This window comes from Marmota monax, unplaced genomic scaffold, assembly GCF_021218885.2.
Source record: "Marmota monax isolate L192 unplaced genomic scaffold, Marmota_monax_Labrador192_F-V1.1 WCK01_AAM20220418_F8-fsc00001, whole genome shotgun sequence".
Taxonomy (NCBI): domain Eukaryota; kingdom Metazoa; phylum Chordata; class Mammalia; order Rodentia; family Sciuridae; genus Marmota; species Marmota monax.
In genome coordinates this window covers 37,545,935-37,834,292 of record NW_026693777.1, presented here as the reverse complement: position 1 = coordinate 37,834,292, position 288,358 = coordinate 37,545,935, and the positions used below count along the sequence as shown (strand labels likewise).

The 288,358-nt window shown below is 36.2% G+C and overlaps 2 protein-coding genes, 1 non-coding gene and 1 pseudogene across 6 annotated transcripts; all 4 read left to right on the top strand.

Moving 5' to 3' along the window:
* The first annotated feature begins 77,829 nt into the window (after positions 1–77,829).
* Positions 77,830–79,086, top strand: LOC124104070 (growth arrest-specific protein 7-like; annotated as a pseudogene).
* A 36,552-nt stretch (positions 79,087–115,638) lies between these two features.
* Positions 115,639–125,051, top strand: Znf770 (zinc finger protein 770). 4 transcript variants are annotated; one of them, XM_046461702.2, is made up of 3 exons: positions 115,672–115,739; positions 117,326–117,476; positions 120,382–125,051. In XM_046461702.2, exon 3 carries the CDS (start codon positions 120,436–120,438, stop codon positions 122,539–122,541), a length of 2,106 nt encoding a protein of 701 aa, XP_046317658.1. In that variant the 5' UTR covers positions 115,672–115,739; positions 117,326–117,476; positions 120,382–120,435; the 3' UTR covers positions 122,542–125,051. The 4 variants fall into 4 exon arrangements, with proteins under 4 accessions (XP_046317655.1, XP_046317658.1, XP_046317657.1 ...); XM_046461699.2 differs by lacking the exon at positions 117,326–117,476 and having other exon boundaries at positions 115,639–115,739; XM_046461701.2 differs by lacking the exon at positions 117,326–117,476 and having other exon boundaries at positions 115,674–115,767.
* Positions 117,042–117,114, top strand: Trnag-gcc (transfer RNA glycine (anticodon GCC)). Its single transcript has one exon. It is a non-coding gene; the product is annotated as a tRNA-Gly (tRNA).
* A 5,159-nt stretch (positions 125,052–130,210) lies between the features above and the next one.
* Positions 130,211–255,313, top strand: Aqr (aquarius intron-binding spliceosomal factor). Its single transcript, XM_046461282.2, has 35 exons — positions 130,211–130,441; positions 135,071–135,127; positions 139,645–139,685; positions 147,701–147,736; positions 159,901–160,021; positions 161,760–161,900; positions 164,708–164,776; positions 165,832–165,932; positions 173,316–173,392; positions 177,191–177,255; positions 178,396–178,512; positions 180,885–180,998; positions 182,528–182,631; positions 187,113–187,215; positions 189,709–189,829; positions 193,375–193,516; positions 199,560–199,738; positions 204,367–204,534; positions 206,056–206,225; positions 209,599–209,840; positions 213,062–213,205; positions 214,174–214,243; positions 215,180–215,290; positions 217,483–217,592; positions 220,013–220,148; positions 228,173–228,382; positions 230,203–230,340; positions 232,663–232,734; positions 233,774–233,961; positions 234,623–234,794; positions 237,581–237,751; positions 241,962–242,047; positions 246,195–246,369; positions 248,658–248,771; positions 252,231–255,313. The coding sequence occupies exons 1-35, from the start codon at positions 130,367–130,369 to the stop codon at positions 252,546–252,548; spliced, it is 4,458 nt and encodes a 1,485-aa protein (XP_046317238.1). The 5' UTR covers positions 130,211–130,366; the 3' UTR covers positions 252,549–255,313.
* The last annotated feature ends 33,045 nt before the right edge of the window (positions 255,314–288,358 follow it).

Sequence of the window (288,358 nt, the reverse complement as noted above, 5' to 3'; positions counted from 1 at the left end):
ACTGAGCCCAGAAGGCATAAATTAGATTTATTTAGAGTCTGAATTTATATAAGACCAAATTGTGATATTTTATTTCAATCAAGTTTGGCTTTAAAACTATGCTACTTTGTTCTGAAGGCATATTTTTATTTTTCTGATATTAGACTTATAGACCTTTTGTGAGCGATAGATAATATTAAGTGTAGGCATATTATAATCATTTTGCAAAGTGCTAATAACCAATGGCAAGGAATGAATGAATATTTTTAAAACACCTCAAAATTTAGCTCTCTTTAAATCTTCAGTGTTGTTATTCACCTTTATTCATCAGGGTGACTGTGCTATAATTACCTGGAAATAAATAACCCCCTCACTAACTTTGCCACATGTCTAGTCCTTCTTTCAACAATAGCTAATCAAATATGTTTAGAAAGTAAAAATTAAAAGTAAATTTCACTCTTTGTAATCAATACCACAAAACGTTTTTCTTTCAGAAATTATGCTTTTTATACATTAAAAAGTGTAACACCTGAGATGTATTGTGAGAGGAATAAGGTACTTTCAATAATTTAGATTAAAAACAATTAACCCTGGGTCATTTTTCAAAGTCAATCTTCCATGTCAGGAAAATTGAGAGTAATTTAGAGGCGCATAATACCTTTTATTAAATATTTCAAAGCCAGGACCATCAACTATAAGTGAATAAAGAAAGAATTATTTAATAACAGTTACAACACTCGAAAGCTACAAACACTCACCTTGCAAACATCAAAAACATGCAAGTAGAGAGATACATGCTATCCACCCAGCAGTCCCAAATTGGTGCCAGTTAAGGAAACTCATCTCCTCTCTGTCCTTGACATTATCTTCAAGAAGAAATCACAAAACCAGCATAGCAAGGTAGCAGTCTTCCCCTGTGGAGATCCCTTCTCCATTACCGGACCCTTTCCATTACTGGGGCTTTCAGTGTATTGAAAATTACAGAAATGTTAAAACAAGGCTCCACAAAACTTGTAGCATATTTTAAAAAGTCAGTCATGACACTGACTCTGGATGACAATGTGGATAACCTCAGAAGACAATACCATGAGTTAACCTGGAAGCTCTCCACAAAGACCAACAGGCTCTCTCTAGTTAGCCCTGCTGCCTCCTCCCCAGCTCCCATTCTGTTTGCAGGTTCCTCACAAGTTTCTCTGCCACCTGTATTTTACACTTGTAATCTATCCTCCCTAATGAGGCCAGAGTGATCTTTCTAAACTTTCTGTTTCATTGTGTTATTCCCTTGTTTAAAACCCTCCCTCAGGGTTCTGGTGATGTCAGGCTGCTTCTATCGGGGACCATGGGAGTTCTTCTTCCATTCCCAAGCCCCAGCACATTCCTCCACTCCCCCTTGGTCTCCGCAATCTGTATATAGTCATCTGTTCCTGCTGTTCCCTGAGCCTGGATGGTTCTCACTCACTCCATAGGAAAGTACCTCTTCCTCTCTCAAAATTCGATAAAATTCTTCAGTAACTCTCAAGAGGCTCTATCCAGGTGGGGTTGTGGCTCAGTGAGAGCACTTGTGTAGCATGTGTGAGGCCGTGTGTTCGATCCTCAGCTACATAAAGATAAATAAATAAAGATAAATAAATAAAATAAATGTCTATCAACAACTAAAAAAACATTTTTTAAAATAAGAGGCTCTAGCCACCTTTGTTTTCACCCCATTTGTTTGTTAACTTTTCTCATAGACTTTACTCGTATTGAACTTGGTTGTTCATGAGTTTAACTTCCCACGCTGCATTTGAGGTTTCTGTTTTTATTTTTTTATTTGTTTTTTTTTTAATTGGTTCTTTTTCATTATACATGACAGTAGAATCCATTTGGATAAAATTACATAAGCATAAACTATAACTTATTCTAATTAGGACTCCATTTTTTGTGGATAGACATGATTGTGAGATTCACTTAGGTATTTTCATATATGTATATAGGAAAATTATGTTAGATTTATACTACTGTCTTTCCTATTCCTATCTTGAAGACAGGGGCTATATTTTCATCTATATTTATATCCTTGGTTTCTAGAGCACAGGAATGCTGGATTAATATGTTTTATAATATTTTATCTTTGTTGTTCAGATCACTTGATTTTTCTTATTTCTTTTCCCTCCTAACCCTTTTTTGAGGGGTGGGTGCTAGAGATTGAACTCAGGGGCACTCAGCCACTGAGCCACATCCCCAGCCCTGTTTTGTATTTTATTTAGAGACAGGGTCTCACTGAGTTGCTTAGCGCCTCACTTTTGCTGAGGCTGGCTTTGAACTTGCAATTCTCCTGCCTCAACCTCCCGAGAAGTTGGGATTACAGGTGTGAGGCACTGTGCCCAGCTCACCATTCATTTTTTTTTTCAAAACCCACCGTAATCTTCACTGATAAGTATTAACTTGGTGTCATGAAAGACATATCATGAAGGAAAATTGTACATAATTTTTAAAAGTCATCAGCTTCTAAATTCATTGCAAATGTCTCCCATGACACTTTTCATACATCTCTTCATCTTATTAGACTTAGAATCTACTTCTCTTCATGTACAGAGACAAGAAAATTTTGACCATTCAATTTTATGATTTATCTTTGTTTTTATTGCTACAGTATTTTTTTTTCATGCTACTTGTTCATTTCATATATGTACTGTTTCTGTTACGTTGTAGATTAAATGACTTTCATGGGCAGGCCTGCCAATTTCAGAACCATCCATAATAGCTTTTTATGTAGAGAAATGTATTTTAAGTTGCAATCTGCCTCAAAATGTTTTTGGAACTTAGCAAATTTCAGCACATTTGTAAGCTGTGTATTCACCACTGAGATTAGGAAACCTGTTATGTGCTTATTTAAATTATTCATTCAGCAAGCATTGATTGAGTAACAACATTTGTCAGGATCTGCTTCTCACTCTGATATATGGGCAAAACATTCATTCCCTGCCTTCAAGAGGCTTAAAATCAACACATAACATTTTGCTAAAAATCAATTTATTGTTCTGCCTCTCCCTTGTGAAAACAGATAAATTCTAGTTATGACCTTAATTGCGTTGAAAATTAACTTTCATCCTTCTGAGAAATGCTTCATAGATATGAGAAATATTTTGTCATTTGTTTCTTTAAACACTCTTTTTAAGATCTATTTCTCCAATATTTTTCTTTTTAATGAGTTTCCCTCTATTTCTATACTTTGTTATGTCATATCATGTACATTCATCCTTGAACACCTCTCTGAAATATTTCTCAAATAGCATGCTTATTTTAAAAGCCTTTTTTTTCCTCCAGGCTAGACAAAAGAAGATCCATCCACTGTTTGAGGTCTCATTATTGTCTTCCACCAAGAAAAAAAAAAAGCTAATGGGCCTGGAGATAGATATAAGGTCTTTGACAATACAGTCTTCAGAATTTAATATGTGAGTTAGTGATCTTAAATAGTTATCCTTTAATCAGGTCAGAATTATTCTTGGCAACTAATGGATGTATCTGTAAAATGGAATTTGTCCATTAATGATAGAAAGGTTTCTAAAGATCTTTTAACATGAGATAAATAAAGCAATAGATCAACAAAAGATAGCCATATTTTATAATAATCACTTTGAAAGAGCTATTTCAAGTAATAATTACCCACTCAGAAATGATGGGGGAATTTTAATGGCTGTAGCTCAAAGAATCACTTACTGTGATGCAAGACTAACTTGCAATTTTCCCAAGCTTAAAATGCAAACATTCTTTAATGGAAAAATAATGCCTTAATTCACTCTCTTAAATTTTTAAATTAAATTAATAAAATGCAATGTTTTTATGTCTAGAGTTTTACTCAATAGATTTTTTAAAAATCTATTGATTGATTATATAGAAGCTCGCAAACCAGTAGATTCCTTCTTTTTTCCCATGAAAATCTTTCTTCTATGAGGCATACCTTACCTCTCCTGATAACTCATTTCCTTAATGCTATCATTTCTATGTTTGGTGTTTTTTTCCTCCTGTAAAATCCCTGTTTAAATCAGTTTATATTTTGTGGCTCATCTGATTGTGAAACCTTCCTCTATGAAACTGTTCACCACCCGGGGGGCGGGGGAGTATGGTCTTTTGGTGCCAGTCCAACCAACAAATAGGTCAGCTCATACGATTTGGAACTGATAAAAGGAAGAAGTGCCATCTTGCTTGCCATTTTGTTCAATCATTCAATCAATGTTTCTTGAGTATTTCCCCTACACACACTATCTCAGGAAGTGGAATTAAAACCAATGATGTTGACATAAAGAAAATAACTACAATGCAGAATGATACCCTGGAACTTCATATGTTTTACTTTAGGAGCTAAAGAAAGATCACCAAATCTTCACAAAACTATTGCAATTACAATTAATACTAATGTATCATGACTTCTCTTACCAGGGCATTTCTTAATTATACAGATCTGTCAAAAGATAGAACCAACTTCAGAAACTCCCATAGGAAGATCCTAAAGATAATCTCTCATATTGTTTTTAGAGCATCTATGAACTCCAACCTCCATTCCCACTGTTAGCCTACCAGTATTTTTAATGAAAACAAAAGCATTGATTCTCAGGAATCATAAATTAAATATTACTTTTACTGTTCTCAAGTGACTTCTATTATATGAAATCCATTAAAATTTCAAGCATGCTTAAGAAATCCAAAATCTTATGCAACTAAACCAGATTTGTTTGAAACCTGGCTTCTCAATATGAGTACCATGGAACCCGAATATATTAACCATAAGAGTTAACAGCCCATTTCATGGATCATCCAGAAATCTAAGCTCCAATTCTTACCCTCTTTGTTGCACTGCTTCCCTTTCCCTTACATCTAGCCTTTTAATTTCTGGTTGGGAAGAACTCCTAACTTGCAACTTGCTTTAGTATTTCAGCTTTCATAATCTTTTAAGATTGATTCTGAGATGTCAAGAATCTACTTTAAGAATCTTTCTTTAACCAATGAAAGAAATTAGATGACTGACTAGTATGAACATTTCATCATCTAGCACTTTCGTCACCATTCATCTTTGTTTTTTTAATTTATTTTGAATAGGAACTATAATGAAGATTTATGGAAAAAAATCATGGCTCAAAAAAAATAAAGAAAGAAAGTCAACTACCAGCCCTGTTGATAAAAATAAATAGGAAACAAAGAAACTTGAATGAGTAATATTTCTTAGTCAAAAAAATTACAAGTTTTCAATAGATTAAATAATAACACACTGAATTTGACATCAGATGTATAATATGAAATAATTCACAGAACTTTCTTTTGCAGAGCAAAAGAAAACAATTTCAGGAAGAAGTTTCATGTCCCAAACAATGCAGTATTGTACACCATGGTGAAGAAATGTAAGTTGTCTCCTTTGTATTAGGAGGATATATACCAGAAAGAACTATCAATGGAAAAGTAACTGGAGAAAAGGCCAGAAATCAGAATAAAGTCAGAACAAACATTCTATATATAGAAAATTGGAGATTCATGAAGATCTCCAAATCTAACTTCATAAATGTCAGAGGTCTACCACATCTTTTTTTTTTGGACAAGAAGTTTCCTTTATTGGACTTACTATACACTAAAACAGAAGGAAAAGAGAATTTTCTGATTCTCAAAAAAAAAAAGCACCTACTGTTTTATAGACTTTCAAGTAGCATTTGTCCAGAGAAGATCTCAGTGACACTGATTCTTCAGGTAATGACCAGAAATTATTCATCCCACTTTAGAAATAGAAGAACTAAGACTGAGGAAGAGACGGCTTGCAACCAAGCATCTTGAGGCTCGGAGGTGCACCAAATGTACCATGAACACCTCATTGCGCACTTGCATCGTGAACCATGCAAGAGTCTGAAATTGTCTACCACAATCTTTTTTAAGATGTTGAATGCGATGTCATTTTTTGTTACTCAGCATAAGTATTTCTTATTTTTCATTGTGATAAAATATAGTGAAATTCACCATGTTAACTATGTTTAAATGTATAGTTCAGTGGCATTAAGTACATTCACACTATTGTGCAATGGTTACCATTGCCACTTTCAACCCCCAGAACTTTTTCATCATCCCAAACTGAAACTGTAACCATTAAGTGCCAACTCTGCATTTTCTCCTCCCCCATCAGCCCTGATAACCACTATTCTTCCTTTCTCCATGTTTGACAACTCTGTACTTCATATATAGGAATCATATAATATTTGTCCTTTTGTGTCTGGCTTCTTTCCTTTAACATAAAGACTTCAAAGTTCATTCATGCTGTAACATGTTTCTAATGCTGAGTAATATTCCACTATGTGAACATGCCCCATTTCACTTAACCATTCATCTGTAAATGGACCTTTGGGTTATTTCCATCTTTTAGCTATTGTGAATAGTCTTTCTATGAACATTAGTGTTCAAATCTCTGTTCCAAGACCCTGCTTTCAGGCCAAAAGTGGAACTGCTGGATCATTTGGTAATTCTATATTTAATATTTTAAGAAACTGCCACCACTATACTTCAGTATATTTTATAGGACTAGTATAATTAGTATAATGGTGGCAAAGCTTAAATCCAAATGATCTTTATTCTCACTACTGGTGTTATCTACTGTTTCATAGCTCTTATTTGCCTATGCAAACATCTTGCATAGATTCCAGTCCAGATTATCTATAGACACATGCACTCTGTGCTGTCACTCACTCTCTCATTCTGTCTCCCCCACCCCCTCTGGGAGCTGTCTGTTGGCTGTTTTTGGTGATTTATGACCTCCTATTCTTAATTATTAGCTCTATTTTATGGCAGAACCCTGAAGCAGAATTATCAACTGTGAAATTTGTTTAAAAGAATTTAGAACTGGGTAACACAATGGAATATTACTCAGCATTAAAAGAGAATAAAATTATAACATTTGCAGGTAAATGGATGGAGTTGGAGAATATCATCCTAAGTGAAGTAAGCCAATCCCAAAACACTAAAGACCAAATATTCTTTCTGATAAGTGGATGCTGATCCATAATGGGGAAGGACGAGGCATGGGAATAATGGAGGAACTTTGACTGGGCAAAGGGGAGGGAGAGGAGGGAAGGAAGAGAGGGTTCATGGGGGCAGGAAAGATGGTGGAATGAGATAGAAATTATTACTCTAGGTACATGTATGACTGCACTTATGGTGTGACGCTACATCATGTACAACCATAGAAATGTAAAGTTGTGCTGCAATTGTGTACAATGAAACAAAATGCATTCTGCTGTCATATATACCTAATTAAAATAAATTAATTAATTTTAAAAAAAGATAAGGTATGTTATGTTCCTTATAATATTTCCCAGCATCTAGCTGATGACCTGTCATATTATAGGTATTCAGTAAACACTACAGAAATGGGAAATAAAAAGAATTTAGGTTCACATTTTCTTGTGTCTGTACTGTTTACTTATTCCTCACACAAGTCAGAAATTATAGTTATGACCATGGTCTGTTAATTTTTCACTTGGGTAGTTTATTTTGTAATACTCCTCCATCCTCATTTGTAAGGAAACAATTTACTTATATTGTAAGGATCCTTTTTCCATGCTTTGACTATAATATTGCCGATTGTATTTTCAGTTGGTTTCTGGATATTTTAATGAAAAAATACAAATACTTTACATTTGGAAGGTTTTCTCAAAATCCTTTCAGATCAAAAGTCTAACTCAAGTGTTCAATATACACTAAAAAATAGACATTTTTGAGAAATACTTTTTAACTACAAAGTTTATATGGGAGTTAAATGTCAAATAAGCTGTTTTGCGTGTCTCAACAGCAAAACTATGTTTTGACAGTGATGAAAAATAATGGTAAAAAGAAATTGAAATAAAATTTAGTGAAAATTTTCCCTAGCTTATTTTATTTATGCATTAAGCTCCAACCCAACAATAACTATATTTCTGTAACATTTACCTAATTCTGAAAATATGTAGCATTACATTTTGTGATAGTACAAATTAGGAATAAAATTCTTACTCTGGAGATATGATAGTATATTTTCCAAATTTGAAATTGTCTTAGGTTTCTCAACTGCAGAACCTTAAATCAACTCAGATCTTTACTTATGTAAGTTGATTTATTTTGAACCACATGTAATTTCACTTTTAGGGAGGGACTGCCTTTAAAAGTCTCATTAATAAAATCCTAATTAAGTATCTTGGACTTGGGAGAATTCTCATGTCACTTTCTTGAGTGTAGTACAAAAAAGACACAAAAATAAAGATAAAATTTCCTATCATACACAAAGCAAAATGTTCCTGACAAAATCAGAACATTCTAAAATAGTTGAGAACTATCTAATGCTTTTTAAAAACAGAAAAGTAATTATTGCTGCTATTTTACTCACCAAAGATCTTATTTTCTCACTGTGGCTTAGGTTAAGCTGACCCAAGTTGGTTTATTAGAAAGAGAAAAACTGGCACTGTTTGTGGGACTGGGAGCCTGCAAGGCCTTGACTCTCTTAACTTAGAGGATATAATATGCCTATGGCTGCAACCATAAAAATGCACACACAAAAAAATAAATGTCAATTTTTAAAATAAAAGTACTAATTGAATAAATATAAATGCAGGATAGGAACAATAACAGTGATCTAAGATCTCTAATAACTTAAAGCTAAGACTTCATCAGACTGTGGATAAAGTCATTGAAATAAAACCAGAACTTGAACCCAAGACAACAAAATTTTACCTAAGCCTATTATTGATGTCAGATGGAAGATCAGTGATAATGGGAAGTATAAGAAGAGCATACACGAGACTTGAAATTGTCAAAGTCTAAAAAATATATTAACAGCTCTATTGACCAGCAAGTCTTTCCCATGGCTTTGTGCTCATTGCATAGTTTCAAATTGGCAGTTTACTATGCTCTGGTATCTAACATATCAACTGATAAATGTCACAGAACGAATGATCTGTAAAGAACCTTCAGAAATGATCAAATCTGCCCTTCCAAAAACTAGAGGACATCTCAACAATTTTATTTTAATTTGGTGGGGTACTGGAGATTTAACCCAGGAGCTATTTGCTCCTGAGCTATATCCCCAGCACTTTGTCACATTTTTTATTCATGCATTATAGTTATACACATTGATGGGATTTGTTTTTACATATTTGTACATGCACATAATACAGCAATATAATTTGGCCAATATAACCCTTTAGCACTTTCCCCCTCTCTCCTCACCTCCTACCCTCTGGTTCCTTTCCTCTACTGATCTCCCTTGGATTTTCATGAGATCCACCCCCATCTTTCTTTATTTTTTTTCCTCTCTAGCTTCTGCATATGAGAGAAAACATATGACCCTTGACCTTCTAAGTTTGACTTAACATCACTTAACATACAGGTCTCCAGTTCCATCCACTTTCCTGAAAATGACATAGTTTCATTTTTCTTTACACACAGCTCTTTTTTATTTTTTACTTTATTTTGAGATAGAGTTGCCTAAAACTTCGCTAAGTTACTGAAGCTGGCCTTGAACTTGAGATCCTTCTATCTCTGCCTCCAGAGCCACTGGTATTACACGTGTGCACCACTGTGCCCAGCTCAACCATTTTACACCAAGCATCAATTCTCTAGTTTGGGAAATCTTCAGGAAAATTGCTGTTGTAGTTTATCTTTCATTCAAATGTGACTTTTCACTTTTGTCTTTTTTGTTTTGTAGCGCCTGAGTTTAAAGCATCAACTACAATCTTGGTAAGTTAATTGAAAGACCCTGTCTTAAATTAAAATAAAATTAAAAAGGGCTAGGGTTGTATCTCAGTGATAAAAGTACCCATAGTTTTAATCCCCACTACCAGGTAGATATAAAGATAAGTAGATATAGATTGATAGATAGATAGATAGATAGATAGATAGATAGATACCAGCTTAGAAAACTGTTTCTTTTTGAAAACTTCTCTTTTCTCCATTTATTCTTCAAAATGGCTAAGTTGTTTTGTTTTTTTGCTTTTTGTTTTGTGTGTATTGTTTGTTTGTTTGTTTGTTTGTTTTGGTGGTGGTACTGAGGATTGAATCCATTGGCATGCTGCCACCACATTCACAGACTGTTTTGTTTTGTTTCGAGACAGGGTCTCAGTAAGTTACTGAAAGTCTCACTAACTTGCTGACACTGGCCTCAAACTTGAGAGCCTCCTATCTCAGTGTTCTGAGTCCTTGAGATTTCAGGCATGTGCCACTGTACCTAGCTTGATATTTGTTTTTTAGCTCCTGAGTTTAAAGCATCAAGAAAAACAAAAAATTTTACACCAAGATTGTGACTCTGCGTGACAAATTCCAGCTCAGGCAACATTTTATGATCCAGCGTCCAGTCTTAGAAAAATGAGAGGAAAGAGGGGTTTAACTGCAACAAGAATATATTCTGGACTGGACACTAAACACTTGAACATAATGTGTGTATTTGAGCATAAAAATGGACTGTATTTTCCCTTTCTTATTTGGGCATGCAAAACCTTTTATTTTCATAATCAGGGCCAAATATATTTCATACTCTAGGCTTAAACTAAAACTCAAAGGGGGATGAAAGAGTATTACCCATGCAAGCAAAATATTTGAAGCAAGTTTAAACTGAAAAGAAAAATCCCACCATGCAGGCATGTTTAGAGCATGAGTTGCATTCAGCACACAAATCCTTCATTATTCATACATGGAAGTATGTATTTAATGATTAAGTCTCTAAGGATTTATTTGATAGAATAATCTAAATTTCCTTTTAAAAAAGGCATATGAAATGTGGTTTTTAATTCTTTAAAGGACTAGTTACAAAGCATGTAAAAATATAACACAGGCTCTTAGTTTTTAAAACTATATCTACAATTTGCCTATCCAATGGTTTGTTCATGTGGATATCAGTAATGTACAGACTTGATCTAATAATGGCTAATTATGCAGTTGTTTATCAGCTCATTTGAAACATTTTGAGATTCAGTCTAGCTCAGCAAATTACTGTGCTTAAGGCAGTTCTACATTCTAGAAAATTATAATATCCCCAGAAGGCAAAGAATTAATAATAAAAATCCTCTTTTGTAAAAGATTATCATTGCAGAGCAAATGGAGCAGATCTTCCCTATCGTACTGCATTTAATATTCTCATTTTCCCCCTGAAACTTTGATGGAGAGGCAATGAGAATATCTCTGTTTTATTAACTTATTAAGAGGCACATTTGTAGAATTCATGCCCTATATTGATTCCTAAAGCTGCACTGCTGCTAAGAGCCAATAATCACAGAAGAGCAGGATGATTCAATTTGTTATCCCAGAATGTTTCTGAAATTCAGTAGAGCCCAAATTTTCACCCAATTCAGAAAGTCTGGTTATTTAACTTCGCTGAGTCTCAATTGATTCATCTAAATTTATTCATGTAAAATTGGGGTATTAACAAAAGGTAGCTTCTGGATGTTGTGAAGATTAAATGAGATAATGCATGTAATAGACCTAATATAATGCTTGTATATATTTAATAATGCTTGTTTTGGTTATAATTATCATTATCATCATCATCATCATCATCATCACCTCTTGTGGTTTAGGAATCAAATAAATATATATGCATTTAATTAACTATTTGCTTAAGTAGTCATGCAGTTTCCCAATATAAATACTCTTATAGCAGGTGAAAGTTTAAAATGTACTTACAGCTCCAGCAGTTTTAAGCCCCAAATTCCCTCACCAAGCTAAGATCTAATCAGCCAGGCTATTCAGGCTACTAGCATACAAGATAAATCACCAAGATTCAGTTTGGGATTATACAACCTCATAGCAGTTGGGCTTGACAACATAGTATTTAAAAAAGCACTTGGTGCTACTTCTATTGAACTGTGCCAAAGAGTTTTGAGCTTTTTCTTCATGATTCAGATTTTGCCATAGATTTTACCACTTTCGTTACCTCCACATTAAACCATTGTATCGTATTTTAAGAAGTAAAAAAATATTTTAAAACTATTCAGATGCTTCACTGCAATCTATGAGACTCTTTACTTTATGGCATAATTTGCACGGAATATACGTACTACTTCATTTATTTGTCAACCAACACTACTTTATGACTTCCCGGTAAAATTCAGTTTTATAAATATGGTTGAAGCCTTAATTTTTTTCTTATCCAAGCCATATCTCCCTCCGTGTATTTTGTATTTGAGGAATTTGATTCATAAGTGCTTCTCAAAAAAATTAATAAAACATAAAAAGTTAAATTTGGGGGCTGAAGATAGATCAATTTCCCCTAGAAATCCGTGGCTTCTCTCTCCTCTCAGCCTCTTTGGATTCAGGAAAATAACTCATGTTTCAAGGCATTTTAACTCAGTGGACAACAGAGAGACAATTAAGCTTAATTTGCTCCAAAATGTGAAAACACCAACTGTCTAAACAGTAGGCGCTGTGTAAGTCAGCTGCTCTGCACTGCACCTTAAACCCAGTGCCTGACAATTTTTTTCTTTTTTACTTTAAAACATGCAATCATTTTTTCCTGAATCTAAAAAGACCAAGGAATAACCTCTTCACCTTTGTTGTTCCTCAGATTTTCTAAGGGAAAATGAAATCCACTGCAGGGATTACATATGTAGAAGAGTAAAATGGGAATGAACAAATTAAAGTTTCACGTAGGGAGCAGAAGCTAACAACTGTTAAAGCAGAGGCCTACTAGCAAACAGTGACTCCAGGATGAACTTTTCCTCTGGACTAATAGGACTTCAGCATCCAGGAGGACAATATCCCAGCCCCTTCCATCATTAGGAACTGTTAAAATGGGTTACTGTCACTCATTTTACTTACTACAGAGGTGGTTTAGAAAAAGCTAACTTGGAAGGGGCAAAATATCTTTCACCAAAGGTTTCCAGAATCCCAATCAAACCCATTACTGCAGGGCTGTGTGACCACCTTTCCATCACCACCATCACGGCCATGGCTGTGCCATTATTGTTTGATCTCCTTGTGTTCAGACTGCTACAATCACTGTAATTCACCTAATGTGTGATTAGTCACCCCCGTTGTGGTGAGAATGGAACACCACTCACTTGGTGAATATGACCTTCCACCCCTTCTGAAATTGGCCAGAGTTGCATCATCTGAGATATGAACTGCAGAAATTCACATGGTCCCTCCTTGCCCTCTCCTCTTAGACTGGGGGATAAATGGAGAATTTTCACTATTGCACTGTATCTCTTGGCAGCCATATTATGAAAGTTCAATTCCTCCACCTCCCTCAGAAAGCCAATTTATCCTCATCCTGGGAAGATTTATAAAGGATTTTGCACAGTGTAAATATAGTAGGCAAAGTGACATTGTTAATAGAAAGATAACAGTCCTTAAATTTCTTTTGCAGCACATCAGTAGATTAACTGCATAATCTGGACATATAAAGAAGAGTTTTGGGAAATTTGATGCTTCTTTTTCTTAAATGGAAGTCAGTAGAGATGTGCCAAGACCACTGAATGACAACAACTGATGAGAAAGTACAGATTAAGTAACAAATCTTCCTTATCCAAGGAAATACGCCCTTCCAGGCAGGTATTGTGAGTGTTGTGGGACACTGTTAATTACCAACACCTTAGGAGTCTGTTATTAAATTTCTTGTACCTTTCATATCATATCACTAATTAGTCAGAATTAGAAAATTATTTCCTGAAAGCTAATAAGGCAGGATAAAATGTGATAAACAATGGATTTTAAAATATATGAAAAATAGGCATTTGCAGAATGTTGCTATTCACACTCCTATACTTTTTATGAGAGTGACAATATGTAGCCTGATGAGTTGAATTTTCTTTAGCACAGTACAATTTTTCCCTGCAATTTTTCTAATTACCACTTCCTAAAAGTCAGTGCAAAGAGGAATAGACTCAATTGGTTCAGTTCAATTTCCACAGCTTGACAGGCATTGATATCAAAATTAATTCTAACATGGAACTTCATGAAAGAAAATCCTATTTGATAAAAGAACTGTTGGGCTTGAATCACAGTTGCATTTGCATTGTGAAGTCCCACTTTTATTGTATATAAAATAATGCCTAAGGAGAGCTTGAATACCCACGGAGAGTTCATTTGAGGCATCCTGATAGTATCTGCCACATGCAAGTAAAGCAGAAGACATTTTTATGACATCTTCAGAACTTGAAGATTGAATTACAGTTTTAGTAATCATCAGTTCCCCTTCTCTACTGTCAGTTTTTGGTAATATACTACATAGAAAAGACTTATGGTACCAGTTTTATAAGCTTGCAATAAAAATATAACAACTGTTGTATTAAATTATTTAAGTTGTAAACCATTGTGAAAAAGGAGAAAAAGTTTTATCGATATGGTGACTGAAAAACTGATTATGATGGAGAGAAAAATGTATTGTGCTGATTACTCCCAAGTTTTTCCCTGGTTTAGCATAATTGTAAATCTTCATGATATCTTTCATGCCAAGGTCTCTGCATGTGAGGTTCTTTTATCTATTGATTATTTGTAACTGACCAATGGCAAGATAAAAATGAAATCTATGTAGTTCCAGATTACCAGTTTATTTTATCAGAGTTCTGAGTGCAAATAAAGTTAAGAAAAAAAGGATATATAAACTCAGTTTTAAGTAAAATATGCTAACTGAAAGAAACCTATAAATACAAAACAACTACATTCCTCCAGGGATTTAGACTTTAGAGATAGTCTAATCTTTCTAGAAATTTGTTTCCTTGCCTTATGTTGGTTTTGGGGCCCTCATTATCTCCTTTTTAGCAGACTACTATTTTGTTCATGTGTGCAAAAGATTCTAGGCTAATACATTTTGACTCCTTTGGGATTCTTCTATATCTATTTGGTTGAAAGTTTCACTCTTCCAAAGCCAGGTTCTTTCCAGAACTTTCTGTTAATTAGTGTCTTCTTTCTCTTGCATTTCTAGTCCCCAGCTAGGAATTTAGGTGCATTCTTTGGCTTGGTCAGAATGTTAGCATTCCATACTCCTACACTCCCAAATTCCCTTTCCGTTTCCATGACCCCTCCCTACCAACACATACCTTGTCCACCCACAGGAAAAAAATGGAATCCCCTTGACTAAATTATCTGGTTATATTTCTCTAAAGAACATCAGAATAGAAAAATCACACATTTCCACCTGGTAAATGAAGTCACACAAGGGATGTACTATAACTGGGGGTTAATTATTGTTTTGGGTTGACCAAAACAGCAGCAAGCTGGCCACATCTCACTTTGGTTTAATAATATAACCTAAATGTGCCAGAAACTATATGTTATGTTATTTAATCCTCACAACATCCAAAAGAATTAAGTATTATTCTGATTTTATAGGTGAAAACATTAAGTCTTGCTCAAAATCACATAGCTATAACATTATCAGAATCCAGATTCAAATTAAGCACATTACATTCAAGGGCTTACCAACTATACAATACTTTTCTAATAGGTAATGAACTAATCTCTAAGCCATCATCACCAAAAGGAAAGAACAGGATGAAAAAGAAGTGTAGACTAATTCATGTTCCTCTCTGGGATTTCCTGTTCATTCATTTGTCATGCATTTGTTGAGTGCAGATAATATGCTAGATTTTATTGTTGCTCTGCGAATATAAAGGTGAATAGCATACAGCTACTGCCTTTATTGTGCATTTAGAAGGAAAAACAAGAAATGATTGGAGTTCAATATGATGTTTTAATTGAAATGCATACAGGTTTAATGGGAGAGATTCAGTGTTTTTCTTTAGTGATAGCCAATCTCCAGAAGAACAGTAGATCCTTTCAGGAAAACTCCAGCATAGCTTCATCTTCAACAAAGAAATTCTATGAAAGAAGCTATCTTCCTCACCTTCCCTGGACTGAGAAACAAATCACTTAGCAAGGTAACTTCATCCATTTTCCTGAAACCAAAGAGTCTTCTTCTTTCCATCTCAAGCTTTATGGCCAGAAGAACAGAGATTAATTTGGTGCAATTTGAGTCAGCAATCTGGAATTGGAAGAAAACTCTCTTGAGCTACTTTCCTGACATGTGGGATTTAGGAAGTCAAATTTCTTGGCTTTGTGGAACATCCTACACCCTCACTTCTAATCCCACAACAATGGGACTGAAAATTAAATAAACATAGATATATGGATAACTAGTAACAAAGCTACCAGTCACCACTAACCCATGATATCTGTCATTGAGGCATTCTATCTAGCTGTCTTCAATGCATAACAATAGACCAGTAGCAGAGAGCTTCACTGTTTCCTATATGACATCCAAAAACCACAATGGCCTCCCTCTGCAAATAGGGGAGAGCACCAGATGCTGCCCACTCTCCATAAGAATAAGAATCATGAACTTGTCTTCTTAGTACTGCAGTCACTATAGATGCCAGTCGTTATGTTGGATTTCTGATATGGTTTTGTAGAAGAATTAGAAATTGAAAACACCTTAGTGAATTTAGAAATGGCCATAAAACTTCATAGATGATTCAGAAAGCCTAGAATCTCATTTTCTTAACTCAAGGTAACTGGGGTTCTTTCTTCCCTAAGAATGACTTATATTTAATATCAAAAATTTATTAATCTTTCTATTAAGTCAGGGGGAAAAAAGGGTTTTTGGCCCTTGACAGCAAAATCTATAGGGTGCAAACTAAAAAGATCTTAAAAATAAGGTTATCTAACTCACCTTCAATAAGCAAGGCTATTGAGAGCTTCAACAGATTGAAGCTTAAGGGAAGAGGATCTTCAAATTGTTTCTTGAACTTGGAGTGATAAGATCATGTAGCCCTAGAGCAGGACACATCTACCACCCAATGTATCACTATGGATGACCAGAATGGGTTAAAGACTATGAACAGTGAAAGATAATCATGTAATCAGGAAGCACCAGAGACAGTATCTCATCAGGTTAGGACTTTAGATCTGGAATTAGTATGTAATGAGAAAATATTAGAACATTATAACCAGATTTTAGAAAATACCTGAATGACAAGTAAAGAAAAGAGATGCACACACATGGAGTCTAGGAGAGAAATTTTCTACAGTTTATTCTACAAATAAAAAAATGTATCATAGCTTTGGGCAACCAATCAGAGATCAGCTGGTTTAGATTACAGGAAAAATTCCATATAGGAAAAAAATATTCTATAAGCAGATACTGCAGACCTTGAAGATAGCAATTTTTATTGCTTACCATGATAGATTATAAATATGGACATACCTATGAATAATAACTAGGCCTGCTGATAATGTAAAAACTTGAAATAACTTTTTACCTTACACATACACTCAATAAAGGGCAATGTCTTTGAATATAAAGGACAATGAATCTATGCAAGGGGCCTAGTTGAAAGTACTGGTTTGCTTCATACCAGCTGTCATACAGGCCCCTCAAAACTCCTTTAAGTATTGGAAACTGTGTCCTGAGGGGGAAAGACTCCTAGCCCAGGAAATGATCCCTTGAGCCATCCGGATCTCAATCCCTGACGATTTTGACTAATCCATGCTGACAAACCAGCTTTGGATCAATAGACATTATCTTGTAACAAGAAACTAATTGTGTATTTAGTAAGTTCAGTGAAATTTTTGGTGGCTTTAAATTTATATGGAAAAGAACCTATTGACTTTTGAAATCAGAATTCATACTACTTTAGGGTAATATCACCTTGGGTTATAATAAATTATGGTGATCTGCTTTCTCTCTTGGGTAATGTATGGTCTGAAGGCCTCTAATCTGTTTATTTTGGGACCATACATATCCTTTAATTGTTATTTACAGAGACTTCAGATCTATTTACATAATGTAAAAAAGCACAGAACACGTACCTCGTATACTATTTTCATACACCATCCCTCTTCAGATGAAGCAGCAAATCACAGCCAATTTCAAGCCATGTTGCTATCTCAGCTCAAATTATACAGTGGCTTAGAATAGTAAAAAGATGTCCCTAAAGTTGCATCATCTTCAGGATACAGGATACCTCAGGTGTTAGAGAGCTGCTGAGAGGCAAAGTAGTTGAACCAATGAACCAGCATTGAATTTATATTGTACTTTTCACACAGGAAGATTATCTAGGCCTTCAGTAAACCTATACTGTGAATCCATGTGTGACGTCTAACTCTTTTCACTTAATTTCCTTATGGACCGTTTTTCTGGAAAGGAAGATGGAAAATTTCAGCCAGCTACAAATGGACTGAGACCCGACAATCTCATTTCACATTGAGCAGGTGTGCCAGACAGGATTTGAAACCAAACTACAAAGATGAAAAAAAGAAAATGCTATTAGAGCTAAACAGATGGTCCTGCGCAGGAGCTTATGTAGTCAGCTTCCACTGGGTTTGTCTCAGTATCTAGGAGCAAACCTTGCCTCGTAACTCTTTGTAATTTAGTATTATTAAAATCCTCCTTTTAGCAGAAACTGCTAACATCTTGAATAGAAGGACCTCACTAATCATTTCACTCTCAAGGAGGAAAAGTCTGAAGGTCAGGGCTTGAGGTCATAGGTCCAGGAGGGGAATGCTGCAAGGTCTGCATTTTATCAAATGCAGGAACTACAAGAAGGCTTCACCTCTTAACCAGGTTGCTCTTTTTGTGGCCCAAATAGAACTGCTCAAACAATTTTCTGCCTTAAATGGATAAAACTCCATTGAATATTCACTAGAATCCCATTGCATGCTTGCATTAGTTATATTGAAGATTTTTTTAGCAGACTATTAGTGTTTGTTCTGAATAGTTGTACCACTGTGACAAGCACACACAGGGCAAGAGGTGAAAGGGTAAAAAGCCCTTGTTTAATAGAATTTACATGCTGTGTGGGTCTAAATTGTTTAGCTGCCTGATAGAATTTTTCTAAAGCCTAAAATAAATATCCATAAACCTAACAGATATGCAGGAGAGCTAAAAAGCTGCTTGTTTTATTTCTTCAAAGGTCACATTTTTTTCCCATGACATAACAGTAAATAGCATGATAAAATGCCTTCAATATACCATAAATTATGGGAAATAACCATTGACTTCTCAGGATAGTTTGAGATATAAATACTTGGAGATTAATGTTGTAGATGCTCTTCAAATATGAGCAAGAAATATTGCCAAACTCATAATTGCTCAAATAAATCATGAATGTGATATAAATAAAAATTAGAATGGCATTAGCCACACTTAGGAAAAAAATGTTCTAGAATAGTCCTAGTTACTCATAAAATATATTAGTTTGAAATTTCACAAAGCTGAAAACTATTGACAGTGCAACCAGGACTGCCATTAATATATCTGAAAATTCGGTTGGTTTGTTCTCTAGATAGCTCTAGATTATAAATTCCCTGTTTCAATGGAGGCACTTTCTAGTCACTTAAAGTGTTTACCAATTATTCTAGAAATATTTAAAAGGAACAAAGATGCAGAAGCAATTTAATAATGTACAACACCAGTGTCTTACTCCTTCATCCAGAATATTGGTCTATTCTTCAATCTCTGTTCCTAGTCCTGGAGTGACATAAAGCTCCATTCCTATGTGCCATCTATCTATAGTATATCCATAGTTGAATTTTCCTTAGCATCACAAACATTATGAACCAGGGATCAGCAATGTATGCCCCATAGCCAAATCTAGGTAGCCACCTAGTTTTGTAAATAATGTTATTGAAATTCAGCTCTATCATTCATTTGCATACTACTTGTGGCTTCAACAGAGTCTAGTAGCTGCATCAGAGACCATGTGGCCCACAAAGCCAAAAATATTTGCAATCTGGCCTTTTACTGAAAACAAATTGTCAACCCATTATAAACACAAAGGAGAATGCAGGATCTTTAAAATAAAATAATGTTTATCTTCTTCATTCCTAATATTATAAATCTAATTTGGGGACTTATCAAAATATGTTAATATTACAGGAAAACCCTCCATAGCCTTCCTTCTAGTTATATATTGCTGTGTAACAAATACTACATAATTTGATGTGTTAAAATGACAATCATTAGGGGCTAGGGTTGTGGCTGAGTGGTAGGGTGCTTGCCTAGCATGTGTGAGGCACTGCGTTCGATTCTCAGCACCACATATAAAAAAAATGAATAAAAGTCCATCAATAACTAACAAAATTTTTTTTAAAAGACAATCATTATTTCTCATGATTTTGTGGATCAGAAATTTGTATGATGCTCTGTCCAGCAACTCGTGCTCAGTGTGGCATTAACAAGAGCCACCCATTTGAATCCACCTAGCAGGAGTCATCCATTGAAATTCATCTAGCAGCCTATCTTGAGGGTTCAAAGTGGCTTCACTCACATACCTGATGCCTTAAAGAGCAACAACCAGGCAACTGGACAGCTGAAGAGCTGAACTCAGCTAGGCACTTGTGTCTGTGCTATTGTCAAGGCCTCCACACAATCTCTTCAATAAGATGGTTGAATCTCTTACATCAATTCAGGGCTTCAGGATAACAAGACAGAATCTGCCAATCCTATTAAAGACTAATCTCAGAACTAGCATCACATCACTTTTTCCACAGGCCAGCCCAGATTCAAGGGGAAAAGAAACACACTCCACTTTTCAAGGGGAAGAATATTAACATTGTATGTCCCTCTTCTTTTATTACTACCACCTGTCTGGTCACCCTACCATAAATCTTCTTCATACTCTGGCCATATGGTCCTAAAATATCAATTTCATTCTATGCCCCTTTCTGAAAAATGTAAAATTGCTTCTTCTTACCTATTTGGTTTAAACATTAATCCCTGGTATTCAAAACCCTTTACATAATGGGATCCTGCTACAATAATCTTACCTTATTCTGTATTAGTTCCTTTGCTGACCATTAACCTGCTTGCTCTTGTAAATATTCCCTGCCTTCTACAACTTTGTTCTGTACTATAGATTGGCCTCTCAAATGTTTTTTTCTAGGCTCCTCATCAGCTCTGGTTAGGACATGGCCAATGGGAGACACTGGTGGGAGACTTGGGATAGAAGCCAGAAGCCAGGGTATTTATTCCCTCTTTTCTACTTTGTGTGTATTTTTTTCTTTCTTTATTTTCTGTTGTTTGTTGTTGTTTGGTTGGGTTTTTTGTTTGTTTTTGGTTTTGTTTTGTTTTGTTTTGGTGCCAGGGATCGAATCCAGGAACATATTACTACTGAGCCATATCCCCAGCCTTTTTTATTTTTTATTTTGAGACAGGGTCTCTTTAAGTTGCTTCAGGCCTCACTAAATTGCTGAGGCTGGCCTCAAACTTGAGATTCTCCTTCCTCAATCTCCTAAACTGCTAGAATGAGATGCACTATCTCTTCCAGTCTCGTGCATATTTCTGAATAATGATTGCTTTTTTGTTTCCCTATTGTTCCAGCTCTACCTGGTTAGGCCTTCTCTAATTCCATCTTTTATTGGGTGGCCTGGGTCTCAAGGCTCTGAAACATTATCTTCTCCTTGTCATTCCAACCCAAGCATTGTTGGCAACTTCCTGAACTTTCTAAACTCCAAATTGCTACACTAACTCCTGTTTGTCATCCTAACTCTTCATCCCTTAGAAAGTCGATTTCCTGCATTAAATTCCTTCTATTTAAAGTAAACTAATGATTTTTCTCCTGATTAGAAGCCAACTAACAGAATCCTTTACAAGAAGCATCAACTCATGGTAGCACAATTTTGAACCTGACCTCTCACCTTCATGTGCCTGTTAGATTACTTTTGGCCTGGACATCTGACCTCATTCTTCAAAGCTCAACTCAAGATTCATCTTCCTCAAAAAGCCTTTCAGTGTCACTGTGGTTTTTACTCACCTAACTCAGTGGCTCCTTGGTGACTTCCACTGTAGACATCTTCCCAGTTGATAAGCTCATGGAGGAAGCTTTCATTTGGTTCCTGTTCCCCAAAGTTCCCACCTCAGTACCAGTGCACACTGAGCACTCAATAGATGTTGCCCTGACGAATACACCTTAAGACTTATTTGCTTCAATACAATATTTTCTAGGTCTGACTCAGTTCTATTAGAAACATCAGGATTAAAATAATGTGCACTCCTGAATAGCAACCTAAGTGAAACTTACGGGGAGCTTTTCTGACTTAGTACTACTGTTAACTTTCCAATAGATGCATAAATATGTTAAAAGGAACAGAGAGATAGGGTTATTTTGGCAGGGAGGGCAGTGCCCAGGCACAGGGTTTATGTCCTTTATGAATTAAATATCAAATAAATATGAAATGAAGAGGAAAACTCCATACTACAACCTGTTAGATCTGTGGGGGAAGCCAAAGAGTGAAATGTTTAAACATAACAGAATCCTTTGAATACTTTATTGAGTACAGTTAATTCTGATTAAAGAACATAATTTAACTTACATCTCTTTAATAAAATCATAATAAAGGGGAGAGAGTGCCACAGAAAAGATGTATGTATAATTAGCTTAAAATTTAACCTCTTAACTATGTCCCACATTTCTTGTGCCCTGGATCCATATGTCATCTGCTTTGTTTCCCTGGCACCTTAGTGGTGCCGTAAATAGAAAAAGTACCTGATAAATAATTATTTGAAACTATCCACTTGCCATGATATTAGTATATCTACTATAAAGCCAAATTAAAACAGAAGACGTTCCTGTCATCTTGTTGCAAAACTGTCTTAAGGGACTATTTTAAACAAAATTGTTCAACTTGGGAGTTATATTTTGCAAAACAGATTAAAAATAAGAAAGTTTGCTATAGTGTTTATTACTTTAGAAATAATTTTTAAATGTGTCTGTTTTGGACCAGAGCATGGTCCAGCTTGAATCTTAAGATCTAGTATTACCTCATCCAGCTTCTAGGTAATTTCAAGATGACTTCAGTAGAAGCTTTGCCTTTTCTTGCAAAGAAGCATGGGGCTGGCTAATTTGGAAATGAATTTTTTCTCTGCTGCTATTCTTAACCACAGACACAGTCATTTGAATGCTTTACAAAAAGGCCTCGAGCCTCCTCCTGTTTCACCTTTTCATTGCACTGCCGATCATTTAGAGGGCAGACTTGTTCCAGACAGCTTTAATTAAACTGTACCGAGGATGCAGATAGATGTCAATGGAAATGATCCATAACATGAGGCTAAGCATGTATTTAACAGTGTTCAGTCCAGTTCAATCACCTTCTAACATTTCAGTAGCTTTACATTCATGTAGCAAAGACTGAATGTGTATATGTATTTTTTTTAATCTATCCCATTAGTAGCCATATGCTTGAGCTTCAATAGATACAAGAACCATCTGCAATCTGCCAGGGATTTAGGGACATCAATAATTTGTGAATAGTCATGTTGGTACTGGTCGAAGGGTTAAGTGCTCTGCACATCGGGGGCACCTCTTTTGGGATTTGAACTCTTAGTTGACTGTTAGGAACCTTATCCCCTGTGAGGATTCCTAGTACATGCTGCTTGTCAGATGCATCCAGCTGTAGCTGGGAAGCATTATTAGCTCTGGGACTTAAAGATCTGTGTTAAGTGCTGATAGAATGGCGACTTTGAGTTAAAAAGCAGAGTATATTGTGACAACCTCACGAAGGCTTTCACGACCTGGGTTAAACATAGGTTCTCTCCCTCTGCCTGTTTTTTTCATGTGTTCCTTGTGAATAGATTCTCAGCATCCTTCTGAGAGTTTATATTTCACGTTTGTTTCTAGAACTTGCTGGCAAATTAGATCACATCAGCCAAAGCTGAACCATCCATGTCTCCTGAAAATAAGAGAAATCTCAACATGATAAGCTTTGCTTCCCATTCCCCTTCTCAGAGCACAAAGAACGAAAACAAAAATTATTTTGAAGTTGAATTCATATACTAGCCTTGAATTAAGATTTCTCTAATATAATTATTTTAACATCAACAGGAACAAAGATCATACAAAAGCTTTTGCTTTGTGTGCTGCCTATAGCTCCATTTGTGCCTAAGCCTCATCTATACTTAGTGAATGCCAATAGATGGATGGGTTAATTGTAAGAACAAGAGGAAGGAAGAGAAAGAAAAAAGGAAAGAAAGAAAGGAAGGAAGAAAACACTTGAAAAAACAGATTAGTCAATCTGACCTATGTGCAAGTAGTTGCTCTCAATGATATTTTCTAGATGCTGTTTTGGATCTGGGAATGGATGTTTAGCAATAAAACATTTTTCAACAGTTTTAATGGATATGGATTTCAGAGTTAGCTTAAATTATTTTGACCTGTTAGTAATATAGTAGCACTTAGTTTCCTTGCTATAAATGATAAGAATAATTTCATTGTGACAACAGATTTCCATGAGAATTTTCCCCCAACTCTCTTGATGTGATTTGGTTTAAATATGACTGAATATTCCCACGGTAAAGTGTATTATGCTTTCTTCAAGGAGGCTCATGATTATTAAGCAGAGGGATTTTAGACCTTCTTGCCTTGAATATCTAACAGATCTTAAGAATAGTTTGTCTGCTTTGCATTTGATTTTCAATATTGTTTCCGGTAATTCCAGCCTTCTTACCCTGGAGTAGTTTTACCCATCACTTAATTGTCCCTAGCTGATGTCTAAAAGGTCTTTTTAAACTTCTTAACTGCACAATGAGGCCTCAGTGGACACCTAGATTGTGTCTGCTTGGGAAAATGCCAAGCACTAATGAGTATTTTGTTTAATGTGATGGAAACTGAAAGTGCATGGCTTCTTTCCTGACTGATCAATGCCCACTTCTGTTGTTTGAATGTATCTATACATTCTAAATTCAAGAATAAAGGTCACCAGAGGGTAGAGCACTTAGTGTTGTTCCAAGGAAGGATCTGAAGATTCAGAAGTTTTGTTTGGTGGGAGCTATTACAAGTCAAAGTACCAGTTTACTTTAGGACCTCCCCCCACACACTGTGCCAATCTTTCTTTCAAACTCAAAGCCCATCATTTTGAACATTTTTCATGTTAACTTGAGAGAAATAACAATAAGGGAATAAATTATGTTGTTGAATTTTAAGCCAGAAAATATATGCATCAACATAGTTACCTATTATTGGTTCATCATTATTTTATTATAAAATATTAAGTATGTGTTATATTTACTTTGGTTTTATTTTTTATTTTTATTTTTTTTTTTAGTTTTTGGAAGTTCAAATCACAATGTGTCTAATGCAAATTTTAAAGAAAATAATTAAAACACTATTTATTAGTTAAATAAGATGTAAGATTTGCTCAAAAGCAAACCTTAAGTAATTCATAGGCAACATGACCAAGTATGTGTGTGGGAAGAGAATGATACTCATGTGGTATTGATGCTCTACCTGGGGCCACATGGAAAGAGCAGAGACTGCTGCATTCCGCCATATTTGGTTGAACCAAAGCAGAGCTCCCTTTTGTAATACTGGTAATTGATAGGCTATTTGAATGTGCTAGATAATTTTCAAAAGAAAATATTTCAAAGTGTTTAGCAATTTAAATGAGATTTACCTTCATCTAAAGATTCCTGGGTTTAGCGATTCCATAAAAAGTCTGGAGTGGTGATAAGTAAAGACTGGTTTTGAATCTGGAAAATGGAAAAAAAATAACTTCTTAAATTTGAGTTTAATAACTCACTTTCTATTTATTTCCAAGCCACACTTTTTCATGCCTTTGGAGACTCTGGAACTATGCAGGCCTCCCCAAATCAGAGTTTATAATAGAAACCTTGCCTGACCCTTAATAATTGTTACTTTACTGAAACATTCTAATACCTACACTAAGTTGCTTATTCCACCAAACATGAAGTCCTTTGACCCTGAAGGTCCAAAATTGATTGGTCCTACTCCTGTCAATATTTACCTTGAATGTAGGCAATTTCCAATATGGAATAAATTCAGAGATGAACAATCTTCTTAATCCACACACATTCAAAATATTTAATTCCTAAACAATATAATTTTTACCCAGTTATTTGCTTATTTTTGCATATTCTTAATTAATAATTGAAAAGGTTGGTCCTCATTTTGAATATATTGTTAAATTTCATTACAATAAGAAGTCAGCTAAAAATTAGCACCATTTGGGGGACAAGATTCATATAAAAATCTTCACAGATAAAATTATTTTAAAGGATTCCTAAAGTAAATATATTGCAAATTCAACAAAAACAGCTGAGCTATTTTTTAATCCTGAGATCATGAGGGAATGTTTTTGGAAAGAATATTTAAGGACTTGCTTTGCCCTTGGATAATGCAGAAGGTTTTTTTTTTTTTTTAATGCTGTGATATTTTTCAAATTGTCAAATGTGTATCAAAGAGTTATTCTCTTGGCAAATCTCATGAATTTCATTCCATTTCTTGACAATTTAAAATTAAATTATCCAATTATAAATAAAGGTCATTAATATAATGTGGCAACTTCGCAACAGTCTTAGTTACAAGAGAATTTCTCAGTTTAGAGAAGAAATTCTGCCATGTGAGAGACTTTTGTTGTTCTTAGAAGTTAGATGATATTATAAAATGAATTATGTTTTCTTGTTGTGCTTTTATTATTCATTAATAAAAGATGTACTCAATATTTTTTCAACCCCATGTTTATAATATACCTTATTTCATGCTTTACCTCCCTGATTAACATAATCAAATTAACAACAAATGCTTTCTGATATTGCCAGGTTCTATTATTAGAGGTCATCTTGAATGTTTCTTTAAGGTTGCTTTCCTTTTGTTTTATTTTAAGTAACCTTAACCTGAATATCATTTTCCAATCTAGAGAAAGACCTTTTTATTTCAATTTTGTCACAAGTAGAATTTCTGTTTAGATGAGAAACCAGAAAAAAAAGAACATGGCAAATTTTTTAACATTAGTTCCATTTGGTGTGATAAAGGAAAACTCCTCAGGCAAAGCATACAGAGAGCCAGATATAAGGAATGTGGAGTATCAGACTCAAATGAGAGAAAGTCTCATCCCTGTCTCACCCCCATAGGAATCAACTTTGTAGTGGTAAATAAATGTATTCAACACTATTGACTGTGTACCTGCTCTGCGCAAGGACAACAGTAAAAACTCAACTTCTCTGTGGTTTGTGTTTTAGAGTTCCAGACATTACTGGAAGCACAGATGGACAAGATGGCACCTGTACTGGGTCTGATACCCATTTATCCAAAGGAGAAATTATCCATATTTCATGCTGGATTGCACTTGGACCAACAAATAAGAACTTCACCACTCTGCTTGAGGAGTGAACTCTTCACATTAAATATTCTCAACAAAATTGGGAAATTTCTTGGTCTCATTCCTGCAAAGCTGGACTATGTTTTTACATTACAACCCTTTTGTTTATAGTAGGACCCAAAATAAACCTTTCTACCCTAGGTATAAACATGTGTTTTGCTTCAAAGTTTCAAAAAAATATTTTTCGTCGACACAAACTCCCTGACCTTTTAGCTCCCTGCCAGAGTTGCATTAAGTCAGCTTCTCCTGAACCACTGGTTGAAACTTTAAATGGACTGATTCTTCTGAAATTGTGGTTTACCAATTACATTATCATTTCTTCCCCACTGACCAGAGGAGTTTTAGTTGCAGATGAGTCATATCTGGCACTCTGTATGGTTTCTCTGTCAACTCACTTCATCCCAAGTGGAAAGAGACAGATGTATTCTGAAGCTTTCACAATCTATTTTAAGGCTTAACACTTAGCAGAGACTGTTCTTTTCTATATAACAGTTTGTTTATTTCATCCACTATTATGCTATTCATGCATTATCCCTGCATTATCTCATTTAATTTTCATTGTAATTCTCTATGGTGCAAAGGAATTAAAAATGACTTGAACTAAATCTTAACTGTAAACTAGAGAACCAGGACTTGAATCTGGGTAGTATGAAAGGAGAACTTGTGTTTTTAACCTCTGGGTCTATATTTCTTCTCCAAGAGTTGCCTTTATATGGTGCCAAAAACATGTATTGGAGAATAGACAGCATCTTCAACAAATGTTGCTGGAAAAAACAGGATATCCACATGTAGAAGAGTGAAACTACATCCCTATCTCTCACTCTGTACAAATCAACTCTGAGTGGATCAAAGACCTTAATGTAGGACCTGAAACTTTGTAACTACTAGAAGGAAACATAGGTAACAATTCCAGATATTGGCATAGGCAACAATTTCCTGAATAGGACCCCAATAGTTCAGGAAACAAATGCAAGAATTGAGGGACTGGGGTTGTGGTTCAGTGGTAGAGCACTTGCCTAGCACTGTGAGGCACTGGGTTTAATCCTCAGCTCTGCATAAGAATAAATAAATAAATTAAATTAGGGTATTAATAAATGTGTCCAAAAAAAAGCAAGAATTGACAATTAGGATTACATCAAATTAAAAAGTTTCTGCACAGTAAGGGAAACAATCAATAAAGTGAAGAGACAATCTTAAGAGTGGGAGAAAATCTTTGCCAGCCATTCATCTGACAGAGAATTAATATCCAGAATATAAAAATAATTCAGAAAAGTTATCAATAATAGAATAAGCAATCCAATCAAAAAAACAGGTTAATGATTTGAACCTTTCTAAAGAAGATATCTTTCAAAAGAAGAAATACAAATTGCCAATAAAAATATGAAAAAATGCTCAACATCATTAGCCATTAGGGAAATGCGAATCAAAACTGCACTGACATTCCTCCTCACTCCTGTCAGGATGATTATTATCAAAAAATAAAATAGCAAATGCTGGTGACAATGTAGATTTAAAAAAAAAAAGAACTCTTATACACTTTTGGTGGGAATGTAAATTAGCACAGACACTATGGAAAACAACATGGAGGTTCCTCAAAAAACTAAAAATAGAACTACCATATAATCCAGCATCCTACTCGTAGGTATTATTTGAAGGAAATGAAATATAAGAAATACATATAAGAAATGCCTGCATACCCATGTTTATTGCAGCGCTGTTCACAATAGCCAAGATATGGAACCTGTCTGGGTGCCCATCAACAGGTGAATGGTTGAAGAAAATATGATACTCATACACAATGGAGTATTATTCAGCTATAAAGAATTAAATCCTGTAATTTGCAGAAAAATGAATGGAACTGGAGGTCATTGTGTTGGGTTAAATAAGTCAGATGCAGCAGGACAATTATGACATGATTCTTTTATATGCAGCAACTAAAAAATAAAATGGCCTGAAAGTAAAAGAGGGACTATTAAGGAATGGGAAGGGGACTTAGGTAAGTGGGAAAAGGGAGTAGAAGGAAGGAAAACATGATTAAAACATGTTATATGCATTTATGGAAATGTCACACTGAAACTTATTAATCTGTGTAATTAATATGCATTAATAGTTATAATTTTTATAAAAACAGGAAAAAAAAAGAATTGCCTTTCTATAATTAAAAGTATATAATGTATTTTTTAGGTTTGTTAGAGGAATGAATTCCAAGCACATAAGAACTAACTTTGGACCAAGATGGATGATTTGTATTAGTGTACTGAAGATTAAGTTGGAGATTAGAGGCATGCCCATTGGTACACAGGAGCAGAACATATGGTAATGAAACTACTTCTGCCTTTTCAGACACTTGGTCTATTCTTTCACCACACATTTGTTCAAATGTATAATCTGTGGTATCCTTAAGGCAGCTTCCCAACTGTAGTCTAAAAGATCTGTGGAGCTATTTGACACACATGATGAGGTTTATTTTGAATAAAGAGTGAAAGTGACTTTCATTATTCTCTGTAATATAGAAAGATGAATCAATGAAAATTCCTCTTAAAACTTCTCCAAGGAATGCATGTATTTGCAATTATTCTCATAACTGTCTTTAACAGTTTGGCTGTGTTCCATATTTGATGGATATTATTTTAATTCGGATACAAGAGAGAGAGAAAGAGAGAGAGAATGTCCAGACCAAGAGCACAGGGTATACATCAGCTTTTAGATACATTTTACTCATCTAGTCAATCAATCAATGTTTCGGCCCCAACATGAACAAGCTTCTGAGTGACCATTATTGTCAGTTCTTAAATTACAAAGAATTCCTACCCTAATGGATACATCATATTGGTGGTAATCAAGGTCTAGGGCATCTAGGCTACTGACTATCTTTCACATGTCAGTCCATAGAAAATTAGTGAAGTCTCCAGAGATGATCTTTAAGGAAGTATTTGGCAATGGAACCTGATAGACTAAGAGAGAGGAAAGCCTTGAAGTCTGGAAAAAGGTGTGGAGATAAACAGAAAAAACACAGGTAAACGCAGAAAGTAAAGAACAATGGAGAGAATTTAAAATATATACTTTCTTCCTTTATTGCCTGCATGATAAAATCCAAATCCCTTCCCACTACACTAAAGGCTCTTCACCGATTGATGCCAACTGATTTTTCAAGCCCAATTCTGGCACTTGCCCGGTGCATTTCACATTCTGCCATTGCACTGTGGGCTTTGTCCCAGCAACAAGGCACACATTCATATTTCCTCCTGTGCCTTTACCCTATATATTTGATAAAGTCTTAGTTTCTGAGCATTGAATGCTACTTTGTTCTTATAAAAGCTTTGCAAACCTCCTCCAACTTCCATGCACCACACCCAATAAGAATTGCCTTTTCCATGAGCTTCCTGGGTTCTTTCAGCTGCCTCCCAAGGACATCGGGTAGGGATTGATAACCATAGCTTATTCATCTTGCACACCCAGACACATGGGTCAGCATTCAATGCTCTTTTATTGAACTATGCTGCTTTAAATGTGCAGGCTGGCTTCTGGCTCCTTCATGATACTGATCCTCCTTCATTCTTATTTTTAGAATATTCATACGACTAGTGATGATAACTAGCATTTGTATAATACTTAAAAATTACCAGATACTTTCAAATCTGTATTAATTTGCTAGGGCTGTCATAACAAATGAGAGACTGTGTGCCTTTAACAGCAGAAATCTATTTCCTCACATTTCTGGAGGTTGGAAGTCCAAGATCAAGGTGTCAGCAGGTTTAGTTTCTCCTGAGGCTGCTCACCTTGGCTTGCAGATGGCTCTCTTTCTCTTTGTGTCCTCACATGGTTACTCTTCAGTTTCTGTGTTGCTAAGTCATAATCTCCTTTTCTTATAAGGATAACAGTCATATCCAATTAGGGTCCACTCATGACTTCATTTTATTTTAATCCCTTTTTAAAAGGCCCTAGCTTCAAAAACAGTCATGTTCTGAGAAGTTGTAATTTCAGCATATGAATTTGGGGGTGGTGGAGAGACCTAATTCAGACACAATATCCATTATCTTATTTGTCCTCACAAACAATGCCTGTAGCCAGTCCACAGTATTTTATGGTGAGATTCTTTGCTGTTCTGATCTCTGTTGTTCAGATCTCAAGTTTATTTATTTTGGATAGGTACTTTGTTCCTTAGTGAGTGAATAAAGTGATGCTTTAAAATTCTAGGATTTCTTAAAGAGTTTAAATCATCAAGAGGCAATTCCTACTGTCAGTTTAAGGAGAAGAAGATAGAAAAGCTGCCCCTTTCCCAGCATTGAGAAAATAGACAATGTAAATTGTTTTAAAAAAATTTTTTTTGCAGTCATTAAAAACCTGAATGAGACATTTAAAGGTGTACGTATTGGGCAGTTCAACTGGACAAACCCTAACCTATTAAGAATGGCAAAGTATACTTGCTGCCTGGTACCTCAACCTTTCTGATCCCAGGACCCACAAAACACCCAAACTTCATTGACATGAATGGCTCCTTTCATAGGAAGAAAACAATGATTTGCTAACTTTTCAAGAGGATTTTAATCCCAAATCAAAGTGAGGAGCATTGTGCTTACTGCAGTATGACTGAAAGCCTTATTAGGGCTCTGCAAATTTCCCTGTTTCCACTTTAGTTAGGGTGGGCAGAGGATTTTCGGGTAGTATGAAGACACTCTGTATTGCAGGACTCACTTATTTCTGCTCTTCTCTCATAAATCAGTCCTATTCTATGCCCAGAAAACATCGTCACATTCAATCCAATGTATTTCAGCACTACCTTTGAGCTTTGGTGGAAGACATGGTGGTTGCAACATCGTGACCTGGACATGAAACAGCTGACCCAATATCAGGCCCATTGTGCTACAGGAGATGGGTAGCTAGACCTTATCCTATTGTTAATAATGTGGTAAAAAGTGTAGAGAGAATGCAGACACAATCATATGACAACTCCTCTCAAGAATAATTTTCCTCTTTTTCATGAGATGGGAAAATTCAAAATCCTTCTGATGGGAAGGGTAGTTTTGGAAATGATTCCTGGGGTAAAGGGCTGCCAATTCCCAAGCCACTGGTTCTCTTTCACTTCTTCAGACTTTTAACCAAAACAGTTTATATTAATCTGATGATGCTGCTTATGTGTGTAAGTAAACACAAAAAGTAGCATAACCATTTTTTTACACAATTTGTGCTGGTGAGTATTTAGCATCATACTGTCCCAGATCTGCTGCCAAGGAGCATTTCCTGGAGAGCTCTGTAGTGGTGTATGCATCAGAATATAGCTGCAAGAAATCCACAGTGATCAAGGGTGATATGTTTAACATTTGAAATTTAAGGAATGTTTGTTGCCATTAGATGACAGACCCTCACATCCATATTTCAATAGCAAGGTTTTGCTCAAGTGTGTATTTGATTTTTAGCTCTGAAAACTTTCTAAAAATACATGTGAATCAATTTTATTGTTCCTTTGATTTTATTAACTATGCCCCCTTGCCAGAAGCATTTAGGATTTAGTGATTGTGAGTTTCAAAACAAGTCTATGCTGATGACAATTCCAGCATCCAAAACACAGAGGTGTGTTAGAAAACTCTTATCAGTGCACAGAGAGCTTGAGGCGGTTATGGAAAAGTGAGCATTTTTTCAATAAACCTTGATTTCCCTCTTGCTTAAGTGAATCAGGCTGTGAAAATACCTATTAGCATATTTTTCCTGGATCTGTGTTGTGTTGTGCATACCTACCTATGAGGCCCCACATCTTTCTTCTGTCTCTCCTAAGACTTCTTCCTGCTCTTTCCCCAATTGTTGAGCACTAAGAGAGATGGACGGATCAAGACAAGCGAATAGAGCTTGCAGAGAGCAAAAACAGATTTACTAACTTGGATGATGGTGTCTAGTGAGTTCTTACCATACACCTGGCTGGGTTGCCATAAAGCCAGCTGAGCTGATCGCCCTAAATAGGTTAAAAGATGACATGGAGAGATTTTAAGCAGGAATGATTTCATTTTTACCTCTCACCAGTTATACGGTTAGCTGGCTCATGCGCTGATTTGTTATACCACGTAGGGCTGACTCACAGCTCTTGCCAGCCTTCTGAATGCCTTGATGGCATTGGAAACTGTCTCTTGGGAATGTGTAAGAAAGGAGGTCTGAGCTCTTCTCCTTCAAGGACACTCTCTTCAATCCATTATCTCCTACGCATGTTCAATAGTCTAGTCTATCAAAATACAGTGATTGAATAAAACTTCTATTTCGGATAATGCATGCATTGATTTCATAAAGAATTTGTACTATATGGTATTATAGTTACCTAAATGAACACTGAAATACTAAAATAGGAAGACTTATTATTGGCCCAAGTTAAATCATCACCACTTCTTTTAAACTGCATACCCTAATAAGATACCAACCCATTTGATACTTAACACCAAAAAATTCTGTTATACAAGAACTTAATATCTTCCAGCTATTTTAAAGCCACCTGTTTTTCCTATCATAAGCACATCTGGTATCTAGCAAACAAATTACAGCCATGGCTATCTCACTAATTTATGATGTTTTTATATTTTCATATTTTTGGCAGACTAATCCAGGTAGATATATTAGCTAGCTTTCAGAGATGAATCTTGAAATCTTACACACTTGCAACCTTTTTATCTTTTTTTTCTTCCAAACTCTAGAATATTTTTTGGCACGTCCTAAAGTTTAACTACAAAACAGAGACAGGGAGAGAGGATTGAGCCCTTATGTGTTGTCTATCTAGTGCCCTTTCTAGAACTGATGTACTAAAAAGAATTAGGAATCTGTTGTACTCAAAGTTGATTTTGAAAGATCATTGTCCTTTTGAAAAATCATTGTTACTCTTCATTCCTTAAGCTCACTAGGTACTGTACTTGTGTTTGTATCCTATTTTGAGAATTGGCATTTTTTACCAATGTAAGGGGACTTTGACAAGTTAAAACTAGACAGGAGCAGAATCACTTCCACCTTTGCAAAAAGAAATTTAAAGTTTTGAGCATAAATACTGGAACCAAGACCATCCCCTGTGGCAGTTCTGCTTTTACATCTTGAGGATGGCCAAGTCCATTCACCTTTTCAGAGCATTTTTTTTTTGATCTGTCACCCAAAGGTAGGCCATCCCTTAGCTATTTATGGGGAATCTTAATGACTGGGTTAAATATGCCATATTCTTCCTTTAAATATCCATCAAAGTCTTAGAGAAATGGATGTGTTTTTAATAAACCTAATATATAAATCATTCATCAGATATACTTCAAAACAGAGCAGCTATCAGAACACCCTGAAAGATTCATTAGAACATTTTCTTTTTTCCAGTCATGTAACCAAGTTAAATAAATGTGTGTCAACTCAAAACTGAGATGAGAAATGGCAGAGTGCTTTATGGATTGAGAGTCAAGAAGATGGGAATTCTAGTCTTGTCTCTGCTGACTGGTTTAATGACTAGAGTGATGTTTATGACTTATTGCTAACTACTCTTTCCTTTGGCCAAAAACCAGAAAAATGTCCATAGAGGATGGTGAGAGTCTAAGAAAATGGCCCTAAGTAAATTCATTTGGCAATAGCAAAGGCTTGCATGCGTAAATAAGGAAGTAGCTTGCTGGATCCATGTTCCAACCCCACTAGAGCTTGTTACTTAGCCTTGGGTTAATCCACCACTGAAGAACAAGCAGTAGCTGGTCCTTTGCTATCATACATAACACTGCAATGAACATCCTTTCACATATAGAATATATTTGTGTACTTACATGACTATATTCATAGAATTTCTAAAAGTGAACTTCTTTGACCTAAGATTAAGTAAATTTTAAACGTCCACATATATTGCTGAATAGCACTCCAAAAAAGATCATACCAAGTTTATATTCTCATGAACAGTGAGTAAAGGGTCCCATTTCTCAACAACTTGGTGTACACTGTTCACTGATAATTGTAATCTTTTATCATTATTAGTCTCACAGGTAAAATATGGACTCTCAATTTTCATTATCACATATTTAATTTTAAGTAAATATGGACATATTTCCACATTATAGTAGCCATTCATTAACTTATGCATGTCCCATTCCTAATATCCTTTGAGATATTTGGGTGTTTTTTTCCTGAATAGTTTATAAAACTTTTAATAGATTAAGGTCTTTGTAAAAGCAAATTCTGAAAAGCAGTTATGATTAATTTCAGTTATAAGGTTATTTATAAACTTGAAAAAGATGGTAATTGGCACCACAGTCATTCCATTTATACATGGTTTAATTTTCTATGGTTTTAGTTACCCACAGTCAACCTCACTAAGAAACTATTAAATGGAAAATTCAAAAAATTTTAAAAAAGAAAAAAAGAAGCAATTCATAAGTTTTAATTTGCTATTCTGAATAGCATATAAAATCTCATGCCTTCCTCTTCTGTCCCTCCCAGAATGTAAATCATTGCTTTGTCCAGTGTATCTACTCTGTATATAGTACCCACTCATTGGTAATTCAGTACCTATCTCAGTTACCAGTTCTACTCTGCAATATCACAGTACTTGTGCTCAAGAAACCCTTATTTTACTTAATAATGATCCCAAAGTACAAAAGTAGTGATGTTAGAAGTTCAGTTATAACAAAGAGAAACTGTAAAGTGCTTTCTTTATATGGGAAAACAAAGATCCTCCTCAATATAATAAGGAAAGAAAAAATCCTGGGTGAGTACAGTATAATAAATATTTTGAGAGAAAAAGAGACCACAAGACCATATTCATATAACATTATAGTATATTATTATAATTATCCTATTTTATTATTGGTTAGTTATTGTTAATCTCATTCTGTCCCCAATTTACAAATAAAATTTTATCATAGGTCATTATATATAGGAAAACTATATACAGAGTCCTATACTTAGGCATCCACTGGGAGTCTTGGACCCTGTCCCCCCACAGATAAGAAGGGAATACCATACTAACCAAAAAAAGATCAAAACCTCTTCAGTATGAAATTCCTAGCTATGCATTGCCTGAGTTATTATCATAATCATTATTGAAATAATAAAGATTATATGGGAAACAAAATGCACAGAAGTTCAAGATGTGATCTCTTCCTATTGAGGGTTCATATGAAAGGACATAAAACACACTGGCATGACATGTTGAGCCAATCCAAGGAACCAGTCATGCAGACCATAAATGCTCTAGGAATTGAAGAAGGACAGCATATCTCCAGGTGGAGTGATTAAAGATTGTGGCTTAAAAGAAAACACATGTTTGAATAGACAGACAAAGATTCAGAAGTACAAAGGTGTGAAGCAAGTGAGAGAGACAGTAAATAGACAAGATGAATGGATTTGAGGCTCATATGAGAGAACAAGGGAAAAGCTCACACATGAAAAGGTAGGTTGGGGTCCAATTATTGAAGGCCCCAGCTATGTGATTTAGCTTGGATTTTACACTATAGGAGCAACTGAATGTTTTGAGAAGAGTGTTGATAGAATAAAAATAAATTTTTTTATGATAATTTTGATGTGTGAATAATAAAGGAATAAATATTGTGCTTGGAAAGGGAATAACCAACAATAATACTTTCTATAGGAGAGAACCAACTAGCTTAATGAAAAGTGGCTTATACTTTCTATACTAGTATAAAAAGCTATCTGTTGCTTTTTTGGAAACACAACTGATCCAAACCCACAGTTGTGTGTACATCGAACACTCCAATTCAGTACCTTTTTCTAATTCTGTGTCAACTTTTATATCTCTGCACTCACTCATTCTAATGATGGTAAATCTTTCCTTGTTGGATCTGGAATTCATACTAGTTTCCTTGCAGACCTGGAAATTCCAAACATGCTTTTGTCATTACACCTCATCTGTCATCCAAGGAAATGGCTTTATTTACTCTTGTAATTTGGAGAAATGAGGTGATGGTAGAAAGAGCTCAGAATAATAGGAAGAAGGTGTTGGCTTCATAGAACTGGAAATTCCTTTCTTATTTCATTTCCTTAACATGCTGGTAAGGGTTATTTAATTGATTTGAGCCCCCTCCACTGTAAGATAGACTGTTCATTCAACAAGTATTTATTGAGCATATACAGTATGTCAGGCACTGAGCCAAGCACTGGGAACAATGTCTTAAAAATAGTCCTGGTTCTTACGAAGTTGACGGCCCAGTGGGGTATATATAAAGCACCCCATTTCTGCTTCTTACACCTGCCAAGGGGCTGGGCTCTTCCTTTGGACATTTCCTACATTCTGCCCCATCTCCAGTTTACTTCACATACTCCTCCGATTATGCTCCTTTGTGTGCAGAGCTATATAGTTCATTTAGAATGGACATAAGAAGAGAGCAGCAATTCAAACAATAAATACTGTTAAATCATGTACACCTATAGCTACAGAAACACAGGGTAAGACATGCAGTCAGGCCATAGAATTAAAGAGATGTAGTAAATGCATTGGAAAAAGTTTACTTTCTAAAGTGGAATAGTAAGTCCAAAATAGAAGGCACAGCTGGTAGGTGCTATGAGGACTTAGAAGAGGCAGTATCACTTCAGTGAGGGGTGAGCCTTTCACTGTGCCTTGAAGGATGGTTGGACTTAGATAGGCAAAGGTGAGAGGCTGTGTCATGTGGAAGCCTGAGTTAGTGATGGCTTTTTAATTACCAAATACAAACCGACTTATGTGGAAGGAATGACCCTGGGGCTTTTGCCATGGCTGGAGTCGTGGGGTCCTCCAATTTCAATTGGTTTCTTTCTCTATCACTTAGTTTCAGAATAACTAATACTACATCACAGCCCCTGGGCAGCCCCAGACTTGAATCCCGTTCCCTCAACAAACAACACAAAAGACAAGTCTTTCCCAATAGTTCTAGAGAAACTGATGTGATCTATCCTGATTGGACCAACTTAGATCTTTTTCCATCCCTGAGTCAATGACTGTGGCTGGGAGGATATATTTCACTGATCAGCCAGGTCTGGGTTATGAATCCAGAGGGGCGGTTGGGTCAACCCCACCCAAGCCATATCAGAACAAGATCAGGCAAATGGAAACTCCCCAGAGAGGGAAATAAAAAGCCATACTGCAATTACCAGAGAAATAACAACAATCATCATCATTATAAACAATCCATAATAAAGAACTCACTTTGTGCCAGGAACTATTCTAAATAATTTTCATAGATTATTCATTTTCTCTTCCTAACATCCTATGAGATAGGTCATTTTATTACCTCCATTTTCAGATGGGAAAACTGAGGCATGGAGATGGGATTTACCACATAGCTTGTAAATGACAGACCAGGGAGTGAAACCAGGCCATCAGACTGCCCAAGCCATGGTCTTCCCATTGCAGTCTACAAAATCAACTTCTATATTATGCAGAATCAGCTAGTGCTCACACCAGGAAGTGAGCAAAGTATATACTGGGAACACTGGAAAGACCAGCAATTCAGAAAGATGGCAATTTCCACCTATACTTGCAGCCATGGAAACTGTATCCAGAAAGCTGTTAGACAGGTGTCTTTACTAGAGGTCAAGTTCTGACCAGTCCCATGCAACCCCTGGCGGAACTGCCAGGGATAATGTCACCACACAAATGTGACTCATGCCCCAGAGGCCACCCCAGCTCAATTCTCTTGACAGCTTGAGGGCTGGACTTTCAAAATGCCTACCAAGGACTGATTTCTTATCTGTGTCTGATCCTCATTTTCTCTCTATCCTGCTTTGAAACATCATTCATGGAACATATATAGATCTTAGTTAAAACTAACAATGCATTTAAACACACACACACTCAGACGATTGCCAGTTTGGCACTGAGAAACAACAGAGCCAGGCACGAGACTGTTTACTGTGCATTTCCTAATACAAAGCTAAGCAAGTGCTGGAGAAAACACCACCTCGCATTATAGAGAGACAGCACGTGTGCTTCAGAAGAGAAATGGATACATTAGGAAAAGTTTTCTTCCATTTGATATAGACTATGCAATCTTTTTTCTGTATTAAAATGGGAGTTAACTTTAAATAAATAAAATTCAGCCTGTAGGCTTCAGAAAACTAATGTTGATTTTGACAGTGTCATTTCTCTGATCCCTGAAAGCATTATGGGAGTTAACTTGGGCCTTCATCATGATTTTCCTTCATGGTGTGAAGAGCACATTATTTTTTTCATCTCTGTTTTATTGATTTCCCCTCACCTCCTCCAACATCCTCTTTGCAGCTGTTATCTCTGCCCACCCTGCTCCTGCACACACTGTGAGGACAGAACTTCTGGCTTGGGGGCTGCAGGACTGAGCACTGCTGTCTTCATGCTCCAGCCTCGTGAAAACCTCTTCCACCTGAGGTCTCTGGAAAGAAGATAAGTGCAAAGCCCTGGAAAAAAATCAGAAAGCACCTAATGTTCCTTCTATGAGACCTGTGAAGAACGTGCATTTTGCATTACACAAATTAGCATATTTTTAACTGGACTTGGAGACAGGCTCCTGCATGCAAGGCACTGAGTGTGTGAGCCTGCTGCATGGACAAATCTGTTTTGATTTCTTTCATGGCTTTTACTTTCCCCAAAATACCCTGGATAGTGTAAAATCTGATCATTTGGGCCCCTTAGTATTTGATAAGAAAACAAACCTTTTATTTTGCCTTTAGGTAAAAGAATATGTAGAAATTTCAAATAAGGTGTGCTTTGCAACATGAGGGGAAAAAAACATTGATAAGTGTTTTTACTCTTGCAGTTCTCCATTTTGCTCATCTTTAAGAGTTGTAGAAATTGCTTCTAAAACACTGTATTGAAACATACGAGGCTAAAATTAAAGAAATCTTTAATACAAAAAAGTTGTTGTGATTAAAAAAGCTGTGTGTTATTGCTCAGATTTGAAAATTTATAGCTTCTCAGGTTTAAGTTTTCAGAACAAGAGGTGTGTTTATGTGGGAAGTGGGAATTCATGAAATTGTATGTAAGATTTTGTGTGCATATGCATATGTTTGTGTTCTGGAAAAAGTCTTGGGAGCTTGTTATTAATTCTCAAGACGACTCGTGGAGGTTGTTGCCTGTCTCAAGTTCTCCCTGAACTGACCCTCCCTTGCTTCTCTGAGGTCACCCAGTGTATGCTGTCTCTTACCAGCTTCCTACTTATCCCTTCCTGGGTGAATTGCTCTTTTTGTTCTCTGACTAAATTCAGGAGCTGGTGCCATAGTGGTGGTGGCAGGTAGAGGGTAAGACAGCTGGGATGGCTACAGTAAGTGGACTCTGGATAACCTGTTAGAAACATGGATGGTACCCCTGACTAACCCTAACCAGAATGAGTGGGCAGTCCAAGATGCCACCCTTGTAGTCAAATGTCTATTGCATTCGGTTGAAAGAGGCAGTCAGCCAGGCACGGTAGCACACGCCTGTGATTCCATTGGCTCGGGGGGCTGAGCCAGGAGGATTGAGAGCTCAAAGACAGCCTCACAAAAGCAAGGTGCTAAGCAACTCAGTGAGACCCTGTTTCTAAATAAAATACAAAACAGGGCTGGGGATGTGGCTCAGTGGCTGAGCGCCCTGAATTCAATCTCTGGTACCAAGAAGAAAGAAAGAAAGAAAAAAGGAAAGAGAGAAAGAAGGAAAGAAAGAAAGAGGAAGGAAGGAAGGAAGGAAGGAAGGAAGGAAGGAAGGAAGGAAGAAAGAAAGAAAGAAAGAAAGAAAGGCTGTCAAGGAAAAAAGTTAAATCGAGTATAGCTTTCCTCTGTTATCTATTTGTCTTCTAGTCTTTTTTTTTTTTAATGTTTGGGGGAATTTTTTATTTTTGCCACTTTTCATAGTTTCCATCTTCATTACAACACCCTAACACTCTAATTGGCTTTGTGTGGGACAAACAGGAGGTATTGCTTCTGGCAGGATAGGATTTTCTGTCCTGTTGATTGATGGATTAATTTTTATTGAGCACAGTATGCTTCCAGCAGAACCAAAAATCCAAGCTACAATTCCTCCTCTTGGAGTTTATGTTCTAATAAAAAATAAGACAAAATAGTCAAACCTCCCAATTTCTCTTTTTTTCTTCTTTCCACCAGCATTTCATTCCATTCTACTTCACTCCTTTAAGATGAGCATTCATAAGCTAAAAGTAGATATTGAGACTACTGACAATCTAGGGACAGAACATGCTATTAGAAGGTGAAGAGGAGGAGGAGGAGGAGGAGGAAGTGGAGGAGGAGGAGGAGAAGAATGGACCAGGTAGCCTGGTGGCAGCAATGGCATCTGAACCATTTCAGTCAACATATTGACTGAGTAGATAAGTAATTCTGAACTTTCAAAAGAGAGAAACATTTTTCCAGACTTTTTGGGTTCTATTCTTATGTGAAGTTAGATTAAACTTCATTCTAAGACTATGGAGTAGTTTAACTCCACACAAAATTCTCTCCACTGAAATACAGCTTGCTACTCTACAGCACTTTATGAAGGAATAATAATTTTTAGTCATGTAAAGAATGTTTTATCATCCTTCTTGTCTGATGGAAAGATCCATAGTATCATTTTTTTCCATAAATGAGTGTCCCCAAAGAAAGGCCCTCTTTCCTAAATGTTCTCTTCCTTTTCATTGAGCATCAAAAGCTCAGTAACCATACAACCCATTTTTTCTATCTGCTCAAAGAAAATTTTAGTGCTCAAATTCAAAAATTGTTTCATCTCTGGATCAGTAACAATATTTCTGACCCACCACTTCTCATTTTTGTAGTGATGAGTATCAGAGATGATGATGTTTAAGATGCCTTTCAGTGCCGAACCAGCCCCATCCCCACACACACATTCACACATGATATCTGATTTCATTTCAGCCTTGTTTGATTACAACAGAAGTTGCACAAGCTCAGGGTCCGTCTGTCTCACTCAGGTATACCCCTGATTTCTAGCACACAAAAGGAGGACAGGCAATTACATTTTGAATGAATAATCACCCTCTTCCTATATATGTGTGTTTTTTCCTGGATGATGCCTCAAATCCTTCTCAGAAGAAGCAGGATCCATATTATAAATTCTTACCTGTTTTTCATATAAATTCTTACATCATGTTTAACATCCTTGTGTTGACTCAGCCCATGTGGCTATGGCTAAAATTCTATTTTTTTTCTCCTCCTTTTTTTCTTAGTGAATCCATTCTCCTGCATATATATATATATATATTTATATTTATATTTTAAGGCCCCAGTTAAGAAATGCAACAAATATAGAACACAAAGCCTACACTCATGTGGCAGGAGCTTGGGCTATTCAGGGTGAAGTGGCTCCCACCGAGCAGTACTGGCCCAGAAGACCTCTGCTGCCACCAAACCTACCAGCTCACAGTCTATCTGCCAACACATGGAGAGAACAAAACTCCTTGCTCTCTAGGTTAAAAATGTTAACCTGTGCCCCCAAATAATGGGACTGAGCCTGAAAAACTAGGCAGAATGAACCAACCCTGCACCTTAGGCCGCAAAGAGGCATTTGAGAGTCAACAACTAGGGGAAGGTCAAAATAACCTTCAAGGTTAAATGCACTGATGTAATTTTTTCTTAGAGAATTAAAGATTGCACTCTACAGCTAAAACTTAGGTAAAGATTATATTCATAATTAGGTAGACAGAAGGGAGGTTAAGGGGTAATCTACAGAGGAATAGGGAAGAAGCAGAAACGGGGATGGGAGACTCACCTGTAGGGTCGATTTCCCTCTCAATACCTCAGTCCAAAGCACGGGCCTTCCAGAACATTTGGTGGACAACACTGCCCTCTAGTGTTCAAAATGGATAAATACACTCTTCTCTTAAATCCTCTTAAAACTAAGGACCATTTCATTTCTTGTTTTGGATTTTGTATTCTGTTTTAAGATTACCTTCAATTAAGTGTCAAGATGAACAAAATAGATATTTTACCTAAATGCATAGCTTCTTATAAAGAAATGCATGTAACTCCTTCTCCTCTTCCTTTCCTCACTTATGTTTTAAGTGATGGCTTCTCATGGTCATCATGCACACTCTTGTCAGCCTTCCTTGTAAGCCACTTGACCGGTTCTTGGAGTGGCTCTGTGAAAACTGACACATGTCCATCTCAGGCATCAACTGCTTGAGGAGCACTGGGAAAGGGGTGGTGTGGAAATTTGCTGTCACTCTTCCCTCCCATGGAAGGATCCTCCCTTAACTTCTGTTGTCTGGTTCTTTAGCCAGGATCAAAGGCCCCAGAACTAGAGCAGTCCCACTCCATTCCCAACCTCCTCCCAGGGTATCAGTCTCCACAATATCATTCTACTGGATTCCTACAGTTCATCAACCTCCAAATAACCTTGTTTACTTGTATACTTATTTACTGTCTTTCCCCCATCTAGAATTAGCTTCCTAACAGCAAGGGTCTTATCAATCTTTTTCACTGGTATGTCTCCAAACCAGAAATGCTGCACATGCTTGGTAGACTCAAAATGAATAGTTTTGAATAAATGAATGATAGAAGATATTTAATCTTAAGCCTTTACTTCCAGTAGAAATGTTTGTCTGACATCTACCATTTCCAATGAAAGAAAGTAGATCATGAAGATATGGGCAGAACTTTACTAGGGAACCATACGGTATGAAAACTCTATCCACACATTAGTAGAGACAGCGGACTAGAACTGTAAATTCCCAGTACTAGGTTTAATGTAAAGTCTGACTGTATATGTTTCTCCTTGTATACTCAGCAAAAAGTCCTATAATCTACAGGTAGAATCTTCTAAAAGAATATACATGCAAGGAAGGAAGATAGCAAAAAGAACGATGATTCTAAAAATTCTTGCACACTTGTTAATAAACAAAAGTCAACTGGTAATTTGACTAAATTGGTCTAACAAGAAATGTAAACTTATGTATACATACTGCCAAAGCAGAAAAGTTTTCAAGAGTTCTGTACACTTTTTGGAAATACCAGTATCATGTAATGTCATGAGGTTGTAGGGTCACAGTATTTGTTGTCATTTCATGTACCTTTGACTTAATGGCTGAACCATTTTAGATGACCTATCTTGATAGCCTACTTGATAACTTTTTTTTTCCTTTTTGCTTTCTTTTCTCTTCCTTTTTCCCCATGTAAAATACAGTATGACATCCCATGCATAAATTGTTTTTAAATTGAGCTGTTCTGGTTAAAGCTGTATTAGGGAGCAAGAGTCCTGCCCACTGGGCATCCTCTACCATTCTGCTCTCCCCGCCTCTCATTGTGAAAGCCATGTATTCCTCCCAGGGGCTACAGGACCCCCCAAAACAAAAACCAACTGACCTACATTACACCCTTAGCAAACCTAATATTTCAAGTATTGTACTATCCTATAAATGTCCTAATAATTTAAATATTCTTCTACTATAATATTAATTCTGGCCAAAGAACTACATATGTCAGGTTCTACTGTGAACAGGACAGGGTCCCTCCCTTCAGAGATTAGTGCAAGGAGAGACTGATAAATAAACAAGCAGCTATAGCACAAAGTACCAAATGTGATGGTAGGGTAAACACAGAAGGGTGTACACAGAGAGTCCACCTAACGGAGCTTGATGGGTTAAGGAAAGGCTTTTGGAGGTGTCATATAGGTAGAGATGGGTAAAGAGCTTGGAGAGAAGTTTTCCAGCAAGTACACACAGATCCAGGGTGGAAGAGGTCATGGTTCATTTGAGGAACTGGAAAAAAGCTCTGTTTCAATCGAGCTTCAAGTGTATGGGAGATAAAACAGGGAAGGCAAGGGGGATGAGACTGAAGAGATGAGCAAAGTCCACATCATAGTCTTACAAGACACTGCAAAGAGTCTGAAGGCAATGTTAAAGCTGTTACAAGATTGTAATCATAGAAACAATGTGATCGATTCAGCTATAGTGTGGAGAGTGGCAGCAAGACTGATCAATGTGATCGATGAGGAGAATGTTGCTGTCATCCAAATGGGAGATGATGGTGGTCTGAATCAAAAAATGCCCATTGATGTAGAGAAAAATGGTTGAATTCAAGAGATACTCAGGAGATAGAATCAACAAGATTTGCTTGATTAAACATTGGGGAATGTGGTGAGGGGAAAGGAAAAATCTTGCCTAGATTTCTGCTTGAGCCACTGAGTTGACAGTGGTCCTACCAACAATACAGGGGCACTGATATGAGCAGAAGGATAATGTGTTTTGTTTGGGATATATTGTGGGCGATATTGTGAAACACTGTAGTGGAAATAATTAGATGCACTTGCATATGTGTATTTGAAGCTCAGAGAAAAATGATGAAATAATCATAAAGTTTCAGGAATCATCAACGTACTTGGTAGATGATAGTAGAATTCATGAAAATACATAAGATTTTCCAAAGATTTTGTAGATAAAGAGAGTATCTAGAACAGAATCTTACCAGCCAACAACACGCATAAGGGGCAGGCAGAAAAGAATCCCCCCAAAAAACAAAGGAAGTCTTAGTTGACTCACTGCAGAAAAAGGGTATTCACAATATCTCTCTGGAGATAGTCCTCCATAAGTCTTTCACATTTCTGCATATTCTTAGACTTCCCTTTATTCCACACTCTCTTCTCGAGAACATTATATAACAAATAGCCTTGGAATAAAGAAATAGTGTCTTTCTCTAGAGCAAAGGTCATGAATGCATACTGCCTTCTATAAAAGATTCAAATCCTCTCACTTAGGGTTCTTCTATCACACAACCCACTGTGTGTGTTTGCCACATTCAGAGAATTTCAGGCCAAAGAAACTAGATAAATGTGCTTATGTTCACACTGCTGGCTGAGTCATGAGTAATAATGTCTTTTGTCTCTGACCCAGAAGTCTCTTGTTTTCTACCATCATTCAGAAGCTTGAAAATAGAGCAGAATCTCAGATCCTTCAGTTTTTGACATGTTATAGGATTGAAAGATTAAACAAATTTATTCATTTAAAATATTTGGCACAATTCTTGATACTTGGTAAGCATTAAGTAAATGCTCACACTTGCTATAACCATGAAAATACGTGTATGTCCATTGGGAGTATCACATAAATGAATGAAAGTAAATATAGTTGAAATGAAATGTGTGTGTGTGTGTGTGTATTTGAAATCCAGAAGCAAGAATTCAATCCTGGCTTCAATCCAGGCTTTATAGTTCCATTGTATACTTTGATATCCCAAGTAAAAGTGCCCACAGAAATGTGACTTACATGAACGTTCTTTGCTATTAACACCTCAGCATCTGTCAACATTCATTGATAATCAATATTCACTTCTCATTGCAGGGAAGGGGAAACCTTAGGAGATATGCATCTTATGTGATTGGAAGAGAGATTTTGATATGAAGTGTTGTCCAGGTAAACAGACTTGAATAGGAGCCTAGGACCTCATCACAAGGATAGCGTCTGTATCTGTCTTGCTTATTACTTTATTCCTAACCTCTAGTATAGGGCCTGGCACATAATAAAAGATCAGAACATATTTGTTAAATGAATGAGTGAATGCTATTCCAGAGAGAAATTCAAGAGAAACTTGCTTTTTCTTGACCATTCAGATGTAGACATGTGAGTCACTGAAGTGTCTCTGCCTTCAAATTATCCCTACCAACCTTGACAACCACTCCACCTACCTCCATCGAAAGTCTAAGATAAAAAGAAATGATAAAATAACAAAACAAACTTTTGACCCACTTTGTTGTGCATTGAAAGGCACTTTTTGGCAGACAAAAAGGCTCAGTGCTATGTAATTGTCATCAGTGTTTCACTTAATATTTTAATGAGCTGAGCAACTGACATCTTGACTGAACACATGCCTTTGGTGGCTCTTGTTGCTAAGCAAAAAAGTGTATAAAAATCTTGTTGTCCTTTTTTAAAAAAATAATTCCTTAAACATAAATATATCCAACTGCCACTTGGATTTATACAGAGACAATTCCTGTCATCCTTCCCCCTTCCTTTACAAGCCAGCTCATCTCATCATTTTCTTCTCCTCCCTCCCTCAGAGTTTCTGAGTTGGGTCCCACACTTCCTGTGCTGGTTCCTGGATTCAAAGCAAATCCCTCTGAGCCAGGACATGTCTGCTGGGACAGGCAGTGCCATTTTTAGCTATTTCTCTCTCTTTTCCCCAACCTTCACCAGAGCAGCATTTATACATTTCTTTTAATATTCCTCTTCTTTCTTTTAAACTAAGGTTTCTCTATATTGCATGCTTTTCTCCACTTGTTCCATTCTCTTTCTTCACCCCCTTTTGTTTTTCTCTTTCTGGGGAGGACTGGTTGTTTGGAAACCCCAGGATGATCAAAGGCAATTTGGAAGAAGGAGAAGACAGGTAATGTTCTAAATTGGGTGGGAGCAGCAATCAACCAAATATTCTTTAGTCAATATGATATTTACATTCCAGCCCTTGAAGAAGCACATCATAATTATCCCCATAATATAGACAGGATAACTAAGGATTGAGAGGCTAAGAAGATATCCAAGGTCTAATAGAGGGTAAATGACAGCAACAAGACTGAGTTCAAGCAGAGTAGCTCCAAAGCCTACTCTTACCACTATCTTCCACTATTTCCCTGAGCTCAGATTTGGTGGATGAATTACCCAAACAGATAGATAAAAGAGAAAGTAAGTTTGGGAAACCACAACGCCTACATGAAAGTAACCAAGAAACAAAAAAATCTAGCAAACTTAAGAGACCCATTTATGACAGTTTGAAAGTAGAAAAATATATAAAGTTTAAGAAAGGGGTTAGAATAATAGCTCCTTTCCTTGTTAGTATATTATTTAACCTCTCTAAGCCTGTTTCTGCATCTCTCTAGACTGAGATAACACACATTTCACAGTTTAATTGCAAGGATTTTTAAAAGACAACATATGAAAAAGCTTTGTAAACTGTGGAGTTCTAGGGAAATATCTTTCTTCCTCTTGATTTCTATATCTCTGTAAGAGAAAAACAGTTTCAGAATAGGGACTCAAGAAGGAAATGTAGAATAAAGTGTTTCCGGAGCCTGGGGAAATTGTTGCAGGCAGACTTTAGTGTGAGAGTTATTCTTTCCCAGCCTGAAGTCTGGAAGGTTTATGAGTCTCGTCCTAGCCAAGCAGCATAGAGAAAACAGTTTCACCAAGGCATTTGCAAGCATTTTTCTACCAGACAAAAGTTGTACCTTTAACCTCCAACATTTTATGAATTTTATGAAATACAACAAGAATATAAATAACTAAAACCAAGGAATATTAGATTCTATCTTCAAAAAAACTTCATGAAAATACAGGAAAACTCTGGAATTTGTACAATTAGCTCTAATAAAATGAGGTAGTGTGAGATACAGGGTCAGCATGAGAAGACTGATTAGATGAGCAAGTGGCCTGTGACAGGAGAGGATCCCAAGCCCAACACACCATCACCTCCCCTAGTGCCACAGAGTTTTAATACAAGAAACACGTTAAAGAAATTTGCAAGTCAGAAAATATTAGCTGGCAGAAAAATCCATTCTGGCACTTTTTTGAGAATCCCTCCTATCCCCAAGACTCTGTTGTAGGTACTAAACATGGAGCAACATTCAGGGTAGGCAAGATTGCTGCTCTCACAAAGCTCACATTTTAGGGCCCAAGTGGGTCAGAGGCAGGAGTATAAATGACCTGGGTAATTTCAGATTGAGTGCTAAGGGACAGGTAGTTGGTGTGGAGTAGTTTTTATTAACTGGATGGATAGATAAATGAGCCTTAGGATTCTCCCAAAGATTATCTCTGTGCAGTGGGCAGTCAGGCCACCTGTGCTCATTGGCAATGCCATTTAGCACATCATTCAGGGTCATTCAATCACCCACGCAACAATTCTTAGGTGTCTATTATATGCCAGGCACTACACGAGGCACTAGGGATATGAAGGTAAAACATCCCAAATGCCCAATAATCCTTTCACTGAAGAATCAGCTTCTGTGGACTCTGTTTGTTCCTTCTTCTACCAGTTTTGCTCACTTTCAGATTTACCATGAACATATCTGCACCAGGATAGCCATAAAAGGCTCTGAGCCAAAAGGCTTGCAGAGGCTAGATGGCCCAGACTTCCAATCTAGGAGAGAGACAGTTTCACAAGGCAGTTGGTTCTCTGCTGGAGTTTCCCCATTTCCCATAGAATCTCATGCTAAACTGATAATCACAACAATATTTAATGAAAGGTAATCACCAGGGAGTGCAGTGAACAATTCTCTCCCAAATATGAACACACATGCTGTTTCATCTGTGACTGGGTGACCCAACCACAGAACATTCTAGAAGTCTGACTTCTGTAAAGAGGAAAGAAAAATAATCACCAAAAAAAAAAAGAGTCTACCAATTGCTAAACTTGTAATTATAGGTGCCCTTACCTGGATCTTTCTGCATCCACAAACTTACGCAGACACACACAAATAATTAACATGGCTTTGGCCATTTTATCATCCATATTGAAGATTTGTGAGAAAAATAAATTTAGCAAGTTCTGTAGTTTCTGAATTCCATGATTCCTCTGAGAAAATCCTGGTATTTCTTGCCACATTATAGAACTTTCTTCCCCATGCCCACTAATCCTTCTCTTTTATTCTATTTTATTTTTCAGTGAAGAGAGCTTGTTGAGCTGACTTTTAAAATATTTGATTTGTAGTTTCAAAGAGTGCCCAGAAAAGTTTGAATTTTTTACATGCTTAAAGGTTTGGGAAGAGGAAAATAGCCCAGATGAGAAGCTGGACAGGATGAGGAAGAAACACAGGGGATAAAGGGGGAAATAATGTCCCCCAGAGACTGAGTTGGGAGCAAACAGGGGAACGTAATAGAGAACAATAAACAGCACATTGGAGCTAGCTGAAAATTGTTGTCAAGTGCTTCTTTCCAAAAAAGATGCATCAACTTGCAGGATAAATGCATGGGACAGGTTGCTGGGAGCCATTAGCCAAGTAGGTATGACAATTTCCTTGCCAGCGTACCCCATGTTGCTTAGTGGAAGGACTCGTGGAAATAGGACATTTTGCAGTGACATTGCAGTTAGGTGACCTTGCTCAAGGACCAGGGCGGATCCGGGATTAGGGTGTTCCCGGTTTAGGATAATCGGGTTTAGGGTGTTCCAGGTTTAAGATTATTCCTGCTGGGAATGGGGCGTATCCTGCTGCCTGAGTTCCCCTTGAGTTCTCACGGGATTCAGACAGTATTTTTTGGGAGACAGAAGCCCAGTGGAGGTGGATTTGGGCAGAGAACGTGGATTTCCCCAGAACGTGTTTGTAGACGGCTGGTGTGAGTTCGGAAATAAAGAGTTGCTGTTTGAATCTACAAGCTGTGTGGTGGCTCGTGATTGTGTGCCCAGCCAGACTGCGGCATTTGTGCCCAGCCAGACTGTGGCAACAGGTGAGCTGGTTGTGACCCCTTGACTATTGTTGCACGCTTGACCACGTGACTCTCTCACTCTCATTTTAGCTAGGTGACAATGTCAGGAAAAAGAGAGTTAAACCATGTTTAAATTTTCTCAGAAAAGTCTTCTGGAAAAAAGCAGATCCATAAATCTAAGATATAAATAAACAGGCCATCATTTTAGACAATATTCTTGAGAAAATGACACAGCAAATCCGCTTTGAGCTGATAGGATGAGGTTGGAAAAGCAGGCCTGGATTCTCTTTGGTTTGCTACAGGACTGTAACTGTTGTCCTCCCTCACCTCAGCCCTCCCCTCCCCAGAGATTAATATAATCGTTGTTGTAGGAGGTTGAGATATCATCCTGGCCTCTCAGGCTCCGTGTTAACTGTGAAGCCTAAGAGTTACCAATGGAATTTTCTAGATATGCTTTTATTTGATTTCTTACTATTTCTTTGCCTTCGGTTGTAGAAACTTTTAGTTTACATATGTCATCCTGGACCACAGGTGAGAATAATAATGTGACTAATATAAATTACATACTCTATATGACCATTAGTATGAAATTTGATAACTGTATAGTATGATATTTATTTTGCTTTTAGCACTTAAGCTTTTCTTCAAGATGAAAAATGTTATAATGAACCCTCAATTCGGTACTCCAAGTAGGAACCTCAGCTCTATACTGGATATTTGGTAAAATGATGTGTTTCTGGGTAGATGGGGTAGGGTTGCTGGGAAAGGGAAGGGTCTTAATACAGCAATTCCTTCAGATCAGGCCTTAGGTGACAGAATCAACTCAGTTGTAAACAGCTAGCTCTGAAAAATGCAATTGAGTATTTTCCTAAAGAAAGGAGCCTAGGAAAGATAAAGTAGAACATGAGGGTGAGGACTACTTTATCTTCAGTGGTTAGCACCATGCCTGTCATGGAGAAAATGTTCTAGAAATGTTATTTTCAATGAGTGGATGTGCCATTATCCTTCATTAGCATATTTGTCAAGCATCTTTTAAAAAATCAAAAATTAAAATCAACACTTTAATCAAAGTTTTCAGCTTCCCATACTAATGATTATTTTTCCTTCGTTCCAAATGGATGGCAGAATGAATTGACTAGAATACTTCAACCTCTCTCTTAGCTTTAGAAGCTAAAGGATCCTTTCCCTGTAAGACTAGTTGTGGTCAAGAAGGACTGTCCTGTGCCGTCCTGACCTGGGATTAATCCTTTTTGGGTTGACAGCTTGTCATAACATCTTCAGTTTTTCGGAAGAGGAGTATTTATCCATTAAATCACAAAATGTCCAAGACAAAGTATGAGTCAAAGAGAAAGAGTGATTCTCTGTTTTCCCATCATAAATAATTCCATTCTGGCCATGTGTGGAATTAAATGTCTTTTAGAATAAGCAAAGCATGTACCCTTTTATTGGTTCTAGAAGAGAGAACATGCACATATAGCAGGGAACTTTGTGTGGTGTCTTACAAATAAAATCTTTGGAATAGGGCCTGTTGATCAGCAGGCAGAAGGATGTACACTTGAGTCATTCTGGTAAGTGGCTATGTATCCACTTTGCAAATATCCCAGAGATAAGATTCTGTATTCCTTCTGCAAAGTCTGATAATGTTGAACAAAAATAGCTGCAAAAGTGTCAATTAGCAGGTCTGGAAAGAGGAGAAGCCATCAGTTCAGATTCCTTCTTGGCATTTTCCTTCTCTTCATTACCTTTTTCCTGAATTGATCTCAGTATTTCTATGCTTAGAAAAGGTAATGGAAAGCAGAGGGGGCTTTGGGTCAATCAGAGTCATTGTAAGATTTTAAGGAACAAAATCTATTCAAAATAGTTTGGGTTCTCAAGTTTAACACAGAAGAATGATCTGGGGTACTCTGAAAGTACTCTGGTGATTTTCATTGTGTGGTCCAGGAGGGACCCATTGATCCATAGCATTAATGGTGCACACACACTTGTCCTTCTGTGACTTTCTGGTCTCTCCTTCTCTGGGTGCTTCTTTCCTAGGTAAGGAAACAGATCCTTTGCATACTGTTGCACCAAGGGACCTTTGGCTTTGGTTCAATAGGGAACCAATTCTATCCCCATTGCAGAACGTTTCAGAACTCTCTCTCTCAGTTTAAATTACACAAGAATATGCCTACTCACTGAACAGCAAATACATTGGTTCTTCTATCTTTGTTCAAATTGTGGCTTTGCCACTCTGGATAAAGAATTTGACCATGATTCTCAGAACTCTAGGTTTATCTGCAAAACAGATAAACAAATTAATCAGACTGTTGTGAACATTAAATGACATTTGTGTATTACAATAATCGCAGTGCCTAGCACTTACCAAGTTAGGTCCACCAATCTTTCAACCCAGTGACAATGATGAACCTATTGTGCTACTTCTCCCTCACACAGTTGCAAGTCACTTCACCTACAAAGAACCTTTCTTTGACATCCACAGTGTGGTCAAATGAGACTTGTTGTTTCTTCCTTTCCTCATTTTTGCCAATAACCATTTTTATATGCATTAATTCAAATATAGGAAAGAAAGTTGCTGAAACTCAAAGTGATTTGGTTCCCTTTCTTAGACCCTGGTTGAAAAAACAATAAGACTTAAGACCAAAATGGAATTTTGCTTTGGTTTCAGTAGGTTTAATTCATCTGTGCTATCTCTCCTATAGCCTTTGAACCTGCACTAAGTAGGCACATGGTTAGCCACCTACTGACATGTTCTTATTAAAGTCTAGATTATGTTTTCCCTGTTATTTGTTTTAAATTCTGTAAACCTTCTAGAAGTGGAAAAGATTAAAGGTAGTTAGTGGGTCTTCCATTGTTATCCCTTTTATTCCTCTCTGTCTACTGACATGTTTCCTGTTTCTGTGTTGGGTAGAAGTAACATCTTCCCTTTCCTCCTGGTGGCTCCTTAAACCTCACTTCTAGGCAGCCTTGTTTTGAGTTCCTGTCCTGTCACTCTTGGCTTGTGGTCCGGGAGACTCAGCAGCTTGTCAGGACGTGCCTTTGCAGGACAGGAACTAGACAGACAATTCTGACACGTTCAGTGTTTCATTTAATACGCTTTCTCATGTGGGGCCAAATCCTTCTTTTGCCTCAGGACAGGTGGTAGAGAAAGAAGGCTTTTAGATCTTGCTTTTTCTGGGAAACGTTGCACATCTGGAGCAAAACCTTCCTTTCTTATCTTTTGCCACGACGTTCAAAGCTTTTAAGAAAAACACAAAAGCAGCTCAGAGAAAAATTGGTTTTCATCCAGAGGTAGCTCCTTTTGGAAGCCCAAGACTGCAGAGAAATATTGAGGGGGCAGGTGGGCACCTTCATTTGAGGTCGGACAGCTGACTTTTTATCATACTGTCAATTTCTGGCTGGAAAGAACATCTGAAAACCATATTTCCAAACACAAAAGTTTGTAGCAGCTCTTTACCCTTCACCTTCCCTTCCTGTCTCTGTGAGAGAACCTCCAAATCCATCTCAAAGGACCATTCTCATCCTCCTCTCTCACAACCCCACTTCTGTGGGTATGTTGAACCTTACACTTCAGATATGAGGAAAAAAATCTAATGTCTCAATGATGATATTCAAATAGTATTTTGGCCCCTATGGAATTTAATAACTTAACAGATCCATTTTGAAATTGGGAGCTGAACTAGACTTCACCTAGAACCCTCATGAGGTCCCAAGTGAAGCTTTAGGAAGACACTTTATGCGGACCAGCCATAGGCCTGCCCATGACCATGAAAGGATATGAGGTCCCAAAGTCCTGCTTTCCACTTGTCAGAAGGCCCAGAGATGAGGGCTCCCAGACGAAAGGAGACAGGATTTATGGAATTAATAATATTTAAATAATAATAATAATAGGGGCCATTTTATTCAACAATTATTCTGTACCAGGTATCATATTAAATGCTTTTATGTGCATTATCTCATTTAACTCTAGCACCCATTCTAATTTCTTTTTTTTCTTTTTCCCTCTGTGATTTCTTCATTTATAAGATGAGTTAACAAATAAATGCAATAAGCCAGAAGTATATACATTGTTCATAAAGAGGAAACAAGTTGACTGTCCATTAATACAGGAATAAAGTTCATTTTTTTACCAGAAAAAGAACTAACTTAATAACTTAATAAAATAAATAACTTAATATTGATTTAAAAAAAATAGCTAGAAAAACAGGAGGGAAAGAACAATCGATATTTGGATAAAAATTAAACATCTAGTAGGAACTGGGAAACCCACTGCCTCTCAAAGAAAACCCTTGCTCAACTTAGGTTTCTTGGTCATGAAGAAGTTTTATATCACTGTCCAGCACAGCACCATCTTGGGATGCTGATGGACTATTTAGTGAGATGAATAGGAAAGGCGACAATCTAATTTACCATCCAAATCAGGACCCTGATAAGAGTGAAAAGAGATACAGCTGTTAATTGCCCTGGGCAGCAGGTCTACACCAGGTGTATCCTGAGAACACCAGGATACATGGTTACCTATTGAAGGAGAGCAAGGCCCAGATAATCCCACTCACAGCTGTGATTCTGATCCAGGCTCTGACCTCCATTGGCTCCAAGGCTTCTTCCTGAGCTAATATCCGGTTGCTTCATCTATGTCTTCAAATGTTGTGTCTTTTTCCTTCTCATCTCCTGGCTGACCTCAGGTACCTTTGCCCCAACAGACTCCCCGCAGTTAATAGCTTCCACTCATGTCTCCAAGGGAATGAGATCATCATTAGCCCAGGATAATAGAACACACAGACACTGTCTCACTCTCCTCCTCTATAAACCACTCGCTACACACACAAGATCACTGCCATCAGCCACAGACAAGCAGCAGCACAGAAAAAAAACAGATGCACAGCAACTCCAGGAGAAGAAAGAGCCTTGCTTACCACCTACTCAGGGTTGCTCAAGGAGCCCAGGCAGTCCTAAGCTCAAGGGACTGAGGCTGAGGCAATCCAGAAAGTAAGATGCCAAACAACATTCCACTCAACTCATCCCGATCATTTGTCAGGAAGAAAGTACAGAGACCTTAGCTCCAAATAAAGCCAATACTGATTTTATTCTCTCCAAAATGAAATGGAATGCAGATGGGAGATTCATTCCTGCCTCTTCTTGCTCACCTACACCCACTCCATTTCACACTATTCACCAAAAGCTTTTTTTTTAATTAATTAATTATCATCAGAAGCTTTTTATGTCACATAAGATATAGCCTGAGAGAGCACAGGCTGTTTCAATTCATGAGCATATAATTGGATCCATTTTATGGGGTTCTAAGGAATCCTATTTTCAAGGAGTAGAAAATGTCATTTAAAAATGTTACAGAAACAATTCATTAAATTCACTTCCCTCACCTTTTCAACAGTTATTTCTTCTGCTTTGCTTGTGTCTGTTGAAATAGAAGTATTTAATCCCATGAAACAAGATATGGCAGAAGCTCTCTCTTAACTGGTTGATACCTAAGTCAATCATATGTTATATCACGTCCCATAAAAAAAAAAAAAAAAAAACAGCTTCCTACAGAATGTGTCCCACATAACAGCTCTGAATGGACATTGACCTGAAGATCCCATCCTGGTTAAGGAGTCAGGGGCGTCAGAAGGATGTATGGACTTGGCTTCTCCACATAGAGTCCCTTGCTCTGTGCTTGTATCCCCGCTGCAAGGCTGAGAGTGGATGCATCTAAAGGGGCAAATTTGAACAATGTCTTATCCACTTGCCCTCTGGTGGGTAGAGGGGATGGTTAAGTGGGTACAGTGACCAGTGTTCCCTTCTCATGCACAGACCCTGGTACTTTATGAATAATCATTAACCAAAAGCTGAACTGTTTTCTGTAGCTTTATCCATAACTGGGTACAGAAGAAGATTCACAAAGACATCTACAGGTTATGGTTGGAACTGGATTAATATTAAATTGGTATGCTTACTTAACATGTCAAGACTTTAATTTGGATTATCCCACCAAATGCTAAAGCCAATTTATTAGGGAATAATTTGTCACTTGTTTATCAGTGTACAAGTTATTCAGTATGGGAAGAAAATAGAATTGGTATTTGTTGAGGATTTACTGCTAGTGCTGTGACAAACCTTTCACAGGGGCTACATTGAGAGGCCATTTAATTTCAGAATAGGCCCTAAAGCACATTTAGATGACCAGGACCTGGGGTGTTAGATAATTCACCCAAGACTCCACACACAGGAAGCCTAGTGGAAGAGCCTACTCTAAACCTGTTCTGTAGGAGACAAGGGCCACACTCAGCTGAAGTGTGATTTTTCTTCTTTTCCCCTTTTACCTCTCCCAGCCACGTACACACACAGACAGACATTAGCCTCTGGCCTCAGCCTTAATACCCTCAGAATGGTGTGGTCCACAGCACCCCTAGATGTCTTCAGCATGTCACAGGACCTGCCTTTATGCTGCCCACCCCTACCCTCACCCCCATCTTCAACCTGGAGACTCTTTTATGTTGAACAGATCTGGAATAGAGCATTGACTATCCTTACTCTGTTTAAACTAGTAACTAGGGTTACCAGATGTCTAACTCCAAATAGTTAAATATTTTTACGAAAAAAATGCAAAACTAGCAGGTGTATTAATGTCCAAAATTATAAAGTATCTTTTTTTTCTGAAAATGTAATATGAATTTTTGAAAATAACCAAATATTCCCAAATATTTCCAAACTTCTGTTTCTGCCCTCACTTTAATATTCAAATAAAATGTCTCATGTTGTCATGGGAGGTCAGAAAGTTCCCCTGAGTCTCCCCAGGGGTTCCAGTTCCACTATCACCTCTCATTTGAAATGTCCATTTCCACTAAGTTCTTGGTATTATTAGCTTACCACCTCATTGCTTGAAACCAGTGCCTATCTCCCCTGTACCTGGCCTGAGCAAAGCTGTGAAGGAGATGTTAGAGTGCTAAAGTTATCCCATGTCTGGAGGAAGGAAGACCAAGGCATAGGAGGCCGCAAGTGTAGGACCCCCAGGTACGATAGCAGGAGGCCAGCGTGGCTGTGGAGGGAACTAATAAGGAAAAAGCCAAGCTACATTGTACTCAAGGGGGTAATTGGTGAGGGGTATGTGGGAAGTAGATTGTACAGGTCACTGGGCCAGTGTGACAACCCTAGCTTGTACTCAGAGTAAACTGGGAAACCATTGCAGGCGCTGGATAGAGAGAACCATAATACAATCTAACTTGCCATTTGAAAGGATCATTTGGCTTCTAGGTTGTGAGGAGACTGAAAGAGGCAAAGGTAAAAGCTGCAATATCATTTGGAATCTATTACGACACCTGCGTTAAAGCTAGTGTCTGGAAGCAGTGTCCCAGCTATGGTGTCAGTGAGGAGCCTTTGGGTTATGATGTATATTGAAAGTCTGCCAACAGGATTTGCAGATGGATCAAATGCGGGTGTGAAAGAATGAGAAAGGAAGAAGAAGCAGGTTTTTGACTTGCACAACCAGAGGGATGAGGTTGTCATTTACTGGGATGATGAAGGAAAGAAGTATTAAAAACATAAATTAGGAAAGAATATCAAGTTGAATGTCAGGCACAGCTATTTCTCCTGGGTTGTGTCCTAGCCTCCAGCCTGACTGCTGGACTCTCCTCTCTCCACATTCTTTTCTCTCTGCCACCTCTTCCTGCCTTCCCATCACCTTCCTTGAGCTGCTGGCCTAGAAAGTCCAAGATTCCTATTATGTTTGATGTGTCCGTGAAACAACTTAAAAAAAGCAAATCTTCAGCCAAAATGAATAAGAAATGCCAGAGTCTCATTTCAAGCCTGTTGCAGGGTCAGATACCACAGTAAAACAAAGCAAAGAATTCACTCTTCAGAGAACCCTCTGTGGAAAAGAAGAAAAAGAAAGCAAAAAGGAAGAAGAGAGTGTAAAGTAAGAAGGAAGAGGCTGGGCACAGTGGAGCACGCCTAAAATCCCAGCAGTTTGGGGGCCTGAGGCAGGAGGATCACAAGTTCAAAGCCAGCCTCAGCAACAGCCAGGTGCTAAGCAACTCAGCAAGACCCTGTCTCTAAATAAAATACAAAATAGGGCTGGGGATGTGGCTTCATGGTTGAGTGCCCCTGAATTCAATCCCCGGTACCCACCCACCCCCCAAAAAATAAAGAGATGTTGCTGGGAAAAAGACCCAAGGAAGACAAATAATTAAAGCTTGGAGGAAGCTTGTGACTCACCAACTTTCCAGAAGAACCCCCACTCAGTAACACCTCCCGAGCCTTGACCAGCACTGCTAGTTACTCCCCAGAACAGAACAGTTCTGCTCTGTTCCCAGCCAGGCTTGGAACCATATTCTTTCTCCCTTGCATCCTCTTCTCTACCCACAACCAATGGAGCCCATCAAGATTTTTTATTTCCAAAAGAGACATGAGTGTTATCTCTTCATACAGTGAACAAGAGTGAGAGCCATTTGTTCGTGACCAGCTGTGATTTCTTCCTTCCTTTATGCCATGCTCCAAAGAAAAAGTCTCTCTCACACCATGTGACAGTGTGGCCTCAGCACACGTGCTGGGATTGACTTACAGCTCTCTAACCTGCTCTTTTTGGGCCCAGAGCTCCTCTGGGCTTTAGAACAGGAGTTTGGCCAGGATAGCAAGGAAGACACTAGAGCTCCGAGAAACTGTCTCTTTGACATCACTTCATTTAGGCTTCCTATTAAAAAGAGTGTCTAATGTATCACAAATAAGCAGACTCACATGAAGAACTCCCAAAAATGTATCACTCAGCTTCAACAATGACCAGCTCGACCTGATTGCACTTCATATGTGTCCCTACTAACTCTTCCTCCTCTTGTATAGTTTGAAGTGAATCCCAGACATCATATCATTTCACCTGTAAACTTTTCACTGTATATTTCTAACCAGTAAGATTGCTTTTTTTAACATATCAACTCAATGCCACTATTACAATTTAAAAATAAGTAATAATTCGTTAATATTACACACCCAATGAGAGTTCAAATTTTCAACCATCTCATGGATGGTGTAATTTTATTTTATAACTTGTTTGTTGTAATAGGGATTCAAATAAAGTCCCATGTTGTGATTTGCTGGGAGTCTCCAAAATATTTTTAATAGGTTCTCTTTCTCTCTCTCTGTGTGTGTGTAGTTTTTTGTTTTTTTTGTTTTTTTTTTTTTTTTTTGTTATTGTTATTGTTGAAGAAGAAGAAATTAGGATTAGGATCTGTCTGTCAGGATATCCCAAAGTCTAGATACTCCTCACTACCCATCCATGCCCTAGTTCACTATGTCCTATTAACCAATAGACAGATCTAGATGCTTCTGGCTTATTTCAGAATCACATTTGCAGTCTGCTTTAATACTATTTCTTTTATGCAATTTACTCTCACAAGTGTTACATTTATCTATCTTGTTTCTCAAATCTTGAAACATTCTTTTAAGTTAAGAAACATTTCATAGCTTTATTCTGAAGGAGCTAGCCATGTTAAATCCAAGAATAGGTTAAAAATTCTTATTTTAGAACAAAAAGAGTGGATAATAACTTCTTGTCATAAGTTATATTTGCATAGAGAACAAAAATTGTCCTAAACCTGGTTTGGGGAAAGAACTTTTTATGTGATATAATTCACAACATCCTTTGGGAAGTCATTGGCATTGCTGCTAAAATGCTTGAACACTTTCCTGATAGACCTAAATGAGATGAAGGACTTCTGGGAGACCACGGTTACCCACCCAGCTGACTGGCTGGCCTGATCATCTTTAATCACACATGACTTTTTTTCCCTTGTATCCAGTTTAATAATGATTAACCATTCACTTCTCCTATGCAATCCCTAAAGGGAAACTTGAATTGGTACACTTAAAGGTCTTACTCTTCGCGGCCAGCTTGAAATAAGCATTTGATTCAGGCTTACAATTTACTTGTCTAACAAGTTGTTTTAAAACATTTAGGAAGAAATGTACTGTAATTCTTTTTATTACTTTGCACAGCTAAGAAATATCATTGAAAGGCATTAAATGTATGTGTATATGAGAGCCCTCAAATATATAGCAAATTAGTATCTTTGAAAACTGAGTACTATGATTTTACTACTGGAAATTTCTTCTTTGGATAATATAATTTAAACAAAGCTGCTATCAAGAGAGTAAAAGATCTTCTTCCAGATTATGAGTAAATAGTGCCTTGGACATATGGTCTGAATGCCTTGAGGGATCATCTCTATATCAATGGAAATGGTTTGACATCAGACCTTAATTGTATAAAATGCATCATGTATAGTGATAAGAAGGGAACTTCACTTTTGCCTTTTTTAAAATACAATTGACTCAATGGGAAGTAAAATGTAAATGTTTAGGGGAAGTATTTAAACTTGATCATAAAAAATGAAGGGGGGCTGGGGTTGTGGCTTGGTGGTAGAGTGCTTGCCTGTCCTGTGTGAGGCCCTGGGTTCAATTCTCAGCATCTCATATAAATAAATAAAATAAAGGTCCATTGACATACACACACACACACACGTATATACATATATGTGTATGTATATATGTATATATATTTTTTTAATGAAGGGGGATACAGTGTACAAATATGTGTTTTAGAAAGTTATTTTTATCATGTCTGTACATAACTTTGTTGACATTATTTGGAAACTTTTTAGTTACCAAGGAAAAATACATGTGCTTTTCTTTTCTTTTTTTTTTTTTTTTTTTTTTTGTACTGGGAATTGAACTCAGGGGTATTTAACCACTGAGCCACATCCCCAACCTTTTTTATATTTTATTTAGAGACTCTCACTGAGTTGCAAGTTTTTAAGTTGCTGAAGCTGGATTTGAACTCCCTATCCTCCTACCTCAGCCTCCCAAGTTGCTGGAATTACAAGCATGGGCCACCACACCAGGCTCCAGATATTTTATTTAGAGACAGGTTCTCACTAAGTTGCTTAGGGCCTCGCTAAATTGCTGAGGCTGGATTTGAACTTGTGATTTTCCTGCCTCAGCCACCCAAATCGCTGGGTTTACTGGGATTACATGCCAGGCTCTTGTGCTTTTTATTGTATCTTTTGTAATGGAGTTGAGCTCCTTGCTTCTGTGGCCTCTCAGGATGCTCCATTAAACTACATGGCTCTAAATAGCTCCAAACCAGACCCACAGACTTCAAAGTCTGAAAAGCGTCACCAAAAACATGTTCCATCTCTGAATAAATGAGTTTGAGCATCTCACTCTATCCCAAAGGGTCAGCCAACTAAAAATTCTCACACAAAATTTAAGTTGCTATGCAAAAGAGCAAGATATGCAAACTTATACCAGCTCACTCACTTTCATCAGCCCTAAGCCTTCACCAAGAGAGGAGATAACTCTCAAATTAAGGAAATGGACTCCAGGAGCAAAGGAGAATAATGAGTTTTCAAAGAAGTTTTAGAAGAATTAAAAATGAAATATACATATGCATATGATATAAATAAAGCACATATGGAGAGAATTCGGGAATGTTTAGTGGATTCATGAGATGTTTATTTATTATTTTAATATATCAGATTATGGTTAAATGTATTAAATTATTATTTAACATATTTAATAATTTATAATTTACTTGTGTCTCCTAAAGTCAAGAGATCAGGCTCAGGGGCAGAGGTTCTCAATGAAGAAAGCCTGAGATAAGCAAAATAATTATGTTCCAGCAGTATTTCATATATAATTTTTAAAAAGTTTTAACATGTATAATTGCATATAAACCTCAGCTGACCCACAACCACCCAAAGTGCTCTATGGGACAGAAGTAGTATCCCAAGTATATGGGCCCCCGGGGACCTGGTGAGGATGGATGGATGCTGCAGCCCCACTCTTAATGGAGATCTGAACTCTGTGAGTTCTCTCTCTCAGGTGTGTCATGCCACACAGTCAGGCCTTCCCTCACATCTCACAGGGTCACAAGATTCTAAGTAGGGTGACCAAGTGAGAGATTCCCAGGAGATGAGATTTCCAGTGCTAAAACCAGGGAATTTCCTAGGCGTACCAAGATGAAACAGTTGCTCTAATATGAGAGAGAAACGCCAAACCCCATAGACCAAAAATGCAAACAACATTAGCTTGTGAGCCATAAAAAACATACTGCTTAGCACAGCGCAGAACTCCAATTTCATGGCCTGAGAGTCTGGCATGTGGCTCAGCAGGGCAGGCAACCTTTGGAAGCTCTCAGATTGTGAAGCATTTCTCACCATGGCCCCTAGCATTCACACACAGGGGTCAGTGTTGGTATTAATCTCCTTCCTGAGTTTAATCATGCTTCTCTGAGACTTTCCCAGTGTGTCCCAGCATGGAGTGGGTGACCGCCCAGCTCAGGTTTCCTCTGCAGAGCAGATGTCAATAGAAGCATCAGGCAGCCCTGCTATAGATCTTTTAAAACAGCTGTGACAAGAAACTGTGTCACAATGTAGAGGAGAGGGTATCACCTCCAAACCTCTTCTTGAGAAATTTTAAAACGTCATTTGATATAAGAATAAAGAACTTATGCATAAAAATTAGTGACATCCTTTGCTTTCAATGTATCCTCTATGAACCTGTATCTAGAGATTAGAGTATATACATTTCTTTACCCCTTTTGGAGCTGATATATATGGAGTTCTCTGAATTATCTCCAAACTAAATGCTGAAACACAAAGCTGCACAAGCTCAGAAGAAGCTACATCTGTGAATCTCTCCTGCCACTCAACTCAGCAACACCTCAGTTTCCCATCTGGAGTCTATTTCTCTGTCCCAAGATGCAAAGATCCTCTTTTCAATTTTTCCAAAAGGGGTGTTGGGGGTTGGGGGGATGAGAAAGGATGGAGGTGTTCTTCTACAGTTTCCAATAACTAGTAGACAAGTCTGATAAAGGTTAATCTCTAATGAAAGAGAGTGAAGGGGAGAAAGTTGGTTTGTGGTTTGATATCAGTTGCTGAAAGAAATACAACCAAATACAGCATCAAAGAAAACTGACGTTTTGTCATGAATGCAGCTACCATAGGAGCACTTTGGCAAGACCTAGAGGCTGGAGGCTAAGAGGCTTTGGGAAGAAAACTTCAAGCCAAAGATCCAAGAAGATCCTAAGGATGTGGATAATCTTCCACCTACCATATTATTTGACTATTTATTTTTACTGTTTATTTATTTGTTTGTTGGCAGTACTGGGGATTGAACCTAAAGCCAGGCACAAGCTAGGCAAGCATTCCATCACTGAGCTACAACTTTAGCCCTTATTTGAAAATTTTAGAAAAATAATATAATGGGGGAAATGGCTGTATGAACTCCTAAGAGACTTTATTGACCTAGTATATTCATTGCAGCAAAACCTTCCTATTACGTAAATTGACCTCAGTTGGTAAATTGAATGCAATTACCAGGTAAGTCAATCTTCAGTATCATCCTTCCAGATTCACTCTCCACCCTCTTCACCCTGCTCTGAGCCCTGGGAGGCTGGTCTCCCCTAGCTGCATAATCCCAGCTCCCTTCTCCACTTTCTGGTTGATTCAGCCAGTGGGAGGCCTGTGCAAGAGATGGGGAGGAGACTTGAGGATGGGAGGAAGAGGCAGAGTGTGGTGAGAGGTTTCACACCATGTGAATAAGGGTTGGCAGTGGCTCCTTTCCTTTGCAAAAGACCACAGCCCTCTCCGTGTGCTGTTTCCAATGGCACAGCCATCTCAGGGTTCTGGTAGCCTTTTCCTCCATCTGATGCTTAAACCTGGAGTTGGTAAATACTCCCAGACATTGCTTGTTGTCGGGTATTTTATCATGCTTTGTCAGTTTCCTTAAAGTTGCCTACATCTTCTTAAACTCTTTTGAAACATCCCACTTGGAGCATGCCTTTTCTTTCTTCTTAGTACCTTGCTCCCCTTTGGTGTGTTAAGGGTGATCCTTTTCTAAATAGAGCAAAGCAGCAAAGTACAATGAGCAGTGGTGGGTGAGCCAGAGACAACACAGACGTAAGCCATGGCTGCTTTCTTCTCCTTCCCCTCTTGCATCTATCAGCCAAGGAATGTAAACATTTCAGGGAGAGTTTGGTAATAAATAAAGACTAAAGAGAAGCCTTTTAAGATTTTATCCTGGATTTTCAAGTTCCTGGCTCTTTTGGCCTCTAGATGAAATGATGTAGAGGGGATTCTTCATGTATTTCAGTTAAAAGATTCTTAAATAAATCATCATTTCATTGATCCCGAAAAGGCTGATTCTCTTGTGAAGAAAACACTCTCTTTTCCCCATAGAGTATGTAGGTTTCTCTAGCTGTCTAACCCAGAACTGAATGGCACAACCAGAAAAATTAAGAAAGCTAAAACCATCTAGGAAAAATTGAGCCTTTCTGAGTATGGTGACAGAGATCCACACAGAGACCATAGCCAAGAGTGGTTGACAAAAAGTGTTGTCTAGGAAGGAGGCGGGAGCAGAAACAATACAATAACCAGTGGGAGAGGACAAAAAAGACAGTGCAAACCACTGAGGACAAAAAAGCAGGAGTGTCTCCTAGCAAGAACAGAGGAGGCAGCTAGCAGGGATCTCACCTGGAGAAAGTGGGGAATAGACACAGGGTTAGAGCAAAGAGGTCAGCTTTGAATGTCAGTTTCCCCACAAAAAAACCCTGTCCTTGGAAAATGAGAGAAAAATGACTATAGCTCATTCTAGTTAAGAGAGGGCACAAGGCTTCTCATCAACCCCCTGATTAGACCCTCATTCCCAAGCAAGGGGAATAGTATCTATTAAATATGATTACCCCCATAAGTGGTAATCATATTTAGTATCTATTAAATATGATTACCCCCATAAGTGGGGGTGAGAAGCCCAACTTCCAGAAATAGAGGAATAGAAGGTAAGTGAACATTGCATATAAATTGACACAACACTGAAAAAGTGTTAGCATTGGCATCGAAAGTTTTTCTTCTAACCTACCTGGAAAAAAGTTCATGAGTATCACCCCCCAGAAAAAATTATTTAAGCAGAATCTTCACAAAAGGAAAGAGTATTGTCATTTTGCTTTCAGAATTTAAGTAAAACTACCTGAAGTCCAGAATTCTCCTAATATGACATATCAAAGAACAAATAAAATGAATGAATTTTAGAAATTAGATCAGATTAAAATTTTTAGAAATCAAGAGATAATAAATGTTTGGGGAGATAAATATGGTTAACCCAATTCAAACATTATACATTGTATACATATATTGAAATATCACACGGCACCCCATAGTTTTATTCAATTGTTATTTTTTATATATCAATTAAAAATAAATTTAATTTTAAAAACTTTTAGAAATGTGGCCAAGTTAGAAGTTTTACCAGCTGCTTTCCATGTAGTTTAAATGTGAGAAAGAAAGATTCTGAGTATATATTCTCCCTTCTGTCAAATAGATCTTCCTTTGTCCCCCAAAACAGGCAATCAAATGCAGTTAGGATTGTGGTTGGCAAAGCTGAAATTGAAGCAACAAGCACGTAAAGAAATACACATAAAACAGGAATGCAACTGCCATGGTAATACAGCTGCTGTTTGGATAAGGGTCCCCCAGTGTCACACGTGTTGAAGGCTTGGTCCCAGGCCTGTGATGCTCTTGGGAAGTGCTGGAGCCATTAGAGCTGAGGCCCAGTGGAAGGTCTTCCATAAGTGGAGGCATGCCCCTGAAGGAGGTGTTGAGATCCTGGACCCTCCTCTGCCTCTATTTTTGCTTCCTGGCTGCCACAAGCTGACAACTTCCTCAGCCACTTGCTCCCACCATGATGTACTGCCTTGCCAAGGACCCAACAGCAAAGGCTCAACAGGGACTGAAACTTCTGAAATTATGAGTCAAAATAAACCTTTCCTCCTTTAAAGTTGATTGTGTCAGGTATTTGTCACAGGTATTTGATTGAAAGCTGATGAACACAAGAACACACACACTTAACAAGTCAGCTGTGTTTACTAATTAAAGATAGAAGGATAAAAAAGAAGATAGTTTCCCAAATAAGGCATGAATTTTCATCATGTTGGAAAAGAAAAACAAGACCAGGTGAGAAATCAACCTGAAGAATTTCACTCCTCCAAATAAAGGAAGTGCTGAAATCTTGTCCTTCTTAGAAGTCTTACCTTGACCATCACAGACAGTCACATCATCATTAAGAGCTGGAAACAAGCTGGGTATGTGTACCCCTGTAATCCCAGGGCTCAGGAGGCTGAGGCTGTAGGATCACAAGTTCAAAGCCAGCCTCAGCAACTTAGTGAGGCCCTATGCAACGCAGTAAGAGCCTGTCTCTGTCTCTAATAAAATATAAAAAGGACCAGGAATGTGGCTCAGTGGTTAAGCACTCCTGGGTTCAATCCCTAGTACAAAAAAAAAAAAAAGTTGGAAACAAATGTGGCAATAGTAATTAGCTTTGTATTAAAATGAATACAGTGTTTCTATAAATCAAAAAGCAATTCATTTATTTTCCCTTATTATATAAAAGAGCCTGGTTTCCTGGAATTCTCAATTAAATATATCTCCATTTTATTCATTCACTCCTTCCTTGAAGAACAAATAGTTATCATGTTCAAAGCACTGTGTTTGATGGTGAGAAAGCAGAGACCAATGATTTCATCTCTATTTTCCAAACTCATAATTTAATGAGAGCTGCCAAATGATGAAATATATGAAACCACAAATGCAATTAATTCTATGAGAAAACAATATAATTTATAATTGGGGACCCAATAACTATATACATGTAGTATGCATATATGTATATATACACACTATATCTATGTAGTGCTCTCTGTATACATATGTACAAAGTTATTGAGACTCATAACATTATTCTATGTGGAATTATTACATATGTCACCATGGTTTCTCTCCAGCTTCTTAAGAAAGAAGCTGAGCAACGTTTTCATTTGAACCACATGCCTAACAGTGCCTGTCAAATGGTGGTGTTTTAATGATGATTAAATAGATGCTATGAAAATTCTCCAAAAAAATACAAAATGCAACACAAATGCAATTAGTTAACATTGTATATTCAATGGGATGGAAAATGGAGAAATTCATGTTAAAATGATACCATTAAAAAGTGCCAACACTAAATAATAATAATAATAAAGGCATTGAGAAGAAGAAAGTTAGTATATTAACATGCCCAATCACCAAAGTTCACTGGAGATCTGATAGTGAGATTTGAAATCATCACTCTCTTGGAAACCAAATTCATTCTGAGGGAAATCTTGAATTGTTATTCTAATAATTGTGTTATGGTTTTTAAAATCTACAGAAACCACCACATTCCAACTTGCTTAATGTTTCCACAGTGGAAATAAATGAAAATACAGGTTTTACTGAGATTTTCCATTTGGAAGAATCAGCGGGCAAGGAGGCAGCTGCTGAGCTCTGTCAATGAGAAACCAATTTGGGTTAGACTGATATGAAAATTAAACTACTGTAGTGTATCAGAATACGGTAAAGTGCTTTTACATTTTAGTCTTGGTGATTTATTGGAAGGAAGGAAGTGACTTATTGGAAAGGAAGAAGTAAAGAAGAAGAGAGTAGCAGGGGAGTTAATGACGATGAAATGTGGGGGGACGAGATCCTTCAACATTTGCACCTGCATTTTATTACACTTAAAGGGAAAGCACAGAGGCTGGATTTCTTCCCCCCGCCAATACCCCCTTTGACATAGGGAAAATATTGAGGAATAAGAAAGAGTGATACAAAAATGAAAATGAGAAGGAAGAGATCTTATTTTTAAAAATAAAAGAATAAGTAAAGAAGTGCTAAGGAAAGATAAAAACCCAAGGGCTAAATAAAAGAAGTAGAGAAGAAAATTGGACAGAAAGCAGACAGAATTAGTCCCTTAGTGCAATTTTTATAAAACAAATATCTTGGTAATGGTTTAATTATTTTTCTTTGACTACTTTTGGCTCATACTCCTTCTTCTTGTTACAGAATGTTAAACACTAGCCACCTTATCCTTCCTTCCTATGCTACTCTCCAGTATTTTAACAGCTTTTCTTTAGGCAAGAATTTTACAATTCATGCTTGATGTTTGTAGCAACTGGGTTGGTATTAATTTAACAAGAACAATAACAACCAATTCTGTGTCATGAGATTGAGCATCAAGCATTGAGTATGGCCAGGTGTAGTGGCACATACCTGTAATCCCAGTGGCTCAGGAGGCTGAGGTAAGAGAATCGCGTCAAAGCTAGCCTCAGCAACTTAATGAAATCCTAAGCGACTTAGCAAGACCCCGTCTGTAAATAAAATATTTTTAAAAGGGCTGGAGATGTTGCTCACTGGTTAAACCCTACTGGGTTCAATCCCTCCTACAATAATAATAATAATAATAATAATAATAATAATAATAATAATAATAATAGAGTGTGACCCAAGTTGTTGGAGTTCAAGCCATCCTAAGCTTTTAGAAATAAAGAAGAGCCAGCTTATAGTTCTTATGTGTAACCTTGAGATAAGTAAATCTCCTGGCATAGGATAAGATGAAATGAGCTAATTTATATAAAGCACCAGATTGAGGCACAATTCATGAGCTCAAAGTTGAATACTGAATGAAGATTCAGTTTACAATAAGAATTTATGCTTGGATTATTTTAACAGCTGAAGCATCAAAAACTTAAAACTTTCTTTTATTTGGAGAACATGCTTACTTGTCATACCTTTGTGTCTTTGTGTAATGCCTTTGAGGTATAAAATATACAAAATCAGTCCCACTCCAATAGAGATGCTCAAAAAAAGAGTGACAAGAACATCCCCCCTAATGAAAATCTGATACAGAAGTTTCTCCTTTTTCAAAGGAAAAACCTGTGCATTTGCTCAGTATCCAGCATCATGACCTTACAATCTTTCCTGTCAAGAAAAACATCTCCAACCTTACACTTTGTATAAACAACACAGAAGTAAGGGCATCTTCTGGCTTTCTTCATTGCTCAGCTTTTTCCATTTTCATAACATGGAGATGGAGAAGATAGAGTCTTGCACATCTAGCTGCCTTGCTAGAGTAGTATTATAAAAATAAATTCATGATGGCAATTTCGTTAAAGGAAAGGGTCAAAAATATACTCAGTAATTTAATTTTAAACATGATTTTAGGACAGGAAATCAGGGGCTGGTCTGTGGGTAACTTGGGGAAGGCTGAGGATTGTGTTGAAGGTGCGGATCTTATGCCACTGTGCACTTAGTGGGGTCAACCCCTGCAAAGGAAAGCATGGCAGCCCTTGGTAGAGCAATATCTTACTTTCAGGCCTCCAACTGTCAGTCCTCCACTCTGGTTAATATCATCAAGGGAATCCTTGCCTGACAGAATGTAATTTAGTATCTATTAAATATGATTACTTGGCCTTGAAAATGATGGATATTGGACAGAATTATAGAATCACTTTACAAAAGAAAAGTCTCTTTTACATCCTTTCTTGTGGAGCCTAAAATGAAGCCTGTGGAAATCCCTCAGAGGAGTTGTGGCATTTATAGGTTAGGTTTATGAAAAAGGGAATTGATAGTCATATTAAAAACTGTAAAAATTGAGCAAGGTGAAGATAGTGAGCATGCAGACAGCTGTGACGTGTGTCTGAAAAGTGAGTGGCATGTTGCCAGGCTGATTTACTTGCTTTAATTATATTAGTAATGTGAAAGTCTACATGATTCGAAACAAGCTCTCTGGGTTTTTCATTCAAATAGTAGCCCCTAGTGACCACTATTTATGGTCCTCCCAGTTTCCAATTACTTAAGTGTTCATAGCTGAAATACTTCAGAGTTCATTGCTGGGTTTGCTGTCAAGGTGGCCAATGTTTGAGTCTTTATTTAATTACATTTTGTTCCTGATTATAAAAGTAAAATATGGTCATTTAAAAATTACAAAACATAAAAAGAAATGAAAAAAAAAGAAATTAAAATCACTACCACAGATTAAGAAGAAATTAAAATCTACTACCCAGAGATTGCCATTAACATTTTGCTATATACCTTTTAGGCTTTCAACACACACACACACACACACACACAAACATATACACATACCTGTGTGTTTTTATTTCTTAATTGACATATAAACTAACATTAATACAGTATGTATATATCTATCTATATATTGTTTTGTAAATTTTTAAAACTTAATACTATAGCATAATTTTATCCCTCTATTTTAAATCACTATTCTTTTCTTAGAAGAGACAGGTTCTCTTTGTGTTGTCCAGGCTGACCCCAAACTCCTGCACTCAAGAGATCCTTCTACCTCAGCTAAGACTAGAGGGGCATGCCACCCACATCCAGCTTAATTATTATTCTATAATGAGCTGTTTAGTAGTTATATACTATTTTCTATATGTATATACAACCAATTTTTTAACTGAATTGCAATTGGAAGGAATTTAGGAGGCCTACTTACATTTTTAAACCATTAACAGATAACACTTTGTACATATCCCCATTTACTTGGGATATATTTTTAGAAGATCACAATGTCCAAAAGTTTGCAAATATTAAAGCTTTTTACATGTAGCAGAATTGTAATTTTTCCTTGCGCAAATTCTATATTATAGTATTTCTTCACTCTATCTTTTGTTTATCATTTCAGAACCAAAAACAATGAAGGTAGCAGAAGAAATTGAGATTGCCATGATTACATTTTAGATTGGCTGTGAATTTTGTTAGGGGAAAGGTGAGAGCAGCCAGGCGTGGTGGCTCATGCCTGTAATCCCAGCAGCTTGGGAGGCTGAGATAGGAGGTTTGTGAGTTCAGCAATTTAGTTAGGCCCTAAGCAACTCAGTGAGACCCTGTCTCTAAATAAAATAGTAAAAAAGGGCTGGGGATGTGGTTCAGTGGTTAAGGGCCCCTGAGTTAAATCCCTAGTACCAAAAAGAAAAAAAAAAAGGTGGGAGTAGCACTTGAATTCTCAATTACCCCAGAATATAAGGAGTTTGGAAGGGGTGGGTAATGGGAAATTATTGGTCAGTGGATCTAGAGTTTCAGTTTTGCAGGATGAAAAGAGTTCTGCAGATGGACAGTGGTGATAGTTGCACAACAATATAAATGGACTTAATACCATGAAATTGTACACTTAAAACAGTTGATAATAAATTTTATATTATGAATATTGTGCCACAATAAAAAAAATGGGAAGAGGAAAATGAGGAAGCAAATGGAAAAAGTCTTCACAATTTGTCTTGCAGAGAAGCACATTTAGAAAAAAGAAATAGCCTCCCGATATCCCATGACTTTTTTATGATGTTTTGGTATAACATGGTACATATCAAGCCATAATCATAGCCAACATTTATAGGGTACTTTATGGTTTACAAGCGCTTTTGTACACACAATTTCATCGGCATAAGAATCTGAGAAACAGTTGATTATCCTCATTTTTAAATGAGAACCATGAGTATAAGTTCAAATAATTTCCCAGGGTGATATAACAGGCAAAGAGCAGAAGAGACACCTCATTTTAGGGACCACAACCCCTGCCCAAACCATCCCAATGAAGCACTGTACCAGGTCAGCAGCGAGGTTCTCAAGGTGGCAAAACCAAGGGCTTTCACTTAACAAGTCAAATGTTTCATTATGTAAACTCAGGGAAAAATATTTAAATTACATCTAAACAACATATGTATCAACATATGTATCTTAGAAAAACAAGTTCTTTTAGTACCAGTTTTAGATAGCTCAATAAATGTTAATCTTATTAATATTAATAACAAATAAGGCCCCACTGCATCCTTATTTTGTGTTTTTTAGACCTTCTTCTTTTTAAAATATTTTTTAGTTGTTGATGGACCTTTTTTTTTATTTAAATGTGGTGTCAAGAATCGAACCCATTGCCTCACGCATGCTAGGCAAGCGCTCTGCCACTGAGCCACAACCCCAGCCCCTCTTCTTCTTTTGATAAAGGGTCAATCAAAGATTAAATAGTTGTTATGGGCTCTAATTCTATTAAAAATCATCTTGTGTTTCAATAGATGCTTTCTCCAACTCTCCATGATCTCAGAATTTTGTCTTTGGGTGACACTTATATAATTTGATCTGACAAACAGATGCTTTGGGTAAACAAATCTGGTGGTGAAATTTGTTTTGCCTGTTGGCCCATTGATCTTTGGAATTATAAGCACCTTGGACATAATGAATATTTCTTATTTTCATAATGACTACCCACATGCATTCAGTATAAATTCATATGGACTGCTATGTGCGCAGTATTCAAAAATAAATAAGACACACTGCCAACCAATTCCCATTATATTAATAAACCAACACATACACACATTGTCAGAATGCAGTGGAGTTAATTTTACTTTTAATATTTTAAAAGTACGTGTAGGCCTGGGGTTGTGGCTCAGTGGCATAGCACTTGCCTAGCACATGTGAGGTACTGGTTCTATACTCAGCACTACATAAAAATAAATAAATAAAATTATTATGTCCATCTACAATTAAAACTATTAAGAATAAAAGTACATACATATATCTGGGATCACAAAAGTATTATTTTTGCCTCTATGAGTAGGATAAAACTTCTCAGACAAAGAATATCTGAGGTGGGATTAAAAGAAAAGATATGGGAAAGTTTATGCATATATACAACTTTATATCCCTGGCTTTATAATAAAATTATTTTTCTTCAATTAACAGCATGGAACCACACAATATCAGATGCTCTCAATGTAATATTAAAAACATCTTTAGATTCTATAGTCAGTTCATCACCCTTCTGTAAAGTTTGTAGTCTTTTTAAATGGACAAAATTTTCCATCTTCTTCCACTGTGTCTTCTATTGAATATATTAATAACAATTTGTTATTGATCAATAAGCATTAAGCTTAATTATTAAGCTCCTTGATTAATTTGCCACTACATTGGGTAGTGCCAGGATGCCCATCTACTGGGACAGACACTACCATGGTTGAGAGGGGAAGTCGTCTGTCCATCTGCTTGATTAGAAGCATTACTTTCCGACTCTGTTGTGTACTGTAACCACTGTATTTTTCTTTTCAGTTGAACTACATCTTTAATATAATTTTAAGAAAAAAACATACTACCTATTATCTATGCTGGCCACCCCCCCAGTTAATTTGGTTAAATGGAATTTATAGAATGGTAGTAATGACTTTCTAAGACACTGTATCATCACCCTGTCTTAATCTCTTATTGGTATTGATGTAGCATGGATCACTGAACAATGTAATCTCCATTTATAGTTGATAGTGACAGTTTCTAGTCAACTGATAGAGACCAGATTCATTCAGAAATCATATCAATTTAAGGTTCTCAAACAACTATGTGGTATGTCCTTTGAACTGTTAATTGAATTTTGAAAAGGAATTTGCTAATTTTCTAACATCCATTATGATGGTCAATCAGATCTAAATTCCTGAGTGATATCTACCTTACTTATTATTTGCTAGTAAATACTGAAGGATATTTTGAACTTTTTTTTTTACATATTTCAATCAAATAAATCAGGTCATACTTTGACAGCTTTTTTATATAGCCTTATTTATTTCCTTTTATAGAGTTTTATTTTGTATCTTCTTCATACAATTAGTTTCCTTTAACTTTCATGTGTCTGCTTTGCAAGGGGCTTAAATAATGTCATTTCCCCCACTTTAGACTTTTGTCCCACCAAAAGTTGTGGGCTTTTTCTCTCTAGGAAAAGGAAATCGTATGAACTGAGAAGTTTAAACATTCAACACTCAGAAAAATGAGTTCTTCAGGACTTTGCAGGTCCTGAATTCTATTTGTAAAATGACAGGGTGAAAATAACAGACTGTAGTTTTATGAATTTCATCTGTATTATGTCAGAGAAAACACCAAATTCATTCTGAATCAGATCAAAGAGAACAGTCCAAAATTTTTAATAGAGGTGAGAAAGTCAATTGATTGAATTGGGAACTATAATTTAAGTGTTTGGACAATATATATTGAAATGAAAGTTTCTAAAAGATATTAATATCCTTTCAAGGGCTTTGGTTTGATCCCAGAGGCACTCAAACACTGAACCACACCCCCAGCCCTTTATATATATATATATATTTTAGTTGTTGATAGACCTTTATTTTATTTATTTATATGTGGTGCTGAGAATCGAACCCAGTGTCTCACACATGCCAGGTAAGTGCGCTACCACTGAGCCCCAGCCCCAGCCCCACCCCCAGCCCTTTTTATGTTGTTTTTGTTTTTGTGGTGCTGGGGATTGAACCCAGGGCATTGTACATGTGAGGCAAGCATGCTATCAATTGAGCTATTTCCCCAACCCCTTTATGTTTTATTTTGAGACAGGGTCTCACTAAGTTGGTTAGGGCCTTGCTAAATTGCTGAGACTAACCTCAAACTTGTGATCCTCCAGCCTCAGCCTCCAACTCCCTGGGATATAGACATGTGCTACCATGCCCGGCTCTTCAAAGGATTTTTGGTATACCACATGGTTATTCTTTTGGGGGGAATTTTTGCCATGTAACACATCATCAGCTGGGACATCTGTGTAGAGTCACATAATCACACTACTGGTGCAGGGTCCCTTACACAGTCATATGTCCCCTGCACAGGCAAGAGGTTATGACAACTATGGAACCTGTGATTCTGCCAGGAGTACAAAGGAAACAGACTTTTCTGTCAATGAATCAGCCTCTTTTTCTAGGATTGTTTCTCTGCATACTATTCAGGAACCAATTGAGCACATGATCAATACGAACCCAAATCTACCAGTGAATTATTTGAAATAAAGAGAATCAGTAAAGGAGTAACCACATTGCACCCTGTACCCTGAGCCCTGCACCCAGGGAAATGCATCCATGTTCTTGTGATTATTATGCTGTTGAATAGAGTTACTTCTAACCTAATGCAACTACTAGGAAATTTTGTTTTCTTCCTAAGCAAACCTATAACCAAAGATTGCTTAAATTGTCTTATAAACAACAAAAGTATTAATTTCTAAAAGAAAAAGTATTGATATTGAGTGATGATTGTCTTATACCACAGCTTCTTCCATGCCTCTCAGTAAATGCCAGATCCATCTCAGGAGCCTGTTGTTTTCAGATGTTTGGCTAATGTTCAACAGATTTATACTAAATCCCTTACTAATAAAACCTAACTCTTATTGAGCAATTAATATGTATTATCTCAAATTCATGTGTAAAATTTCATTTAATTCTTGCTTCAACTCTGTAAGGTAGGTACTGTTAATAGTCCATCTTAAAGATAAGTTACAAAATGGCTAAGTGACAGCTTAAGGTTACACATCAATAAATAGTAAAGAGTGTATTAAAAGCTAGATTTTTCTGAGAGATGACTGCCATTCAACAAGGAAGAAAAAAACAGTCTTACAAAGAAAACAGGAAATGAAAGTGCTTCTTGTTTGCCATATGAAGACTATAAGGGAATTTTTTCTAAAAGATTATTTTAGAAAGCAAGGGATGCATCAGAAAATTATATATACTACATTTGGGTCCCTCAGGCACTGACCTTTATTACTAAGATTTGATTTGGAAGCCAACTTTTATAGCTCGGTTAAAAACTGCTAAACCCAGACACTTATATAATAGAAATACTGACATGACCTTAATTCCAGAGGTGCAAAGGGTATAATTGAATTTAAGAACAATGTAGCTCATCCATTAAGTCATTAAGTAGATTGTAATAATCTGACACATTTGGTAAGCACTACATGAAAGTGGTTAACAATGCTATGCAAATAAAATGAGCTTACACTATTAGCTACTGTATTCTAAGTTGTGTTTGCCAAATACAACATTAAAATTACAATACAGTCATTTAGAAAATGTTATGGCAATATATTTTAAGTGTTCCTGAACATGATACCAACATGGAAAAGGGGGATGCTGGAATCTACAGGAATTGCCAAGTGCCCATACATAATTCAGATAGGTTTTTATTTACAGTTTTATAATTAAACCTAATCAAAAATATATTTTTTGACCCAAACTTCTGGAATCGCTCAAATGATGTGGTGTATCTGATTTAAGAGCATATATAAAGATGCCAACTACAATCCAAAATTGAAACACTCTTCCACACAGATGCATAGTTGGCACTGATGAGGGGGGAAAAAGGCATCCAGATGTTTGCTATTATACAACCAAATGCCTAAATCCAAGCAAAATCATGAGTTAAAGAGTTAGGAAATTTAATCAATGTAGTCATCATAGGCTCAGTCTTAGATCAAGCAAAATAAAACAAAGTCAAAACTCCTCTCTTCTTTTTCCAGGGCAGAACTGAAGACCTGGATTTTCTATTTGTATTGTCTCAATTCATTAACTCTTACTGCTTATAGGATCAGTAATAAGTATACTAATCATTTCAGTGCAAAAGAGAAACCAGTAGTGCAAAACACCTCAGCCCTCAAAATTCGAACAATTATTCTGTTCAGGTTTTTTGTTTGTTTTATTTCTTCATGCAAATGCTAATATAGCAAGTCAGAGTTAATAAATAAATAAGAATATATCTAATAGATTTTCCAGTTAAGTGTTGGTTATAATAATTGCAAATGCATTCAAGTGTTTTAATTTAGGTTTATATAGAGACAGTAAGCCACACATATGAATATGTACATATATAAAAAGACATATAACACACTGACCAAAGAATCAAAAAGGTCAAAAATCATTGCATAATGAAATAAATTGGGAAAGATCAAGAGTTTAAATGAATGGTTGGAATTCACTCCCCCACACTCCCCTATATATTTCCTCCAACCAAGATGTGGAATCATTTGTCCTCCACACACCCCTTGAATCAGGTTTCCTGTTGCTTGCGTTGGCTGCTGGAGTACAGTGGACATGATGGAACGTTGTTCTTAGCCGAGGCCTCAAGAGGTGTTCTGAGACAGGTAGGTGCTCCTTTGAGAACAGCTATGGGCCAGCAGCTAGAGAAGGAGAGATTATGTGAAAGAGAGCCAGTTGTCCCAGCTGGGACAGTCCTAGACCAACCAGCTCCTAGCCAACCCACCAGCGGATGCCAGCAAGCTCAGCTCAGAACAGCTGAGAATGGGACAGACCAAAGAACTCACCTGGGTGACTTGTAGGCATACAAGAAATGGTAGTTTTAAACAAGTAAGTTTGGGGGCAATTTCTTATGCAGCAATAGAATATTGATAAAAATTAGTGTCAGGCAATATTTTATAGTAAAATATCATAAACATCATGGCTGTCTCTAAATATTAGAGATACTTGTTCTGAAAGTAAGACAGATATGATTAACCTTATTTTCAAGATGAGAAAATTAAAACACCAAAATATTTTAAAACACACATCTAGCTATTGGTAAGGGTGTACTTAGAGTAGAATCCAGTTCTCATTACTCTTAATCCAAACCAATTTCCAATTATCTTCATGATTTTAACTGGTTTTACCATGAATTTGACTTAAAGAATTAAAAATATCAGCATTCTATGCCCAGTGAGAGAGCTGCAATGGCAAGTCCTACCCCACCATTAAGATATATCAGAGGTCCTGAGAAGAAATAAAGAAGAAATCATTGAAGGGAAGGAATCACTAAACCAACTTAAAAGTTCAATGGAAAGTATCACCCACAGAAAAGACCATTTGGAAGATAGAACCTCAGGCAATGAAGACAAAATATTTAATCTTGAAAATAAAGTTGACCCCACAGAGAAGATGATAAATTGCGTGACATTCCCTCACCCAGACACCATGCCTGAACAGCAACTGCTAAAGCCAACCGAGTGGAGCTACTGTGACTACTTCTGGGCTGATAAGAAGGATCCCCAAGGCAATGGCACAGTGGCTGGGTTCAAACTGCTGCTCCAAAAGCAACTGAAGGGCAAACAAATGCAGAAAGAAATGTCTGAATTCGCCCGAGAGAGGATAAAGATTGAAGAAGAATATGCAAAGAACCTGGCTAAGCTCTCTCAGAACTCCTTGGCTGCACAGGAGGAAGGTTCCTTGGGAAAAGCCTGGGCCCAGGTGAAGAAGAGTCTGGCAGATGAAGCAGAAGTTCTGCTTCTCTGCATCTCAAGTTCTCCGCCAAGCTTCACAGCGAGGTAGAGAAGCCCCTAATGAACTTTCGTGAGAACTTCAAGAAAGACATGAAAAAGTGTGACCACCATATCGCTGACCTCCGCAAGCAGCTGCCAGCCGCTCCGCGTCGGTGGAGAAGGCCCGGAAAGCCCTCACCGAGCGGCAGAGAGACCTGAGATGAAGACCCAGCAGCTGGAGATCAAGCTGAGCAACAAGACAGAGGAGGACATCAAGAAGGCATGGAGAAAGTCCACACAGGCTGGTGACGACCTCATGCGTCGTGTGGACCTCTACAACCAGGCCCAGTCCAAGTGGTTTGAAGAGATGGTGACCACCACTTTGGAGCTGGAGCGGCTGGAGGTGGAGAGGGTGGAGATGATCCGGCAACATCTGTGTCAGCACACACAGCTGTGGTATGAGACAGACATGTTCAACCAAAGCACAGTCGAGCCTGTGGACCAACTGCTTCAAAAAGTGGACCCGGCCAAAGACAGAGAGCTGTGGGTCAGAGAGCACAAGATGGGCAACATTCGCCCCGTGGACATGGAGATCTAGACACGCCTGTGCGGCCCCAGGGGTCCTGCCCAGGAGAGGGGCTGGGGGTCCCGTGGAGAGGGGGTGTTGGCTCCCGCTGGGTGAAGCTGCCCTCCTACCCACTCTCCTGTCCACTGAGGAGAGAGGAGAGAGCTGGCAATTCCAAAAGGGTGATCTGGATGGCTCAGCTGGGGAATCCCAAATATTCCCAGGCCAAGAAGACAGACCTGCAACCCCGCCCTTGTCTCCAAGACTGAAGCCCCCCCAAACCCCGTGCCGTGCTTGTTGCTCTGAGAACAAACTGAGGCTGGAAAAAAAAAAAAAAGAAGAAGAAAGAAAAGAAAACCAGGGCATCACTGCCTCCAATAAATCCCCTAAAAAAAAAAGAGAGAAGATCCAAAAACACCTTACATAATTTAATATTAATTGTTGCTTTGTTGCTGCTGTGTTTGTTGTTGAATGTCTTGGGTTTCTACAGTATTTGCCTTCATTAAGGAAAGAGCAGAGAGAAACTTCTCTCTGGTGTCAGACTTCTTTATAAACCAATTAAATTAAAGATTCAGAATGTACAAATCTTTACACTGAGATAACCACTGAACAATCAATGGTAATTTAAAAAATCAATTGTTCTTCTGTCGTAATTAAATTTGTCCACTTAGACATAATTGATATTGTTCACAACTAATTATCCAAGTAAGGGCTCTGAGGGACTTTTAGAGACTAAAGGAATTGAGCCAAAGATTCTTCCTAATTTGAAATTGGACTGAATGCCATGTTTTCTCAAAAACTGATTAAGTCCTCCCTAGAAACTCAGTATTGAACAAATTCAAATACAGTCAGGAAATCAGTATTTCATTAGGGACTGTTTAGCACAGTACCTAGTATTGTCTGTGTGACCATAAGTGAATCATTGAACTTCTATGTTCCAGTTCCCTCCTCCTAAAACAGAGACAATAGCTGTATCTACCTCATGGAGTTGTTATAAGCACTAAAATAATGTTACTAAAGCATTTAGAACATTGTCTAGTCCATAATACACCCTGTATTATTATTATTACTACTACTACTAATATTACTATTATTGGTGGCTGTTGGTGTCACTTGGTACTATTTTCAGAAAGAATAAAATACTCACAAATCACAAGTTCCATTGCTTTATTCTCAATTACATCTAATTCCTATCGGCACTTTTATATTCAAAGGTTACCATGCCCTTTCTCACATTATAAGATTCTTTTGTTCTTCTTAGGGGGAAAAAAAGATGGCTAAAATAGGAAAATAGGAAGCTCATATTTGCTGTGTGGCTTATCTGGTCATAAGTGATTAAACCATAAGCAATTCATTTCTCAGCACCAAAGGGGAGGAATAATAATAAAATAAAACACAGGATCATCTTTTCACTGATGCTTAGCTTTTGTATATTCACTTAAAAAGGTGGCAGAGCAATTTACAGCAGCCCTCAGCCTAAATGACATGTTAGGAAGTTATATGGATATGCTATTACCTATTTATTCTGATATTCAATGCAAAAATGTCAGAGAGATCCCTATTTAAGTACACTAAATTACTGACTCCTGGGGCTGGAAAGTACACCGAGAAGCTATTAGCTATTGAACCCAGACCCCAGATAAGAATCTATGGCCCATATAGACACAAACCTTTCCAAATTCTGGAGAAAAGCTATTAAACCATCTTCTGCATTAAGCTCTTCACTCTTCCAAGAAATTCTTTCTAAGGTATTCTGGCTTCAGTGTAAGTACATATGCATTTTCTCTATCTTTTGATGAGATGAAAATAGTGGCTGAGACTTCTGACTCATGAGGCATTTCCTTGAATTATCCCCTTCATCCCAGACCTGTGTTTTCCAGTGACAACAGGACATTTTTGTCTTAATATCATCCACTTATTCCATAACTGTCTCCCCTATAAGGTTAAATGAATAATATCCTATTCTCTCTAATTCTAAAAAACAAAAATCCTCACAAGAGTTGCAGTACAGATATGCTATCTCCAACCTTCTAAAATACCCAGTAGTCAAATAAGGATTAAGGAAAAGGAATAACCCAAAGGATAGACATGGTGAGTTAAGCCATCCAGCCAAGAATCAAAGTTGAGGTAGAAGATCACCCACAGTTCGTAACACTATAGCTCATGGCATATTGTAGTACCTAAGTGTCCTGCAGGGATGCAGACCCAGGAAATAGATTCAGGGTCCTGGCAGGTAGAAGATGTAAGATGCAGTTAGGATAGTAGACATGCTTTATTCAGTGGTGATAATGGCCTCCAGCTTCAGATTTAGCCCCCAGCCAGTTCCATTTCAGTCTCTTATTAGCCCGCTATTCCCTGAGTCTTTTCCATAGAACTTTTTTATATGCAGGCCAAGCAAAAAAGGCATACCGCCAATAGGTTACAAAAAGGGCTGCATGCTCACTAGTTAATGTTTATGATCTTGAATATATGCAATTAATCAGTGTTTCTGACCTTGACTACATAATGGAGTCAATTCCCAGCCCCTGGCTACACACTAAAAACAAAACATTGCCTGCTGGAAGCCTCAGTGAAGGAGCCTAACTATAGCCATTTGGGGCCTACCTCAACCCTAAATAAATGAGGAATTAAAAACAAGTAGATGATGAACTGGGGATTTAGCAGGTAGATGTATGAATGAGATAAACAACAAATTCTTGAGTTTCTAAACCTATATCTTAAGGGATTTTGGATAAGACAATTAGAAACAACCTGATGTGTCATGCAAGAAACTACATTTGGATTCCTGTTGGTATTAGGAATCTCAGACAGAGTGCAGTACTACCTTTATTTCTTCCGAATGTCACAAAAATTTGTGTTTATTAATACACATTCTGCTAAAAAATGAAAAAGGAGCCAGCGTCAGACCAGAAAGTTGAAGGAAAAGGGTAAGACACACGGAGAAGGCGTAAGTCAATAAAGGAGTGGTTAACAATTTTAATTAGAGGATGGGTTTTGTGGATGTTTGTCATTAATGTTTTTATAGTTGAATAACAACGATGATTTTTCATGTCATTAGTTATGGTTAAATTCCATGCAAAAATAATGACATACGTTGTATACTTATTAAGTATACTTTTTGTTTTAGGTTTTGTGGGGTTTTCCTCAAAGCTGTCTCCTATTTATGGAGGGTTAGGATTGATTATTAGTGGGGGAATTGGGTGTGGGGTTGTACTATATTTTGGAGGGTCTTTTTTAGGTTTAATAGTATTTTTAATTTACTTAGGAGGTATATTAGTGGTGTTTGGTTATACTACAGTTATAGCAACGGAAGAATATCCTGAGACGCGAGGATCAAATATAGTGATTTGAGGGGTTTTACTATTAGGATTTTTAGCGGAGTTCTTAATTGTTATATTTATAGTACTGTATGATGAGGTAGAGGTTGTAATCGAGTTTAAGGACTCAGAGAACTGAATGATGTTGGAAGGGGATGAGTTAGGGTTAATTCATGAGGATTCAATGGGGGTGGCAGCTATATATAGTTATGGAAGTTGATTAATGGTTGTAGCTGGTTGATAGTTGTTTGTTAGTATTTTCATTGTGATTGAAATTACACGTGGAAATAGAGTACGGTTATGATCACTAGAAGTGTTGAGGTTAGGAATGATAGAAAATATAGTTTGATGAGGCCTTTTTGGTTTGAGGTTTTAATAGAGGCTGTAGAATGGAGGTTAGCAGTAAGTTTGGGGATAGCTTTTTCTAATCAAACTAGGTCTAGTAGGGTTGATGAGAGTTTTTGACTTATGATGAGGTTGAGGTAGGGGTTTGAGCGGTGGATAACAGTAGGGTAAATAACCTAGTAGGTTTGAAAATTTTGATGCGTTTGAGTACATTTTAGTTTTAAGGTAGAGAGTTATTGAGTTTAGTTCTATGGTGATTATAAATCCTAAAATGGTTACTAGTAGTGCTGTAAATTTTAGATATATGGGTATGGTTAGTACTGGAATGTTTATAGGTGGGATGTTATATGAAAGAATGAATCCTGCAAAGATACTGCTGATTAGAAGGTGTTTAATTGAATTAAGTAGTTGAGGGTTGTTTTCATTGATGGAAGTTAATGTAGAGAATCGAGGCTGTCCTATTAGAGCATAGAAGATAATTCATGCACTATAGACAGCAGTTATGGAAGTGGCAAGAAGTGTAGGGGAATCTGTAGCCCAAATCATCATAAGGTAAGAAAAGTCCTTAACTAGGAATCCCTGGCAAAGGCCAAGTTTGGGCTTCAAGATTGAACCATAAAATACTAGTCAAAACTCTTAATTTTAAAACTTCGTTCTGAACAACAGGGCAGGTTGACCTTCCTTGTTCTCTTTCTCAATTTTTATGGAGAAAACAACATATAAAGCTACCATCTGTTTTTGCCTCAAAACACTAGCCCTTGAAGATAGATTTCTAATTTTCTTTTTTTTATTATTTTTTAGTTATAGTTGGACACAATACCTTTATTTTATTTATTTTTATGTGTGGTGAGGATCAAACCCAGGGTCTCACACGTGCTAGGCGAGTGCTGTACCACTGAGCCACATCCCCAGCCCCAGATTTCTAATTTTCAAAAAGTAGAAAGTTAACTGTTTCAGTTTTGGGGACAGAGGTATCCCCAAAAGCTCACATATGAGACAATGCAAAAAGGTTCAGAGGAGAAATGATTGGGTTGTGAATGTCTTAACCCAATCAGTGATTTGATTCCCTGAAAGGGATTAACTGAGTGGTAACTGAAGTGGTGGGGTGTGGCTGGAGGAGGTGGGAATTAGGGGCATGAATTTGGGGTATATATTTGTATCTGGCAAGTGAAGGCCTCTCTCTCTCTCTCTCTCTGCTTTCTGATCCTATGTGAGCTGCTTCCCATCGCCACACTCTTCTGCCATGGTGTTCTGCCTCACCTCAAGCCCTGAGGGATAGAGCTGGCCTCTGAAACCATAAGCCTCCAAATAAATTTTTTCTCCTCTACAATTGTTCTGGTCAGATCTTTAAGTCACAGCAACAAAAAAGCTGACATAAAACATTAGTTCAAGTAACAAAAAGTATTCTTTGAGATTCTAATTTGGTGGTGATATCACAAGCATACACATGGGATAAAATTGCATGGAGCCAGGCACATACATATAGGTGTGTGCATATCTGGTGAGATCTGAATAAGCTCTAGGGATGGTACTGATGTCAGCTTCTTAATTTTGATACTGCACAATAATGTGTAAGGTGTCAACACTGGTGGAGTCTCAAAACAGTGTGCATTTCTTTGCATCCTTCTGTGAATCTATAATGATCTTGAAATAAAACAAGAAAAAAATCTAATTATTATGATCAGAGAAAATCGACAGATCATGAAATCTGTTAAACGAGCAGGCTGCTATGGAAAAAGAGTAATTAGAGAACAATAGCATAGAGTGTCGGGAAATCAGAAATATCATTTTTGAAATTTAATAATTTAATGAGTAGTAAAAATAGCTAACACCCCAAATAAAAATGAACTAGAAAACCATGAAATGACAATTTGAATAATAAACTAGACAGTACGAAAGATTAAGTTGGTAATCAAGCACATAAATCCAAAAAATATTCTCAGTTACATAAAGGAGAAAGCCCAAGAAATAAAAAATATGAGACAAAATTGAAAGACAATCAAATTGGGGGAAGAATCTAGGAATTTCAACATCTTTCAGCCCGGAGACAATAGAGGGGAAATAGTAGAAGACAAAAGAGGAGGAAAGGAAGGAGAAGGGAAGAAGGGTAAAAATATCTGAGCTCAAGAAAAAGGGGATTCTTTAGAATAAAAAGACCTACTGAAATAATTAGATGAACATAAGGAAAAAAGAATTGAATCCACTTCTCACACAGAGATAAGAATCCAAATTGATCAGAGATTTAAATGTAAAAAATGAAACCATATAAGTCCTAGATCAGAGTATGGTTAAGTTCCTCTGTAACCAAGGGAATAAGAAAAACAAATTATTTAGTGTAATTCAAAATCCAAAAGCAAGGGGCTGGGATTATGGCTCAGTGGTAAAGTGCTCACCTAGCATGCATGAGCCACTAGTTCAATTCTCAGCACCAAAAAATATAAAATAAAGATATTGTGTCCACCTAAAACTAAAAATAAATATTTAAAAAATCCAAAAGCAAGAAAAGATTGATGAGCTGATTACATGCAAATTTAAGATAATGAGTTTATTTTTCTTGTTTTGCTTTTCAGTTTGGTCATGGAAAATAATCTGCCACTTATATCACAAAGGGTTAAATGTTACACATTATTTTTCTCAAGGTTACAATCCCTAATATATAAGGAACTTTTAAAAATATTCTTGACAAGATACAGATCAACTATTATGTTAAAAAAAATAAAAAGGACTAGCAATGAGCAGACATTTCACAGGAAATAAAATGCAAATTGCTTTCAACCATTTACAGGATGTTCAGCTTCACTCACTATAAAACAAATGCCAATTAAAACCACAATGAAATACCATTTCTTACTTCAGCTTTTGGCAAAAATCCAAATGTTTGACATGTTTTTAAGTAATTATGGAAAAACACATATATTGTTGATTGGAACACAAAATGGTACAGTCCCTATGGAAAGGAATTTGGCAATATCTAGCAAAAATACATATTCATTTATATTTTGACTGAGCAATATCACTTCTCTGAATCCAGCACAAATATACATTCTCAAAAATATTAAAAATCAAGTTATGTGGCTATTCATTATACCATTATTTGTAATAGCAAAGACTAGAAACAATCCCAATGTCCACCAGTTGACTGATTAAGTAATGGAAATTTCCACACAATGGAGTACTATGCACCTGAAAAAGCAATGGGAACTTTCTCTATGCATTGTTATAGAAAGATCTCTAGGCTACAATATTAAATTTTAAAAAAACCTAAAGTAAGTAAATATGCTTCTATTTATTAAAGAAGAAAGGAAAGTGCAGGTGGATATTTCTGTATTTGCTTAACTAAAAACAACAATAAAAAAATACAAGTATGAAACAAATAAATAAATGCTTATTTTTAGAGAAAAGGATAAACGAACTGGAATAGAAGCTAGATTTTTCTGTATGTACCTTGTTTCATAGCTTTGCCTTTGGAACATGGAGACATTTTAATCAGTAATACAATACATTCATATCAAAAATGTAAAAGGAAAATTTCACACACAAAAACAGAAGAGGAGACATGATCTGATATATATAAAGCTGGTGGCCTGACCATACAGAGAAAAAAAGTATTTCAAATGACTTTAAGACACCATAATTTCACTGTACCTTACCAGGGAAATATGACCTATGATGGGAGCAAAATCCTGCCAAAGTTCTAAACCTTTCTCAGTGATCTTACTGTTAGTATTATTATGTAAGAACTATTCCACACAGAAAAGGACAAAGAGCAAGCAAGAAATCATACTACCCTCCAAAGACCCAAGACTTCCAGAGAATGATACTGACATAAAAACAAAGAAATTTAGTAAACGCTTGTAATCCTAAATTTGAGCTTTAAATTCCAGGGAAGAATTCATTATATATTGCCCTTTTTAGGAATGTATATATTTCCTAATTCTCTCCGCTGGAAAGGCTGAGTAGTAGCTAGCTACCCAATAGCAGCAAGCATCCCTCACAATCAGGTTTTGGCCTCTAAATGTGATTCCTTCCTTAATGGAGCCAGGATTCCTTGAAGAAATGGTGATTTATAAGTCTGAGACAAGAATTGTACTAGTTGTACATTCTGCTATTAAGAAAATAAAGATATCAAAGACTACTGGGGTCATGTCAAAGGGTCAAGAGACAACTGAGGAGGTTTCCTTTAGCTAAAGAAGGAAATCAATAAGAATCTTGACTGCAGTGGATTGCAAATACATCAAATGGGCTAAAACCTAAAAGTATTCGGTACTTAAAAAACAAATATCATTGGTATGGAGCATGCTAAGAAACCATGTTAAGCTGACAAAAGATAGATTAATAGCAGAAAGTCATATGGATTTTATTTGATATTAATGTTTTATTATTTAGGTATACACACTGGTCACATGCAAAAGAACATAAGATCCCAAAGAAACTGTTGGAACTGAATGCTTATATACCATATTAATAAAGTAAGGCAAATTTGGGGAGAAGAGACAAAACAAAGGGAAAAATTTATTTCCTAGGGGCAATAAATTGTGGGAAAGTAAATTTATGGGAAAATTAATGGAAGATAGGGTTATTTAAGTAAGATTTGTTCACGTAGGTTTAAGTTGATGCTGTCTCCAGTATCCTCTTTCTTTTTTTATTCTAATTTGTTATCTATGAGAGCAGAAAACATTACAATTCATATTACACACATAGAGCACAATTTTTCATATCTCTGGTTGTATACAAAGTATATTCACACCATTCATGTCTTTATACATGTACTTAGGGTAATGATGTCCATCTCATTCCACCATCTTTTCTGGTGTGAGGGAGGGGAGGGGACACCTTCACAAAGGAAAACATATCACCTGCTTTCAGACAGAAAGAGGGAAAGAAGGAAGATTTCCTTATGCCTACTGCTTCTCAATTGCCTTTAGCCCCAAATCACCCCATGCTAGTGTGGCATAGTTTTTTAATTTATTTTTTTATTCTAATTTGTTATACATGACAGCAGAATGTATTTCAATTCATAGTACATATATAGAGCACAGTTTTTTTATGTCTCTGGTTGTACACAAAGTAGAGTCACACTGTTTGTGTCTTCATACATGTCCCTAGGGTAATGATGTCCATCTCATTCCACCATCTTTCCTACCCCCATGCCCCCTCTCTTCTCCTTCCTCCCCTTTGCCCTATCTAAAGCTCATCCATTCCTCCCATGTTCCCCCCACCCCCATTATGGATCAGCATCCACATATCAGAGAAAACATCTGGCCTTTGGTTTTTTGGGATTGGCTTACTTCACGTAGCATAATATTCTCCAACTCCATTCATTTACCTGCAAATGCCATGATTTTATTCTCTTTTAATGCTGAGTAATATTCCATTGTGTATGTATACCACATTTCTTTATCCATTCATCTATTGAGGGACACCTAGGTTGGTTCCATAGTCTAACTATTGTGAATTGAGCTGCTATAAACATTTATGTGGCCGAGTCACTATAGTATGTTGGTTTTAAGTCCTTTGGGTATAAACTGAGGAATTGCATACCTGGGCCAAATGGTGGTTCCATTCCAAGTTTTCCAAGGAACCTCCATACTGCTTTCCATATTGGTTGTACCAATTTGCAGTCCCACCAGCAATGTATGAGCATGCCTTTTTCCCCACATCCTCGCCAACACTTATTGTTGCTTGTGTTCTAAATAGCTGCCATTCTGACTGGAGTGATATAAAATGTTAGAGTAGTTTTGATTTGCATTTCTCTAATTGCTAGTGATGAACATTTTTTCATATATTTGTTGATTGATTGCATATCTTCTTCTGAGAAGAGCCTGTTCAATTCCTTAGTCCATTTATTGATTGGGTTATTTATCTTTTGGGTATTTATATTGTTTGAGTTCTTCATTTATCCTAGAGATTAGTGCTGTATCTCAAAAGTGCTCTTCCTTTTGCATCTATAGCAAGCAATCTCCATCTCATAGTCTATTCCTCAGGGAACTGACTTAAGATACTATGATACTCGTATGTAGTCAAGTAGTAGATGAGAAAAAGTTCTCTCAGGAATACACAGAAAAAAAGGAGAATAAAATAAGAATAGCATCATTTTCAAATTTCTAATTATATTTGGAATCTGTAGACAATGACCATCAATGTTTGCTAATATCACATGTGCATGTGGTAAAAATTTGCTCCCATTCTGTAGGCTCTCTCTTCACCTCAGTGATTGTTTCTTTTATTAAGAAGCTTTTCAGTTTGCAGTGTGGCATATTTTGAAGTGGTGTATTAAGATTCCCTTCAGAATCAATTTAAGTTTCTTAACAAATATAAGAGAGAAAAAGAATGGAGCGTCTAATCTGCCCTTTTGTATTTGATACAGTGCACCACTCAGATCAACCCCCTCAGAACTGAGATGTTCATCCAGCCAATGGGGGTGTTCCCTACTAACCCTTCTCAACTAAGCACTCCACCCCACGAATGTCCCTGAGTGAAGAGAACTGTCTTTTTATTTATTTATTTATTTATTTATTATCTATCTATTTATTTATTTATTTTTAGTGAGATACCGGGGAGTGAACTCAGGGACACTCGACCACTGAGCCATATCCCTAGTTCTATTTTGTATTTTATTGGAGACAGGGCTCTCACAGAATTGCTTAGCGCCTCGCTAAGTTGCTGAGCCTGGCTTTGAACTCACGATCCTCCTGCCTCCACCTCCTGGGCTGCTGGGAATATAGGTGTGCGCCACAGCACCCGGCCCCTTTTTATTCCAGTTGTTGATGGACCTTTATTTTATTCATCTATTTTTATATGCAGTGCTAAGAATCAAACCCAGTGCCTCACATGTGCTAGGCAAGTGCTCTACAACTAAGACACAACCCCAACCCTAAGGGAGCTGTGTTAACACAAATTATATCCTCAGCCCAAGGCAGCCCACTATGGTTAGTCAGATTAGTCAGTGTACAAGGGGGAAAGGGGATATACAGGTGGGGATACAAGGTCTGACCTCAACCTTGAAGGGCTATCCAAGCTTCAAAGCTCCCTACAGAATATGCTGAGTTCTCCTTTGCAATTCCATCACAGTTCAACTTCTCCCTCACCTTGTCCCCACCCTCCTCACTGTCTCAAAAGTGCTCTTCCTTTTGCATCTCTAGCAAGCAATCTCCCATCTCATAGTCTATTCCTCAGGGAACTGACTTAAGATACTATGATACTCGTGTGTAGTCAAGTAGTAGATGAGAAAAGGTTCTCTCAGGAATACACAGGAAAAAAAGAAGAATGAAATAAGAATAGCATCATTTTCAAATTTCTAATTATATTTGGAATCTGTAGACAATGACCATCAATGTTTGCTAATATCACAAAAAGAGAGACAACCGACTATTGTGGGCCTCCTGATGGATGCATATATCACTCACTACCTATGAGATATTCTTGCAAAACATTTTAATCTGGTTCAGAAAAAAAATTACCTAATTCAACTAAGAAATACAAGAAATACAGACATGGAGGTGATATAAGCAGAAAAATCCAGTATGTAGGAGACTTGACTGGACAACCAAATTTCTTTAACAAATATTTTGCAAGGAAATAGAGAAAGAGTGATCAGGGAGGGAAGAAGGGTGAGCGACAGAGAGACTGAGACCAAGCAACAAATTACAACAAAGGAATCTTATTTTGTTTTTGATTTTTAAAAAGGCACTATGAAAAATTATGAAAGAGTCAAAGAATTTTCAACTCTCATTAGATATTTGATAATATTAAAGAAATGTCATTAATTTTATAAATGTACTTATGGTATTGTGCATACTTTTTAAAGACCTTTAACTTTTTAGGAAAACATATGGAGATATTCACAAATAAAATGATTTCATGTCTGGGATTTGCTCTAAAATAATCAAGGTGGCAGTGAGAAAGAGGACTAAGTATAAGAAAGATAATAAAGTTGGCCCAGAGGCAATCAATGTCTAAGCTGGATGATAATACACGAAGTTTTGTGATAATATTCCTTCTACTGTTACATACATTTGAAATTTTCAATAAAGAACAAAATAAAATACAAACAATTCTATTGAGAGCTGAGCAAAATGAATGAAATGCAATATCCAAGTTTTTCCACTGTGTAAAGTGATTTCTTCTGTCTTCAAATAACACATGATATTGACTATAAAAAGACTATAGTGATAAAAGTCCTTAATGACTTAAGATTAAAGCACAGAAGATCCTAAAAAATGCACAAAATAATTGAAAGGTAAATGAAATTCTAATCTCCTTTTAGAATTTCTAATCTCCTGTTTTAAAGGGAAATAGAATTGTAAAGAAACTAAGCAAAAATATTCAATTCATTTAAGGAGTGGTGCTATAAAATTAATTTTTCTAAAGAACATTTAATTTTTTCCCCTGTGAAATAATAAATAGAAGTTAGGGAAAAGGAGAGACCTTCAAAAATAAGGATTTCCAGAAAAAATATAGGACATCTAGTTAAATTTGAATTTCAGATAAATGATGAATAATGTTTTGGTGTATGTCCCAAATATTTTTATGTCAAATCTGGCAAACCTAGTTCTAAATCTTTAGCTTGTTTTTATAGTCGATCGTTTCCTCTTTCTTATCGCCATTTGACTACTTGTCCTAAAATGTCATCCATGAGGTATTTCATTAAGGCACCTATTATTTAAAACCCCTCATGTTAAGAAGCTAAAGGCAATTTCTAGCACTGTCACCTTAGAGATGGCAGTTCTCGTACAGTTATTTAATTTTGAGATCTCAAAATGCCAGCAGAAAAATTATTCCCTAGAGAATAAGAATCTGGAGAGTGTTTTTGACAGATCTACCACATTCTTACACCAGCCAACACAGCCACTTTATTCTTTCTCCTCCTCCCCTTCCCTTTGCAATAACACACAAACTGTATTAATCAGCCAGATAATGGCAGTGGTGAGTGGGGGCTGATGAGGGGCTCCACTGTACTGACTGTGCATGAGGTGGGAAAAATGAGAACCAGAATGAGGCCCTCCAGTCCCAACCACAGCCCCTTAAGGATGACCACATCTCTTCTGTGTTGCCACTAAAGTGGCCGTATATTCGTACTCTTTTTAAGTACTTTCTTACACTTGCTACACAGAAAAAAAAAAAAAAAAAGAGGTTGAAGAGGTTGAACAACTCATGAAAGTTCACACACTGGGTGGATCTTATGCTCCTGATTTTCATCCTGGTATTACTGACACTGTCATTCAATGAGTTTGAACTTTGGTAAAGTAAAGGACTGTACACTGGAGTCCCTAAGAACTGATCACACTTCTAATCCCAGGTTTTGATTCTTCTAAGCCAAGGCTCACTAGGTACATAGCCTCAGACTCTCAGCTCATTCAATCCTTCAATGCATATTTAGTGAACATTGGACTAGCTATGAGGAAACGGTGGTGGACAAGATAAAAAAAGGCCTTGTCTTCAAAGACCTCAAAGTGTAAGCAGAAATGGGCGATAGATATGTAATAACAATGAAATGTAATGAGTGCTATGATAGACAGTTGTCAAAACATACACTAACAGTCTCTAACCTCTGAAGCCAAGAGCTGAAAAACTAAAAAGGAAAGTGAAGAGAAAGAGTGAATAGAGAGCAGAAGAATGTTCTAGATAGTGGAAATAGATGTACAAAGGCCCAAAAGAGAGAGGATGTGGGGGTGGTGTCAGAGACAGGGTAGGATCAAAACAGGGGGATAATTGAGGTAGGTCAGTGATTTTACGACTCTTCAAAGAAATATATTCAGTACACGTGTTAAATGTTTTTTAAGGGAGAAGTTGATTGAGTCTGGTCATGGAGTACATTGTGTTCCTCCAATAATGAACAATTATTCCCGGCACTTCCATGTATTACTAAGACAAAAAGCTGCCCATGAAAACATATAACAAATTTTTCCTTTAACATAAGTACTTGGGATAGTTAGCATATGTTTGTCAGACTTGAGAGTTTTTAAACATATATTATTTCCAGTTCCCTCACAACAACCTTATAAATTGTGAGCATATTGTTTCTATTAAAAACATTGTCTCTGACAGTAAAATTAGTATATGAACATTAAACACAATTCAGAAAATACTGAAGATACTATATATAGAAAAAAATTAAAACCATCTCCAATTACCATCTGGAGATAATAAAACTGGCTTTTTGATGTATTTCTTTCAAATATTTTATATGCATGTAAAAATGTTTAATAAAATTGGTATAATTCAATCGCTTTAGTTTACAAATCATGCCTTTTCACTTAATATGATATTGCTAACAATTTTCAAAAATCTAATTTTTTTTTATACCAAGGATTAAAATCAGGGGCACTCGACCACTGAGCCACATCCCCAGCCCTATTTTGTATTTTATTTAGAGACAGGGTCTCACTGAGTTGCTAAGCGCCTTGCCAAGTTGCTGAGGCTGGCTTTGAACTTGCGATCCTCTAGCCTCAGACTCCCAAGCCACTGGGATTATAGGTGTGCGCCACCACGCCCAGTTCAAAACTATAATTTTTATTGTTGACAGTATTCTAGCACACAAATCATAAATATTCCATAATTTATTTTCTTGTTATTGGACTTGTAGGGTTTCTTCCTTTTTTTTGCCATACATGTTAAGAACTAACATTCTTATTTACATGTTACCTTTGAGAAACCTGACTTGGAGAGGTTAAATGGTTCACTGCAGGGCTGCAGCTAGGCTAAAAATTCCATACTCCAGTTTAATTCCCTTTTTCATATTAATTTGTTGTAACACCATCAATCAATGCTTAGAACTTATTTGTCACTTCAATACGTTATTTCCTGGCTTTCATTAACCACAATATGAAAGGATATGAGTGGGGTTGATATTTCATCCCCACGTGGGGGTAAATGGGAATGAGGGGGTGACTCAGAGTTAATTCCCATCTTTACTTTTCCCTCTTCTGATCACACCAGTTTCCCAACTGAAATACCTAATACTGATGACCTCACTTCCTGGTTTGATCCATAAAATGAAGCTTTGCCAATGCTCAGCATTCTGACCAGTACATTGTCCTCTGCCTTTTACACTTTAGTGCTTCCCCTTTCTTTTTTTTTTTTACCGAATTTCCCACTTCCTATCTTTCTTTGTCTCTGTTTCTGACACACACACACACACACACACACACACACAAACACATACAATTTTACTGGCCTTGGATTTTTTTTTGCAGAAAATGTATTTGCAGTTCTGCCACATAGGCAAAAAGATAGAGTAAAAGAGACACCCTGTGGCCATCTTTCTTCCATGTTGCTTAATGTTAGTTTAAAAGGAATTAATCACTAGATTATGAAAAGAACCTAGGCTTGGGAGCCCAAGTTCCAAGTCTGAGGCTGAGCTCTATTACTAACTTGCAGTCTGACCTTGGGCAAGTCATTTTGTCTCTGTATTAACATTCCGTCTTTATTAGATGATCTTGAAGATTCTTTTTGGTCTGACATGACATACTTTTAAACAGGTTTGTTCTTTTATAGTCTATTTTAGAACATCTATCTCTGAACTTTTCCTTAAAAAAAAAAAACTTGTATAAACTGATTTGTTTCTAGGTGTCAAATATTTTTACTTCCATTCCTTGAACAGATCTAACCCAAGAGATGATATCCACAGAAAGACCCCATTCCAGAATTTTCATTGTTGATCAGGTCAACCAGGATTCCTTCCTGGGTCCTATGTCCTGTAAGACCTGGCTCTGGGTCCCTTCTTGTCTTCCTCCTCCCTGCAGAGTAATGGTTCTGTGTGATGAAAGGGATTTACTCACTTGGAACCTCTTTCCCTAATCTAAACCAAACTTCTCTTCCCCAAAATCCCAAAATTCCTTTCCCTTGATGCCATACCTGCTTCTATGGTCTGGTTGAACTTCTGACCATTTCTATTATGATACTGCCCAAAGAATACTCAAGGAATAGCAGTTTTCAGAATAAGTATTGGAGTTGTGGAGCTTAGATATGTGGGGTAGTCTACACACTTCTACCCAAGTCTCTTTGAGGTAAGTATGGGTTTAAGTGTGGGTGGTCCATTGGAGGAAGGTAGGAGACACACATTTGCACATTCTTCTGAAGCTCACAAATATAGAATTGGGCTTGCTTATGGGATAAACTATCTTGCAAAAAGAGACATAGAGCACTCAAGAAAAGTGCCCCTTCAGGTGTTATATGAGTTGCTTGTGGCTGCACAGGAGGACTATCCGGAGCAATCAGATAATGGAAAGAAAAGGGGGAACCCATACTTTTCTTATTTGGGTCTAATTAGAATAAAGTTCTGAACACAAAATTAATTTATAAATTCTTGTCTAGACTTCATGCTGCCAAAGTAGAGTTTTGATCTTGTGGGCACTGAGTGTGATATTATATTAATAATAATAATGATGACAATAGATTATTCCACCTAACCTAATTCTCACATTATTTATCTCAGTTTCTGTTGGTCCATTTTCCTTCAGCTCTCCCAGAAAAGGTCATTAGATAAAGCAAAGCAATCTCTTTAGAGTGACCCAACCAAACTTCAATTAACTGGTGTTGTAATAAATGATCTATTAAAAAGCTTGTAAGTCACAGACATCATTTTCAGGATTAGAAGTGGTGACTTTGTAAATTTAGTTCTGTAAAGTACATTATTATGATATTTCAAAAAGATCAAGTTGAAATAGTGTGTGTCTTTTAAAATGGTTTTAGTTGTAGATCTATCCAAGTCAAAAACTTAGCTTGGGAAAATTCTACCCAGTCTACAAATTAGCTGGATGACATTGAACCACTTATTTACCCTCTTGGGGACTTAGTTTCTTTAACTGTAAAATGAGGGGGGTGGATTAGATCTAAGCTTTTAAGATTGCCTATGATTTTATAAGCAGTTATGCCTAGAGCTATTTAGCAGAGAAAATTGCAGAATGTGGAAAACCTTTAGGACTTAGCAAAGAAATGAAAAGGCCATTCATCAGGAAATGGGGTCAAGTTAGAGAGCACAGAGTGTAGTTGCCTGAGCAACTCAAGTTTGAAAAGAAATTGTTAAACACAGGCCTTTGCAGCCAAGGAGAAAGAAAAGAAATAAGAGCTCAATATTTTCCTATTGTTGTTTTGGAAGAAGAATCCAAGGATAGTTTTGTTTAACTTTCTAGAATAAGGTGAGACATAAAATAAACAAATACACATAAAACATGTATTTATTGGCTATAGTGGATATAGTGGATATAGTGGTTGTCCTTAGTGCTCCCGTGTTAAGTCTGAAAGTTTGGAAGTCAACTTTCCATTTGATACTTCAGTTGTGACACACTATATGCTAATTTTCTCTCCCTCTTTTAGCATCAGCAATCTCCATTACAGATCATTTAAACTGCTATAAGAAAATACCACAACTGGGTGGTTTATGGGCAGTAGACATTTATTTCTCACAGTTCTGGAGACTGAGAAGTCCAAAATCAAGGTGCCAACAGATTTGGTGTCTGGTGAAAGGGCACTGTCTTGTTCATAGAAGATGCCCTCTGAGCATGTCTTTACATGGTGGAAAGAATTCTCTCCTGGGTCTCCTGTACAAGAGCACCAATCCCATACATGAGGGCTCTGTTCTCACTGCTTAACTCCCTCCCCACCTCTTAACCATCAATATGGGGATTTGGATTTCAACATATAAAATTTGGGGAATGCAAACATTCAGGCAATAACATACCCCAAACTCCCTCAAGTATTATTATTTCATGCTGAAGCTGGGGTTGAAAGTTGTGTCAAGTTCCCAATCCTGTTAGTGCTCAAATGAGCAATGATACATTCAACTTTTCTGTGAAACTAAATCATGATATAGCCAACCAAACTACTTGGTGAGAATACTCACCTCAAAGCTATAGTCAAACTACTTCAGAGCATGTGTATGCCCTAGAAGGAGTGTCTCTTTAGTTCTTTATCCTTTTGCTAAAGAAAATGTCAGGAACTATATGGTTTGCTTTGAGTCCACATGCTTTGTAATTGATCAAAATGCAAGGAATTGCAGGGTTAGGGTAGGAAGAAAATAGTAACTAAGTACTTGCAAAATATCAGATGTGGTTAATCAGATATTAAATAGATATAAGTGTGGCTATACTTCTAATAGTTCTAACATCAAAATTTGAAAATGAGATTCTAGAGTTTGAAACTGGAATGTTTACAAAGTCTCACATGTTGAAGCTTGGTGCCCAGCTGAAGGCACTGCTGGGAGATGGCAGAAACATTAAAAGGTGGGGCCTAGTTGGACAAAGTAGGTCACAGGCAGGGCATGCCTTTGAAGGGTTTATTTGTCCTGGCCCTTCTCTCTTTTCTCTTTACTTCCTGATCATCATAAGGTAAGCAACATTGCTCCACCCTACCTTCCCCACCATGCTATTCTGCATCACCACAGGCCCAGAAACAATGAAGCCAGATGACTATAGACTGAAACCTCTGAAAGTATGAATCAAAATAAATCTTTCCTCCTTTAGGTTGTTTTTCTCAGGTATTTCATTACAGCAATGGAAAACTGACTAATACACAGAATATAAATATACGCTGTCAACAAATGGTCAATAAATGCTTAGGAAGTCACTGAATTTCCTTGAATCCAGCAATTTCATTATATTTGTACTTCTGAAATCTGCCTCAATTTCTTCAATGGTATGCGTTTGTAAATCCTCATGTTAAAATATTTGATTGAACACAAAAAAATATTTTAATTTTTTATTTTTCATAACAAACTACAGAATAGGTGGTCTAATCATCATTATCATTTCTCCTGTTTTAGCAGTGAAGCAACTGAGACACAATGAGGTTAAGGTATTTGCTCAAGGCCCACAGCTAATGAGCAACAGAATCCAGAGTGTCTGCTATGGAGTCTATACTCCTCTGCTCCTCCCAAAGTAGGTCATTATTTAAGGAGCAGGTGGGGGTTAGAAAATGTCCTGGATACCAGGGCCTTTAGCATGTTGCTTGTCTACTGTGGAAATTACACTTTTAACTTTTGGCAATATCCACTTGTTTAATCCAGAGATTCTTTCTCAGATCTATGACTCTTAGATGTTCTTAGGATAAAGGATGTAATGAAATGAACACCAAAATATTTTAAGAGTAATCTCCAAAATAACCTTGCCTAAGAAGTTGCAATCAGTGAACTAAAGGTAAAAATAGAAAGATATTAGAGATTCTGAGTAAATCTGAACCCCTTTATCACTTTTATCATTTGCAGAAAAATCAATAAAATGATTTTTGCCATTCTGTTTATAATTAATATGAAGAACTTCTCTTTGGTTCAAAAGAAAAAAGGTATCGATTTTTAAAAATAAACATTTTGGTCAAGGATCTTAGAGAGTAAACTCCTTTAAGTACTACAAAGAAGTAAATACAGAATGTTTGTTTGAAGGATTGTTTGACATAACAAAAACTTTTTTAAAAAACTAGACAGGATGAATATAGATATAAATATATAGGAAGTCACTGAATTTCCTCAAATCCAGCATACTTCTGAAATCTGACTCAATTTCTTCTATGGTATGCTATATAGAAATATAGATGTTCATTTTATATATACATAAAAATGATAAATATATTTGTTTTATAAACAAAATACTTCCCTGGTATTATGTCATTTTTATGGGAAAATCATACAACAGCATGTATTCCTGTACCTCTAACATATATAGATATGTTTGGACACAAATAGAAAAAGTTTAGAAAAATACATACAAACCTCTTAAGAGTCTAAAAGAATACATACAAACCACTTCAACACCTCTGGAGAATGTGCTGAAGGTGGGTGGGGGTGAAAAGAAAATAAATTTTTACTTTATAGACTCCTACTTGCTTGTGGTAGGTAAGAATCACCAAATGCACATGATTTAAAGCACAAGCAAGCATATGGAAACTATTAAACAATTGGATAATGATTAAGAAACAATCAAATACAAAAAGACTGTGTATAAATTTGACAAAATGACTCATGAGATACATAATCACTTTAGGCACAAATTCACCCATAATTATGTACAAAATTTTGTACTAGTTTTACCAAGCTTCTATTTTGCTAATGCCTGTGGACGTGTAGGTCTAGTTTCATAGAAACTTAGAGGGGAAAATATCTTTTCAAGACTGCTAAAGTTGGGCTGAGGATGTGGCTCAAGCGGTAGCGCTCTCATCTGGCATGCGTGAGGCCCGGGTTCGATACTCAGCACCACATACAAACAAAGATGTTGTGTCTGCCGAAAAGCTAAAAAATAAATACTAAAAAATTCTCTCTCTCTCTCTCTCTCTCTCCACTCTCTCTTTAAAAAAAAAAAAAAAAAAAGACTGCTAAAGTCAATAGTTAGTAGACAGATCTTTTATTCTTTTTAGAAACTCATACACACATTTATGTGGCCCACACAATATTTTACAGTGTTAAAACTTTTAAATACATAAATTCAACATATTTAAGCAAAGAACAATTCAGAAATTGGGTGGCACTCAGAATCTGACATTCAGAGAGCTACACTGAGAGAGCCTAGTAGTATGAGCAATGAGCTTTTATAGGCCAAACATGGAATTAAAGCAGCATCACCTCATTGACTATAACTAGGTGGCTGCCTTATTCGGGCATGGTCTGATGGGTTGGCTGCTTGTGATTGGCTGTATGTAGTTTAGCTGTTTATTACAACATATACTCCCAAGTAAGTTTTGCCATTGGACTTTTTTTTTTTTTTAAACTAAGTGAGGGTGTGGTTTGTTACATAGAAACTTGGAGCATTGAGACAGCCTCTGGCCAATGGCCTCCTGCTTGTTTAATTTACAAACACTGATTAAATGGCAGTGTGGTATGACATAAACAACAGGCACAGAGTTAGAAGCCCAGTCAAGGTTCAATCACTGACTCACTAGGTAACTGCTGCCAATTAACACCTATGTGTCCCTGTTTGATCCTTTTTAAAATATATGACTCATAAAAGAAGAGAATGGCATCTCTCTTTGTGGGGATGCATCACTGATGTTGGTAAAAGCCTTGTTAAGCAGCTTACTAAGCAGTGCTGAAGATGACAGCTATCAGTGTTCTCCCCTTCCCCCTAGTATGTGTTCGTCCTGCTTCTTCCATGTTCTATGCAAGTGTCACATGGTACAGTCATGGAAGATGGAGGGTCTAGTCTTATATACATCTGAGCCTCCCCTCCTATGCTCCTTCTCCATTCTAAGGTGTGAGAGAAACTCAGACTGTCAGGTATTCTGCTACCCAAGACAGTCCAACCCCACCTGTGCAACATAGCTAACATGATCTTCCTAAACAATATGCCTAACCATGTTACCCCAGTTTAAAATCCTTTATTTTTTAAATTGGTTCTTTTTAGTTATACATGACAGTATTTTGATGTGATTATTAAGCATGGAATATATCTTATTTTAATTAGGACCTCATTTTGTGGATGCACATGATGGTGGGATTCACTGTGGTGTTTCCATATATGTACATAGAAAATTAGATCAGATTCATTCTACTTTCTTCTTTTCCTATTCCTCCTCTCTTCTCTTCATTTCCCTTTGTCTAATCTATTAAACTTCTATTCTCCCCACCCTACCCCCATTATGAATTAGTTTCTACACATCAGTGAAAACATTTGACCTTTAGTTTTTGGGGGGACTAACTTATTTCATTTAGCATGATAGTCTCCACATCCATTCATTTACTGGAAAATGTCATAAAATTATTCTTCTTAATAGCTCAGTAATACTGCATTGTGTATATATACCACATTTTCTTTATTCATTCTTCTGTTGAAGGGCACCTAGTTTGTTTCTGTAGCTTAGCTATTGTGAATTGTAGTGCTATACTCATTGATACGGCTGGGTCACTCTAGTGTGCAGATTTTAAATCCTTTGGATATATACTGAGTAGTGATATCTGAGTCAAATGGTGGTTCATTATTACCCACCATTTATAATCAAATGTATCATCTTTATCTGGCATGAGAGCTTCTGCCTCCTCCTCCTCCTCCTCCTCCTCCTCCTCCTCCTCCTCCTCCTCCTCCTCCTCTTCTCTACTACTACTACTACTTCTTCTTTTCTGGTACTGGGGATTGAACTCAGGGGCACTCGACCACTAAACCACATCCCCAGTTTTATTTTATTTGTAGACAGGGTCTCACTGAGTTGCTTAGTGCCTCGCTTTTACTGAGGCTAGCTTTGAATACGCAGTCCTCCTGCTTTAGCCTCCCTCCCGAGCAGCTGGGATTACAGGTGTGCTATGAGGACTTCTTTATGCAACAGCCTCAGTTCACCTTTCTGACTCTTCTCTTGCCTTCCATATTTTTCTTCAGCCAACTCTTTCCCAATTTCCCCCATACAAAACTTTCTACACAAATGGATGTCTCCAGTTTACAATATGCAAACCTGTACTCTCTTAGCAAAAACTCCCAGAACCCAGAAGTGTTTCAGAATTCATAAGTTATTATGTTTTCTGCAAGTAACTCTGTATATTATACAACCTTTAACAGGTTCTAATCATCAGTGTATCATCAAATGCATAAATATTTCTGCAAGAAACCTAGAATATTCACATTGGATCAGATAAGGTTGTAAATGGCTTCAGGTAAGTTCCAGTCAGTTTTCCACTGAGCCAGGTATCTTTTGTTGCACCCTTCTCCACCTGCTCTGTGCCCCAGAAAACTGACCTATCTGGGCTCCACATTCCATTGCTCCCAGGATTCTGCTGGTACAGCCAGTAGGGAGTCCAGTGAGCCCTCCAAGAAAGTTGGGTTACTTCCTTTGCCTGAAGGACTTTGACACTCACCATTGATCTTAGACACATTTCTACAACTTGTTCCTTCAGAGTTCCAAGAACCACTCCCTCTTCTGATTTTATAGGGTTCAAAAGAGCTTTGTTGTTTCTAGTGCCAGGGTACTGTCCCATAGTCACACTTCTATCCCTTGTGTCAGCACTAGCCCCTGTGGTATCTCTGTACCCCATCCATACCTTTGAAAATTGTCTCTTTATTAAATCTTCTTCAAGTGACCCCAATTGGAGAATGCTACCTGTTTCCTGATGAATTGCAGACAAATGCAGCACACCAATAACTTCAAACTCAGTTGGGTCTGGATTTTTTTCTAATACGTTAAGAAAAGTTTGTTTCAGATGTTGGAAAGACACATAAGAGATTGAGAATCCATACATCATACTGTTTCTTTCTTTTGTTTAACATATGCTATTCTCTCTACCTGGACTATGCATCATTTTCTTGTTCACCTGGCTAACTTTGATTTTGACTCTACACCTTAACTGTATCATGAACTTCATGAGTGAACGACCACTGACCAATCCCCTGTAGACAACCTACCACCCTACAGTCTTGAGTATGTTAGGTCCACAGAACAGCCTTTAAAAAAACTTTTGGGAGAATGGAGTTTGAACTCCATCCACAGAAGTTATGGTCTCATAAGTCCTACTACTTTACATGTTAAATATATATTGAATGTCTTAATATGTCTACATGATCCAAGAATACAATGAGTCAGTGTACTCATAAATGACTAAAAATCCAGTGGATTTTAAACTTCTTTTAATTACCCCTTCACACTGAAGACTCAAATAAACTACAAGCAAAAACTTTTGAAAAATATTCACCCTTATTATGTGCAATGTTCTTAGCCATTTTGTAGGCTTTCCTAGTTATATCACTTTTTAAAAACATTAACCATGCCCTAAGAATGGATCAGCCAAATCTTTCTTCATTTCCCTTATTATATGCAACGTTCATGCCATTCAATTCACAATGTGGAAGACACCAAACTAAACAATATTCACTGACAAATGCGCCCAAACTTTGTCAAAGAACCAAATAATTAGCTAAAATTTCAAACATAGTTTAGTTACAGTTGTTTTGTGGATTTTTTTGTTGTTCTTGTTTGTTTTCGTTTTATTTTGGTTTTGCCATGTATACTTTTTCTATTGTTTCTTCCCATTTCTGTGATTTGTGCTTCTGAGCAGAAGCAAAAATTTCCATCCTAAAGTTGGATGACATCTGGCTGGAACCATAGGACGTGTGTAGAGACAGAAACCAGAGCAACTGGCAATCTGGGAGCTGAGCCTGTCTTCACCAATTTTGGATATTTGGTCACCTTATCTGACATTAAACTCACATTTTTCAGTCTCTTAGAAGGCAGCTTTTATTGTGTAACTTAAAAAGAATTTTTTATGTTGTTTAATGATCTGAATTAATTTTAAACAAGGATTTATGAAATGTGAGCTGCTGTCAGGAAAATGTGGATCAATTGCTGCTTCCCTAGAGAAATTAGTAATACTTTTAATATTAGATACCAGTAAAGACTCTATATTTCTTTCAGAATTTAGAATAAATCAAAATATGGTTTTGGTATGTATGAAAACTAAATTGCATGTGGCCTGAGTAATAAAAAAAAAGTGTTCTAATTGGACCATTAGAACATTGCTTATAGAAAGCAGATATTCATTTTTGTGTCCTTAGGAAAAGGACACAAAATTAATTTCAGGATATCATATCACTTATGATTAACACTGACTGCATCTGATGATCACCCAAAATCATGGTGGCTTAAACAAGATAGTACTTAATTCCCTTGTAAAATTCCAGATGTAGGCAATTCTAAACTGGCTAGCTCCATGATATCAAAGGATTAGGATCCTTTTCTGCTGCATACTGCTGGGATTCCTGTTGTTAGGGTTAGGATCTAAGAATGACCCTTAAAAAGTACATGTTAAGCAATGCAAGAATGTTCAGAGGTAAAATGACTAGATTATAAGAGCTGTAACTTCACCAGTGGACTAATCCATTTGATGAATTAATAATTTGAAAGAACCACTGGTGGTAACTGTGGCAGATGAGGTATGCCTGGAGGAAGTAGATCACTGGGAACATGGCCTTGGACTATATCTGTCCCTGGCCCCTTCCTTTCTCTCTCCCTTTATTTCCTTCCCAACTGCATAAGCTGAGAACTTTTCCCTTGCTACTCTCTTCTGCCATGATATTTTATCTTACTTCAGGCCCAGAGCAATGAAGTTGGCCAACCATGGACTGAGACCTTCGAACCCCTGAGCCCAAAGTAAACTTTTTTCCTTTAAGTTGATTCTGTCAGGCACCTTGGCCACAGCAATGAAAAGCTGACTACCACACATATCAATATATACACTATCTAACCATCTGGAAGGAGAAAGTTAGGAGGAATTGTATTTCTCCTTACTTTAAGGATATATACAGATTTCACATACCACTAGCCCTGATAGACCATTAAACAGAATATAATCACATGGTTGTATTTACCTATATGAAAGGCTGATCAATACAGTCTTTCTACCAGGAAACTATTTGTCCAGATTAAAATTGGAAAGTCTTTTATGTAGAAAGGTGGCAAAAGCAGACATTTGGGGAAATGCATAGTTTCTCTCATAATAGATTAAAGAATTATCAACCCTGTTTGATAAACTTTTTGGGTAAATCTCTGTAGATTCTTCCCAGCTTGTTAAGTGTCTAATTTTTTTCCCTTTAATCTGGAGTCAACGGGAATTCAAAGATTACTTATCAGCCTGTCTAGTTTACTATATTACCTTTCCCCTATAGAACAGGGCCTTCTATGCCAGGACAGTTTGTGTATGGTTGAAATTAGAATCAATCAAACTCTAAACATGAAGTTAGAAAACTGGGTGGGTTTAGTTAGAAAAAGGGAAATGAATCCTGAAGAGACTATCAATAAATGTATTACCACAGTGTCTAAGAAGCAATTCTTCATTGACATATTAAAATCAGAATTCTTGACTTCTCCCCTGAGCTATACCTTCAAATGGAATACCATTCAGTCAGTTGTTTAAGCCAAAAACCTTGGTGTAATATTTGAGATTTTTTTTTCCTCACTCCTCACATTCAGTGCAACGACCTGCAGGCAGGATTCACTTGTGTCTGAGGAAGAGGAAGGAAGCCAGTGGCTCAAGAATGGTGAGACAGGAAAAGGTGGTACCAAATGCAAGGAGCTCAGAGTGTGGCAGGGGTCAGATTTTGTGCAGCCTTGTAAACCAGTTACATAATTGGTAGGGCTCAGTGAAAAATGAAAACTCAGGGCCTCTTGTTGAAAAACTATTAAGAATTTCAAGACTGTAACAGAGCATTAAATCAACTTTGAGGTTCTTCTAAGTGTGAGGACTGGTACAATTGGAAGGAAGAAAACCCTGCATCCAATATATATCTAAGTTCTGTCTCTATCATGGTTAATTTTGTGTGTTAACTTGACTGGGCCATGAGGTGCCCAGAAGTTTGGGTAAACATTATGTGGGATGTATCTGTGAGAATGTTTCTGAATGAAATTAACATCTTAACAGGTAGATAAACTGAGTAAAGCAGATTTCCCTTCCTAATGTAGGCAGGCCCTATCTAATCAGTTAATGGTCTGAATAAAACAAAAAGCCTGATCTTTTTGATAATAAGAGGAAACTCCTTCTGCCTGACTTTTTGAGTGTGGAAATTAGTCTTTTCTTATTATCACATTCAGACTGGAACAATAGCTCTTTTTGGGTATTGAACCTGTGACTTTCAGAATAAAATTTATGCCTTCAGTTCTGCCAGTTTGCAGGCCTTTAGACTCAGACTAGAATTATACAAGCGGCTTTCCTGGTTCTTTAGCTCACCAACAATAAATTTTGGAACTTCTCAGCCTCTATACTTGCATGAATCAATTCCTCATATAAATCTTTCTCCACCCCCCCACATACACCACACACACACACACACACACACACACACACCCTCTTACCTTATTGGTTCTATTTCTATTTCTCAGAGCAACACTGATGAGTACAACCTCCAGAATATTTCTGAAATTGGTATGCTTCTCCCATCTCCATGACAACATCTCTGGATCTGTGGTTCAGAACTAAAGAGTAATGGCCTCTTATCAAGTGTATCTGCTTTCACCTTTGTTTCTCTTTCAACAGCTTACAATCTGAGAAGCAGAACCACAAAGGATGAAGGTAGAAGATAGACACACACACATATATAAAAATATGTGTAACAAGTACATATAAATCACACATTTTATACACAAAAAATTTGTCTACATCACATATTTCATATATAATATATTTAAATATATAAACATGTATATATTATATAAAATATATTTTATATTAAATGTTTATATAAATGTTTGAATATTTACATAACTATATAAATAATTATATAAATATATAAGTATACAAATTAAAGTCTATATGAATTTATTATAGGGGTTTGACCTTATACAACTTAGGAGCTGATTAACAGCACATGTCTGGAGTCAGAGCCTGGGGCTGGCACTTATACAAGCACCATCTGAATCTGTAAGAATAAACCAGAATCTATGAGGATGAACTGAAAACTCAGCCAGTCTCACACTACCTGTAATCCTCCAACACTGTTGAGGGTATGTCCCACAGGATCAGTTGATGTCTTCGGCTAAGTCGATGCAATACAAATCCTCCATATCCCTTCAATTAACTCCAATATGGCAGCAGTAGAGTTCATTTAAAAATATAGATCAGATCATTTTTCCTTCCAAGCCTTCCAAGGGCTTCCCATTGCATCTCAAATAATTATTTACTGTGGTTTACAAGGCTGCACAAAATCTGACCTCTGTCATGCTCTGAGCTCCTTGCATTTAGTACCACTTTTTCCTGTCTCACCATTCTTGAGCCACTGGCCTCCTTCCTCTTCCTCAGACACAAGTGAATCCTACCTGCAGGTCCTTGCACTTGCTGTAACATCTGCATGCAACACTCTTCCCACTGATTGATCTTCACATCACTGGCTCTTTCTCTGTATTCAAGTTTCAGCTCAAATGTTATCTCCTCAGTGACTTTCCTCCCTGACCACTTAATTTAAAGAAGTCCCTAAACACCCCAGTATTCTCTCAAATCACCGTCTTCGTGCTCCCTATTACCATAAGAAATTATCTTGTTCAAGAGAGTGGAGGAATAGCTCAGAGATAGAGTACTTGCCTAGCATGAGCAAGGCCCTGGCTTCAATCCCCAGCACTGCTATAAAAACAGAAAAAGAAATTATTTTTTTATTTATTTTGCTTATTTTCTCTTTCCCATCTCCATCCCTATCAAATTACAGGATTCATGAAAACAAGGACTTTCACTTTGTCTGTCTTGTACATGATAAATGTTCCATAAATGTTTTTCAAGGTAATAAATAAGAATATTTGAATTTTCATTAGTGTTTTAGTGCTGCCATAACAAAGTACTACAAAATAGGTGGTTCAATATATATATTATTTTTTTATGTTTTAGAAGCTAAAATTCCAAATGAGGTGGAGCAGGGCTGTGCTTCCTCTGAAGGTTCCAAGGAAGAGTCCTTCCTTGACTCTTTGGCTTCTGGTGGTCCAGGAATTCCTGGGCTTTTGATTGCATAACTCCAATCTCTGTCTTGGTCTTCATAATGCCTTCTCTGTACATTTCTGTGTGTCTATTCTTGTTCTTATGAGGACGTGTTTCATTGGATTTATTGTTCACTGTAAGCCCAAGATGATTTCATATTGAAATCCTTGTTACATATACAAAGATTCCTGAGGTTAGGACTTAAATGTATCTTTTTTTGGAGGGGTGGGGGAAGGCACAATTCAACTCTTTACTGGACTGATTAAAAGTTCTTAAAGTGACAGCTGCTTTTACTGAGACAAGGTCCCTTACAGATTAGACTATGAATTTGAGATTGCCTACTATGACCCTTACTGAATACCACATTCCATAAGAAACCTACTGTGTAGACATTTTAGGTAACACAGAAAAAGAATTTTGTATCACCCTAAAATATTAGAGGTGTTGCAGTTGGGATGAAGAAAATAATTGTTTCTCTGATTCAGAATCAGGAATTTTTTTGATCTTTAAGCTACCAGTGCATCTCTTGGGGTACTGTGGGTAACTAAATGCCTAACTATTTGGCAGTGTGGTAAACTGTCTGGATTTGTAAGTCAGGTTTTTGACAATGTTATAATTGGAAGGAGAAATGACCTTTGCATTTGTGTGAAATTTTAAGAGGCTTTAGCAACAAACCATTCCACATTGCTGTTGAGAAGCCACTTGAAAAAAATCATGCTTGTTGGATCAAGTTGGTATAGGAGAAACTTAAAGCAAGAAATTATAGAAGTTCATAACTTCCTATGAAAACCTGAGAAATTGTCTCCACTCCTTGTTCTTAAAAAAGTTATTCAAGGGGAGGAAAAACTTAGAGGACTATTTAGAGTTAGAGGTGAAGGAACCTCTAAGTGCAGAGTTGGCAGTGCAGGATATAAAATTCAGCTACCCGGGGCTGGGGATGTAGCTCAGTTGGTAGAGTGCTTGCCTCACATCACAAGGTCCTGGGTTCAATCCCCAGCACCATACACACACACACACACACACACACACAAATCAGCTACCCAAGTTTAAATATCTACCTACCAAAACCCCTTGACCATGACTAAAAGAGCCCTGGGAACTTTAAGAAAAGCCATTACTTCTAAACTGTGACTACCTAATTAGGAAGCTAGGCCTTAAATAGGAAAACAGTAACATCTCACATAATTGCTCCTGGAATCTAGCGGACACTAGAAACATTTTGAAACTTTGGAATTTATATACACAACAAATTTGGTAACCTAGAAAAATAAACAAGTTCTTAGACATATATACCTTACCAAGATTGAATCATGAAGAAATAGAAATTATATATAGACACACATGAATATATACCAGAGTCCAAAATGATTCAACATATGCAAATCAATAAATGTGATACACCACATCAAAAAAATAAAGGACAAAAACCACATGATCGTCTAAATAGATGCAGAAAAGTATATGCTAAAATTTAACTTCCCTTTATGATAAAAATGCTGAACAAATTAGGTGTAGAAGAAACACCATAATATAATTAAGGCTGTTACATAACAAGCCCACAGCCAACATCTTACTGAGTGAGCAAAAGCTGAAATTTTTCCCTTTAAGCTCTGGAAAAAGACCCCCAAAAAGACCAAAAAAAAAAGACAAGGATAACCACTTTCACTATTTTTTTCATTACTTTAATTCAGCATATTACTGGAAGTCTGAGCCAAAGCAATAGGCAAAAGAAATAAAGGAAATTCAAATAGTTAAAGGAAGGCAGGAGTCAAATTGCCACTGTTTGCTGATGACAGGATACAAAAGACTCCACACATACATACACACACACACACACACACAAAAAAAAACAAATTAGAACTAGTAAACAAATTTGGTAAAGTTACAGGATATAAAATTAACATACAAATATCAGTAGCACTTCTATATGCCAATAGTAAATTATCTGAAAAAGAAATCAAGGAAACAATCCCATTTACAATAGGTAGAAAATAAACTGAAATAAATTTTCCAAAGATATGAAATAGTTCTACAATAAAAACTACAAATTAGGACTGGGGATATAGCTCAGTTGGTAGAGTGCTTCTCTTGAATGCACAAGGCTCTGGGTTCAATCCCCAGCACCACAAAAAAAAAAAAAAAAAAAAAAAAAACTATAAAACAAGCAGGGCGCAGTGGAGCATGCCTGTAATCCCAGAAGCTCTGGAGGCTGAGACAGGAAGATTGTGAGTTCAAAGCCAGCCTCAGCAAAAGTGAGGCACTAAGCAACTCAGTAAGACCCTGTCTTTAAATAAAATACAAAATAGGGCTGAGGCTGTGGCTCAGTGGTTGAGTGCCCCTGAGTTCAAGCCCTGGTACCCCCCCACACAAAAAATTAAAATATATTAATACAAGAAATCAAAGGTGACATCAAAAAATGGAAAGGCATAATCATGAATTAGAAGAATCAATATTGTTAAAAGTGTTCATACCACCCAAAGAGATTAACAGATTTAATGTAATATTCATCAAAATATTTAAAACATTTTTCACAGAATTCAAAAAAATCCTAAAATTTCTATAGAACCCCCCAAAAGCAAATAGCCAAGGTTATCTTAAGCAAAAAGAACAAAGCAGCAGGCAGTATTTCAAAATATACTACAAAGCTGCCCTAATAAAAACTGCATAACTAATCAATGAGACAGATAGAATTTAGAAGTAAACTTACCCATCTACAAACAACTGATTAGCTGCATTAAGAACATGCATTGGGGAAAGGCCAGTCTCTTCACAAAGTGGTCCTAGGAAAATTAGAAATCCCACATAGCAGAATGGAACTAGATCATTCTCATCATATTAAAAAAAAAGTCAATTCAAATGGATTAAAGACTTAAATATAAGACCTGAAAATATGAAACTATAAGAAGAAAATATAGGAGAACCATTTCAAAACATTGGAAGGAGAAGTATTTGGTGTGGGGGTGGGGGTATAAGATTTGAAAAACACAGAAAACAAAAACAAAGAGTAGACAAATAGGATTTCATCAAGCTAAAAAAACTTCTGCACAGAAAAGGAATAATCAACAGAATGAAAAGATAGTGTATATAATAAAAGAAATATTTGTTAAAAAATACTACTACTACTAATGTGCAAAAGATCTGAAGAAACATTTCTCAAAAGAAAATGTACAAATGTCAGATATGTGGGAAAAAATTGCCCAACATCATCAGGGAAATGCAAAGCAAAATCTCCTTACTTCAGTTAGAAAGTCAAAAGCTAAGTGCAGGTAAAGATGTGGGAAAAAGGATACATTTATACATTGTTCATGGGGATGCAAATTAGTATGTGGAAAGCAGTATATGGAAGTTCCTCCAAAAATAAAAAATAGAGCTACCACAGGATCCAGTGATCCCAGTACTGGGTGTATATCCAAAGAAAATGAAATCCACATGTCAAAGAGAAATGTACTCCCTTGTGCACTGCAATACTATTCACAATAGCCAAGAGATGGAAACAACCTAATGTCCATCAACTGAGGATGGATAAAGAAAATCTGGCATATAAATGCACAAAGAAATTTTATTCAGCCATAAAAATAATGAAATGCTACCATTTACAACAACATGGATGGAACTAGAGGTTGTTCTGTTAAACCAAGTCAGATGCAGAAAGACAAGTACCATGTTATCTCACTCCTAGGTGGAATATAAAAAAATTGACTTCATCAAAGCTGAGATTACAGTGGTACTAGAGGCTGCAGAAAGTAGGGGAAGGTAAAACTGGAGAAAGGCTGATCAATGGGTGTTAAATAACAGTTAGGTAGTGTTAGGTAGGAGTTCAGGGTCACCAAGATGGCAGAGGCAGGGTATAAGAAGGATACCCCTAGATAACAAGACAGAGAGTCTTGTCTACTTTTATAAGTCCCATTACCATGACAATTCCCATCACTGAGGACTTATCACCATGACAACTCCTGCCACAGGTAAGGTATTTTAAAATGACCAATAGGGGAATTGGACATTATTCTAATCAGGTATCATAAGGTAAGCATTGGGGGCAAATGGAGTATGGTGTTCAATCAGGTCCATATAGGGAAGAGAACATCTCACAGCTCAGCATATAAGAGTCAATAAATCACTGTCCTTTGCCTGCTAAATAGTACACGTCTTGATCAATTCTTTGTTAGGAACACCAAGGACCTGGACCCCAACTAGACACCCTGATAATAACAGTAGGAGAAATAATTTCTGGTGCCACTGTACAGAAGGTTGACTATAGAAAATGATAATGGGTTGCATGTTTCAAAACAATGAGAAGAATTTTGTATGTTTTCACTCCCAAGAAATGACTACTGCTTGAGAGGATAAATACACTTACTTTGATTTGAACATTATACAATACCCAAACATGGGAACATCACATGGTACCCCCAAATATGTACAATTTTAAGTGTCAACTAAATAATAAATAAGTAAAAATCAATAAAATAACCAAACCCACAGTCCTACTTGTTGGTGGCATCTGAGAAGGAAAATGACATGTTCTGGCTCTTGTGAAGACAGATGCTTTTTGATAGACTGTATCTATTACTGAAACCTTGGTTTTTGCCCTGATGCCAATTCATGCCAATGTAAAAATGAGGACACAGTTTTGAGAAAAAAGAAAAAGAAGTTTTATTGCTTTGCTAGCAAAGGAGAAACACAGGGGACTCCTGTCCCAGAGGCTGTGATTGTCCCCAGCAGGAAAAACAGATGGCTTTTAAAGAAGCTATTCAAAGGCTACATTCCAGGTATGCCCTGACCAAGGATCCCAGCTGGCCCTGCTAGAGTGTCAAAATTCACTTGTTGATTTGAGAGATAGTCACTTCCTAGATCTTTCCTTCCTGTGAATATAATCTTGTTCCCCACCCCCTAGGTTAGGAAGGGGGAGAAGAAGAAGAGGAAAAGAAAAGTATGTCCCTTTTAAAATAAGCAGGAAAGATTCTATACACCCCGAATTTAAAGCAGTCAAAGGGCTATTTGATGAAAGGTCAAGAGGTTGGCTCTGATTCTAAGGGTAAACAAAAGGGTCAAACCCCTATGTTGGGGATCCTGCCTTCTTTTTAGGAAACTTCGGAAACTGAGGGTTACGGAATTTGAACTGGGGACACTTGGGAAGTGGGATGGGGGAAGGGTGGGACAATCCAAACACCTTACTAGACCCAGAAATTTAATTATCAGCAAAGAAGCTTTAGAAATTTCCAGGAAGTATTTAGGAAACTGGGACTAGCCTGTAAGTGGAGTTGGTCCAATTGGCCTAAATAAACTACAGCCAAACTGATCTTCATCTTTTGATCTCAATTAATTCTCTACTCACACCCCCCCCACACTTTTCTACCTCATCCCAATGCCGTAAGACCCTCAGAAGTTGTAGCAAAATGTGCAAGAGGCTGCAAATATTTTTCTTGAGGAAGTATATATAAAAATCTTCTTATATGGAAAGCTCTCTTTGTTGGAAAAATTCTTTGACAATCGCTTGGGGGTAGAAGCTGACATTTGAGGGGTGCAGATTTGGGTAGATATCTGCAGGAGGCAAACAGATGATAGTATTGGTTGCTCCACAGAAGGATGAAGGAGAGAAAAAAGGAAAGATTAGAGAGGTAGGATGGAACCTCCCTGCCAGGCCTGTTACTTGAGGGCAGAAGACAGCTTTCACAGCATGTAAACTCAATTTCAAAAATTCTGCCTTTATAGTATTAAAAATGCTATAAAAGATGCTAAAGGTATAGGTTGCTTTCAAGTACAATTATCTTTCATAACATATAGAAAAAGAAAATAGAAGAAAACCTTTGTATAGAAGGCCTTTTGTGGCTTCTTACACAAAGTCTGTTAAGTAGTATTTGTGTCAAATTGTTGTTTGAATGAATCTCTTCCTGCCATTTCCCTCTCCCCTGACCTGCATTTCATACTCCAGCAATTCCAAACTACTCATAGTTTCCTATTTGTAGTGCTCTCTTTCACTGTCTTCTGTTTTTAGAATAGTCTCTTCCTTTCCCCAACTATCTCCCCAAGGCACACACTATTGTCTACTAAACAAGTTCCTACTCAGTATAGTCCTACCTCCTACCATCTCTCATAGGTAGGGGAGGATCTCTCATTTCCAGCAGGTTTCAAATAAAAAAAATCACAGAACATCTTAGTAAGGCCATTTCTGACCAAATTCTAAAATGCTAACAATCCATACTGCAAAATTTTTATAGCTCATTTCTGTGCATTACTTTTTTTCTTCAATTCTTATCAATGTTAAACATATTATCTATTTCACTCATCTAATTTGTGCACTTCCTTAGTAGAATATAAGATCTACTAATACAGAGACTTTGGACTTTGTATTTTGTCTGTTACTCTATCCCTAGTGCTTAGAATAGAATTTGGAACACAGGACATGCTTAATAAAATATATTTAGGATGGATGGAAGGAAGGATGAATGAAGCCTAAGGTCAGGAGCCATCTTCACTAGAAGCCCTCAGGAAGATTTAGATGTTATTTCACCCAAACCACTCTGTACATACGATCTCTTGTACTCGTTTGTCTGTATGCTGTTCTTTCCTGTGAGCTGAACACCACTTTAAGGTCAAAAGCCTTATTGCCTCATCTTTATATACCTAGAAGCAAATCTTTCATGTTCAGTATATGTCACTGAAGAAGTGAATAAGTCTCTGTTTGACAGATGAGGAAACTGAGCCTCAGGACGGTTAAATAACTTATAAGAACTGAACTAGTAAGTAACAGACATAAGTTACTAATCAAAACATCTGTCATATCATTTTATTTTTCCTTGTCACACTCCCTTGTTTTTCATCCTATTTCTCTGCCTCTCATGTTCAGTCCTGACCCCACATTTTCTATTTATCTGTATTCTATCCACCCCAAGTGCAAATTCAACTATCACCTATTCAATAAAATCTTCCTTGATGTCTCTTATTTACATTAGTTCTTCCTTCATATATATATATATATATATATATATATATATATATATATATATATATATATATATGAGGCTTCCAAATTAGCTCTAAGAATAAATGGGAAAGGATATCATATGGGATATGTGGCCTTGGAGAATAACTTATCTAAGTTCTAACTGCTATCCACACTCTATACTCAGGCTTTTGGTGCAAAGGCCTATTTGTTTGCAGGGAATGAATAAAGAACTAATCCTACCCTCCTTTGGTCTACAATTTCAAGTAGTATTCTCTCAGGGCCTGGTTATCTTTCCTAAGGATTTATATGGCTGGTGGAGTGTTCAATTGTTTGTTTGCACGATTTGACTGAGTTGAGTTCTCCAGGAGAAAGTGCAGAATGGAGTAAGCCTCCAGGGGTTGTATGAACTAACAGCATCCCTACCCCCGGACTGGCATCTGAAACACCTGAACAGTCCTTCCTTTTCCTTCAGCGTACATGTTTTTGTTGGAGGAAGTGACTATTGGAAAAAGCAATTTCTGGGCTGGGGCTGTAGCTCAGTGGCAGAGTGCTTGCCTAGCTTGCGTGAGGCACTTGGTTTGATCCTCAGCACCACATAAAAATAAACAAATAAAATAAAGGCATTCTTGTCCATTTACATATACCAAAAAAAATTAAAAGGGCTGGGGTTGTGGCTCAGTGGTAGAGTACTTGGTCAGCACATGTGAGGCACTGAGTTCAATTCTCAGCACCACATCTAAGTAAATAAATAAAATAAAATAAAGTCCCATCAACAAGTAAAAAAAAAATTAAAATTAAAAAAAAGCAATTTCACAAATCTGATTCCTTCAAGGTTCTTATGTCAGAAGCAAAGGCTTATTTACTATTGGTCATTTTCTTATGTACTATATCCAAAGTACAGATTTGCTTTTCATTAGCTTAATTATCTCCACATCCCAAGAGGAAAGTATATTAACATTAGAAACTAACTTTGTTGTTGTTGTTGTTATCAATGGTCGTTGGAAAGTATGCGTCCAGCTGGAAAAGTTTGCTTGACATTTAATCTCACTTCCTTGTCTCAAGATGAGAGGATTATAGTTAGAACCTGTAAAAACTGACAATAAATTCTTCTGTAATGCCTTTGTACTCAAAATCTTTAGTCAACATCTTAGCATCTTATTTAGCTATAATGTGCCACCTTAGTCTGTTAACTGTGCAACAATATTTGGCCCTTATGTCCACATACAATGGATATTGTTGAAATATCTGTAATTTGGGAAACAGTAGTGAACTTCAAAAAGTTGTTCTAATCAACATAAAACAATAAATAATAGTTCTTTGAGGACCTATTACACACCAGTAATTATCCTGAGCAGTTTACACGCATTTTATCTAATTATCGGGGCCTCTAAAAGACTTAGGGTTTTGTATATTACAGACGTCTAAAATATATCAAATGAATGAGGCATAGTGAGGCCAACAAGGTCCGCAGCTAGCAGGCCATTGGTAGAGCCACAGTGAAGTTATGTCTGAGCACAACGCTCACGTACAGAGAGCGCTGGGGACAGACCGGGCACACACACACAAAAAAAAACCCTAATACACGGTTTGTTTATCAGTCCTCTGCATTACAGAGGGCTAATCCAGGGAGCTGACGACTCTCGTTTCCAGGCCTTGAGCCTTCTAGCCTGATTACAGGGTTTCCCTCCCTAGTTGTGATTTCACAACAAGATGGAAAACGCACCCTCCCATTTGCAGGCGACAAACGCTGGGACTGGGAGCGCACTTCTGGAATCCGGGTTTCCAGAACCGGCGGGCGGCCCAGAGATGGGAGGAACCTGTTTCCAGCCGGACCGCATCTTGGGGCGCGCCTGCGTGCTGCGCCTGCGCGCTCAGTCAGACGCCGCGCAGACCCTGCGGACGTGCGCTTGCTGCCCTCGCGCCTTGAGGTGCGCGGCTGCTGGGCCCTTGCCGGCTCCAGGTGCGTGAGGAGGACTTCGGGAACCCGGGTGCGAGGTGTAGTAAATCCCAGGGAGGGTCAGGCCCGCCTAAATGCCACCAAGGTGCCCGGGGACCCAGAGCAGGGTGCCACGACCACAGCACCCCTCAGCTTCATTTCCCACTTCCCTGCCTATTGAGTTTGTTTCTCTGGGAGCGGGAATCTCTTAGGAGGAAGGTAAGGAGGGGAGGCATCCCCCCAAACCCCCCTCTGTGGGTAGAGTCGCAGACGGTTTTATTTATTTATTTTCTTTTTCCTGACTACCCTCAGAGGAGTTTTCATCCTTGCCCTTCCTTTCCAGGTGTATAGTTTCTTGGCTCGAGTCACCCCTAGGTGCTCATTGGTTGTGGGCGTTTAGGCTGAGAACTAGTCTTCAGGGTTCTTTGTTTAGTGTAGTCCCACTGGGAGGGAAAGGTGAGGGTTCCAGGCCCAGAGAGTGGTGAGGGAGGGAGTAGTGGAGCGAAACTAGGGAGGAAGAAGCAAAGGCCACCAGAGATTATTCCCCTACTGAAAGTTGTCTATATTTCTCTTAAGTCTCTTTTCCCTTAGGTCGCTATGTTTCTCATTCATTTACTTTTGTGATATCCTAACGTCTTTTTAATATGTTAATTCAGCCTGAAATCTTGAGGCAGCATTGGATTTTATTTAGGTCACTTTTTATAATCATCCAACGTGATATGTTTTGTTCTTGTCAGGGTAGTTTTTGGGTTAAACCATTGATCAGATTTACGGTTTAGTTTTGTTCTCCTTTAACATAAAAATTACAGTCCTAGCTTGTTTTTTTTTTTTTTTTTTTAATGTTAAAGACCAAAAAAAAAAAAAAAAATTCAGCAGAGAGAACAGAAAATCAATAGAAATGGGATTTAGAACTCCATGGGCATCCTTGTATAAGTACATGGGGGATTGCATTTGGAGTGTGGAAATCCCTGACCTTTTACTTATAAATAGAGAATGAGATCACCACTTGTCACCAATGGCTCTAACAACATAGGGCTCCCAGTAAGTGCTTTCCCACATGATTGGGAGGCAAATGACAATAGTATCCAATTTTAGTGTTTAGTGCTAGTGATGGGTTATCTACCATAGACCTGTTTTGATACAGGAGCTGTAGGTAGTCAATCCCTGTTATAGTCAGAAATGTTTGTCTTCTAGTTCTAGTTTGGGTTTTGTCATTGTTATTTTTGAGTTTTTCTGTATGTTCCACAAAAAGTTATTAAATGGAAGGAGAAGCAGTCAAAGAGAATTTAGAAGCCCAGCTCCAGACCAAAATACTAAGGCGTAGCTGGGGATATAGCTCAGTTGGTAGGGTGTTTGCCTGCCATGCACAAGGCCCTAGGTTCAATCCCTGGCACCACCAACCAAAAAAAAAGAATCCTAAAAATTCTAATTGACCTTAGACAATTGTTAGGCTTTGCCTCATGGCTTCATGGGGTAAAACCGCCCTCCCATACCAGACTTATTGCCTGGACAGTACAAAAGTTGCAGTTGCCTGGAAGAAGTTGCAGTCACAAACTTGCCTTTCCCCTCCTGTTAGCCGTGTTCTTACCATAACTTCTTTCCTGGTCCAGGTGCCTCCATTTGGAGGTCTTCCTGTTGAATGCTGTGGCCGAATCACTTTTCTCCATTTTTGCCTCCAGTCCTTTCACTCCTTTCTCCATGTTTGACTCCAGTCCATTCACTCCTAACCCTCCAACCTCCTGGCCCACCAATCCATAAGAGGTAGGAGCCTTTTGTTAGGAGCTCCTCTATGACAAGAATATTCCCTGCTATGCATTATATCCACTTAACCTTCACATAGTGTCCTTCTGTTTGAGGGACTACTGAAGAACTTGTGATGTGTTTTTACTATTGATATGAGTAAAGGCTTGATTATTAATTTCATTTTGTGTCATTTCCCTGATGAACCATCTTAACGACTCAATATGAATTAAATTCACTGGATTTATGTCTTTTAATGCTTGCGACTCTTACTATCAGCATCTTGAAAGTTGTTCACCTGTAATTCTCTAGCTCAGTGTAGCGACAGTTCATACTCATAGCACCAACAACTGATTGTTGGGCTGTGTGGTATATTTTATAAATTAATATAGCAGCTTATGGTCAGGTGATTTTATTTTGCATATAATTGTGGGGCATTTTCCATTTGGTCTCTAATTGGATGATTTTTTTTTAAAGACAATTTTTTTTATACTTTTAATTTTATTTATTTTTATGTGGTGCTAAAGATCAAACCCAGTGCCTCACACATGTGAGGCAGGCACTTTTCCACTGAGCCACAACCCCATCCCCAATTGGATGATTTTTTTTTAATAAATATTTTGGAGTAATATGGGACAAGTGGAAAAAACTGGACACTGATGCTTTCCATAGTAATTTTATCTTATCCCATGGGCCCTTACCTTTATCATTCTAATAGATTACTTGGCCACTTTGAAGAAAGTGATTGATTTATTGGAGATTATTGGTGGTTTCTTTGTATAGTGTTGTGCAAAGAAGTATGTTAGAAAGGGCTTTCACAGACTTCTTTTTTTTTTTTTTTTTTTTAAGAGAGAGAATTTCAATATTTATTTTTCAGTTTTCAGCGGACACAACATCTTTGTATGTGGTGCTGAGGATCGAACCCCGGGCCGCACGCATGCCAGGCGAGCGCACTACGGCTTGAGCCACATCCCCAGCCCCTTTCACAGACTTCTTCACCTTTTCCTGTAGACGTTTTACAAAACAGTGTTTATCATTGCTATATGATGTGTTCTGGTACTTTCTACTCTTAAACAAGATGCTGATCATGATCCAATAAGTTGACTTAAGTCGAATAATGAGTAGTGACCTGCAGTTTGAAAAACACTGTGATAAAGCATCCAGTAGAAAGCATTTATTCTTATTTTATTTTCCCTATTTCTAAATTCACATGGCTAAAGAAAATAACCATGGGTATATTTGATTTTGTGTTTAAGGTATCTTCTAAGAGAAAACAGTAAATAGCATCTATGTTTGCCATTTGCCAAATCAGTTGACAAAAGAACACTGAGTTTCTGGTAGAGCGATCAACTTTTTAGAAGATACGTTAGACTAAGAGAGGTGGCATAGTTGTGTTCTTTTGTTGGTGTTGGTGGTGGTGATTTTTTGTTTGTTTCTTTCTTTTTGGTAAATCTCTGGCTTTTTTTAAACTGTGATTGAACCAGGGACACTTAACCACTGAGCCACACCACAGCCCTTTTTTATATAGACACATGGTCTCACTGAATTGCTTAGTGCCTCACTGAGTTGCTGAGGCTGGTTTTGGACTCACTATCCTCCTGCCTCAGCTTCCAGAGCTACTGGGATTATAGGTGTGTGCCACTGTGCTTGGCTCTGACTCCCTATGTCAGGGCAGTATTGTAGTAGTAGCAGTAGAAGAAAATTAGCTTTTTTTTTTTAATATTTATTTTTTAGTTATAGTTGGACACAATACCTCTATTTTATTTATTTATTTTTATGTGGTGCTAAGGATGGAACTCAGGGCCTTGCACGTGCTAGACAAGTGCTCTACCACTGAGCTGCAACCTCAGCCCCGAAAATTGGCTTTTCAAAATAGTGTGTACAATGATTGTGCAAGTGCCTGTAAACTTTTATATGTCTTGCATGGAAGGAATTTTTTATGTTATGAGGTCAGAATAACCTTTTTATTATGTTGCCTGACAAGTGAACCATCTTTAACATTCAATTAATGACTTATTCATAAATATATATGAATGCAATTTGTTGGCATCATTTTTCTGTACTTTTTTGGGGGGAAGTCCATAACAAAGTGGAAAGGAGAAATAAAAAGAACTGTAAATCTCTTAGTTAGAAACCCTAAAATGTAATTAAAGAGATAAGAATAAAATTTTAAAATTTGATTAGCATTAAGATAAATAATACCTCATTTTATAAGGTATTATAAGGTAACTAATACCTTATAATATATTGCTTCAAGTTTTCCAACACATTCACATGCATTATCTCTGTTGATTTGCACAGTAACATAGTGTGATAGCCATTCTATGAGACATTTCCCTGTTTCACAGATAAGGAATCTTTACTTACTTCTCACCACCAAGATCATGTAGTAAAAAATTCAGGATTAGAACCCAGGTCTTCCAGAATTTTCTCCTAGTTGTCCATGTTGTCTTTGTTAATCTAAAGAAGTAATTAAAAATGGGGTTGGTGTGCCTAAGAAATGTAACTTTGATAAGTTACAGTCCATTTTTAGAGCATGTCTACAATATGTGCTCTAATTGAATGCAAATGCATCATATTCTAGTATTATGTTTTAATTTTCATACACTACCTTTCTAGCCCATTTTTTGAAAAATGACAAAGCAAAAAAAGCAATAAAGCAATGAAATGTTGATTAAATCTACTTAATAATTTAAATAAAAGTTATATGTGGTTAGATATTTCTTCTAATATGCAACATACCTTCATGTGTGAAAATACTGTTAAGATTTTGAAGAATTTATCTATAATGGTTAATTTACTTTTTAACACAAGAAGAATCCAAATTCTCCTTTACCTTTAATATCTACAGCCAAAGGAAATAACATAATTTATTTTCATATGAATATAAAGAATTTTATTTTAATACTTTTTTTTTAATTTTTAGACATTTGAAGTTTAAGAACACTATGGAGCTCATCAGAGTGTGTTACTGAAAAATATGATGGATGAAAACAATTTTAAAATGCTAAAGATTCAGGAGTGTGTAGAAGCCAACAAAGTGCCTAGAAACAGGCCATATATTTGCAATATTTGCTTCAAGCAGTTTGAAACACCATCAAAACTGGCTAGACATTATCTCATTCATACTGGTCAAAAACCATTTGAATGTGATGTTTGTCATAAAACATTTAGACAACTAGTTCATCTGGAGAGGCATCAGCTAACTCATAATCTGCCTTTTAAATGTAGTATTTGTCAACGCCACTTTAAAAATCTGAAGACGTTTGTGAAGCACCAGCAACTTCACAATGAAACCTATCAGAATGATGTTAAGCAGGTCAGAAGATTGCTGGAGGCCAAGCAAGAAAAGCCAGTATACGGAGTGTATAACACTTTTACCAGCGAGGAGAGATGGGCATTACACTCATGCTCTAAGCCTGATCCCACGTACAGTACAACGAAGAGAAGAAAGAGTATTCATGCATGTACAATCTGTGGCAAGATGTTTCCGTCACAATCAAAACTTGATAGGCATGCACTTATTCATACTGGTCAGAAGCCTTTTAAATGTGTCCTGTGCAGTAAATCTTTCCGACAGTCAACTCATTTAAAAATCCACCAACTCACACATTCAGAAGAAAGACCTTTTCAATGTTGTTTTTGTCAAAAAGGATTTAAGATTCAAAGCAAACTTCTGAAGCATAAACAAATCCATACTAGGAATAAGACTTTTCAGACTCTTTCATTAAAGGTGAAGAGTCCAGAATCATGCCCCCTGCCTAATAAATTAAATACAAAGCAAGATGGTTTTGAAAATGGCGATATGGGTGAATCTGAGAATAATCCACTTGATGTCCACTCTATTTATATTGTCCCTTTTCAGTGTTCAGAGTGTGAAGAATGTTTTGAATCAGAGCAGATTCTCAATGGACACAAGTGTTTTCCTGCCAGAGGTGGCAAAATTCCAAGGAGGCTCAAAAGAAGCTACAACTATAAAACCATTGTTAAAAAAATCTTGGCCAAGCTTAGACGTGCTGGGGGTAAAAAATTAGATAACTTTCGAACAGAGAAAAAGGTATTTAAAAACAGTTTTTTGAAAAATAATGATATAATTTCTGGTGAGCAGAACTCTGAACAAGCCCAGAGAACATTTGTGGGTTCTCTTGGCAAACATGGAACATTTAAAACAGTTGGTAATAAAAAGAAGAAAATATTGACTTTGCCATTTTCTTGGCAAAAGCAATTCCAGAGCCAAAATATGGGGAAAAATTTAAAAGATGTCCTTATGACAGAAAGCATATTAACTATGGATAGTTCAGTGAATAATAAAGACTTGTCCATCTATGGTTCATCAGGTGAGGAACTCTTTAATAACTGTGAAGTGCTTCAGTGTGGTTTTTCAGTTCCAAGTGAAAATATACATAATGGACATAAGATGTTTCCTTGTGATAAATGTGAGAAAGTTTTTCCTTCTGTATCCAAACTACAAAGACACTATTTAATTCATACTGGACAGAGGCCTTTTGCCTGTAGTGATTGTGGGAAATCTTTTAGACAGTCAGCTCACTTAAAAAGACATAAAGAAACACATATTGAAAAGGGTGCATATAGTTCTCTTTACCAGCTAGATTTTGAAAATATGAACAAATTTCTTAGTCAACAAGGTGATGTTAGCTGTAATGCTTCTGAACAATGTCAGTCTCTTGGCTTTCAAAAATATGAGGTTTCAGAGTCAGGTCAGATATCTGAAAAAGAAGGTAAGGCAGAATCAGAGGATTTCATTCTTGGTACCCATTGTAGGAACAGACAACCCTATCTCTCTAATGCACTTTTGGAATCAGAGCAAAGCCACCATTGTTATAGTTATTCAGGGCAGCCTGAGAGAAATGATGGCCTCCTTTACCCATGCAGTGTTTGTTGTAAAAGTTTCCGATCTCCATCTAAACTGGAAAGACATTATCTAATTCATGCAGGGCAGAAACCATTTGAATGCTCAGTTTGTGGCAAAACATTCAGACAGGCTCCTCACTGGAAGAGACATCAACTTACTCACTTTAAAGAACGACCACAAGAGAAAATAGCTGTCTTAGATTCAGTTATGTAACTGAAAACCATCAACATGCTTGTCTCTGGTGATCTTTTAAAACATTTTTATCTAAAGCCCTGCATATTGAATGATTGCATAGGCAGTTGCTTGTCCTATGTGGTAAGGAGACAAATAGAACATTAATACAATGTTTTAGGAACAGCCAAATTAATTTTTAAAAGGAAGAACATGGTTTAATGTCATAAAATAAACATTTATTTTAATATTATAAGCATACTTTGGCTGTATTGGAAGTTCTAAGTCCCTGTTACACAAGCAACCTTTTTTTTTCCCCTTTTGTTTGTGGTGCTGGGTATTGAACCCAGGGCCTTGTGCATGCAATGCAAGCACTCTACAAGTGAGCTATATCCCCAGCCCCACAACCTTATTTTTGAAAGGAGTTATTCCTTGAGACATGCTGTCTCCTTTAATATATATATATATATATATATATATATATATATATATATATATATATATATGTACATGTGTGTGTGTGTACACACACAAACACATACACACTCAAAAGACTGAAAGGCAAAAATGGCCTTTTATCTGGAGCAAATAGTGCCCCTGTATTTTATGTTACATGAAAGCAAAATTTTGTCCACCTGTAGCTCAAATTTCATTGGAAAACATTTTTTTTTCTTGTAAGTTTTAAAAACATAGAGATAATGTGAAAGTGGATGGGGAAATTTACAGCATTATTTTCAAAGTCTTTTCAAAGTTAATAGATTAGGATTGTGTGATTGTTTAATATCCTTTTCCTTAGGGATGAGGATTTGGTTTTTTTGTCCTGTTATTGTCTTTCCCCAAAAAAACTTAAAAATATGAGAGGCTAGGCTATATCCACATTTATCATAATTCACCAGGAATATTTTCCAAGTGCCATATTTTTTTTAATAATATGTACACAGTTTTATCTTTTTAGAAGAATAAATGCATTTCATCTATTTGCTTGTTAATAGTTAACAGCAGTAATTCACAAAATTCTCATCTAGAAAAATGTATTTCAATAAGATTTTTACATTTATTTTAGCAAAACTTAATGCCTCTTTAATTGAGTGGCTCTGTGATTTAACTGAATCTGTTCTAGGTTTGATCAAATGGCATTGAATATATGTAGTTTTAGTTTTTATTCCTTTATAATTTTGCAAGAAATACTAAGGAATGTTACTTTGATCCTTATTAAGTTGTATTTTGATTAGTAAGGTAATCATTCCTGTATAGGAATAACATAGTTGGTTATACATTTTCTAAACAGAATTATGATTTGGGTAATATTTCATTTAGTCGTAAACTATGAGAAAGTTTTAATCACAAATTGTCCTTCACATGTGCCATTGTTTATAAAAATCTTTAGGAATGACATTTTCTAGTAACAAAAGAAATGATTGTGTTTCTAAGGTGAAAGGAACAAGTGAGTATTTATCTTAGCATACAAATATAGTGAAAAACCCTCTTTGAAATGAACAGTTGTAAGTTTTGCATTATATTCTAAGAACTGTCTTGTGGTGGTGGGCGCGGGTGGGAAGGGGAAGGGGTTTGGTCTGCTTGCTTTTACCACAAGGGAATTTTAAGTAACTTGAGTTTAATTTACAGAGATGAAATAGGACAACATAATACCCAGTGATGTACAAATGTGCCTGTTTTTAAGGAGAGGCATTCTGCTAAAGCAAAGGAGAATCACAAGAATACTTTCTCATGTTTCCTTGAGAAATGTTTCTCCAGTGCAAGCAAGATATGGTTTACAGAATTTGCTTTACACAAAACTCTTCAATAACATACCTATTACATAAAATCAAGGAATAATTAGTTTATAATTTCCAAGAATAAAAGTTCAAGAGTTATTTCCATAATATGTCTGAAATTATGGATTTTTGGCTTAGGCTATTTATGTAATTTTATTTGATGGAGATGTCTTCTTTCCCAACCTAAATAGGGAGAGTTCTGAGTGTTGTGCTTGTATGACTGTATGAGACTTTATTTGCCTAAGTGATGCAACTATACTTTTTTTTTGACCCATGCCTTTTTAAGCTGTTTCATATTGAAAGTTGGAAAATTGTAAAAATTTTGTCAAAGATATACTGTAGTGCTATTTGAAGTACCTGTAACAAAATACTTATTTACCTTTATTATCAGTACAAGCTTATTATGGAAACTTTATAGGAATGAAAATAAAGTCATGTCTGTGTTAAGAAGACTAAACAGTTGCTAAATGATGGTTTGCTGCATGCTAGAACTATTAGTGTTGTTGAATCAGTTACTTTGGTTTTCTGGGAGGGGGGAGGTGGCTATAAATATCTTCTAAAGAGAACTAGAATTTTAGTTTAGGTGATTCCAGGTTGTAGCATGTTTGTTTACTGGAGGAATTTGATTAGCTAGATTAGAATTATTGTTTCTTGTGTTGTACTGCAATAAGGTCTATAATTTTAAGATAAAAATGTATGTATTCATGGGAGGTAGATGGTGGTTAAAATCTTGAAAAACCTCAGAATATTTTAAAAATAAAGTTTCAAGTTACACAATTTGTACTTTTTTTTTTTTTTTTTTAAACTCACGTTATAGAAACAAGGCACTCATTGTTAAAAATTATTGTGGACCCACTCCAATCTAACCTATTCTGAACTTATATGGAATTTTATCATATTAACACTATATTCCTTGGAGAGATCCTTATTACCTACAAAAGACTCAGTTAAATCCATTGCATGTCCTATGGTATTCTATCCATTTACCTGTTCTTGTCTTTGGCCTTCTCCCAGTTTGTACTAATGAAATAACAGAAATAGTTTCTCCCATGTTATGATGAGACTACTACTAGTAGTAGTTGCTTTTGCCTCTGGTCTACCAAGTATTAATTTAGACAGAAACTCACACTCTGTTCAAAGAAGAAACTTAGGTTTTATTCTTTTTTTCTTTCATTCCACAAATATGGGAGAAAACAAGTGCTTAAAACTCACTTACAGAAAACAAATTTCAACATACATGTTACATAAAACAACCAGTTAGAATTACAGATATTTATAGAAAGTAGCAATGGTCTTTGAAGTCTGAGTATTACAAAAATCCTTTGTTAGGAATAACATTTGCAGAGACTGTTTTGTGATGCAGAATGGTATCTGCTTTTTAGAAGCTTCAGAGAAGGAAAGAACAGTTAATCCCTATCTTGCCATTTCTCTTGCCAATTAGAAGAGTAGAATTTCAGGGGTAAATGCTAGAATTCTATTAGCACTAAGAAAAAATGAGCACATAATGGTAAAGAAATGACAGTGGTATTAAGTGGAATATAAATATTTTGTATCTACATAGGCAGGTGTCTACTGATCCTTTGAAGTTTGAGTAAATACTACCTCTAGGAGCCTTTCTGATTTACCCAGGCACTCTATTCCTTGTGCTTCCACTACTATTTGTCATAATTCTTTTATTGGCTTTTCATTACTGTAACAAAATATGTGATATATTTGGCTTTAACAAAGGGAAATTTTATTTTGGCACAATTTCAAAGACGGTCCATGGTCAATTGCCAAAATGTTGGGGCCTCTGGTGAAGCAGTACACATGGTGAAGCAAATTCACCCCAAGCTGACTTAGAAATGCAGAGTGAGAGCAAGAAACCCATGTCCCATAATCCCCTTAAAAGGGCACAACCCAATTACCTAAAACTTCCCATAGACCCCATTTCTTAAAGGTTTCCACTAGCTTCCAACAGCCCTAAGCTTAGGACCAAGCCTTTAACACATGGGCCTTTGGGAACATTCCGTATCCAAACTATAGCAACTCTGTTGTCAGTTGATCTCCCATTACACATTAGTTCTAAACTTCAGTGTGCATTGGCCTTATTAAAAGCACAAATTACTGGGCTATACTCTCCGAGTTTTTGATTTAGTATTTGGGTTGGGGGTCCAGGAGTTTGTTTTTACACAGGTTAGCTATTGCTGTCATGAAACTGCACATTGAGAACTACTGTGATGAATTACATGGTTCTGGAAAGCAACGAAATGCATTTAAAAAAAATATTTTAGAGGGCTTAATAAAGGGTTTGGCCAACAGTAGGTCCTCAGGTATATATTAGGTATACTAAAAGAAATAAGAGAATGAAACAATAATTACAAAACTTTTGCTTCTATTTATTTTTAATTTTCTCTTTTTGACAAAAAGTTCAGTACAAGCAGCACAGAGATCCCTGGAACAAGCCTAAAAATTGTTTCAAAAATAAAAAACTAAGATGTCTTCACATATTATATTTATATATTTATACAATGGTATAAAATGACTGGGCATATGGGCATGAATGGAGGGGAAAAGGCTGGCCTGTGGAGTTCACCTTGGGAATCTAGTGGCAGAAGTGGAAGAGGGGACCAGGAGGGCATTGGGCTCTTTGTGGTCTGTGTCTTGGAGCAGGAAGCATTGTGGACACAGATGCCCAGCCATGGCCTCTGGAAGGTGCTAGGTGAGTCAGGAGCATGAAGCCAGCTCCGAAGGAAGTGGTGTTTATGTGGCTGATGGACCAAGAGGCCTATCCTCTTAAAATCTGTGACTTAGATCTTTTTTTTTTTTTTTAAATTTTTTTTATTGGTTGTTCAAAACATTGTAAAGCTCTTGACATATCATATTTCATACATTAGATTCAAGTTGGTTATGAACTCCCAATTTTACCCCAAATACAGATTGCAGAATCACATCGGTTACACATCCACATTTTTACATAATGCCCTATTAGTAACTGTTGTATTCTGCTACCTTTCCTATCCTCTACCATCCCCCCTCCCTCCCCTCCCATCTTCTCTCTCTACCCCATCCACTGTAATTCATATCTCTCCTTGTTTATTTTCCCATTCCCCTCACAACCTCTTATATGTAATTTTGTATAACAATGAGGGTCTCCCTCCATTACCATGCAATTTCCCTTTTCTCTCCCTTTCCATCCCACCTCATGTATCTGTTTAATGTTAATCTTTTCTTCCTGCTCTTCCTCCCTGCTCTGTTCGTAGTTGCTCTCATTATATCAAAGAAGACATTTGGTATTTGTTTTTTAGGGATTGGCTAGATTCACTAAGCATAATCTGCTCTAGTGCCATCCATTTCCCTTTTATTCACTTTCAGAGGATGAGTTTGCCTTCTCTTGTGCTGATATAAAAGCCAATCCAATATGTATTCTAAGTTCTCTCCTCTTCACTCACAGATCTCTTTATTTTTACTCCTACAATCTTTCTTGACATTTTTCTCAGAATAAATGTTCATCCATCTTTCTTCCTTGCCCCCTGTTAGGAACTTCATTAACAGGCCCTTCTTTTTTCCTGGTATCTAGTTTTCCCCTCTCCATTGGTTTCTTTCCCTCTACCTCAAACATTTTCCCCCCATGTATTCCCTATTCAGTTATGATGCCTTTGGCTGCAAGTGACAAAACTCCTGATACAAACTTCTTTAGTAGTAAGGACCTTTATTGGTTTACATGGCTTGAATTTCACTGATGAGGTTAGCCTTAGAGCTATTGAATGCATTGAATTGATTCTGCTTTCTTCTGTCTGCTCTTTCACAATGATAGGCTATTTTCCTTTATTATCCTAGTTTTAGGATGCTTTGTTTATAATGAGAGGTAGAGTGGGGTAGGAAGTGAGTAGACCTGGAAACAGCAAGACCAAGGAACAATTTTCTCAGAAGCCTACAAAAACCTCACCTTTCATCTAACAGAATTGCTGCAGAAGCACATTTCTGAACCAACCACTGACAGGGAGGTAGGATTACTATTCACACAAATCACAAGAAAGCTACATATGATCCACGGTTCTTTCAACTGCTTAGATAAGGATCACTACTTCTTATTTTCCTAGTGTTTTCCACATTTATTTTTCCCTTTTCATTTTTATTGCCAGAACCAAATTTAGTCACTGTTCTTTAGCCTTAGATTTGCAATAGTTGCCCAGTTTGTATTCCTATCCCCAGGTGACCTACTCCAACCTATCTGATATACCACTGAACATTCTCCCAAAAGTAATTTCCAATAAATGGTTTCTCATTGTGCTCAGCAATGAAGATAGTTTCCTTTCCCTAGACTTGAAAGCTTTTAACCCTCAAGCCTATTGCTCACTAACATACTTCCAGCAGGCTTAACTATATGCTGTAACTATAACACATTATATAAATACAATTCTTGCAGCTTCTGATTGTCAAAACATTATTTATGTGTCAATATTCATCATTAAAGTGCTGAACGATTTTGTTTCACTGTGTCAGACACTACATTTGGAAACAAAATGTCAATAATTATTCAAAATATTGTTGCTTTTAAAGTGTTATGCAAATTTTTATCTCTAGCTCTTTATACTAACAACTTACACAATAGAATGTAGAGGAAAAAAGGAATCTACGTTATACATTTAGTTTAATCTTCAGACCAACTGATATTTTGTTTCTTCTTTCACACTGTTCACTTTTGAATAGGGTATGTATTACAAAATTCAAAAGTAACAAAAGGGTATAAAGTATAAAATTCACCATCCCTACTCCTGTTTCCCCTTTCTCCCCGTTCTTCCTCCTTGTAGGCAATAGTGTTACCAGTTTTCTGCCTGTTATTTATCCAGGAGAGTTTACTAGAGATAAATATTTGTATGTAAATTTGTGAGTGATGGGGGTATACAAATTTAGGAATAAGAAAACAAGTAATCCAATTTAAAAAACAAAAATCTGAACAGATGCTTTCCTAAAGAAGTTATATGAATAGTAAATAAGCACATGAAAACATGTTCAGCAGTACTACTCATTAGGGCAATGCAAATTAAACCCATAATGAGATACATCACATACCTATTAAAATAGATAAAAATTTTAACATTGGTGAGGATGAGAAGAAACTGAAATTTCACATGCTCCTGGTATACAACTATTTAGAAAGCTGGAAGAGTCTTAAAAAGTTAAACATACACCTATGATATTTTCTAACCATTTCACTCCTAGATTCTTAAGAGGAAATACATGTCTCCATAAAAAAAATCATACACAAATGCTCATAGAAGAATTAACAAATTAACCAACTGTAGTACGTCTGGAAAAAGAAATATTTTTCAGTAATAAAAAAGAATTACATGCAACAACTGGATGAATTCCAAAATCATTTTATTAAGTGAAACAAGGAAAAAAGGCACATACTGCAATATTTAATTTATATAAAATTTTGCAAAAAGCAAATTAGTAATAGAGGATCAGTGGTTGCCTGAGAGGGATGGTAGGTAGGAAACTTTAAGGGTATTGTATTTGCAAACAAAAATCTGAACAGATGCTTTCCTAAAGAAGTTATATGATTCTAGTGATGGCTTCATGGATGTATAATTATGTCAAAATTTCACACTATAAGTGCAGTTTATTTTATGTCAACCCATAGCTACATAAAATAAGAAAGTTAAAGTCTCCGATTTCCAGTGTATTTTTTACATCACAGATTTCTTTAAGACTGAAAAAAAAATCCCGATTCCTTGACCCCTACCTCTCATTAACCTCAAAAGAACCCCCATCCAACACCATCAGCCAGCCTGGCCTCTCCCTGTGACCCCAATCCTGAGCGCTGGTGTTTTTTCTCTGCTGCCCACTGGGAGGCGTGTTCCGGGGAGGTTGAAGTCATTGGCTCTCTAGCTCAGACTTAACACTGGTATTGAAATCCCGCCCCATTTTGTTTCGCTTCCGGAGCGGCGCACGCACCGCTCTACGGTTCCGTGTGGGACTGAGGGCCGAAGATTTCCGGATCAGCGGGTTCTTCATCGGGAGACTAGGTGCTGCAGCTTCTTCTACGAGGTGCACTGGAGTCCCCTCCGGGCCCTTTGCTACCGGAGTGGAAGGAGAGTGTGGCGATGGCGGCCCCTGCACAGCCAAAGAAAATCGTAGCCCCTACGGTGTCCCAGATCAATGCGGAGTTCGTGACCCAGGTGAGCTCGGGCAAGTTTGGGGTTTGTGAGGGGTTAAGGACGTGCGAGACCCCGAGACCTAGGGGTGGGATTTTCTTCTGGATTGGGAACACCTGAAGGCATTCATTGGTCAGTTCATTCATTCAAGTCGTTCTACTTAGTCTCTGCTAGTTGTGAGGAATGCCTTGGTGAAAGACGCCACCCTGCCTCGAGGAGTACACTGTCCAGGAAAGACGGAGACTAAGCTACTATGTGGATTTTGCTGGTTTGGGAGTTTATCACAGGAGCAGTAGATTCGGAGAAGAAGGAACACTTCAGTCTGAAAATGTGAAGAAAACTTTATAGCATAGGACTGGACTGAGTTGGAGGCATAGGCTTTTTCTTGGTCCTGAGCAGAATGACAATAATCTGATAAGACACTTGCTCCAATTAGCTCCATCTATGAAGAGAGTAATCCAGTCGTTGGAATACATTCATTTAAAGCCTACTTACTTCGTGCATTGTTAGCCCTAGTTGGCTTTGAAGAGGAAAACCCAACATTTCTAATCCTTATTAGTCACTTGGGAATTAGGTAAGAGTGTAAGTGGCTCAGTACAGAAGTTTTAAGCCCACCTGCTTCCTTCTGTGCTCCCTATCTCAGTAGATTTTTCCATAGCAGAAGCCTGAAATTCATTTGAGTCCTCACTTTCCCTTCATCTCCACATATCTAAATTCTAAATATCTTTTAAGTCTGTTTTTTCTACATCTCTGTCACCCTAAACCAGGCCACCATTTTTTTTTTTTTTTTTTTTTTTTTTTTTTTGCCTGAATCAGGGCACCCTAATCTGTCACCTGGCCTTTCCTCTTTTTCCCCTCCAGCTGGTTCAGAGTGATTTTTACACAGGTGCAAATATATCACTTATCTTCTTAAAATTCTTAAACTGTTCTACTTGCCTTTAGAATAATGACTAATCCTTCAAAGCATTGCATAATCTGAGTTGTGCTTATGTGTTCATTTTCTTCTTTGTGTCTTAGCCATATTGAACTGCAGTTATTTGAATGTGCCATGGTATCTTTCACTTCCTGGCATTTTGATATTGTTTTCTCTGGCTAAAATCCTTAGTTTATCCCATATTTCTTTATTTATTCTCAGCTTTCTACACTATTTTAGAGAGGCTTTTCCTGATGTCTTAAACTACATCAGAGCCCCCATTCCCCCATATACCTATATTCCCCCATATACATGTTTTTGTTTTTGTTTTTGCAATGAATGTAATTTATTAGTTTCCTGCTCTCCTGGAGCTCACATTATAGAGAATAATGCCAAATAATGAACAGTGTAGTTTCAGACATTGATAAGGGCTCTGAAGAAAACTTGCTAGGGTGTTATGACAGTGACTGGTGTGGGATATATAAAAGGCAATCAGAAAAATCTTCTAAAGTAACATTTGAGTTAACATCTGACTGCAAAAGGAGGAGCCAGTTTTAGGAAGAGCAAGGAAACAGGCCAGGGAATAGCAAGTGCAAATGCCTTAAGGTGTGATTGTGAAGGAGTTTAGGGTGGCTGGAACATAAGTTAGAGGAGAATGGTACCAGAGAGAACAGAGTAATATGTGGAGACCAGATCATACCCCGTTTGGAGACTGAGTAAGAAGTTTGGATTTTATTCTAAATGTTGTAGTATTTTAATTGCAATCTGATAATAATGTTTTTGAAAAATCACCCTAAAGTGTGGAAATTGGGTGAGGATGAGGAAGCAAAATTAGTAAGAGGGATACCAATGAGTAGTCTAGATAAATGGAGTCCTTGCTAATTAAGATTGAAGTAGACTGGTTATATTCTGAAGCTAAAGATAGTAGGACTTAATAACAATTTGTGGATTAGGGGAGAAAAATTTAAGAAGAGTTTGAACAAGTGGGTGAATGGTTTGGACATTTGGGGGTACCTGGGAAAGGACGTGTAGTGAGGGAGTAATCTGAGTTCTTTTCTGGCCACATTAAGTGTGAGATGCCTACTAGACATGTAGTTGAAAGTACTGGGGCTTAGGCTGTAGCTCAGTGGTAAAATGCTTGCCTCGATGTGTGAGGTACTGGGTTCAATCCTCAGCACTACATAAAAATTAATAAAGATACTGTGTGTTCATATACAACTAAATAAATATTTTTAAAAAAAGAAAAAAGGCAATTGCGCATGTGAGTCCAAAACATATTGGTAAGATAGGCTTCAATATAACTTCGGGAGTTATTGACCTGATACTTAAAAGTGTAGGACTGACTAGATGACCTAGAGAACATTGTTTATAAACATACAACCTTTATGGTATCCTACATTAGATTGCGAAGACTGAATCTAGGGACCAGGTTTGTTTTATTCCCTAGATACTTCCACTATCTTGTATTAACTAGGCACACATTGTGTGATGGTGAGTATTTGTTGAATGAATGAGTGATTTAATGAACAAATATACTATGGCATTAAGATGTAGTGGAAGGAATGAAAATTCTTGGTAATTGTGGGCCATGATGGCAAAAATTAATGCCTAATGTTTGTCAGATACTGTTTGGGTGCTTCTGGGCTTCAAAGAAAGGTGATCCTTGTCTTGAGGGAGTTCACAGTCTTCAGATGGAGACTTTAAGAAATTTAAAAGAACTTGTCCTAGTTTAATGTGAGAAATGCCAGAGTAGAGATGTGAGGGAAGTGCCTTGAGAATAGAATTTAAAATAATTTCATTTGCCTAAGGAAAGAATTTCCAGAGAGATTCTTCTCATTGAGAAAGTGCCATTTGAGATGGACTTTGAAATATAGATAGGGAAGTAGACAAATTGGTTTTCAAGATAGGGAGGACATCTTGGGCCTCAATTACTTCTCCTCCTCCTGGTCCTCTTCTGCCTCTCCTTCTTCTCCCTCCTCCTCTTCCTCTTTTGTCTCCTCCTTCTCTTCCTCTTTTTAAAATTTTTATTTTAGTTGTAGATGAACACAATACCTTTATTTTATTTATTTTTATGTGGTGCTGAGGATTGAACCCAGTGTCTCACATGCTAGGCAAGCGCTCTACCATTGAGCCACAACTCCAGCCCCTCCTCCTCCTCTTCTTTCTCCTAATTTCTGAGCATCTAGCCAGAGAAGCTGTTTTTAATTATTTATTTAATAAATGATATTGAGAGGTTAAAATTTAATTCAAAGATCTGAATTTTGTTATACTACTGTATTTTTTCCTTTTTGACTTTCAATAGGTTTATCTTGAACAATCTGTACTGTCATAGCTATATTAAGTTGATAATGGTAAGTTTTTCTCTTATGTGAGTCTAGAGAGTTTAGGGGTAGGCAGGATGTACATGAAAGTGGTGGTATCTGAGAGATCACAGATTAGACTCCAAGGAAGAGGAAAAATTCAGAGAAAGGAGACAGGGCAAATGTTTAATAAACATTTGCTGGATTATTAATCAAATTCCTATGTTTTGGAGGCAGTTTCAGTCAGAAGATAGGATTTAAAACATTTGTAAATTCATGAATCCATTAAAACAAGTTAGACTCAGTTTTCTTAAGGGTATGGTATAAGGAGAGGATGGTTGAGTTTGTATGATGCCCAGAAGGAGGAAATGAGGATATCACAGAAGTGTTAGGTTGGAGTATGTTTGATAACTTTGGGTAAGTGGCATTTAAGTGGGCAGTTGCAATTTTGTTTTTAGAGACTTTTCCTTAGAGTCTCAACTGTTTTAGAGGCTCTGTAAGTATGCTGGCCATTAGGTGCTAAAGTATAGAATTGAAGAGGTAGGTTCCATTTGCTAAATGTTCCGGTTAAGTCTGGAAGAAAATCAAGCAGTCAAATGATCACAGTATGCAAAAATGAGACTATAATGAAGTTATTTACAAAACAAAGAGAAGGAAGTTAGAGTTATCAGGTAGGATTGAGGAAAGCCTTAGAGAAGTAAGTGGTAACATGTAAGGTGTTACTTCTTATGTCCATCCATCCTTTCATCCAGCATTTATCCATCAAACATTATTTGGGTGCCTCCAGTGTGCCACACACTGTGCAAAGTCACATTTTTATAAATATATTGAGTCTTCATGCTTGTCAAAGTTTTCTGTTTTTTTAAGAGATTGTAATTTAGTTTTTAAAAAAATAATAACATGTTGTTTCTTTGATGTTATATAATCCATCTAAGTATCTGAAGAGATTATTTATATTAATTTAAATTTCCAGGTGAAACTCACTGCTGAAATATAACATACCAACTCCTATATTCTCTGTAATAACTAGCTTATAAATTAAAGGTTTTTTTTTTTTTTTCTTTTAAGATTTTCTTTATGTCTGTCTGGGTGTTTAGTGATTATATAAAGCTATATTATTAAACTCTGGTTTTTGACCTAGTCATATAGTTTTCTTAGTTCTAGTTGAAGGGAGGTATAGGTATGTTTTGATTTTTTTTTTTTTTTTTTTAATCACAATGGCAAATTGCAGTGCACAGCGCTACTGGCATTTCATTGGTTGTGGTAGAGGATGCTACTAACCTGCATACCCAGGTATCTGTATTATCCCTTTAGAGTTGTTCTGTCCCCCCAGTACTAGTACTGCTTTAAGAAACAGCTTTTCCTTAAATGATTTTTGTCTTCTAGCTCAAAAGTGATATGAATCTATGAACTTACTGTTTATAATGTTTACTTTTACAGTTAGCATGTAAATACTGGGCTCCTCACATCAAGAAAAAATCACCTTTTGACATAAAGGTAAGAATTTTTGGTTTGCAATACTTTTCTTATGAGTAGATATGCTTTTTTTTCCTCTTTTTTAATGGTTAATTCAACAAAAGCTTTCTGTATTTTTATTAATATTTATTTTTAAGTTTTATTTTAGATGGACACAATATCTTTATTTTACATTTATGTGGTGCTGAGGATCAAACCGAGTGCCTTGTGCATGCTAGGCGAGCACTCTACTACTGAGCCACAACTCCAGCCCTCCATAATTTTTTTAAAAGCTTAAAATATAGCTTTTGATTATCAAACTAATAATTACTTATGTTAGAAAATTTGGAAAATAAAAATGTTACATGGCGGTGACTAGGGAAGAGTAGAAATACTTTGGACTAGACAGAGAGGAATGAGGGGAAGGGAGGGGGTATGAAAGTAAGAATGATAGTAGAATGAATTGGACACTGTTACCCTATGTGCATATATGACCTTTGTAACTCTACATCATTTATAACCAGAAGAATGAGAAGTTATACTCCATTTATGTATGATGTGTCAAAATGCATTCTACTATCACATATAACTAATTAGAACAAGTAAAAAAATTAAAATGTTACACATAAGAAAATAAAAGTCAGTACCCAGAGATAGCCTTTGTTATTTTTATTTTACTTTTAGCTTTAAAAAAATTATTCATATGTTATTTGTTTAAACATTTTCCTGTTTATAGATTCTTAGGCTATTTTAAATTGATTAAATGACCATGTAATGAATATTTTTGTAAATATACAGAAATTTTTGTATAAGTTTTTTGGTAATTCATTTAGGATACAGTCTATTGTTTTCTCTTTTTATTGTTAGGCTGATAAACTGAGATAAAGTTCTGTAATAATGGAAGACGGAGTGGGAATTGTTTAGTGAGGTACATGACTAAGCTGGGGAGTGATATTGCTGTATTGCTAAATCATATTGTTGTATTGTGTGCAGGTACAAATACGTAACAACATATCCCATGATTATGTATGACTGTAAGGCACCAATAAAAAAATTTGGAAAAAATAAGAAAAGATGACTAAGAACCTGTATTTAGTAAGGGATGGACTTAACAGTTTAAGCAATTTAGAATAAGTGAAAGGAAAACTTTTTAATTGTAGGGTTAATTCTTGTTAAAATAGATTATTTAAAAGAATAAAATACCTGGGAATCAACTTAACAAAAGACGTGAAAGAGCTATACAATGAAAACTACAGAACCCTGAAGAAAGAAATAGAAGACCTTAGAAGATGGAAGGATTTACCTTGCTCATGGATTGGTAGAATTAATATTATTAAGATGGCCATACTACCAAAAGCACTTTACAGATTCAATGCAATTCCCATCAAAATCCCAATGACATTCCTTGCAGAAATAGAAAAAGCAATCATGAAATTCATCTGGAAAAACAAGAGACCCAGAATAGCTAAAGTAATTCTAAGCAGGAAGAGTGAAATTGGTGGTATCGTGATTCCAGATTTTAAACTATACTATAGAGCAATAGTAACAAAAACAGCATGGTACTGGCACCAAAACAGGCTGGAAGACCAATGGTACAAAATAGAGCACACAGAGACAAATCCACAAAATTACAAATACCTTATATTAGACAAAGGTGCTAAAAACATGCAATGGAGAAAGGATAGCATCTTCAACAAATGGTGCTGGGAGAACTGGAAATCCATATGCAACAAAATGAAATTGAATCCCTTTCTCTCACCATGCACAAAGTCAACTCCAAATGGATCAAGGAGCTAGGAATCAGACCAGAGACTCTGCGTCTAATAGAAGATAAAGTTGGCCCTAATCTTCATCACGTGGGGGCAGGCCCCAAATTTCTTAATAAGACACCTATAGCATAAGAGTTAAAACCAAGAATCAACAAATGGGACGAATTCAAACTAAAAAGTTTTTTCTCAGCAAGAGAAATAATATGCGAGGTGAATAGGGAGCCTATATCCTGGGAATAAATTTTTACCCCTCAAATATTAGATAGAGCTCTAATCTCTAGAGTATACAAAGAACTCAAAAAGTTAAACAACAAAAAAGCAAATAACCCAATCAACAAATGGGCCAAGGACTTGAACAGAAACTTCTCAGAAGAGGATATACAATCAATCAACAAATACATGAAAAAATGCTCACCATCTCTAGCAATCAGAAAAATGCAAATTAAAACTACTCTAAGATACCATCTCACTCCAATAAGAATGGCAGCCATTATGAAGTCAAACAACAATAAGTGCTGGCGAGGATGCGGGGTAAAAAGGTACACTCATACATTGCTGGTGGGACTGCAAATTGGTGCAGCCAATTTGGAAAGCTGTATGGAGATTCCTTGGAAAACTGGGAATGGAACCACCATTTGACCCAGCTATTCCCCTTCTCGGACTATACCCAAAAGATCTAAGAAGAGCATACTACAGGGACACAGCCACATCAATGTTTATAGCAGCACAATTCACAATAGCTAGAATGTGGAACTAACCTAGATGCCCTTCAATAGATGAATGGATTAAAAAATGTGGTATTTATATACAATGGAATATTACTCAGCACTAAAAAATAATAAAATCATGGCATTTGCAGGCAAATGGATGGCATTAGAGCAGATTTTGCTAAGTGAAGTTAGCCAATCCCTAAAAAACAAATGTCAAATGTCTTCTCTGATAGAAGGGGGGTGACTCAAAATGGGATAGGGAGGAAGAGCATGAGAAGACAACTACCACTTAATAGGGAAGAGAGGTGGGAGGGAAAAAGAGGGAGAAGGGGAGTTGCACAGAAGATGGGAGGAGAACCTCATTGTTATACAGAATACATATATGATGTTGTAATGAGTAAAAGAAAAAAAGTGTGTCACATTAGATTGGATAGAGAGAAAGGATGGGAGAGGAGGGGAGGAGTAGGGAGGATAGGAAGGGCAGCAAAATAGAATTGACAATATGATTGATGCATGTACATTCCATGTATGTATTATATATCAAAATGCATTCTACTGTCATGTATGACTAAAAAAAATAAATAAAAATCAAAAAAAAGAAAAGGAAAACTTAGCAAAACAAAAAATAAGAAAACAAACAAAAATAAAAGCAATCTTTCTATAAAGTAAATGTTGTTGATATATTGCATATGATTAAACAAGTAATGAAGGCTGGGCATAGCCTAGCACATAGGTAATCCCAGCAGCTCAGGAGGCTGAGACAGGAGGATCACAAATTCAAAGCCTGCCTCAGCAATGGCGAGGTGCTAAGAAACTCATTGAGACCCTGTCTTTAATAAAATACAAAATTGGGCTGGGGATGTGGCACAGTGGTTGAGTGCCCTTGAGTTCAATCCCTGGTACCAAAAAAAAAAAAAAAAAAAAAGACAAGTAATGAAGACTAAAACTTTTAAGTTCTGCTGTTACAAAATTGTACTATGATGCTTTAGGAACTCTTTGTGATATGAACCTCTTAACTTAAAATGTATTTCATTATTTGAACTTAAATATTTAATTTATCAATGTATTTTTGTTGTTCTGGTAATCCTTTCATCAGTAGAATATCTATAAACATGGCATATGTTAATTACTTTTTTGCAGGTTGTGGGGAGGGTACTGGGGATTGAGCTCCAGCACTCAACCACTGAGCCACAGCCCTAGCCCTATTTTTGTATTGTATTTAGAGCCCTATTTTGTATTTTATTTCACTGAGTTGCTTAGCACCTGCCCATTGCTTAGGCCAGCTTTGAATTCTCCATCCTCCTGCTTCAGTGTCTTGAACCACTGGGGATTACAGGTGTGCGCCACCATGCCCAGCTGTTAATTACTTTTGATTATCAGCAGGTTTACTTTGTCTTCCTATAACTTGTCTGTGTATTTTTACATTTGTATTTGTTGGGGCCAGGAGTCCTTGGAGTAATTTTGCATAAATAATGAAAATATCCTGATGGGACTACTAGATTGAGTTTAAACTAATTAGATTAAGCTTTTTAGCAATTCAACTCATATCCAGATCATTTTAGTTCATACTAGATACTTCTAGATAAAGCCATGTATGCCTATTCAGAAGAACTTCATTACAAGTTGATACTTAAAGTGATTCATGCCCTTTGTTTTATTATTTAGTTTGAATGTTGATAAAAGAAAAACAATAACAGAGAATACTCTAGATTGAATAAGACTTGCTTGATCTGTAATCTCCATCTCTGTCACCTTCAAACATTTATTTGACAAATACTTTCTGTACTGTTAAGATGTTGTAGTCTTTTACAGTAGAGATTGGGTGGTTGTATGTGTGTATTTAATTTTTTACTAGTACAACTATTACTTTTGCTCCTCCTGATAACATTTATTAAAAGTTCATCATGTGTCAGAATTTATATTAATTATGTACATGTTCTGTGTTATTTACAGCAACACTATGTGGTAGTTTGTAATTTTGTATCAATTTTATTTAGAGCATCACTGTGTGGTTGAAAACTATCAGGGTCTAAAAAAAGTTGTTTGAGATACTAATACATTTTTGTAATTTTGGTAACAGGTTATTGAAGAAATATATGAGAAGGAGATTGTCCAGTCAAGGTAGGAAGTAGTTTAATTTTTGTACATTGGGATTATGGCTGGACCAAATTGGAGCTTGTCTGAGCTTCTAACTGTGATTGGAACTTTGGACTTTTTCCCTCCCTTCTCTGCATTGGTCATTGGGAGATGGTGGCCAGAGAAACTGAAGGGAATGGAGTCATAAATTATTTCTTTGCCTTTTAATTTTTGGCTAACATTACATGGATTAAATCCCATAGTTTATTTGGTTTTTGAGGAAATGTGAAAGAGTAAACGCAGAGATTCTGGTTATTTCATTATGCTAATTTCATATCATGTCTGAAAAATATTCAAAGTTAGAAAGGCGAGAAGTCATCAATTTGAGAAAGATAGAAGTGAAGAGACTTGATAGTTAGATGCAGTGGGTGAAGAAAATGGAGAAATGACCCCTTAGTTTTTGTTTAAGTCACTGAGTGATTAGTGGTGCCATTGCTGACATGCCATTGTTGTTGAGGTTGGGACTGGGTGAAGATCATTAGTTCCATTTTGGTTATCTTGAATTCAATTTTCTAGCCATGCAGATGGAAATATAGAATAAGTAGTTGGGTGTCTAGGCGTAGAGCTCAGGAAAGACTGATTTGAGCTTACTTTGTATCAGCCGTCATTACCATGCTGAAAGTACCACAATGAACAGCATAGAGACCATCATCTCCTTGGAATTTACATTCTAGCAGATGAGGGAGGTAGGGTATGGGGAGACAGAGAAGGAACACACAAATATAATGTAGGATATATTAAGTGCTGTGAATTAAAGTGTAGATAGTGACACGGGCTTCTATTTTAGATAGAATGATCAGACAAATCCTCTTTAAAAATTTGGAATTTGAGCAGGTATATGACAGGACTTCATCTGAGGATGAGTGTGCATAAAATTGCCTGAGGAGATTTGAAGATGAGTAGGTAGATAAGTTCTAGGAGTGAGAGTTTGTATATATCTGTGTGTATGCTTTTTTCCCCTATAATAACACACCTTTCACTGCACTGGATAGTTTTTTTTTTCCTCCCATTTAAGTATTTTTTTTTAATATTTATTTTTTAGTTGTAATTGGACACAATACCTTTATTTCACTTATTTATTTTTATGTGGTGCTGAGGATTGAACCCAGGGTCTTGGATGTGCGAGGCAAGTACTCTACCGCTGAGTCACAACCCTAGCCCGCCCCTCCCCCAGCATTTAAATTCTTGCTATTAGTATTTTCTTCCTGAAAGACCTTTTGTAGTAAAATGACTAAAAGCTACCAGTGGTTTTTTTTTTCTTTTTTTAAAAGCCACATTGGCTGCATTATCTTTAACTGTTAGTGTTGGAACTTGGCATAGATTTACAATGGCACTTTTAATAGCCATTTTCTCATCTTATATACATTTTTGAATACTAAGATCAACACATAAATCGGAGTATGTGTTTAAAATGTAAATGAACAGTGTTTTAGATTAGTGCCTGAGCAAATTGTTTTTGTGAGCTATGTGGCACCTTCCATATTGGGGAAATGGCTTGATGTATTTATTAACCTATTAGTAGGCTGTCAAAATAGGCTGTATATATCCACAAGGTTCTCTTGATATGATAATTAAACTTCTCATGATATATATTGTTTACACTCAACCTCATTTTACCCAGAATGCATCTGGGAAATAACAATTAGTTCTTAATATTCTTATAATGTAAACAACAACAACAACAACAACACTTCTAGGTTTTCAAAATTAGATAATTCCTAAAAGACTTTCTTGCTCAGTCATGTAATTAATGTGTATATGTTACATAATTGACTAATTTTTGCTATTCTTGGCATTGTCAGATTTGGCAAACTTATGTATCCAAGTTTGTAAACTATTAAAAGTTATAATTGTTATGTGTTCAGTGCCAGCTTATTTCTAAGTACCTTGCATGTAGTAGCTTATTTATCCCCACAGTAACCCTAAAACATTATTATCATCCTGATGTTGGGGATGAGGAAATTAGTACAAGAAGTTTTAATAACTTGCCCAAGATGTTTCCCAGTAGTTGGAAGGACTGTACTAACTCCTGATTCTCTGGCTTTTGTGCAATACTCTGTTCTTAAGTAGGACAAGAGTCCATTTTTTTCTAGCAATGTCTTGCACACTTTGGTATGGTTATTAATCCTACTGTGAATTTATTTAATTGCTTTTTATGCTTTAAAAAATTACCTGTAGAACAATTTGCTTTACCAGTGTGTATATTAATTTTTATTTGAAATGTATAAACCCTTTTATTATAAAATTTAGCAACAGGAAAACAAAACAAAATAGAAGGTTGCCAATATTCCCAAAGCCCCTTGCTTGTTCTTCTGCCTATGAATAGTATATGCCACAGTCTGGCTGGGCACAAAATAACCGAGCCGCCACAAAGCCTTGTAGGTTCAAACAGCAACTCTTTTTTATTCCCGAACTCTCTCCGGCCCTCTACACACACTTCCCGGGAACACCCTGCCTCCACCGGGCTCGGTGCACCAATTCTCTCAGAACCCCTCGGAAACTCCAAAGTAGCAAGTAGCGGGTGCCCGAGGCAGCAGGATCTGCCCTAATCCCAGCAGGATCCGCCCTAATCCTGGAGCCGCCCTATTCCCAGCAGGATCCGCCCTAATCCTGGAGCAGGGTCACCTTTCAACCATTTCCTCTGCAAAAATGCCAGGTATCATTCTGACTAAACTGTGGCTCTCAACATCTCCCCCCTTCTGTTTAATTAAACAACAAGCATATGGCTTAGGGACCGTGCCTGTCTTAGGTTGTACAGTACTACATATGGTCCTTACCCGTCATCGGATGAGCTGACCTCAAGGCGTCAGCCTCCTGTCTTAGGTTGGTACCATTGTAATTGGATCTTACCCGTCATTGGCTACCAGCATACAGCCATACTTGTGGATAGGCCTTTGCATCAGTGGGGGGGTGAGGTTCTTTGCCTCACCTCTGTTGTCCCCCAAATTTGCCCTGGGTGCCAGTGCGGGGGTGAGGTTCTTTGCCTCACCTCTGTTGGCCCCCAAATTTTAGACCATCACAAGCAGAAAGGGAGGAGGATGCAAAATGCTACTGTACCAAGCCAAATGATGGCTCTTTTTGGAAAAATTATACCACCGATGACACCATCAGCAAAGATACCCCAGCACTACCACAATTCGCTGCACCAACAGATAGTTCACAATGCATGCAAGTGATACATAGTCCAGGCAAGTTCTGCAAGCAGTTCAAAGCAGAGGAATCCATCAATATGTCCATTTCCTCCCAAAGTAAATCATCTTGATTGAGCATCACTTGTTGAGTTATTATTCATTGATGCATCAGTTTATACAGTTTACTGTGATAGCTATTGAAGAAGCTGTAGTTTAGTTTTATCTTTGTCTTCACCGGCACTCGGATGAAGATAGGAATTCTGGCAATGATGGCTAAAAAAAAAAATTATGTAACATTCCAGCAGGCACTAAAAGAAAGCAATTTTCTAAACAATTTACATTATCCTGAACAGAATTATTAAATGTAATGAAAAGGAAAGGTGAAAGTAAACAAACAGATCTGTTGACCTCCTTTTTTGTTTACATATTAGAACAATCCTCAACAGCTGTTTACCCAATTTAAATTAAACCATTTAAATCACGTGAATAAAAAAAATTCGGATCCATTTTTTCATGAGTGCTCCTCATATATATGGACATACGCACATACAGACATACAACACAAAACACAAGTGTGCACACATAACATACAACACATAAGACAATAGTAAAGGCCTTGTAGCTTTTTACAGGTGAAATCTCCATTGCAATGTTTAAAAACTCCACAGTCAAAAAATAGAACTAATCAGCAAAACATTAACCTAGGTCTATATGAGCTCAAAAAATAAAATAGAACTTCATGATGTGGGAAAAGGCAATAATAAAATAGATATTGGAAAAAAAAGCATCCTGGTTACCACCTGGGTTTGACTCTTCTTATGATATCCCATCCTTCTTCCTGTAACTTGCATATGAGTCTGAAGGTATTCCCACAAGTAAGCCTCAAGGTTTCTTACATTTGAAATAGGCCTTAATTGTGTTCATTATTCATTAGCCTCCAGGTGTGGGAGAATCACTGTCACAGATGTAAGAATAGCCAAACTGGAGTTCTGAATATCAGCTGTTATGGATTTGAGCCAAATCATCTTCTTTTTGGTTTGTAGAAATCGCTTTAGTTAATCTCTCTGAAATCCAAATCGGCTGCTGTTCTCCCTGTGGAAACACACAAACAGACCTCCGATTGCAGACAATCACTGGGTCAGGACCTTTCCATTGTCCTGTTAGAATATAAGTACATTTTAATAGTTTGATGAGCTCTTTCAACTATGCCTTGTCCCTGTGGATTGTATGGGATTCCTGTTAAGTAAAACATTAACTGATTTTTCTTCAGGGATGATGTTCCAAAATATCCTATATGCATCCTTTGGAAATTTAAAGATCCTTTTAAATTCAAGTCTTCCAAAAGCATTTTGCCTTAGTTTTTAGAATTACTTTAGTCCTTTTAATTTTTTGATGTGGTTTTAAACCAATTTCCTTCTAGTTTAACGTTTTCTAAATTGGCTCTTGTCTATAAATTTTAACACCCTCATCTGAGACTTCTAATTTCTGCACCACCAGAATTTAAAGTTGATAGGCTTTTTGAAAAAAATTACTAATAATCTCCTTCTTCTTCTATTTTATCCAATATTTGACTTTAAACTTTTCTCTTCTACCTTTTTCTATCTTGAATGTCTGTTTCTAATAGTTATCTTAGCTTTTTGTATTTTTTATCTGAAATACCTTTATTTGACATTTTTAACCATTTTTTATCTTGTTTCTATCTTCTAGTTTTCTTCTAAGGTTTGTGCATTCACCCTTAGTTGCTTTTTTTCCTCCTAGTTTTTTTTTTTTTTTTTTGCTTCCTATTTTGTGGGTTTAAAATTCTTGTCTTCCTACATCTTTCTATCTTTTTTTTTTTACCTTTCTGAACTTTTGTCTTTAAAGTTTTCCACTTTAAATTTTTAATCTTCTTTATCCAAATTGCTTTTATCCTATTATCTTCCCATTTTCATGTTTTTTTTTATTTTTTTAAGTAATGCTTTTAAGATTAACTAGGCTTCGAATGACGCAATCTTTCCTCCGCCATGAAGGCATCTTAACCACCTTCAATTTAACCTTTCAAAGCTTTTCGCAACTTACTTAGACATTTTACAACTTTTTACTTTACCACACAAAGATTATCTCATCTAGAAACATTTCTTTTTTTTCAACCTTTCATATTAAAATATATTTCCACATCTTGAATCTTTTTATATCTCTTTTCTAGCCGTTAACCCTTTTTATAAATTCACATTTTGAAACAACCCTTATAAAATTTCTGAATTTAGACAAATTACTCCACTTTAATAAGATGAAATACTTTCATGTTTTTTTATGGTACTATAATACTATAATTGAAACCCAACTGAAACTTGTTATACTCTTTGTATATAAATTACACCTGATAGAATCTTAACTCTTAGTAACCTTGTTTCAGCAAAGACAGACACAAAGCAATATTAAACCTTTATTCCATTTACCAATTTATGAAAACATACATCATGTTTAAATATATTACCTTATGGAACTTAATAAGAGTACTTGATTTTATATTTAGTGGTTGATGTTTCAACACTTTAGCTTTGTAAATTAATCAGATGTCTGTAAAAACCAAGATCTTAGACAAGTGTAATAAACAAATTAGCTATCTCTTTCTTGTTGAAGAAAAATCTTTTTACAGGATACCATGATGGTCCCATTGTGATATATTCAACAACTCCTCTTTAAATAACCATGGGCTACATTTTTGTATTGTATCAACATATGCCCTAACTGTTCTTGGTCTTACTGGGGTACCTCCTTCCTCTAACAATTTCTCTTCCTCAGGGGCGAACAACTTCAAACCTCGAGCCAACCATTTTCCCCAGTTTGCCTGAGAAAGTTCTAGGGACAAGCAACTTGAAATACAAACAAAATAAATCAAAACAAGAGCACATTATTTTTTGAAATGGTCACCCATTCTTTCGCTCTCCTTCAGGGGCGAGCAATTTCACTTACCTCCAAGCTTCAGGTGTTCCCCGTACGGGCCACCAAATGCCACAGTCTGGCTGGGCACAAAATGACTGAGCTGCCACAAAGCCTTGTAGGTTCAAATAGCAACTCTTTTTTATTCCCAAACTCTTTCCGGCACTCTACACACAATTCCCGAGAACACCCTGCCTCCACCGTGCCAATTCTCTCAAGCGCCAATTCTCTCAGAACCCCATGGGAACTCCAAAGTAGCGGGTGCCCGAGGCAGCAGGATCCGCCCTATTCCCAGCAGGATCTGCCCTAATCCCAGAGCCACCCTAATCCCGGAGCAGGGTCACCTTTCAAACATTCCCTCTGGCAAAAATGCCAGGCGTCATTCTGACTAAACTGTGGCTCTCAACAACTATAGTTTTGCCTGTTTTTGAACTATAAGTAGAATCATAGTGTATATTCTTTTGTGACTGGCATCTTTTGTTCACAGTATTTATTTTTTAATCATCTGTATAATAAACTTAGAAGTAGATAGTTCAGAAGTTCATAATGTCAGTACCCTTGTCACTGTGTTCAAATAATTTTTTTGGCTTTCCCTGTGTGATTACCAGGAGGCTGTAGCCCTCCAGACCCCATGTTAGTTTGTTTTTTTCATATAATTTTATTAGTTATAAATGGACACAATACCTTTATTTTATTTATTCATTTATATATGGTGCTGAGAATTGAACCCAGTGCCTCACACATGCTAGGCAAGTTCTCTACCACTGAGCCACAATCCCAGCCCAGATCCCATATTTTGCATGACTATATCCCAAGAAAAGAAGCAGGAACAATTATGGCAGCAAAGGAATTTCCCTTTGCCTTTCCTCTATTTTTTCTCATATGATTCAGTTATTGATACAGTTAGTGGACCTAACTTGTTGTATATAAATTGTCCACCTTTGGAAGAATTTAATGGAATGTATGTTAAGTTTGTGGCACAGTGTTGGGTACATTGTATGCTTGCTCTCAGTGAATATTGATAAGTTATACAACTGGAACTTTTCATACTTACCTTTGAAGTTTTTCTGAAATGATTTCTAGTGCCTTATTTGTACAACTTTAGTTAGGCTGGAGATGTAGAGTGTGTCATTCAAGGTGTTCCATCCACTCTTCTGCCTAGCTGGCTGTAGAAGCCGCCAATACCTTGATAGTGTTCCATCTTTGTATTTTTGCCTGTAGTAAAGATCTTCACTTCATTCTCAGCAAAGTTCTGTGACATTATTTGCTTAGTGAAACTATTTAAGAGCTCAGAAATCAGTGAAATACGATTTTGACAGGATAATGGTCTTCTGGGATACTAAATTTATAATTCATATACATTTAATTTTCAAGCTGGAAGCTATTATCTAGTGGCAGTGTTCTGTTCTGGGTAGTTTATTTCCAATATTACAAGAGGATAAAACTAAATTAGTGGCATTTGAACTTGCCTTTGGAGAGATACCCCATGACTGTAGTATCAGCTATTCATATAAAACAAAAGTACTTGTGTTATAAAATGGCAGTATAATGAAGAGAAAGATCTGGTAATTTCTACAAAGTATTTTCTAATATTGTAGGTTCACTGTCAAGACCAATGACTATGTGCCTTCCAAATTTGCGACATAGATCAATATGCCCATGAAATAAAAGCATGATGGTCAATGCTTAAGAAGTTGTTCAGACAGACCTAGGGGTATAGCTCAGTTATAGAGTACCTAACATATGTGAGGCCCTTGTACAAGTTGTACGGGTTAGCCTTTGACAGTTGTGATCTGATATGACTTATCTTTAAAAGATTTCAAAATCCATTTGCATTAAGAACTCTGCAATATTTTGTTTTCTATTTAAACATTTTATTTACCTTAGTTTATGAAATAATAATAATTTCGTATAATTATATAATTATTTTTATTTTTATGTTTTTAGGTTTGCCATCCGAAAGATAATGCTGTTGGAATTTAGGTGAGTTAAAAGGAAATTACTTTAGCTGGGTACGGTGGCACATGCCTGTAATCCCAGTGGCTCAGGAGGCTGAGGCAGGAGGGTCAAGAGTTCAAAGCTAGACTTAGCAACTTAGCAAGACCCTAAGTGACTCAGCAAGATCCTGAGTCGCTGGGAAATACAAAACAGGGTTGGAAATGTGGCTCAGTGGTCTGAGTGCCCCTGAGTTCAACCTCCACTTTCCCCAAAAAAGAAATTATTTTGATGAAGTTAAAGATGATAATGTGATTTAAGTCTTAGCTACCTTTTAAATATATCTCCAAGAGCAGTTAAGAAAATAAGTTTATCCACTTACAATATAACTTATCTTGCACAAGGTAGAGTATATACTTATCTTGCACAAGGACCTGGGTTCAGTCCCCACCACCAAAACAATAAACAAGAACAACAAAAAATAAAGAAAATAAATTTGTGGGGATTTATATTTTTGTGATTGGCTTATTTTGGATATATATATATATGTATCTTTTTTTCCAAAGATGCCCTGTTACCAGAAGAACTTGTATTTTGTGGTGTTTCTCACTGCATAAGGTAGCATGTGCTGAGCAGTTTCTGTCTTGCTTGGTTTGTAGTGATCATTTTGAATAAATTGGGGATATATTCTATAGCCTTTTTTTTTCTGTTACCAATGCATCATTGTTCAACCTATCCACTGATAACATAAATATTTCAGATAAGAGAGAATGAACAACTTTAAATTGTGAAGGTAGATTAGATCATGTTATAAACTAGGTTTGGCCAGTACACTGTAAATAACAGCCAGGATTGTTGTTGATAATAGTAATATTTACCATTTATTGAACTATTGCCTTGTGCTAGGCATAGTGTTAAACATTTTTATTTATAGAGTACTCAGTAGCAGTCCTGCAAAGAAAGTATTATCCTTTCCATTTACCAGAAGAATCTGGGATCAGAGAGCTGAAGTAATTTGTTAAAGATATTACAATGAAGTAATTGGGAAATCTGGTATGTCAATGTCTAATGCCAAAACTCATGGTTTTTCCACTTCTGTCTACCTGTTGAGATCTGGTTTGCATAAGAGGTCAGGGCTTCTGTATATATAATATTTATTCTCTACGTATAGTGATTTAATCCTTATAAAAATGGCATGAAGTAGGTGGTCTTATTCTTAAAGAAGGAAATTGAAGTTTATAGTTATGATTTAAAGTAAGTTGAGGTAGTTACATACTAAGAACTGTATTATAATATGATCTCATTAAATCTTCACAGTAACCCCATTTTGATCATAGAGGAGAAAATTGTAGTCTAGAAATTAGACCCTACCTAGTCCTTAGATAAATATGTCCTTTCCAGTGCATTTAGGAAGATGGCGGCGAGGGGAGTGCATTGCCCCCGTGTGCTGCTTCACTGTGTGGGAGTATGACAAGTCAGGACAGCTAAAGGCTATCTTGTTAGGAATTTCCAGCAATAGTGGGGTTCTCCGGAACCTGGAGGAAGGATTTCCATCGCATGAGGATCGGCTACGGGGACTCAAACGCGAGAGGTTTGTCGCACGGAGGATAACACTGCTTATTCAGCAAATCGCCCCGCGGCTAGAGTCTGCAGCACGCGCTGGGAAACGAGGAGATAGTGACGCAGGGATATAGCGCTGCAGTTTCTGCCAGCCGTGCAAGCACCGTACTCATGGCTGAATTCTGGGTTTGAGACGGGGGAAGGAAGCGGTCCATCTCGGTTCTCCACACCAGTCAGACCACAGAGGAGGCCAGCAGCCACCATGTTGGAAAGCTGACGTCACCATCCCTGTTTTCGACTGACCGCAGCTCATTCAGCCATAGAACAGGTAATTTCAGGCTGCCATTCACCTGCGGCTTGCAGACAGATTGCTAGGGTTCAGTGCCTGGGGGCTTCTTAGAACCTGATCTTATCGGAGCGAACACCAAGCGCGGGGCAGCCGAGTTCCGGCTCCCGGAACCGCCCTGGCCCAGGGCTGGGGAGCCTGCGGAGGCTGCTTCTTGGACCCTGCTCCTATCAGCATACACCAAGAACTAAGCGGCCGAATTCCGGCTCCCGGAACTGAGCCCGCGGGGACTGCTTCTTGGAGCCTACTCTTATCGGAGCTTACACCGAGCACGGAGCGGCCGAGTTCCGGCTCCCGGAACTGCCCTGGTCCAGGGCTAGGAGCCCACGGAAACTGCTTCTCGGTCCGGGTCCTGCTGAGGGCCGGTCAGGACTCACCCGTTGCTTTGGTTGCCCGGCAAGGGGAACGAAATGCTGCCATTCGCATAGGATACTAACATGGCAGAGATCTGATGTCATCAGGAAGCGGCAGAGGAGAGAACTTCATCAATACCAGCGGCGACAGAAACAGTTGGTCTCCTGGTAGGGGGGGTGAGGCACAGAAACCCGAGTCTCCTCAATTTGTCGTCGAGCCAGAGGGGAGGAGCCGGGCCGCCGCCAGCGCCCGGAGCAGGCCCAGCGGCTCGCCAGCGTGGTGACCGCGTGACTCCAATTGGAGAGGGAGCGAAGCGGAGCCGCCACCCGCACCCGCAAGGTGGGCAGACCCGCAACCCAGTGGTACATGGGCGTGGTAGGAGGGGCAGGGCAGAGCCGCCGCCCACGCTTGCAAGGTAAACAGACCTGTCACAGACTGGCAGGTCAGGCCCAGTGGCCTGCCAGTGTGGTACACACGTCACCCCAACTGGAGTAGGGGCAGAGCAGATCCTTCTCCCACGCCCGGATCAGGCCCTGCCGGTGTGGTGGCCACGTGACCCCAATTGGAGTGGGGGTGGAGCGGAACCGCCACCCATGCCCGCAGGGTGAGCAGACCTGTGACCAACCTGCAGATCAGGCCCAGGGGTCCACAGGTGTCGTGGTAGGAGGGGCACGGCAGATCCGCCGCCCACGCCTCCAAGGTAGGCAGACCTGCGACAGAACGGCGGATCAGGCCCAGGAGCCTGCCGGCGTGGTACACACACCACCCTAATTGGAGTAGGGGCAGAGCAGAGTCGCCGCCCATGCCAGGAACAGGCCCAGCGACCTGCAGGCGGGGTAGTCACGACACCCCAATTGGAATAGGGGCAGAGCAGAGCCGCCACCCATGCCCGAAAGGTGGGCAGATCTGCGACCGACCAGCGGGACAGGCCCAGTGGCCTGCCGGTACGACAGACACATCACCCCATTTGGAGTAGGGGCAGAGTAGAGCCGCCGCCCGCGCCTGCAGGGTAGGCAAACCTGCAACCGACTGGCGGATCAGGCCCGGTGGCCTGCCGGTGTGGTACACTCGTCACCCCAATTGGAGTAGGGGCAGAACAGAGCCGCCACCAGCGCCCAGAACAGGCCCAGTGACCTGCCGGCGTGGTAGCCACGACACCCCAATTGGAATAAGGAGAGAGCAGAGCCGCCGCCCGCACCTGCAGGAAAGATACGCAAGCAGTATGAAAAGACAAGGAAAGAAAGGACCACAAGCAATGCAGGTCAACGCAACTTTAGAAGAGGTAACAGCTGCAACAGATGGAATGTCAGATAAAGAATTCAGGATATACATGCTTCAGATGATCTGGAGTATCAAGGAAGACATTAGACAGCAAAATCAGACAATGAAAGATCACTTCGACAATGAATTACGCAAACAAATCCAGGAAGCAAAGGATCAACTATACAGGGAGATAGAGGTTATAAAAAACAAACAGACAGAAATCCTAGAAATGCAGGAAGCAATAAACCAACTTAAAAACTCAATGGAGAATACTACCAGCAGAGTAGAACACTTAGAAGATAGAACATCAGACAATGAAGACAAAGTATATCAACTGGAAAAAAACATAGACAGCTCAGCAAGACTGTTAAGAAACCATGAGCAGAACATCCAAGAAATATGGGATAACATTAAGAGACCAAACTTAAGAGTCATTGGGATACAGGAAGGTACAGAGCTCCAAACCAAAGGAATGAGCAGTCTATTCAATGAAATAATACGAGAAAACTTCCCAGACTTGAAGAATGAGACAGAATCCCAAATCCTAGAAGCCTACAGGTCGCCGAATGTGCAAAATCATAAGAGATCCACACCTAGGCACATTATAATGAAGATGCCCAACATACAGAATAAGGAGAGAATTTTAAAAGCTACAAGAGAAAGGAAGCAGATTACATTTAGGGGTAAGCCAATCAGGATAACAGCTGATCTTTCAACACAGACTCTGAAAGCTAGAAGATCCTGGAATAACATATTTCAAACACTGAAAGAAAATGGGTTCCAACCAAGAATTGTGTATCCAGCGAAATTAAGCTTCAGGATGGAAGATGAAATTAAAACCTTCCACGATAAACAAAAGTTAAAAGAATTTGCAGCTAGAAAACCATCTCTTCAAAATATCCTTGGCAAAACATTACAGGAAGAGGAAATGGAAAATAACAATGAAAACCAACAGTGGGAGGTAGGACAGTAAAGGGGGGGAAAATAATCAAAGAGGAAAACAAATAGATTTCAAACACTGAAAGAAAATGGGTTCCAACCAAGAATTGTGTATCCAGCGAAATTAAGCTTCAGGATGGAAGATGAAATTAAAACCTTCCACGATAAACAAAAGTTTAAAGAATTTGCAGCTAGAAAACCATCTCTCCAAAACATCCTCTCCAAAACATTACAGGAAGAGGAAATGGAAAATAACAATGAAAACCAACAGTGGGAGGTAGGACAGTAAAGGGGGGGGGGAATAATCAAAGAGGAAAACAAACCATGTTTAGTAACAGAAATAAACAAATATGGCTGGAAGAACAATCCATATCTCAAATAATAACCCTAAATGTTAATGGCTTAAACTCACCAATTAAGAGACACAGGCTAGTAGAATGGATCACAAAACAAGACCCAACAATATGCTGCCTACAGGAGACCCGTTTGATAGGAAAAGACAAACATAGGCTGAAGGTGAAAGGTTGAGAAAAATCATATCACTCATATAGACTTCGGAAACAAGCAGGAGTGTCCATACTCATATCAAATAAAATAGATTTCAAGCCAAAGTTAATCAAAAGGGATAAAGAGGGACACTACATACTGCTTAAGGGAACCATACACCAACAAGACATAACAATCATAAATATTTATGGCCCAAACAATGGTGCAGCTATGTTCGTCAAACAAACTCTTCTCAAGTTCAAGAGTCTAATAGACCACCAAACAATAATCAGGGGAGACTTCAACACACCTCTCTCGCCACTGGACAGATCTTCCAAACAAAATTTGAATAAGGAAACTATAGAACTCAATAACACAATTAATAACCTAGACTTAATTGACATATATAGAATATACCACCCAACATCAAGCAGTTACACTTTTTTCTCAGCAGCACATGGATCCTTCTCAAAAATAGATCATATATTATGTCACAGGGCAACTCTTAGACAATATAAAGGAGTAGAGATAATACCATGCATCTTATCTGATCATAAGGGAATGAAACTGAAAATCAATGATAAAAGAAGGAAGGAAAAAGCATACATCACTTGGAGAATGAACAATAGGTTACTGAATGATCAATGGGTTATAGAAGACATCAAGGAGGAAATTAAAAAATTCTTAGACATACATGAAAACACAGACACAACATATCGGAATGTATGGGACACATTGAAAGCAGTTCTAAGAGGAAAATTCATTGCTTGGAGTTCATTCCTTAAAAAAAGAAAAGACCAACAAATAAATGATCTCACACTCCATCTCAAAATCCTTGAAAAAGAAGAGCAAAACAACAGCAAAAGAAGTAGAAGGCAAGAAATAATGAAAATCAGAGCTGAAATTAATGAAATCGAAACAAAAGAAACAATTGAAAAAATTGACAAAACTAAAAGTTGGTTCTTTGAAAAAATAAACAAAATTGACAGACCCTTAGCCATGCTAGCGAAGAGAAGAGGAGAAAGAACTCAAATTACTAGCATATGGGATGAAAAAGGAAATATCACAACAGACACTTCAGAAATACAGAAGATAATCAAAAATTATTTTGAATCCTTATACTCCAATAAATTAGAAGATAGTGAAGGCATAGATAAATTTCTTAAGTCATATGATCTGCCCAGATTGAGTCAGGAGGATATAGACAACCTAAACAGACCAATATCAATTGAGGAAATAGAAGAAACCATCAAAAGACTACCAACTAAGAAAAGCCCAGGACCGGATGGGTATACAAAACCTTTAAAGAAGAACTAATACCAATACTTTTCAAGCTACTTCAGGAAATAGAAAAAGAGGGAGAACTTCCAAATTCATTCTATGAGGCCAACATCACCCTGATACCTAAACCAGACAAAGACACTTCAAAGAAAGAAAACTACAGACCAATATCTCTAATGAACCTAGATGCAAAAATCCTCAATAAAATTCTGGCGAATCGAATACAAAAACATATCAAAAAAATTGTGCACCATGATCAAGTAGGATTCATCCCTGGGATGCAAGGCTGGTTCAATATACGGAAATCAATAAATGTTATTCACCGCATCAATAGACTTAAAAATAAGAACCATATGATCATCTCGATAGATGCGGAAAAAGCATTCGACAAAGTACAGCATCCCTTTATGTTCAAAACTCTAGAAAAACTAGGGATAACAGGAACATACCTCAATATTGTAAAAGCAATCTATGCTAAGCCTCAGGCTAGCATCATTCTGAATGGAGAAAAACTGAAGGCATTCCCTCTAAAATCTGGAACAAGACAGGGATGCCCTCTCTCTCCACTTCTGTTCAACATAGTTCTCGAAACACTGGCCAGAGCAATTAGACAGACGAAAGAAATTAAAGGCATAAAAATAGGAAAACAAGAACTTAAATTATCACTATTTGCAGATGATATGATTCTATACCTAGCAGACCCAAAAGGCTCTACAAAGAAACTATTAGAGCTAATAAATGAATTCAGCAAAGTGGCAGGATATAAAATCAACACGCATAAATCAAAGGCATTCCTATATATCAGGGACAAATCCTCTGAAATGGAAATGAGGACAACCACTCCATTCACAATATCTTCAAAAAAAAATAAAATACTTGGGAATCAACCTAACAAAAGAGGTGAAAGACTTATACAGGGAAAACTACAGAACCCTAAAGAGAGAAATAGAAGAAGATCTTAGAAGATGGAAAAATATACCCTGTTCATGGATAGGCAGAACCAACATCATCAAAATGGCGATATTACCAAAAGTTCTCTATAGGTTTAATGCAATGCCAATCAAAATCCCAACGGCATTTCTTGTAGAAATAGAGAAAGCAATCATGAAATTCATATGGAAATATAAAAGACCCAGAATAGCAAAAACAATGCTAAGCAGGAAGTGTGAATCAGGCGGTATAGCGATACCAGACTTCAAACTATACTACAGAGCAATAGTAACAAAAACAGCATGGTACTGGTACCAAAACAGGTGGGTGGACCAATGGTACAGAATAGAGGACACAGAAACCAATCCACAAAACTACAACTATCTTATATTTGATAAAGGGGCTAAAAGCATGCAATGGAGGAAGGATAGCATCTTCAACAAATGGTGCTGGGAAAACTGGAAATCCATATGCAACAAAATGAAACTGAATCCCTTTCTCTCGCCATGCACAAAAGTGAATTCAAAATGGATCAAGGAGCTTGATATCAAATCAGAGACGCGCTGTCTGATAGAAGAAAAAGTTGGCTATTATCTACATTCGGTGGGGTCGGGCTCCAAATTCCTCAATAGGACACCCATAGCACAAAAGTTAATAACTAGAATCAACAAATGGGACTTACTCAAACTAAAAAGTTTTTTCTCAGCAAAAGAAACAATAAGAGAGGTAAATAGGGAGCCTACACCCTGGGAACAAATCTTCACTCCTCACACTTCAGATAGAGCCCTAATATCCAGAGTATACAAAGAACTCAAAAAATTAGACAATAAGAGAACAAACAACCCAATCAACAAATGGGCCAAGGACCTGAACAGACACTTCTCAGAGGAGGACATACAGTCAATCAACAAGTACATGAAAAAATGCTCACCATCTCTAGCAGTCAGAGAAATGCAAATCAAAACCACCCTAAGATACCATCTCACTCCAGTAAGATTGGCAGCCATTAGGAAGTCAAACAACAACAAGTGCTGGCCAGGATGTGGGGAAAAGGGTACACTTGTACATTGCTGGTGGGACTGCAAATTGGTGCAGCCAATTTGGAAAGCAATATGGAGATTTCTTGGAAAGCTGGGAATGGAGCCTCCATTTGACCCAGCTATTCCCCTTCTCGGTCTATTCCCTAAAGACCTAAAAAGAGCATGCTACAGGGACACTGCTACATCGATGTTCATAGCAGCACAGTTCACAATAGCAAGACTGTGGAACCAACCTAGATGCCCTTCAATAGATGAATGGATAAAAAAATGTGGCATTTATACACAATGGAGTATTACTCTGCATTAAAAAATGACAAAATCATAGAATTTGCAGGGAAATGATTGGCATTAGAGCAGATTATGCTAAGTGAAGCTAGCCAATCCCTAAAAAACAAATGCCAAATGTCTTCTTTGATATAATGAGAGTAACTAAGAACAGAGTAGGGACGAAGAACAGGAGAAGAAGATTAACATTTAACAGGGATGAGAGGTGGGAGGGAAAGGGAGAGAGAAGGGAAATTGCATGGAAATGGAAGGAGACCCTCAGGGTTATACAGTGGAGGGTGTAGAGATAGAGGAGGGGAGGGGATGGGAGAGGTGGGGAGGGGAGAGGGTGGAAGATGGGAAAGGCAGCGGAGCACAACAGACACTAGTATGGCAATTTGTAAATCAATGGATGTGTAACTGATGTGAATCTGCAATCTGTGTATGGGGTGAAGGTGGGAGTTCATAAACCACTTGAATCAAAGTGTGGAATATGATATGTCAAGAAATTTGTAATGTTTTGAACAACCCACAATAAAAAATTAAAAAAAAAAAAAACTCAGTGGGAAAATTTAAATATCAAGTTAGATATAGCTAAAAAGAAAATGAACTGCAAGAGAGATCTGAGGAAATTAACTAGAAAATAGCAAAGATTAAGAGTAACAGAGAAATAGAGGCTAGAATGAGGTCTAATAGGAGTTTCAGAAAGGATTCAGAGAGGTGAGAAAGTGGCAGTTTAGAAAAGATGAACATCAAGAAATTTTAGAAATTCTAGATTTGAATTTTAAATTTTAGAAATTTAGATTTGAAACACAAATCTTTTAAATTCCAGAAATATAGCAACTCATAAACAGAGCCACTGCAGAACAATAAAGATAGAATGAAGATCTTAAAATGTGCTGGAGAGAAAAGACATTAAAGAAGAACAAATAGTTGATTATAGACTTGTCAATTGTAGTAATGAATATAATAGAATGAGACATTCCATTATCCTTAGTGGGGAAAATATCACCATGCACCTTGAATCCTGTGCCCAGCTTAATTATTATGAAATCAATGTCAAACAAAGATAGGTTAATACACTATTGATGACAGACATTCTAAAGGATATAATTCGGGATAAAAAAATTTAAACTTATAAGAAAGGAATGCATTGAAGATACACCTATTTATGATATAGCACTCAAGTCTCTTATATTCTTTTGACCATTATTTTACTAAAGTTGTTACAGATTAACCAAGAAGGATTGCTAAAGGTCCATGGAAATACTGATGTAGATAGACTTTTAAAAAATTTTAATTTAATTAGTTATACATGACAGTAGAATGCATTTATGCACTTTGATATATCATACATAGATGGGATACAAATTCATTTTTCTGAGTGTACATGTTGCAGAATCAAATTGGTCATGTAGTCACATATATACATATAGTAACAATGTCTGTTTCATTCTGTTATCTTTCCTATCCCCACATCCTCTCCCCTCCCATTACTTCCCTTTACCTAATCTAAGGTAACTCCCTGGTGCCCCTTTTCCCACCACCTTACTGTGAAGTAGCATCCGCATATTAGAGAAATTATTTGGCCTTTGGTTTTGTGGGATTGGCTTATTTCGCTTAGCATGATATTTTCCAACTCTAACCATTTACTGGAAAAATGCCATAATTTCACTCTTTAAAGCTGAGTAATGTTCCATTGAATATATATACTACATTTTCTTCATCCATTCATCTATTGAGGGACACCTAGGTTGGTTCTATAGTCTAACTATTGTGAATTGAGCTGCTATAAACATTGACGTGGCTGTGTCATTATAGTATGCTGATTTTAAGTCCTTTGGGTATAAACCAAGGAGTGGGATAGCTGGGTCAAATGGGGTTTCATTCCCAGTTCTAAGGAATCTCCATACTGCTCTCCATAGTGGTTGCAACAATTTGCAATCCCACCAGCAATGTATGAGTGTACCTTTTTCACCACATCTTCACCAATATTTATTCTTGCCTATATTCTTCATGATTGCTATTCTGACAGGAGTGAGATGAAATCTTAGAGTAGTTTTGATTTGCATTTCTCTAATGGCTAGAGATGTTAAACACTTTTTCATATATTTGTTGATCAATTGTATTTCTTCTCAATTGTATTTCACTGAAGCGTCTGTTCAGTTCCTTAGCCCATTTATTGATTGGGGTTTTTGTTTGTTTGTTTGTTTGTTTTTGGTGTTAAGTTTTTTTGAGTTCTTTATATATCCTAGAGATTAATGCTTTATCAGAGGTGCGGCATAAAAGGAAGTAGAAAAACTGTAGAATCTAAAATGATTATCTGTGTATGCATATGTGTGCTTGAAAAGTTATGCATATGTAATGATTGAAAGCAGGAGCCAAAGTCCTGCTTTTTGCCAGGTATGGTGGTACATGACCATAATCACTCTATTTGGAAGGCTGAGGAACACAAGTTTGAGGTACCTGGGCAACTTGGGGAGACCCTATGGCAGAGTTCAAAAAATAAATGAAAGGTCTGAGTAGGGGCCTGTCAACAGCAAGTGAGTCAAGAAATTGTGGTATATATACCCAATAGAGTTTTACTTAACCATCAAGAAAAATGAAATTGTGACATTTGCCAATAAATGGATGGAACTAGAGACTATCATGCTGAGTAAAATAAGCTAAATCTAGAAAAGCAAAGATCGAATATTTTCTCTCATTATGTAGAAGCTAGTGCAAAATAAGGATGAAAAGTGGGGAGAAGATCCCATGAAAATGAAAGGGAGATCAGTGAAGTAAAAGAAGGGGATCAAGAGGAAGGGAAGAAGGACAGGAAAAGTGGGAACTCTGGAATGAAATTTACCAAATTATTCAATGTATATGAATATACCCCAGTGAATTCCACCTTTATGTATATCTATAAGGCACCAATTTAAAAAACAAACAAACAAACAATAAATAGAAGGAAGACCAGTAATAGAGACAGGGAGTGGGGAAGGGAGGAAGGGAAATTGGAAGTATTCAGGATTGATGTGGAACAAGGTATTTTCCACACATGTAGTAATATGTCAGAACGAACCACATTACATTAATATGTATACTTATAATGCACTATTAAAAACATTTTAACATAAAATAAAGATCTAGAATGTAACTCATTGGTAGAGTTCTTACCTAGCAGGCCTGAGGCCCTGGATTCTGTCCCCAGTACTACATACAACAAATACTGTCCTGCTTTTTTTTTGTTAGCACTTTACAGTATTTTACAGCCAGTAGAATAGTTGATATTAATAACTACCTTGAAAGGTAAGAAATGGCTTAATTATGTTTTGGAAATCAGAAGTACTTAAATTTGTTTAGGAGTATTTACACAAGTCTTAAAAGAATTTTGGTATCTGGAGGGGGAAATGCTACATTTACATTGAAAACTGCTGATGTGGAATACCTTGTAAATTAAAAATTACAAAGCCTCTTTTTGATTAAGTCTCTTTCTTAGTTTCTGGAAGTCATTTTTTCCTGATAGGAATTAGGCCAGATGTCTCAGATACATTTATTTGTAAAAGTGCCCTTAATATTATTGTGTTTTAGAGCTGATATTTATCTGACATTATTGTTTATCTTATAATGATAATTATGTATATTGATAACCTTTGATATCTTATTACTTGAAAGTGTAGGACTATGTAAATAGTTAGGATTTTCCAAGTGAGTGATATAATGCAGTGACTAGTGGTATTAATGAAATATTCATTGTATTTTTACAGCCAGTATCTTGAAAATTATCTCTGGATGAATTATTCTCCTGAGGTATCTAGCAAGGCCTATTTAATGTCCATCTGCTGTATGGTGAATGAGAAATTCAGAGAAAATGTTCCTGCATGGGAGGTAACATTTAAATTACTTCATGGCTTTTATACTTTGTCCACTTAAACTGTTACAAAGTAGCAGAACTTTTTACAGACATTAAATGTGATTTTAGAGCAGCACTTTACCCAATAGTAAACTACTATTAAGAAAAAGAGTAGACATGTGAAAGATAATATCAGGCTTTTTTTTTTTATTACAACACTTCTAATGTACTGTGAACACTACTAATTTATACTTAAAATTATAAATTAAAAGTTATTTATATTTGAAAAATATAAATATGGAGTTAATTTTCTGCTTTGCTAGAACTGGAAAATAACATAAATTATAGAGACATCAGAAGCTGGGAAAAAGTTATATATTAATAAGTACAATTAGACAATGTTCAAAAGTCAAGACAGTTAGCTTTTTTTTTATTTTTGAGTTTTCTATTTAATATTTTCAAACTGCTGTTAACCACAGGTAACTAGAACCTAGAAAATGAATTTGTGAATATTGGGAGACCATGGTACAGATTCAGAGGATATAGAAGATTTAGAAAGTAGAATTGATCTGATTTGATAATTAGTTAAAGTAGCATTAGGAAAGGGGATTATTTTCAATAATTTGCCAAACTTGGGCAACTGAATATAATAGATGATGGTGTCATTCCCAAGATAGGAAAATGTGTTGAGGAATACTTTGGAGGGAATAACACTGTGCAGTTGAGTTTAGGGCATTGAGTTTGAATTGCCTTTGTATTATCTAGATGAATATTGTAATAACTAGATGAAATTGCCTGGTAGAGAGAGGAATCTAAAGATGTAGCATTATGGAGAGAAATCTGTACTAAAGATGTATATTTACAATCATTAATATATCATAAAGTAATGTGAGATGGGGACTAAGAATGGGAACATTGCTGTTTAAGTAACAAAAGAAGAGAACCCTTCAGTACAGTGAAAAGGAATTGATGCTTGGGTTCAGTGGACTTGGCAGCCATGATAGTATCAAGGGAGTGGTATTTATTGATGGAAGTTTGGTTTAGAGAAGTTAATGGAAACTAGTGTTGGAGCACACATTTGGAGCACTTGCCTATTACAGTAAGTAGAAGGGGAAGTAGATCAAAGAGATTTGAATATATTTACATGTTAAGAAAGAAAAGCATATTATAAAGCAGGAGAAACTGCCCCTGAGATTAATTACAGTGTGAAAATTAATTTTTGCTAAAGGTGTAGTTTCCTTTGTTCAAATCAAAGGAATTAAAAATACTGCAGATTCTTAATAAGAAAACAAACTTAAGCTAAATACAAGCATAGTTTGCACAAGAAAAACTAAAAGAATTAGGGCTGGGGATGTGGCTCAAGCGGTAGCGCGCTCGCCTGGCATGAGTGCGGCTCGGGTTCGATCCTTAGCACCACATACAAACAAAGATGTTGTGTCCGCTGAAAACTAAAAAATAAATATTAAAAAAATTCTCTCTCTCTCTCTCTCTCTCTCTCTCTCTCTCTCTCTTTAAAAAAAAAAACTAAAAGAATTAATGACATTATCTTACTAGCTAACAATTTCTGTAAGTTTCTCCTGTCAGAAACCTGTATTTGAATTGCTATCATTAATTATAAGTAAGCATGTAATGCCTCTTTACCCATATTTAAATAATCTTTTTATTTTGATTTTGTTAAGAGATTCCTAAAAAACTACTGTGTTGCTTTAAGGAACAAAAATGCATGAATAAGCCAGTTCAAAGTGTATTTATTCTTCTTATTTTTATTTTCAGACTTTTAAGAAGAAGCCAGACCACTTCCCATTCTTCTTTAAGTGCATCTTGAAAGCGGCATTAGCTGAAAATGATGGTGAATTTTCACTCCATGAACAGACAGTCCTATTGCTTTTTCTTGATCATTGCTTCAATAGTTTGGTAATTTTACTTAATGTTTTAGGGAAGGTTTCATATTTTCTTGTTCTTCTAGATTGAGTTTAGATGTGATTATCTTTGTGGCCATCTTTTCACACAAAAATGTGGGGAATAAAAATAATGCTAAAAGCTTGATTTAAATCACATCAATAAAATAATTTTATAAATTTTGTTCACTTTTTAGTAGTTTATACTTAATCCTTTATTTTTTATTATTGTTCACATTTTTAGTAGTTTGTACTTGATCCTTCCTTTATTTATTATGCAGACTTTAAGAAAAATGATAATGAGAGCTGAAAATTCAAAGGGAGAACACAAAAATTAGAAACAGCGGAGTCTGACTAGTATGAACTTTTTTTTTGTTTTTGGTACCAGGGATTAAATTTAGGGGTACTCAACCACTGAGTCACATCCCTAGCCCTGTTTTGTATTTTTATTTAGACGGGGTCTCGCTGAGTTGCTTAACACCTCACTATTGCTGAGGCTGTCTTTGAACTCGCAAGCCTCCTGTAAGCCTCCTGAGTAAGCTGCTGGGATTACAGGCATACGCCACTACACCCAGCTAACCAGTATGAACTTTGATGAAATCTGTGCCACAAACTGCATGCTAAAAAGTTTCAGTACTTTTTAGTCTTTATGCTCAGGCTGGCTCATCAGCAAGAGGGTTGTATTTTGAGTTGACTGTTGAAAGACAATACTGGATGGTCTTTGGAAATGTGTGTGATAACTTTCATCCTTTACAAGATTATCTTCTAAAAAATAAAATATTTCATTTGATCTTCCCTTCTGTGGTTATCCAAAGGCATATCCACATTTAATTATTTATTTATTTTTAAAATGTATTCATTCTAATTACATATATATATGACAGCAGAATGCATTTTGATTCATTGTACACAATTGCAGCACAAATTTTCATTTCTCTGGTTGTATGCAATGTAACATTGCACCGTATGTGCAGTCATATGTGTACCTAGAGTAATGATGTCCATCTCAATCCACCATCTTTCCTGTCCCCATACCCCCTCCGCTCTCCTACTTCCCTTTTGTCCAATCACAGTTTCTCCATTTTCCCATCCCCCTGCCACCATTGTGAATCAGCATCCACTTATCAGAGAGAACATTTGGCCTTTGGATTTTGGGGATTGGCTTACTTCACTTAGCATGATAATATTCTCCAATTCTGTCCATTTACCTGCAAATGCCATAATTTTATTCTCTTTTATCGCTGAGTTATATTCTATTGTGTAGATATACATTTTATTTGTCCATTCATCTATTAAAGGGTATCTAGGTTGGTTCCACGGTTTGGCTATTGTGAATTGAGCAGCTATAAACATTGATGTGGCTGTGTTACTATAGTATGCTGATTTTAGGTGCTTTAGGTATAGACCAAGGAGTGGGATAGCTGGATCAAATGGTGGTTCCATTCCAAGTTTTCTAAGGAATCTCCACACTGCTTTCCAGATAGGTTGCACCAATTTGCAGTCCCACCAGCAACATATGAGTGTGCCTTTTCTCCCACATCCTCACCAACACTTACTGTTTGTATTCTTGATAACTGCCATTCTGACTAGCATGAGATTAAATCTTAGAGTAGTTTTGATTTGCATTTCTCTAATTGCTAGAGATATTGAACATTTTTTTCATATATTTGTTGATTGATTATGTATCTTCTTATGAGAAGTGGTATATCCACTTCTCATATTTATTTAAACATAAATGTTTTTGTATTGGTAATGCACTTAGAGCCTTTCAGGAGAATGCATAGAATTCTTTCTTATCCAGAAGATTGGATGTTGATTGATGGATGATTATTGCTGGTTTCTATGTATTGCTTCACTCTGATCTTGTAAAGGCATATAGAAAAGAATGATGGTACCCCCAATAGATACCAATTTCGCCTCTTTAATGTTAATTAAACAGAGCAAATAGAAATATAAGTAGACATAATTTTTTATGAGAAATTAAACAAGAACAAGGTTTAGTTAGCAGTAGTTTGGTGCTGGTATTAAGCCAATTTATAATGAAAATGTTTTTTCAGTATGCTGTGAACTTTCTTTATTTGAAGCAGTTACATTTGTTCTATAAAATAACTGAATCCTGAGTAAGCTAATAATGAACCCTGGCTCCTAGAGGAAAAGTAGGGTTAGGTTCCTGCAAGTCTCTGGTTGCAGCATTTTTTTTTTCAAACTATCGGTGCCTAACCTTATTTTATATGTGTGTGTCTGTTAAAGACATCTTATTAATACATATTTTTGATTCAGTAACTTTATTCCTGAGTGAGTTATCCCTCAGGTCATTCCTGAATGGGCTTATCTAGCAAACATGGAGAAAGTACAAAGAAAATGCCTTATTGAACATTAGAAGCACTTCAGTTTTGTTCTTGGAGATTCATTTTAAACACTGAAATCACCAATGAAAAGCCCAATAACTCCCCAAAAGTAGCACTAAATAGATTGCGAAAAGGATACTTGTTTGTAGTATGAGAAGTGCAATTCAAATAGGGTCATCTCAGCCTTAGCTAGGTATGTACATATCAGGTAACTCAAAATTTTTGAAGCTCTGTGCTATTGATTTGGGATTTATAAATTTTTGTGAGTAGGTGAATTTGAAGATATGAAATCAGTTAATAATGAAAACTGTTGTTCAGAGTATTAAACTTTTTAAAATATTAAAATATCACTAATTTACAAGTATTGGTGCCATGTTTTCCCCGCAGGACTTAAAAAGCCATAACACTCCCTGTATAAAGATTCAGTTGAAAATGCTAGAATGCTTATAGACTTTTTGCTTCATACCTTTAATAGGAAGTAGACTTGATACGGAGTCAAGTACAGCAGCTTATCTCCCTCCCAATGTGGATGGGCTTACAGCCTGTAAGTATCTAATTTCAGAATATTATGCATATATATGTTGTAAGTGAAGATGTGATAGATTGTGTACCTTTAGTATGGATATAAAAGTGTCAGCTAAAAATCCCTTTTCCTGCTTAGAAGTTACCATGCATTAACTTATGATATATGTAGTTTTTATAATTTTAAAGTTTTAATGTGTATCCTAATACATGTTTCACCTAATTTTGATATTGTAATATAAGTTTAGTATCAATAGAGCTTATAGAGAAGGAAATTATCCCTTTATTGAGCTTATAGAAAAAGGGATAATTTTAGCAATATATGGTTATTATCCTTATTATATTTTTTTGGCTAAGACTATATGCAAACTTGAATTTTTATTGTTTCCATGATTAAAATGTACATATAGTTAAAGAAGAAGGTCTGGATCATGTGTAATATTAATGACTTTCATTTTTTTTTTTTTACCAAATCTTTATTGTGTATATGTGCATGTATAAAATTTACATATTTTAGGGAGTAAAGTTTAAACTGTGAAATTTCAGTGTGACCCTTTATTCTTAATTGTATTTCCTACACATGATTATTTCTGTATACACTCACATGTGTGTACTCATTCACTGTAGCAGTTAATGGAATAAAAATATAAGGCACATATGACTAATTTAAGCTTATGTTAAAAAGTGGTGAATGCCATAATAGAAAATTTACTGATGGCATTTCTATTTTTACTTTTGGTAGTTGCTTTATGTTCATTGTTTGAGACTCATATTTTTCAGTCATCTGTGATTATGCTCACAAGTGTTAATATTGATATTTTTCAGACTGAATTGAGACAAAAAAGTTTATCATTGAGCTTAAAATCTTGACTAGAAAAGACAGTTTCTTTTTTATTAATAAGTATTAGAATTGAATTTTAGGAATTAATTATTCCTTAGTTTTCAAGGTTTATTTTGTTGCTTTTAGATTTTATGATATTGCCCTCAGTCATGTACTAGAAAACTTGTTAATACTTAATCTTGTCTTTATCCTTTTAAATATTGAAGTTATCAATAACATAACAATTTCTTTTTCAGGCACGATTGGAATTAGAATTAAAAAAGACACCTAAGCTAAGAAAATTCTGGAACTTGATTAAAAAGAATGATGAAAAGATGGATCCAGAAGCAAGAGAACAGTATGTTAACAAAGCTTCATTCCATATTAGCTTATTATGCTGGATTACAATTCTTAGTGTTATTTGTGGCTTCATTTGATATAGTGCCGTGTTCAAATAAGTTATTAATAAGTGCTTTTACTTAGACTGTGTAGGAATATTTTTTACAAAGACCTTAAAAGGAAGCCACAACATCAGCAAAGCCTCAATTTACTTTTCTTCTTTTTCTTTTCTCTGAACCAATGTGCCACTTTTCTTCTCCATTCCTGTTGTCCCTGATCTGTCCCTCAAGGAGATTTCTGTTTTCTCCACAGTCTTCAAGATGTCAACCAGTTCAACTTTTTCTTACTCCTTGACTTTTTTTTTAATTAATTGTTTTTATTTATATATGACAGCAGAATGCATTACAATTCTTATTACACATATAGAGCACAATTTTTCATATCTCTGGTTGTATACAAAGTATATTCACACCAATTCGTATCTTCATACTTTGGATAATAATGTCCGTCACATTCCACTGTCATTTCTAACCCCATGCCCCCTCCCCTCCCTTTCCTTCCTATCCCTCTGCCCTATCTAGAGTTTGTCTATTCCTCCCATGCTCCCCCTCCCTATCCCAGTATGAATCAGCCTCCTTATATCAGAGAAAACATTTGGCATTTGTTTTTTTGAGATTAACTAACCTCACTTAATATTGTCTTCTCTAACTCCATCCATTTACCTGCAAATGCCATGATTTTATTCTCTTTTATTGCTGAGTAATATTCCATTGTGTATATATGCCACATTTTTTTTTATCCATTCATCTATTGTAGGGCATCTAGGTTGGTTCCACAGTTTAGCTATTGTGAATTGTGCTGCTATAAACATTGATGAGGCTGTGTCCTTGTAGTATGCTGTTTTTAAGTCCTTTGGGTATAGAACGAGGAGAGGGATAGCTGGGTCAAATAGTGATTCCATTCCCAATTTTCCAAGAAATCTCCATACTGCTTTCCATATTGGCTGCACCAATTTGCAGTCCTACCAGCAGTGTGTGAGTGTACCTTTTCCCCCACATCCTCACCAATATTTATTGTTGTTTGTCTTTATAATAGCTGCCATTCTCACTGGAGAGAGATGAAATCTTAGAGTAGTTTTGGCTTGCATTTCTCTAATTGCTAGCGATGGTGAACATTTTTTCATATATTTGTTGATTAATTATTTATCATCTTCTGAGAAGTGTCTGTTCAGGTCCTGGGCCTCTTTATTGATTGGGTAATTTGTTTTTGTGGTGCTTAACTTTTTGAGTTCTTTATATACTCTGGAGATTAGTCCTCTATCTGATGTGTGAGGGGTAAAGATTTTGTTCCCAAGATATAGGCACTCTATTCATCTCACTGATTGTTTCTTTTGCTGAGAAGAAACTTTTTAGTTTGAGACCATCCCATTTATTTGGTTCTTGATTTTAATTCTTGTGCCAAAGGAGTCTTATTAACAAAGTTGGGGCCTAATCCCACATGATGGAGATGAGGGCTTACTTTTTCTTGTATGAGATGCAGGGTCTCTGGTTTTATTCCTATGTCCTTGATCCATTTTGAGTTAAGTTTTGTACATGGTGAGAGATAGGGGTTTAGTTTCATTTTGTTGCATATGTATTTCCAGTTTTCTCAGAACCATTTATTGAAGATGCTATCTCGTCTCCAATGCATGTTTTTGGCACCTTTGTCTAATATAAGATAATTGTAATTTTGTGGGTTAGTCTCTGTGTCCTCTTTTCTGTACCATTGGTCTACCAGTCTGTTTTGGTGCTGTTTTTGTTACTATTGCTCTGTAGTATAGTTTATGGTCTGGTATAGTGATGCCACCTGCTTCACTCTTCCTGCTTTAGCTATTCTTGGTCTCTTATTTTTCCAGATGAATTTCATGATTGCTTTTTCTATTTCTATGAGGAATGCCATTGGGATTTTGATTGGAATTACATTAAGTCCATATAGTGCTTTTGGTAGTATGGTCATTTTGATAATATTAATTCTGCCTATCCAAGAGCAAGTGGGTTAGCCTTAGGCTCCCAGGTATGGGAGGGCTGAACTTGGACCTACCCTGCACCTGCGTCCTGCACAAGTTGGTGTGTGTGGATCTGGGCCAGGTCTGGGCTCCAATGGTAGTCTGCTGGTCGGAAGAGACGGTCCTGTGCAAGAGGCTGGGCTCCAGCGAGTGTATACCCTGCAGGTAAAGGGGTGGACCCCGGTCTACTATGAGCCTGGTTCCCACAAAGGTTGGAGTGGGCAGATCTCACTCCTTGACTCTTAACAATGACTTTTCTATACCCCAACCATCATTCATTCATTCAACAAATATTGAATGTATTGTTTTGCCAGGTATTATATGTAGCATTGGAGATACAGCAGAGAACAAAGTAAAAAATAATTCCTGTTTTTGTGGTGCTTATATTCTAGTTGAAAAAGACAGCAATGAAGAGATAAATTATGCAGTATGTTTGGTGGTAATACATGCTAAGGAAAAAATAAACCAAGTATAGGGATTAAAAGAGTAATTGACAGTGACTCTTACAGTATCCAAATCCAAAATTTTCTGATGTATATTTTATAACAAATTAATTTTTTCCTTCATCATTGATCAATGTATTTTTTATGTGCTATTTAGATGTTGACAACATATTTTTTTATTGTCAGTTATTTCTCCCAAGTTTCATGATTTTTATCAAATTTTACTGTGCACAGTTTCAGTCAAAATCTTTATGGGTTGTTTCTAACTGTGATGTTTATTAGCAATTGGATAAAAGTTTGTGGTGACTTGTATTTATTTCGTGGAATAAAAAGCTATGAGGATACAGGGAAGGACCTCTATGCTCTCAGGTTTGTTTCTGTCTTTGAAACTACCTGGTCTCTCTCTATTCTTGCCTTATTTGCCTCAGAACTGTTCTAGCTGTAGTATTTTTTCTTTCTTCATCTTCATTCACTTTTCTACTGGCTTTTTTTTCCTCTGCCTTTTATGCACATGTACACATATGTACATGCATACACACGCTCAGGGTTTACTTCCCTTGGGCCTATGATAGCTTCTTTTACCTCTACTCTATTGTTTCTTTCACTCTAAAGAGTGGCTTATATTTGCCTTTTCTTTAAATCTTGTAACTCTGACTTGAATTTTGGTTCCTGTTTTTCACTACAACCTAAATCTTTTTGTTGTTTGTTTGTTTTTTAGTACTGGGAATTGAACACAGAGGCAGTAAACCACTGAGCCACATCCCCAGCCCTGTTTTATATTTATATTTTATTTAGAGACAGGGTTAACGATCCTCCTGCCTCAGCCTTCCAGGCTGCTGGGATTACAAGCATACACCACTGTGCACAGCATAAAATCATTCTTTTTGACCTTATCTCTATCATTTGGCATTTTGGGCAGTTTTTATTTGTTTTGTTCTTCCCTTGATCCCTCATTCTATTCTGTTGATAGTGATGCATTTCTTATGTATCTCTCCTTCTTTAACTTCTGTAAGTTCTCTTTTTCTTCTTTGGATTTTTTTTTCCTGTCTTCTCTGGCTCTGTGAACAAGATATTGACACATCCCAAGGCTTTTCTTTTATTGTCTTTTAATTCAATGCTCCTAGGCCCGAGGGGTTTGTGAGAAAACTGAGGTTTGAGAAAAATAAGTAACCTGCCCCTAAAGATACAAATTAATATATCTGCTAGAATTCTAATTGGACGTATTTCCTTATGTCTAGAAAATTTTTCCCCTTGACCACTTTATAAGTAAGGAAGTATATTTTTGTGATAAAACTTTTACTTTTCCATCTCTATGTGATGGAGATTCCCCAAAGGGTTTTATTGATAGAGTGCTATAATTAAACTTGAATTCTGGAACATTCTCTCTGGAAGCAGTAGATTTTAGGTGAGCAAGATTTAACATGAAGATGGAAGGTACTTGTAATATTTGTGCAAGAGAGTCAGAACTTGGCTAATTGTGGAATTGGAGGCAAATGGAGGAAAGAAAGTTATTTAATGGGTGTTGGTAAGCTGTCAAGTGTGAAATTTTTTTCTGTATGTATGTTTTTATTTCATTTTTTAAAAATTTTATTTGTTCTTTTTAGTTATACATGACAGAATGTATTTGACATATATACATGGAATATAACTTCCCATTTTTGAGGTTGTACATGATGTGGAGTTACACTAGTCATTTATTCATATATGAATATAGGAAAGTTATGTCCAATTCATTCTAATGTCTTTCTCAGTCCCCTGTCCTCCCTTCCATTCTGTCCAATCCTGTGTGCCTCCCCTTCTCCCTTCCCCTCCTGCTTATTGTGAGTTGAGTATGAAATTGACAGTAAATAAGTAGTCTTCTGGTTAAATGACTGGGAGATCATGAGATAGTTGCCATGATGGGAATGTGAAAGGAAGAGTAGTAGGACTGCTACTGGAGAAGATGGTTCCAGTTTTCCCTTTGCAAGTGGAGATTTCTAGCAGGAGATCATTGTTATAAGAAATGTAATAAGTGCTACTTTTGTAGGTACATATGTAGATAGTTATTGAGGTCATGAGTATGAATGAGATTATTTAGTGAGGTGCATAAACCACGAGCAGAGGGTTGAAGATAAGAAAGTGCATCCTGGAGTCATGTTGGTGGTTACTGAAGAAACTGAAAAGCTGCAAGTCAGAGATAAGTTTGGGAGTAAGGGACTGAATATTACAGGAAAGGTCAGAGTACGAACATCCCTATTTTAATTTTTAGCTTCAATCTCATTTCTTTCACAGTAGATTTTTAGCTAGCATTTTATCATCTTGGTTGTGCTGAACAAGTGATTTTTTTTTTTTTTTTTTTGGCCAAATGTGACTCTTTTTGTTTGTCTTGAAAAGCCCATTTTCCATTACCTTGATGTGATTTAATCTTAAATCTCTCTGGTCCTGATTTCTTTTCTGTCCTTTAACTATACTTCTTTCATTATACTTATAAACGGATGATTGTCATGAACTCAAATTTGGCTTAACTAACTAGGAGTACTCATTGTTTTTTCCTCTTGAACTCACCTTTCTGCCCAAAACCTCTTAATTATGCTAGTCAGTTGGGCTTGGAAAACTCCAGACACCTGAATGGCTCTTTATAACCAGTCAGGCAGTACTATTAGATTTCCCGCTTTGTCTTTCCTTTCCTCTGTCTCTCTCTCTCTCTTTTTTTTGTACCAGGGATTGAACTGAGTTGGCCACTTGGCTACTGAGCCACATTCCTAGACCTCTTTTGCATTTTATCTAGAGATAGTCTCTCACTGAGTTGCTTAGTACCTAGCCATTGCTGAGGCTGGCTTTGAACTCAGTATTCTTCTGTCTCAGACTCCCAAGCCACTGGGATTACAGGCATGCGCCACTGCGCCCAGCTCCTTTTTTCTTGTATTCACACTGCCATCATAATTTAGGCCCTTATAGCCTCTTTAATGAACCACTACAATAAATCCCTATTTGGTCTTTCTTCCAGCTTTCCATTAACAGTATAGTTTAAGTATTCTTTTTCATAGAAAGCTATACTTATTTTGCCCTACTTCTATTCACAGTGTTCAGTGATTTTCTTGTTCCCATAGGATAAACATTAAACTCATTACGGTAGCTTTATAAAACTCTTATATTTCCTGTGGACCCCGCCCCCCACTGCCCCCATTAATGAACCAATCTGACCAGTCTATAGTCATTGTTTCTTCAACATTCCTCCCCTGAGTCCCTTTCTCTTCTATCCACGTGATTGAATATTAGCCATCTAAACACTCTTCGCTACCACCTGCTTCACACTACATGCTTTCTTCTTCTGTACTCCTATAATACTAGCAGTATGTGTGATGGTTGGAATATCTGTAGTTGAAAGTGTAGGTTCTAAAACCATATTTAAATAGATTCTGCACTCAGTTGTTATATGACTTTGGGCAAGTTCTTCCCGTCTTTGAACTTCAGTGTGAAAGACTATTGTCATTATTAAATGAGCTTTCTTTTTATTATTATTATTATTATTATTATTATTACTTATTATATTTTTGCATTACAATTCTTTTTTCAACATTTTTTTTTATTTTTTTGAAAGTAGTTGGAAACAATACCTTTATTTTTATTTATTTATTCTTACATGGTGCTGAGGATTGAACCCAGGGCCTCGCATGTGCTCGACAAGCTCTCTACCGCTGAGCCACAATCCCAGCCCCAAAATTACAATTCTTAATACACCTTTATATCACAATTTATCATATCTCTGATTGTATATAAGGTATATTGACACCAAATTCACATCTTCATACATGTATTTTGTATAATGATGAGGGTCTCCTTCCACCATCCATGCTATTCCCCTTCTCACTCCTTTTCCCTCCCACCCCTATTCCCTATCTAGAGGTTATCTTCCTCCCTTGCTCTCCTTCCTAACCCCATTAAATGAGCTTTCTTGCATGAATTATTTAACCCAACCCAGATCTTGGCAGAGTAAGTTCTCAGTTAATGTCAGGCAGTTTTTTAATAATTGCATTCTGACTTATGTTAGTCATTATCTTTATATATGATTTATCACTTCAAGTAGAATTTAATCATTCCCCTCCTTTGTGTTTCTAGTAGAACTGGCATAATCATTTGTTGCTATCCAATATCTGATAAATGTTGAGTAATTAGTTAAATTAATAATGAATGGAAAGTACTTTTTATTGGTACATAATAATCATATACAATAGTGGGATGTGTTGTGATATATTTGTATATGCAAATGAAAGAATTTGGTCAAGAAAATTGTACTTTAAACAAACATTTAATCTTTAGCTATTGAAGTTCTCTTGTATTTAGTATTTTAGACATATTAAAGTATAAAATTGTTTACCTTGATTTAACTACATTAAACACTATTTTTTCCCTTTCTTTTTTTGGAACTGCAGATTAAACCCAGGGATACTTCATCACTGAGCTACATCCCCAGTCCTTTTTTTTTTTTTTCTTTTGAGACACAGTCTTACTAAGTTTTTGAGGTTTCCTAAGCTGATGCTGGCGTCAAACTTGTGATCCTCCTGCTTCAGCTTCCCTAAGTTGTTGGAATTACAGGCATGTGCCACCATGCCCAGCTAAATGCTAGATTTTTAATTTTAATGGCAAAATACAAAGAAAAATTTGAAATCTCCTTTGCAGTCCTGATCCTTAAATTACAAGTAAAAACTTTGACTGTAAGAGGAGGTGTTTTCTTAGCTATTTTTTAGGCCAGGAATGAAGCTCTTCTTCTCTTCATGTAGCACTATATTTACAAAGATGACACTTTATTCAAATTATGGTCCTAATGTCAGAGTGAAATGGAACATTTGAACAATATTTGAATATATTTATTCATCATTCAAAATTTACTTTGAAATAACTTTTTCAAAAATAATTTGGTCATGTTTGATTTTAGAGCCTATCAAGAAAGAAGATTTCTTTCACAACTCATCCAGAAGTTTATCTCTGTTCTGAAATCAGTCCCGCTGTCTGGTAACTGGCTTTTCTATTCAGCTCATTTGTAAATTTATTCTATAGACTTTCCTATGGAATTTACCTGTCTGTAGTCTAAAAATTGCTCTTAGAATGATTTCAAATTGTAACAATAAAGTATATGTCCTTTCCTTTTCTAGTATATTGCAAATCGTAGCATTGACAGCCTTGAAGGTTATTTTAAAGGTACCAGCCTGGTTATTAAAATGTCATTTAGTTAGCAAACATTTTTATATTTGCTTACTAGGTTTATGTCTTGTCCTGTATAAGGTGCTGGAATACAATAGTGAACAAGACAGAGACTTGTTCACTTGTTGTTCATAATGGGATATTGAATAGTGTTTTTCAAGAGATATTAAATATTGTTTAAAGGGAAAGAGAAGAATTACTTTTTAGATATAATCTACAAATGAAATTGGTCAAGACCATTATGACCTATTCATTGATGAGAGTAATAAAATTACTCACTATATAGATTATACTGTATTATCTATATGTGTACTATGAGTATACTGTATATACATGAGTATACTATATACTATATACAGGTGTGTGTGTGTGCATGTGTTTTTTTGTTTTTTTTTTTGCGGGGGGGTGTACTGGAGATTGAACTCAGGGGCACTTGACCATTGAGCCATATCCCCAGCCCTATTTTGTATTTTGTTTAGAGACAGGGTCTCACTGAGTGGCTTAATACCTTACTGTTGCTGAGGCTGGCTTTGAACTTATGATCCTCCTGCCTCAGCCTCCTGAGCTGCTGGGATTACAGGCATGCCCCCACTGTACCCCACTTACATATGTGTTTATATACCTGTATGCCAAGGGGAGTCAATTCAATATATGAGGTTGTTAAGATCTTGATAAGCATTTAATGAGTACAAATAGATTTTTACTTAATAAAGGTATATATGCTGTATAAGATGTCATCATTTAATATTTTATTTCTTAAAGTGAAATATAATCTCTAAGAACAGCTTTATAGTTGTATCATGTTTATATTTTCGTATAGCTTTGTTTAAAATGCAATAGAATTACTTATTTAATGCTGATTTTCCAGGTAATATTTAACAACTGAATATTTTAACTAAAATTCAGTCAGGATTAGGTATCAATACTATAAACCACCTATACCCCATTTGGAGCATAATACTGCTAACAAACAATATAAATTGTCATATGCTTATATCTAAGTTGTTTAATATTAGTATATTTAAATCTTTTTGTTAAGTGCCTTAAACCTCAAATGAGGGTGAAGATTGGAGTTTCTTGGCACAAACAGTAGCAATATATGCTTTGAACTATTAATGTCTCCAATAATCAGGGTCATAAAATTTATTTCTCTAATTATGGAATGTTAATCCAGGGTCATCTAGGTTTAAAAATCAATTAACAAAATTTCTTAGGTGATTATTCTGTTTTTCTTTTTTTGGTACTGGGGTTTGAACCCAAAGTTGGTTTACCACTGAGCTATAGCCTCAGCTCTTTTTATTTTTTAGTTTGAGATAGGGTCTTACTGAGTTGCTAAGACTGGCCTCCAACTTGTGGTCCTCCTGCCTCAGCTTCCCAAGTTGCTGGGATTATAGGCATGCACCACCACACTTAGCCTTCTTAGATTTATCTTAAACTTTAATCAAAAATTGTTGCTGGGCACAGTGGTGCATGCCTGTAATTCCAGTGATTTAGCAGACTGAGGCAAGAGGATTGAGAGTTTGAACCCAGCTTCAGCAATTTAGTGAGGTCCTAATCGACTCAGCAAGACCCTGTCTCTAATAAAATATAAAAAAGGGCTGGGAGTGTGGCTTGGTGGTTAAGCGTCCCTGGGCGCATGCATATATATATGCATATATATATATATATATATATTTTTTTTTTTTTTTTTTGCTGGCAAAGGAATCGATAAGATGGTGAAAATAATGTGCCAGTTCAAAGAGGCATGTATGAAGATGAATGGAAGAGTTAGGAAACAAAAAGCTTATTTTTAAAAGAATGAGAAGGATTGTTGTTTCATTTTATAGGTTTATTTAAAAAAAAAAACACTCATACTAGTTGTAATAAGCAATCTGTGTAGGATTCTCTAACATGTCAAAACTGCTATCAGAGGAAGGAAAAGAAAGATTGCAGTATACTTGACACAAATGATAAGAATGTGTTTGTCTCAAATTGGAACAACAAAGTTTTTACTCTGTGTTCCTCTGACCATCAGAGCATAGAACTTAATGACACCAAGCTTTGTTATCTAATATTAACCAGGCCATTGCCAGCCATTTTTCCAAAGGTTCAGAATGCAGAATTTGCTAACTTTTTAAGTTTTAGAAGAAATATTTTTCCTTTGACAATTATAAGAATGAAAGCAATGGAGGCCTAGTTTGAATGAATTTAATTTAAAAATTGCTCCTTTTGGGGGTGGTATTAGGGATTAAACCCAGGGACGCTTAACCTCTTGAGCCACATCCTCAGCCTTTTTAAATTTTTATTTAGAGACAGGGTCACGCTAAGTTGCTTAGGGTCTCACTAAATTGCTGAGGCTGCCCTTGAACTCAAAATTCTCCTGCCTCAGCCTTCTGAGCCTCTGGAATTATGGGCCTCTGCCACCAAGCTTGGCTCCTTTTAATTCTTTGAACAGCTGTATGACTTGCACTAAGTTCTGAAAACTTGGCTTCCAGTTCTGCATCTTCATCAAGTCATTTCTTTTGGGGTCCTCAATTTAACAATTAGAAAATGAATATCTAGGATAGATATTTTCTGCCCCACCCCCCATTTTTAAAATTGGTGCATTATAGTTGTACATAATTGAATAGATGTTTTTTAAGGTCTTTTCCAGCTATTGAATTTTATTTTTCTGTTACTGCAGGGTCTGGATTATGGGCATATTTTAACTGAAAATTTATAGGGAAAATTCCAGTTAACATTCCTGTGTATAAGTCACAAAAGTATTTACATTTCTTCACATAAAGCCTTCCATTTTCCATTCCACTAGAAGTAAATAAAATGAATGTATTTTTAAAAATGTTTATAGGGTATCTTTTACAACTCTGCCACTTGAGTTGTCTCTGGACATCAGAGACCTGAAAGTTATTTGATTTCACAATGCAGCCAACTTAACAGGATGGTTTTAGCTAATAAATGATAGATCATTTCCTAGAATTAATAAAAATCTTATGCTCTGAAAGTATTTTATATTTTGTATCACAAAATATTTTAATTACTTTAAAACAAAAAAGAATGATTTTTAAATGGTGCATTATGTCATGAATAGCATAAAATAAAATTGTGATTTTAAAATATTTCATTGCTTTGTGTCATTGGTATTTTAATATCAAAAGTAATACAGTAGGAAAAGATAACATAAATTACTCTATACTGCTAATTTTCTATGTATTTTAAAGATGTGTACATATATACATGTGTATATACATATTCTGTGTATATCTACATAAACATGTATTTATATATATGAAAAAGCTTTTAGAAGTTTAGGATATGATCATACTAAGGAAAGTAGAGCAAATTCTGATATAAAACTACTTTTTGGTGGTTTTTCAAAATCTAGTCACTAAGTATGGGTTTTAAAAGTTAGCACTTTAAAAAATATCTTTTTGCACATGTGACACAAGGTCATGTTTGTAGAGCAAAATAGCAGCTAAATATCAGTCTGCCTTTTAAAAAATATACAGGATATTCTTACTCAAAATCATAGTTATTGTGAATAAGAGGTAAATGATTTTGCTTATATTATTAAATTTTAAGAAGTAGCACATATAGTCTAGTAAAATTCTAACATGTTTCTCTTATGTCTAGAACCTGTCACTATGGACAAAGTTCATTATTGTGAAAGATTTATTGAACTTGTGATAGATCTAGAGGTAAGAAATATAGAATGACTTGTTAGGCATTTATTAAGAGTCTAATAAGCTTAAGCATATGACTGCATGTGATATATTTCTTTATCACCTCTAACTGTATTATTTGAACCTTATGTCAAGGTGTCGCATACTCACAAGTTATTGTACTTTTAGGTTTTGAGATGACTGTCCCATTTGACATGGGCGACTATTTATTGTCAACTTTTTAAATAATTTTTTTTTTAATTTTTTAGACATTGATGGACTTTATTTTATTCATATGTTTGCATGTGGTCTGAGAATAGAACCCAGTGCCTCACACATAGTAGGCAAGTGCTCTACCACTAAGCCACAACCCTAGCCCCTAAATTAAAATTTTTAAAGGATAAGATTCCATAATACTATGTGCAGAATGTTGGTAGGAATTTCAGATAAAGATAAAAAGTGATATATTTCAAATAAAATCCATTTTCTTTCCCTTATAAAGTGGGAAGTTGAAAAAAGATCTTTTTGTGCCTTATTTTGAATGATTGTTAGAATATTGGACTAGCAGTCATTCTATAAATCTTCATTTATATTCTAGATGTGACAGTAACAAATTTATTTCCTTTTGGTATGTAGGAGCTCAACTTCATCTGTTAAATGCGTTATGATTAGATAATGGTTTTCAAACTGTAATGGTCCCATAGTTTCTCATCATCACCTTTCTGACTATCATGGGGTAATGTGGGGAGAGGAAAGGGAAACGGGGGTCTTCATTTAGGGAGACTTTTCCTTTTTCTTCAAAACAGCTCCATTTTTAAACATACACAATTTATACTGGGTTTTAAACTTAATTGCAACTTCACACTGAAATTGCATGTAGGATTTTGTTGGAAAACTATTTGTTGAGATGACTTGTGAAAATTCTTCCTGTGTTAGATATTATTTTTAATTTTCTCTTTAAAGTTCTGTTATCATCATTGTTATTAACTAAAAACACTGTCACTGAGTTTATTGACAGCATGACCCATGCCCCTTGCTATGTGCACAGTATGTCTTTGTGGAGGCTGGAGGGTACTTTGTGATGAGTAATTCTGAGTTAAATATAGTAGACTTTACCTTTATACTATCTGCAGAGAATACATGCAGAATTATTGCTGTGATGTTTATTTTTCCTAGGCCCTGCTCCCTACAAGGCGCTGGTTTAATACCATTCTAGATGACTCTCATCTTTTGGTTCACTGTTACCTTTCCAATCTTGTTCATAGGGAAGAGGATGGTCATCTTTTTTCTCAGGTGAGCACTGATATACCTAAACATACTTAACCATTTTAATTTCTAGGTTCATCTTTGCCAATTGGAAGTACGAGCATATGACAAAAAGTAAATTCTTGGAAGGATGATAAAATGAGATAGACATTATTGCCCTGTATACATGTATGATTACACTACTGAAGGGACTGTACACCATGTACAGCCAGAGGAATGAGAATTTGTGTGCCATTTGTGTATAATATGATAAAATGCATTCTGCTATTATGTATAACTAATTAGAACAAATTTAAAAATGTAAATTCTTCTAAATATCGAATGATGTAAAATTCTAATCATTTTAAAGTCAGGTCTTAATATATAAAATTAATGCATTCTTGCATAGGTGGCCTTTAATAAGTATATATTCTAACTATGTTATTTATGTATGACTTTATTATTGGACTAAATTGTGATTTTGGTGATGTAGTTCCACATGTTCACATATTTTGATTTTATGTGAATAACCATTGTGGAATATAGTCAGTGATGAGCGCTAGTTTCAAGTAAACTGTGCCCAATACCATGGCTCTGTCTTTCCACATGATGGTGGTGACAGGCAATTGATAGCATGGAAATGTATGTACACTTATCCTGCTACCTTGGGTTGGAAGGTAAATGTACTTTAAGGAAGGCAAAAATATTAATATTTCCTGTTTTTTGTAGCATCATATAGAAGAAAACATAACAAACTTGTAATTATTCTTTCTTTTCTTTCTTTTTTTTTTTTTTAGTACTGGGAATTGATCTCAGAGGCACTTAACCACTGAGCCACATCCCCAGCCCTATTTTGTATTTTAGAGACAGGGTCTCACTGAGTTGTTTAGTGCCTCACTGTTGCTGAGGCTGGCTTTGAACTTGTGAACCTCCTGCCTCAGCCTCCCAACCTGCTGCAATTACAGGCATGCACCACCATGCCTGGCAATTATTATCTTTGAATGATATCATAATGGGAGATACAGTTTTTGTGTGCATTACATATTATTTTATCTCATGTCTATAAGCATTTCTTTTTCTCATCCTCTTTATAAATTTTTGTCCAGTGAGTTGTTGTGTGTCTTAAAATCTTAATATCTAATCTGCTATGAATTTGAAGTAAAATAATTCAGGTTTGAGGTGAATATAATTAGTAAACTCTTTTGATGCTGCTGCTACATGGGGAAAGCAGACTCTTTTTTTAAACACTATTTTTTTTTTCTTTCTACTGGCTCTTTTTAGTTAAACATAATATTAGGATTCATTTTGACAAAGTTATTAAAATATAGAATATAATTTGTTCTAATTCAGTCCCTACTGTATACTCCCTTTCTCTTCCCTCTCCTTCTTCCCTTCCCTCTACTGATCTTTCTGCTATCTATCGATATATATATTTTTTAAATTTGTATCTTATAAATATACATGATGGTGAGATTCACTGTGGTATATTCATATATACACATAGGAATATTAGGTCCTATTTATTCTACTGTTCTTTCCTTATCCCATCCCACTTCCCTTCCCTCCAGTTCTCTTTGTCTACTCCACTGACATTTCTTCTATTTTTTTGAACCCCTCCCCCACTTTATCCCTGATCAGCTTCTGCACATCAGGGAAACATTCAACCTTTGACATTTTGGGACTGGCTTATTTTACTTAGCATGATAGTCTGCAGTTCCATCCATTTACCAGAAAATGCTATAATGTCATTTCTCTTTATTGTTGAGTAATACTTCATTGTAAATATATACCACTTTTTCTTTATCCATTTATTTGTTGAAAGGCACCTGGGTTGGTTCTATAACTTAGCTATTGTGAATTGTGCTACTATAAACATTGTGGCTGCATCAATGTAGTATGCTGATTTTAAATCTTTTGGATATATAACAAGGAGTGGATTACGTGGGTTATATGGTGGTTCTATTTCTAGTTTTTTTGCGGAATCTCCATACAAAAGCAGGGACTCTTTAGCAGCTGGCACCAAGCTAAAGGCTTAATGGCTGTGAAGACTGATAAGAGGAATGGACAACTTAACTTTTCCCACCTTACAGTTTCTCCCTAACAGAAGCAGCACAAAGAAGAATATCTCTACTTACAAATCCAAAACCCTCATTCACATTGGGGATTACAGTTTAAATTCTCTGTAGAAGTAGACCATGTATAAGTAATAGACTTAGCAATTTATTCATAAGACATATTTTGTTTTCATGTAAACTAAATGTGTTTGGGTACGTTCTGAAATATTTGTTATGATCTTTACATTCCAAAAATTTTCAGCAGCTCTGAGAAAATTGCATTATTGACTTGTTTATTTTATTAAATAGTGCTATATTTTTTTGGTCTTATTTCCATAGTTAATTAATTTAAATCTATCCTTTCAGCTTTTGGACATGCTTAAGTTCTATACTGGTTTTGAAATTAATGACCAGACTGGAAATGCTCTGACAGAGAATGAGATGACCACAATTCATTATGATAGAATTACTTCTCTACAGGTAATTGAAATGGACTTTAGCCTTTTCTTTAATCTAATTATTGTATAGATGCAAATAGAAAAAAAGAAGTACTAATATAATAGTGTTTTATCATCAACTTTTAAAGTTTTCTAATTCTGATGAATTAATGAAAAAAAATGACTTTCATAGTGCATCTGAGTCCTATGAGTCAATATGATGTTATTCTACTCCGAAATATTAGTTACTAGGCCAGTTTGGTACAAATATTGGTCTTGCTGCCACTTTTATTTCATGAACAAGTGCTGCATCATACGGTAAAGTGTATGAAAGCATTTTACACATTTTTAAGATCAACACATGTAATAGGACTGAAATTTACCAATGTAGTTCATATATGCCAAAAGAAGTACTTTTGTTTTCTGTTACTGACCTCACTTTGCTATTGAGCTTCATTTTTGTTTTTTTTGATGACAGAAGGATGCTTTTGTCAGTTTAAGTTTTTTGGAGGGTAAAGTCTTAAACAGAAGTTTAAACTCTTTTTGATAATCAATTCTACTCTCTGCTTGATTTTCTGACCTCCCTCCTCTTTCCACAAGTGACATCAGGGTGTACATGGAGGCTCTAAAGTTCATTGTTTTGGAAGAGGAATGAACTCAGATGTCTTTTCCTTCTTTTCTCAGAACATTAGTGTTTTTGTTCTTTTGCCCTTCAAGTAACCATAGTTGGTATGGATGTGGTTTTATCCTGTTGGTACAGGCAAGGCATGATGACTGGTCTCAAGGAACTCCATACTGCTTATGGAGTCTCCTGTTTTGTTCTTTATGTTGGTAGTGTTCTTCTGAGAACTGATTCTCACTCATTCTCAACTTAGTCATTTTGTAGTTGTCTTCAATAATCCCATGCAAACTCACTCATAACATTGGTGACCTGTGTGTGTCATCCACCATGGAGCACATAAAAACTTCTGAGTCTCTTCTGTAACACAGGGGCATCAAGGAAGACTAAGAATGTTGTCTTAGATATTTACCATCTTAGTGCTGCTATTTCTATTTTCTTATAGCTTATTCCATATTGGTTGGGAACGTTAGCCTACAGATCTTTTCTTCTTCGAGTTCCAAACAAAAACAGGGTGTAAGCATATTGTGTTTTGCCTCTCTCCTCAGGTTATTTTTTCAATGGGAACTTTCCCTTGGGATTTTATTTTAGTCTTGTAAGGTCAGTTCTTGATAATAAAATTTTTTTTTTTAATCCCCTTCTGTTAATAGCCCTCATGGCTATTTTTATATAGTCAAAATCAATTTTAGAAATAAAAATTTGAAAACACTGGCTCTTCATTTTTGCTTTCCTGCTTGAATAATTCTTGGTGGTTGTTGTTTTGCTTTTATTTTTTTTCTGTTGCATTACATATTTCTGGATGAATAAGGTGCAGGTCACATCCTAGATGCCTATAAGAAAGGGTAGTACATTATACTTTTAGAAAACATTTCCACCATACAGTCTGTAAATTTTAGATGGTTTTATTAAGATGTAGATATTAATTATTTATATTTTTTGTCATTCTGTTTCAGAGAGCTGCTTTTGCACATTTCCCTGAACTCTATGATTTTGCCCTCTCCAATGTGGCAGAAGTAGATACTCGGGAATCCTTGGTCAAGTTTTTTGGACCTCTTAGGTAAGGAAACACACAAAAGAAAAACTATTTATAAACTCTCTTAGTATCATGCTCCTTGAATTTTACTTTGTTGCTTTTATTAATTTTTGCATTATTTTAGATAATGCTGCTTGTTCCTTCACTCTTCATTGACATCTAAGCTTATGTTATTCTCTAACAGTTTGATATCTTTGAGTCACTTAAAAGCAGTTATCCATCCCCCTGCCCTCCTCCTCCTCCTCCTCCTCCTCCTCCTCCTCCTCCTCCTCCTTCTCTCTCTCTCTCTCTCTCTCTCTCTCGCCTTTTTTGGGGTAAAAGATATTTTTCATAATTTATGTCATTTTATAGATCTTAAATTTTTCCTATAGTAGGACATTAAATTGGTCAATCCCATTAGTCAAGTAAGAGACATCCATAATGGTTCATCATTTGTGATATTAGTTTTATGACTTAGGAACATTTTTGCATGGTTAAAATTTATAAAATTAGTAATATTGTCTGGCATTTAGTTATCTGCTAATATAGGTTTTTGAAAATAGCGGAAGTAATCACGTTTATTTAATATTAAGTGGTACTATGCTAAGTGTGTAAATAATCCTCAAAACTTCATATTAGTAATAAATACCATTTTTTTTTAAAAAGTAACTAAGGCATAGAATAAGTAATTTGCTTGGTTACACAGCAAATAAGTGATAGAGATAAGATTTGAACCAGTTTAATTCCTGAACCCTAAGTTTTAACACTGTTCATTATTTCCCTTTTGTTCTTAACTCTTGGGAGAAATTATGTAGTTATTTTGTATTTGAAATGAAACAAACTAAGGTTGATTTGTTTATTCATTTTCAAGTGAGGATCTGATTATAATTCTGATAATAGGTCTATTTTATTCTTTGAAGTAATTGCATTGAGTTCTATTAAATGGTACTATCACACTGTTTTTTAATTACTCACTTACTGATGGATCTTTAACTATAAAATTTTGGGCTATTACCAACAATTCTGTATGAGCATCTGTGTTAGTCAGATTTCCATTGCTGTAATAAATATGTGAGATAAATGAATTTTAAAAGAAGAAAGGTTTATTTTGATTTACAGTTTAGAGGTGCCAGTCCATGGTCTGTTGGCCCTAGAGTAGGAATGCATGGCAGAAGTAGATCACTTATAGCAGGTTAGCAGAGAAGGAGAGGGAGGAAGGACCAGGGTCCCAAAATCTTCTTCAAGAATATGCTCCCAATAACCTAACTTCCTTCCAGTAGTCCTCCCAGTAACGCCACAGGCTGGAGACTAATCCTTCAACACATGGGCTTGAGAGAGATTCAGTATTTAGACTAGCAGCATTCCTTGTTCCTTCTATATAAAGAAAAAAATTTAGTGTTGATTCCTAGAAGCAAATGGCTGACTCAAAGGTTGTATGTTTAAAATTTGTTCCTTCAGAAAAGACTAACAATTTACACTTACTACCAACACTAAGTAAATGAGTCCTTACTTTTTCCCCATCCAAGAGCAGAAAAATCCTTATTGTTTTACTTTGCATTTTTTTCATTATATTGGGAAAATTGAGTATCTTTAATTTTGTTAGCCATTTGCATTTCTTCTGTAACTTTCCAGTTATTCTTTACTATTTTTTATTTGATTGCTTATTTTCTTACTCATTTTATTTTTGAGAAACCTTTATATAGTCTAGATATTAATCCATTATCTAGTTTGTATTACATGATTATTTTTCTCAGTTTAACTTTGTAATTTCTTTTGTTATTACAGGTATTTTAATTTTTTTGTTTTAGTTTCTAAACTTTATTAGTTCTACCTCATGCTAAAATTCCTGCAGAGTTGGGATTTAATACAATGATCTCAAATGAAAGTGGCATTTTAAAATAAATTAAAATGCAAGCATATCTGTATCAGTCTATTTTTAAATGTGTCATTAAATTGGTTTAAAAGTCCAGTGTCAATTATATATCTGTAAGTGTTTAAATAATTTCATAATTTTTAAAATTTTTGCACCCACTCTGTTTTTTGTTTGTTTTGCAGATGTTTTAATTTTTTAGTTAATCACATCTGTCAATCTTCTTTTTAGTGATTATACTTTATGTAGAAGACCTTGTGGGCCCTAAGGTTACAAAATATTGTCTTATGTTTTTAGACCATTTTTACATATTACATTTATTTTATCTGCATAATACATTTGAGGAAAAATTTTTTTCCAGTAGCTCATTAAAAATATGAAATATAATCCATTATATGTTAACATGTTTATTATTAATGAAAAATGTATACTCTAAATGAAAAAAACACAATGGGAAGAGTGACATTGATTTACATGTTTGTGAATCTTTTAATGTCTGGTTTATTGAAGCTAATTGGGTTTGTACATGAGCTTTAATGTCTTACTCATAAAGACTCAGATAAGGTGTAAATCCTTCCCAAATTTATCTATAGATATAATTTAATTTCAGACAAAATTCTAGCATAGTATTTTGAAAAATTGACAAACTTATACTAAAAGTAATATGGAAAGGCAAGGGAACTAGAAGAAACACAATCATTTTGAAAATGAACAGTGTTGGATGAATTCTACTAGCTACTTCCACTATTTAGTATAAAGCTACAGTAAAGAAGATATTATAGTATCAAAAAGGGTTGATTTATGGATCAGTAGAGTAGAATAGAGATAGAATTCAGAAATAAGACACTCTCTCTCTCTCTCTCTCTCTATATATATATATATATATATATATATATATAGTTAGTTAGTTAGTTGATTTTTATAATGTACTTAGTTAGAATTAAATTAATTTACTAATATGAAGAAAGGATAATTTTTCAACAGTGATGTTAGAACAGTTAGATATCTTTATGCAAACTATGAATGAACCTTGAACCATAACTTTGCATCATATACACAAAAAACTCAAATTGAATTACAGACTTAGATATCAAAAATAAAACAGAAAAAAAAAACTTTGTCATTATGGTTTGTGCCAAGATTTCTACAGACACCAAAGCACAATGGAAAAATTAAGAATTGGCCTTTATTGATATTTAGAAAAAGTCAGCTCTTTGAAAGACATTGTTTTCAAAGAGAATCAAAAGACAAGCCACATACTAGCAGAAAATATTGACTAAAAAACACATACGTGATGAAGGATTGGTATTCAAAAGTCTTAGAATTCCATAAGAAGAAAATAACTAATTAAATGGTAAGAGATTTAAATAGATAAAGTATCAAAGCAAATAGATGTTAGTGCATGAAAAGATGCTGGGGAAATGCAAATTTGAATCATAATATACTTACTACATATGTATTAGAATTATTTAAAAGAAAGAAAAACAATGGACAATTTGCCAATGATGTGGAGCAACTGAACTTTTCAGACATTGCTGGTGGGAACTAAAAATGAGAGCCACTTTGGAAAAAGTCAACACTTTCTTTTAAAGTTAAACATGTGTTTACTATATGATCCAGCAATCCTTGCTTAAAGATATACCCAGGAAAAGTTAAAATTTTATCTTTATGCAAAAATGTATATAGTAGCTTTATTTGTAATTGTCAAAAACTAGAATACATATATATCCTTCAAGTGGTAAATGAATAAACACACCGTGATACATCATGTAATATAGAATAGTACTGAGCAATATGAAGCAATGGACTACAAATACACACCACATTGTGGGTGAATTTCATCCACCAGTATCAGAAGACATCCAGTGTCCAAGGCTACCAAATGTGTGGTTTGACCTTCTGGAAAAGGCAAAATCATAGAGATTGAAAATACATTAGAAATTTCTAGAGAATGTAGTGAAGGTTTGATACAAAGTAGCATGAGAGAAATTTGGGGGTTGATGAAACTATTTAAGTAGTGGAAAGCTGTCAAGTTCACCGAAAAATTTGGAATGGGTATTCAAGAATCCAAATTTAATAACAGTTTTAATTTTTCACTGTTGCATCAGGGACATTCTTCAATAAAACTGGCTTTGTAAAGAAATACTTTGTGCAATTGAGGAATTCTGTGACTACTTTTAGCACAGGTTGGTGCCACTGACTGAATCTTTGCCAGCAATTTTACCCGTCAGTGCCTTTTTTTGGGGGTGCTGGGGATTGAACCCAGGGCCTTGTGGATGTGAGGCAAACACTCTATCAACTATATACTATATCCCCAGCTAATCTGTATCTATCTACTCTATATCCCCAGCTACCCACTAATGCCTTTGTACTGTCGGTGTATATATAAATATAGTGGGGGAGGGATGTCTTGGTATTAAAAACGTGCTGTCCTTGCAGTTCCCTTGAAAGGACTTTAGGTACCATGAGGTTTGTAGAAAATACTTAAAAAAAAAAACCTGAATACTTAAAAAAAAAAACCTAAGTTTAATTTTCATTACTGTCTTTTGATATTGGCTGCCCATATCATAGGACTATATTTATTTTTTAAACTGTGAAAATGCATGTTTCAAAAGCAAATTGAATTGTTATGAATAAAATGTTCTTCATTCTGCAGTTCAAACACACTCCACCAGGTGGCATCATACCTCTGCTTGTTGCCAACCCTTCCTAAAAATGAAGACACAACTTTTGATAAAGAATTTCTTCTAGAATTGCTGGTAAATATTAATATTCTCTGAATTTTTCATGTAGTTTTCTTTGCCTTTTTGAACTATTCAAAAAGATGTTGGTATACATTTCTACTGTACTAAAAGATTATACATAAATCATATATACAAATGAACTCAAAATGAATCACAGATTTAAATATCAAAACTAAAACAGAAAAAAAAATCTTTTTTTCTTGTGGTTCAGGCCAGTATTTCTACAGACACCAAAGCATAGTGAAAAAATTTATGATTTGGCCTTTATCAAAATTTTTAAAAAAGTCTGCTCTTTGAAAGACATTGTTAAGAGAATGAAAAGGCAGGCCACATACTGGGGGAAAATATTGGAATATAGACTGGTATCCAGAAGTCTCAGAATTGTATAATAAGAAAATAACTAAATAAATGGCAAGAGATTTAAATAGACACAGTATCAAAGCAGATAGATATTAGTAAGTCCATGGACAGATGCTTAGTATCTTGTCATTAGGGAAATGCAAATTTGAATCATAACAACACACAGCATAACGACTGTTTTGGAATTATCACTTGCTTTTTGTCAGATTTGATTTTTCATTTCTTGGATTTCTTCTCTCAGGTCTTTCATCTCTTGAAACTGCTTTTTGACAAGAACTCATTACATCAGCAAGCATTTATGAGCAGCTTCTTTGTCAGGCACTGAATTCACACATTGGAGATACATAATTGAAACCATTCCTTTCTTTAAGGAGATCACAATTAAACATACACAATACGTGTATATGAATAAGCATTCATATGTTTATTTTAAGTGATCATTTAAATATAGTTTCTTGAATATTTGGTTTTACCATTATCTCTAGGAAATCTTGGGAATGTTAGAAATATAAGAACTTATCACTAAGTAATTGAAGAATTCTTAGGGATTTCGCATTCATTTTTGGAAATGAGAAGCTTTAACTTTCAAACTATTTTTGTGTGTGTATGTGTCTGTGAAGATTTTTGTTTTGTAGAAATCATAGTTTTCTGTTATAATTCATGGAGTACATTCTCTAATAAGATAGAATTATTATAAATCGAATAGCTTTTCATGTATTTTAGACATTTTTGTGCCTAAGCTAACATACTGTGTTGATGTGCGTATACTTTTCTTACACATATGGAACCATATTAAGCATACTGTTTTATGATTTATTTTCTCAGCTAATATTTTTACTACAAAATGTAAAACACAATCTCTCACTGTAGGAAACAAGATGATGTACTAGTTTCACAGAGACCACAAACTCTTTGTAGCAGGTGTTTAAAGCCCTAGTGACAGGTGTTTTAAGTGCTGACTGGAGAGAAGTCTTTGGGAAGCATTTTAAATTAATTTAAGTATAGAAAAACACTTTCTTACTGGTAGGTTTACTTGCACGAAGAATATGACTTAGGCCACTGTCTTTGTCTTTCTTCCTTCAAGATCACTTTTCATTGTCTTTGACCACATATGTGCTTTCTGAAAATTCTTCATGCTATTTTCTGACAATATAAAATCTCTCATGAGTCAGGTTTTGGTATTAATAATAATCATAAAAATGTGGATTTTCTTCTAGAAATCTTTCTAACAGTATGTTTGAGTATAAAGTTGACTCTATGCTTTTTTGGGTCTTGTAACTAAAATCTTACCCTTAACATTTAAATAGGTATTCCAAAAGAAAATAATTTTTAAATGTATAGTGATACAACATAGCTTTTGTTTCCTCCCTTTCCTAAAAGAGGTCTTCAAGCTTTGGTTTCTTCTAATATCCAAATAACCATTGAAAAGTTAAAATATACATATTGCTTAGCTATCACAATATCTTTTTTCCTAAAATAATTTTACCTTGTACTAAACAGAATATGACATTTTCAAATGTTATTATTTTAGCAGTGTTGATTGGGTAACAAATTTATGTTTGTATGTGAGATGGATTGTTTTAATATTGCTATAATAATAAGGGTACCTCAAGGTCATCATTGAAGGGGAAATAGAGATAGTCCATTTCTCTTTTTACAAGGGAGAACACAAAACAGATCGTATAGTTAATATAAGAATGACAAATAGAACTTAGGGCTTCTATTTTTCTCTTAATGATAAATATTCAAGTGTTTAAACTCTGGGTGTGTGCCAAGGACTTCCACTATTTTACAATATTCTATCTGTACATGAGAAATCAGAGAGGTAAGTAGCACTTTTTCTGTTTTACTAAAAAGTAAACTAAGATCAGGAAGGTAACTTTCCCAGGTTTTCCTTGTTCATACATAGAGAAGCTGGGACTTGAACTCCAGTCCATCTAATTCCAAAGCCCATTACTATTGCTCCTCTTTCATCTTTGTTTTAATGGAGAAAATGGAGGAAAGAAAAAACATCTTGTTAAAGTGCTTCAATAACCTAAAAGACATAAAATTTCCCATTTCATACTTTATAGTGAATTTGGTCATAAATTATTTTGAGTGAACAAAGATGATTCTCACTTTCTGCATGAACTGTTTCCTTTCTCTTAGGTATCTCGACATGAACGTCGGATTTCTCAGATTCAGCAGTTGAATCAGATGCCTTTGTATCCAACTGAAAAAATTATATGGGATGAAAATATTGTCCCAACTGAGTACTATTCTGGGGAAGGTATGGTAAAGAGATATAGGATTCAGGTGTAACATGAAACAATTCAGAATTCATCGTATATAATTAAAAATGTATTCCAGTTTATCTCATAAATTAGGATAATTTTCTGGTACCTGAAGCTCAACTTAAAAAAATATTTAATATTTTGAATGCTTAGTACTAGTATTTTTATTAAATTTAACCATACCTTATTGTATATATGACACTATATATAAAGTATGACCGTAAAACTGTAAGACATAATGCTGAAAATATAACTTTCATTTTGTCACTATGATACGCTGTTTCATCGAACTTTTTTTTAGAGGTTCTTTTGAATTCTTTGTAGAGCAAAGTGATGACCACCAAAAAGAAATTTTCAGTAGTTGATAATGAACCCTGAATTTTGATCCAAAGTGATATTACCTAGTTTATTCACCTACCTTTCACTACATTTGGTTCTGTGGGCCTTTTACTCTTCCCCTAAGAATGAGACTTTGCCACAACTGAGAATATACAGAAGTATCTTCTGTCATATTTTGAAGACATATTTCAAAGGAAATTTCAAGAAGTCTTGAACAATGGCATTGTTATTAGAAAAATTGTGACTTTTAGAAAATCACAGATGTTTTCTTTTTTTTAATACTTTTTAGTTGTAGATGGCACAATACCTTTATTTTATTTATTATATTTATGTGGTGCTTAGAATTGAACCCAGTGCTTCACACATGCTAGGCAAGTACTCTACCACTGAGCTACAACCCCAGCCCCTCACAGATATTTTCTTTTGGTATATTTATTTAAAAGACAAATTACTTCCGAGTTGTATTCTAAATGCATAATTGCAGCAAAACCAGTGTACTAAAATTGTGCTAGAGTTCAGAATAGTCAGTCTTCCTATCTTTTTATAGCTAGGAAGGTTGATATGTTGTTTTCTTATGTCTAAGGATGCATTCTTGGGTGATAAAGCTACAGAAATTCAAGCAAGTGATGGTTATAGAAGTTGGGAAATGGTTCCTTTCAAGTGAAAGGAAGAAAATGTAAGGTATATGAGAGAGTCCTGGATAGCTAACAAGGTGATTCCAAAGCTTCATTTTTTTAAATGTGCTTTACTTTTGGCATATCTCCCTATATCTTTTTTTCCCCCTTTCCGTTGAAGAATCTGGGTTGTTTGATCTGCAGTTTCCCACAGCCCAGACTTTTCAAAAGAATATCTTTTGTTGTTTTTTGTTTTTTAAATAAAATGTGCTATGAAAAGAGATGGTCTCCCTCATCTTCTGGCCTGAAATAAATTGAATTCAGTTGCTAGTCAAAGTTGACTAATATAAATGACATGAAAATTTTTATGCAGCATTGTTTCTTGTCTTTAAGTCCTTTTGTTATATCTTTGATATTCTGCATGACAATCATAAAACTGATTTGCTAATAAAATGTGCTTTGGATTCTTTTTTTTAAAAAAAAAAAACCTTTTTGATAATGTCACGAAGTGCTTGGTTACTTATAATCCAAGAGAAATAGTGTTAAGTGAGGATAATGGAAAGAATATTTATCATTAACATAGAGAAGAGCAAGTCTGGAATAACAAGGCAAATTTAGAGCATAATAGTGATCTTTAGAGACCTATTTTTGCAATGAAATGTATTAATCCAGTTTTCATGGTAAATTTTGTCATGTGCTAAGGTCATACTCACTTCAAGATTTGGCAAATGTCAATTAGATGATAAAATAAGGCTTTATAAAGTATTTTGAGACTACTAGTGTTAAGTATCTTTAAATATTTTTTAAGCATTGTCTGATATTTAGATTAATGTATTATATGTACTAACAAAATTCATCCTTCATTCCTAGGTTGGTTTGTTGGTTGGTTGTTTTTTGTTTGTTTGTTTTTTGGTACCAGGGATTGAACCTGGGAGCACTTAATCACTGGGCCACATCCCCAGCTCTCACCCCCAGTTCTTTTTTTTTTTTTTTAATTTTTTATTGTTGGTTGTTCGAAACATTACATAGTTCTTGATATATCATATTTCACACTTTGATTCAAGTGGGTTATGAACTCCCATTTTTACCCCGTATACAAATTGCAGAATCACATCAGTTACACATCCATTGATTTACATATTGCCATACTAGTGTCTGTTGTATTCTGCTGCCTTTCCTATCTTCTACTATCCCCCCTCCCCTCCCCTCCCCTCTTCTCTCTCTACCCCCTCTACTGTCATTCATTTCTCCCACTTGTATTATTTTCCCCTTTCCCCTCACTTCCTCTTGTATGAAATTTTGTATAACCCTGAGGGTCTCCTTCCATTTCCATGCAATTTCCCTTCTCTCTCCCTTTCCCTCCCACCTCTCATCCCAGTTTAATGTTAATCTTGTTCTCCTGCTCTTCGTCCCTACTCTGTTCTTAGTTACACTCCTTATATCAAAGAAGACATTTGGCATTTGTTTTTTAGGGATTGGCTAGCTTCACTTAGCATAATCTGCTCTAATGCCATCCATTTCCCTGCAAATTCTATGATTTTGTCATTTTTTAATGCAGAGTAATACTCCATTGTGTATAAATGTCACATTTTTTTATCCATTCATCTATTGAAGGGCATCTAGGTTGGTTCCACAGTCTTGCTATTGTGAATTGTGCTGCTATGAACATCGATGTAGCAGTGTCCCTGTAGCATGCTCTTTTTAGGTCTTTAGGGAATAGACCTAGAAGGGGAATAGCTGGGTCAAATGGTGGTTCCATTCCCAGCTTTCCAAGAAATCTCCATACTGCTTTCCAAATTGGCTGCACCAATTTGCAGTCCCACCAGCAATGTACAAGTGTACCCTTTTCCCCACATCCTCGCCAGCACTTGTTGTTTGACTTCATAATGGCTGCCAATCTTACTGGAGTGAGATGGTATCTTAGGGTGGTTTTGATTTGCATTTCTCTGACTGCTAGAGATGGTGAGCATTTTTTCATGTACTTGTTGATTGATTGTATGTCCCCCTCTGAGAGGTGTCTGTTCAGGTCCTTGGCCCATTTGTTGATTGGGTTATTTGTTATCTTATTGTCTAATTTTTTGAGTTCTTTGTATACTCTAGATATTAGGGCTCTATCAGAAGTGTGAGGAGTAAATATTTGTTCCCAGGATGTAGGCTCCCTATTTATCTCTCTTATTGTTTCTTTTGCTGAGAAAAAACTTTTTAGTTTGAGTAAGTCCCATTTGTTGATTCTAGTTATTAACTTTTGTGCTATGAACCCCCAGTTCTTAATTGTCAGCTTTTATTAACCTGGTTTCAATTTCTTTCTTTCTTTTTTTTTAATATTTATTTTTTAGTTTATTTCACAATTATGTGGTGCTGAGGATCGAACCCAGTGCCTCTTGTATGCTAGGCGAGCGCCCTACCTCTGAGCCACAACCCCAGCCCCTTGGTTTCAATTTCTATGTGAAAATAAAGATAAGATGTTTTCAATTAAACAGCATTTCAGTTATCTTTAGATTCTTATCAAATTTATGGTATTATTTTTTTAATACATAGAGCAGATGACTGATTAAAAGAATTATTCAGATATGGATATTCCTTTTCAGGTTGTCTTGCTCTTCCCAAGTTGAATTTACAGTTTTTGACTCTTCATGACTATCTCCTAAGGAATTTTAATCTGTTCCGCTTAGAATCAACGTATGAAATTAGACAGGACATTGAGGACAGTGTCAGCAGAATGAAGCCATGGTGAGTAAATTGGTTCTACTTAATAATATCAAGATGCATACAGTGACTGATACTTCTGTCAGAAACTTCATAAATGTGTTTAAAAAATAGTTATATTACATGAAGCCTTCCAAAATAGGAGATGTTTACTCTTTAGGAAATTCTATGCGAGTTAAAATCTATCAGAAGTGCTAATATATGAAATAGGTATTTAAGTACTTGGAGGCAGAGCTGGGAGACTGGGGATAAAGTAGGAGAAGTTGTCTTATTTTGAGAAAAAAGGGAAAGATGTAGAGGAGAGTAGGTTAGATCTTGGTAAAGGGGTAAAGAGATGGGTATGAGTTGTCTAGCAGTCTAAGTCCTGGATGAAACTTATGATAAAGGGTTACTCCTCTACCTCTGTTGCTCCTATGACTGTTGTTAGTGCCATCGTCTCTATGGGAACTGGCCAGGGATGGGGGATGTTGCTGAATGTTACACGGAGTGGTACACTGGTAAGTCTTCTCTGGCTCTTCATCCGTAGATGGACTTGAAGGGGCTAAATCATCAGGATTTACTTCTAGAACAAGTTGAGTAGGTCTAGTTATTTGAGGAACTCTTCTGTTTAAACTTGGCTCTCCACCTGCTGGCTTATGTCTGGAATTCTTTTACTAAAGTCCTTCACTGTAGTTATGCAGAAAGCTTTGCATTATGAGATTTGTGAAGGTTAATTTTGGTTTTTTAGACGTTGATTGACTTGGTATAAAAGCTCTCCATTGACTATGGCATTCTAAGTATGGAATAGATGTGACATAAGCTATGTGACAAAAGCATTTGCAAATTAGTAAATTTCTATGAAATGAATTTTCATTACCTTATGGTCATACTCCATACGTGCACACAATCGTTCTGCATTTTATATAAAAAGCTTAACATTTCTTGAAAGTGAACTAATTCAGGTATCTTCCAAGCTTCTCTCTTTACTAATTGCAGAGAACTACCATGGGCACTGTGATTATGATCTATTTTTTTCACTTCCATATTTTATTTTATACACAGTTCTATTTTTTAATTAATTATTATGTGAAAAGTTATTCTGGGTGAGACTGTAAAACACAAGACAGAGTATTTTTGACTTAATAATTAGTTGAGTCAGTAAGCAGGCTAGCACTGTGAAATTTGTATACCCACTGGCTGATCATCCCTGCCCACAGCTTAGCTGAAATTTTTGCCCATTGTTCGGACCCTGCGGGAGTGAGTGCTTGATCAGAAAACTTTACAATTTATCATTACCTTGAGTTTATATGTTTAGATTCAGGCCCTAGTTTGGGCCAAATAGGGACTTATTAACTAGCAGTTCAATAAATAGAATTCACTTATATTTTATTTAAATGCCAAATACAACAAAAGTAATACTTACGGCCTATTAATAGAGGAAATTTTTTAAAGTTATATCATTTTAAGATATGAGGGGGGGAGTCACTTTCTGGAGTTAATTCATTCATACTTATACTATTAAATTTTTCAAAATTTGTAATCTTAATTCCCATCGCTGAAAATAGTTAAAAATGATGGGATCGTAAAAGAGACCCGTGTTGTTTCTATATAGCATGTATCTTGAAGATGAAAAGGTAGCACAGGCATTTTCACTTATTACATGATGATCATATTTTCAGGCTGCTAAAATCACTGGGCAGTGATAAGAGGAGGGAGGAGAAATTTGTACTTTTTAGTGCTTTGTGTTTCAAACCTTTTGTAAGAAAAAGGAATAAAGGGAGCAGATTAGTGGTTCCCTGGGGTGGGAACAGGGATTGATTGCAGTTGGACAAGAGGGACCTTTTTTAAGGATGATAGAAATATTCTAAGATTGTGTTGATAGATATACATCTCTATTAATTTACTAAAAATCCTTGAATTGTACATTTACAGTGAATGGAGTCTATAATATGTAAACTATACTGAAATAAAACTAGAAGGAAGTGATAGATAGAACACTACTTTACAAGGGATTGTTCTATTGCTAACCAAGTCATTGGATTGCAGATCCTTTGTTATTAGTTTCTCTTTTTGATGTTATGAAGTTCTGTAACTTGTTGCTATGACACAAAGCCTTTACATTATATGTATTTTATTTTCATTAGCTTTTAATGTTTGGCAATACTTTCTAGTTTGGGAGTGCTAGAGTTTTTGTGTCACAGATTTCCCCAATACACTATTCAATGTAAAAACAAAAGTGCAGATTAGACTAACTAACATAAGAAAGAATGGGTATTTGGATGTTAATGGTTCTAATTATTGTAGTTAGCTTATTTTTTCCTCCAATCCATGACATCATCTTTTATTTAAATGTTATTCCCAGAGAAGATGTTTGCCTATATTATATTTGTGTGTGTGTGTGTGTGTGTATATAACCATTTGTTTGCTTGTTTAAAATTATGACTGTGTATTTGAAGTAGCTTATAGAAATGTTTGAAGTATAGAAAATAGAAATATTAGCAATTAAGGCTATTTGATGAAGAAGGCAAAAGAATAAGAGTATAAAGTCAAACTAAGTAAAGCTGTCCTTCAGAAATGAAGGAGAGATACTGAGGGTGTGCATCACCTGCCTTATGAGAAATGTTAAGGGGAATTCTTCAAGCTAAAACAAAAGGATGCAAATTAGTAACATGAAAAGACCCTTATAACTAAAGTGATTTTAATCAAGGAAAACACTTCTTAATTTCAAATTATATTACAAAACTGCTGTAATCAGAACAGTATGGTACATGCATAAAGACAAAGACCAATAGACAATCAGAAAGCCCAGGAATAAATCCATACATATACAATTAATCTTTCACACATGTGTCAAAATATACAAGAAAGGATAGTCTTTTCATAAATGGTATTCAAAAAACTAGATATTCATGTGCCAAAAACAAAACAAAAAGGAAATTGAATCCCTGTCTTCTGCCATACTCAAAAGTGAACTCAAAGTAGATTAAAGATTTAAACATGGGGCTGGGGATGTGGCTCAAGTGGTAATGTGCTCGCCTGGCATGCGCAGGGCCCTGGGTTCGATCCTCAGCATCACATAAAAAAATAAAATAAAGATGTTATGTCCACTGAAAAACTAAAAAATAAATAAATATTTTTAAAATTCTCTCTCTCTCTCTCTCTCTAAAAAAGAAAATGTAAACATAAGACCTGAATTCATAGAACTCCTAGAAGAAAACATAGAGGAAAAGTTTCGTGACATTGGTCTTAGCAGTGATTTTTTTTTATTTTTTATTTTTTATTTTTTTGGAACAGGGAGAGAGATACAGCAGCAAAAGTGCAGGCAACAAAATCAAAAATAAAAATAGTGAGATTACACTAAGCTAACAAGTTTCTGTCCAAAAAAGGAAACAAGAATATAAAAAGATAGCACCTGTAGAATGGGAGAAAATATTTGTAAACCATAAATTATAAAAATGGGTTAATATTCAGAATATATAAGGGACTCCCATACAGCTCAATACAAAACAAAACAAAACAATAATACCCAAACAATTGAAAAAAAGACAAAGCATTTGAATAGACATTTTTTCCAAAAAAGGTATGCAGATGACAGATGACCAAAAGGTATATGAAAATGTGTTCAGCATTATGAATTGCTAGGGGAATGCAAATCAAAACCACAATGAGATTTTCACCTCATAGCTGTTATGATGACTGTTATCAAAAAGTCAAAATATAAGAATTGGTGAAGATGTGGAAAAAAGGGAAACCCTATATACTATTTTTTTTTTTTTTGAGAATGAAATATTTATTGAGATTCTGATGTATGTCATACACACAATGGGCCCTTTTACACTTATCATCTCAATATTCTTCATGGTGTTGTAGGACTAAGGAAACAAAATTTCTCCCCAACCACCTTTGAATTTATTTCTATCTGTTCTTTGTATCACCATAGGTAAGACTCAGGAAATGGTACTACATAAACATTCCTTGGTTTGATCCAATGTTCAAATAGATTCGATTTTCTTGAATTACCTATTGTCTTAAGAATTTTACCTGCCTTTTGGGATCCTTGACATTCTTACTTTAACTCCTATACCTAACTGGTCAGCAATATTTTGATTCTTCCTTTAATATAATCTCAAAATCACCCTGAATCACTGCAATTGTTCTTATTTAGATCATAGTTATCATTTTTCTAGATAATTGAAATTTCACTGTACACCAGAAAGAATCCAAACTTTGGAGAGAGTTTATATTGGACATGCTTTATAACAGTGTGTTATTGTAACTTCTCTAGTTACAATTTATTACAGTATGGCATTGTAACTCCTTTAGGACTTCAGGATACTCCCATACAAAATGAACTTACTTTCTGATCTCTCTTGAAGTTTGTGATGGCCATGTTACATGATTTCAGCCAATAAGACATGAAAAGACATGTAAGAGTAAGAGGTTAGGCAGGCGCAACGGATGGGTCTGGCAATATTTTTTAAATATATATATATTTTTTTAACTAAAAGGTTTACTATATTTTTTTTTGTTTTTTATATCTTTATTGTTGGTTGTTCAAAACATTACAAATTTCTTGACATATCATATTCCACACTTTGATTCAAGTGGGTTATGAACTCCCCCCTTCACCCCATACACAGATTGCAGAATCACATCAGTTACACATCCATTGATTTACATATTGCCATACTAGTGTCTGTTGTGCTCCGCTGCCTTTCCCATCCTCCACCCTCCCCCCTCCCCACCTCTCCCCTCCCCTCCCCTCCTCTCTCTCTACGCCCTCCACCTATATACTATTGGTGGCAATGTCAATTAGTGTAGCCATTATGGGAAGCAGTATGGAAATTCCTCAAAAATTAAAAGTAGAACTATTGGTCCAGCAATCCCACTCTGTTTATATAGTCAAGGAAATATAATCACTGTACAAAGAAATACCGGCACTTCCATGTTCATTGCCGCATTGTACACAATAGCCAAGATATGGAAACAACCCGCGTGCATCAATGGATGAATAAAGAAAATGTGAATATATGGCATATATGCATGTACACATGGTAGAATGTTACTCAGCTTTAAAAAGGAAGAAAATCCTACCATTTTTTATAATATGGATGAACTTGGAATACATTATACTAAATGAAATAAGCCATATTCAGAAAGGCAAATATGGATGATTTTACTTATATGCGAAATCTGAAAAAGTAGAACTCAGAAATGGAGTAAAAGTTGACTGTTGGGGATTGAGGTGAGTGAAATGTAAAAATGGTAGTCAAGGGGTACAAACTTTTAGTTATAAGATCTTGAAATTCTAGCCAGACATGGTAGCACATGCCTGTAAATCCCAGTGGCTCGGGAGGCTGAGGCAGGAGGATCATAGGTTCAAAGCCAGCCTCAGCATCTTAGTGAGGCCCTAAACAACTCAGCAAGATCCTGTCTCAAAATAAAAAATAAAAATGGTTTGGGATGAGGTTCAGTGGTTAAGTGCCCTGGGTTCAATCCCCATTACAAAAAAACAAAAAACCAAAACCAGATTTGTAAGTTCTAGAGATTCAATATATAGCATAGCAACTATAGTTAATAATAATGTATTATATATTTGATTTGCTAGACAAAAGAGTGTAAGTATTCTCATAATACAAAAAAAAGGTAACTGTGGTGATAGATATGTTAATTTAGCTTGACTTCAGTTGTGATTTTACATGTATATATAAACATTCCTTAATATACGTTTTACTGTCAATTACACCTTAACAAAGTAGAGATTAAATTGTGTTGAAGTATTTTATTTTTCTTTTTAATAAAATGACTACACTCCAGAATGCTTTAATATGTATAATGATATTATTTTTTTCAGAGGCGAGGGAATATTCCTCTACTTTCCTTTCTTTCCTAGGCCATATTTGCCTGTTTTATACTCTCATATATACTTTCTGTATATTGGGACTTTTTAACATAAGTTTAAAAATAGGGATTGCTAATGTTAATACCTAAATACTAGTAAAACATGTATTCTTAATAGTTTTACTTGCCTGAAAGTTTGGGAAAATTTATTTTTGTTTGATTAATCATCTATTTCTTTGATTTTCAGGCAATCTGAGTACGGTGGTGTAGTGTTTGGTGGTTGGGCACGAATGGCCCAGCCCATTGTGGCTTTCACTGTAGTTGAGGTTGCCAAACCCAACATAGGTGAAAACTGGCCAACCCGAGTTCGTGCAGATGTCACCATCAATTTGAATGTCAGAGATCACATCAAAGATGAATGGGAAGGTAATTTTATATTTGAAATGCTGAAGTTGCCTTTGGCTATTTTAGTTTGTAGATTTTTCACTTAGAGTATTAGCAAAGTACTTTAATAAATTTACCCTTTTTTCTTTTTTTGAATATTTTTTATTTGTAGTTGAACACAATACCTTTATTTTATTTATTTATTTTTATGTGGCGCTGAGGATCGAACCCAGTGCCTCGCACGTGGTAGGCAAGAGCTCTACCGCTGAGCCACAATTCCAGCCCCCATGTACCCTTTTTTTATTATTATTATTCATTTATTTTATTCATTTATTTATATGTGGTGCTGAGAATCCAACCCAATGCCTCACACATGCTAGGCAAGTGCTCTACCACTGAGCCACAATCTCAGCCACTGTATTCTTTTTTAATTAAAGATTTTTCTGGGCTGGAGCTGTAGCTCAGTGGTAGAGCACCCACCTCGCACATGTGAGGTACTGGATTCTATCCTCAGAACCACATAAAAATAAACAAAGATATTGTGTTCAGCTACAACTTAAAAAAAAAAATCCATGATTTAAAAAAATAATAATGAAGATTTTTCTTAAACTTTTATTAAATCTTATACTTGAAATTTGATTTAAAGGAAGGCAGTTGTTCTTCTAATTATTAGTAGTAAAAATACCAAGGATCATTCAAGAATATTGAAGTATCCCAAATATTTTAATAAAAAGAATAAGATCATATATGTATCCCAATGTTTTGGAAATTGCAGTTTGCAGAGCTGAGAGGAGAACATTTTAAGTCATAAGTTACGATTATGAATTGATAGGTATAATTCAAAAAGAATAAATACAATAGTGTTCATTTTAGAAATGGAGAATACCCACATATTATTAGCATACATGTTCAGTATAAGAAAGGAAAATTGGTATTTTTCAGAAGATAAAAGCAGCCAAAATGAAAAGTATAGGGATGTGTATACTTTGTGAAGAATAAAGATTAAGAAAGGAGTTTGGGGAAAGGAAATACAGTGAAATAACTCAAAAAGAAATAATAGTTTATTTTCGCCAAAGTGAAGAAAGCAGATTTTCAAAAAAATCAGTGAAATCAAATTTATTCAAAGATACATACACAACAGTTATAGAGAAATGAAACCAGTGATTTTCCCTGTTTTTTACTAGGCAAGATTTTAGGGATCAGTTCTATGTCACAATTCTTTCCAGAGGCAGACATGTTCAAAGTTAGCAAGTCAGAATTAAAACATCACTAACACCTGTGCCAGAAATGGCTCATGAGCTGATTTTTAATTGGCACTTTTATATTTTCCCCCCAGCTGTCTGGGAGACTCTTACTTGCTGCCCTGTTGTGAGAAATAGTAGCCAGTAGGTTTAATCTCCTGCTACCTTCTTTGCATGCCAGAAGGAAAAGGATACTCCCTTAATGGATCAGTTTTCAGAAATTATTGCTCCCTACATAGCTGTCAACATATGGAACATATGATATATTTATCAAGGAATTCAGCAATGAAGCTGGCCAAATGTTTAACAAATGGCTAATCTAGTGAGTATAGTTTGTGACAGATTTTTTTTTGACTCCTATATCCTTTAAAAGAGTTCCAGTCTGTTGTAATACACATCTAGAATGACTTGCACCTTTATTATTGCTGAACCTTGAGAAAGACATTAAGTTGGTGGAGAAACTTAAGGAGATATTAAACACTTCTTCTACACAGAGTGTATCCCTGTGAATAGTAATGCTTGGGATTCCCCCACCCCCCACCACCAGGAATTGAATTCAGGGACACTCAACTGCTGAGCCACATCCCAGCTTTATTTTGTATTTTATTTAGAAACAGGGTCTCACTGAGTTGCTTAGCTCCTCACCATTGCTGAGGCTGGCTTTGAACTCGTGATCTTCCTGCCTCAGCTTCCTGAGCTGCTGGAATTACAGATGTGCACCACCGCACCTGGCCAATGGTTGGGAATTTTAAGTTTTTTCATAGGCATTTATAGATGACAGGTGATCCATATGCATTACAATGTTAAGGGGGAGGAAAGGGTGTTTTACTCAGAAACTCCTATTTCCCCCTTGGCAGTTGCTATCAGAAACCTGAAATAGATTTTTCTTTTTTATTTCCTCCTTCCCTCCCTCCCTTCTTTCCATCCTTGCTGTCTTTGTATTTCAGTCAGTATCTTTCTGTTTTTCTTTTTAAAATAGGCCTTTGGTAGAATGATAAATAGTGGGTATATGTTGATGAGTAAGCAATAGAGTATTTAGGGATTAGTGATTCATATTATGGAATATTGTGGTAAGAAAATGCATTTTTTTCATAGACCAGGGTTCAGACTTAGCTCCTATATTGATCACATAAGGGATAACCAGGTAGGAAATTGGAGCAAAAAATGAGAGGCCCTGCAAATATTAATGAATGTTGTCTTATAAAAATAGAGAATAGTTTGAAGTTTTCAAAATAGAAATCATGAAACATTCATATTGTCCCTTCAAGAAAATTTGAAACTCAGGTCCTTATCATTTTTATTACCTACATTTAAAATTAAGAAGGCAGAATTAATGAAACTGAAGGCTGGGTTTGCTCTAGAAAGCACAGCCAGGAGAGGGTGGATACAAATGATTAAAAAGAGACAGGTAGTTGAGCTCATTATAATGTAGGTTTTAAGAAAGGTACATCTACTATTTATCTTAGATCACAGGAGAATAATCTGCTTTTGAAAGGAACAGATAGTCATACCTTAGTAATGCTAAAAATTGACCTCTACATTAGGAGAGACTTGTCAAAGCCACTTCTTTATCTCTTAGACTTGTAAGTTTTGATGGGTTGTGCAGATTAGAAATCATGGCAGTATTATAACACAGATAGTAGAATGGTTTGCTTTGTTCTCGTTGCATATCCTGCTTCTTTGCATAGAATGTCAGAATTAAGTGTTTCTAGCTTTATCCACACTTGCACATGCTACAAAAGAAAATTGGTTCCAATACTATTAGCCACACATCATATTGGTGATTTAATTTAGTTGTATATCTTCTTACCAATGTTTTGAGCAAGCAGACTATTTAAATTTACATTTATGTGTATAGTGGCTAACAAAAATGGATCAGGGGACTGGGGTTGTGGCTCAGTGGTAAAATGCTTGCCTAGCATGTGTGAGGCACTGGGTTCAATTCTCAGCACCATATATAAATGAATAAATAAAATAACGGTCCATTGACAACTAAAAAAATATTTTTAAAAAATGGATCAGAAAAGCAATGACAATTAAATCGCTTAACATTACACGTTATGAGGTATAGTTCCTGTCATGTAGTATCTGTTTTTTAAAAAATTTTGTTTGTATATGTGTGTGTGTGTGTGTGTGTAGATAGATAGATAGATAGATAGAAAGAATGCCTTTATTTTTATGTGATGCTGAGGATCAAACCCAGTGCCTCACATGTGCAAGGCAAGCACTCTTACCACCGAGCTACAACCCCAGCCCATAGAGCTAGGAAGTCTTTTTTCTTTTCTTTCTTTTTTTTTTTTTTTTTTTTTGTATTGGGAATTGAACCCAGGAACACTTTACCACCACAGAGCTATATCTCCCACCCGAGTCCTTCTTTAGAAACAGGGTCTCATTAAGTTGCTTAGGTCCTTGCTGAGTTGCTGAAACTGGCTTCAAACTTTGGGTATTTCTGCCTCGGCCTCCTGAGTCACTGAGATTATGGGCATGCACCACCATGCCTGGCTGGAAAGTCGTTTGAGTCTATTATTTGATCTGATGGCTGAGAAACTTTGAACTTTGACACAAATCTCTCTCTCTTTTTTTTTTTTTTGGTGCGCGTGTGTGTGTCTCTGTGTGTGTGTGTGTGTCTCTGTGTGTTACCAGATATTAATCTCAGGGGCATTCTATCACTGAGCCACATCCCTAGCCCTATTTTTGTATTTTATTTAGAGACAGGGTCTCACTGAGTACTTAGCACCTCGCTTTTTGCTGAGGCTGGCTTTGAACTCGAGATCCTCCTACCTGAGCCACTGGGATTACAGGCATGCACTACCATGCCTGGCTCAAATCTTGTAGTTTTTGACATTCACTTACAAAAGTGTTCACTATTTGCATCTGAGTCTATATATATTTAACCATATTTCTCATAGTATTATCTGTAAACAATCTTTTTGTGCCTTGATGAATTATTCTTGATTGATCTGTTTTAATGCAATACAGTTAGGCTGTATTTGGAATGACACTGATAGGTGGCTTAAATTGATGTTAGAAACCTACTTTAAAAAAAAGAAACCTGCTAAATATGATGCATATGAGTTATATGGCAACCACATTTTTGGTTATTTACTAAGAATGTTAAAAATAAGAATGATGATGAGCATCCAATTTTGGAGTATGACTTAAAAGGCTTATTCAATAATGAATTCATGATATAAAAGTTTCTAATTTAATATAAAAGAAGTATCAATATAATTATTGCTGTGAGATATTAAGTATTAAAAGTTATAGGAAAACTCATAATTGTATACAATGCAAATATGATCATTGGTCACCCTTAATATTTAAAATTGTTTTTAAATATCTGTTCCTTATAAAAGGTTGAGAATTTGCCAACAAAAGACTAAACAATGAAGTTCTAAAAAATAAAAATGTCTTTTTATGTTTTACTAGGTCTTCGTAAACATGATGTATGTTTTCTAATTACTGTGCGTCCCACAAAACCTTATGGCACAAAGTTTGACCGGAGGAGACCATTCATCGAGCAGGTTGGCCTGGTTTATGTCAGAGGCTGTGAAATCCAGGGCATGCTGGATGATAAAGGGCGTGTCATTGAGGATGGTACGGGTCTGTCTCTTTGAAATCGTGTGTACAGAATAAGTTTCTTTGCCTTTTTTCTTTTTGCTTCTTAAATAAAATTCTTAGTTGTGTACATACTAATTCAACATAAAGAGTATATAAAGGATGTGTAAGGTACCTACTTCAAAGTTTTAGAAATAAGTACTATGGTTCAAATCTTCTGTGTTAGATGTAAAATATTACCCCATAAATATGCACAATTATGTGTCAAGTATTTTTGTAAAAGTTTCTGTGTTAGATACTGGAAAGGATAGGATCTTTTTGAAATCACATTTATTCAAAACTATCGTTTTATAATACTTTACACTATTGCTTTGAAAAATTCCTAAACAATTCATGTAATTGTTAAAGCTTTTTTTATATTCAGTGATATATTTATCTAATTGTTTTCTTAAGTTTTACTGTGTTGATTCATTACAGTAATGGTTCTCAACTGGAAACAATACTGCTCGGCAGTTGGAAATATGTAGTGATACAAAAATTGTCAAATGACTAGGGTAAGGGTGGTTAATGACAGGCTGTTGGCATTTTGTGGGTGTAGTCCAGGGATGTTAAACAGAATTATTGTATAGACAGAATGACCCTGCCTGAGATGACAGCATATTATCACTTAAAAACTGCTTTACAGGGTTAGTCACCTCTTATATGCTTATCACTAATTGTTCCTTTGAAATTCTTTCTTCTGTTGTCCTAACTTCCTTTATAAAAAATACCTCTTAAATTATGAGTACTCCCAAGACTAATGTTTATTTTACAACTTGGTTGATAAAGTTCCCTTAAAACTTAAATCAGCTTCTATCATCTGTGATTTTGAGATCACATCACTACTAAACTGCTGCTGTCTGGGCTATTCATCTCTAGAATATAAGGAAATGGAGACTGGGTAGAATAAACATAAGGCTACATAATGGAACCACAATTTGAGGTCTAAGACCCCAAAAGAGGAAAGAAGGCAAAGGGACAAAAAGAAGCATTTGGGCTTTCAGCCATTAATACCCCATTTTTCTGTATATATAAAATTTTCTTTTATTCTGGTAATAGTAGACAGAATGTAGAAGGTTGAGGAGAGTGATCAGCCTCTGTCAAATTAGGAATAGAGAAATTATCCCTTAAATCTCTTAAGTATAAAATTTAATTACTCTGAAAATATTTATGAGTACTTACTGTATGTAAAGCCCTACTAGGAGCTATTAGTGAGTGACAAGTTCTTTGATTTCTAAGAGCTCCAATATTAGTTGGGGATATATACAAATAGTTGCAGTTCACAGCATTGCATCGTAAATATTATGTGACTTGAAAGGAATCATAAGAATTTATAGAGAAAGGAGAAAATGCTTTCAGTTTCTTGGAATATGAAGTGGATAAGTAGAGGGCATTTCAGTGAGAAGAATGGTTAGAGTTAAGTCTGGATGGTTTATCCATTTTTTTTTTTCCTAGAAAAGAAATACTGTTAACTTACTTCAGTATTTGAAAAGTATTTAACAAACTTTTAAAAATGTTTAGGACCTGAACCCAGACCCAATCTTAGAGGAGAATCAAGAACGTTTAGAGTATTTTTGGATCCAAACCAGTATCAACAGGATATGACCAATACTATACAAAATGGAGCAGAAGATGTATATGAAACTTTCAATATAATAATGAGGAGAAAACCAAAGGAAAATAACTTTAAGGTATTGTTTTGGCTATATAACTAAAAGTACTTATGTCACAATTTAAATAATCTTAAGACATAAATACATTAATGTTGGGTATAAAAGATTTGTTAAGCAAATAATAATCACTTTAATTTTATTCTAAATAATATTCTTAAATTCTTAACATTGATTAAATATAAAAATTTAAGGAAATTCATTCGTTAAATCTGTTTTGTTTTTTGAGAAATAAAAAACTTAAAATATGAATGGAGTTTTTTTCAAAAGGTCACCTTGTTGTCTATCTTTTTTTAATATTAGGTACTCAGTTTATATCCCAGGATGAAGTGAAGAAAACTGTTTACTTATTTACTAGAATTTCTTTTTTAAATCAAAAGTAGATGTACATCCAAATGTGGAACCCCAAGGCTCTGAAGTACTCTGATATATAATATATCTGTACTTTATTCATTAGTGGCAAGGAGAGATTTAGGGACTTATGATTTTACTTTTATAATTTTGTGGGGAGAAGAGTTTAAGGAAGATTTTTTAAATTATTATTTGAAACTATATTATAAACCTTAAACATTGAGCATACCTAGCATTTGATAACATCTAGATTTTGTGGAAAGTGCTCTTCTTTCCTCTGTACCCCAAAATGCAGAGTTTCTTATACATTCCTATTACTTTATTACCTCTTCTTACCCATTGTTATGAAAACAAACCAGAAACCTGTCAAATAAAGAAACTTTCTCACTATAAAAATAAAAGAACCATCTCTCCCTATTGTTGAAGACAAGAACAGTGGAGATAGTCTTGATTTCTTTTTGTTTAAACTACACATGCAATCCATCAATAATTTGATTAGCTTACTACCTCCACTGATGCCATGTCTAGACACCTTCAATTCTCCCATCCTTGCACCATTCTTGTGAGATACTTCCATTCCACTATTCCACTATTCTCCACCTAGTAGCTGAATAATCCTTTTAAAATGTAAATTATACTTTGATTCCCCTGTTCAACATTCTTTAATGTTTCCTGTCATTTAGGAAATTCTTACCATAATCCAGAAGGCCTTGCCATATATGTCCTCTGGCTTCCTTTCTTATTTTCTTTTATCTGTTATTCACTAAATAAAAGCCACACCGTTTTTTTCTTTTCTTTTCTTTTCTTTTGCTGTTCCTTTAATAATCCAAGATTGCACATAGTGTTCCCTCTCCATAGACGGTCTTTCTTAGTATTTGCATGTTTTTTTCCTTCATTGCACATGAACAACTGAGTTTAAATGCCAACTGATAAGAGAAGCCTTCCTTGGCAACCTTACTTGAAGTAGGTAAGATTACCTACTTATCCCTTCTCAGTATTCTCTATCCTATTAGCTCTATTTTTTTCAAACTCCTTGACATACCTTATAATTATATATTTACTAATCTGACTTCACCATTAGATGGCAAGATTATGAGGGCAAGATCTTTGTTTTGTCTGTCAACATAATCTTAACACCTAGAGCTATGCCTGGTATATAGTATGTGCTTAACAAATATTTATTGAGTGAATGAAGGACAGTCTCACATTTAGTCAGTTTTTAGTAAATGAATCTCAATCACTTTACTTTAAACAAAAAATCCTTTCCTAAATGTATTTATTTAATGCTTATAAAGATGAATAAAACACAACTTATACCTTTAGAGAGCTTAACTACTAACAAGGGAAATTAGAAATATAAACAAATAACTACCATGAAAAATTAGAAGGTGCCAAAGCCATAAGAAGGGTACACATGAAGGTATCAGGGAGTTTAGAAGAGACATTGAGGTTCTGATCAAACAAAGGGGAACCTTTTCCAAAGCTTTCCTGTTTGGGGAAAGGAAGAATACTTTTTTTTGTATCTTGGGTGTTTTCTTGTTTACCTGAGCAGCATCCCACATTTCCTTCTTTCTTTTCCAGTTCCTACAGCGTATTCTGATCTGGATATTTCACTTCTTCCTAGACAGTTGTATGTGTCTCTTCCCTAGTTTCCTCACAATTACCTTTATTTCATACCTTTCCTCCTATTCTTAACACTGATCATTTTAGTCTTGCTTCTCAGAACATTTCTGTGACTTTCTATTAATGATGACATAAATCAGAGTGCTTCAGAAATTCTTTACTTGAGCTAAATTAAAGTGCCACTGTCCTTCATGAAACCTTTTCTAATGTTAAAAGTCTCCCCTGCATCCATCTCTCTCATCCACTATGAACTGTATTCTTCTTATATTTTGTAATATTCTTTACTGTCGGCCACATTCTGCTGCTTTGTTCTTGCCAAGTTTGGTCTTTTGTTTAAATCAGGGTATATGTATAGTGAAGGACATATTTTATCTCCCTGCTAAAATTACAATTTTCTTACAGGGCAGAGCTTTCATCTTATTCATCAGTGTTATATGAACATACTCATTAATCTGTCTATATATCCATGCATGCATCCCATATTCAAACTGTTCTAGGTCCCTCCTACTCTGAAAATTATGTTTTAGTTGGGAGTTAAACAAATGACCAACAAGTAATGAAGTATATGAACCAAGAGAATTTCAGATAGTGAAAAAGGCAAGTATATAAAACCAGGCACTAAGATTAACATAGTCTATCCTTTGATTTTTTTAAATTGGGTTTTGTAGCAATTACCATTTAAAACAACATTGATTTGGTTATTTTATTCTTTGAAATTAATAGCCTCATCTCCTAATTTCTATATGTAGGATAGATTACTTTGTTGAGGTGATTTTTATAAGAATCTGCCTTGGCTTTTGGTAATTCCTTTTGACAGTATATATGTATTAGCTACTATAATAACTTTTTGTTGTAGTCCTGATTCTTTATTCTGTAATCTTATTTGACATTTTCTTAATTTTTATAATTTTGTTTACTTTATTGTTATTTCTCGCCATGCTAATTTTAGTATTTCTGAGTTGTGATGTGTTTCATGATTTAGGCATACACTAATGTGCTCTAGTTTTATGTGACTTTAACATAAGAACTCTGGATTATAAGAGAGGAAGATTGCAGGAGTTTCTAAGGAAGCATTTTCTTTGGTTCTGTAATGTTTTCATGCTATTGGGTTGACATGAGTCTGATTTTTATCCTACTCAATAGGAGTTAAGTGGTAAATTCATTTATGTCATTATGCCTAAGTGAACTCAATGGATAAACTGTTCTTTCTAAGTTTGGTCTTTTGTTTAAATCAGGGTATGGTATCAGCTGAAAATATAGCTGTTGATTCAGTCTAGCCAAGCACCTGTCAGCAGAAAATAGCTTCTTGCCCTGAAACACTTGGGAATTCTGGATTAGTGCAGCCAGCTCTGCATTCCAGTGAAGTGCAAATGTTTGACATGTCTTATTGACACATCCTTTTCTGTCCTTTTACTGACAGGCTGTGCTGGAGACTATTCGAAACCTGATGAATACTGATTGTGTGGTACCTGACTGGCTGCATGATATCATTTTAGGTTATGGGGACCCAAGTAGTGCCCATTATTCAAAAATGCCCAATCAGATTGCTACCCTTGATTTCAATGATACATTTCTCTCCATTGAACATTTAAAAGCCAGCTTTCCTGGTCATAATGTTAAAGTAACTGTGGATGACCCAGCTCTACAGATACCCCCTTTCAGGTAAAGTCAGACCTAGATGTACTCCTTTCAAGCCTTCTGTAGTCTGTCTGTGATAGGCCATCAGCACCAATGGCTAAAGTGAATTTTAAGTTATTTTATCAGGTTTTTGTTTTGACAGCCCCTACATATAATCACTGAAATAAGTTATTATATTTTACTCTTAGGGCAGAAGCTATTTTAAAACCACAATTAAAGTAGCTTCATGTCTTATAAAAAAAAATCAGTAAAAGGACTGGAGATATAGCTCAGTTTGTATAGTGCTTGCTTCACATGCACAAGGCCCTGCATTTGGTCCCCAGCACCACAAAACAAAAGCAAAAACAAAAATCAGTATAATGTGTGTTGTCTGGAGAAAATGAAATATAGTATCTGATGAAATATTTCTTTGCATTTTACATATAATCTGATATATTTTCTTCTTTTGGGGGTGGGGGGCAGTGGTGGGGATTGAACTCAGGGCCTCACTTATGCTAAGCAAGCACTTCACCACTGAGCCATAGCCCTAGTCCCCTTAATCTGATATATTTTCTAATACACATAGCCATCTGATGTTGAACTTTATTTTGACTTTAGGAAATTCTTTTTTTCTTTTACCCTTGCTTGCTTTCACAGATTTTAAATACAGGTTGAGTATCATTTATGTAAATGCTTGGAACCAGAAGTGTTTTAGATTTCAGAGTTTTTCAGACTTCGGGATATTTTCATAGATTTACTGGTTGAGCATTCTTAATCTGAAAATCTAAAGTGTCAAATGTTTCAAAATCCAGAACTTTTTTTTCCATATGTTTTATTGGTGTATTATAGTTGTAGATAATGGAGGGGTTTTATGCATTCATATGTGCACACAGTATAACAATAGAATTTGGCTAGTATCATTCTCCACTATTTTTCCTTTTCCTCCTCTTTTCTCTCTTCCTGATCTCTTTCTTCTGCTCTATTGTTCCTCCCTTTGGTTTTCATGAGACCCTTGCCCCTAATTTTCTTTTCTTTTTCATCTCTAGCTTTCACATATGAGAAAAAAACATATGACCCTTGATCTCTGAGTTTGGCTTATTTCACTTAACCTAATGATCTCAAGTTCCGTCCATTTTTCTGCGAATGACATAATTTCTTTTTTCTTTATGACAATAAAACTCCATTGTGCATATATACTACATTTTCGTTATTCATCTATTGACAGATACCTAGGCTGGTTTCATAGTTTGATTATTGTGAACTGTTCTGCATGGGTATATATTATCACTATAGTATGATGACTTTGATTCTTTAGGATAAATACCAAGGAGTGACATAGTTGGTCATATGGTAGTTCCATTTCTAGTCTTTTGAGGAACCTTCATACTGATTTCCATAGAGATTGTACTTACTTACACTCCAACCAACTGTATAAAAGTGTTTCTTTTTCTCCACATCCTATTGAGCATATATTATTGTTTGTATTCTTGATGGCTGTCATTCTAATTGGAGTGAGATAAAATCTTAATGTATTTTTTATTTGCTTTTCCCAGTTGCTAAAGATGTTGAACATTTTTTCATGTATTTGTTGGCCATTTGATTTTTTTTTTGACCAGTGTCTGTTTAATTTGTTTGCCCATTTATTAATTAGATAATTTGTGTTTTTGATGTTAGGTTCTTCTGAGTTCTTCATCTATTTTGAATATCAGTCCTCAGTCAGAAGAGTAGGTAGCAAAGACAAAATTTGAAACTTTTTTGAGTGTCATCTCAGTGCTTAAAAAATTTCATATTTGGGAGCATTTCAGATTTTGCATTTCATATTAGAGATACTCAACCTGTATTCAAAATATAGTTGTATTAAATGTTAAATTAGCTTTGGTTTTAAAGTTTGAGTAGAAAAATAGAATGAAGTACCTAGAGCACTTGGTTGCTGATCCCTGAATTCTTCATATGGATTAGAGGCAAAGGACTCAGATAGTATGGGTGGTATACCTGGGTTTGCTTACTTTCTTGTTTTTTTTTTTTTTTTTTTTAAATAATTTTTTTAGTTGTTGATAGACCTTTATTTTATTTATTTTTTTATGTGGTGCTGAGTATCAAACCCAGTGCCTCACACATGATAGACAAGTGCTCTACTGAGCCACAACCCCAGCCCTGGGCTTACTTTCTTAGTTGGACATTATAATACACAGCTTTTAGTTGAATGTTAAATAAAATATAATAATTAAACATTTTAAAATATATCCTTTGTAACACCCAAACCTTGTCTATCGCCATACTTCCTAATTCTGTTAATGACAAAAGTTGTTGTTCCAGTCACCATCTTGAAATCTTAGCATTATTTTTTAAAATGTTTACTTTAATAATTCCTGACCCATAGAGTAGCTTCTGCTATAGGGATAGTTTTTTTTCAAATGTCATTCCTTACTACTACATCTCTAGGCCCTCGGTCCTTGTGATGGTGGTGGTGTCTTTCCTACCTCTCTCTCTCCACTTGAACTATTAAATGCCTCACTACTAGAGCCGCTCACTCCCTAACTAAGAAAAATGATTGCTCCTTTTGCTTAACAAATAAGGCTGACCCCCTTAGCTTCCTACTAATTCTTAGCAGTTTCTGGTACTATCTATTTTTTAAGGTTTTGAAGAAAGATTGAAAAAATTGCATGTAGATAATTCATTTTTTTAGTTTAATTTTAGGAAGTTCATTGGACTTTCCTCCCTATGGAGAGTCACCTTCACACCCAGGCTAAGAACCTCTGCCTAAAAAGCTAGATGTTCTAGAAGGGTCATAACTAGGCTAAAGATGCATATCTGTCCTTTACTTTTCTCTGTTTCACCCCACATTCCAGCAAAATTAGGCTGCTTGTACTTGACCTCTGCTATTACTTCTTTCTTCCAGTAGTATCTTCCCTTTCCATTTTCAGATATCTAAATTCTTTGAGACTCAACTGCTTCCTGTCCCTTATTGTCTTGTCTGATTCAGTGAAGGACACAAATAAAGCTCCCATAGTGCATATGGCATAAATATTTTCTGTTTCTTTGATCTCTCAAAATTGGATGACTTTTTCCTAATCTGAAGACTGATTTTTTAACATCACATTTTAATGCTTATGAATTTACTTTTGTTCAACTTATACAAATAATAAGATCCCTTAAACCAAAATGTTTTTTACTCATCTGATTATTCTCCATATAAGTCATGCACAAGATAGGTACTTAATAAATCCTTTTTAATTGTAAATCGAAAAAAGGTTTTGGTCTTGTAGGATAACTTTTCCAGTAAGAAGTGGAAAGGGGAAGAAAAGGAAAGATGCAGATGAAGATGAAGACACCGAAGAGGCAAAAACCTTAATTGTTGAACCTCATGTTATTCCTAATAGGGGACCTTATCCTTATAACCAACCCAAACGGTAATTTTACTACTTATTCTAAGTATTGTAAATTCGCTGTTTCAGTTGGGTTACTGTTTTTATTTTAACTTAATTCATTCATTCGTTCATTCATTCAGTTTTCGCATTACTGGGGATTAAGGCCAGAGATGTTCTACCACTGCACTAACTTCCAAGCCCTTTTTATTTTTTTTTACTTTGAGACAGGATCTCACTAAATTGCCAACATTGGCCCCAAACTTTCAATCCTCCTGCCTCAGCCTCCTGAGTTGCTGGGCTCACAGGCAGGCACCACTAGACTTGGCTTTCTTATACTTTCAAAACCTTAAGATACTTTAGTTTCTGGACCCTCTTTCCTTTTATTTTGTTAACCAACTGAATAGCTCAGACATTTTAGGCTACTGTATAATAATATTTCAGAAAGGAACATGTTCAGGTACTCTGAGAAACAAATGCTACTACACAGGGTTACCTTAATTTGAGTAGAATTCTTATTTCATGACCCTGTGTTACTTAGAGCAGTAGCCCTAGTACAAGTGTCCTGTAACTAAAAAAGGTGGCATAGTATTAGGGAATAGCAACTTTTACAGGATAAAACAGGTCTGAAATGGGCAAAATGTATCAAAAAGTAATCGCACGCCTGTAATCCCAGCAGCGAGGGAGACTGAGACAGGAGGATCAATAGTTCAGAGCCAGCCTCAGCAATGGCGAGGCGCTAAGCAGTCGGTGAGACCCTGACTCTAAATAAAATACAAAATAGGGCTGGGGGATATGGTTTAGTGGTCAAGTGAGTGCCCCCGAGTTCAATCCTAGGTACCCCCTCAAAAAATTTTATTCTTTTACTTGGAGGTGGACTATGTAAATGTAAAGAGATTGACAGAACAAAGGCAAATACAGAATAGACTTTTGGTCCTTGTTTTTCCAAATGTATACTAAATATCATCTATCTCTATTTCTAACCAACTTTTTATTGACCCTTTTATTTACAGTAATACTATTCAGTTCACTCATACACAGATAGAGGCTATCCGTGCTGGAATGCAGCCTGGGCTCACCATGGTAAGAGAATTACTATTACATATGTTGTTATCTGAATTTAGACCAGGTTTTTTTTTGTGAGCACAAATTTTTAATGTATTCTTCGTGTGGTTTCAAGTGTTTTTTTGTTTGTTTGTTTGTTTGTTTTTTGGTAATTGGATACAACACCTTTATTTCACTTATTTTTGTATGTGGTGCTGAGGATGGAACCCAGGGTCTCGAACGTGGGAGGCAAGCACTCTACCTCTGAGCCACAACCCCAACCCCAGCCCCAAGTGTTTTGTTTTTACTTTTTGAATTTATTAAGATTCGTCTCTGGCCTAGGGTATGATCTGTCTTGGTGACTATTCCTATGTACTTGAAATGAATGTATATTCTGTTATTTGGGAGGTAGTGTGAACTGTAAATGTCAGTTAGATCCCTTTGGGTTTTTTTTTTTTTTTTTTTAAGTTCTTTTCTATCCTTACTGATTTTTTGTCTATTGAAACAGTAATTTCTGTTGATTACTGGGAGAAGAATATTGACATCTTCAACTATAATTGTGAATCTGTTTCTCCTTTCATTTCTGTTAATTTTTGCCTAATGTATTTTGAAGCTTTGTAGATGGGAACATACCTCAAGGCTGTTATGTCATCTTGGTGAATTGACCCTTGTATTATTATGTAATGTCTCTATCACTGGCAATTATCTTTGCTCTAAAGTCCACTTTGTCTGGTAATAATATGATCATGCATCTTTCTTTTGATTAGTGTTCAAGTGATATTTCTTTTTTATCACTTATAAACCGCCTATTTTTTGTTTTCAGGTTTATTGACTCTTCAACTCTGCCCTATTATGATATTGAATCCATCCAATGAATTTTTAATTTGTTATTTAATCATTCAGTTCTAGTGTATGGTAATGTGATAATTTAGTATTTGATATATATTATCTATTCATCTTCTTCCCTTCCCCAAGGTTGTGGGCCCACCTGGTACAGGAAAAACAGATGTGGCAGTACAGATCATATCCAACATCTACCACAATTTCCCAGAGCAGAGAACTCTAATTGTTACTCATTCCAATCAGGTAAGTGTGTGCAAGTGTATGTGTGTGCGCATTTGTATGTATGCATGTGCACATTACTGCTTTTACTTCTTTGACTGAATTTATTTATCTCTTCAGTTTCTAACCCTTACCAGTAGCATTTTTCTTCATTTAGAAGAATGAGTATTTCTAAAAGATCAAGATCTACAATATATTTTTTCTTAATATTTTTTTTAATTGTAAGTGAACACAATACCTTTATTTTATTTATTTATTTTTATGTGGTGCTGAGGATCAAACCCAGTGACTCACACATGCCGGACAAGCACTCTATCCCTGAGCCACAACCCCAGCCCAAAGCCTGCAATATATTAATGCTAAATTGAATTTAAAATCTTTGTGAAGTGTACATGTTGATATCCTTATTACATTGAAGCCTTGTGTGCGCTCCTGGTCCTTCTGAAGCAGTCAGAAATGAGTAAGAACAAATTATACTTATTAACTCTGGAGCAAAATATAGATAGGTAATTCTGAGAATATTCTAAAATATACTGATTTTACATGGTCCTCTAATCCTTCAAAAATACTTAGTGGTGACTTCATTTGGCCCATCTTCAGAAGATTTGTTCTACAAAGAAGTTCAGAGTTTGGGGAATGTCAATCTGTTCATTTAATCTACAGTTTGATTTATTTATTTTTAGCAATGCTCTCCAGTTCATTCACCCATGTTTTTATATGTAGTGTTTTCAAAGTCTATGAGTACTGTTGGCTTGTTGTACAATATGGTGAATTTATGCAGAGGAATTGTCTTGGGGAATTGATTTGGACTACATCTTGATAAAGGAAACAGAAAAATTATGGAAAGTACTTTCTTCCACTTTTATTAATTTTAGTCTGTAATAATTATACTTATCTGAAGTCTTAGAATGAACAAATAATAAGTCATAAGTTTTTAGCATAGTATTTTTTACTGTTTTGCCCTACCTTGATATGACTTTCTACAATGTCCTTTATTTATGATTGACATATAGCACAATCATAGAGAAGGTTAATTTGCAAAAATACCCAAAGAATTCATTGTTTTCTAAGGGCCTCTATTGATTATTTTTCCTTGAATTAACTTTTTGGGGGGGGTTAGGTCTTCATTTGCATGTATAATTCAAGTAGTTTCTTCAATATCCTTCTGATTCACAATGGAATCATTTTTCGAGATCATAATTTTTTTTTGCACTCTAAATCTGTGTGATTCCTGACTAAGGGAAGCAAGTAATGCCATGTATTCTGATGTTTTCTGTGGTCCTCAGTTTTGAATAGTTGAGTATCAAAAGTTAGGGTAGTGGGAAATTTTTCTGAAAATTTGCTTATCTCTTCAGTTTCTGAACTCACTAGAATATTGATAGTAAAGGATATCTGTATTTAAAGTATGGAACTTGGATGTTTATGAGACTAGATGTTGACTTGATGGGGTAGTAGTTGGGGTTGGATTTGTGATAAAGGAGAGATGTTTGAATGGGGCCAATTTTTAAATGATGTCTTTATTAGTGTATTTTTCCAGTCTGAAACTTTTGCCTTTCTGCAAAACTTTATAACTACAAAGGTTTAGATAATGAATACTAGGATTTGAAGAACTTCTAAATATGAATATTTCACAGCTAGAAAGAAGTGACTTCTAAATGGCTTTCATCAGAATAGTTTATGATAAATGAGCACTCTGCTTATTGTATAGAGAAATGAAGACTTTCAGCTTAAGATTTGAATGATTCATTTTACTTTTCTCTATTGTAGTCTACCTATACACACTGCCTTCTCACTGTCCTTTTCCAACTGTGAAAACTTTTTTGATTCTCTGCAACCTTGTAAATGCTGTGAGTGAAATGAAACTCAGTATGGTGAATTATTTTAGGACTTATTACAACTTGGAGGAAATAGCACTACTGAACCAATGCCTTTCTCTTTTCAGAAATTAGAAGCTCAGTTTTCATGGGTGGATGGTTTTTATTGTTTCCGGTTATTCATTTGGCCAAGTGTACATATATGGCAATATCAGAAATCAATAAAAGTATTATATTGTTTTAATTATAAATGGCCTAGTATAAGACCTTTTTTCCTTCTGTTTAGATTGTGATTCTTATTGAGCAATACTCTGTCATTCTAAATGTTAGTTTCTGTTATTTTTAAAGATACCTACTGAGTCTTTGAAACTGACCATCATCTTTTTTTGCTTTATTCTCCAGGCCCTGAACCAGTTGTTTGAGAAAATCATGGCATTAGACATTGATGAGCGCCACCTGCTACGTCTTGGTCATGGAGAAGAAGAGCTGGAGACAGAGAAAGATTTCAGCAGGTAAGCACAAGGTGGTGAATTTTGAAACACTGTACCTTTTTCTCCTCCTTTATTAAAGACACACCAAGAGCAAAGAGCCACGAATGATCAAATGTAATTCTGAAATTTTTAGTATAACCCACTTAGACTACATATTGTTTATGCCATGTTTCCAGGTATACAGTGATTTCTGTGAAGAGGATTATCATGTTCATTGTAAAATTGTGAATTGCCATTTGTTTTCTATTTATTGAAGTAATTTTTAATGTTGCCAGTTTAAAATTGTTCAACTCTAGATGATTCTTTTTTCATATTTCATCTTGACATTTAATTTACATTTTTTTAGGTACCAATTAAGAGGTTGATTTTTTTAGAGAAATGTAAATTAATAGTTTAGTGATAGTGTAAGTTTGGGGGCTTATTGCCAGTTTAGCTGTACTTTATGATTAATATTATATACTTTAAGTTGACTAAAATTTTTCAGATTAAATTTCTATTTCCATGTTTTTCTTCATTTTCATGTTTTTCTTCAAAGTTGTAACTCATTTATATGTTATTATTTATGACTCATTTCATTTATAAAATTCATGTTTAAAGCACAATTTCAGATAATAATAGCTGAACATATTTAATATGTTGGCTATTGATCATACACATTAAAAGAGTACTAAATTAATGCTTCATGTCTATTCTGAGTTCTTAATATTACAGAGATCACCAAATATTTAGCTCATAAAAAGTCAAGTGTGTAACACAGTACAATATGCCATAAATCATCAGCTCTACTGCTGATATTTCCTGAAGTTTTCCATAGTATTTTCTCATGTTAAAGTTAACTTCAGAATGTGGATTAGACTTTAAGATCTAATAATTGAGTTCAGTGAACATGAAGAAGCACAAGCTAAGCTCTGTGCCTTATTAGCATGTGTGTGCTTATACATTTGAGCATATTTTATTTCTCTTTGTCATAATTAAAAATAAAAATGATCGTTCTACAAAAAAAAGTAATATCACTTTTTCTAAAGAAAAAAATATTTAAAACCTGGTAAAGTAGTATAGGGGCGGTTACCATTCATAATTACACTCTCTCAAAATAACTTTCTATTAATCTTTTCTTAATAATCAGGCTATTTGAAGTTTTATATTTTTCTTTTTTAAAAAACAATTTGTAGTCTCTTTTTTAAGTACAGTTTATACTTATAGAATAATTGTGCAGATAGTACAAAGAGTTTCACTGTATATTGGTTTTGGGTTTTGTTTTTTTGTTTTTTTTGGCACTGGTGATTAAACCCAGGGGCACTCAACTACTGAGCCACATCCCCAGCCCTGTTTTGTATTTTATTTAGAGACAAGGTCTCACTGAGTTGCTTATTGCCCTGCTTTTGCTGGGCTGGCTTTGAACTCTGATCCTCCTGTCTCAGCCTCCCGAGCAGCTGGGATTACAGGCATGTGCCACCTCGCCCGGCTGTGTATTGATTTTTTAAGTTTAATGTTATGTCACAAGAGTTAGGATTTTATTATTAGATCTAAATACTCCTAATTTTTTTCTCATTACCAAGGTGTTTATTGTAGAAAAAAATTTAAACTATAGATAAGCAAACAGAAAAAGTTGCCTCTCACAATGTTTCTATCCTTCTAAGTGGAAAAATTCTTCAAATCATAGACCGTGTCTTATATCTCTTTTCTACTCTTCATCATTTCTGGCTGCCTCAAAGATGAATTTCTGAATTATGGAGCATTTAGGAATATGACTTCTTCCTTTGCCTGTTCTTTAAATATGTGAATAACAATGATTAGACTGTTTCAGTCTTGTTTTAAGCATTGAAGAGTTAACGGAAGATTGTCATTATGGAAAGAGTATATATCAACTTTGAGGTCTAATTTTGGTTCCACTACTTTGTTTCTTAACTCTCTTTGGACAGAATACTCCCCAAACATCTATTTTCTTATTAATTCAGCAAATATTTAGGAAGATGATAGGTTTGGGTGCCAAGCTATATGTTAGGATATGTAGATGATCAAATATATTTTCTAATTACTTCTTAAAGCTTTTGGAAGTAATCTGATCTTCCAACATGATAATGCAAAACAGTGCCATTCAAAGCCATTAATCTGTAAACTGTTAGTGGTCTAGCACCAGAATGCTCTGTACTCCCTTCCTTGTTGAAATTTTATTTGGGGCAAGGGAGAGATAGCTGAACTAATTGATTTACCCTTCACACAAACCCAAATCACACTGGACCTAGGTGTACTTTAAGTAGCTTTTGGTATGAGGTAATCTACCACCTAAATAACTACCACCTAAATATGAATTGTTTTCTACTGTTTTTTCTCTTTGTCTGTTTATAGTTCTATTATTATTTTCTTTAATTTCTCTGATGGTTTCCTTCCAAGTCTCTTCATTACAGAGTTTTGCCTTTTTACCTAATTGAAATTTTTAGGTATGGAAGAGTTAATTATGTCTTGGCTCGAAGAATAGAACTTTTAGAAGAAGTCAAACGGCTACAGAAGAGTCTGGGTGTTCCAGGAGATGCCTCATATACTTGTGAAACCGCAGGTTATTTCTTCTTATATCAGGTAATATGTTAAATGTTTTTAAATTATAATTAATTATAATATGGTCCCCAGTTGAAAATTGGAATAGGTCCCTAATATTCTTCTTGAACGCTTATTTTGTTTTTCTTGAGTAGATTAAAATATGTGGTACTGCCAGAGCTATATTTATAAATGTTAAGTATTTGTATTTTTTTTATTATTTTCAGTTTTTCTTTGCTAAATAACTTTAGTTGATGACTCATTCAGTGGAAGGCCAGTGTTGGCAAGCTTTAAATTTTTTTCTTTCTTGCCTTTACAAAGTTTCACGCCTCTCTCTCTCCTCACTCCCTTTTCCCCCCTCTTATTACTATAGATATCTAGCTACATTTTCTAGCCTCCCAGTGGTAACAAAGTATAGTTCTACAATTTTATTATCTCATTAATCAACTAATGAAGGAAAATACATTTTTCTTTCAAATCTCCCAAAATAAATTATGTCTTAGAACTAATTACACAATGGGACTGTAAATTAAAATTTCTGTTGACTTCAGTTTAGTGGCATGCTATTACTTTTATCAAGGTTAATATTTTTTGAGTATGAAAACCAGTGAGAAATAGCCAAATAAGATAAATAAAAATAAATTTTATTAATTAGGTTGCTAATAATTCTAAATGCATTGATAATATAATAATGAATATTTTATATGTAATTTACTTATTCTCTTTATACTAATACATTTTAGATACAAATCATAACATTGAAATATGAAAGAATGGGCTCATGCTCATTCTGAGGAGATGGACAAGCTAGTTGATGCATTCAAAATGAGCAAATTTCATGGTTTCTTGAAAAGCAAGGAAAACATGCACTGTCTTGCAAAGAGGTCTACATTAGACTTAGACTGTTTAGAATTTTGAAGAATGGAAAAAAGATCATGCTTAAATGCCTATTTGACAGGAAAAAAATAACTGGTCTCTCAGTAAAAACTACTTTTAAAAATAGAAATAATGGGGGCTGGGGTTGTGGCTCAGTGGTAGAGCGCTCGCCTAGCATGCATGAGGCACTGGGTTCGATCCTCTGCACCAATAAAAATAAAAAATAAAGATATTGTGTCCACCTAAAACTAAAAAATAAGTATTTTTTAAAAAATAGAAATAATGTATAAATTTTGAATAGGTGAATTTGAAGTTTCATAGTATAGATCAATAGTTTGCAGCATAAAATAATTATATCAGGAAAGCTTTTCACAGGGTCAATTTCAAAGCCCTATCTTATTTTTTTTTTAAAATTTTTTATTGTTGGTTGTTCAAAACATTACATAGTTCTTGATATATCATATTTCACACTTTGATTCAAGTGGGTTATGAGCTCCCATTTTTACCCCATATACAGATTGCAGAATCACATCAGTTACACATCCATTGATTTACATATTGCCATACTAGTGTCTGTTGTGTTCTGCTGCCTTTCCTATCCTCTACTATCCCCCCTTCCCTCCCCTCCCCGCCCCTCTTCTCTCTCTGCCCCCTCTACTGACATTCATTTGTCCCCCTTGTATTATTTTTCCCTTTCCCCTCACTTCCTCTTGTATGTACTTTTGTATAACTCTGAGGGTCTCCTTCCATTTCCATGCAATTTCCCTTCTCTCTCCCTTTCCCTCCCACCTCTCATCCCTGTTTAATGTTAATCTTCTTCTCATGCTCTTCGACCCTACTCTGTTCTTAGTTACACTCCTTATATCAAAGAAGACATTTGGCATTTGTTTTTTAGGGATTGGCTAGCTTCACTTAGCATAATCTGCTCTAATGCCATCCATTTCCCTGTAAATTCTATGATTTTGTCATTTCTTAATGCAGAGTAATACTCCATTGTGTATAAATGCCACATTTTTTTTTATCCATTCATCTATTGAAGGGCATCTAGGTTGGTTCCACAGTCTTGCTATTGTGAATTGTGCTGCTATGAACATCAATGTAGCAGTGTCCCTGTAGCATGCTCTTTTTAGGTCTTTAGGGAATAGACCTAGAAGGGGAATAGCTGGGTCAAATGGTGGCTCCATTCCCAGCTTTCCAAGAAATCTCCATACTGCTTTCCAAATTGGCTGCACCAATTTGCAGTCCCACCAGCAATGTACAAGTGTACCCTTTTCCCCACATCCTCGCCAGCACTTGTTGTTGTTTGACTTCATAATGGCTGCCAATCTAACTGGAGTGAGATGGTATCTTAGGGTGGTTTTGATTTGCATTTCTCTGACTGCTAGAGATGGTGAGCATTTTTTCATGTACTTGTTGATTGATTGTATGTCCTCCTCTGAGAAGTGTCTGTTCAGGTCCTTGGCCCATTTGTTGATTGGGTTGTTTGTTCTCTTATTGTCTAATTTTTTGAGTTCTTTGTATACTCTGGATATTAGGGCTCTATCTGAAGTGTGAGGAGTAAAGATTTGTTCCCAGGATGTAGGCTCTCTATTTACCTCTCTTATTGTTTCTTTTGCTGAGAAAAAACTTTTTAGTTTGAGTAAGTCCCATTTGTTGATTCTAGTTATTAACTTTTGTGCTATGGGTGTCCTATTCAGGAATTTGGAGCCCGACCCCACAATATGTAGATCGTAGCCAACTTTTTCTTCTATCAGACGGCGTGTCTCTGATTTGATATCAAGCTCCTTGATCCATTTTGAATTAACTTTTGTGCATGGCGAGAGAAAGGGATTCAGTTTCATTTTGTTGCATATGGATTTCCAGTTTTCCCAGCACCATTTGTTGAAGATGCTATCCTTCCTCCATTGCATGCTTTTAGCCCCTTTATCAAATATAAGATAGTTGTAGTTTTGTGGATTGGTTTCTGTGTCCTCTATTCTGTACATTAGTCCACCCGCCTGTTTTGGTACCAGTACCATGCTGTTTTTGTTACTATTGCTCTGTAGTATAGTTTGAAGTCTGGTATCGCTATACCGCCTGACTCACACTTCCTGCTTAGCATTATTTTTGCTATTCTGGGTCGTTTATTTTTCCATATGAATTTCATGATTGCTTTCTCTATTTCTACAAGAAATGCCGTTGGGATTTTGATTGGCATTGCATTAAACCTATAGAGAACTTTTGGTAATATCGCCATTTTGATGATGTTAGTTCTGCCTATCCATGAACAGGGTATATTTTTCCATCTTCTAAGATCTTCTTCTATTTCTCTCTTTAGGGTTCTGTAGTTTTCATTGTATAAGTCTTTCACCTCTTTTGTTAGGTTGATTCCCAAGTATTTTATTTTTTTTGAAGATATTTTGAATGGAGTGGTTGTCCTCATTTCCATTTCAGAGGATTTGTGGCTGATATACAGGAATGCCTTTGATTTATGCGTGTTGATTTTATATCCTGCCACTTTGCTGAATTCATTTATTAGCTCTAATAGTTTCTTTGTAGACCCTTTTGGGTCTGCTAGGTATAGAATCATGTCATCTGCAAATAGTGATAATTTAAGTTCTTCTTTTCCTATTTTGATGCCTTTAATTTCTTTTGTCTGTCTAATTGCTCTGGCCAGTGTTTCGAGAACTATGTTGAACAGAAGTGGTGAGAGAGGGCATCCCTGTCTTGTTCCAGATTTTAGAGGGAATGCCTTCAATTTTTCTCCATTCAGAATGATGCTACCCTGAGGCTTAGCATAGATTGCTTTTACAATATTGAGGTATGTTCCTGTTATCCCTAGTTTTTCTAGAGTTTTGAAAATAAAGGGATGCTGTACTTTGTCGAATGCTTTTTCCGCATCTATCGAGATGATCATATGGTTCTTATTTTTAAGTCTATTGATGTGGTGAATCACATTTATTGATTTCCGTATATTGAACCAGCCTTGCATCCCAGGGATGAATCCTACTTGATCATGGTGCACAATTTTTTTGATATGTTTTTGTATCCGATTCGCCAGAATTTTATTGAGGATTTTTGCATCTAGGTTCACTAGAGATATTGGTCTGTAGTTTTCTTTCTTTGAAGTGTCTTTGTCTGGTTTAGGAATCAGGGTGATGTTGGCCTCGTAGAATGAATTTGGAAGTTCTCCCTCTTTTTCTATTTCCTGAAGTAGCTTGAAAAGTATTGGTATTAGTTCCTCTTTAAAGGTTTTGTAAAACTCTGCTGTATACCCATCCGGTCCTGGGCTTTTCTTAGTTGGTAGTCTTTTGATGGTTTCTTCTATTTCCTCAATTGATATTGGTCTGTTTAGGTTGTCTATATCCTCCTGACTCAATCTGGGCAGATCATATGACTTAAGAAATTTATCTATGCCTTCACTATCTTCTAATGTATTGGAGTATAAGGATTCAAAATAATTTTTGATTATCTTCTGTATTTCTGAAGTGTCTGTTGTGATATTGCCTTTTTCATCCCGTATGTTAGTAATTTGAGTTCTCTCTCTTCTTCTCTTTGCTAGCATGGCTAAGGTCTGTCGATTTTGTTTATTTTTTCAAAGAACCAACTTTTAGTTTTGTCAATTTTTTCAATTGTTTCTTTTGTTTCGATTTCATTAATTTCAGCTCTGATTTTAATTATTTCTTGCCTTCTACTTCTTTTGCTGTTGTTTTGCTCTTCTTTTTCTAGGATTTTGAGATGAAGTATGAGATCATTTATTTGTTGGTTTTTTCTTTTTTTAAGGAATGAACTCCACGCAATGAATTTTCCTCTTAGAACTGCTTTCAATGTGTCCCATAGATTCCGATATGTTGTGTCTGTGTTTTCATTTATCTCTAAGAATTTTTTAATTTCCTCCTTGATGTCTTCTATAACCCATTGATCATTCAGTAACCTATTGTTCATTCTCCAAGTGATGTATGCTTTTTCCTTCCTTCTTTTATCGTTGATTTTCAGTTTCATTCCATTATGATCAGATAAGATGCACGGTATTATCTCTATTACTTTATATTGTCTAAGAGTTGCCCTGTGACATAATATGTGATCTATTTTTGAGAAGGATCCATGTGCTGCTGAGAAAAAAGTGTAACTGCTTGATGTTGGGTGGTATATTCTATGTATGTCAATTAAGTCTAGGTTATTAATTGTGTTATTGAGTTCTATAGTTTCCTTATTCAACTTTTGTTTGGAAGATCTGTCCAGTGGCGAGAGAGGTGTGTTGAAGTCTCCCATGATTATTGTATGGTGGTCTATTAGACTCTTGAACTTGAGAAGAGTTTGTTTGATGAACATAGCTGCACCATTGTTAGGGGCATACATATTTATGATTGTTATGTCTTGTTGGTGTATGGTTCCCTTGAGCAGTATGTAGTGTCCCTCTTTATCCCTTTTGATTAACTTGGGCTTGAAATCTATTTTATTTGATATGAGTATGGACACACCTGCTTGTTTCTGAAGTCCATATGAGTGATATGATTTTTCCCAACCTTTCACCTTCAGCCTATGTATGTCTTTTCCTATCAAATGCGTCTCCTGTAGGCAGCATATTGTTGGGTCTTGTTTTGTGATCCATTCTACTAGCCTGTGTCTCTTAATTGGTGAGTTTAAGCCATTAACATTTAGGGTTATTATTGAGATATGGGTTGTTCTTCCAGCCATATTTGTTTATTTATGTTACTAAACATGGTTTGTTTTCCTCTTTGATTATTTTTCCCCCCTTTACTGTCCTACCTCTCACTGTTGGTTTTCATTGTTATTTTCCATTTCCTCTTCCTGTAATGTTTTGCCAAGGATGTTTTGAAGAGATGGTTTTCTAGCTGCAAATTCTTTAAACTTTTGTTTATCGTGGAAGGTTTTAATTTCATCTTCCATCCTGAAGCTTAATTTCGCTGGATACACAATTCTTGGTTGGAACCCATTTTCTTTCAGTGTTTGAAATATGTTATTCCAGGATCTTCTAGCTTTCGGAGTCTGTGTTGAAAGATCAGCTGTTATCCTGATTGGCTTACCCCTAAATGTAATCTGCTTCCTTTCTCTTGTAGCTTTTAAAATTCTCTCCTTATTCTGTATGTTGGGCATCTTCATTATAATGTGTCTAGGTGTGGGTCTCTTATGATTTTGCACATTCGGTGTCCTGTAGGCTTCTAGGATTTGGGATTCTGTCTCATTCTTCAAGTCTGGGAAGTTTTCTCGTATTATTTCATTGAATAGATTGCTCATTCCTTTGGTTTGAAACTGTGTCCCTTCCTGTATCCCAATGACTCTTAAATTTGGTCTCTTGATGTTATCCCATATTTCTTGGATGTTCTGCTCATGGTTTCTTAACAGTCTTGCTGAGCTGTCTATGTTCTTTTCAAGTTGAAATACTTTATCTTCATTGTCTGATGTTCTGTCTTCTAAGTGTTCTACTCTGCTGGTAGTATTCTCCATTGAGTTTTTAAGTTGGTTTATTGCTTCCTGCATTTCTAGGATTTCTGTTTGTTTGTTTTTTATAACCTCTATCTCCCTGTATAGTTGATCTTTTGCTTCTTGGATTTGTTTATGTAATTCATTGTTGAAGTGATCTTTCATTGTCTGATTTTGCTGTCTGATGTCTTCCTTGAGACTCCAGATCATCTGAAGCATGTATATCCTGAATTCTTTATCTGACATTCCATCTGCTGCAGCTATTACCTCTTCTAACGTTGAGTTGACCTGCATTGCTTGTGGTTCTTTCTTTCCTTGTCTCTTCATACTGTTCGCGTTCCTTTCTACTTGGTGAAACTGTTGTGCTATTGAATTTTCCCCCTATATATTTATATTGGTCTTGTATAGTTGCAAAGTCTCCCTCGCAGGCGCGGGCGGCAGCTCTGCCCCTCCTCCAATTGGGGCAATGTGCCTACCACGCCGGAGGCCACTGGGCCTGCTCTGCCGGTCGGTAGCAGGTCCGCCTACCTTGCAGGCGCGGGCGGCGGCTCTGTCCCTCTGCGGGCCGCTAGGCTTGTTCTGTCGGTGGTTGCAGTTCTGCCTACTTTGCAGGCGCAGGCAGCAGCACTGCCCCTCTGCAGGCCTCTGGGGCTGTTCTGCTGGTGGGTCGCAGGTCCGCCTACCTTGCAGGCGTGGGGGGGGGGGTGGCTCTACCCTTCCTCAGGCCACTGGGCCTGTTCTGTCTGTCGGTTGCAGGTCTGGCCTGTTCTGTTGGTGGTCACAGTTCCGTCTACCTTGCAGGCGCGGGGGCAGGGGGCGGCTCTGCCTCTCAGCAGGCCGCTGCGCCTGTTCTGCAGGTGGGTCGCATGCCCGCCTACCTTGCAGGAGTGGTTGGCAGCTCTGCCCCTCCGGGGGCCACTGGGCCTTTTCTGTAGGTGGTCACAGTTCCGCCTACCTGGCAGGCCCGGGGGGTGGGGATCGGCTCTGCCCCTCAGCAGGCCGCTGGGCCTGTTCTGTGGGTGGTCATAGTTCCATCTACCTTGCGGGCGCAGGGGGAGGGGGCGGCTGGGGGCGGCTCTGCCTCTCAGCAGGCCGCTGCTCCTCTTCTGCCGGTGGGTCGCAGGCCCGCCTACCTTGCAGGAGTGATTCTAAGCCCTATCTTAAAAGCATTCAGTAGGGGTGGGAATTGTGTTTTTGGGGTTTTTTGTTTGTTTGTTTGTTTTTTGCTCCTCAGATATTCTGCATAAGGACTATACTTTCAGAAACACTAAAATCATAACAGACCTAGGAGAATTATAAAAATTGAAGTTAAGTAGAAACTGGCTGGTAGGTGCATAGCTGACATTGTACAAGGATGTAACTGAACTGTATCACATAAGTCATAAGGTGTGCTTTCAAATATATACTCAATCAGAAGTTCTTTATAAATGTTCTAAAGAGATTTGGGGAAGAAATATAAAGGTTTAAGAAAAGAGTATACCTGTCCTCCCTTCTTCTCCTGTCCTCAAGTCCTGAAATGACTTTGAGTTTCTTTCCAGTTTCTACATTTTTTATTAAAGATCTTTTTTATCTTCTCAAATTCTAAGGTTACTTTTTTTGAAAGAAGAGTAATCTATCAGTGACTTGGATGAGAAATAGTTATATTGGGCCAAAGACTGCATTTATTCCCTTTACCCTAGCAGATCTTATTTTTACTAGATTTATTTTTAGTTTTATGATTTAAAACATATTCCTGGCAAAATAAACCTCAAGTCCTTTTCCTACAGGTAATGTCTCGTTGGGAAGAATATATCAGTAAAGTGAAAAATAAAGGTAGTACATTACCAGATGTTATGGAAATCTCCACTTTCTTCCCTTTCCATGAATATTTTGCAAATGCTCCTCAACCCATTTTTAAAGGCAGATCTTACGAAGAAGACATGGAAATTGCTGAAGGATGTTTCAGACATATTAAGAAAATCTTTACTCAGCTTGAGGTAAGAATTCCAATGTGCTTTTAATTTTCCTTTAAAGATTCTTAATTTTGTTTAGTGTTTTTGTTTAATGAAGTAAATGCGGAATATTCAAATGTTACAAGTTAGATTGTTACTTTTAACTAAAATTATTAAAAACACATTTATAGTTTTGTTCAGTAAATAAGCAAAAATTAAGATGAATTGTATCCTCATTATTCTGGTTTTTTTGGTATAAAGATATTAGTTCTTAAGAAAGAAATGCTTTCACCAATACCCCCACATCCCTCCACACACACACACACATCCCCACACTCCACCCCACCCCCATTTTGGTGTTGGAGATTGAACCCAGGGGCCTCACACTTTCAAAGCAAGCAGTTGAGCTACACCCCCAGCCCCAACAATAGTTCTTTGAGAATTTGAGACTGCCACATGGCCATTCTTAGTTTCTTATACCTCTTGATCAGTAGGCAAAAAAGTGAGATTTCAGTGTTAGCTGGGACAATTGATCATGGTATTAAAATGAAATAAGAATCATCAATACACAGAAGAAACAGAGAAGAGTACATCTAGAACCCAGGGTCCCCTGGGATGTTTTCCTATAGCAACATCATTGGAAAAAGACAGCAATTATATAAAATATGTTGGGCTGGGGATGTGGCTCAAGCGGTAGCACGTTCGCCTGGCATGCGCGGGGCACTGGGTTCGATCCTCAGCACCACATAAAAATAAAAATAAAGATGTTGCATCCACCGAAAACTAAAAAATAAATATTAAAAAATTCTCTCTCTCTCTCTCTCTCTCTCTCTCTCTTAAAAAAAAATGTTAATAAATAAAATTTTTAAACCCGCAAAGTGATGTTTTATTTATGATTCAGTAAACACAAAGTCAAAGGGAAGAACATACTCAATTCATAACAGTAGCTGCCTTAAGAAGGAGTGGGGAGACTGGTAACTTACCTGTATCAGTAATGTTTAAATTATTAAAGAAACAAGGTAAAAATATTAAAACATTTTGGTAAAGTATGGGTAACTTGATATTGGGTACTCTGCCTGGGCCTGTTTGCTCCTTGCACCCTCTATTGTCTGTCTTCAACCTCACCATGGTTGAGGGTCAGGCTGATCTTTGTAGGTTTCATGTCCCAGCTGCCTATGTCTACTGACTTAAGACTGTTTAGCCACCTCCTGAGAGATGGGGCAGGAGTTTAGAAAAGGGAGAAGCCAAGGTATTTTTTTCTTCAGATACCTCTACCTAGTGTTTCGTCTCCTCCATGACTGCTGGATTGGCCCATTGTGGTTCCCACTTATTTTGTGACCCTAGTCACTAAGCTCTGCTCACACCACTTTTTTACCTTTTATCCTCCCTAATCTAGGAGTGGCAGGGACTTCTTGCTCTTCTCAGTCTCTGGGTTATTTTATTCCCTTGTTGGCTTTTCATCTCATTTGTCATCTGTATAATGAGTTTATTGCTTCAGTTCCTTTCATTGTAAATACTTGAAGTAGTTTGTTTATAAGAGGAACCTTAAATAATGCAGGTACAATGATAATTGTTATTTTATTCAGTTTTCTTGTTTATATTGTAAATATTTTACCTTACACACACACACACACACACACACACACACACACATAAATCAGTCCAGTTGAAGCTTGATTGTCAGCTATTATTTGAACTCAATTGGTACATAAATAATAAGAAACAGACTTATGATTTATTAGTCTTATTTTATGAGATATTCATATTAATTTCTTAAGAATCGTCTGATTGACTGGATTCTTTAGTTTTATGCATAGACTATTTGTTACCCTAAAGTAATCTTTCACTCATCCTCACTCTTGTAGGAATTCAGAGCCTCTGAACTGCTCCGCAGTGGACTGGACCGATCTAAATACCTGTTAGTAAAGGAAGCCAAAATCATTGCTATGACCTGTACTCATGCTGCCTTAAAACGACATGACTTGGTAAAGTTAGGTTTCAAGGTAAAGATTTACATTTAGTTTCTTACTTCATCATCTACTCAATTGTTAGTTTTTTTGGTTTTTTACTTTTTTCCCTTGGATATTGGCTCACTTCTATGAAAGTTCTCATTTATAGTTTCTTTAAAATGTCTCTCTTAATGTGAATGATACTATCCCATGTTTATATGATTAGTGAACTTAAATCTAATTTTTCTAAGTCTGGTTATTAGTATTTTGTGTACTAATTAGCGTAATCATGTGGTTGCTTAACCAAATTCTCATACTTATTAAAAGTTTGTTTTGTTTTTGTTTTTGTTTTTTTGTACTGGGGATTGAACACCCAGGGGCACTTAATCACTGGTGTATCCTCAGCCCTTTTTATGTTTTATTTAGAGCTAGGGCCTCACTAAGTTGCTTAGATTGGCTTTGAACTTGTAATCTTCCTAACTCAGCCTCCTAAGCTGCTGGATTTACAGGCCTGCGCCACATTGCCTGGCAAGATTTTTTTATTTTTTATTTTTTTGAAATATTTATGTTTTATTATATTTATGTTTTTATTATTATTATATCCTATCTGATTCAAATTATGATATGTCAAAGTCATTGTACTGTCATGTGTAACTAATAAGTAAAAAAAAAAGAAAGAAATGTTTATGTTTTAGTTGTAGTTGGACACAATACCTTTATTTTATTTATTTTTATGTGGTGCTGAGGATTGAACCCAGGGCCTCACACTTGCTAGGCAAGTGCTCTACCGTTGAGCCACAGCCACAACCCCAACCCCAAGACCTTATTGTTGAAAAATCTCCAAACAGAACTAAAAGCTATAAGTAACATGTTATAGTGTTTGTTAGTTGCAACACATTTATATACTTACATTATTCAAATACTGAATATATATCTAATCCAGTTATTTGTTCATTCCATAAATAAAAAGCTTTCCATAAGAGGATAGGGAATACTCTTATAATAGACTGTAAAATAAAATATTAAAAATAATTATGTGACAAAGACAAAAGGACAGCATGATAGGTTGTTAACCTATGACTGAATTGAAGTACAGTGTAATGATGGAGCCAAAAATTTGAATTTGTAGACTCTTTATGACTTTGATAGTGTTATTTACCTAAACGCCAATTTAATACAAATCATTTAACTTTCCTGTAATTTGTTTATCTGTTGAAAATAGGTTTGTGTACTGGTTTGAACCAAAGTTAGTCGTTCATTTGTTTATGAAAGGGACGATTTTAAGATATATGATCTCATTGAAAGATAGTGCTAAATAAATTCAAGGTGATAGAATTGTTGTTATCTGGAGGAGAGGTTCTTCAGTGCAAGGTAGGACAAATATGACAATTTATTAAAAAGTAGTGTGAACTTACCCCAGGGGTGTGAAGTTACCCTTTTGCAAATTATTAGTGAGAAGTTTTCACCTGAATATTTTGTTCTTGAGACTGACATATAAAACATAATTTGAATTTGACATTAAATTATATTAGTTAAATAACAAGGGGAAATTATGCAACCATAACTAGCGTTTTATTCTTTGATGCAGTTTTTCACAAATTTCCAAAAATATTGTTACTTATCAAATTTTCATTAATTCTATTGTATACTTATATATCTAAAGATGTTTAGCATGAGTGATGATAGATTTTTAAAAATATTTTTAATACTGGATATATTTTTTCAAACTTCAGAGTTTAAAAACCTTTGTAGATCTGTTTAACATAAAACAGGCAGCCCTTGCGTTGGCCATGAGGCTTTTTTTTTTCCCCTGACACAATGTGAAAGATTTGAAACCAGAAGGGGATATAATCCTATGACTGTTTGTTAGTGGCTTAAGGGAAGCAAGACAGGAAGGGAAAGGACAAATGTGGTGGCCTGGACTATAGTGGTAGTTTTGGTAGAAATAGAGGAAAGTAAAATAGATTTTAGAGGGAGTTTTGAAAGTAAAATTGACACACTTTGGTGGCGGATGGAATGCCTAGGTTTGAAACAGAAATGGATTGTTATGATCAGTGTAGGATTCATAAGGGGGAAAAAATTACCCCAAAATACTATCTAGGGTAAGAATACCAATAGGAATGACATCATACATACTATAAATCAATTCTTGCTTATGTAGAATGTGAAGAACTAAACTGAACTAAATAGATACTGCAATCCAGGAAGTGATGTACAAGATCTCCTCAATGTAAATATATTTGGGAGGAGGGGGTCTTTCCTGAGGTTAGAGATGTGATCTGAAATTCTTATGTTTTTGGTGATTGCTGTGGTTATGGTGGTAGTTGTTTGGCTTTTGAGCTATTTTTTCAACAAATTTTTCTTTTCCTTTTTTAGTATGACAACATTTTAATGGAAGAGGCTGCTCAAATTCTGGAGATAGAAACTTTTATACCTCTTCTCCTACAGGTAAGAAATTAAGAATTCTTGGGGACAACATCTAAAAGCTGTATAGTTTAGAGGTACTTGTTTTCACAATTTTCTATTCTCTTTAATTTCATTTTGTTTGCCATTCTATTTTAAGTTTGCAAGTTTCCTTTAATCTATTTATAGGCCATTTAGTAATTTGTTTTGCTTTTGGGAATACTATTCTAAAAATTCGTGGTTTATATCTATATAGTAGCTTTGAAAAGACAGTAATTTTAATTAAGGAATTGTTGTTATGCATTTTGAGGGGAAGATGAGTTATATTTTTCATGTCTTTTGTTGGAATTGTTCTGTCTGGAATTGTTTCTGATGTTCACTGAGTACATTGGTTTATTTTATGGCTGTGTTTTTGAGGTAAATGGTGGTATATCAAGAATTTTCTTACTGTACAATATTATTTACTATTGAAACATTAAAAACAATATGGAATTCTCTGGGTAGTTTAGAGTAGTTATATTTTTAATTGAGTTACAAAAATTTTTATAAACCAAGCTATCTGGAGCTTGGAATGTGTTTTATTCAACAGTGTATGTTTCAAGGAATAAGGAGGCATATAAGGTAGGAAATTATAGTAGTAGTGGAAGAAATTAGACAAGGTACAGTTTTTATCATGTTGAGTTCAAAGCAGTGTTTTGCACAATTGTAAAACAAGGTATTTACTTTGACATTTCTCCATTTCTCCTCGGGGCTTCTCTTTTTTTTCTGTAACTCTTCCAAAAGTTGACCTAAGCCTTGAAGACTTTAGATTACCCTAACTGTTAAGGTAGGGTAATTCCATTGCTTCCTCAATTCTTCCAGCTCCCTTTGCCCACTGTCAGCCAAGAGCAATGGCACCCATACCTGATTCGTATGTTATTCTACAAATTTGCCAGACTCTTCTCTGTGTGGATCTATCTAGTACAGGTCAATAATTTAAGTTAATAATGCCATTTAATGAAGAAAAGTCTTTTGCATGATAATTTCGAGCCCAGCTAATGCACTAAGTGTAGTATTTTACTATTTTTCTACCTTTAATTTCTAGAATCCTCAGGATGGGTTTAGCCGACTGAAACGATGGATCATGATTGGTGATCATCACCAGTTACCTCCAGTAATTAAGAACATGGCCTTTCAGAAGTATTCAAACATGGAGCAGTCTCTGTTTACTCGCTTTGTCCGTGTTGGTGTTCCTACTGTGGACCTCGATGCTCAAGGGAGAGCCAGAGCAAGGTAAAGGTGACAGGGAGAAAAAACATTTCTCTGCAAGACATCAGCTCCATTATCCAAGTATTTGTAAACATCTCTTATAAAAGATTTTAGCTTTCCTGTTATCCAGGAACTTGCCAGTTGCAAATGTGAAAGCGCCTTTGTTGCCTTTTGCACAAAAGCTGTGAATTGACCAAATAAGTTATTGTCTTCATTATATTGAGATTAACTTAAGTGTCTTATAATCTAAAGACTTCACTTGTTCCTTTTCCCTTCTTCGAGTCCCCCAGAGATAGAGTTAATATAATTTTGAAACCTAAAGCAAAAGTATACAAGAGTAGAATACAATTCTCACTTCATAGAGTACCAGCCCCATCTTATAGTTATTTACTTCCAATGTCCTCAGTTTACAGGTTCTTCCCTGATTTTTTAATTGATGGCATAATGATAGCAATTACCTCAGAGAGTGCAGTAGAGCTACCATTTTTGTAATGTTTTCAGTCTCTTGACTGTTAGTTATTTGAAGAGACTAAGAATGAAAAGCAATTATTGCTAAAAAGGTGAGAAAAAATGAGTAACATGAAAATTAAAGCACAGCTCCTTATAAACCTCCTATGTGTATTAGAAGGGATTTCATGTTGCTAATCTTTCCTGTTTGGGGGGGCGGGGATTTCTCTTTGAAAAGCTTGTGCAACCTCTACAACTGGCGATACAAGAATCTAGGAAACTTACCCCATGTGCAGCTCTTGCCAGAGTTCAGCACAGCAAATGCTGGCTTACTGTATGACTTCCAGCTCATTAATGTTGAAGATTTTCAGGGAGTAGGAGAATCAGAACCTAATCCTTACTTTTATCAGGTAAGAAAAGATGTGACACTTTAAAATATAAATATAAATAAATATATATAAATATAAATATATATATATATATATATATATATATATATATATGTTGTAGTTGGACACAATACCTCTATTTTATTTACTTATTTTTATGTGGTGCTGAGTATCGAACCCAGGGCCTCGGGTGTGCTAGGCAAGCGCTCTACCACTGAGCCATAACCCCAGCCCAAGATGTGACACTTTTAAGTTTATTTTGCATTTGCCTGGTTGAAATACTACCTAATTGAGTGATGCTGAACCATTTGGCTAGCCATTGAAAAAAGGAAATTTGAGAGCCCCACTTTATAACACAAAAGCCATTCATTTTCAGATGAATTAAAGGTACATCCAACATACTAGAAACTACTAAAAGTTAATATTAATATATAATGTAAGAAAGAGCTTTCTAAGCTTCTTAACCAAAGCAAAAATTACAAAAGAAAAATATTGATTGATTTAAGAGAAAATTTAACATTTGCAAATAATAGGTTGAATTCTGCATATGTATAACTTAGTCAATTTTTTAAAAATTAATCCCCTAACAGAAAAATACAATAATAAGAATATCCATATCACAAAAAGTTAATAGGTTTATAGCAATTATCAGTCACTGGATCAGGCAGTACTCAGTGTTGAAGTTGTTTTGGGGGAATTCTCAAACAATGCTAGTAGAAAAACAATTTGTAAACAGATGTTAGATTCTCACTTATAGAAATTTATCCTAAGCAAATATTTGAACAGCTTTGCAAAGATTTACATACTAAAATATTCATCACTGCTAAGTATTTTGGAAGTGAGAAACAGTTCAAATATCTACTAGTACGGATTAAATTATTGCATATCCATTAGAAATACTGAATAGCCACTAAAATAATAACATTATAAATTTGTTTATTGACAGGAAAAATATTTATGCTGTTTCAAATTAAAAATGTAAATTGCTAAGCATATCTGTAGTGTCTCACTTGATTTTTAAAATGAAACAGCAACATATATATAGAAATATGTACAGATAATCTATACAAAAAAAATCTGACAGCATATGCACCAAAAAATAACAATCTCTGAGGGATTATTTTAAATTTTTCTTTTTTCTTTTTCCTTACACCAATGTATTTGTTATGTATTACTATATAAATTAGATACCTTGAGTTATATATGAAAAACATCATGTATTATTGACTTAAATGTGTATATATCTGTATCTGTACATATATATACATATATAGATAGATACATACATACATAAAATATACGGATGTAACTCATGAAAATTCTTTTATCCCACCAAATATTTGCTTGTATTAAATTAGGTTACTCTATATGTATACTTATAGCCTGGGAACACATGTGACCTTTAAGTGATAACTTTAAAAAATATTAGGACCTAAGTAAAATTGGTAATGTTTCATAATTAGCCACCTTTGAAGATGATTAAGGATTCTGTCAGTATTCTAATTGATGTTTTCATTATGTAATGGTTTTTGGAATTTCCCATTTGAGTCAGTTTTGTTACTTAAGCTACACTGTAGTATTGACCTGGAACATTATCATCCTGTTTGGTTCTCTGTTTGGTTCTCTTATTGATTAGTTCTAATTCTAAATGAGTTTTCAGTATTTCAAGAAATAAATGTATTTTAAAATGATGATTTATATTTTACTTTTAAATATATTTCTGAATAATTGAAAACATTATCCCCTCAAATAAGAACACTTTGCATTTAAGCAATATATTGAAATAGTTGTATCTAAAAGGGAAAGGATGGACAAATGAATAAAAGTTACTAATTTGAAGGGGTCTTAATTTATTTTGCCCAAGTCCTACAGTGTTTGTTAAAATATAATTCAAATTGTTTTATTGTTAATACTTTATGTCTGATCTTTGGGCAGGGTACCAAGTTGAACAGTGCTTATTTTTTGCATGAATAAAGAAATTGACTCTTTTTATTGAGAACTCTCCACATGTATCTTGCCAAAGATACTCAAATCCTGTAAACTGAATTTTAGCCCAAACTTTTACTATGGTCATTTCCATGATTACCAATTTGTTCCTGTATCTATATTAGAACTGATACTTAGATAAATGTATTTTGCTACCAGTATGGAAAATGGAAAGATTTTATACTGTCATGCGGCTGCTTTTCTCTCCCATCTTCCAAAGGACTAGAAAATTTAAATGAAAGAGATAACTCAGGCTGTGTGTCACCAAGAATCAGAATATAAATGATATTCTGAAGGTCTTCCAGTAATTTTCCCATTGCCTTTGCCTAAAATCCATCTTCTTTGTTTATTATTGTGCATGTTGTGTTCTCATTTTGCTTTCTTCTCTCTTCTAGCACTTTGAATTTAGTCTATTAAACTGGACTAAATAGCTTTGCGTATGATTCTTCACCTTGAAGTTAGACTGGATTTGTACTAGATTCCTGGATAAGTTACTTTGTTACTTTATATTAAAATTTTGTTTTTATAGCTACAATTTCAGTATATTGTATAACAGTGTGATTGTTGTGGTCCCAAGAATATCAGGCCTTCAAGTTGGTGACTTTTGTGTTATGACTATGCCATGTATTATACATATGTTCTAAATATCAAAATTTTTATCAGTATTAACCTAGAATAAAATTATCCCTCAATTTTACCAAAGTGTTCACTTGTCTAGGTTATTTGCTTCACTTTTCTTGAGGCTACTAGATAAGCCGTTTTCTCTATAAAATCGAAACAAAAAGAAATAAATGGACAATCTGATTGTGTTTGCATTACAGAATCTTGGAGAGGCAGAATATGTAGTAGCACTTTTTATGTATATGTGCTTACTTGGTTACCCTGCGGACAGGATCAGTATTCTAACAACTTATAATGGCCAAAAGCATCTTATTCGTGACATCATCAATAGACGATGTGGGAATAATCCATTGATTGGAAGGCCAAATAAGGTAATTTTATGACTATAGTATGTTCTGTTATTCATCATTTTGGCAAGATGGAGTAGCTTATATTTATTATGAATTACTTATACTGCTCCACCTTGCCTCTTTTCTGTCTTCTATTAAGATATGTGAGAAAATGAAATAATAGGAATTATAAATAATTTTGTGGTAATTCTGACAGTTTTACTGCTTTGCTGTGAACTTATATCTCAACTACTAGATTGAGATTTTTGTTGATATTAATCAGAGATGTTTCTAAAACATTTAATTGGTAAAATTATAGATAACAAAATTTCATTGTAATTTAAGTACTATTACAGAAATATGAACTGAAGCATTTTTTTTGTCTTGCAATGAGATAATTTCAGCAGCTTTTTAGTGTGTACATAGGGGGCTAAGGGTTGTCTTGGAGGATAAAGGAAGTTTGTAAAGTACATTCAAACCTAAGGATTTTTTACAAATTTTTAATGTAATGAAAAATGATAAACAATATCAAAAGTAAATATGATTGATTTTATTAATGAAGGGTTGAATAAATTAGAATAATAAAATATAAATGTAACATTACTGATTATTATGACTGTGGTAAGAAACATGGCTATGTAAAAGCTATTTAACCTTTTCTTGGAAATCACCCAAAATAACAGGAAAATGGGAGGAAGAGGGGAGAAATTTCATTTTTAGTGAGATTACACAGATCAGGTGGCTTGGCTAAGATCAGGAAGAAAATATAGGAGGAAAATAATTCTGTGGACTATTATTCAAGTGCCAGCAAAAACATTCTGAAGATGAGAAGCATACTTTTAAGGATTAAGTCACACTCTTGCTTTTCAAATGCAGATGTGGGATTGGTTCAAAGAAACCTGCAGGTGAGCTATATTTACAGAATGTAGACTCTCTGCTGTAGCCAGGAAAAGAAGGCCTTTTTTTGTGTGTGTGTGAAAATTATCCATCCTTTAGAAAACAGCCTCTTGCTCACCCTTAGCTAATTTAAGAAACCCACTTATTCAGTGATGAATTGTGAGAGGAAGTAGCACAAGCTCAATTTATATAGGGAAAAAATGAGTAAAGGAATATTAAAACCTATACAAGATAGGCTGGGAGCAGTAGTGCACACCTGTATCCCAGCTACTTGGGAAGCTGAGCCAGTAGGCTCATTTGAGGCCAGGCATTTGAGGCCAGCCTGGGTAACAGTGAGAACCTATCTGGAAAAAAAGGCATGAATTTTAAAAGTACTTATTGAAGTAACCATCCCATAAAGAAAGGCTACAAAATAAAGAAATCGAATAATTCAGGAAGAAATTATATGTAAGGTATAAGAAAATAAAACCAGAGGAATTAAAAACAAAATCAATAGCAATACAAAAGAATATACTACAGAGTACTGTAAAAGGAATATAGAGAGTGAAAAAGAAAAATTGATAACTTTGAAGTATAGCGAGTTTAGAAATACAAAGACCTGAGAAAATGGAAAGATCTCCCATGTTCTTGGATAGACAGAATTAATATTGTCAAAATTGTCAAAATGGCCTTACTACCAAAAGCGTTATACAGATTTAATGCAATTCCTATTAAAATCCCAATGACAGTCTTCAGGCAACTAGAAAAAGCAATTGTGAAGTTCATTTGGAAAAATAAGAGACCCAGAATAAACAAAACAATCCTTAGCAAGAAGAGGGAAGCGGGAGGCATCACAATATCAGACCTTGAACTACTACAGAGCTAAATGGCATGGTATTGGCACCAAAATAAACATGTAAACCAGTGGTACAGAATAGAGGACACAGAAACAAACCCACATAAATACAGTTATGTCATACTAGACAAGGGTACAAAAAACAAACGTTGGAGAAAAGATAGGCTATTCAACAAATGATGCTGGGAAAACTGGAGATCCATATGTAGCAAAATGAAATTAAACCCATTTCATCCTGCACAAAACTCAAAGTGAATCAAAGACTTAGGCACTAGAACAGAGACCCTGTGCCTAGTAGATGAAAAAGTAAGCCCAAATCTTTATCATGTTGGCCTAGGATCTGACTTCCTTAACAAGGCACCTAAAGTGCAGAAGTAAAATCAATAATCAATAAATGGGATGGATTGAAACTGAAGAGCTTCTTCTCAGCAAAGAAAACAATCAACAACGTGAAGAGAGAGCCTATAGAATGGGAGAAAATCCTTACCATACACACCTCAGATACAGCATTAATCTCCAGGATATATAAATAACTCAAAAAACTTACCGCCAAAAAACCAGATAACCCATTCAATAAATGGCTAAGGAACTGACACACACTTCACAGAAGAAGAAATATAACCAATCAACAAATATATGAAAAAAATGTTCAATATCTCTAGCAATTAGAGAAATGCAAATCAAAACTACTCTAAGATTTCATCTTACTCCAGTCAGAATGACAATCATCAAGAATATAGGCAACAATAAGTGTTGGTGATGATGTAGGGAAAAAGGAACACTCATACAAGTGGGACTGCAAATTGGTACAGCCACCCTGGAAAGCAGTATGAAGTTTCCTCAGAAAACTTAGAGAGGAACCACCATTTTTGACCCAGTTATTACCACTCCTTGTCATAATACCCAAAGGACTTAAAATTAGCATATTAAAGTAGCACAGGCCCATCAATGTCTATAGCAGCTCAGTTCACATTAGCTAAACTGTGGAACCAACTTAGATGCCCTTCAACAGATCAATAGATAAAGAAAATGTGGTATATATATATACACAGTGGAATACTAAGCCTTAAAGAAGAATGAAATTGTGTCATTTGCTGGTAAATTGATGGAGCTGGAGAATATTGTGCTAAGCAAAATAAGAATCAAGAAGATGGAAGTAGGGTGGTTCTGGGGTTGGGCTGCAGGGTGGGTTCAGTGATGTTAATAAGGACCAAGGTTCATTTCATCCTTTTTGCCCAACCAGTCTTAGTGTATGAACACAGCTCAGACAAGCTATTCACCTGGTCAGGAAAGCAACAGAATTTCCAAGTGTGAAACCACACATTATAACAGAGAACTTGTATCTAGAATATATATAAACTTCTATAAAAATCCTTACACAACATAATACAAAAATGGGAAAATTATTTGAACCGATACTAGAAGGCCTACAAGTAGCCAGTGAGACCCCCAAAATTCTTTACCATCATTAATTGTCAGAAATGTAAGTTAAAACACAATAATATACTACTATGTATCCAATAGAGTAGGTAAAATTAAAAAGAATGACAGTATAATAAGTGTTGACAAGGATGTGGAACAATCTGGAACTCATGAACTGGAACATTGCTGTGAATATATATGTACAGTTGGTGATATAGCAATTTTGAAAAACAGTTTGACAGTTTCTTGTCAAGCTTAAGTATATACTTAACTATATTGCCCAGCAAGTTCACTCATAGGTATTTATCCAAGAACAAGGAAACTATGTGTCTACAAAAATATTTGCACTTGAATATTCAATGCAGCTCTATTCAAAATAGCATCAAAATTAATCAAATTATATACTTAAAATGAGCACATTTTCTTATATATAAGCTGTGAAGTTAAATTAAAAAGAAGTATTTCAGTAATTTCCTAAATGTAGAGGGATTATAAATTACAGTTTTAGAGGGTAAACAGAACTTTTTTTTTTTTTAAATTTGGAAAAAAAGGAATAAGGGCCTAAATGTTAAACCTTTCCGAACTTCCCTATTTCTAGGTATATTCTCAAACTAAACAAAAAGTATGATGAAGATTATTATTGTTATTCTTGTTTTCTTTCATGGAGGAATGCTGTGGACAAATACTAGGAATATATAGATTAATAAATAAGCATACTGTTACATTTCTGAGCATTAAACTTGAACACTACCAGTTAATAAGGCAAACATAGTGCCTGCTTTCATGAAGCTTGGCAGTCTAATAGGAGGAGACTCTTGAATTCTAAAAATAATTACTAGCAAAGATAAAGACAGGTGTCTAAGTGTGAATAACTTAAGGATATAGGGTATTGTGGTTTCTGCAATCTGTTTAACAGTGTTCATTAACTTGCTTTTACAATTTCAATCCCCAAAGAAACACAGTCATGATTGGAATTTTGTTTCTTTGGGGATTGATTAAGAGTAACGTGTTTGTTTCTAGCACATTATTTAAATAATGTCTAGAGCCTTTTTATTGTGGTTTTGAAAATAAACCATGTTTCTCATTATGTCTTCCTAGGTGACAACTGTTGATAGATTTCAAGGTCAACAGAATGATTACATTCTTCTTTCTCTTGTACGAACCAGGGCAGTGGGTCATCTGAGGTACGTAGGAAAAATTTTTAACGGCTTATTTAACTTTACTATTTCAATTTTGAATCTCAGTGGCAAAGTAGTTTCTAATTTTTATGTTTAAATTATATATAGTTATAATTAATTGTTATAGCAACTTCTGGTGTTTTTTGTTGTAATGTAACATTATCAAATTCCTTGTGTAGTTCACCATTGCTTTTGCTTACTGGATTTTTTACTCTTAAATGTTTTAGTAATTTTAGCTTTTTTATTCTTTAATTACTTTCAAAAATAGAAATTTTATCAAAAAATCTTATGTCTGATAGAAATAGTATTAGAAATTATATCAGGTAAAGTCTCCTCAGAGGAAATTTTTCATCGTGTAGGATTCTGGTTTTCCTCCACATATATACTCTTTCAGCTTCAGTGTTAAGGGAAAAAAGAGCCACTTGTTCTCCTAGGATTGAGAATTGTCAAAACAAACAATAATCTATTTTTATCATTTATTGTAGCATATTTATGTGTTACAGATTTATGGGAATAATATCTTTTTATTACAAAGCAGTCATTTAGTTTTATATAAACCTTCATCTTATGTGACTTTATATAGCAAAATTATATGGAGAGTTTGTTATTTTTATTTGGTAGATATAAAAACAAGTCTCCTCCCTCCCCCCCCCCCACACCAACTCTTGTATGTTGTCATTAGGTCAAGATCTATTTGGAGCTTAACCTAGTTATGAAATTCCATTAGCCCAATAACTTTTATGTAAGAGTAAGCAAAAAATATAACATTTTAAGAAATTGTTTAGAGACAACATTTTAAATAGTTTATTTTTGCTTATTTATTGAAGTGTCAAGCATGTATTTAAAGTCTTTGCTTTTCCAAAAAGCCATTCCTTTCCTCACTGACATTTATAATTAATTAGCCATCATTATGGTTTACGTAATTAAGATCTCTCAAAACTTTATGGTATGAATTTATGAATGCTGCTTCCTCTTCTCCCTCTTTTTGCTTACACTGTAGTACCATGCCTCTTTCAGATTCCAATGACTTTAGTTCTCTCCGTTCTTTGCTTTATTTTTCTGAAAACTTTTTAAAAGGGTTTTTTTGATGATGAAACCTTTATTGTGCAAGTCAGCTTTCTGTCATTATGACAGAATACCTGAGAAAAACAACTTAAGGGAGGAAAGATTTTGGCTCACAGTTTCACAAGTTTTAGTCTATAGTCACTTAGTTCTCTTGTCTGTGGGCCTGTGGTGAGACAGAGCTTTATGGGTAGAAAGGGCATGACAGAACAAAGCTGTTTTAACTTCATGTGGCCAAGAAGCAGGGAGTGAAAGAGAAAGGGGCTGGTGTCTCAGTATACTCTTCTTCTAAAGTTTTCATCACCTTCCAATGGTAGGTACCAAGCCTTCAACACATGAGCTTTTATATGGACATTCCAGATCTAAATTATAACATTATGAAATGAAGAGTTAAAACAGAACCTGATTTCAGTATTTTCTTGCATATCAATTTTCTAAGTAAAAATACCTTTATCCGAATAAATTAGTCTTTGTATTTGCCAAACTTTTCTTTTGAAAGTCCAACTTCTTCGTCAGGGTATCATCATGGTGATGGTGGTGTTAGAGTATAGATGTTTTATTTATGATTCCCATTACCCAGGTACCTTAGTCTAAATATCTTAACTAGACTTATCAAAACTCTATGTAGAACTTTTTGGTTTCTAGGGCTGATCCTTCATAGCCTTTCTTTTATAAGTAGGAAAATATTTATGTTTCAGGAGACCAAGGAAACCTACTTACTCTTTGCCATATTTTATCTTTTAATAATAGCTTCATTGAGATAGAATTCATGTACCATAAAGTTCACCTATTTTATTTTAGTTCTTTTCAATTTTTGAGACAGGGTCTTACCAAGTCACTGAGAGTTTCAGTAAGTTGCCCATGTGGCCTCTAACTAGTGATCTTCATGTCTCAGGCTCCTGAGTCACTGGGATTATAGTGAAGCACCATGCCCAACCAGTTCACCTAGTTTAAGTGTGTAATTCAATGGGTTTTTAGCTGCAGAATTATTCAGCTATCTCCACGATCAATTTTAGAATGTTCTCATTGCCTAATCAAGAAGCCCTATAATTACTAGCATTTGCTCCCCTCGTGTTCCCTCAAAACCCTTGATAACCACTATTCCACATTCTGTGGATTTGCCTGTTCTGAGTACTTAATACAAATGAAATCATACAATATGTGGGGGGTTTTTTTTGTTTTTTTGTTTTTTTTTTTGGTGACTGGCTTCTTTCACTTAACATAATGTATTCAAGGTTTATTGATGTTGTAGGATACATTAGTACTTCATTTCTTTTTATTGACCCATTTATCAGTTGATAGATATTGGGTTGTGTCCACTTAGTGACTATTATCAATAATGCTGCTGTGAACATCCTTATACAAGTTTTTATATAAGATTTGTTTTCTCTTGGGTGTAAACATAGGAGTGGAATTATTGGGCCATTTGTAATCTCTGTAACCTTTTAGGTAACTGGCCATTTCTAAAGCCAGATTTGGACTTTTATCTTTGCCAGAGTATCCATTTTCAAACTTGTTTTGAACTAAAGTACTGCCATATTCTTTTATCCACACCTTTTTTCATCAGCATGGATGTGTGAGTAGGAACCAGATTGTTAGCTTCAGTTCCAGAGTCCTTTTTGAGGACATTGTGGAACTATTTAGAAGCCAGTATCATGGAACACTTCTGGTCCCTTTTCTATCATTCATTGTTCTCTTGCCCAGCTGATTTGTACAGTTTAGGTACCAGTGGACATGCTTGTGACCTGTTAGGAACAAAATAGTAATGCTAGAACTTCCTGTTATTTCTTGGAAGGGGTTCTTACAGAGTGCTGACTTTGTTGCTGAACAGTGTTGTTTTGCAGCCCTCTTCTGGGGACCAGGAAAGAAGGTGGTAATCCCCATTGCCCTGCTTTCAAGACAGAGCTCCAAGGAACCCTGCCCACTCATGCTTTTTGTCTTTGTTTTTTTGCCTGGTAGTTTTTTATGTTCATAGTGTTTGATCATTCATTTATCAATTACTTTCAGAACCATCTGGTTTTTTTTGCCAATGTGCTAGCTTCTCAAAATATAATAATATAGCATTCATGATCTCTGCCCTTATGGAGTTTAGAATCCATTAAAAATATCATGGGAAGATCCTACCCTTGAATCTGCAGATTTCAGTTCACCTGTTCATATATACAACGGGTGTGACACAAAAACCTCTTCACTGCAATAGGACACCGAGGATTGGAGGGAAGAGTTCTCTCAGAGCAACTGGTGCAGTGGCCACTGTAATTGCACTGGTTCTTTGTGTTTACAGATAGAGCTTTCTGGATGTGAAGGGGAGAACTGAATATAATATAGTGATTGCCTTGGAAACAACAGTTTAAGTCACCTACTTCCACCACTACTCCTTTTTTCCTATGACAATGCTGTTGAAACCATAATTTCCTTTATAATATTTTTTATGAGAGCTCATGCTAAATAGTTCTAGTGTTATACATCCAGTTAGGGGTGTGGAAGTACCCACCTATAGCTTGATTCCTTGGGGCTCTCAGGAAATATGGAGAAAATAAAAAATTATTTTTATTTTTAATATAATAAATTATTATTATAAAACATTGTGGGAAGAGTTACTGAGGAAGTAAAATCTGACTTTGATGGAGCCTAAGAATTTGGTAGGCAAAAGAAGTAGAAGGAGAGCTGGTTCAGATTGACTTAACAGCAATAATACAGTAAATTGGTCACTGATAACTGAACTAGGTCATAATATTAATAGAGTTACTTGGAGCTTCTAAATCAATACATTGGATTTTTTTTTTGGTGTGTGTGTGTGTGTGTGTGTGTGTGTGTGCGCGCGCGCGCGTGATCTTCTTCCCTTTCCCTAAAAAATGCAACAAGAGATTAATAATAAAGCAGTAACTTTTTACTTAGTCTACTGGTCATATAACATTGATTGCCTGTATGAGTTACCCAATGTATTAAGTTTTAAGAAGCTTTATGTTTTTGATTGCCATAGCTTAATAGAACTATTTAGTGGAGTCTGGGCGGGGAGAGAAGAAAAAATAAGCTGCATAAACATGTTATTAATCTTGAAGTGTGTTAATTATTTTGTTTGTTTCACAAGGGATGTCCGTCGCTTAGTAGTAGCCATGTCGAGAGCCAGACTCGGACTTTATATCTTCGCCAGAGTGTCTCTCTTCCAAAACTGTTTTGAACTAACTCCAGCTTTCAGCCAACTCACAGCCAGACCACTTCATCTGCATATAATTCCAACAGAACCTTTCCCAACCACTAGAAAGGTATGACTTCTCTTTGTTGAATAGAGAAACATTTTTCATAATGGGAAACTGGGATCGTCTTACATATAACTACATTAGCCAGGAACATACAGTCGCTGATTTAGAATACTCCTTATACCAAGGGACTTAATTAGATTTTCTACATAAAAATAATATCAGCTAACATTCATTGATTTTTACCATGTGTCTGGCCATTTGCTGTTAAGTAAGAGAAGTTAAGTAGTTGTAGCCATGTATCTAGTAGATGCAAGATACAAGATTTGAAACCCCAGGCAGTCTGATTCCAGAGTCCATATGAGTAATCATTTTACTATGTATCCTCTCTTCTGTTTTGTGAGGAGAACTAAGCTATATACTCGATAACAGAATAATGAGTAGTTTAGTTCTTAAGAGCGTATGTTCAAAAGAAATGGGGGACAGGAGAACACATACTTTTAACAAAAAGATAAACTCAGAAATGCCACTCCCTTTTCCTATCAGCCTCCCTCTGTAGGTAAGCAGTCTTTTTAGATCATATTTTATTCTCTTTGCATAAAGGAACAGAAACTTGTTTATTTTCTTATGTCATTTTCTTTCTTTCTTTCTTTCTTTCTTTCTTTAGTTTTAGGTTGACACAATATCTTTATTTTTGTACATTTATGTGGTGCTGAGGATCAAATTCAGTGCCTCATGCATATTAGGTGAGAACTCTACCACTGAGCCCCTCATTTTCTTTCTTATGTGGAGGTTAGTTAGTATACTACAGACTTTCAGGTTTTGCTTTTTTCATTTCATTTCATTAGCATTTTTGGCGGTGGAGGGGGTTCTAGGGATTGAACCCAGGACCTTGTGCTGCAAGGCAAGCACTCTGCCAACTCAGCTATATCCCCAGCCTCCATTAGATTTTAAGTAAAATTGTTTTAAATGTTCATGGTATACTTCTTACCCTCTTCTCTCTTCCAAAAAAAAAAAAAAAGAAGAAGAGGAAGGAGAAAAAGAAATTGTGTATTTTTATAATAATATCAAGTATTTTTCTTTAACTAAAATGCTGCTATGTATATATAGGAAGAAAGAGTAGTGGAGAGGTTTGATGGGGTGGTATCATATAAAACCCTAAGTGCTAGCCTTTGTGTTGTGGACACAATCCCTTATCTCTGTTCTTGGTTGTTTATAAACCAATTATTAGACAATTGTTCATTTTAAGATAGAATCCTTTTTCTTTATTAATTTTTTAAATTTAAATTTGTTATATATGACAGATGAATTACAATTCATCTTATAGAGCACAATTTTTCATATCTCTGGTTGTACACGAAGTAGAATCAGACCTCCTTTTTCTTCATATATATTTTTTGCCTTTATTATTTTCTGAATTGGTCCCTATCACAAGAAAGGGTAAAACTTTATAAGCATTTTATTAATAGGAAAGTTTTTAATCTTTATTCTAGGGCCATTTAGAAAGAAATATAAATTTTGTATTGTCTTCATTTGCTTTACTGTTTTACACTGCTACAGTTATATTTCTCAGATTGTTATGAGACACTACTCTATAAGAATCACCTAATTCTAACCCATATCTATTGAATCTAAATCCCAGGGAGCTTGAGCCCAGACATCTGCAATTTAACAGACTCCCTAAGAGGACTCTGATAGATGTTACAAAGTGTGCAAAAGTACATTTGAATATTTACCACCATGACTAATAATAATGTGTTAACTTCTTCTATTTTAGAAAAACATAAATAGGAAGAATAATTTTAATATTTTCTTTCTGAATTATTTTATGAACACCTTTGGAGCATACACACCACCAAGAAGTGCTACATTAGGGACTGGGGTTTTGGCTCAGCAGTAGAGCGCTTGGCTAGCACATGTGAGACCCTGGGTTTGATCCTCAGCACCGCAAAAATAAATAAATAAATAAAATAAAGGCATTGTTTCCAACTACAACTAAAAAATAAAATATGAAAAAAAATAAGTGCTACTTTAGACCATGTTGATTTATTTCCCTATTCAAACTATTTTCTCTTGTTAATTCTTCTAAAACCCATATTACATTTACCAGCTCAAAATTGTATTTAAAAACTAGTGACTCTTAACTTTCCTAGTTTGTAGCTTTTTTAGATTTAAATGGAATCATTACTTATTGGACTCTACACTTGTATTTTACTTATTTTTTTTTTAAACTATGCTTAAATCCTCCAAACCCAACATTGCTTACTAATAAGATACAGAAACAGCCTTCTATTGATATCTTAGTCTCTAGGGTTTTTCACTAGAAACTTAACTTTCTTTTTGCCTTCTTCTAGAACGGAGAAAGACCATCTCATGAAGTACAGATAATAAAAAATATGCCCCAGATGGCAAACTTTGTTTACAATATGTATATGCATTTGATACAAACCACACATCATTATCATCAGGTGAGTTCTCTTAAAATTGATTCTTATTTTCCTTGTTATAGAAAGAATTCGTCTCTTTTGTTAAATGAATCTTTAAATTCCTGTGAGGAACCAACTAAAGTAGATTGTTGTTATTCATGTAGCATTCATGTTTTAAAAACATGTTTAAGTACATAACATTTGGCATACAATAAGGTACATGTGTTTAAAATGTACAATTCTAAGTATTGTGACATACACACACACACACACACACACACACCTGTCAAGCCATCATCACAGTCAAGATAATGAACATCCATTATCCTCCCAAAGTCTTCTTGTGCCACTTTAATCCCTCCTTGTTATCCTTCATCAGTGCCCTTTACACCTTCTGTAGGCCACCAAGGATCTGCTTTCTGCCATTAGTCTCCATTTTCAGGCATTTATATAAATGCGATCATACAGTATATATTTTTCTTCTTTGTTTTTTTGACTACTTGTTACTCATCATAATTGTTTTATATTTCATTTGCGTTCATGTTATATATATCAATAGTCCATTCCATTGTGTGTGTTTAGTGCAGTTTGCCCATTCACTTATTACAGGCATTTGGGTGGTTTAGTTTGGACTTTAACAAATGAAGCTGCTACAAACATTCTTGTACAAGTCCTTGCACTTTGTCTTGGTAAATATCTAGAAGTGGAGTTGCTGGATAATATGTTAAATATGTCTAACTTTCTCAGAAACCACAGCTCTGTTTTTCAGAATGAAAAACAGTACCACTTTATACTCTCTCCAGCTTTATGAGAGTCTAGGAACTCAATATCTTCACCTATACTTGATGGAGTAGGTCTTTTTTATTTTAGCAATTCTGATGTGTAGGTATGTAGTGATTTCAGTGTATTTTTAAATTTTTATTATCCTAATTTGAGTGTCTTTTTATGTAGTGATTTTCCATCTGTATGTCTTTAGGGATATGTCTGTTCAGGTCTCTGGCTCATTTTTTTTAGTAGGTTGTATGTTTTAGTGTATTTATTGGACAGGCGTTTATGTATTTGGTGGCAAGTCCTTTATTAGATATGTGTTTTACAAATATTTTTCTCCTAGCCAGCTGCTGTGGCATATGCCTCTAATATCAGACTCAGGAAGCTGACGCAGGAGGATGGCAAGGTGGAGGCCACACTAGGCAACTTAGTGAGATCTTATCTCAAAATAAAATAGTAAAAGGGCTGGGAATGTACAGCTATCCCACTCCTTGGTCTATACCCAAAGGGCTTAAAAATAGCATAATACAGGGATACAGACACATCAATGTTTATAGCAGCATAATTCACAATAGCTAAACTGTGGAACCAACCTAGATGCCCTTCAGTTTATGAATAGATAAAGAAAATGTGTGTATACACACACACACACACATAATGGAATACTATTCAGCATTAAAAAAGAATAAAATTATGGCATTTGTAGGTAAATGGATGGAATTGGAGAATATAATGCTAAGTGAAGTTAGCCAACCCCAAAAAACCCAAATGGCAAATGTTTTTTCTGATATAAGGAGGCTGATTCATAATGGGGTTGGGGTGGAGAGCATGGAAGGATTAGACAAACTCTAGATAGAGCAAAGGGGAGGGAGGAGCAGGGAGGAGCATGGGAGTGGGAAAGATGGTGAAATGAGTTGGACATTATTACCCTAAGTACATGTATGAAGACACGAATGGCATGAATATACTTGTGTACAACCAGAGATATGAAAAATTGTGATCTATATGTAAAATATGAATTGTAATTCATTCTGCTGTCATATATAACAAATTAGAATAAAAAAAATTTTAAAAAGGGGGGCGGCTGGGAATGTAGCTCACTGGTAGAGTGTTCCTGGGTTCAATCCCCAGAATTACACACACACACACACACACACACACACAAATTTCCTCTTACTCTGTAATTTGTTCTTTCTTTTTTTAAGTAAAAACTCACTTCTAAATTTTGATGTTCAATATATAGAATTATTCTCCTATAATTCATGCATGTCCTAAAAATTTTGTAACCAAAGTTACAAAGATTTTCTTCTAGCAGTTGTATAGTTTTAGGTTTGACACTTACAAGTATGATATATTTTGAGACTTTTTTGTTATGATTCCAGGTAATGATGAATGTTATTCATTTGCATGATGTTTCAGCATTATTTCCTAAATAGACTATTTTTTTCCTCTGTTGAATTGCATATCAGATTAGTAGTCATAAAAAGCAGTTGACCATATTGTGACTCTTATTTTTGGACTCTCCGTTCTACTGTATTGTTTCGTATGTCTGTCCTCTTGGGCATTATATTACCTTTATTATGGTAACTTTATAGTAAATCTTGAAATTAATCAACATGAATACTTTAGTTTTGTTCTTTTTCAAAACTATTTTAAATATTCTAGCTTCTTTGCTTTTCAAATTTAAAGTCATCTGGTTGATTTTGCCAAAAAAGCAGGCTGCAATATTTTTTATTTATTTTTTATTAAATCCAGGGCACTTAATCATTGAGCCACATCCCCAGCTTTTTTTTTTTTTTATCATTTTTTAATTTTGAGATAGGGTTTCCCTAAGTTACTTAGGGCCTTGCTAAGTTGCTGAGGCTGACCTTGAACTTGTGATCCTCCTGCCTCAGCTTCTAGAGTCCCTGGAATTACAGGCATGCACTGTCACACCCGCATGCTGCAATTTTTAAATAGTATGTTTTGAAGAGTAAAATTGTTTAGGATCAATGTGGGGAGATTAACATCTTAAAATATTAGTCTTCCTTTCCATAATATGATGTATATCTCTCCATTTACTTAAATCTTCTTTGGATGCTCTCATAGTGTTTATAATTTTCAGCATATAAACCTTACAGGTATTTTTTTAGCTTTTTTGCTATTTCATAATTTCCAACAAGGTAAACAGAGGAAGAGAGGCTATGTTTTAGCTACAGACTGCTGTGATGTGCAGAAGGCTGAGCATTTATAGCTGCTCCAGTTTTCTAGTTGAATGAGACCAATGTCTTGTGCCCTCCATGCCCCTCCCCCATCCCCCTGGCCTTGTTTCTTGGCTAGGATCCTCTCTACCTCTCTCAAGAGTTCTTCACTGAAGTTGGTCCTTTCTTGAGTTGGTGTGGCAGTCAGTCCTAATCAGCTATTTTTCTAAGAAGCTTTACAGCATATTTCTTTGCTTAAAAATCAAATAGCTGTTCATGTTGTTTTCCTCTCTTGAGAATTTAGTATATACTTTGATCCTTAGTATATGACATCATCTGCCTTTATTAGCAGACCTCAGGCATTGTTATCACAGGAGTTACATTCATAATATAAAATGGCCAGCAGTATTTTGGAGAATTCTAGCATAAACAGTATCTACTGGGAAGATGATATTAATATGAGAATGTGGCTTTGTACCACAGTGAGGTTTTGTTGTTGTTTTGTTTTTTCCTTTCAACTCATTGGGGTTGTCATTTTTTTTTTTTTTATTAGACTTTCTTACAGCTACCACCTGCGATGGTGGAAGAAGGCGAAGAAGGTCAAAGTCAAGAAACAGAATTGGAAGCAGAAGAAGAGGCCATGCTCATTCAAGCTGATGACATACCAAGTCCACCTGATGTCAGCTGTAGTCAAGAGACCCTGGCCTCTCGGCCTGATTCCACCCCCAATCAGACTGAGACCACTGCCAGTCAGACAGGAGCCAATTCCAGGCCAGAAACGGTTACTGCTTCTGTGCCAGGAGCTGTAACTACACCAGTAAAGGCAACCACCCCTCAGGATGCCACATCTGCCCCAACAAAGACCAACTAGCCAAATTGTAGTCCTTTTTAGGGAGGACATTCAGTCATAAAGTCTAAGTAAAGTTACTTTTGGTATTTTACATTTGCTTCTGCTATTTGAATGGCACTAACTAATGTGCAGTCCTTATTTTTGTTAACTGGTTTTCCTATATGTATTTTTAAATTATATGTATATAAACAGGTCAGTTTAATTTACTTAAACAGAAAGGCAAATAACTATTCCTTTGATATTTGATCACTGAGTGTATCTATAATGTATCTATCCTAATATGATTTCCTCTAGAATACATAAGACATACTTCACATTTTTAACAAACTCTAGAGAAAAGGACAAAATACACTAGAATTAACTATAAGTTCCCTTGAACAAATGTTCCAATTAGAGAGGAAATGGTTTCTTCTGTCATGCATACTGTGGGATATTTAAGTTCCATCATCTTTGATTACCTTTTGTTTTTTCTGTAAAGACATTCCACTAAGAGCCATAGAAAAAAGATTTCTGTAGTTTATCAAAGAGGTTTCCTTCCCAAGAATCTCAGAATGTATCAGAATCACCTAGGTTTGTTGTTTATTCTTAGAGTCCACCTCAGACTTGGTGAATCAGAAACTCAAAGGTCACAACAGGTCCTGTAGTCTGGTAGTGTTTGGGTTACTGGCAGAGTAGCATCAGGTAAGGCTGGTGAGGTTAAAGCAGGATTTGTCACTCAGCTAAACAGGAAAACTCTGGGCAGAAAGCAGGACCCAGACTCTGGGCAACAATTCAGCTAACTTCACTCTTTGTGCAGGGTAGAAGACTCCCAGTGTGGAGTTCTGTTTTGTGTCATTTAGTTTTCTTTGTGGATAACAATCCACAAGGAGACCTTCAGGTGTGAAGTGCATCATATTTGGGAGGGTAGAGATATTAGGACCTTCCTATTATAGTGTGATTAGCAAACCACTAGCCTTGGTTATCTTTGAAGTTTATTAGAAATGTAGAGATATGACCTCTGCTCCAGACCCATTAAATCTAAACCAGTATTTCAGCAAAGTTCTCAGCTGATTTATTTGCATTTTCTGGTTTGAGAAGCACTATAATGAGATTATTGTGTTTTTTGACTACTGACCTCTGCCTATAAGGACTGTAAATGGGGTGGCCAGAGCACAAGAGATGGATATATCTATATAGGGTAGGGGAAATTGCACTTATTCTCTTTACCCCATTTTGATCGTCTGCTAGGCTGGCTGAAGGAGCACTTCCCCAAAGCATATCTACTTAGAGAATTTGAGGAAAGAATAAGAATTGTACCTCTCATCCTGGCAGTTTAAAGGGATGGTTAATTCATAAAGAAATTAAACCCAGAAAATTCTATCAGTTGTTTTTTTGAGTGACCATGTTTGCTCAATTCTACCCGGCCGTGGTGGATATGATTCACACTCTCACCTTACAGTGTGTCTAACTTCATTAGAACACTGTAAATGTTAGGAGAGGAGGGGGAAGTGAAGGGAAATGAAAAGGAGTGAAATGTGAAGGAAACTGCACTAGGAATCCCTGGTCTATTTGTTATCAGAGTAAGGATCAAGCCAGTCGGTTACATAATTTCTCTGATATAAGAATTTGAAAGCAGGTGTTGTGGGCATCTGTATGAGGAATAGCACTCACGGAATTATTTTCATTTGTGAATATATGGTATCAGGCTAAGCAAGACAGAAAGAAGCTTTACTGTATTACAGTCTTTCCTGGAAAAGATTGATTTTTTTCTCTCTACCCTTTAGAGGATATGAATTATGATACCTGCAACCAAAATAAACAAACTGCTAGGCAGATTTCTCAAACTGTTTTCCAAGTGTCACTTAGAAAATCTCTTTGTCTAACTGGATGACCATACTTTTTTTCTTTGCTGCTTGATTTTTCTATCACACTTTAAAAAACAAATGCAGGCAGAAGATGGGTAAGCCTTTTGTCAAAGGAATTAAAAACTGGATGCGGATAGGAGGATTAAATTGTTCACTCACTGGGAAGGCCAGAGAGTTACAGAAAATCATGGAACTTTTAAAGGAATTTAAGAGATTCTTTTTTAAAAACAATGAGGAAACAGAATGGAGAGGCTTAACCTGGCTGGCAAATGGGGCTGAGGACAAAATTAAGTCCATATTCCTAAGGCAGTGTTTTATTTATATTTCAAATCTATAAGAGTGATGGCTTTTACCAATTCAAGAGTTTTCTATATAATATGAGATTCTACAGACAGGTACTAGAGTCGTTGACTATTGCAGATTAGTGTTCCCATTGCTCTCCATCCTGTTTTTCATATTTGAATATGTCATGATTTGGAATTCTATTTTTAAAAAGAGACCAAAAAGATGCATGCTAAGAGATTGAGCATGAAATAAGCAATTCAAGTACTGAGACTTTTTTTTTCCCCCACAAACTGCTGAGTTAAGAAAGTTCATTACCAGCAGCTGAGAAATAATAATTCCATTGATTTGGGCAAATGAATGAGTAGATCTAAATAAACATTATCAGAGCTCTTGAAGTTGGTGTGATGGTAAAAGTTGAGATGTTTTTCTAAATACTAAAAGAAACTGCATAAGTGGATCATTTGTGACTCTATTAAAAATGAAGTTTTTATGATCAAGAAATAGCACAATATTAAAAGCAAACTTTGGACTCACCCTGACCTTGCTTAAATTTCACTTAATTTGCTTATCGGCCTTTGATTTGAACTTGTGCAGATTTTACAACTTTATAACCTCTGTAAGCCCCAGTTTTCTTAATAAAAACAGGGAAGAAATCTGCTTGGGGTTGTTAGTTTGTTTTATAGAATAATGTTTATGAAAAGATCCAGCTCCTAGGCACTCAGCAAATACGTCTCTCTCCTCATTTTTCTCCAAAACTTTGTGACAATGTAGTTAGTAAGTTGTCAACTAATCCTTTAACTTGACCACCTACCTATGTCCTTATCCAGAGAGCACAAAGGATGATGAAGGGGACATGTGATGCAATTGACATTTAAGGATCCATCAAAGATCAGGTCTTCTGGTTAGAGACTTCTCAGTCAGTCCGTTAGAGCATTGAGGGTAGTCTCTGCTGAAACTAACATTCTCACAGAACAGTGTGACCAGAAGGATAGTCACTAGGTTCCATCATGCTTCTGATACGTGGAACTAATCAGGTCTAACAGTTGTGAATCCTGTACTGCCCCATCCTTAAGTCATTTGTTATTGGATTTTCTTGGCTTTGTGCCTTAAGTGTGCTATTTTCTTATTTTTCAGTCATTCAAATGGTGTTTTCAGAGCTGTTTCTTCAATTAAGTCAAGATACAAAAGATTAAAAAAAAAATCCTTTTGTAGGAGCCAGAAGAGCTATAAAAGATAAGCAGTGCTTTCTGTAGAAAACTCTTGGCCATTAGCTTTTGTAATTATTAGGCAATCATTGATGTTAATAGATGTTTAAGAATGGTGGAACTGGAACTGTACTTAAAGCCAGGCTTGTAAGTGAAGAGATGGGAGGCTGTATTTCCTTTACCCACTGGTACTCTTTAGTGCCCAGAAAAAGCTTTAATTAAATGGGATCTAGAAGCTTTTGATGCTCTGGTTTTTCTTCCTAGGAACAAACCCTAGCCCAGTCCCCTGGAGCGAGACTCAGAATACAGCCTGGTTACCGCTGACAGTGTGCCAACTTTATTCTCTTAGCCCTCTCCCTTTGGCTTACACAAATTGCTGTGGTTGGTTAAGCTCTTTCACTTACATACAAAGTTTCTGGTCCTATTACTGTTCAGCGTATTTCAGAAAATACTACTCTTGAAAAATACTCTGAAAAACCAATTTCCTTGGTCAAGTATGTTTGGGAAACAAAATGAATTATTATTCCCCATTTGCAGAATCTCACTTGGCCAAATAAAGGTTCTAAGAAGTTCTGCTGGAAAGAATCATGTTTATAATGTACCATTTCTCAAACTTTAGACCATAGAACATTTTTGTTTTTCTTTTTTGGTACTAGGAATTGAACTCAGGGGCACTCTATCACTGAGCCACATCCCCAGCCCTATTTTGCATTTTATTTAGAGGCAGGGTCTCACTGAGTTGCTTATCACCTGGCCATTGCTGAGGCTAACCAGCCTCAGCAATCCTCCTACTTCAGCCTCCTGATCCACTGGGATTACAAGCATGTACCACTACGCCAGGCTATTTTTTTTTTAATTAAAACAACTAATGTAACCATTTCCTCACACAGCTTAGTAACCAATATCTTTACATCAGTGAGAACTTGGACTCATCCTTAAAAAATAAAGCTCAAATATTTTTTTTCTCTTAAGTAACCAGAGACTGAAGTGACATCTGAAGAAAAAACTAGAGGTGAGTGATTTGTATAAAATGTCATACCATAGTGTAATTTGTTTAGTGTCATGTGGCATTAATACCAACATCCTGAAATGGCAAGTTAATAAGTTTGATCAATGAAACATGACATTCCTTCATGTGAGCCTCCTAAGAAAAGGTCACTGAGCTTTCTCTGTTTATGTTTTAATTTGAGACTCCAGAATTTCACACCAAGCTTTTCTTCTTATTTCCTATCATACAGTGAGAGTTCATATTTCTGATGTGTCTTGTGTTCTCCATTATTTGGGGTTTTTTTAAGTTTAAATTTAAAAAAAAAATACTTATTTTGTTCATTTTAGTTATTGATGGATCTTTTTTTTTTTTTTTAATTTATATGTGGTGCTGAGAATCGAACCCAGTGCCTCACACATTCCAGGCAAGCACTCTACCCCTGAGCCACAAACCAGCTCCTTAAGAGTTGGTTTTTTTTTTTTTTTTTTTTTTGTACCAGGGATTGAACTCGGGGGCATTCGACCACTGAGCCACGTCTCCAGCCCTATTTTTGTATTTTATTTAGAGACAGTATCTCACTGAGTTACTTAGCACCTCACCCATTGCTGAGGCTGGCTTTGAACTTTTGATCCTCCTGTTTCAGCCTCCTAAGCTGCTGGGATCACAGGTATGCACCACCATGCCTGGCTAAAAGTTTAAATTTCTGAAAAGAAATTACTTATTTGACATAGCCAGTAGAAGTGAGCCAGAAATAATGGAAGAAAAATTAAGACAAATACAAAAATGAATACAATTTCATTACATTAGATTGAAATACAATTTCAAATACATTTGAATGTTAAACACTGAGGATCCACAGATTTACCTTGCATCAGACAAGTTGAATTCTCTCTTGCTTGATCTCCAGAAATGACTGTCCCCACAATCTCCTTCCCCTCCATCTATGACTTCACACTGCACATTCACTTCATAATTTTGTTGCAATTTAAGTTGAAGACCTTGAAAATAACCCTTTGAGAGATGCCTGATTTAATATTAAAAAGATCTTTTGAGAAGCTGAGGTAACTTTTTTCCAAAAGTTCATAGTTCTGAATGGGAAGTTGTGAGTAAAAAAACAGTATCTGCTTTAGTTCATTAGTTCACTTTGGCCATGTTTATTTGGTTGGCTTTTTCTTCTGGTTTCACAAACTGGACTGAAAGTGCACTGTTACTGTATTCTCATTACCCTTGGCTTTAAGTAGCACCTTCCAGTATGCTGGTTTCTTTTATTCTCGACTGCCTCAAGAATAGCAGTGGAAGAGGAGTAGACTTATTTAAATTACATTTCATTTTGGACAACATTTCACTGTAGTGTTTTGAATTCAATATAACAAAATGTTGCAAGATGTCTTCGCAACTCTAATTCTTGTGTGTTTGCAGACTATTGAGTACCTTCTGTGTGCCAGGCAACTAGGCTAGAAGCATGGATAACACTAAGGGTGAATTGTCTAGGCCACCACAGTTGATTGAACTGGGACTAGAACCAGGCAAATTCCATACCATGCTGTTCTTTAAACTTCCTTGAGACACACTGAAATAGAAGCAGCAACACTTAGGTTTTCCACATAAGTAAAATGAGCCTACTAAGAATTCCTGTGAGACTTAGCATACCAGAGAAGAGGCTAGTTTGCCAAAATAAGGATAGGAAATAAGAGATCTGTAGAAAGAATGCTCCAGTGTTTGCAATATTTGTACTTTTAGAAGAAAGCCAAATTAATATTTTAGTTTGAAAAATGTATGATAACTCAATGGGAAAGAACTCTAATGTGGTACTCTATTCCTCCAAAACACTAATTATCCTAAAGCCATTTTGTATTTTAAACAATGGAAGAACAGGTTAAATAGCAATATTCTTAAAAAGAGTGTGGTGTCTAGTAAAGGGACAGATAGGTTTGACTAAAATCAGCACTTCAAATTACCATTAATACACCAACTGGTTTGGCTTTCCAATTAACTCCTATCACAAACCCAAGCACTTGTGCGTTTGAGAGTTGAAAAGAATATCCACATGAGTTAAAGTTCCCAAGGGTATAAGTTTATTTGTAAAACGGTTTGAAGTAATATGCTCTTACAGAATTACAGAAATAAGTTTTTAAAGGCTGCCATTGCACATCTTGATCTAGTTGAACTCATTAAAAGAATAGGCTCATGTGGGCAAGCAGAGAATATGTCCTCTGCTGAAACACAACCCTATCTTAGGGGAAAAGTCATGAATGTCAATTGTCATTGACACTTCAATAATTTAATTGTTCTTAACTTGCCATACTACTATTAATAGTAGTATACTCACAACTACTGTTATAATAGTAGTCGTGGGTAGCTGGATGCAGTGGCACATGCCTGTAATCCCAGAAGCTCGGGAGGCTGAGAGGGGAGGACCAGCCTCACCAAAAGCTAGGCACTAAGGAACTCAGTGAGACCCTCTCTAATAAAATACAAAATAGGGCTGGGGATGTGGCCCAGTGGTAGAGTGCCCCTGAGTTTAATTTCTTGCCAAAAGAAAGCATTTATTTTGTCTCTGTCAGTATTGGTTTTGACTATTTTTTTTTATCTATATAAGTGGAATCATAAAGAAATTGCTTTTCATGTTTCCCTTTTCAGATACACTGATATTTTCAACATCAAGTAGGAAAGAAGGAGTCAGTAGGTTAATTAAGCACATTTTCTCAAAAGGCCTTCCCCTCCCCCATTGTACCAGAGTGTCATCTTTGTCACAAATATGTTCATTAGCTATATTCTTCAAGATTATTGGATTTGTTAGTCCTTGTGGGCTCTTAGGAGCATCTTGTCAATTACATATCCTGCTGGGATATTTATTGGACTACACTGAATCTATAGTAATTGGCATCTTTACTATTTAGGAATAAAGTGCCTCTTTCTATTAGGCCTCCTTTAATTTTTGACTATTGTTTGTTAAATTTATTCCTAAATGGCTAATTTTTTTGCTATTGTAAATGATTCATTTTATTACATTTGTAATTGGTTGTTAATCAGCATATAGAAATATGACATTTTTGTATGTTTAGTTGGTATACTTTGTTGAATTTATTATTTCATATAGTTTGTAGATTAATTACCATTATAAAAGTTTTATTATCCTCTTTGATCTTTATACTTTTTCTGTCTGTATACCTTTCATTTACTTTTTCCATCTTATTGATCTGTTGAAAACTCTAGTGTTGAATGGAGGTGATCAGAATAAGTACATTTGTTTCTTCCCAGTCTTGGAGGCAAAGATTTCAGTGTTTTATCATTGAGTACAGCATTTGTTATAGGTTTTGTTGAATATTTTTAGGCATATTTTTATTAATTTCTATAAAAATAATATATTTTATCAGATTTTAAGTTTCTATACCTAGTTTACTGTTTTTAAGTCAGTACCCATAATAATTTAATGCTTTTCTCTCTTTTGCTGTTAGTAATGACTTACATTAATTCATTTTTCCATTAATTTTTTTCTTTTATTTAAAGCCATAAATTGCCATTCTTCCCATGTCTAGTAATTTTTATTGGAATACTGGACACTACAAATGCCATGTTGTTGAATGTTTGGATTTTGTTTTCTTCCTTTAAAGAGTGTTGAAGTTTGTTTGGGCAGGTAGTTACTTGTGGATCAGATCTGTGGGTTTTATTAAGCTTTTTATGCTTAAGTTGTGACCCATCTGTGATCCCTGTTGGATGCCCCAGGTTTTCAATGAAGTGTCTCTAGTAGGGGTGGTTTACATGTAAATATTTCCTCATCTTGTGTGAGCTCTGAGAATTGTATAGCTTTTCACTGGCATTCCTTGATTGACTTCTGGAGTTTTATCCCATGCACTAACCAAGATTTGAGAGGATGCCTCTTCAGATTTCCAGAGCTCTTTCTGTGTAAAATACTCCCTTTTCAGTTAACTCTGTCTCGTAAATTCTAGCCAGTTCAGCCCTCCTCAACCTTCTAATCCCTCAAATTTGGTGAAACAGCTAGCCTTCTACTTGAGTTCTCCTTTACTATGCTGCTGACTGGAAATCGTATCCAAGCAAAAAGCCAGGACAGTTACAGGACTCACCTTGCTTATTCCTTTTTGTTCAGTGATGAGACCTGTTTTCCTATGGTTCTGTGTCTGAAAATAGTTGATTCACATATCTTGTATAGTTTTCTAGTTGATTATAGTGGGATGATAGATTACTACTTTATGAGCAGCATTAGTTTTTCATATATTAAAGCAAGTTTATATTTCTAATCTTCTAAAAATAATTTCTATATTTTTTGATAATATTTTGTTAGGATTCTTGCATTTATGTCTTGAGATTGGTCTATAACAATAATTACATTTGAGTAATTTATAATTATAATGATTAATACATAATATACTATATTATATTAATAATGCTAAAGTATTGATTATTAAATAATTGTTACTACTAAGTAATAATTATTACTTATTGTCTGGTTATCAAGATTATGCTGACCTCAAATTAAATTAAGATGTATTTTCTTTTCTTTTCACTGGAAAAAAACATATGTAAATTTGGTATTATTTTTAAGTGCTTAAAACAATTCATATGAGAGAAAATTGTAGGAAGATTTGAACTATATTCAATTTATATAATAGTTTAAAATTATTCTATTTCTTGTGTTGGTTTTAGTCAGCTACATTTTTCTAAGAATTTGTCCATTTCACCTGAAATTTTCAAATTTTATATTTCAAATATTTATATTTTCAAATTTGTATTTGAAAATAACATAGATTATAGCATAACTTTAGCTATTATTTACACATTCTATATCACATCTTCATCAGCATTCAGTTCAAAATATTTCCTAATTTCCATTGTGGTTTCATTTTAGCCCACATTTTCTCATTTTCATTGAAAATCTTTTGGAACTTTATAAAGGTAGTAGTTACACAATATTGAAAATGCAATAAAGCCACTGAATTATTCACTTCAAAGTGGTTGCATTTATGTAATTGCTTACTCTTAAGTGGTTTATTATGTGTTACATGAATTTATTTCAAACACCTCACCTTTTAAAAAGTGCATTACTCAATTTCTAAGCATTTAGACATTTTGTTATTCTAGCTTCATTCCACTAAGTTTAAAGAACATATTCTATCTGATGCTAATCCCTTGAAATTTACCACAACTTTTATGGTTTGTTTTTGTAAGTAAATGTGAAAAGATTATTTATTTTGTGGTATTTTGGTGTGTTTTTGTGTTAATCATTTCGTTTAAATCCCTTATATCATTTTTCTTTATTTTTTAAATCTGCTTGTTCTGTCAGTTACTGATAGATTAGTTTTTTAAAAATCCCACTATGATTGTAGGTTTATTCTTTTCTATCAAATTTTGTTCTGTATATTTTGAGTCTTTATTAAAAGCATAGAAACAGAATTATTCTACCTTCCTAGTGGATTAACTTTAATACTGTCCCTCTTTTTTACTTGAGGTATGCTTCTTGCCATAAAGTCTACTTTGTCTTATATCAATATAGTACAGCAGTTTTCTTTTCCTTTTTTTCAACTCTCAACCTTCCATATTCTTGTATTTAGGAATTTTCTATTATAAGCTACATATTATTGGGCTGGGCATTTGGTTCTACCCTACTTATGCTAATAAGTTGTGCATTTCTGGCAGAAAGCATAAGACTCGTGGGTGATAAGCAAAGCACAGTTAGCAGCATGAGCATTGGTATGTTTGTTTGCGTCACATCCTCTTGCTCCCCAAGTCCCACAGAAGTAACGTGGAGGGTCCAGATGGATGCCTTTGTGCTCAGTGGATTGTGAGAAACATTTGGGAATCCCCCACTTTCATAGCAAGCAACAAACAAGCCTGCTCTTTATCACCAAGGGAGACATTACCTCATCCTCAAGGTATTTTGCTGCAAACTCAACCCTTTAGAGAAAAGGCCTGAGTGAAAAGCAGCCATGTGTCCTTGGCACACCCCACAGAGCCTGGAGGGGTACTCTGTGGTTGTGAGCTCACCATGTCTCTTTGTAATTGTGTCAGGGATTTTTGCTTATTGTATTTTAGAACTATGTAACTACATATGCGCACATTCAGAATTATGATACCTTACTGGTAGATGGACTTTTTATCTTTAGGAAACATCCATTCTTAACTCTAGCAACACTTCTTGCCTCAAAGTCTGCCTTCTTGTGTATTAATATAACTACCCCAGTTTTCTTTGATTAGATTTTTCATGGCATAGCTTTTCTCATTTTTCTGCTCAGCATTCTGTATCCATATACTAAAAGTTTTTCTTTTGTAAGCAAGGCATTGTAATTAGACCAGCAATGCCTTTTCATTAGAGTAGATCACTTTAATTGTATATAATTGCTGATTATCTGGCTGGTACTTTTTTTTAAAAAAGAGAGAGAGAGAAGAGAGAGAGAATTTTTTTAATATTTATTTTTCAGTTTTGGGTGGACACAACATCTTTATTTTATTTGTATGTGGTGCTGAGGATCAAACCCAGCACCCTGCGCATGCCAGGTGAGCGCAGTATTGAGCCACATCCCCAGCCCTCTGGCTGGTATATTTTAACCATTTTGTCACTCTATCTTATGTTCTCTTTTCTCATCTTTTATGCCTTACTTTGGAGGTATAAAGTATTTTTTTATTATTCTACTTTCCCTACTATATTATTTCATCAGTAATATATTCTTTTTCCAGTCATCCTGAAGATTGCTACAGGCATTCTTACTGCAGTCTATAAAAATTAAAACCTCATCTGCTTCCCAGATGATGCCAGGGCCTTATAACAATGACTAAATACTAAATATCGCCTTGTTGTTTTTATACATCTTACTTCTATGTAAATTTTTGAAGAAATTTTTCTACTAATTAAAACATTGCTATTATTATTGTTTGTAGCTTAATGATCATTTAGATTTACCCATCTATTTACCCCTTCAGTTGCTCTTGACTCCTTCTTACATTTTTTGTACTTCTCCCTGGTGTAATTTTATTTCTTTATGACTCCTTTAACTATTTCCTTTAGTGCAAGTGTACTGCTGACAAATTCTGTTTCTATTTGTCTGGAGATGTCTTTCTTTCACCTTTGATTCACTGTGTGTAGCATCCTAGATTGTCAATTTCTTTAAGCACTTTTTTAAAAATGGTATTTTATTGTCTTATACCTGTGTCTCTCTTTGGGAAAGTTGGCTATCAGTCTTTTGTTTTTACTTTGAAAATAGTATTTCTTTTCTTTGGCTACTTTTCAAAACTTTTAGCTCTGCCTTTGATTTTTATCAGTTTGCCTCAGCTGTGCCTTGTTACAGTCTGGATATTTTCTATTCACCTAACTTTCAGCACAATTATCCTCCCTCAGTTCTGCCTTATTTGCTGTTAAATCCATCTATCAAGTTCTAATTCTGGTTATAATACTGTTCATCTCCATAAGTTTTAATTCTATTCTTTTTTAGCAAATCCCAACTCTTTGGTGAAACTTACCATCTTCTCGTCTATTTTCTTGACCCTATTAATCAAGTATTTTCATGTGTCTAATGCTGGATCAGTGTTTCTGTTTTCTGGTTTTTACATTTCTGATTCTTGCTATGTCTGGTACTTCTTTAACAAATGCCTGACATTGTACTTGAAACATTGCACAGGTTCTAGATGATGTTTTCTCCTTCTGGAGAGGATCAGCTTTCTCCTCTAGCAAGCAGCCAAAGGCAGGCTGTCTCATTCCAAGGAGGCCCATGCTACCCCAACATGCCCCTAGGCTGCTTTGCTATCTTAGAGAGGGTCACTCTAACTCTGGCCCCTCATTCCTAAAATGTTGTCTTATAGAGGTCCCAGTGTAAGGCCTGGAATATTTTTTGGAACTGTCCTCCTTGGCAAGTACTGAACTCAGTTGTCTCCATAATATTAAGAAACTGCCCAAAATTCAGTATACTTTTTTGACTCTGTTTTGTAAGCCTCTTCTTCTCTTATACAACTTAAATAGTAAATAATGGAGAAACTATTGCTGGTGTTGGACTCATAGCTTTGCATTCCTTTTCTCTCTGGCATCTTGATGCTATAAGACTTAATTGCCTTGGCAGCTTCAAACTTCAAATTTTCCAAGCCCTGTCAAATTACCAAATTTTTCATTTCTTGGGTGTTTTTCCTACACCAACTCTTTCCAGTAGCCCTTACAGGTGAAGTATTGGGCAAAATGTGGAATTCCTGACTAATCACCCCAAGAAGCTTCCCTTCTCTCAAGTTTCAACTATCTTGGCATCTTTCTGGTGATTTCCAGAAGATTTTTTTCTTTAATTATATTCTGTATGTTTGAATTCATCTTGGTGAGCACATGGGTCAGGCAATTCCATCTGGCTAAGCTGAACCACATAGAGAAACAGTGGCTTGATGCTTGATTGTGCCTCCTTTTATAATGTCTCATTTCTATTAGGGACCCATAAGTCTCTGCAGAATTGCCCTTAAGGATCAGCGTGGTCAAGCCCTACCTTTTTTGGGTAACTCTTGGTTCTTCTTTTCACTCAGGAAGCTCTAGACCATACCTGCAGAGACTGTTTCTCTGATCTACAACCAGTCTTGAAAATAAGACCCTCAGGGTTAGCCCTTGGTCTGCAGCTTCAGGTTACCCTTCTGCTGGTGGGGCTCAGAGTACTCAGAGCACTTGCACTGACAAGCACAGTCCCAGGTTTTGATGGAGCAGGGAGCCAGAGCAGCAGGCTCAGAGGTCAGTAAGGCACCAAAGACAAGACTTCCAGATAAATATGAAGTATGTCTCCCACTCATTTGGTATTGACCATATGTGAAATGCTGTGTTTTTTCACATGCTTTATCTTCATTTGCTCTTTTCAATTATTCCAAGATGTGGGTTTTACTTCAAAATCTCCCTTATTTGTCTAAAGTCACCATCAATAAATGAGATAACTGTGATTTGAACTTTAACACAAAACTCTATCTTTTCTAAACTGCTTGTTATATTTATAAAACCTGGCCTGAGAACTGACTTAAGAGTTGGATTCCGTGTTATCTGTGATGATATTAGCAGAGTTGCTTTATACATTGAGCATACCATATGATCCTAATCCTCTCTAATCCTGACCCTACTCCTCTCCACTAGATGGAGGTGACAAATACTGGTCAGTGTTTCACTCATCACACCTATGAGTTCTTCTTCAGGCATTTCCTCTTTGGTTGAGTCACCATGCTTATTAATTTATTTACATCATTCTTATGTAAATTTTTAAAATTTTACTTATGAATACAGGATCAGATAATTCTCCATTGACACTCATTCCTAATTTGTACTGTAGCAGGGTTTAGGATGGGGCTATGTGCTCATGATCATTTTATTGTTCATTACAAGAAGACTCAGTAATCTTCTAGCACCAGAAGAAAAACCAAACAAATGCTATGTCATCTAGCAGGATGTAGAGTTATACTGCTTCCTCTTGTCAGCTCTGCTTATATAATTCAGAAGAAGAGCACTCACCACTGTTTAACAGCCTCCACAGAGCGGGCCTGAATGTGCAGCGCCCTGCCAAGTTTCTCATTAGTTATGGAGAAAAGCCATTTGTATTCTGAAATTGCATATCAGCCAGGCAATCACCACACAGAAATAGCCCCCATGAAAAGAAAGCAGTGCTATATTTGAAGCCTTAATCATGTGTATTTATAGACCTGAGTTTAGTTCTATTTGGAAATTTTCACATTATACAGTAACATTGTGATTGCTAAGATCCTCAGAGGGTGAGGGAATAAGACGTCTGATCTACTTAAATTTTCAGAGTAATGGAAAGTTAGTTATAAAGAATTTTTCTGTTCACCCTAGGCTGAGTGCCTTTCAACAACTGCTTTGGATCATAACCTCATAAGATTAGACAGCCACCTATGAGGAACAGGAGATGGAAGAGTAGGGAAGTGTTTTCTCAACTGATGTGTCATTGGTACATAAAGATTTATCATTAAGATTCAGTGTGATGGCATGGGACCCTTCCTCACATTAAAATGAAAATCACTTGGGCTAGTTAGCATGTTATATGTACTGGTATCTTAGGACTTGGTGCTCATAAGTTCATCAGGACATTTCCCAGAAAAGATAGAGGGTAACTGGGTTGACAGAGCAGTTTAGCCAGGCCCGATGGCAGACAGTTTGCCCTTCTTTGATGCCACACATTCCTGTTCTTCCATGACTCGTCCCCTTGTAAACTCAGCACTTGCAGAATGGCACATTGTTGTCTCCATAGCACCTGCTTTTACAATGTTCACTGTCCCCCTCTCCCATTCATCTGAGCTGCTGAGAGAAGGCCCTAGCAAACATGCACTTGGAGGAAGGGAAAGAGTGAGAAATTTGGATAACTAGAGAAGAGTGTTCCAGGCAGAGCCAGCAGCTGTGAAGGGCCCCTGACCAGAACTGGCCTAGGGTGTTCGGGGGCGGGCAGTAGAAAGAGAAGAGGGAGACAGGAACTGGTTTTGACATTTTCTTTTTTTTTTTTTAATATTTTTTAGTTGTAAATGGATCTTTTATTTATTTACATGCTGTGCTGAGAATGTAAGACAAGTGCATGCCAGACAAGTGCTCTACCACTGAGCCACAACTCCAGCCCCTGGTTTTGACATTTTCTACTGTTCAAATGTGAGCTGTTCAGATTGCTTTTGACTTCTTTTTCTGCCGCTCTGCCCTGGTCTGCTGAGTGCTCTGAAACTCAGAGCACTTCCTCTGTGTGACTTCCTCTCCATTCCATCAATAACTGCACAGATCAACTCCTCCCAGCTGGTCTGCCTGCCTCAAGGCATTTCCTTCCCAAAATCTGTTCTCCACATTGCAACACTAGAATTAGCCTTCATGTCCCATATCTGGCCATGTCGTTCCCCACTTGCACATGCTCAGTGGCTCCCCATTACACATGCCAGTACTGGTATCCACGAGAGATTTCTGCAAAGATGGACACGTTCTGCAATCTGTGCCGCCCAGAGTCCACATACAATTTAAATGTGGCTAGTGGGACTGAGAGACTGAATTTTAAATTGCGTTTAATTTTAGATGATTTAAATCACTACATGTAGCTAGTGACTATATATAATAGTATACAGCATAGCATTTCTGTAATTTTTGATGTTTTAGGGAAGCCATATTTCCCTGTGAGTGTCTAATGAAGGCTTCATTTTCCTTTAAAAATCCAGTAATGTGCTTAGTGGTAGAGAGCTTGCCTAGCATTTACAAGGCTCTGGGTTCAATCCCTAGCTCTGAAAACAGTTTAATCACAATATTTTGCCTAGAATTCTAATGGTTTATGATTCCATGGAGCCCATCCAACCATGTATTCCTACTTAAAAACCCCTAGTTAGAAAGTAAAGCCCATGCCCATTTCTAGGACTGCAAAATTTAGCACATCAAGAATGACCTTGGTCTTGAGCAAGTTTGGACAAGTGATTGTTTTGAGCTACAGGAAGCTGACGAGTTCGAGAAATCAGTGATGATCAAGGAAGGAGGCCAGGGCTGTATCATAGCAGGTCCGTATTAAATATCAGGTGGCAGAGCATTGTCGCGACCCCCTCGCCAGCAAGGAAGACACGACACAGGATTCTTCTTTCAGCGGTTTATTCAGGCCTTAACTCTAGGTTTCTCTCAAGCGCTCTCTCTCTTCACGCCCCCACACACAGCCTAATAAAACTTACTCAAGTCCAATCCAAAGCTGCCACGTGGGGTTTACTCATTGGGTACTGAGGGACAACACGCCAACTCTCCCAAATAAGGAGTTGTTTACCAAGATCCACAACGGAGACCTGCGCCATCTTCTAATGGCGGCAGCGGTCTAGAAACACGGCTCACCACAGAGCATCAAGCATTGAAGAGAGCGAGAACAGATTGGAAACGCGGTGCCAAGTGGGGCAAGTCAGCATCCTACACACTGGAGCCTGTGAATGAAGTATGGTTGTACTAGTGCTGGGACACATGAATCAACTTATAGGGATGGAGCCAGATGAGAGGAGCCACATCTCATGTGCTTTGTACTGATATCACACGGGGGCAGCATGCCAGTTCACCTGTTTCCCAAATACAGCATGTTTCCATATGGTTATTCATATGGCTTCTTTTGCTAAAAGAGCTTTCTGACTGACCCATCAAAATTCTGATTCTTCAAGGCCTACCTCTTATCCTCTAGGATAATTCCTTCACTTCCTTTCCTTATGAAATCACTCACTTTTCAGCTGTGCTGTCCACTGACACCTCTCCTAGGCTCCATGTGGGTTTCTGGTTCTAGCGTCAGACAGGCCTAAATGACAAGATGCTCTCCCACTGGCTACCTGACTGAAATTTAACCACCTTGCTTTAGTTTCCTCCTCTGTATAATCAGGATAGTGGTACTGTATTAGTTAGCTTTCCATCACTGGGGCAAAATAGCCAACTTAAAAGAAGGAAAGGTGTATCTCGGTTTTTTGAACTCATGTTGGCATAGTACATCATGGAAGGGATTGCATGGCAGAGAGCACCTGCTTACCTCAAGAGGGAGACAGGAACTGGTTTTGACATTTTCTTTTCTTCTTTTGATGGCTGAGAAGTAAAGAGAGGAAGGAGGTTCCAATATTCCTTTCAAGGACACAACCCCAATGACCTAGGCCTTACATCCTAAAGGTTTTACCACCTCCCAGTAGTGGTACCGACTGACAACTAAGGTTTTAATACATAAGCCCTTGGGGGGACACTTCACATCCAAACTATAACATAGACCTTCTTTGAAGGGCTGCTATAATGTTCAAATATGTTGAGATATGGGAATTGACTAGTGTGCTGCCAGGCTCATAATGGAATACCATGATCATCATCCATCATCGGAATGGCATCACTATCCTATAATTAGTTGCTTATGGATGCTCCTGTCTCCACATTAGGTTGGATTCCAAAGCAGCTTTCCTGTTTCAAGCAGGCTAGAAACCACCTTATAGGGAAGAAGCATATGGCTTAGTTTGCTGATCAGAAAAGTTCCAGGAATCACTTATTTAGCCAAAAATGTTTAGGTAGCCCTGCCATGTATCACATCCTTTCATCAAATAGAACAATAGAATAATAAAAAGTTAATATTTTTGACCTGTTTTGTGTGGTTTGAAATGTGCTAAAAGATCTGACCAGAATGTTACTTCTCAGTCCTGACATTATCCAAATCCTCTGTTTTTATTTATTTATTTTTTTTTGAGAGAGAGAATTTTTTAATATTTATTTTTTAGTTTTCTGCAGACACAACATCTTTGTTTGTATGTGGTGCTGAGGATCGAACCCGGGCCGCACCCATGCCAGGCAAGTGCGCTACCGCTGAAGCCACATCCCCAGCCCCCCAATCCTCTGTTTTTGACACACATTGGTTTAGCTGACCAGTGCTAGGAAACAGTACCTTGAGAAAGGAAGACACAGAGCAGGTACAGTCTGCGGGCCCAAAGACTTAAGATGCTGTTGTTGCTGCTGCTGCTTCTGCTGGCAATGGTGATGGTGGTAGAGAAACTGGTAATGATGATGATATTTATCAATATTTTATTATGTACCATCTGTATATGTGTTTTACAGATGACTAGATTTGTTACTCATAAGGACCCCATGGTACTAGACATTTCCTATTATGTAAATAATGAAACTGAAGTTTAAAGAAATTAAGAAACACAACCAAGGTTTACACTTACAACCTGTAAGAGTGGGAGTCAGGATTTGAACCAGGATCTTTGAGCATAGGGCCTGCACTGACACATGGAAGTACTCCTCAGAAATATGGATCCTGGGCCTAGGGACAGGAGAGGGGGATGACTGGTATGTGCAGTTCTTTGCTACCAGGAAACAAGACAGCGGGTGGGAGAGAGGCCTTCTGAGACAATAGGTGACGCAGCATCCATGTTTGTCTATTATTGAGATACATGTGGAGGGTGAGCTGGCCCACTCTGGCCTCTTGAGGTGAGTGAAAGCCTTCACTTGGTTTCTGGAAATGTATTTTTAGTGCGTGGTGGTGCCTTGACAGATCCTCACATGTCACTGCTGGACAATACATCTATCCTTTGGCACCACTGGCAGCAGCACTGAGTGACAAAATTTATTATAGTAGCATTCACTCCCTAAACCTAAGGTGTGGTTAAAACATTGCTGTTTTTATTAGTAAAACACATAATGGGTTCACTCACATGAGTTCTGAAGAAAGAAATCCAGTTCCTCCTTGATCTTTTTGCATTTTTATTTTATTTTATTTTTTTTAGAAATGACTAGAGACTTGGCTTCCAAAAAGGATGAATGACTGCCTGCTGCTGACTCACTGCTCAGCTGTGACTGCCTCTGGCCAAGAGGGAGGCTCAAAGAGCATCCACAGAGGAGCCGCCTCCTAGCCCTTTCTGCTTCACATCAACATTCACTACAACCTCCCAGGGTCCTGGGTTTAAGCTTCTCACTGCCCTCCCCAGATCAATCCCACTCCCCTTGACCCCACTGACCTGTTTTCTCTTCCCAAACCTAGACTCTTCAATCCTCAATGGGACATGCTGCATTTCTCCCCTCTCTTCCCCTGTCCATTCCAACTCAGCACAAAAGAAATGTTTTCATCCTTTTTGTCTGATATTATAGAGAAGGTACCTAATGGCATTTTAGACTGAGAAATCCTAAAGCACAAAGTCTAAATTCTAGCAACCTTGACTTAACCAGACCTTTTTGGGCCATTCCAGTCCTAAGCTGCTGGTTAAATCCTTCCTGAAGCTTTGAATGAAAAACTTTGTCACTGAAACAACTGATATTTGATTTTGGAGATATTGATAGAAACCTTCACATGTGAGAGAGCTGTTAGAAAGCTCCTGAGCTGTGGTTATCTGCTTGGTGTAGTGACCCAAGTGTCCTAGGTTGTTTTTATCTGTATTTTTTCCCCCAGGTCTGGGAAGCTAGCGTGGCCCTACTCAGCAGAGGCAGTTTACCAATCACATGCCCACTTACTCAGAGTATCTGAGGATACTAGCTGTCCTGCAGCTTTATACCTTGCCTAGGGTCAGCATCAATCATTACCTAGCATCTTAGTTCATTTTCTAAGATGCGTAATCTCTAATAAAAACAACTTTATATCTTATAGTTTGGGGGCTGGGAAGTCCAAGGCTAAAGGGCTCCATCTGGTAAAAGCTTGCATGCTGGTGAGAATTTCAGAGTGTACACAGCACAGGGCATTACATGATGGGGAGGCTCATACAAGAGACAGATGCAAGTTAGCTTTTATAGTAGACCCACTCACCCTGGAGATAAACACATTAATCCATGATGATTAGTCCATTAACCCATCAACCCATGAATGGATTAACCCATTCATGAGGACAGAACCCTTGTAACCTGATCACCTTTTAAAGGTCCCATCTGATCCTACCTCTTACTACCTCTCAATGGGGATTCAATTTTTTTTTTTTTTTTTTTTGGAACTGGGGGTCGAACCCAGGGCTTTGCAAATGCAAGGCAGACGCTTTGCCACTGAGCTACATCCCAGCCCGAGATTCAATTTTAATATGAGTTTTGGAAGGGACATTCAAACCATAAAGTTTAGTGAGCCCCAAACTCTCACTCTAAATGCAGTGATGGGCATTGTAAAATCTTAAAGATGAGGAATTTTTGCTTGGGTGTCTTAGCTTCCCCCAAGCATTTAATCTTTTTAAAATTCATTCATTCATTTCCATATCTAGAGAGTCAAATTATGCCATTTGTAGACTACTATTATAGACTTCTATAATTACCATCTTTTAAAGAAGGAAAAGAGAAAACAAGCTGGTCCCTCTCATAGCTCCTCATCACTTCATACTGCTTACAGAGTAATTCATACAGTTTTGAAAGTAAATTAATTAAGAAGAAGTTTTGTGTTATTGTTGACTGGAAGAAAGGGCAAGGTGTTATACAAAAGCATCTTCAGACACAGCAAGACTTTTATAAGAAAAACAGACAGTAAACCTTTTCCATATATTTTCCCAGGAAAACTGAATGAAAGCTATCTTCCCCAGCTACAAAACAAAACAAGAGCCAGCACCTCTGTTAGAGACTGGAGAAGTGTTCAGATGAACAAGTAAAACTCAGGGCTTGAAGGTAGTCTAAGTAAATGCCTTCTGGGAAGGTAAAATCTTGAAACTATGAAAAGGCCACAGTGGTGAGAGAAGAAATGACAGTGACACTTTGCACCTTGAAGGTGAGACCAGTTCTATTCCTTGTCCACACTGATGAAGGATGACCAATAGCCTCTTAATGAGCAGAACATGAAACCGATGCCAGAATCTTCTCTATTCCCTTTAAGTATGGTAGAATGTGGGTTGCCATTCTCAGAGAATCTCTTGCCATTATCATCAAGTTTTGTTTCAAACAACCCTTTAAAGCATAATTCTATGTGAATATCTGGATAGTTCCTCCCTGCTATTGTCTAAATGTTGGTGTGCTCCCAATATTCACATGTTGAAACTTAATCCCCAAAGAAATAGTATTAAGAGGTGGGGCCTAAAGCAAATGACTAGGTTATGAGGGCTGTGCTCTCATAAATGTGATTAATGGCCTTTTAGAAGAGGTTGAAATGCATGCCCTAGCTCCTTTGTCTCCTTCTGCCATGTGAGGGTGTAGCAAGAGATACCATCTATAAAGCAGAGGGTACATCCTTACCAGACACTAAATCCACTGGCACCTTGATTGGGAACTTCCCAGCCTCCAAAGCAGTGAGAAGTAAATTTCTATTATTTATAAATTACCCAGTTTAAGGCATTTTGTTATAATAGCCTGAATGAACTGAGACATACCCCGTTGTTGATTCTGATACCCAGAGCATCCTAAGCACAGGAAATAGCCATCTCCTGTTCCTTTATCCCCTAGGAACTCTGTCTTAACAAGGCCTGTTTCCATCTCGACATATTGTTCCCATGTAATCCCCCTGCATAGCAATGTTCTCCATTCTGTCATATGTAGGCCATTTCAAAAAGACACAGAAGTTCATATGACTCTTGTGGTAGAGTGATTCCATAAGTGGCCTACATTTTCTGTGCTCATCGGTAGTGTTTCCTATACTGAAACTCTGGGATAGGTCATTACTAAGTAGTTTAAATTAAAAATGTGATATTGATTTAACATTAAACAACATTATTATCAGTTCCCCACATGAAAGGGAAAAAAAAGAAAACAAAAATATGCTCGTCTTAATAGATAAAGAAAGATATTTAATGATTTTAATACCCTTTCATGGTAAAACTCTCAGGAAACAAGGTAAAATTGTGGGTTGACCAGAGCTCTCGTACTTTGCTTATGAGATTGTAGGTTATTTCAATAACTTTGGGAAACATTTTGGAAGTTTCTTAAGTTAGACACATACCTAATTTATTATCCAGCAAATCTATGTTTAGGTAATTAACCAAGAGAAATGAAAACAAAATGCAGAATGACTTGTGTAAGAATGTGTATAACACTTTCATTCAAATATCCAAAATAGAAACAACCATTAGACAAACATTCCATTTATACAATGGAATATAACACAGTAATAAATAGGAATGAATTATTGAAACATACAATATCATGTTTGAATTTCTTAGACTATTATGTTAGAAATACCTCAGGCCCATAAACTGTAAAACTTTCACTCATTCCCCTTAAATTAGACATCACGATGGATTAGTTTCATTTTAACCTGTGACACAACATAACTGCACTGTCATGTGTTTAGTGGTTTTATCTGGGGGGGTATGCTTCCACTCACCATTGGCCATCAGAGGCCCGGATGCAGTCTATTCAATTGTAGCTAGCTCAGGTGCCAAATAAGAGTGAAAGTGACCCCATGTCTTTGTGGTTAGTTGAGAACAATCAACTGTTGATGAAATGGTAAAATGCCTGAGCAAGCATTAGACTGTAATCTAAAGACAGAGGTCCAATCCTCTTTTCACTAAGTCCTGAGGTGAATAATATATTGAATTGCAAATTCAAAGGAGCAACTTCAACTTTGCTGGGGCTTCTCCCGCCTTTTTTTCTTATGGTAAGACATAGTACATTATATGTTAATCAACATTAATGCTCAACCCCATGCATAAAGCATGTACAATCAACACTCACATGCCACATAAAACATTATATGCTTACTTCCAATAAACTCACACCCTAGAGTAGTGTAACTATAGTAATAACTGTAATAACTAATATAGGGTGAAAGAAGCTATACACAAAAGAATAACTGAATACATATAAAATTCTGGAGGATGATTTTAGGTATGGGAACAATAATTGCCTGTGGATGTAAAGACTGACTAGAAGAGGGATTGAGGAAACTTTCCCAGGCACTAAAGATGCCCTATGTCTTGACCGGGGGTATTGATTTCAGGGATATATACGTTTTTCAAAATTCATCAAGTCATGTACTTAAAATCTGTACATATCAGATTTATAATTCTAAAAGTTTACAGAATTTTAAGTTGGCATAAAAGAGGTCACCATTATGGATATCTGATTTCTAGAATAAAATCATCAGAAACACATTCTTCTCAGGATTCTCAAACTTTCCTTTGTTTCTAGCATCTGTGGATTACCTCATTGGACAGAGACTTGCAGGGGAAAAAAAGTGTTCACAGCTTTATTTGATTTGGCATTTCTAGCTGTTTGCCATAGGATAGTTTAAAATAACCCTATTATTCTGTGCTGGCACCAGAAGTCTTTACCTTCTCTAGGGATTCTGTCTAGGGTACATAGTTAAGTATTATCAGTTGCCTCTCTCTCAGTCCCATACCTGAATATTGTTAACTGAGCCACATGCTTTCCTATAAAGCATTGAAAAAGAAAGCAGAAAACGTGGACACAGAAACCAACATCTCCTTTGGGAGGCCGACAGATGGCTATGTCATCTTCTATTCTTGTTTATCTTTTATCTTCTGCCTTGTATTTTTCACCCATGTTTAAGAGCCATGTTGAATTTCCCTCAAAATGTTACATCTAACCTGTTTATTGAGTTTTAGTGCTTGGTCCTAAATAATTAAAATTAAATAAGTCAACACAAAGGATCCAAGTTTTATTTGTGGTTAATTTAAATGCTTCTAAACACAACGAAAACCAAATTTAGGATCACTGCGGCTATTTACACTGAACGATCTTGTGTACACGCAATGTTTAGAAGCTCTTCATCTACATGGGGAATTTCCTGGCTCCTGTGATTTTAAACTTCCCACAATATCATTGCACTAAAACTCTCATTTGTGCTAAAACATTTAAAACAGGGAAAAATGGCACCAAACAGTGAGAGGAGTACCATATACCACATATGTGAGAAGGGTGCTTCTACTGGTGGGCATGTTAATCGGGATGTGAGTCTGCGGTCTTTATTGTGATAGATCCACAGATGATGGAGGGAAATACATTGAAATATGTATACAAAAGCTCATGAGAAAAAATGTTATATATGCATATATATTTTATGAGAAAATTGTACTTTGTAGATTCTAATATATACCTTCTATTTTCACACAACTATATGAATATTTTATAGAATGACTTCTATAAACATTTATTTCCCCAAACATCTATTATGGAATCAGTAGTATAATTTTACAATTGATAACCTCCTAATTACAGAAGTGCTTCATTCACATGCAGAGAGTTGGAACTTCAGCAGGGTGTTGGAGTCTGTAAACAAGTCAAAGTAACACCTGGCATTTTGCCAGGGGAATGTTAGAGTTCATAAACAAGTCTGGATGGTGCCTGGCAAAATGCCAGAGGGAGTGGTTTGAGAAGTAACAAAAGCGAGCCATTAAGTGTGGAGATTCCTTATTGGTTGACTGATGTATCTAGTTTATGCTAATTAGATAAGCTGTGTGGAATGTATAAATACTGCTCCTGTCCTGCAATAAACGGCTCCTACTCCTGCTGTATCAACGTACACAAGTTATTCGTCACCCCCCGGTTATTTTGCTGCAGCCGGACTGCGGCAGCAGGGAAGAGTGACATCCCGGTATGCATTTTCTCAGGCACCCAGATGTTCAGATCTCCAAAATGAGAATCTTTCACAAAATCAATATTTTCTGTTTGTCAAGTAATTTTCTGGGAACTACTTCAAATATGCTTTCCAAATAACACAAACTTCTAATAAAGTTGAGAAATATTTATTTTAATTAAAAAATACACCTTAAACACAGTTGAATTGTTTTGGTCAAAGTGTCAAAGAAGTGCTAACTTAATAAAAATGGAATCATTTTTATAATATTCTAAGATTCATCAATTGAATGCCTCTACTGAAGGGTAGAAATGAGGAAATGCATTTTAAAACTTGGGGAAACTTGGAGAGTAAATCTTCCATCTTTTGTTGAGTCTGTTTTATAGTAGAAAACAGTGTCTTGCACACAGTTGATATCCAAGTATATATTTAATGATTGCAAGTTTTTAGTAAACTGTATTTATCTGTCAAAAAACAGAATAATTTCAATCTTTACATAAAAAGTATATGATGTTAATAATTTACCTAGTAGAGATATGATCTGAGAGTCACTTTGTAAAATCTCTTTGTACTATTAACCATTACATTAAAGTGCAGACACAGCTTAAAATTCTTAAATGAATGCATGCTGAGAGATGCACTTGGAAGACCTAAGCACTTGGCCCCTTATCTCAAGGTTCATTTCTTCCCTTACTATTAGAAAGAGCTAATTACTTAGCTGTTGAAATCATAAGCCACACATTGATTTTTTTTTTTTTAAATTTTGAGACAGGGTCTCACTAAGTTGCTTCTGGCCTCACTCAATTGCTGAGGCTGGTCTCAAACTTGTGATCCTCCTGCCTCAGTCTCCCAAGTTGCTGGAATTACAGGCAAGCACCACCATGCTTGGCCCACACATTGATTTTTTAACTTTATAAGCTGATTCAGCAAAATAACAATAGCAAATAAATGTTTATTTAAATGATATGAAGTAAATTTGAAAACACTAAGTCAAAAATATAACTGTAGTAGAATGTAGGTGGTGGCTTTTTCTTATTTTAATTGTTAGCACTAACTGCCCCAAATACGTACCAAAATTAGCATAGCAGAAATAAGACCATATGCTAAAATGATTTAACTTCAGACCTCATTGTTTTAGACATAAATGTGGGAGATTTTTACCATATTACAAATAGAGGAAAAAATGTGATGTCAGACTTTCAACAATGAGCCGACTGAGTGTTACAAGGTTGCAGAGAAAGTTTACCTGGATTCAAACATCCCTTTTCATCTATATCTTGCAAAGATGTGCATTCTCCAGTTCAACTCAGTCCATTAAGTTCCTCCCATATTTTCAAATTTTTCCAGTAAGGAGGTAACTATTAACTTTTATTCCTCCCCAACTTCCACCTGATCTTTTGGTTTCATGGTTTTGTTATATTCCTGAAATATTTATGAAGCAAGTCAGAAATGCTTCTAATTCTCTATGTTGGGAAGCAGTAGATTCTAGTAGATAGTCCATAATCACAGTTACAGTTTTTACTAGAATTCATTTTTTTTTCAAGTTTTGTAGTCTATATTATGAGAATATTACCCTTTAACCAGGCTTGATAGAAGCATATCCTGCAGAAATAGCATATCTCTCTTTTCTTTTATCCTAGACAAATGTTCTCCATTGTATAATTATCCACCTAACCATGGGTTTCCATATGTCTTAAATACCTTTGTGAAAATATAGCTCTAATTCTCTCAGACTTTTTTTTTATTTTTTAGTTGTAGTTAGACACAATACACTTATTTTATTTATTTATTTTTTTAATGTGGTGCTGAGGATCGAAACCAGTGCCTTGCACATGTGAGGCGAGTGCTCTACCACTGAGCCATAACCCCAGCCCCTCTCTCAGACTTTCAACATGTCCTCATTATGAATTTTGTTCCTCCAAGTCTACGATAGCTAAGAGATCATTTTGAATTCATTTGAATTTATTGTCCGCTAGTATAGGGAAAGACCACCCCAATGAGAAAAAACAGGCTGCAGCAAAAGGGTTATACACCATCACTAGCATTTGGTGGAGACTCAAAGGCAGGGAGTAGGAGAGCTTTGCAGTGAAAAAAAAAGAGAAAGCTTCAGGTATGCCTAATTGGAGGTTCTTGGCATGAGAAAGCTGAAGTTAGGCTAACCAGAAGTGGGATTTTGTGTGTGTGCATGTGTGTGGTACTAGGGATTGAATTCAGGGGTGCCCTATCATGAAGCTACATCCCTAGTCCTTTTTTATTTTTTATCTTGAGGCAGTGTCTTGTTAAGCTGCCTAGGCTTGTGATCCTTGTGCCTCAGCTTCCCATGATTACATGGGATGGTGCATGGTTACAGACATGCACCATCATGTCTGGCTGAGAAACAGGCACTTTATCTGACTGATTTGGGAAGCATATATATTTGTGTGTGTGTGTGTGTGTCTGTGTCTGTGTCTGTGTGGTGCTAGGGATTGAACGCAGGGCCTTGTGCATGAAGGCAAGCACTCTACCAACTGAGCTATATCCCCAGCCCCAGAAGCTCCATGTCTTCTTTATGTGAGTATTATTCCATCCAGTGCCTGTGAGTGATTCTTAAAAATAGACACACTTGTAATCCCAGCTACTAGGGAAACTGGGGCAGGAGGATTGTAAGTTTGAGGCCAGCCTCAGCAATTTAGCAAGGCCCACAGCAAATAAGGAAGACCCTGTCTCAAAACAAAAAATAAAAAGGGAAGAGGATATAGTTTAGTTGTAAAGTGCCCCTGACTTCAATCCCCAGTAGCAAAGAAAATATATAGTAATAATAATAATAAATATGACAGTTATTGACTAATTCCTGACCATTCTAGGCTGGATTACTAGAAGTCAAGGTTTTACTTCCTGAATTGGTAACTAGAGTTTGTGGGTCAGAGTTCTATTGTCATGTATGCTGTAACCACTGTCTCTTTGTACATTCAGTCTCCCAAGTGTCAAAATTTTCTTTTAGGGCTGGGGATGTAGCTCAGTTGGTAGAGTACTTGCCTTGCATGCACAAGGCCCTGGGGTTCAAAACCCAGCATCACACACACACACACACACACAGTTTATAGTAGCTACTTGGTTGGACTAGATCCAGGGATGACTGTAACTTGATGGACTCCCTAGGACCTGGCTTAAGAGTTGGGGTAGCTAATGGAACATCCTGATATCTGTAGCCATATACATGGGAGACAGTGGACTCAGTGACATGCATAAGGAAACAGATGTGATGATCCAGACTTCCTTCAACTAACTTCTCAAGATTCAGTGAGATCATTATTGGGAAAGGTGAGCACATGTATGCAGTCTTATGATCCCTGCGTGGCCCCATAAGAATGAGCCTTGGACCCAGAGCACTTCCTTACCACAAGATAGTAGCATTCACAGCCTGTGTGAAGAATGCCTTTCCCTGTTTCTGACTCAGTAAGTAGTTCTGTGTTCTCTTAAGCCTGTGCATCACTTGCTATCTGGCTAACCCCACTATACTATATCTGTTTCTGGTAGGGAGAGAACTGGGTCTTGGGTTTGCAGCATGAAAAAAGCACATGCAGGTCATCATTCTGTGTCAGCTGATGGCCATGGGTACCTGATACACACTGTTGATCATACTCCATGTCTTCTTTATGTGAGAATTGTTCCATCCAGTGCCTGTGAGTCTTGTTTTTCTAGTGACGTTGAATCAGAGAATGAGTTGACATCCCATGATAGCTGTGAAGTAACACTTCTCCTTTGGAGGTGATAACAGGTGTCCCTTGCTCAACATCTGTCATCAAGGAAATCTGTATAGAAAAAGGGGACCCAGGAATAAGAATAAGGTCCAAGATAAGGGTTAAACCCCAGTTTCTGGAATACTACCAGACACAGAATAGATAAACGAGTGAACAGAAAGACTGAGAAAAAAAATGCAGAATGCACATCCTTATCCTGCAACCTATGAAGATAAGAACTAGCACTGGGTCTGGGGTATAAATTTCCAAGGATCAAGGCCAGAATTCAGACACCATTAATAGAACAAGGGTATAAGATTTTACTTGTCCCTGATCTACTCTTAACTCTTTATAATTAGAAATTAAATGGTCCCCATGATTAGAACTTAAAGAAATTGTGACTGCCTAGCAGACAATGTCACAAGCCATGGCCTCTGCCATCAGGCCTGGTGTCCACCTCCCTGCAGGAGACCCTTGGGATTGAATTGCTTGGGTTATTCTTCCTCTCAGAGCTCCTCCTTCTCTGCCTAAATACACATCCTTGATGTCTTTCCAGGGTCTTTCTGTGCCTGCAGGGGCATTCTTAGGTCCTCAGTTCCCTGACACCTCTTCTTCAGTGTTCCCCCTCACACCTTCCCTTGGCCTTAACTCAACCTGATCTACCCACCCACCTCCAGGTCTTCTCCACCGGCCCTTCTGAGTAACACATGCTCCTTCTCTCACACTTCCCCAGAATCTTCTTTTTATGCTTGTTATCATTGCTACTCCTTCATCTTGTAACAAGGTTCCTGCTTTAAGCTGATTCCTTTTTAGCTATGGCACCCTCTACACTTCCTCTAAAGCCATCATGTCACAGTTGATATTCTTTCATATCTTCCAATTTCTCTTAAGATAAAGACCAACATCTCTCACAAGGCCCTGTAAGGCTGTATGTGAACTGGACCTTGCCACCAGCACCCATGGAGAATAAATAAACCCCCATTATGCCTCTGGCTTGATGTCACAGTTAGTTTATCTTTAATCTAAGTGAACATGCTCTCTACCTCCAGGTCTAGAGGCTCCACCTCAGAGACTTGAGCCATTCCATCATTCATCCAACAAGTATTCATCAAGAGTATACCACTCATGGGATTTTGAGGTAGATACTGAGGATGTGGCAATAAAATAGCAGATGTGGTTCTTGCTCCTCAAGGAAGTAAGATCCCATCCCAGTGTTGCTCAAATCACCCTGAGGTCCACTTAAAGCCCAAATGCTGGGCCCTACCCTCAAAGTCTCTGGTCCAATACATCTAAAGAATCTGTATTCCTAACAAGGTCCCAGGTCATGTTGATGCTGTTGGTCCAGGGACCACCCTCTAAGAACTCTTGCTCTTGGCAGAGCATACAGGTAAAATATAATTAATTAAACATTATTATAGAAAAAATTATATTGTTAACTTAGATACTGAGGACAAGCACAGGATAATACAGTCTACATTAGCAAAAGTTTTTCTTGAACTTTCATGGAGCTGAATCTTGGGAATGAACTAGAATTAGGTGTACAAAAAAAGATGGAGGAGATTCTAGGCAAGTAGCCTCTGTGAAGGCTCTAGGGTGGGGGTTAGATGCATTTAGGGAATTAAAAGAAGGCCCTGGCCAGAGGACAGAAAAAGAATGAGAACATGAGCTCAGGTAGTTAGTTGGACCAGGTGGTGTTTGCTGCTATCCCTAAAATAGTGCTTTGGCACTCAGGGTTCAAGTGAGACTACCTCCTAGGAAGATTATTTTAAAAATTAATGCCCAGAAATTTGGATTTAATTGATCTAAGGGGGGGCTAGGTTTTGGTAAGTTAAAAAAAGAAAATCTTCCCAGATAATTATACTTGATAATCCAAAGTTGAGACTCTAGAAAGATCTGCAAAACTTATCTTTTGCACCCCTTCTTCAAAGGACTTGTTTCTTTTCCAAGTAGTTGGATATGCTCTTCTGTTTGTGGTTGACTTTTCACTATGTCGTCTTACTTAAAGTGTTTTGTTGTGTTTGTTTGTTGGGAGTGTAAGCATTAGAGAGAAGTACTATGTCTCATGTAGTTGACTATTTCCCATAGAGCTTAGTTTTCATGATTGAACCAAGAGCTAATATAGAGTGTTCATTATTTTGTATGTTTACCAATAAGCTTCTGGTCTTCTCCCATCTCACTGCTTTAACAGAGACCAATGATCTTCCATTCTCTGCTCACACTGTTACTTGAGTCAATGCATACCTATTTATAAGACAAGGAAAGGGGAGACGGGAGCAGTGGACTGTGGAGCAGAGGACAGCATCCTGAGCAAGGAATTTTCCCATGGCCTCAAGAGTCTGTCCACATGGGAGGAAGAGAAAACCAAGGAGAGACACCTGTGGGTTGAGTATTTCCACACTCCACACCTGCTGCTTTATTTTGTGCTCACAAATGACAGGTATGATGGGTACCATCCCTCCATTTTTTTTCCCACGAGGAAACCAAGAGTAAAAGAGTTTATATCACTTTCTTAAATTTATGTCACATTTTTACTCCGTGCTAGACACAGTATTAAATGTTTTCTTTTTTTTTTTTAATTTTTTGTTGCAAGGATTGAACCCAAGAGCACTTAACAACTGAGCCACATCCCCATCCCTTTTTTATATTTTATTTAGAGATAGTCTCTTGCTGAATGGCTTAGGGCCTTGTTGAGTTGCTGAAGCTGGCTTGGAATTTGTGATCCTCCTTCCTCAGCCTCCTAAGCCGCTGGGATTATAGGCATGTGCCTATAAGGGTTTGATAAAATAATTTCTATGAATAATTTTATCAAACCCTTAGAACTGCATCAGTTACCAAGAAACAGTTTTCAAGAGACAAAATAACCTCTCTGAACCCACTAAGTAAGAGGTAAATGAATTGGAAATCAGGCAGGACCTTTGAAAAGGACCCAAATTCTGGGCTTTTAGTAGTAGGTAACAGACATACATGAGAAATGGGAACATGAAGTTAAGGGGAAAATTCTATAAACTGACCCCTACATGCTTTATTTTTTAAAATCAACGTACTTGCATCCCTGCCTGGATTAAGTCAATAGGATATGTTACATTCCTCAGCAAACAACCTTTTATCTGTAGGAGAAATGCAGGCCTGAAATGCCAATAAGAACACAAGTTACCCTGAAGTGGGGGACTTTTGCGACCTTACACGGACCAGGTTCCAGAACTGGGGGAGATATGAATAATTCCCCCTAACTATAAAATCTAAAGGCCACCCACCCCCATTAGAACTGCTCAGGATGGGCATAAATGACCTAGGGTTGCCCTGAACCTTCACCATGCCCAGTGGGGACTTGGAAGTTTGGTTCAATCCTTCAGTCAATCAAAAGTCTAGGGGTGGACCGGGGCAGGACTCTCTGGAAACTGCCCTAGGACTCCCAATAAAATTGGAAGGCAGGAGGGACATACTATCCTCTTCTCTTGGAGGACCCACTCTCTCACTTAAGAATGTCCCCCCTAATCTTTTTAATAAACTTTTAGTGCCTGTTACTCTCAGTGACATGTCTGAAAACTTTCTGGCATGATTGCAAGAATGGGTGAGAAAGGACCATCATGGCTGCCTCAGCTCCTTGAAAGGCCCTGGCCCTGTGACATTAGTACTATGCTGCCTCATTTGCCGAAGGGGTTGGACTTGGGTCTATTGAACCCAAATCCACTGGCTTTTCCAATGACACACTATAGATGAAAAGGGAGAAGTTTCTGGCATAGAGAATGGAGGGTCAGTCAGGAAGGACTTAGAAAAAAAAAAAGGTGAGACACCAGAGGCCACTGGTTGAGATTTAGAGATATTGTCTTCCTGAAGTGATCTGTGTAGAGCTCCATACCTGCAGCAGAGGGCAACAGGGACAAAAGTGGAACCTGGAAGTTCTTGAAGATTCAAGAGGGGATGTAAACTGCTATTATGTGCATAATAGCACAAACGAAAAAGTGACACCATATAAATAGACCCAGTTAAAAATGCACATGTGTTAAAGGCACTGCTAAAACTGGATTGAGGACCTGGAGCCAGTGGGTGTGAGCCTGGGAAGTGAGTGTGAGCTGGGAGTGGAAAGAGTGGGAAAGAAGGCGCAGACAGGACAGATGTTTTGACAACACGGTGTGAGCATCGGGAGATGCTGGTTGACATTGCCAGGATGAGATGCAGGTGAGGATCTTAGCCAAGATGAGGCAAAAGATGAGGGCAGTGGAATTAGAGGTGAAAGGCGGGCAGGCCTCACTAGAGTTCTCAGAACCATTGAGTGTGGATGAAAATCTCTACACAATACAGAGCTGAATGGAGAGCTGCACTGTAATCCCAGTGACTCAGGAGTATCCCAGGTTCAGTGCCAGCTTCAGCAACTTAGTAAGACTCTGTCTCAAAAAGTAAAAACAAAACAAAACAAAACAGAAAAGATGGGGCGGAAGGTTGGGGATGTTGTTCAGTGGTAGCGTATGCTTGGGTTTCTATCCCTAGTACCTCTTTCAAAACAGACAGATATAGAGGCTTGTACTGGCCAGATAAACATAATGTCTAAGAGCATACATTCCAGTATAGAAACTGTTTTATTTTACTCCTTTAAGATAGTCAGTAAACAAAGCTACAACTTCTCCCGTTTCCTCATCTTGACCTCCAAATTCCTACACAACAGCCAGAGAACCAAGGATCTGCCCTGGGTGAGCCGCCATGTTTTCCATTCAGCACCTAGTACAACGGTACTCAAAGTGTAAGTTCTTAGACCAGTAGCATACACACCATATCAGAGCATGTTCAGAATGCAAACCTAGCATCATTATCCCCCATCCACCTCCTTAATTAAGATCTGTATTTTATCAAGATCCCTGGATAGCTGTATACACACTGAAGTGTGTCAAGCACTGATGGACAGTGCACAAGGGATAAGGGGTTTTACCTCTTATCCAGGGGTCAAGAACATTGCCCAGAATGCTAAGGAACCAGGGGGAATTTGTGAAGGAGGGAAGAAGCTCCTCAATGCTTCTTGTTGTGCTTATCTAACATTGTCTGGTCCTGCTAGAATACTGAACCAGTGATGGAGGGTGAGCCCTAACACGTGGTAAAACATGCAGTTCAACATCCTATTCTAACCTGAGTGATGTAAAAGGACTTCAGACAACTAATCCTGGTTGTTGTAACTCTATTACGAAGCACATAACCCTAAAAAGTCCAGAGAATAGAGGTCCAGAGGAAGTTTCCTGAGCAATGAAGGAGCACAGTATATGTAGCACAGGGAACCAGTGAGTGGGTCAAGCCTCCAGGCTTGGTTGCCCATATTTCAATGATAACTTGAAATCGTCCATGGTGGGGGTATGTATACCACAGAGATTAGCAAATACTACCTATCATGGATTTACTTTTTCAGAGAGCCAGTTTACTACCATGTAACTGTGGGAGAGTAGATAGGTCTTGGCAAAGAGGAGAAGGACCTAAATTCATGTGCGTAAAATGTGGAAGGAGAAATTGGAAAGCAAGGAATAAGGGAAGGCCTAGGAAGGGTACTAGAGAGCCTTCATCCTAAACTCCTGGTATGACTGAGTTTCCTCCACTAGCCTCATTTCTGTGTGTGTATGTGTGTGTGTGTGTGTGTGTGTTGGGGTGGGGTGGGGGTACTGAGAAGTGAACTCAGGGGTTTTCTACTACTGAGCTGCATCCCCATTCCTTTTTACTTTTTCTTTTGAGACAGGATCTTGCTAAATTGCTGAGGCTGGCCTAGAACTTGCAATCCTCCTGTCTCGGCCTCCTGAGTGGCTTGGGGACAGGCATTTGCCACTGCACCCAGCCAGTAGCTTCGTTTCTAAAACCACTTTGCACAGGCCTGTCTCAGTAGTGGAGTTTATCAAAGGTTCAAAGAGAATGAAAAATGTGCAAAATAATGTGCAGAATATAATCACAAGCTGACTAAAAAGACATAAAGACAACGAGGCAGCCATGATTTCAGGTAGTAAAATGTTCCCTTCAGTACTCGGCTGCTGAGGTATAAGCCTGAAGAAGGTGGCCGGTGGGTTCATCTAGGGTTGGGGCTTTTTGTCAGTCACATGGGTATTGTGTTTACTATAATTATTATCATGTTTATACCCAAATCAACCTTTTCTGGTGTCTTAAATTTACCTGTAGGCCTCTGATATTATTGCTATTGGCTGGGGATATGGCTCAGTTGGTAGAGTGCTTGCCTCCCATGCCCAAGGCCCTGGGTTCAAACCCCAGCACCACAAAAAAAAAAATGTAATTGCCCATTAAAAATATATTTTTATAAATATGTCATTGAAGAGTTTCTCTCCCTCTCCCTCTCTTTCAAGTTATACTATTAAATGCATTTAATAAACTATATGTCCAAAGTTCTCTGCTTCAGACAGGAGACCTTCCTTAGTTTCCATTGAAAACATCTTACACTTCCTCACCTCTGTGGCTTTGCTTTTCCCATGCCTCTCATTTGGAATGCCATTCCTTTTCCTTCCCACCCTGACTTCAAGGCCAGACACCACTTCCTCCAGCAAGCTCTCCCTGATTAGTGCTGCTGGCCATAACCTTCTTTTCTACTCATTACCCATCAGTGTCTGGGCAAACCTCTGTGGGGAAGGGTGGGGGATTGTGTCTAGTACTTTTTCAAGTGGATATTAAGGAGTGTGGCTTATCCATTGTAGATGCAGGATATGGAGACCTGACAGTCAACAGTTCCCTGCAGAAGGGCCCTTGATAAAAATAGTACACAGCTTCCCCATCACAAATTTCTCCACTGTCAAGTTCCCCAGTAGTCTTCTACTCCTCGGTGCCAGTAGCATTCTGTCCTCTTTGTTGTTCTAAAACTAGATGTTGTCACGACGGCAGTGGTGCCTGCCAGCCAGCTCAAGTGAGCAAAAAGGAACAGCTGACTTTGGTTTTACTCAAAATCTTTGGTTTTAGCAAAGTGCATAAAACCTAATTAAAACAACCAAGGATAAGGTGTATTTACGATATAATAGGCTTACCCTTGCTAGGATAAGGGAAAAGGTATGTTTCTTGACCATTTTAAATGAGTCTTTAATTAGTGGAGAGAAAAGCATAAAGTTTTGAGAACTGGGAGAAGGGAGGAGAGTGAATATTGCCAGAGACCCCTCTGACCCCTCCTGACGGGAGCAACACAGCTGGTAGGAGGGTGGCTGGGTCACAGGGGCTTTTTCTCTGCAGGGAGGACTTTTCCTCCAGGTACCTTTGCAAGGTTCATTTTATGTGGCATCACATGCGGACACAACCAGATCTGCAGAAGAACTTCTAATTATAAACATGGTGTTTGTTCTCCTGGCATCTGATTTTCTTTTATTTACATGAAATTAGAGACATCAGCTTTGAATACTTGCTGACAATTTAATAAAAAAGAATTTTGGTTGTGAGTTGGTTGCTTTTTATTTGTTTCCTTGTATTTCTTAAATCAAGCATCTCAAATTCACATTGGAGGTGAGATTCACATCCTACTTTCTACTAGAGAAAATCCATAAATTAATGCAAGATAGGCATTTGTCCCTGACCAGGAAGGCAGGGCAGTGGTGAGCTTAGATAAGTCTTCACCCTCTCATGATGTTTCCTTGCTTTCTTTGGCCAAAGTTAAGTTGTTTTCCATTGTATTGGCACAAGGTTATGGAAGTCACCTAGGGCTCACAGTAGAAGCCTTGTATCCTCCCCATCCCCACCTCTGCCAACACCCCCACTTCCCCTGCTTATGCTCATACCTAAATTTTTTTTTCAGCCTAACTCAACAGAACCTGGAGATGTTTTGTTACAGGATAAAAATTCTTTCTCAATTCATCTCTCATACTTATGGTTCTTTGGTGGTTTTTCAAGTCTATCAAAGTAGAGATTTTAAAATAAGCAAT

Coding starts and splice junctions, on each gene's coding strand:
- Znf770 (XM_046461699.2), top strand. CDS start 120,436: ATGATGGATGAAAACAATTTTAAAATGCTAAAGATTCAGGAGTGTGTA.
- Aqr (XM_046461282.2), top strand. CDS start 130,367: ATGGCGGCCCCTGCACAGCCAAAGAAAATCGTAGCCCCTACGGTGTCC. Junction 177,256..178,395: donor AACTTGTGATAGATCTAGAG/GTAAGAAATATA, acceptor TATTTTTCCTAG/GCCCTGCTCCCTACAAGGCG. Junction 246,370..248,657: donor CTTTCCCAACCACTAGAAAG/GTATGACTTCTC, acceptor GCCTTCTTCTAG/AACGGAGAAAGACCATCTCA.